General features: G+C 37.7%; 42 protein-coding genes and 4 long non-coding RNA genes across 58 annotated transcripts; 23 read left to right on the plus strand and 23 right to left on the minus strand.

The window, feature by feature from the left end:
• Positions 1 to 901: 901 nt before the first annotated feature.
• On the minus strand, positions 902 to 5,021 carry LOC110848564 (serine palmitoyltransferase 2-like). Of its 4 annotated transcripts, XM_035854437.1 has the most exons (8): positions 4,867 to 5,021; positions 4,786 to 4,800; positions 4,566 to 4,714; positions 3,735 to 4,099; positions 3,510 to 3,664; positions 2,903 to 3,445; positions 2,157 to 2,378; positions 902 to 1,158 (listed from the first exon to the last, which is right to left on the minus strand). In XM_035854437.1, exons 1-7 carry the CDS (start codon positions 4,996 to 4,998, stop codon positions 2,277 to 2,279), a joined length of 1,461 nt encoding a protein of 486 aa, XP_035710330.1. In that variant the 5' UTR covers positions 4,999 to 5,021; the 3' UTR covers positions 902 to 1,158; positions 2,157 to 2,276. The 4 variants fall into 4 exon arrangements, with proteins under 4 accessions (XP_035710330.1, XP_021951538.2, XP_035710327.1 ...); XM_022095846.2 differs by having other exon boundaries at positions 2,196 to 2,378; positions 4,786 to 5,021; XM_035854434.1 differs by having other exon boundaries at positions 4,786 to 5,021.
• Positions 5,022 to 5,749: 728 nt separating this feature from the next.
• LOC110848660 (serine palmitoyltransferase 2-like) lies at positions 5,750 to 9,816 on the minus strand. Of its 2 annotated transcripts, XR_004833710.1 has the most exons (7): positions 9,517 to 9,816; positions 9,306 to 9,454; positions 8,867 to 9,231; positions 8,645 to 8,799; positions 8,021 to 8,563; positions 7,031 to 7,618; positions 5,750 to 6,944 (listed from the first exon to the last, which is right to left on the minus strand). XR_004833710.1 is itself a non-coding variant. In XM_035846629.1 (6 exons), the coding sequence occupies exons 1-6, from the start codon at positions 9,673 to 9,675 to the stop codon at positions 7,505 to 7,507; spliced, it is 1,485 nt and encodes a 494-aa protein (XP_035702522.1). In that variant the 5' UTR covers positions 9,676 to 9,816; the 3' UTR covers positions 5,750 to 7,504. The 2 variants fall into 2 exon arrangements, 1 of the variants encoding a protein (XP_035702522.1); XM_035846629.1 differs by having other exon boundaries at positions 5,750 to 7,618.
• Positions 9,817 to 11,911: 2,095 nt separating this feature from the next.
• LOC118433860 (serine palmitoyltransferase 2-like) lies at positions 11,912 to 13,826 on the minus strand. Its single transcript, XM_035846256.1, has 4 exons — positions 13,360 to 13,826; positions 13,124 to 13,278; positions 12,506 to 13,048; positions 11,912 to 12,385 (listed from the first exon to the last, which is right to left on the minus strand). Exons 1-4 carry the CDS (start codon positions 13,691 to 13,693, stop codon positions 12,272 to 12,274), a joined length of 1,146 nt encoding a protein of 381 aa, XP_035702149.1. The 5' UTR covers positions 13,694 to 13,826; the 3' UTR covers positions 11,912 to 12,271.
• A 3,111-nt stretch (positions 13,827 to 16,937) lies between these two features.
• Positions 16,938 to 18,518, minus strand: LOC118438730. The gene is made up of 4 exons (XR_004837024.1): positions 18,051 to 18,518; positions 17,819 to 17,977; positions 17,388 to 17,722; positions 16,938 to 17,327 (listed from the first exon to the last, which is right to left on the minus strand). It is a non-coding gene; the product is annotated as an uncharacterized LOC118438730 (long non-coding RNA).
• Positions 18,519 to 25,756: 7,238 nt separating this feature from the next.
• On the plus strand, positions 25,757 to 27,134 carry LOC118433877. Its single transcript, XM_035846293.1, has 5 exons — positions 25,757 to 25,872; positions 26,077 to 26,183; positions 26,257 to 26,419; positions 26,513 to 26,847; positions 26,911 to 27,134. The coding sequence occupies exons 1-5, from the start codon at positions 25,812 to 25,814 to the stop codon at positions 27,088 to 27,090; spliced, it is 846 nt and encodes a 281-aa protein (XP_035702186.1). The 5' UTR covers positions 25,757 to 25,811; the 3' UTR covers positions 27,091 to 27,134.
• Positions 27,135 to 69,534: 42,400 nt separating this feature from the next.
• On the plus strand, positions 69,535 to 71,789 carry LOC110841618 (kynurenine formamidase). Its single transcript, XM_022087301.2, has 7 exons — positions 69,535 to 69,790; positions 70,085 to 70,175; positions 70,274 to 70,417; positions 70,498 to 70,590; positions 70,679 to 70,765; positions 71,057 to 71,216; positions 71,284 to 71,789. Exons 1-7 carry the CDS (start codon positions 69,761 to 69,763, stop codon positions 71,564 to 71,566), a joined length of 888 nt encoding a protein of 295 aa, XP_021942993.1. The 5' UTR covers positions 69,535 to 69,760; the 3' UTR covers positions 71,567 to 71,789.
• A 31-nt stretch (positions 71,790 to 71,820) lies between these two features.
• Positions 71,821 to 74,628, minus strand: LOC110841617 (baeyer-Villiger monooxygenase). The gene is made up of 4 exons (XM_022087300.2): positions 74,518 to 74,628; positions 74,211 to 74,441; positions 72,901 to 73,900; positions 71,821 to 72,390 (listed from the first exon to the last, which is right to left on the minus strand). The coding sequence occupies exons 2-4, from the start codon at positions 74,421 to 74,423 to the stop codon at positions 71,942 to 71,944; spliced, it is 1,662 nt and encodes a 553-aa protein (XP_021942992.1). The 5' UTR covers positions 74,424 to 74,441; positions 74,518 to 74,628; the 3' UTR covers positions 71,821 to 71,941.
• A 2,732-nt stretch (positions 74,629 to 77,360) lies between these two features.
• LOC110848749 (cytochrome P450 2J6) lies at positions 77,361 to 81,452 on the plus strand. Its single transcript, XM_022096086.2, has 7 exons — positions 77,361 to 77,712; positions 78,198 to 78,312; positions 78,936 to 79,048; positions 79,464 to 79,770; positions 79,997 to 80,229; positions 80,304 to 80,463; positions 80,882 to 81,452. The coding sequence occupies exons 1-7, from the start codon at positions 77,619 to 77,621 to the stop codon at positions 81,345 to 81,347; spliced, it is 1,488 nt and encodes a 495-aa protein (XP_021951778.2). The 5' UTR covers positions 77,361 to 77,618; the 3' UTR covers positions 81,348 to 81,452.
• Positions 81,453 to 84,780: 3,328 nt separating this feature from the next.
• On the plus strand, positions 84,781 to 88,421 carry LOC110863401. The gene is made up of 5 exons (XM_022112700.2): positions 84,781 to 84,970; positions 85,213 to 86,250; positions 86,337 to 86,691; positions 86,761 to 87,117; positions 87,192 to 88,421. Exons 2-5 carry the CDS (start codon positions 85,247 to 85,249, stop codon positions 87,921 to 87,923), a joined length of 2,448 nt encoding a protein of 815 aa, XP_021968392.1. The 5' UTR covers positions 84,781 to 84,970; positions 85,213 to 85,246; the 3' UTR covers positions 87,924 to 88,421.
• A 782-nt stretch (positions 88,422 to 89,203) lies between these two features.
• Positions 89,204 to 90,420, minus strand: LOC110863268. The gene is made up of 2 exons (XM_022112528.2): positions 90,052 to 90,420; positions 89,204 to 89,741 (listed from the first exon to the last, which is right to left on the minus strand). The coding sequence occupies exons 1-2, from the start codon at positions 90,240 to 90,242 to the stop codon at positions 89,318 to 89,320; spliced, it is 615 nt and encodes a 204-aa protein (XP_021968220.1). The 5' UTR covers positions 90,243 to 90,420; the 3' UTR covers positions 89,204 to 89,317.
• A 4,292-nt stretch (positions 90,421 to 94,712) lies between these two features.
• LOC118438119 lies at positions 94,713 to 96,507 on the plus strand. The gene is made up of 3 exons (XM_035857902.1): positions 94,713 to 95,293; positions 95,647 to 95,808; positions 95,888 to 96,507. Exons 1-3 carry the CDS (start codon positions 94,798 to 94,800, stop codon positions 95,938 to 95,940), a joined length of 711 nt encoding a protein of 236 aa, XP_035713795.1. The 5' UTR covers positions 94,713 to 94,797; the 3' UTR covers positions 95,941 to 96,507.
• LOC110863632 lies at positions 96,136 to 100,880 on the minus strand. The gene is made up of 7 exons (XM_022112984.2): positions 100,520 to 100,880; positions 100,173 to 100,337; positions 99,149 to 100,088; positions 98,754 to 99,081; positions 97,438 to 98,369; positions 96,948 to 97,287; positions 96,136 to 96,879 (listed from the first exon to the last, which is right to left on the minus strand). Exons 1-7 carry the CDS (start codon positions 100,670 to 100,672, stop codon positions 96,843 to 96,845), a joined length of 2,895 nt encoding a protein of 964 aa, XP_021968676.1. The 5' UTR covers positions 100,673 to 100,880; the 3' UTR covers positions 96,136 to 96,842.
• A 2,176-nt stretch (positions 100,881 to 103,056) lies between these two features.
• LOC110848835 lies at positions 103,057 to 104,998 on the plus strand. Its single transcript, XM_022096202.2, has 2 exons — positions 103,057 to 104,130; positions 104,397 to 104,998. Exons 1-2 carry the CDS (start codon positions 104,049 to 104,051, stop codon positions 104,885 to 104,887), a joined length of 573 nt encoding a protein of 190 aa, XP_021951894.1. The 5' UTR covers positions 103,057 to 104,048; the 3' UTR covers positions 104,888 to 104,998.
• A 2-nt stretch (positions 104,999 to 105,000) lies between these two features.
• On the minus strand, positions 105,001 to 106,240 carry LOC118434174. Its single transcript, XM_035847026.1, has 2 exons — positions 105,997 to 106,240; positions 105,001 to 105,586 (listed from the first exon to the last, which is right to left on the minus strand). The coding sequence occupies exons 1-2, from the start codon at positions 106,102 to 106,104 to the stop codon at positions 105,386 to 105,388; spliced, it is 309 nt and encodes a 102-aa protein (XP_035702919.1). The 5' UTR covers positions 106,105 to 106,240; the 3' UTR covers positions 105,001 to 105,385.
• A 5,144-nt stretch (positions 106,241 to 111,384) lies between these two features.
• On the minus strand, positions 111,385 to 121,838 carry LOC110848921. Its single transcript, XM_035846939.1, has 13 exons — positions 121,519 to 121,838; positions 121,292 to 121,443; positions 116,490 to 116,872; positions 116,048 to 116,341; positions 115,715 to 115,934; positions 115,312 to 115,644; positions 114,979 to 115,157; positions 114,741 to 114,899; positions 113,723 to 114,547; positions 113,212 to 113,466; positions 112,875 to 113,027; positions 112,578 to 112,746; positions 111,385 to 112,507 (listed from the first exon to the last, which is right to left on the minus strand). Exons 1-13 carry the CDS (start codon positions 121,581 to 121,583, stop codon positions 112,308 to 112,310), a joined length of 3,387 nt encoding a protein of 1,128 aa, XP_035702832.1. The 5' UTR covers positions 121,584 to 121,838; the 3' UTR covers positions 111,385 to 112,307.
• A 2,894-nt stretch (positions 121,839 to 124,732) lies between these two features.
• On the plus strand, positions 124,733 to 127,318 carry LOC110849016. Its single transcript, XM_022096428.2, has 2 exons — positions 124,733 to 125,010; positions 125,594 to 127,318. The coding sequence occupies exon 2, from the start codon at positions 125,615 to 125,617 to the stop codon at positions 127,109 to 127,111; it is 1,497 nt and encodes a 498-aa protein (XP_021952120.1). The 5' UTR covers positions 124,733 to 125,010; positions 125,594 to 125,614; the 3' UTR covers positions 127,112 to 127,318.
• Positions 127,319 to 128,862: 1,544 nt separating this feature from the next.
• LOC118433812 lies at positions 128,863 to 136,269 on the plus strand. The gene is made up of 7 exons (XM_035846091.1): positions 128,863 to 128,989; positions 130,134 to 130,281; positions 132,171 to 132,286; positions 132,766 to 133,099; positions 133,556 to 133,745; positions 134,082 to 134,431; positions 134,902 to 136,269. The coding sequence occupies exons 1-7, from the start codon at positions 128,921 to 128,923 to the stop codon at positions 135,990 to 135,992; spliced, it is 2,298 nt and encodes a 765-aa protein (XP_035701984.1). The 5' UTR covers positions 128,863 to 128,920; the 3' UTR covers positions 135,993 to 136,269.
• LOC110849125 (congested-like trachea protein) lies at positions 136,240 to 137,959 on the minus strand. Its single transcript, XM_035846093.1, is given in 3 exon segments — positions 136,240 to 136,519; positions 136,587 to 137,292; positions 137,368 to 137,959. Coding segments are annotated over 3 exon segments (981 nt in total). The 5' UTR covers positions 137,455 to 137,959; the 3' UTR covers positions 136,240 to 136,331.
• A 1,635-nt stretch (positions 137,960 to 139,594) lies between these two features.
• On the minus strand, positions 139,595 to 141,532 carry LOC118433813 (minor extracellular protease vpr-like). Its single transcript, XM_035846092.1, has 3 exons — positions 140,518 to 141,532; positions 140,278 to 140,449; positions 139,595 to 140,188 (listed from the first exon to the last, which is right to left on the minus strand). Exons 1-3 carry the CDS (start codon positions 140,866 to 140,868, stop codon positions 140,148 to 140,150), a joined length of 564 nt encoding a protein of 187 aa, XP_035701985.1. The 5' UTR covers positions 140,869 to 141,532; the 3' UTR covers positions 139,595 to 140,147.
• A 10,353-nt stretch (positions 141,533 to 151,885) lies between these two features.
• LOC118433576 lies at positions 151,886 to 154,393 on the minus strand. The gene is made up of 2 exons (XM_035845597.1): positions 154,321 to 154,393; positions 151,886 to 154,238 (listed from the first exon to the last, which is right to left on the minus strand). Exon 2 carries the CDS (start codon positions 154,226 to 154,228, stop codon positions 152,567 to 152,569), a length of 1,662 nt encoding a protein of 553 aa, XP_035701490.1. The 5' UTR covers positions 154,229 to 154,238; positions 154,321 to 154,393; the 3' UTR covers positions 151,886 to 152,566.
• A 2,070-nt stretch (positions 154,394 to 156,463) lies between these two features.
• On the plus strand, positions 156,464 to 157,165 carry LOC110842117. The gene is made up of 2 exons (XR_002547297.2): positions 156,464 to 156,609; positions 156,724 to 157,165. It is a non-coding gene; the product is annotated as an uncharacterized LOC110842117 (long non-coding RNA).
• Positions 157,166 to 160,746: 3,581 nt separating this feature from the next.
• Positions 160,747 to 161,165, plus strand: LOC118432944. The gene is made up of 3 exons (XR_004834331.1): positions 160,747 to 160,835; positions 160,925 to 160,987; positions 161,051 to 161,165. It is a non-coding gene; the product is annotated as an uncharacterized LOC118432944 (long non-coding RNA).
• Positions 161,166 to 162,820: 1,655 nt separating this feature from the next.
• LOC110849229 (tryptophanase) lies at positions 162,821 to 165,172 on the plus strand. Its single transcript, XM_035846785.1, has 3 exons — positions 162,821 to 162,977; positions 163,156 to 163,296; positions 163,386 to 165,172. Exon 3 carries the CDS (start codon positions 163,415 to 163,417, stop codon positions 164,963 to 164,965), a length of 1,551 nt encoding a protein of 516 aa, XP_035702678.1. The 5' UTR covers positions 162,821 to 162,977; positions 163,156 to 163,296; positions 163,386 to 163,414; the 3' UTR covers positions 164,966 to 165,172.
• Positions 165,173 to 165,708: 536 nt separating this feature from the next.
• On the plus strand, positions 165,709 to 168,712 carry LOC118433822. Its single transcript, XM_035846123.1, has 3 exons — positions 165,709 to 166,217; positions 167,974 to 168,256; positions 168,340 to 168,712. Exons 1-3 carry the CDS (start codon positions 165,847 to 165,849, stop codon positions 168,526 to 168,528), a joined length of 843 nt encoding a protein of 280 aa, XP_035702016.1. The 5' UTR covers positions 165,709 to 165,846; the 3' UTR covers positions 168,529 to 168,712.
• An 868-nt stretch (positions 168,713 to 169,580) lies between these two features.
• On the minus strand, positions 169,581 to 170,558 carry LOC110863460. Its single transcript, XM_022112774.2, has 2 exons — positions 170,267 to 170,558; positions 169,581 to 170,193 (listed from the first exon to the last, which is right to left on the minus strand). Exons 1-2 carry the CDS (start codon positions 170,349 to 170,351, stop codon positions 169,847 to 169,849), a joined length of 432 nt encoding a protein of 143 aa, XP_021968466.1. The 5' UTR covers positions 170,352 to 170,558; the 3' UTR covers positions 169,581 to 169,846.
• Positions 170,559 to 170,893: 335 nt separating this feature from the next.
• Positions 170,894 to 172,192, plus strand: LOC118437737. Its single transcript, XR_004836314.1, has 2 exons — positions 170,894 to 171,174; positions 171,268 to 172,192. It is a non-coding gene; the product is annotated as an uncharacterized LOC118437737 (long non-coding RNA).
• Positions 172,193 to 173,440: 1,248 nt separating this feature from the next.
• On the minus strand, positions 173,441 to 177,249 carry LOC110842269. Of its 2 annotated transcripts, XM_035857069.1 has the most exons (3): positions 177,034 to 177,249; positions 176,636 to 176,935; positions 173,441 to 173,575 (listed from the first exon to the last, which is right to left on the minus strand). In XM_035857069.1, the coding sequence occupies exons 1-3, from the start codon at positions 177,133 to 177,135 to the stop codon at positions 173,561 to 173,563; spliced, it is 417 nt and encodes a 138-aa protein (XP_035712962.1). In that variant the 5' UTR covers positions 177,136 to 177,249; the 3' UTR covers positions 173,441 to 173,560. The 2 variants fall into 2 exon arrangements, with proteins under 2 accessions (XP_035712962.1, XP_021943672.1); XM_022087980.2 differs by lacking the exon at positions 173,441 to 173,575 and having other exon boundaries at positions 173,910 to 176,935.
• Positions 177,250 to 180,462: 3,213 nt separating this feature from the next.
• On the plus strand, positions 180,463 to 182,259 carry LOC110841720 (SEC14-like protein 4). The gene is made up of 7 exons (XM_022087413.2): positions 180,463 to 180,740; positions 180,865 to 180,940; positions 181,007 to 181,050; positions 181,127 to 181,247; positions 181,530 to 181,736; positions 181,812 to 181,892; positions 181,976 to 182,259. Exons 1-7 carry the CDS (start codon positions 180,624 to 180,626, stop codon positions 182,161 to 182,163), a joined length of 834 nt encoding a protein of 277 aa, XP_021943105.1. The 5' UTR covers positions 180,463 to 180,623; the 3' UTR covers positions 182,164 to 182,259.
• Positions 182,260 to 184,387: 2,128 nt separating this feature from the next.
• On the plus strand, positions 184,388 to 189,021 carry LOC110863084 (PR domain zinc finger protein 5). 4 transcript variants are annotated; one of them, XM_035850204.1, is made up of 11 exons: positions 184,388 to 184,922; positions 184,990 to 185,386; positions 185,471 to 185,674; positions 185,743 to 185,802; positions 185,876 to 186,064; positions 186,832 to 186,966; positions 187,053 to 187,256; positions 187,333 to 187,566; positions 187,635 to 187,796; positions 187,873 to 188,278; positions 188,451 to 188,584. In XM_035850204.1, exons 1-11 carry the CDS (start codon positions 184,808 to 184,810, stop codon positions 188,460 to 188,462), a joined length of 2,118 nt encoding a protein of 705 aa, XP_035706097.1. In that variant the 5' UTR covers positions 184,388 to 184,807; the 3' UTR covers positions 188,463 to 188,584. The 4 variants fall into 4 exon arrangements, with proteins under 4 accessions (XP_035706097.1, XP_035706088.1, XP_035706094.1 ...); XM_035850195.1 differs by having other exon boundaries at positions 184,392 to 184,922; positions 188,463 to 189,021; XM_035850201.1 differs by having other exon boundaries at positions 184,392 to 184,922; positions 186,919 to 186,966; positions 188,463 to 189,021.
• On the minus strand, positions 188,871 to 196,104 carry LOC110863085. Of its 2 annotated transcripts, none has more exons than XM_035850189.1 (13): positions 195,872 to 196,104; positions 195,608 to 195,667; positions 195,430 to 195,540; positions 195,155 to 195,355; positions 194,900 to 195,085; positions 194,448 to 194,801; positions 192,588 to 194,339; positions 191,757 to 192,524; positions 191,187 to 191,678; positions 190,969 to 191,121; positions 190,034 to 190,894; positions 189,748 to 189,966; positions 188,871 to 189,687 (listed from the first exon to the last, which is right to left on the minus strand). In XM_035850189.1, the coding sequence occupies exons 2-13, from the start codon at positions 195,608 to 195,610 to the stop codon at positions 189,049 to 189,051; spliced, it is 5,739 nt and encodes a 1,912-aa protein (XP_035706082.1). In that variant the 5' UTR covers positions 195,611 to 195,667; positions 195,872 to 196,104; the 3' UTR covers positions 188,871 to 189,048. The 2 variants fall into 2 exon arrangements, with proteins under 2 accessions (XP_035706082.1, XP_021968010.2); XM_022112318.2 differs by having other exon boundaries at positions 195,868 to 196,104.
• Positions 196,105 to 199,442: 3,338 nt separating this feature from the next.
• On the plus strand, positions 199,443 to 203,018 carry LOC110849068 (zinc finger protein 888). Its single transcript, XM_022096447.2, has 9 exons — positions 199,443 to 199,597; positions 199,806 to 199,927; positions 200,005 to 200,026; positions 200,107 to 200,496; positions 200,571 to 200,808; positions 200,888 to 201,619; positions 201,691 to 202,011; positions 202,088 to 202,178; positions 202,245 to 203,018. Exons 4-9 carry the CDS (start codon positions 200,124 to 200,126, stop codon positions 202,767 to 202,769), a joined length of 2,280 nt encoding a protein of 759 aa, XP_021952139.1. The 5' UTR covers positions 199,443 to 199,597; positions 199,806 to 199,927; positions 200,005 to 200,026; positions 200,107 to 200,123; the 3' UTR covers positions 202,770 to 203,018.
• Positions 203,019 to 203,157: 139 nt separating this feature from the next.
• LOC110849097 (cuticle protein CP14.6) lies at positions 203,158 to 204,038 on the plus strand. Its single transcript, XM_022096476.2, has 3 exons — positions 203,158 to 203,390; positions 203,464 to 203,793; positions 203,867 to 204,038. The coding sequence occupies exons 1-3, from the start codon at positions 203,382 to 203,384 to the stop codon at positions 203,957 to 203,959; spliced, it is 432 nt and encodes a 143-aa protein (XP_021952168.1). The 5' UTR covers positions 203,158 to 203,381; the 3' UTR covers positions 203,960 to 204,038.
• On the minus strand, positions 204,020 to 207,206 carry LOC110849079 (oocyte zinc finger protein XlCOF6). 2 transcript variants are annotated; one of them, XM_022096466.2, is made up of 7 exons: positions 207,065 to 207,206; positions 206,561 to 206,925; positions 206,202 to 206,490; positions 205,429 to 206,109; positions 205,041 to 205,346; positions 204,891 to 204,969; positions 204,020 to 204,720 (listed from the first exon to the last, which is right to left on the minus strand). In XM_022096466.2, the coding sequence occupies exons 2-7, from the start codon at positions 206,916 to 206,918 to the stop codon at positions 204,301 to 204,303; spliced, it is 2,133 nt and encodes a 710-aa protein (XP_021952158.1). In that variant the 5' UTR covers positions 206,919 to 206,925; positions 207,065 to 207,206; the 3' UTR covers positions 204,020 to 204,300. The 2 variants fall into 2 exon arrangements, with proteins under 2 accessions (XP_021952158.1, XP_021952150.1); XM_022096458.2 differs by having other exon boundaries at positions 207,080 to 207,198.
• Positions 207,207 to 218,951: 11,745 nt separating this feature from the next.
• Positions 218,952 to 219,518, minus strand: LOC110849319 (serine/threonine-protein kinase 17A). Its single transcript, XM_022096761.1, has one exon. It carries the CDS (start codon positions 219,516 to 219,518, stop codon positions 218,952 to 218,954), a length of 567 nt encoding a protein of 188 aa, XP_021952453.1.
• A 1,705-nt stretch (positions 219,519 to 221,223) lies between these two features.
• LOC110841601 lies at positions 221,224 to 223,097 on the plus strand. The gene is made up of 3 exons (XM_022087286.2): positions 221,224 to 221,417; positions 221,524 to 222,339; positions 222,434 to 223,097. Exons 1-3 carry the CDS (start codon positions 221,391 to 221,393, stop codon positions 222,662 to 222,664), a joined length of 1,074 nt encoding a protein of 357 aa, XP_021942978.1. The 5' UTR covers positions 221,224 to 221,390; the 3' UTR covers positions 222,665 to 223,097.
• Positions 223,098 to 223,370: 273 nt separating this feature from the next.
• LOC118434059 lies at positions 223,371 to 226,280 on the minus strand. Its single transcript, XM_035846784.1, has 5 exons — positions 226,259 to 226,280; positions 224,625 to 224,990; positions 224,223 to 224,258; positions 224,071 to 224,139; positions 223,371 to 223,591 (listed from the first exon to the last, which is right to left on the minus strand). The coding sequence occupies exons 1-5, from the start codon at positions 226,278 to 226,280 to the stop codon at positions 223,371 to 223,373; spliced, it is 714 nt and encodes a 237-aa protein (XP_035702677.1).
• A 1,106-nt stretch (positions 226,281 to 227,386) lies between these two features.
• Positions 227,387 to 231,129, plus strand: LOC118433501. The gene is made up of 4 exons (XM_035845478.1): positions 227,387 to 227,819; positions 229,085 to 230,534; positions 230,652 to 230,785; positions 230,901 to 231,129. Exons 1-4 carry the CDS (start codon positions 227,616 to 227,618, stop codon positions 231,012 to 231,014), a joined length of 1,902 nt encoding a protein of 633 aa, XP_035701371.1. The 5' UTR covers positions 227,387 to 227,615; the 3' UTR covers positions 231,015 to 231,129.
• A 4,555-nt stretch (positions 231,130 to 235,684) lies between these two features.
• Positions 235,685 to 240,275, minus strand: LOC110863452 (pyridoxine-5'-phosphate oxidase). The gene is made up of 6 exons (XM_022112766.2): positions 240,120 to 240,275; positions 239,480 to 239,639; positions 239,245 to 239,344; positions 239,124 to 239,177; positions 236,008 to 236,210; positions 235,685 to 235,937 (listed from the first exon to the last, which is right to left on the minus strand). The coding sequence occupies exons 1-6, from the start codon at positions 240,139 to 240,141 to the stop codon at positions 235,772 to 235,774; spliced, it is 705 nt and encodes a 234-aa protein (XP_021968458.1). The 5' UTR covers positions 240,142 to 240,275; the 3' UTR covers positions 235,685 to 235,771.
• A 5,002-nt stretch (positions 240,276 to 245,277) lies between these two features.
• On the plus strand, positions 245,278 to 246,360 carry LOC110851862 (lysozyme-like). Its single transcript, XM_022099786.2, is given in 4 exon segments — positions 245,278 to 245,498; positions 245,583 to 245,674; positions 245,855 to 245,921; positions 245,982 to 246,360. Coding segments are annotated over 4 exon segments (423 nt in total). The 5' UTR covers positions 245,278 to 245,377; the 3' UTR covers positions 246,125 to 246,360.
• Positions 246,361 to 248,288: 1,928 nt separating this feature from the next.
• Positions 248,289 to 249,816, minus strand: LOC118433982. The gene is made up of 2 exons (XM_035846538.1): positions 248,938 to 249,816; positions 248,289 to 248,873 (listed from the first exon to the last, which is right to left on the minus strand). The coding sequence occupies exons 1-2, from the start codon at positions 249,259 to 249,261 to the stop codon at positions 248,481 to 248,483; spliced, it is 717 nt and encodes a 238-aa protein (XP_035702431.1). The 5' UTR covers positions 249,262 to 249,816; the 3' UTR covers positions 248,289 to 248,480.
• A 4,176-nt stretch (positions 249,817 to 253,992) lies between these two features.
• On the plus strand, positions 253,993 to 256,487 carry LOC110852827. Of its 3 annotated transcripts, none has more exons than XM_022100970.2 (4): positions 253,993 to 254,011; positions 254,239 to 254,404; positions 254,485 to 254,622; positions 255,592 to 256,487. In XM_022100970.2, the coding sequence occupies exons 2-4, from the start codon at positions 254,246 to 254,248 to the stop codon at positions 255,817 to 255,819; spliced, it is 525 nt and encodes a 174-aa protein (XP_021956662.1). In that variant the 5' UTR covers positions 253,993 to 254,011; positions 254,239 to 254,245; the 3' UTR covers positions 255,820 to 256,487. The 3 variants fall into 3 exon arrangements, with proteins under 3 accessions (XP_021956662.1, XP_021956651.1, XP_035711436.1); XM_022100959.2 differs by having other exon boundaries at positions 253,995 to 254,135; XM_035855543.1 differs by lacking the exon at positions 253,993 to 254,011 and having other exon boundaries at positions 254,018 to 254,404.
• On the minus strand, positions 256,387 to 258,000 carry LOC110852818. Its single transcript, XM_022100949.2, has 5 exons — positions 257,740 to 258,000; positions 257,468 to 257,670; positions 257,273 to 257,399; positions 256,764 to 257,104; positions 256,387 to 256,693 (listed from the first exon to the last, which is right to left on the minus strand). The coding sequence occupies exons 1-5, from the start codon at positions 257,909 to 257,911 to the stop codon at positions 256,580 to 256,582; spliced, it is 957 nt and encodes a 318-aa protein (XP_021956641.2). The 5' UTR covers positions 257,912 to 258,000; the 3' UTR covers positions 256,387 to 256,579.
• Positions 258,001 to 258,095: 95 nt separating this feature from the next.
• On the plus strand, positions 258,096 to 261,155 carry LOC118436876 (DBH-like monooxygenase protein 1). Its single transcript, XM_035855530.1, has 3 exons — positions 258,096 to 259,833; positions 259,908 to 260,057; positions 260,309 to 261,155. The coding sequence occupies exons 1-3, from the start codon at positions 259,531 to 259,533 to the stop codon at positions 260,837 to 260,839; spliced, it is 984 nt and encodes a 327-aa protein (XP_035711423.1). The 5' UTR covers positions 258,096 to 259,530; the 3' UTR covers positions 260,840 to 261,155.
• A 453-nt stretch (positions 261,156 to 261,608) lies between these two features.
• Positions 261,609 to 266,016, minus strand: LOC110849420. The gene is made up of 6 exons (XM_022096861.2): positions 265,145 to 266,016; positions 264,756 to 265,062; positions 264,214 to 264,682; positions 264,066 to 264,121; positions 263,344 to 263,949; positions 261,609 to 263,099 (listed from the first exon to the last, which is right to left on the minus strand). Exons 1-6 carry the CDS (start codon positions 265,433 to 265,435, stop codon positions 262,573 to 262,575), a joined length of 2,256 nt encoding a protein of 751 aa, XP_021952553.1. The 5' UTR covers positions 265,436 to 266,016; the 3' UTR covers positions 261,609 to 262,572.
• Positions 266,017 to 267,365: 1,349 nt separating this feature from the next.
• Positions 267,366 to 269,974, plus strand: LOC118434133. The gene is made up of 5 exons (XM_035846937.1): positions 267,366 to 267,585; positions 267,667 to 267,816; positions 267,907 to 267,948; positions 268,216 to 268,326; positions 268,406 to 269,974. The coding sequence occupies exons 1-5, from the start codon at positions 267,484 to 267,486 to the stop codon at positions 269,264 to 269,266; spliced, it is 1,266 nt and encodes a 421-aa protein (XP_035702830.1). The 5' UTR covers positions 267,366 to 267,483; the 3' UTR covers positions 269,267 to 269,974.
• Positions 269,975 to 272,421: 2,447 nt separating this feature from the next.
• Positions 272,422 to 272,988, minus strand: LOC110849521 (serine/threonine-protein kinase 17A). The gene has a single exon (XM_022096970.1). It carries the CDS (start codon positions 272,986 to 272,988, stop codon positions 272,422 to 272,424), a length of 567 nt encoding a protein of 188 aa, XP_021952662.1.
• Between the last annotated feature and the right edge of the window lie 2,696 nt (positions 272,989 to 275,684).

The following is a 275,684-nucleotide window of genomic DNA, read 5'->3' on the forward strand; positions in this document are numbered from 1 at the left end:
ATGCTGTATGGTCGATCCTGGACAAACGTGAATATTGCAATGATACATAAGTTTATTGGTCAAATTTTAATGAAGGAGCCAATCTTTTGATGAAATCCGAACTTTTTTGCTGAATTAGTTGATGTGCTAAGGGAGCTATACAATCCATCAAAATTGACGAATCAAATACATATGCATGCATGTCCAGAACATCCTCATAAAGTATCTGCGATACTTAATAACGTAAATCGTTATTCAACTCTAATATCAAAACTGATGGAGTATAATACCAAAATGTGAGTTTTAGAGCAAAACATCTATAACTAATGAAAATCTACGAATTTTTCCCAATGCAAAATTTTACATTGTAGCGAGACAGTTAAACCACAATGCATGTAAGTTGTATGGGTTAAATGACTCACATTTAATGTGCATTGTCTTTCATTGTTTGTTTTCATCAATGCTATGAGTTTAGCAATTATAAAGTACTTATGCATTTAATTCCGACGACTTTCACCGGGTTGCGTCTCTGAACGCAAGCATGTCACGCAAATATTCTGTCTGATTTCGGAATTTCGGCGATTATTTTGGGACGAATTAACTCTTAAATCATGGAAAGCTTTCCTGCACTACAATAATTTACAATTTCAACCACCCTATCACCCTTTGAAATAGGGCTCTAAATAAATAAACAAATCTTGAGATTATGTACAATTTGAAATAATTAACATGCAATACAGTTATCTCTAGTTGTCGTTACAGCCATGTACTTCGTTTTTGAAATTCACATGATATTTAAGTAAATATTACATATTTACCACGAGCAACTGCCCACGACATACATATTTTGTAGTATGTAAATATGTACATACCTTGGTTGTGAATGGTTAAATAGTGCACATATATTACACGCTACGCATAATACATATAAATATGTGCAAACTACATGTATTTATTCATTGTAGTATAAGTGGTATTCGCAGAGATTTATGTAGGTCTACATTATTAGCTCACCCTGCGTAGCACGGGGGTTATTGAATTCCTCTTGTCCGTCAGTCTGTCTGTTATGCTCATCATGTTTCTCATCGTGAGTTACGTATGTACATAAATATGTATTTATGTACAATACATACGCACAATAATTTCTCTATTTGCCTCAGTTTAAGAACTTTCTGCATACTACAAATCGTCGGACTAACTCTAAATCCACGTAAGTGCATTCGCTTCTTAATTCGAAATCCACCTATGTGCAGTAAGTAGTTAATTCGAAATCCACCTAAGTGCAGTCAATAGTTAATTCTAAATCCACCTAAGTGCACAAGAAAAACGGGGAAAAAGACCTAACTGCAATTCCAAAATTGCACGGAGTTTATTAATTATGCAAATCATACTATGAGCTGTAATATGAAAGTTTTTGCCAGGCTAGTGCTGCGAAAACGTTCGAAATTTAAAAACCACAGGTTCAGGGGGTGTGGTTCTTGCGCCTAAATTAAGCTTAATATAGACTATCTAGCATGCAATATGTCTTTTTTCAACCAAAAGAACCCCAATGAAATATTCGAAATTTAAAACCACACCCTCAATGGGTGTGGTTCTTGGCCGCTCAATTAAGTTTCATAAATTCATGGCATAGCATATTTAATTGTACTGACAAAGTATAAATCGGATTAGAAACATTCGTAAAAGCATGCTTCTGGGCACACCCCCTAAAGATTTTGTTTCACAGTTTTTAATATCCTGAACCGTTCATCTAATTCAGATAGAAAAAAGATAGATTATATGGTTGATAGTCTTTATTAAGCTTAATTTAGGCGCCGAGAACCACACCCCCTGAGGGAGTGAATTTTTAATTTATCCCGTTTTTAGAATTTCCTTATGGGACTGATAAAAAAGATAGGTTACCAGCCAGGTCTTTTTTAAGTTTAAAATAGGCGCAAGAACCACACCCCCTGAACCTGTGGTTTTTAAATTTCGAACGTTTTCGCAGCACTAGCCTCATCTGCCAAAAACTTTCATATTACAGCTCATAGTATGATTTGCATAATTAATAAACTCCGTGCAATTTTGGAATTGCAGTTAGGTCTTTTTCCCCGTTTTTCTTGTGCACTTAGGTGGATTTAGAATTAACTATTGACTGCACTTAGGTGGATTTCGAATTAAGAAGCGAATGCACTTACGTGGTTTTAGAGTTAGTCCGACGAAATGTAGTTACACACTTAATCGCATATTAAAAACTATGTACAATATGACTGATTATAAACTCTTGTGTTTGCTTTAAGGCTTTTTTAGTCGACATTTTATAGAAGTTTCTTAGCGAAGATAATCTCTTCATATTTCTTCGCAATTCGGAAGTCCCTGAGGAAAACGAGGTCGGCCACTTGAGTCAACTGTTCTACCACCTGTCAAATACTTAACCACATTAGTGCATGCTACATACATGAGTACATATTGAACACATTCGAATATATGAGAATCGTGTGTAGAGTTCTGCAAAATTATTCACCAATAGTCTTCACATGTCTGAAGGAAAAACGTGCATGATTCTGCAAAAATTTCTGTTTGGTCTTTTCTTCAGAGCAGTTGGTGTACTATTATAATTCTGCATTTCTTATGTACAGATATGTAGATCTACACACATAAAGATTTTGTGTAGAAAATCAATAAAAAATGGGTTGAAACTTGCATACTGGCTGATCTATTTAGATCATTTGTGATTTTTATCTACCAAGTATCTATTGATTGGAAAATATTTAAGCGTGATGAATTTGATTTGAATTTCAATCCGATCGTAATGTTAATCAAGTGGGCTAGTGGTTTTGGCGGGCAGAAATTCCATCACGCTTAAATATTTTCCAATCAATAGCAAACTAGCATCAACAAAAATGATGCGAAGTAGTAAGTAATGAATCTCAAGATGACTCACATAATCCAAGGACTCCTTAGAGTGAGCCGCACTCATGCAGAATCTCATTCGGGCCTCCAAAGTTCCCACGGCGGGGTGTCCCACCCCCGCCGCAATTACCCCCCTGTTTCTCAATTCCCTCAGAATAAATGCTTGTTTCGCCGGGTGTGGACAGGCCACCGGCGCAATGGGAGAATCCAGGTCGCCGTAGATGAAGAATCCCCTCTTTATCAGTTTTTCCTTGAAATAGGTGGAATTGCTCTTGAGTCGCGCCACCTGAGCGGTGCCACCGTCTGCCATTAGGGATTGGATGGAGCTGATTATTTGCTGCGCAATCGGTGGCGGCATCGCAGTCGCGTGGGCGTGAGAGTACCCATTTTCCCGTAAATGCTGAACCAGTTGGCGGGAACCCGCAATATATCCGCCCGCCGCCCATAAACTTTTGGAAAATGTGCCCATGTAAATGTCCACAGAGTTTGGGTCGCAGTTGAAATAGTCCACGATCCCACCTCCGTTCGGACCCATGGCGCCGAAACTGTGAGCTTCTTCGAGGTAAATGTAAAACTGAGGGAAATATTTACATTGTTACTAAATTTTAGACTTTTTCAAGAATTGGGAGGAAACACACCTTATAAATTTCCTTTAGCCTGATGAGTTCCGGAAGTTGCAAGATGGAACCGTCCATCGAGTACACGCCTTCAACGATAACGATTATTTTCTCAAATTTATGAACCTCTCCGGATTGAAAAAGTTTGAAGAGAAGTTTTTCCAAGTGACATAAATCTAATGCGGATACGAAGATTAGAAATTTGTAAATTCAGTATGGCATGAATTTCTACATATGATTTTCTACCATTATGCCGGAATACTCGAACCGATACTTTTGACAATCTAAACCCCATAATCACGGACGAGTGGTTTTTAGCGTCGCTAAAAACCAACGTGTTCTCATCCATAATTGCCGGAATGTTTAGAACATTCGTAGCGAATCCTGACCCGCACACGATGGCGTCTTCAACTCGCAAAAATTTAGCTACCAATTTCTCCAATTCGATGTGAACGGGAAATTCTCCAAATTCATTGCATGCACTGCACGCTGTCAAGCCGAAGGTATTCATGGAGTTCATCACGTCGTCCATAATTTTTCCATCATTCGAGGCAAATCCGAGGTAATTAAATGAACCCATGTCCACACACGTGATCTGTTTTCCGGTGTAACTAAATAGGAAAACGTAGAATATTTGGCTGTAAATTAGGTTAATCAAACCGTACTCACTACGACGTCTTACTTATTTCGCGTCGCAACTCATTTATGTAGCGCAGCTCAGAAAATTTGTGTCATGACGGGATTCGGGAATGTGATTTCGCTAATTTCATTAATCTATACAATCAAATGATTCTGTTACTTTGTTGTAATTTTGATTTGAATGAATTATTTGCAATTTCAGAAGCGTTTAATAGTGATAAGCTTTCGAAATACATAAAAACATCCAAAATTGCTGGGCAAATGTGCCACAAAAATTTCTACAATGTACAGATCTGTAGTTCCCAACCCAAATTTTTGCGAAATTTGCCGAATTTCGCAAAACTTGACAGGTTATGTTGCTATGTATACTCAATTTACGAGATATACGAAGGTTGAGGTACGCTCTCTGATTTTACGTATTTTTTATTGGTGACTAACTCCAACGCCCACCCGCCGTCCTCTCTGAGCTTGCGATCTTCTATCGTGAGGAACTCGCCGGGAAGCGTTTTTACCGGAGTGTGCGACAAATCCCGCACACGTCGGATCCCATATGTCAAAAAGATATCGGCTCGTAAAGATGGGTAGCCCTGAGGATGCAAGATTTGTTTTTAGCACTGATGCATACATATTTTCCAGTCTTAAAATCTGATTAACTAACCTCTCTGTCCTCCTCCTGTGAACTTTCTGATCTGAAAACAAGCCCAATAATTGAACAGAGATATACAATGAGGTAACATACACGCGTCAAAAATCGTTCCAGAATCCACCCTGGTCCATTAGTTTCTGAATTACGGGGGAACAAAGTTTTTACAAGTTGTGACATGCTTTTGTATTCAAGACTTGACGTGCAGCAGTTAAAAATCAACTGCATAACTTTTTTGTAACTTCAAAGCCTGTTCAATCAATGATCGCAATATCCTGACCACTTTTGGCTGGAGTACTTGGTATCGTCCATCAATCTATGTTCGCATCTTATGTAACAATTGTATAAGTAAATAAGGTTGCTGGGATTTTGAGTACATACATATTTCGCAATCATTGCTGGTATTAACGAACTCGTTCAAAGTGTAATGGGCATCCCTAAATATATCAAGTAAATTACTTGAAGTAATTTTATGTTGATTTCAAAACTGGATTTTCCCACGCAGCTCCTCGTCGTTCAGAGTTGGTGATCGACATATTAACAGTATATGTATGTAGCTAATCAGTCAACACCTAATTGGCCTATGTACAACATACAGCTTGGTCGACACGGCATATTTGTCGAAAATCTCAACCAAGTAGTACGAATTGTCGAAATATTACACCATGTAATAAAGACAGCTAGTAAGTATTTAACGAAAGCAAATGAAATTTGAGAGCTTTTTACATATTATGATTGATACAGATAATGCTAAACTGTTAATTAAACTTGTAACTATATGCACTGTTTATTTATCTACGATACATTTATATACACATTTGCTAAATATATAGGTATGTAGATAGTTGAAATTGTGTATATATGTAATTTTAAAGGCCGCATGGCCACATCAACTATGTATGTATTTACATACCCACCTGGAGAGTTATCTCAACGGTAGTTAAATTTATTTAGATATTTATGATATGTTTTATATTGATTGATATTGATAAAAGATTTATTTAGACCCTTTCGGACAACAGCCCATAGAGTACAACAGAATTAGTAATTATATTAAAAATAATCTACTTAGCTAAAGCCAATTGAGTCCGAAGATAAGAATTCATGTAGCCAGTAACACTTAATATTAATCATATTAATCATATTAACCAGAGCCAAAAATATACGTATATATATTTAGATAATTTCTTAAATACACGCCGAATGATAATTGTTGCACTAACCTATTTAACAAATTATACATAGTCATGTTTATCGCTTATTGCTAATAACAAATTCATCAACTTCTTTTCCATAAAATATAATACACACTATGCACAAAGCTCAGACACGTATATAAATCTTTGAAATTTGCAAGTGAGTAAAATATGCACTTATGTATGTACATACATAAATCTGTTAAATCGCACTGTTAAATCACACTGCTAAACCACAAACAAGTATATGCATGTATCCCAGTTTTTTAGAAGTAACAATAAATATGTTGTACATATGTACATACGTAAATTTAATTCATAAATATTACTATGGTCGTGAGAAAAATGATGAGTTATGTACACGCACAGTAAATTAACCAATTTTCCTGTTCCCCAGGGTCTAAAACTTTCTGCATTTAAATTAAGCATTTACATGTGTATGTACACTCTTAGAAATCCATACTTTATATGACGTAAAATATAACTCGATATAACTTCCAAAGTGCCACTACCCCACTTATAGCGAATCGCTCTCTCTCGGCCACAAAGTAAGCCATTTTACCCTGTAACAATATTCACAGGGTAACTGAGCGCCCAATAGGGTAACGACCGTAACCCTAAATCGCGTTGATTATGACTTTACTTTCTTGCTTTGATGACCCCAGGAAAAGTTACTTAAGCGTAGTCGCAGTATTAGTACTTTAATAATATATTTTATTTCACATTCAACATTGCATTACAAATTACCCTTATTATGAACCACTAGTGAGGATATTTGTAAACGCTGGACCCTATTAACTTAAGATAATTTTTTTAATGTTATACTAAAGGTTTAAAATTAGTTTTGCACTTAAAACAAAGATATACCAAGTTCTCACAAATTGTACAATGCATTCCAAAGCCGACCTAAAATGACCTAGAAAACCTGACAATTTTCTCCTGAAATTATTAACAGAGTCTCGTCCGTAATATTGTCATCTGTTTAAAGACAATTAAAATAAAAAATTAAACGCAATGTAAATTAAATTTGTGTATAAATTATGCAAATTGTGCGAATTTCTTACCCTTCAGCGTCCCCGTCCAAATTGTTGCAATAACCTCCTCGTTTCCTCCATTATTTGCTTATGAGTTAACTAACTAATTAATTAACTATCAATTTAACTAACCAGCACTGACTGGCTGAGCTGCGAGTTGTAATGAGAGCGAGGGAAAAGTCAGCGTCTGAAGAATATCCTAAATGGGGTTTGCTTACTCTAAATGGTATAATAGCTTACTTTATGGTTTAGAAAATAGTGGTTTTACTTCAAATTTGGTGAGTTTTGTCATTACTTTGAATGAAGTTGACCATTTTACTTCGAATCAAGTGAGGTTTACTTTAAACCGCATAACGTTCCATTTTACTTCATGAAAAGATATTGAATTTTCTAAGAGTGTATGCACGTATCCAGAAATGTGTATGCACATATCAGTAGGTATTTAAATATATAGTGTCACAATATAATTAATTGCGAACGATTTCATTTCTTTGTAGGTTTGTTTTAGTCGAAATTTTTTGTAAATTTCTTAGCGGAGATAATTTCCTTAGATTTCTTCGCAATTCGCAAGTCTCTGAGGAAAACGAGGTCGGCCACTTGAGTCAATTGTTCTACCACCTGCCAAATAAATAACTAGATTAGCCAGGTAAGGTCGTGTTACGTCGATAATATCACTTTTCGCCACACATATGTATGTATTTAACAGTCCCGTATGAAAATACTTAGGGTATACTTAGGGTATTGCGTAATTGGTCTTTAGAAAAATTTATGCAGGAAAACATTGCATGATTCTGCAGACAATTTGTCCAGACCTGTTTGTGCATAATTATGCATAAGTTTGCATTGTTTATGTAAAGATATATACATTTGCATACAAATTTTCGGCAAAAAAATCGACCAGGAAATAGGAAAGCGTCGAAACTTTTATAAGGGACGATCAATCATGATTAGTGATTGACTAACAATCACTAGTGTTAAGTAACAATTACGTCAACAGTAATGAAACTAAAGATGACTCACATAATCCAAGGACTCCTTGGAGTGAGCTGTACTCATGCAGAATCTCATTCTACCCTCCAAAGTACCCACGGCGGGGTGAGTAACTGGCGCCGCAATTACTCCACGGTTCCTCAATTCCCTAACAATATATATTAGTTTCGCTGGGTGTGGACAAGCCACTGGGGCAATTGGAGAATCCAGATCGCCGTAGATGAAGAATCCCCTCTTTATCAGTTTTTCCTTGAAATAGGTGGAATTGCTCTTGAGTCGCGCCACCTGAGCGGTGCCACCGTCTGCCATTAGGGATTGGATGGAGCTGATTATTTGCTGCGCAATCGGTGGCGGCATCGCAGTCGCGTGGGCGTGAGAGTATCCATTTTCTCGCAAATGCTGAACCAGTTGGCGGGAACCCGCAATGTATCCACCCGCTGCCCATAAACTTTTGGAAAATGTTCCCATGTAAATGTCCACAGAGTTTGGGTCGCAGTCAAAATAGTCGACGATCCCACCTCCGTTCGGACCCATGGCGCCGAAACTGTGAGCTTCTTCAAGGTAAATGTAAAACTGAGGGAAATATCAGTAAAATTAAAATTTACGTAATAATTAGCACATTTTAAATTTTTCGGGAATAGGGCGGAAAAATACCTTGTAAATTTCCTTTAGCCTCAGGAGTTCCGGAAGTTGCAAGATGGAACCGTCCATCGAGTACACGCCTTCAACTACGACGACAATTTTCTCAAATTTATGAACCTCTCCGGATTTGAAAAGTTTGATCAGAAGTTTTTCCAAATGGCGTAAATCTAAATAATGGGAGATATGCAGATTATGGCAGACATGCGTAAGTTCGAATTTTCTAAGATTTTCTACCATTATGTCGGAATACGCGAACCGATGCTTTTGACAATCTCAACCCCATAATCACGGACGAGTGGTTTTTAGCATCGCTAAAAACTAAGGTGTTCTCATCCATAATTGCCGGAATGTTTAGAACATTCGTAGCAAATCCCGACCCACACACGATGGCGTCTTCAACTCGCAAAAATTTGGCTACTAATTTCTCCAGTTCATTGTGAACCGGAAATTCGCCAAATTCATTGCGCGTACTGCACGCTGTCAAGCCGAATGTATTCATGGAATTCATCACGTCGTCCACAATTTTTCCGTCGTTTGCGGCGAATCCGAGATAATTAAATGACCCCATGTCCACACACGTGATCAGCTTTCCGGTGTATCTAAATATGACGAATACACATAATTTGGCAGATAAATGGGATCATTATGATTTTATTTATTATTGGTGACTTACTCGAACCCCCAAGCGCCATCGTCCTTGAGCTTGCGGTCTTCTATAGTGAGAAATTCACCCGGAGCTGTTTTCAGCGGAGTATAGCACAAATCTCGAACGTGTCGTATACCGTGTTGCAAATATATTTGCGATCGTAGAGGCGGGTAGCCCTATGGATGGAATATTTATTTTTTATGCATATTTCCCACCCTTAAAAATTGATCCCACTCACCTCCCTATCCTCCTTGTGTCTGCTTCTAAAAAGAAACCCAATAATTGACCCGAGGAATAAGATGCTGTAACAGATACGGGTCAAAATCGGTTCCAAAATCCACCCTGGCCCATTCGTTTCTGAATTACTGGGGAACAAGGTTTTTACAAGTTGTGACATGTTTCTTGTATGGAAAAATGGACGGGCCGCAATTAAAACCTACTCAGTTACTCAGGTAAACATCAAGTGATTACTGGAGTAACCTCTTGTATGTCGATTGAATGTCTTTTCAATGGTAAAACACATTTAGGTATTCTGACTAGTTTTGGTTTATGAATGCACTTCATATCGTTCAGCAATCTATGGAAATGTTTACCTATATGTAACATGTATTTAGCACACACGTACATAACCTTTACGTTGATCATCAACGGTTGATGCATACATATCTACATATTACTTATTACGTATAGTCAAGTATGCCTATGTATGTCTATTTCGCAGACATTATTTGTATTGGCGAATTCTCGTTCAAAATTTGCATCAATTTCTACTTTCCTTGTGGAGTTTACCTAGAACAAGTTCATTTGCTTACCTTACATAAGTCTGGATTGAACAGGCTCCTACCAATAAATTATAACGACGACTTACGACTAAACTCTAAATTTTCTCATGCAACTTATTGAAGGTTATGGGTTGGGCGACACGGTATTCAGGTCACCAATCTCCATTGGTCGGTGGAATGTCTGTCGACACAGGCAGTATACATAGTCAGACACTAAGTTCTGAGATAAAGTTTCTTAGTAAATATAGAAAAACAACGGGTAATAATTTTTATTTACAATTTTGCAAATGGATGCATAACATACCTGCCTATAATATAAAAATACTAAATTTGAAAATTTCCTTTTCTGGAGTACACACACTTGCCTAATCTGATGGCAAACTAGTCGCTCGGATTACGCACGGTTTCAAGTGGAAATTTATCCCAAGCTCTGCGTAATTTTAATAAAGAAAATGACAGAATTTGTAGTAAGCAAAAATCAGACATACCCCTGGGAGCTAAAAAATTTCTACATCTCATTCACCACACTAGGTGACGGGTTGGATTGGAATAAGTCGGCAGGAGAAAGCGAGACGCTGTTTTGTTCAAGAAAGGGTTATGAAGAATTACATGGACAAAGTTTCCAAACGTATTGTAAAACCTTTGAAGTCGGGCCTATTCAAAAATAGAAACTGGATTTCAAGGCATGTCGAGGCTCAGCCGGACGGTGCTCATTTCATCGATTTCATTTGGTCCCAAGAATGTCATTGGTAGTTAACGCTTGGGACAATTTCCCACTGGAAACCGTGCGTACTTCTAGTGACCGGCCGCCCATCAGATTTTATAAGTGTGTGTACTCCAGAAGATAAAATTTTAAAACTTTTGATTACAAGAATATATGAATATTTAATGAATATGCAGTAAACTCCTCAAAATTTGTTGAAAGGTCAAAAAGTTGCTGATTGTCATTGACAACGATTTAATTATGCATGTTTATTCTACTTTTTAAATGAAAATCAAGTGAAAGTTGAAAAATATGTAGTTTCAAACAATTATCCGCCAAATAACCGTCCAAATTTTTTACTGCATATTAGATGATTTTGAACGAACAGTAGGAATTGCAAATCTCGCATTGTTATGTATTAATATACCTATTGTGATGTTGTCTACTTCCCGTAATTATTCTTTCTGGTGATGGTGAGGACGAGTTTGTGAAATAAAAATATACCCAGTTGCTGGGTACATTTGCGAAAAAAGAATATCAAGGTTGTCTGGAATGAATCGATATGTTAAACCTGGATTTCGAATAGGTATATACATCAGTAATAAATATGACCGTCCTCAGTGTTAAAAAGAATGTTTGATTACAGACGTGCATAATAACAGTACAGATCTTTGTGGAAAATTAAAGATTCACTAGATGCGTACACTCTAAGAAATTTTATCACCAGCGCGGTGGTCATATGTGACTCTACCGGCAGGTGGCAGAAGACCACCGGAGGGTAGATGCCCATCACCAGCTTAGTGATGATCAGTCACTGTGCGGTGGTGCAGTTGTCACCGTTCGGTGGTTACAGCTGTCACCATTCCGGTAGAGTCACATATGACCACCGCGCGGTGATCGTTATCACCAGGTTTCTTAGAGTGTATACATGTATGGGTAGCAGAGCATACGGTGTAAAATCACATACAGATATTTACGTCTATACCGATATACACAAATATGTCAGGCATAACGAGCTTTGTAAAGAAGCAAGCTTGATTAATAAAAATTATACACATATATATATATATGTAGGTATTTATGTACATATATTCCAGTTTTCAGAAGTAACAATAAATATGTATGTATCATACATACATAATCTGTAATGTATGTATCAATATACGTAAATCGAATTCCTAAATATTACTTTGGTCGTGAGAAACATAACGAGTTGCGTATTTATGTGTTATGTACGCTCAATCAATTAATCATTTTTTATAGATATATGTATGTACTCAAGGTCAAAAACTTTCTGTATTTTAGTTACACGTTTACATATGTGTAATTAAAATCCGTACGTATCCGGTATGGTATGTAATTGGTATGTAAAATTGGTATGTAAAATAATTGGTATGTAATTAAAATCCATATGTATCCGAAAATATGCAAACATTATTACGTATTTATAGTGTCACAATTTCACAATATAATTGATTGCAAACGATTTCAGCTGTTTGTAGATTGGTTTAGTCGAAATTTTGTAGAACTTTCTTAGCGGAGATAATTTCCTCAGATTTCTTAGCAATTCTGGAGTCCCTGAGGAAAACGAGGTCGGCTACTTGAGTCAATTGTTCCACCACCTGCAAAATAAATAATCAGATTAGCTTAGTCAGGACTTGAATAAATATCGCTTTTCCTCAGCCAATATTTCATTAGTTATAGTTATGCATTTGAAAGTAATGAATGCCAAGAGGACTCACATAATCCAAGGACTCTTTAGAATGAGCCGCACTGATGCAGAATCTTATTCTGGACTCCAAAATCCCCACAGCAGGGTGTCCCACCCCCGCCGCAATTACCCCTCTTTTCCTCAATTCCCTCAGAATAAATGCTAGTTTCGCAGGGTGTGGACAGGCCACTGGGGCAATGGGAGAATCCAGATCACCGTAGATGAAGATTCCCCGCTTTATCAGTTCCTCCTTGAAATAGGTGGAATTGTGCTTCAGTCGCTCCACCCGAGCGGTGCCACCCTCGGCCATTAGGGATTCGATGGAGCTGATTATTTGCTGCGCAATCGGTGGCGGCATCGCAGTCGCGTGGGCGTGAGAGTATCCATTTTCTCGCAAATGCTGAACCAGTTGGCGGGAACCCGCAATATATCCACCCGCCGCCCACAAACTTTTTGAAAACGTTCCCATGTAAATGTCCACAGAGTTTGGGTCGCAGTTGAAATAGTCCACGATCCCACCCCCGTTCGGACCCATGGCGCCGAAACTGTGAGCTTCTTCGAGGTAAATGTAAAACTGAGGGAAATACATAAATATTAGTAAATTTAAAGTTTACCCTATAATACGGCTCACAAATATGTAAATATTTACCTTGTAAATTTCCTTCAGTCTGATGAGTTCCGGAAGTTGCAAGATGGATGCGTCCATCGAGTACACGCCTTCAACGATAACGATTATTTTCTCAAACTTATGAACCTCTCCGGATTTGAAAAGTTGAGTGAGAAGTTTTTCCAAGTGGTGTAAATCTAATTACATAGTTGGGAATACGAAGCTTAGAAATGTGCAAGTTCGGAAATTTACAATTCGAATTTTCTATGATTTTCTACCATTATGCCGGAACACGCGAACCGGTGCTTTTGACAATCTCAACCCCATAATCACTGAAGAGTGGTTTTTAGCATCGCTGAATACTAAGGTGTTCTCATCCATAATTGCCGGAATGTTTAGAGCATTCGTTGCGAATCCTGACCCACACACGAGGGCGTCTTCAACTCGTAAAAATTTGGCTACTAATTTCTCTAATTCATTGTGAACGGGAAATTCGCCAAATTCATTACGCGTACTGCACGCTGTCAAGCCGAAGGTATTCATGGAATTCTTCACGTCGTCCACAATTTGTCCATCGTTTGCGGCAAATCCGAGATAATTAAATGACCCCATGTCCACACACGTGATCAGCTTTCCGGTGTAGCTAAATATGACGAACACGCATAATTTGGCAGATACATTGAATCATTGTGATTTTATTTATTACTAGCGTATACCCCGGCCAAGGCCGGGTTCTAGAGTGGGGGGTGTGCCCAAAGCGAAAAATCCGTCATACTATACTTTAAATAATTCGCAGTGAAGACTTTGTCATACTACATACATACATCAGAGTGAGGGTTTGCCCAAATCATACTGCATTTTAATTAACCTGGTCACAGTACAATTTAATTTCCCCCTGTGGGGGTAGTTGAATAGTTAATTACTTAAATTCCCGTCGCGTGGGAGTAACTGCATAGCTAACTATTTAAATTCCCACGCTTCACGCTCCCGTTAAGTTCCATAAACCCCGTTAACTTCTACAATTAACGCCAAGCTATTGACGGATTCGGATTCAGCATCAAAAATACATTCGAATTGATATGCGACATAACGAATAAGCCATATTTGGACACCACGGTCACGGCAAGGTCACGGGGGCCTCGGAGGTCAAAACCATTAATGGCGTTGGATTCAGCGTAAAAAATACATTCGAATTGATATGCCACTCGCTGTGGGTGGAGTTTCTCAAACTAAAATAATTAATTAATAGTGTTTATCAAGATCACTTATCATGATAACCACTATTGATGAGTGATGTATGTATGTATACTGCTCACTCACTCAATTTACTTGCACACTGCAAATATACAAAGACATTTAATTTGAGATTGATGGCAAGCGTACGTGAAAGTCACGTGCAGGCGAAGTGAGACTCATGCAGAAAATTCATGCATGCAACCGTTGCTCCGCTTGCTTCTTTGTCTCCTCTACGGGGCAATGTGCATTGAGAGCCACAGGGACCCAGGCAGAACTTAACACTAACGCTTTATGGAAGTAGATTACTGACTTACTCGAACCCCCACGCACCATCGTCCTTGAGCTTGCGGTCTTCTATAGTGAGAAATTCGCCAGGAAACGTTTTTACCGGAGTGTGCGCCAAATCTCGTCCACGTCGTATCCCATTTTGCATATATATTTGCGACCGTAGGGGTGAGTAGCCCTATGGATGGAATATTTATTTTTTACATATAGATATTAACCACGTTTAAAAGTAGGTCCCACTCACCTCTCTGCCCTTCTCGTGTGTGCTTTTAAATAGAAATCCAATAATTGAATCAAGGAATAAGACAAAGAAACAAATACGTGCCAAAATCGGTTCCAAAATCCACCCTGGCCCATTAGTTTCTGAATTACTGGGGATCAAAGCTCTCATAAGTTCTGACATATTTTTTTGCATGGAAAAATGGACAGACCACAATTAAAAATTACTCAGTTGGGTAAAAATCAAGTGATTACTGGAATATAATTTTTGTTTGTATATCGCTTGAATGTCTTTTGAATGGTCATAGATAGGTATTCTGATCACTTCTGTAAGCAGTTCGTATCGCTCATCAATCTCTGGAAATGCTTATGTGTACATGTATAAAAATTAAATACGTGTATTTAACATGTATTTAGTTCACAAGTAGGTACATAAGCTTTATGTTGATGCATAAATACATATTATGTACAATTTCGCAGTTCGTATTAGCGAACTCGTTCAAAATGTGCCTCGATTTCTATTTTCCTGGTGAAGTTTGTATACCTGTAACAAGTTCCTTTGTTTACCTTAAATACCTACATGTGTGGAATGAACAGCCTCATTCTCATAAATTATAGCGACGACTAAACCCTGGATTTCCCCATGCAACTCCTTGTTCATTATGGATTTAGGAGGAGTGTTCGAAATATCGCTCGTCGACGCCTGATTGGTCGACACGACATACTTATCACCAATTTCAATTGGTTGATAGAATATTGGTCGATACAGCAGCATACTTGCAAGTTATGAGTTATAAGGAATACTTTGTAAGGATACATGTGCATATGTTTCTGCTACCACTTATCCAAAGATTGTACATATGTACGAATATATACTGTCAACATATTGGGTAACATTTGTTTTTCTTACACACGTGCAAAACATTAAAATATGCCTGTAAAACAGCAATTTCTTATTGGTGGTCTTTTTCATGGCAAACACTGCATTTGGTTCGCACATTAAGGGTTACAGTAGCGGGCTTATTACATAGGCAGTGACATTACTTACACGAGTTTACCATAAAACAGGCACACACGTGCGTGCATATTTACATGGATACGTGCATGTATTGAACAATATGTATCTTTACAGGAAATCTTTTGATCAAATTTTCCTGCTCCACTGTGACCTTGGTTTACAGGATGTTTTATACTCAGCAGATTTGATGGACGATCTACGTAAATATTTATGTGCACCATTTACAGAATAAGCGTAAAAAATTCAGGGAAATGAATCATACTCACGACAACGATTTATTTAGCATCGCAACTCATTTAGCAAATTTGCGTAGCTCAAAAATGTGATATGGTGTGGGGATTCACAAAATTGTGAATTTTCAAATCCTGCAAAGTTACTTATAAAAATAATTATTTTGATGCTATTACCTGTCCATGGAGTTATGTAATTTTTCTTGTTGATGATGGTGAGGTTGAGTTTGCGAAATAAAAATATGCCCAGTTGCTGGGTAAGTTTGCGAAAAAATCTCATGGATGGTTGTCTCGGATGAACGGATACCTATGCTAAAATCTGATTTTCAAATACGTACATATGTAAAGGCATTCATCAGTAATAAATACGACCGTGTGTCGCAATACTCCGTAGTAGAATTTTTGGTTACATATGTTTGTGGGAAATTAAAGATTCACCAGATATGTACATACGTAACGTATGTACGTATGCGTATCCAGAGCATATTTTGTATACACATTTATTGTTTAATCATTATTGAGATATGCCCACGGTTGTCCTCTGATACCATCAACGATGATCAGAGGGCGAATGTGTATTTATTTCCAACTTTTTCATTCGATGTCAACCGACAGCCACACTTTGTAGGGTTCCTTAGGTTTTATACATAGATCACAAAAACTTCAAAATTTTTGATGCATATTAGTACATACATATTTCTAGGTTTCCGGACTTGTACATAGATATTCCCAAATATGTCCACTATTATTTGAAAAATTCGTAAATAGATGTTTTCAAAAATACATACATACCCATATACATATGTGTATTTCGTAAATATTTCAACAAACAATCCAGAGTATTAATAAATTCAAAAGTACAAATTTTTCGAAAATTCTTATTTTTATAGTTTTGTTCATACATACGTATGTATGTATTTATATAAATATTTCTTAAACATGTTGGCATTTTTTTGTAAATATTAAACCCATATTTGAGCGATCTTTCGCAAGTACATGATAATGACAGTTATTGTTAATCTCGGTAACATTCACCATGCGAATGTTTTTGAAAAATCGAATGTGCGAATTTCGAATATTACGATCTATCAAAAATCATGTTTAGCAGGGTATGCAGGCCACCGTCTGCATCCAACTCTTTTTCCAGATCGGCTAAGAATACTTCATCATTTTCAGCCAGACCGCCCACCGCTTTTGGAACGCCTTCCACCGGCACGTGTTCAAATATGGGCGAAATGTCGTCCGAACATACGTGAATCTAAAAAAATTCATAAACTGCATTTTACCATAAATCTTGAAAAAATAGCATTTTGCCCACCATTTTTCGCATATCATACGGAAGTAGCCACTTAACAAAGGAGTAAGTTTTCTCAAACATGATTCCGCTATTTCTAAAAATCACGCATTTTGTCACATTTTTGGGCAGTGCATTATACAGCCTGATACTGATTAAGGTCTCTCTGAAGCTGAATATTTTCGCGTGTGAAGTGGAGAACCCTTTAGTATCAAAAATGTGCAGTAAAGTGGGAGGTTCGCTGCGTGATTTTGCAGAACATCTCGGGTCGCGATGGCCAATTTTCAGCGCGGCGTACAAGTAAAATGCGAATATTATTCGCATTTCAGGATTAGGAATTCGTGTTGGATCCCAGTTTGCTAAATAAATATTAGAGCAAATTGTGCATATGTAAATCTACGTATTGCACATATGTATTTATGTGTATATGGCACAAAATGAAGAATTTTACCCACCTCGAATAGAAAAATGAGTGAAAGTTTCCCATCGTCCCCGAAATGTTTTATAATTCGCAATAATTTTGCTTTGCGAAAAGTAGAGATCAATTGGGTAGGGGTAATTCCTTTATAAAAATTTGGATACGTGACAGAGCCCAAGTGGTGCAAGGTTTTAACCTGTGTAAAAAAATAAATCTTTGTAAATTCATAACCGGGTGAAACAATTTTTTGGTATTAATCCCATAATTACTGTTTTAATTAGAAGGACGGGATCCATAGAACAGATGCCAAGCCCGTGTAATACAAGTTCTTGATAAGGGGCGAAAATTTTAGCCACATTTTTCAGTACGTCGTCATCTGTGATAATTATCTATATTATAAGCTGGAAATGTCTGTCGGAAACGGAAGCAAAATCAAATGGACCGCAACGGAAGTGAAAGTAAAGAAAGTAAAACTTCAAATGGCTAGAAATTAAAAGTAAAACAAATTCAAAAAGCTAAATTTCGGATTGTGGTTATCTGGGAGTGGTTGTCTGATGGTAGTGATCCTGGTGATTATCTTGGGTGGTCACCCTGGGGTAGAGTTGCCAACTCGGCTTGGCTTGAATCGGCTTATTGAGTTGAGTTGAGTCAAGCTGAGTTGAGTTGACCTCAAGTAAGCCGTCGACTCAATAAGCCGGCTTATTGAGTTGTGAGTTGGAATGAGTTGGACTTGGCTTGACTCGGCTTGACTCAATAAGCCGCTGGCTCCGCCTCCTCATGCTTACACACCTGTGTACATAAGTATGCACACACATATTTACTTCGCTCCACTTGTACATACATATTGCATGTTATTTGTACTTCAATTATTAATTAAATTATTATTCCATTTTGTGTTTCACTATATCAAAAATTTAAAATTTAAGAGACGGATTTTGAAAATCTGATATAAACTCAGCTGTTTAATTTTTATAAATTATAAATCGTTACAAAACCTTCGTAGGTATTTTAAATGTGTAAATTTACTGAATTTATTTTATTAAACTACTGTATAGTAGTATAATAAGGAAATACTTATTTTTAACTGTGACAATGGATCTAATTGCAGTTTCAGCTTACACGTGCTGCATTTAATCACACAAATTACTATATCTACATACATACATATGTATGTAATTGTGTAGTTTGTAGTTTACAATAAGTTGACGTTAGTATAAGTTTAAATTATTGATTTCGTTTGGATGCTTAGCATTTTAAAAGTCCACTTTAATTTTTCTAAATGTTATTCTGGTTGTTTTAATTATTTAATGTCCATTAACGTAAACCAAAATGCATGTCCATAAGCAAACTCGACTCATTAGGCTTATTGAGTCGAGTCAAGCCAAGCCGGCTTATTGAGTTGTGAGTCGAAGCAAGCCGGCTTGCTTAGACTCACAACTCAATAAGCCGGCTTGCTGGCATCTCTAGTTGTCGCCCTTTTCTCGATTTTCAGATATCTTCTAGTTATCCCACGTTCTTGAAGTCTTAGGCTTCTGTTTGACACGTGATATCAATGTTACGCATATTAACGCATTTTTAGGAATAACTTGAAGCAAAAACAAAAACAAATCACATACCCTATCGCAAATTTCTCCCTATGGTCAAATCCGAACCTGGAATAGAAACCATTACGCAAATACCTATTGTTGAAAACAACTCTAGAAACGGTGCATATTTCGTCGGCAGTTTTTCCCAATTGGGTCGAAAGTTCGACAAACCAGTCCGGACTGTCGACATGAGCATGACTGCCTTCATACACCAGCTGGATGGACGTCATATAGTCAACTCCACGGAATTGGATCACAGAATTCTATACGAAATGGATGCAATCAGGTAGGGTCACATATTTACGGATGGACATTTGAAATACGTAACAATAACAATGTAACCTAACATTTCCTGAGTCTCTGGGGAACGTTGACTTGACACTGGTGAAGGCATCAATACTGAACCCGGCTGGTACAAGGTGCGAAAATTTGCGAATTATTTCCTCATCTGTCCTGAAGTAGGAGAGAATTGCGGCAGAGTAATATCCATTTAGCGCAAATGATAACATCATTCCCAAGAGGAGCATAAACTTTATGTAATCACGCCGCATAGTCCAGTCCTGAGTTGCGCCTGGAAAAACGGTTTTACAAAATAGACTAATTCTTACAACCATCTTCTGTATCAATTTGCCCAACCTTGTCGGGCCACTATTGCAGCGGCCCAACCACACCCTTTGGCCAACGTTAATAACGAGCGGATAAGATCAGTTTTCATCGTTTCAGATAATTCTACTAATGTTCCAATTGCAATGAATAATACCGCCATGCCAATGGCGAGATCAGGCTTGAACGGTTTTGTGAATACGTTCCTCTGTTCCATAAGATTGTGAGGTTGCTGGAATAAGGCATAAATCCTGTTTGACAATAATATGAGGTTGCTACAATTCCTTATTTTGGCCAAGATTTGTTAATATTTTAAGTAAATCTCACTCTTCCGTGTAAAACGGTACAATTGGATTCCCAAATCTCAACCGGGGTAGAACATGGTACAAGTAGCCAATAGCGATATCAGAGTTGCCGGTAATTAATTGATATGCCAAGCTGGAATTGGTCACATTGAACACGATGTCAGCTTCAGGAAAGTAGTCAGCAACTTCGATAACTTTAAGCCTGCAAATAATTAATAGCCCCAAATTATCATTGTAGAAGAAAATTGATAATGACAGCATCTGACTGGGTGGTAGTGATAACGGTTATTTATCAACATTCGATTAGCCACGTTATCACCACACCTATTATTACATTTTTTAGAGTGTAGAAAATTATATGTATGTGGATTACTCGAAACTCATCATGAACTGCAATTCCAGTATCAAATGAACAACTGTGTTGAAATTAACTGCCGTCGGGTCGTTGGTCAATTTCGAAATGCTCGCTATTCCTTTCTCATTCTAAAAAATTAAACACTTTATTAAAAAATTAAAACTATGTTTTTATAGTCTTATGCTCAGCCAATTATTAAAATGATAATATTGTACATAGTTTGTTTGCCATACACAGATAAGCATGCACTTACCACCCCGACAATTTTGATTTCTCTGCCAGACAGATTTATTTCCTCCATGAGAGTCAGGACATAATAAATGGTTCACTATGGCTTCTATAAAATGTTTATTCACTAGAATAGTACTAGCAAAATTGTCAGGAAACATCGACCAGTTAGTCAAATATAAATACGTGCAATATAATACCTCCAATTAAAACTTTCCCGTTGTTGCATAACTTTACTTCATATATATGCAAATATCTTTAAAATGTAAAGTTCAACTTGTTGTATGTAACTGGTACCTTCATCGAATATTCAAACACTATGTTCTAATATTAAATAATAAAAGCGTCAAATCAATAGTATAGCTTGAGTAATTATCTACCTTATGTATGTATGTATGTACATATATACATATATTCCTAAACTCACTCGACGAAAATTGACAGAGTGACAGACGTTGATGCCAACTTGGCTTAATTGGGCTTCATTTGCAGACATATTTATCAGCCATGGTTTCGCAAAATCATGTCCATTAAATATGCCTCATCCACGGTTAAAACCAGCTCAAAAATATACTTTTAGTTGCTCACAACAAGGTACATGCGCGTACATACATATGTATGGTTATTTGTACGCATGATTAGTACGTCACTTGGGATTAATCAATAAGAGTTTTACATGGATATCAAATATTTGATATCCATAGCGACATAATTTGTGTCTAAGTTCATTAGCATGTATGTAAAGCCATACAATTTCATGAAACATCATGTATGTACAAATGTCAGTAGCTAAAGATAAAAAAATTTACATGCCACCTCAATTTCAAAAGTGCTGATTTTGTATTTTGAATTTTACTTTTGCACCGTATTCCTTGGTACAAAAAATTATGCGCATTTTACAACACAACATGTTTACATATATATACTGTACTTGTGTACATAAATACGCTTGGGTTCCAAAGAAGCCCAAGACCTTTAGAAAATTCAGGGACATGGGGAAATTACCTCAACATAAAAAATATCAGTACACGTGAACTAAAATTGAATTATGAAATTACGGGACATGGAATATTCGACAAATAAATAAATAATAAAATGTGTTATTGTTTGGCGAGGTTTATGGTAAGTAAATCAAATCTTTTCAAATATCACTAAACGTTAGTAAGTACATAGTTCCACGCATTTTATTTAATTAATTCCATAATTTTGTTGAAATCAATAATTTCACAGGAGTTTAAATGAAGTTTTAGATACTTTCATGCAAATTTACATAGGTGCTTGTTTACATATTTTGGACTAAATGCATATGTATGTATACTCTTTATCCATGCAACTTTGAGCCGTGGCTAAATCTAGCTCCATAAGAAACCCCCGTTTTTAACATTGCTCAGTATTTAGCCACGGCTCAAAGTTGCATGGATAAAGAGTATGTACATCGTTATAAAGTACGCGTATGCTCTAATTACTTGCAATTAAGAAATCAATCGTGTAATCGACCACGGTATTAACGTAAGTCATGAAAGTGCTCATTTTAAAGTAGTAGTATGATCCAACAAAAACTTTGAGAGGTCGTAGCGACCTTGCGACCTTTCTCTGTCTCAGATGTCCCCTTGCAGCAATTAGGCGCTTAAACTTTCTCGACTCTTCATACATTTCTGCGCATGCCTTGATGCAGTTTCTTTCAAAGAGGAGGAGCATCACGAGCGTGGTGATCAGCATACCCAGAAGACCGAGAGGAATTGCATCATGCATCGAAATTAAGATCACGTTGATGGTAACGTGACATATCAAAATCGTGTTCTGGCCGGCTGGCCATAAAACTCGGGAGTAGCAGACGCTGGCTACATTGTTCAGGATTTCTAGACCTTGATACAACTCTAGGCGACGGTCGGTAGAGTAGTTAAACCTGCGGAATAATGGCACAATAGTAATATTGTAAGATTCGTACGATTTTTAAAGTCATTTTGCATGCATAATCCTTTACAAACATACCGCATCGCAACCTCATTTAACAAATTTGCCAAAATAAAAAAATTTGTGTCGTCAGGAGATTTGCAAAATAATATTTCGGAAAAAGTATCATATCTTATAAATCTCACAAAATTACTTATACATAAAAACACATTTTTATATTGTTTCCATGGATTTGTGTTATATATCGGTGAGAGTGAATTTACGAAATAATTTCGCGAAATAAAAATATGCTCATTTGCGAAAAATGTTCATGGTTTTCCAGCAAAAGTTCTGCGAAATCTCGCAAAATTTCACAAAACTTCATAATTAAAAGTAAATATTTTTTTTACTAACCTTGACTTCAGATTTAGTCCTTGAACCCAAGTGAGCATCAGGGTTGCATACGCAATTCCTACGCTCATAATGAAAAAGACGCTGTACCCGTTCGAGTAAACGACGAACAGTTCGAACGTAGCGTACGAAATGGTGCCAAACAGTGAGTCGTACATCCAGCGTGGAAGCAACATGGCGCCCCAGTACCGAGGACTGTGTCTGTCCTGAAGATGAGCTCCGATCGAGCCTACGAGTGGAAACACGTAACTGACAGGACCACACGCCACAAAAATGTAGATATCCATCCCACGCATTCCTCTCCATGTTGCCGCCCTAGTTTGATAAAATACCGATGGTGCTAAAATCAAAGAGAAGAAAACATTACTGATCAGGACAAACTGAAATTTTATTAGGAAAAAATCTGAAAATTTATAGTCTGGATTTAATTTAATGCAGCATGTATCGAGACAGATCATAAAAAAATTAGCAACTCTCATGGAAAGTGCGAATCGAAAATTTCAAGGACGTTAGAAATATAAATTTCTGTACACAGAAAAAAATTGACAGAAATCGGGATATGGACCTCCACTGGTGACTGGGTAGTGTTACTTTTGCTATACCGCATGAACTAAAATATTGGCAGGAAGATGTACTATTTTAGGAACCTTCAGCCTATTTGATTTGTAATTTTTCCCATTTGTAATTCGTAATTTTTATGTGATGAAAAATTCTTCCAATTACCAGCTAGTCTCTCATTCATATTAAAAATATGGTTCACAAAGTTTGCGTGTGTCTCCATCTTGACGAATATGTCCCACGACAAGATCGTCGCCCCCGATCTGGAGAAGAGTTCGATGTACATCTGCATAATATCCTTGCTCTTCATCTCCTTGTAGTTGACCTTGCCACAAACCACGGCCCTGTAGAAACTGTCGATCGTCGAAACTATCAGCATTCCCCAGAGGAACGCAATTCTCCAGGTTTTCCTCGTCACGGCCAAATGTCCTTCTTTCGTGGTCACGAAGGTCAGCGAAACCAGGAAATATGCCACGTTCAAGAGTTCAGTAAAGGATTCCGTCCAATCTCGTGGGACAAGAATGTGTCGAACGTATCGTGCCAGGGACATTTTTTGTTCACGTGAAAACGTTCCCCTCTCGAAAGTATGGAAGGACTAAAAATAATATTGTTCTGGGATAACGAAGCCGGGACAATGTTAAGTTTTATTTGTAAACGTAGGCATATGTACACTCTTAGAAATCTAGTGTTAAAATAATACCAAGCGGTATTCGTGTATGACTCTACCAAAGTGGGTATTGATAAGTATATGTAGTAATAGCTCAGTATTGCAGTTTTACCATATTGGTAGCGCATTTTTACGGACCGGTATAAACTTTAATACCGAGAAACCAGTACTTGCCTTAGCATGCTAAATTTCTAACAGTGTATTTACTTCCTAATTAAATTTGTGGGCATCGTTAATAAACTTTATTGAGAAAAATATCCACTAAACTGGGTATACTTTCACATAAATTTTTCACTATCTGCTTAATTTATCTTTAATAATGTCCAGCCTTTTCTTCGTCTTGGGCAGGAAAACAATTGCTTCTTAATACTAGAAGGAAATCGGTTTAAATGCTAGGTAAGCATGTACGCGCTTATTTATTTGCATAATTTATAAATTTCCTTAATTTAATTTCCAGCCACATACATACATATGTACTTATGTATTTATGGAAGTGGTACATTTCTTTGCGCAAACAAGCATAAGAAAAACAACTTTGCATGTGCCTATATATGATTATGCAAGTCGGAGTAACCTTATCCAAGGCTAATGACAAAAATAAATCTCGAAATGTAAATATGTTGAAATATTCAGGGCTATCCACTCAAAAAATAAAACCGAAAAGGAACAAAATTACTAGTGATAAGTAGCTGAGCTGAAAAATAATAACAAATTATGAGCTTTAACCGTTTTACTTTTCAGAAAAAGGAACCCCATACAACCTCAATGTTTCCGAGTTATCACTTTGCAAATTTTCAAGCTGTTATCAAAGATAATATCTATGTAAAGTACATATGTAGAACAGCTTTTACATACTTATAAGTCGAAAAATAATTTGGCTCCACACTGTACACATCTATCTACATACATATGTACGTACATATCTTTTTTTTAGCGTAATCGGGAATCTTTCTTGTACGCATAGTAAAGGACTGATTTTCGTTGTCGGAAAAAATTAACTTCACAGTTTGTTGTTCTTGCACAACCTGATTATGAATTTTTACACGAGTTCAAAATATATATGCGAGTAAGTATGTCCAGTATTTATGCAGGTGTGTAACTATGTACATACATACCTTGTGTTAATATAATAACCGACATAAGAATATAAATATGTATATGTATAAATATGTATCCATGTGTGTAATAGATATGTACGCATTATGTACTTATCAAGTATTTCATCTGTGTACATACGCCACGGGCGGGACAAGTTCTCACGGGTTCTCATCGTTGCGATGCCTTTACTATGAAAAAATTAAATTTTCACAACCACGGAAAAAATCCTGCTGGTCATCGTCTTACTAGTCGAATAATGGGATTTGTAGGAAATACACTAAAGTTAAACTAATTTCAACCTCCTTCTTTACTAAAACACCTAAACAATGAGCGCCATATCCAAACAGGAAGTTTCTTCGGTTGAAGAAGTTTTTAAATTGGCAAAAGGTAAAAACTGCGGGTATTCATTAAGAGTTCGCAAAAAGTTTTGGCTTGCAAATTTATAATTGGCGAATTTACACATCTCCGAGGCTAGTACATATTTAAGTAGTTCAATTTTTTCAAACTTATGTTGCGAACTCGTAATGAATACCCCCACTATTTCAGGGTTCAAAGATAACATTATTACAACACATAAATAATTTTTTATAGATGACGACGTACTGAAAAATGTGGCTAAAATTTTCGCCCCTTATCAAGAACTTGTATTACACGGGCTTGGCATCTGTTCTATGGATCCCGTCCTTCTAATTAAAACAGTAATTATGGGATTAATACCAAAAAATTGTTTCACCCGGTTATGAATTTACAAAGATTTATTTTTTTACACAGGTTAAAACCTTGCACCACTTGGGCTCTGTCACGTATCCAAATTTTTATAAAGGAATTACCCCTACCCAATTGATCTCTACTTTTCGCAAAGCAAAATTATTGCGAATTATAAAACATTTCGGGGACGATGGGAAACTTTCACTCATCCTTCTATTCGAGGCGGGTAAAATTCTTCATTTTGTGAAATATATACATAAATACATGTGTGCAAATACGTAGATTTACATATGCACAATTTGCTCTAATGTTTATTTAGCAAATTGGGATCCAACACGAATACCTAATCCTGAAATGCGAATAATATTCGCATTTTACTTGTACGCAGCCCTAAAAATTGCCCATCGCGACCCGAGATGTTCCGCAAAATCACGCAGCGAACCTCCCACTTTACTGCATATTTTTGATACTAAAGGGTTCTCCACTTCACACGCGAAAATATTCAGCTTCAGAGAGACTTTAATCAGTATCAGGCTGTATAATGCACTGCCCAAAAATGTGACAAAATGCGTGATTTTTAGAAATAGCGGAATCTTGTTTGAGAAAACTTACTCCTTTGTTAAGTGGCTACTTCCGTATGATATGCGAAAAATGGTGGGTAAAATGCTATTTTTTTTACACGATTTATAGTGAAATCAAGTTGCTGAATTTTTTTAGATTCACGTATGTTCGGACGACATTTCGCCCATATTTGAACACGTGCCGGTGGAAGGCGTCCCAAAAGCGGTGGGCGGTCTGGCTGAAAATGATGAAGTATTCTTAGCCGATCTGGAAAAAGAGTTGGATGCAGACGGTGGTCTGCATACCCTGCTAAACATGATTTTTGATAGATCGTAATATGCGAAATTCGCACATTACGATCTTTCGCAGTGCGAATGTTACAGAGCTTCACAATAAATGTCATTATCATGTATTTGTAAAAATCGCTCAAATATGGGTTTAATATTTACAAAAAAAACGCCAACATGTTTAAGAAAAATGTTCATATGTATGTACGCTCATCACGATCGCCATGATGATCCTGATCATGTTCGGAATCGGGATGGAGTTGATGCTCGTGCTGCAAGCAAAGCAATCTGTGGCTGCCTTCAACTGTCTGTCGAAACTCGACGCAAAGTTTAACAAGCCAGGTGAGGAATTCGATGGGTGTGACAAATTTGCAAATTATTTCGCAAATTTCTATTACAACTGGATTACGTCTTGGTCCATACTACATTGATACACTTGGAATCTCGCTGAATATCTGCGTCCTGATAATCGCAATCTTTCCATTTTTTAACGTCTTTTTTGCCCAATACTTTGGCAGGGACACGTTAACAATAGGATGCACCTATGTCTACGACTGCGACGGTTATGCCAAATATTTCGTTTACACTATGCGTGTTACATACATAATTCCCGCGATTGAGCTGATGCGCCTTTTTCCGCTGGGAATTTGTATTTTTGCCATTGGAATTCACATCATTTTAGGTATCATGTCCTACCTGGAAGAAAACTCGGGGCGAATTGCGATGAGTAGGATAAAAAGTTTGGAAATTTTGAGAATATATAATTATTTGGAAATAATCCTACAAGTTGTTCATGAAGTGTCCTCCACGGCAGCTTCGGTATTAATGATTCTTGGTCTCCTTTTAAGTGTGACTTTGAATTTTTTAACGGTCAAAATGCGATCAGTTCTCCCGATGCCGTATTATCTCGTGTGTCCCGTGTCGGCGGGAATTATCCCGGTCGTTATTCAAATCTTGTTACCACTGGCGATTAGCATTTTTGAAAATGCGGAAGCTCTTCTGCAAAGTTGGCGCGTGGAGGTGAGACACAGCTGTGATCGGCGGTATTTAAGGAGAAGGTTGAAAACGTGTAAAGCCGTGACAGTATATGCGGGCTTGTTTAAATTTAATTTTTACCATTTGTGCGTTTCGACAAAGTCCACGTTTTGCTATGCAATTGTGGATTATACCATTACTGCGCTGTTATGGACCTAATTGCTGTATTTTGTAATTTGTTTTTTAACCTTAAATTCCTAAAGGCTTTACTTCATTTCATTAATAAAGAAAAGGTACTCAAACGTGCACGATCGATCACGATCTTAAAATATATCAGTAAATGTATTACAGTTCTGACTGAACTTTAAAGTTAACTAAATTGGAACAGAAAGTATAAATATGTGTGTACTTGCAATCAGAGCTATAAATGCATATGTATGTTTGTCAATTGAAGTGAATTCGTGAATGAATTGAAATTGAAGTTAATAATTGATGAGTCATTTATGATTCTGGTTCGTCGAAACGGGTATAGGGATCATATTTATGTAATTCAATGGATAATTGTTACATACCAACTAATTAAAACATATTAAATTTGTAATAGGCACTCCTATTTTCATGAATAGTAAATTAGAACTAGCATAAAAAAGTAACCGTGGTTATAATCGAAGATGCGCTAGGGGAATGATCACTTCTTTGATCTTTGATAAACTGTAACGTAACGTTAAACTTGACATGTAGCTCATAATCTTTTGTTATCTCAATAAAAAATTAAATCTATGCAAATCCTAGGACTAAGACTACCTTATTTATAGTAAAAATATTCTAAATATTTATGTATGCAAAAATATAAAAGTTGACGTTCTATATTTCAGTTATCTAAACTCGGATTGTCTAAACCTGTGCCCCTATATCCAACTAATGATCAAACGTTATGAATTAGCATACCAGATTTAATCCACCTTAGCTCCACAATGTAAATATCAAAAATTACGATTTATGTACATGCCTACTAATTTGCATATAACAATTTAAACTATTTTTATAGGGTTTTCGAAGTAAGTAGCTTTATTTGCAATTTTATGTTTGTCAAAGACCCATTGTATTCTTTGTGTAATGTATGCTTTTTTTATTTTTGTGGAAAAATCTAGCTGCGCATTGTAACTTTTTTCCCTCAAGGCATGCAAACCTTGCTAGCGCAATACCCGCTGCAACAATAGTTCGAACTCTCACACGGCTGGCCACCATGACCACAAGGACCCTGTAAAATAAATTCCTAATTGAACTCAATGGGTTTTCTATTCACTCTAAATAAAGTTATGTAACATTTAGGTTGTGGGTAGGGTTCTACAATGTCCGTGTCAAGAAATAAATGTCGCGTCATGTCATATTTGTCATGTCGTGTCATATTTGTCATAAATGTCTGACATTGACATTATTGATAAATGTCTGACAAATATGACAAATATGACATTTATGACATGTCAGTTATGACATTTAGAACCTCCAGATTAAATTTAAACGATATGATTTCCGTAAATAATACAACGCCAAGAATGATTCATACTTTCAATTATATTCCTATTCATGTTTTATTTTTTAACAAACATGGATATTTTTAACATATTCTAAAATGCATTTAGGTATCTAGTTCACTTTCCGAGTCAGGTTCGGCTATTTCCATGTCAGAATTGTCATCGGACTCGGAATCTGACGCCACATCTTCCTGCTGATGCGGCTCAATAACGAGACTTGTTACCGCTTTTTTCAGTTTTTTTGGGTACCGCTGCTGATTATTCCACTTGATTCTCATAATTTGTTCTACAGTTGTTTCTAATAATCGGTTTCTATTTTTTGTGTGTACATTTCCTTGAATTGAGAAACTTCTTTCAGCTCCTGCACTGGGAATTGATAAAATCCTGACACCAACAGTAGCTAAGATACTCGCAGATTGGAATGATAATAAATTATCCCAATACAAATGAGGGACTCTGTGCAAAAGCATCGAATTTCCAAATATGCCTTCTTTCCTCCTATAACTGGATATTTGACGGCCGAGTTCTTCCTTGGCTTCTTCAGTTGGAATGACTCCAATATTTTTCGCATAATCTTCAAGTTCTGAAAGTGTCATCAACAGTTTTTCTTCGTCTTCGACAAATTTTTGACCTCTATACCTTGGATCCAAAAAGTTAGCTAAGTAGTGAATTTTCGTTAGTTTTTGGATATCAGTCCTGTTCTTAAATATTGTTTGACATTTTTTAATTTCAGAAATATTTGTGGCATTTTTTAGTATGTCAGAATTGTCCCCGTTTTGTTCAAAAATTCCCCGCAATTTTTCAAATTCTTCTACCACGTCCGACAACGTAGACGAATTTCCTTCCGTAATTGCAATAACTGCAAAAATAGTTTATAAAATGAAGAAAGATTAAGAAAGAGCTTGGTTTTCAATAAAATATTTATGAAAACTACCATCAGTAATTGCTCTAAAAAGTGGAGCCACGTGTTCGAGCTTAGTCCAAAAAGAGTCATCCTTTAAAGCCATTCGAGTGGAGGAAGTGAAGTCAATCTCATGAAGGATAGATAGTCTTTCTAGGACAGGTCTTGCTCTCAGTAATTTATGAAACATATCCCTGATTCCATACCATCTTGTCTTCGAAGGAAGGGTTAGAGTGACACGAGATCTTGGCGTATTTCCTTTTACTCTTTCATCGTCAATCCATTTCTGATATTCATCATAATATTGAGCAAGTTTAAGTTTGGACTTCTTAATTTCTTTGACAACGTTGGTGGACTTTTTAAGGAAACGATTGATACTAGGAATTTTTGAAATATCTTCAGCTAGCAGATTTGGCATATGTGCACCGCAATTGATGGACAAAATAGTTTCCTCATTAGAAATTACGCGTCGTGCTCTCACAAAGTTGCTTCCTTGGTCAGTGACAATCGCGACAATTTTTCCTTGTCCATGAGTGGCCTGTACTTCTTCTATTACTCCTTTAATTACTGAAGCCAAATACTCTCCAGTCTCCCTATTGGCCCCTGGAATGTGTGCAAAATAAAATTATAGTCAAATACGTGCATATAAGGCGAATCGTACAATTTGTGGTATATTTTATAAACATGTGTAAGTACTCACCTGGTTCATAACTCTTGTAGAAAATACAAGATGAGGGATTTGCCAAAATTATGTTGATAACTGGAACTCCCCGACAATTTTTCCACCCGTCAATAATGATTGAAAGGTGCCGGTTATTATAAATAGCATCGTTTACACAAGTAAGTGCGTCTTTATTCAGTGCGCTCAAACTTGATGTAGACGCCTGTCGCGGAGAAGGCATGACGAATCCTGAGCCCAGTTTTTGAAAAAAACTATTCAAAACTGGATCTTGTAGCCAGTTGAATGGGATGTTTCCATTTATCATGGCATTCACCCAGATTGTCTGCAGTTCTTTCATCTTAAGTTTCAAAATAGCGTTAATTCAAAGAAGCCTTGATTGCGAGAAGGACGAATGATGTCGTTTTGCCGTTGTAGTACTGGGAATTGTAGTCGAGAGCTCGTCAGCATTGGCGCAGATTTCCTCGACCAACTCCAGCTCTTGATTCGAGTCATCCATTTTCTGCACTGCCAGCGTTACAGGTCTTAGACTAGTTTGTCGCAATTTCAAGTCCGTCAGATCTGCAACGTATTTCTGCCGAATTGCGGGTGGTGCACTTGAACAGGTGGACGTATGTTCCTTGCACCTTGTGGCATGTTTTGTTATTGTTTTATGATTGCAGTGTCGGCAAGTTGCCTTGTCACCTACAACCTTCCACTCCAGCCAAATTCGATCTGCCGTTTTCATGGCGCTTGAAATATATCTGAAACAAATAAAAAGGTTAAATAAATAATATTGCTTTGATGCCACAAACCGAATTTTCCATTTAAAGATTACGAAAATCTTTACGCGATTTAGTAAATCTTATTATATAATAGTAACTTACCAATTTATCTGTCCTTGTAATACATGAAGATCAATTATAACGGTGTAAAATAATTAACAAGTTATTTCTTCATCATCGATCAAGTCAAGTTGAAGCAAAGTTGAAATGTGCACAGATTGAATAAAGCGGGGAAGTTGAGTCAGTATTAAGAACTCGATGGCTCTGAAAATGTCCACTGACATGTCATAAATGTCATGACATTTATGACACTTATGAAATTTTCTGTATATGTCAATTTGTCATAAATGTCTGACATTGACACCATCGGTAAATGTCTGACATTTATGACATTTGACATTTACGACGGACAAATATGACATGACAAATATGACATGTAGAACCCTAGTTGTGGGTAAAATGAAGGATGACGCAACAATTGGGTAAAATTGGTGTAAAAATCTATACAACGTTGGACAAATTTAAAAATTTACACAACCTCGGGTAAGTTTTACCAAATTGTTGACCAATCATCTATTTTACTCAAGCCTGAGTCGCTTTTACATAACTTTATTGAGAGTACATAAATATGCACATATTTATGTATACGAGGTTCTTACCGGAAGTGGGCGCACTTTTGATTTCTTCGTAGGTCGAATTTCGCACTTCTGCGTGGCTGGACTGCAATATCGGGTGCAACAATAGAAGTCTTGATCATAACAGCGCCGCCCTTTTGGTTGACACCCACCTCGAGCAAAATCCGGCGGAGGGACCAACCAATGTCCGGGCGACCTTGCGTATCGAGATGGACCAGGACCTTCCATCCCTTCTAATTCTACGAGCGACTCCTGACCTGCGGATTCATAAAAATATGGTCATTATTTATTGTCGAATTTTAAACATATAATATTTATCGATAAATAAATTGGCTCACAGTTGCACACAATGAAAAACGCCAAGCAGAGGAAGAATCTCATGGTGATGCACATAGGTAAGTATTTTGTGAAATTAATTTTCGAAAGAGTGAACAAAATTGAAGAAATGTGACGACGCCTTGAGTCAAGTTTCATACGAGGTTATTCGCTAAAAGTGAGAAATTTAATAATGCGTAAAATATTAGTACAAATTTCATTGCTGGTACATAGCCACAATGTCAAATGTGCATTGTTTTCGACGGCATTGGAGTGCACAAGGTTGTAGATTGAACACCATTGTTGACCAGGGTTTTAAAACATGTCACAACTAAAAATGTTCGGCTTGAGAATTCAGACATGTGTACGTATGCACATATATATACGTGTGCAATTAAGTATGTAGATTGGTTATTTTATGCTATTTTTGCCGTTAAACAACCTGCTTTAATTTATGGATATATTAGTTTCAGATACATCATATATTCCTATATTCCTATATATTTTAATTACATATACCGCAAGAAGATATGTAGGCAGTGGCGGCGGAAGCAGGGGGACAGGGGGACAATGTACCCCCAGAAAATGTGCCGGGGGGACAAGTAATGTTAATGTCCCCCCGAAAAAATTGAGATTAAGATCATCTAATTTGCATTATATACCTAAGAATTTAATCGTTGAGAAAGCAAACAATATTTTTTTATTCATTCAAATAATGCAAAACTTCTTCATAAATTATTTTCGACTTCAAGGAATTCGAAACTGATATGAAGCTATGGTAAAATTCGCTTGGATTGCACATCAATATCTCAAAAATCTCTTTCGGATTTATTATTTTGAGTTTAAAATTTTGCCATTTATTTCCTTAATTTTGTTGGGTAAAATTGAATGGGCCTTGAGAATATCTTAAATCGTGTAAAAATATCTTAATTTGCCTTATCTTAATTTGTCAGTAGTTTAAAACTTTAAAATTCTGAAATGTCTTCATAAAACGGTAATAAATCTTAAGCGTTTTTTTCGTTAAAACGTTGAAACACATATTTACAAATCAAAAATAACTTCATGGTTTAAAAAGACGCAAGTAATGTACTTACTAGAGTTGCCAACTCGGCTTGGCTTGAATCGGCTTATTGAGTTGAGTTGAGTCAAGCTGAGTTGAGTTGACCTCAAGTAAGCCGCTGACTCAATAAGCCGGCTTATTGAGTTGTGAGTTGGAATGAGTTGGACTTGGCTTGACTCGGCTTGACTCAATAAGCCGCTCGCTCCGCCTCCTCGTGCTTACACACGTATGTACATACGTACACAAACATATTTACTCCGCTCCTCTTGTATTGACATGTTATTTTTGTTTCAATTATAAACTAAATTATTATTGGATTTTGTGCTTAACAATATAAAAAATTTAAAATTGAGACGAATATTGATATTCAAATATAAACTGCTAATATAATCAGCTGTTTTATTTTCATAAATCTTAAGTGTTTAAAAATTCGTAGGGTTTTTAAATGTGCAAATTTATTGAATTTATTTTATTAAACTACTGTATAGTAATTGAAGGACAAAATATTTATTTTTAATTGTAACAATGGATCCAATTTCAGTTTAAGTTTATACTTGCTGCATTTAATCACAAAAATTACTTTATTTACATACATATGTACATATTTATGTAATTATGTAGTTTATGATATTAGTATAATTTTATTAATGATTTCATTTGGATGCTTAACATTTTAAAAGTCAACTTTAATTTTTGTGAATGTTATTTTGGTTTCTATAATTATTTCCTGTCCATTTACTGAAACCAGAATGCATGTCCATAAGCTGACTCGGCTTAATGAGTCGAGTCAAGCCAAGCCGGCTTATTGAGTTGTGAGTCGAAGCAAGTCGAGTCAAGCCAAGCCGGCTTATTGAGTTGTGAGTCGAAGCAAGCCGGCTTGGTTCTGACTCGGCTTGCTTCGACTCACAACTCAATAAGCCGGCTTGTTTTGACTCACAACTCAATAAGCCGGCTTGCTGGCATCTCTACCCTGGGGTGGTGAGAACTCAGAAATTTAATTTTTTGAATTTAATTTATTTTGAATTATCGCAAGCTTCGAAACGTGACTTTGCTTTCGTTTCCGTCATCGCCCGGCGAGAGACGGGGCTTATCCGCTAGTGTTATAATAATGTTGTTTTTTAAGTTATCTTTGAACCCTGAAATAGTGGGGATATTCATTACGAGTTCGCAACATAATTTTGAAAAAATTGAACTACTTAAATATGTACTAGCCTCGGAGATGTGTAAATTCGCCAATTATAAATTTGCAAGCCAAAATTTTTTGCGAACTCTTAATGAATACCCGCAGTTTTCACCTTTTGCTAATTTAAAAACTTCTTCAACCGCAGAAACTTCCTGTTTGGATAAGGCGCTCATTGTTTACGTGTTTTAGTAAAGATGCAGGTTAAAATTAGTTTAACTTTAGAGTATTTCCTACAAATGCCATTATTCGACTAGTAAGACGATAATAAGCAGGATTTTTTCCGTGGTTGTGAAAATTTAATTTTTTCATAATAAAGGCATCGCTACGAGGAGAACGCGTGAGAACTTGTCCCTCCCATGGCGTATGTATACAGATGAAATGAAATACTTGATAAGTACATAATGCGTATCTATTATACACAAAGATACATATGTATATTCTTATGCCGGTTAATATATGAACACAAAGTATGTATGTATGTACATATTTACATACCTACATAAATACTGGACATACTTACTCGCATAAATATTTTGAACTCGTGTAAAAATTCATAATCAGGTTGTTCAAGAACAACAAAGTGTGAAGTTAATTTTTTCTGACAAAGAAATCAGTCTTTCACTATGCGTACAAGGAAAGATTATGAAACCCGATAACGATGAAAAAAGGGATATGTACGTATGTATGTAGATATGTAGATAGATGTGTTCAGTGTGGAGCAAAATAAATTTTCCGACTTATAAGTAAGTATGTAAAAGCTGTTCTACATATATACATAGATAAGTATATATATACTTCACATAGATATTATCTGTGATAACAGCTTGAAAATTTGCAAGGTGGTAACCCGGAAACATTGAGGTTGTATGGGGTTCCTTTTTCTGAAAAGTAAAACGGTTAAAGCTCATAATTTGTTATTATTTTTCAGCTCAGCTACTTATCACTAGTAATTTTGTTCCTTTTCGGTTTTATTTTTTGAGTGGATAGCCCTGAATATTTCAACATATTTACATTTCGAGATTTATTTTTGTCATTAGCCTTGGATAAGGTTACTCCGACTTGCATAATCATATATAGGCACATGCAAAGTTGTTTTTCTTATGCTTGTTTGTGCAAAGAAATGTAGCACTTCCCTACATACTTAAATACGTAAGTACTTATGTGTACATATGTATGTGGCTGGAAATTAAAATTTTTAGCCAAGGAAATTTATAAATTATGCAAATAAATAAGTGCGTACATGCTTAGTATTTAAACCGATTTCCTTCTAGTATTAAGAAGCAATTGTTTTCCTGCCCAAGACGAAGAAAAGGCTGGACATTATTAAAGATAAATTAAGCAGATAGTGAAAAATTTATGTGGAAATATATCCCGTTTAGTGGATATTTTTCTCAATAAAGTTTATTAACGTTGTCCATAAATTTAATTAGGAAGTAAATACACTGTTAGAAATCTAGTATGCTAAGGAAAGTATTGCTTCTCTGTATCAAAGTTGCTACCACTTGATATTCTAATTATACCGGTCCATAAATAATTACTACCAATATGGTAAAACTGTAATACCGAGATAAATATTACTACCCGGTATCAATACCCATTTTGGTAGAGTCATACACGAATACCGCTTGGTATTATTTTAACACTAGATTTCTAAGAGTGTACATATGCCTACGTTTACAAATAAAACTTAACATTGTCCCGGCTTCGTTATCCCAGAACAATATTATTTTTAGTCCTTTCCATACTTTCGAGAGGGGAACGTTTTAACGTGAACAAAAATGGCACTGGCTCGATACGTTCGACACATTCTTGTCCCGCGTGATTGGACGGAATCCTTTACGGAGCTCTTGAACGTGGCATATTTCCTGGTTTCGCTGCCCTTCGTGACCACGAAAGAGGGACATTTGGCCGTGACGAGGAAATCATGGAGAATCGCTTTCCTCTGGGGAATGCTGATAGTTTCGACGATCGACAGTTTTTACAGGGCCGTGGTGTGTGGCAAGGTCAACTACAAGGAGATGAAGAGCAAGGATATTATGCAGATGTACATCGAACTCTTCTCCAGATCGGGGGCGACGATCTTGTCGTGGGACATATTCGTCAAGATGGAGACTCATGCCAACTTTGTGAACCATATTTTTAACATGAATGGGAGACTAGCTGGTAATTAGAAGAGAATCATTCGTAACATACAAAATTAAAATGGAAAAATTGCCCATAAAATAGTTGAAATGCGCCTAAAATGGTCAATTTTGTTGTCAATACTTTTATTCACGAGGTAAAGTGAGGCTATCAATTTGGGGTTCATATCCTGATTCCTATAAAATTAGTCTTTTGTATGTACAGAAAATAATAACTTCCTTGAAAATTTTGATTCTCACTTCCAGGAGAGTTGCAAATTTTTCGATGATCTGTCTCGATGCATGATTCATTAAATGTTCATCCAGATTTGAAATTTTCAGATTTTTTCTTAACAAAATTTCAATTTGTCCTGATGAGTAATGTTTTTTTCTGTTTGATTTTAGCACCATCGGTATTTTATCAAACTAGGGCGGCAACATGGAGAGGAATGCGTGGGATGGATATCTACATTTTTGTGGCGTGTGGTCCTGTCAGTTACGTGTTTCCACTCGTAGGCTCGATCGGAGCTCATCTTCAGGACAGACACAGTCCTCGGTACTGGGGCGCCATGTTGCTTCCACGCTGGATGTACGACTCACTGTTTGGCACCATTTCGTACGCTACGTTCGAACTGTTCGTCGTTTACTCGAACGGGTACAGCGTTTTCTTCATTATGAGCGTTGGAATTGCGTATGCAACTTTGATGCTTACCTGGGTTCAAGGACTGACCGTGAAGTCAAAGTTAGTAAAAAATATTTACCTCTACGTATGAAGTTTGGCGAAATTTTGCGAGATTTCGCAGAATTTTTGCTAGAAAACCTTATGATTTTTTTTCGCAAATGAGCATGTTTTTATTTAGCTAAATTATTTTTAAACTCACTCTGACCGAGATATTACACAAATCCATGGAAACATAAAAAATGTGTTTTATGTATAGGCAATTTTGCGAGATTTACAAGATATGCTAAATTTTGCGAAGTAATATTCTGTCAATCTCTTCACGACACAAATTTTTTGAGCTTTGCAAATTTGTTAAATGAGCCTGCGATGCGGTATGTTTGTTAAGGATTATGCATGCAAAATGACTACAAATCTTACGAATTTTACAATATTCAATATTACTATTTATATATGCGCTTTGTACCATTATTCCGCAGGTTTAACTACTCTACCGACCGTCGCCTAGAGTTGTATCAAGGTCTAGAAATCCTGAACAATGTAGCCAGCGTCTGCTACTCCCGAGTTTTATGGCCAGCCGGCCAGAACACGATTTTGATATGTCACGTTACCATCAACGTGATCTTAATTTCGATGCATGATGCAATTCCTCTCGGTCTTCTGGGTATGCTGATCACCACGCTCGTGATGCTCCTCCTCTTTGAAAGAAACTGCATCAAGGCATGCGCAGAAATGTATGAAGAGTCGAGAAAGTTTAAGCGCCTAATTGCTGCAAGGGGACATCTGAGACAGAGAAAGGTCGCAAGGTCGCTACGACCTCTCAAAGTTTTTGTTGGGTCATACTACTACTTTAAAATGAGCACCTTCATGACTTACGTTAACACCGTGGTCGATTACACGATTGATTTCTTAATTGCAAGTAATTAGAGCATAAACGTACTTTACAACGATGTACATACATACATGCATTTAGTCCAAAATATGTAAACAAGCATCTATATAAATTTGTATGTATATAAGTATCTAAAACTTCATTTAAACTCTTGTGAAATTATTGATTTCGACAAAAGTATGGAGTGAATTAAATGAAATGCGTGGAAATATTTACTAACGTTTAGTGAAATTTGAAACGATTTGCATACCAGCAACCTCGCCAAACAATAACACATTTTATTTATTTAGTTAATAGTCGAATATTCCATGTCCCGTAATTTCATAATTCAATTTACGTTCACGTGTACTGATATTTATTATGTTGAGGGTAATTTCCCAATGTCCCAGAATTTCCTAAAGGTCTTGGGCTTCCTTGGAACCCAAGCGTATTTACACACGTACAGTATATATATGTAAATACGTTGTTTTGTAAAATGCGCATAATATTTTGCACGAAGGAATACGGTGCAAAAGTAAAATTCAAAATACAAAATCAGCACTTTTGAAATTGAGGTGGCATGTAAATTTCTTTATCTTTAGCTACTGACATTTGTAAATACATGATGTTTCATGAAATTGTACGGCTACATTGTATGTACCCAGTACTCACAGAAGAAGTGTTACAAGATTTCCCGGGTAAATTAAGCAGGTAAAACATTTTTTTTAGAAGGTTGTACTATTTTTTATTGAATTGCCCATGCAACTGTCCATCAGATACGATGTTTGAAAAATTTTTGTGACCCAAAGTACAAATATGATATACTGTTGAAGACGGCGTGTCGAAATTTTTTAGCAACATTTTTGTAAGCAAAAAAATCCGGCATTTTTCAATTGCTCACTAAAAATCGGAACTGCTCCCACCATGGCTGACCGTACCAAAAAATGATCCACTGACACTGGCAGTGTTGATGAGTGAGACAAAAGTGGAAAGGAACGGTCAGAAAGGTCAAACAGCATTATGAAGGCGCGGAAAACCTGAATTTGTCCAAATTCATGCCGGACCCAAAGAAATTTTTCCCTACAAATGAACGGGTTAAGTAAAACCATGTCCCGGGCCCTTAGACTGAACATTGGACTTATGTCTTTAAGATGTGAGGAGAAATACTTGCTAACTTTACGCTAAGTAAAAATAGACCCATAAGAAGCCGGGCGCTGATGATGCGGTACGCGCTTGAAAAATAAAAACACACATTTTTAAAAGATGAGCAAATTTTCACAATTGAGGCCATATAAAATAAGCAAAACAACTGTGTCTACACCCTACCAGTCAATATTACTCATAAAAATTTCAAAAATATTAATCCGACCCACCATCCTGCTTCTGTGATTTTTTATTGGGCGTAAGTTGGATTTGGTCGAAAACGTAATTTTTCTTCCTTTGGGGTGAAGTTTCGTATCAAAAAATATTTTTTGAAGTTATCGAGCGGACTGTGAATTCCCCCGAACCTTTCCCAACTCAAAAATAGCCACTAGACATTTAAGGAGGGCTCAGGTCCTGCTCATGACACCAAAATAGTAAACGGGTGGTTGAAGTCCACAATTCCTAACTCCATTTCGGACCAATAAAAAAATTCACCATTGCCAAACCTCTACCTTCTGGAATACGATATATGGTCCAAACTAAAGCTAGATACCTGTGCAAAAACACATACAGGCTTGGAGTCCGAAAAAAAATCTGCCGTCTTGAAATACCACCAACATTCCTTGGAACGCATGCGTACCGCGATCACGAAGTTGAGATGAAGACTCCGGTCTCGTGTCGCCTTATGAGGTTGAAATTTTAAAAAGCAAATAGTGTTTCTTATACAGAATTTCATTGGCTTTTCAGTGATGTAAGTATTTTTTCAAAATTTGATAAACTGGGCTCGCTACAGTAAGGTTTTCTTGTAACACTTCTTTTGCGACTACTGGGTATACATGCTAATAAACTCACACAAAAATTATGTCGCTATGGATATCAAATATTTGATATCCATGTAAAACTCTTATTGATTAATCCCAAGCAAGTGACGTACTAATCCCCCGCACAAATAATCATATGTACATACATGTATGTACCTTGTTGTGAGCAACTAAAAGTATATTTTTGAGCTGGTTTTAACCGTGGATGAGGCATATTTAATGGACATGATTTTGCGAAACCATGGCTGATAAATATGTCTGCAAATGAAGCCCAATTAAGCCAAGTTGGCATCAACGTCTGTCACTCTGTCAATTTTCGTCGAGTGAGTTTAGGAATATATGTATATATGTACATACATACATACATAAGGTAGATAATTACTCAAGCTATACTATTGATTTGACGCTTTTATTATTTAATATTAGAACATAGTGTTTGAATATTCGATGAAGGTACCAGTTACATACAACAAGTTGAACTTTACATTTTAAAGATATTTGCATATATATGAAGTAAAGTTATGCAACAACGGGAAAGTTTTAATTGGAGGTATTATATTGCACGTATTTATATTTGACTAACTGGTCGATGTTTCCTGACAATTTTGCTAGTACTATTCTAGTGAATAAACATTTTATAGAAGCCATAGTGAACCATTTATTATGTCCTGACTCTCATGGAGGAAATAAATCTGTCTGGCAGAGAAATCAAAATTGTCGGGGTGGTAAGTGCATGCTTATCTGTGTATGGCAAACAAACTATGTACAATATTATCATTTTAATAATTGGCTGAGCATAAGACTATAAAAACATAGTTTTAATTTTTTAATAAAGTGTTTAATTTTTTAGAATGAGAAAGGAATAGCGAGCATTTCGAAATTGACCAACGACCCGACGGCAGTTAATTTCAACACAGTTGTTCATTTGATACTGGAATTGCAGTTCATGATGAGTTTCGAGTAATCCACATACATATAATTTTCTACACTCTAAAAAATGTAATAATAGGTGTGGTGATAACGTGGCTAATCGAATGTTGATAAATAACCGTTATCACTACCACCCAGTCAGATGCTGTCATTATCAATTTTCTTCTACAATGATAATTTGGGGCTATTAATTATTTGCAGGCTTAAAGTTATCGAAGTTGCTGACTACTTTCCTGAAGCTGACATCGTGTTCAATGTGACCAATTCCAGCTTGGCATATCAATTAATTACCGGCAACTCTGATATCGCTATTGGCTACTTGTACCATGTTCTACCCCGGTTGAGATTTGGGAATCCAATTGTACCGTTTTACACGGAAGAGTGAGATTTACTTAAAATATTAACAAATCTTGGCCAAAATAAGGAATTGTAGCAACCTCATATTATTGTCAAACAGGATTTATGCCTTATTCCAGCAACCTCACAATCTTATGGAACAGAGGAACGTATTCACAAAACCGTTCAAGCCTGATCTCGCCATTGGCATGGCGGTATTATTCATTGCAATTGGAACATTAGTAGAATTATCTGAAACGATGAAAACTGATCTTATCCGCTCGTTATTAACGTTGGCCAAAGGGTGTGGTTGGGCCGCTGCAATAGTGGCCCGACAAGGTTGGGCAAATTGATACAGAAGATGGTTGTAAGAATTAGTCTATTTTGTAAAACCGTTTTTCCAGGCGCAACTCAGGACTGGACTATGCGGCGTGATTACATAAAGTTTATGCTCCTCTTGGGAATGATGTTATCATTTGCGCTAAATGGATATTACTCTGCCGCAATTCTCTCCTACTTCAGGACAGATGAGGAAATAATTCGCAAATTTTCGCACCTTGTACCAGCCGGGTTCAGTATTGATGCCTTCACCAGTGTCAAGTCAACGTTTCCAGAGACTCGGAAAATGTTAGGTTACATATGTACACTTATATAAGATTATACGGCCGTCAAGCATGTTGATATGTAATTGAGGAGTTTGATACAATAGCATGCGGCATACAGTAAAATTACTATTGAGGTAATTCTCGTCACTTCTAACCACGTAAACTTATGAGATTTGCAAACATTTTTGCACCCATAAGGATTGTATTTCGTTCCAAATATCTCTATTTTGAGTCACAACCTTCGTAGAACTTGGTGACTAAGCTTCCTGTCCTTCATAAATTTTTAATTACAAATAATGTTACGAGTTCAGCTACTAGTTAAATTCACGTCAAACGATTCGTAACTTGCGAAACTCAAGTTACGCAGCGGCGAGTTTGTAAATGACGTGAATACCCTCATTAAATATTTTCTAGACATGATTTATGCAAGGCCAATTCCATGACATTATGCTAATTGTATTTTTTATATAGAATTCATTGATTACTTTCCGAGGAGTCGATTATATGACGTCTGTCCAGCTAGTTTATGAAGGCGGTCATGCTCATTTGGATAATTCCGACTGGTTTTTTCAATATTCTATCCAACTTGGAAAATCTACTGAAGAACTATGCACCGTTTCAAGGATTGTGTTCAATAATAGGCTTTTGCGGGCCGGCTTTTATTCTAGATTTGGATTTGACCATAAAGAGAAATTTACTATAGGCAGCGGCGTAGCCAAGGGGGGGGGGGCTAGGGAGGCTTGAGCCCCCCCCAGAGCTCGGAAAAATTAAAAAAAATGCTTGAAAAATTACAAAACATTGCAAAAAATTAAAAAATTAAAAATTAAGTTACGTATGAAGTTATGTGTTAAACACTAAAGGAATTCGTTATTACTTCGTACCCTAAGTATTTTTTGTGTCGAAAAATAAGTTAGGAGGAGATTTTGTAAGCGTAGTAAAACTCATTTTTACTACGCTTGTATGTATGTAGCATGATTTCAGTACGTGACATCAGTACGTATATATGTACATATGTATGGGTATGTATGTATGTAAGCACCAAATTGTTTTCTCCAATTTTAATCGGACGAATTTTAAATTGTTAAGGTACCAGAAGAAAAACTTCCCCTAGAAACGGGTTGGGTTTGTCCCCCCGATTTCGACGGTTTGTGTAATTTTGAAAATTTAATCCCGGAGCAAAGTTAAATAAGTTAATATTAAATAATTAAGCAATTAAATATTTTTTCTTAGTGAGGCAAATACCTAACAACGAAAAAAATTACTAAGTATGCATTTGACCCACCCCAAAAAAGTGACCATCTGCGATATCTCAGTCATTTCTCAACCGATTTTGATCAAATTTTGCACCGATTATTGTTACATAATATAGAAATGGGATCTGATTCGACTAAGCGATTACGTGATCTTGACCGGAATTATGGGCAAAAATGTAGCCTTAGAAACACATTTGTAATTATTGCTAGTTACTAGCAAACGTTATCAACAGTTTGATACCCACGAATTGTAGGGCAGTTTATCCCGAAAATTTTAAGTATGAATATATCAAAATCCGTTATGAATTGGCTTAGTTATTCCAATTTGAAGTTCAGAAATTCCTGCTCGTGCTACAAATCATTGCCATTGACAACGACGCAAGACTAATAAATTGAAAACAAATTACATTCAAAACTGTAAACAGCACAACTAATCGCTTCTGTAACATGCTTGGTAAGTTGCGTGAAATTGTTGTTGTTGGTGTTGCACCTCCAGATCAGGTCTTTTGGTGTTTAGTAATCTAGGCCGGACATTTTGACCAAAATGATATAAATCGGTTAAGAAATAACGGATTTATTCAATTTTAAACACCCAGCATTTAATAAAATTATTCCGCATCAAACTACTGAAAAGGGGTAGTGCAATGCAGTCATCCAATGGACAATCTAATTAGTTATAAATAAACAAGGTCCCTAAAAAGGGGAAATCTTAGTGAGGGAGTGCAATCACAACTAATAAATAAAATTAGATTGGAGAATTTTTGCATCACCGCTCTCGGTACCATTTTTACTGGAAGCATTAATCCTTTAAATAGAACACTTGCTCCCTCGAAAGGTTCGATGATTTTGCATAGAGTAGCCAAATTAATATATGAAATTGAAATTTGTATATTTTTTAAACAAATACGTAGCTCATAATTATTTGGTCATTAAATCTTACATATCTACCTCAGTTAATTTAACCCACTTCTCGTTCACTACACAGTAAAAATGTATTCCTTCCTCAATTTATTCAATAAAACTAAGAATTCATGCGTATGCAAAGAAAAATTTATACTGCATCCAGTAAGAATGGAACCGAGAGCGGTGATGCAAAAATTCTCCAATCTAATTTTATTTATTAGTTGTGATTGCACTCCCTCACTAAGATTTCCCCTTTTTAGGGACCTTGTTTATTTAAAAGTAACACTAACTTGATCAGGTCAATGGCAGTTTGAAAATTTTACTGCAACCGAAAAACGATTAAGTTTCATTCAAAAATTGGCCACTCACGAACCGATTATCCTAAAATTATGATATGGTACTTAAATTGTGCCTAGATAAATAGCGCAGACATCGGTGACAATCGGGTTTTGAATGGTGATCGAGTCTGTCGATGATAAATAAAAATACAATATTCGAAGTGGAGAAATCATGATTAATCCTATATGAACGGCATTAAATCTAATTCCCACGACAAAAGATTGCCACCGATGTCTCCGTAATTTATCAGGGCACAATTTAAGTACAGTACCATAATTTTTGGATAATTGGTTCATGAGTGGATAATTTTTGAATGAAACCAACTCGTTGTTCGGTGGCAGTAAGAAGTAGAAGTTCTCCTTCTGGTACCTTAACGCACAAAAAATAAAATATCTACACTTTTGTATTTGAGTGGATTTTGTAGCGGAAGTTTTAACCAAAATCAAAATCATTCAAAAATCTATAACTTTTTCAATTTGAAACTGATATTAAGAATAACTGATCTTCAGAGATTAAAGGACCTTAATAAGAAAAATTACCTTTAAAAAAGACGTAATGTTAAAAAGTATGATATTTTTTGCGTTTTTCAAACTTCCAAAGTAGGAATCAAGTGTCAAATTTTAAAAGTTTCTAGTAAAGTATTTTAAATGTTTTTTAATGTTTGTAATCGGGTAAAAATTGGAAAAGTTACAGCGTTTTCAAAAATCCTGATTTTGGTTAAAAATTGTGAAAAAGGGAAACTAAATAAACTAAATTAACAAGGATGCGCCCACTTGTTTCGGCGCACGAACTGTTTAAAATTTGTTCGGTCAAAATCCGAGAGAACCACTTCAGCTCTCCGGATTGTAAGCTCACGGTTTTATGAAGCTTGACGCTTCGTTTGTGATTTCTATGCTATTTTTTACGATACCAAGGATCCTAAGAGAAATTAGGATACCGGTTTTGAATTTGAGGCGTGTGCATTTAATTCGTCGTTTAATGTTTCGTTCAAATGTTCGACACGTTTTTTAATAAAAAATATTATACAGGGTCACAGATCCAATTTGCACAGTGAGAAGAACTAACCGAACTCATTGCCGATAAAGTTTTTTATACTTCCGCAATTTTATACTCAAAACGTAGTTATTTGGGGTGAATTAGATGTTTAGTTGACATAGATCGGTCAAAAAATGACCAAGTAATTACCAACCGAAGTCGTCCATCTCATAAACTATTTTTCCTAAGGAAGATTGTCACAAAGGAAAATTTTGGAGAAGTTGAACTTATCCGGATGCAGTGTTGCTCGTTCGTCAACATATCGTGAACTTAATTCGGTCTTAATTAGATCAATATCTAAATTAGCGGGACTGGCATCCCCAAAGTTAAAAGTTACAGCCCCCAAAAAAAATTTTCGCGTTTTTCCGTTTTTTGAAAAATCGACGCCCTGACAAGGCGAGAAAATGTTCTGACCCAAACTCAAATTGGAATAGTTGTTAAAATATGTCAGCTGCATGTGAATTGCGCCATCAACAACAAACTTCAAAAAGTGGTCAAAAAAGGGCCAAAGTTTACGCGAAAACAAACTTCACCACGAAAATCTCTGGGAAAACGACCCAGTATGCAGCCGAGTTAAAACAAAAGCTAGGGATTTCAATCATTCCTAATTCTCAGATAACTAACTAAAGGTCTAAGGAACGCATTGAACAATCGCAACAAATTCTTCGACGCCGACTGAAGGTTTGAGGTCAATTTTAAAACCTGTGCAAATACGATCTGTGATCCTCTGTAAGCTTCGCAGCCAAGGTATCTATTAGACATGCAAAGGGTGTAAATCTGACCCGGTAACATTATTCACTGCAAAGAAAATGTTTATTTTCTAAACTGCAGGCATTACAAAACTCATTTAAGAAAAATGTCACGTCATTCTTCACGTTATCAAATTCTCACTTTTTCAAAGGGTAGACGTAAGTTGAACGCGGCTGTCAATATTTTGTGGGTCGCATGATTTTTCCCATTATGTAGGTGTTCTGCGACCATGTAATGCAGATTATTGGACGATAGTTTATTCCACAATGGGCTACTTTGATATGATATTTATTTAAACTATTTTACGTTGTTATATTCCCTTGCAAAATTTGGACAAGAACTACAAGCTTTCTCATGAAATTTGAGAATAGACAGTCTTTTTCTGGTAGATGACACTATTTTGGATTAAGAATGAGCCAAATGCTCAATTGAAATGAGTTTGTTCGTGCTCGGCTCGGTTCAGCTGAGCTTAAGCGAGCCGAGATTTTTCGAGTTTTTTCTGAGCCTAGCTTTTTTGGAGCTTTTTTACGAACCGTGCTTGGGCTAGCCGAACTTTCGTAAACCGCTGCTTGACGCACCTCTATTTTGAATTGTTAAGGTCATTTTACATCCTTGAAAAAATTGTTATTCTCGCATTGCCGGAAATTTGTCCGGTACATCCGAATTTTGAGTGATTTTAATTAGAAGTTCTCGCTTCTAAGACCTGTATCTTAAGGCTATGGTGCTATCGATCAGCACTTAAATATTTTCATTCCATCCATGGTAAAAAATTTAACGAAAAATATTGACGGGATCATTAGTAATAGCTGATATTGTCTCCAGCAGGCGCCAAAAAAATTAATGGTACCGGAATAAATTTACACCCTTTATATTAGTCCTTATTCTTTGGACCAATTATGCCGATCATGCCCTAAGCTCTTTGTTGATGACTTTTACAAATTGGTTTCGATTAGCAATGATTTGATATTTTAGTAATCTTTAAAATTTTGTTAGTAAAATGTTGCCCGGATTTTTTCGTACTATTTTTCTTTGAATGCACAACAGACTATCAAAGGAACATAAGGTTGATTTTTTAACGTGCCACTACAATTTGAGGTGTCACGCTTTGCGTTAAAGCCACTTGGTACCATCAAAGTTTAACCTAAAGTTGCAGACCCTCGTTAATATGTGATCCGATTTGTTTGTCATAAAAAAAACACTCGGATGAATTAGATAGACACAACTTACTACAGATATAATAAATGTTTATAGGTCAGGCATTGTATACGGCTTGCTGTAGTTAGTGGCTTTTGACGCTTAAAGCTAAGATATGTGCAACTATACATCTAAACCCTGTGTAAAAGCAGTGTAAGTGAGTGAACGTAGAAACTTTAAGCCTAAAAAGGGTAATCGAAATATTTTTTGGGCTGGCCCCCCCAAGGCCCAATCCTGACTACGCCGCTGACTATAGGGTATGGCCTTCGACGTGTTTAGAACCAGATGCAGTACGTACACTATTAGAAGTCTAGTATTAAAATGATACCAAGCGGTATTAATATATGACTAAACCGAAGTGGTTAATATCTGTAACTAATACCGTTTAGTAAATCATAGCTTTCTATTAAAGTTTTACCATATTGGTAGCGAATTTTTACAGACGCGCATAATTTTAATACCAACGGTAGCAACTTAAATCAATACTTGCATGACTATATATGTATGTACATACCAGACTTCTAGCAGTGTATTCTATATGTACATAGATACATACTTCTGTATATTGTAAATATGTGTTCCTAATATTGATTTCGTGTGTCAAACAGGGGCCTCAAAATTCACGAGAGTGGGATAACCAGAAGATTTGTGAGGATAAAAAAGAGAGCAGCAATTATTTCATGTAATCCAATTAGGATTCGGTATCATGATCACCTGGGTCTGAACGAAGTCTGGATTGTATTCAAGTTTTACATTGGGAGCACAATAATGTCCTTTATACTGTTTATAATGGAATCTCTGTTTGGAAAAATCATTCGATCTTTATTAGCCATTATGGATTATATATTTCATTGAAATCAGAAATCGAGCGAATTTAAATCACAATCAGAAAGAACCGCTCTCGCACAATATCCTATAACAAAAATATGTTTATTCAATTCATTGACTGGGTAGCGTTTAAATAGATAAATTAGATTATGTACTATGCACATACTTCAATAATTACAATAAATCAGCGTAGGCACACGCAAAATTACACGCAGAAGGGGTTTAAAAAATTTGAATTTGAAAATTTGAAATTTGTTTAAAAAATTTACTGAAAAATAACTCGTCAAAACTACGTAAATTAATTGAGCATTAAACTATTTAATTTCCGAATCCCCTCGATAATAACCCTACACCAACCACATTTCCATACGACCTGACCTGGATGATCTTGCATCTCATCTCCACGCCAAAACAAATCGAACAAATCAGACACATTATTAAATACAGGAAGAACAATATCTGGATATGGGAAGATAACCCTAAACCTTGAAAAGTCTCCACCTCCTCAAACTGAATATGGCCATCACGTTGTCTAGAAAGCCTGAAAGTTGTCTAAAATTTTCCCCCGTCCTACCAAATTCTTCCAAAATTGGTTAAATCCACCTTCCACGATACCCTGCCAAATCCTCCTCGTGGTTTTCCGAACAAATCCAGCCGACTGCAACACGACGGTAAACGTAATCTCCAAGGCTTCTTCTTTGGGGAGGAAAAAACAGGCAAATTCATAAATTTTTAAGTAGCCGTTGGTCATCTTGGTGTGGGCGAGAATGTAACTGTCCGCCGCTAGGACGTAGCCCTTTTTTGCCGCCATTACTTGATACATTGAATACGCGTAGTAAGTGAAATTTTGAAGTAGGATGTCCTCCGGAGTGAAAGAAATGGTCTTGTTTCGCAATAATTTGGCCTCTAAGTCCGCCTTGAATAAGGGAACTATGCCAAGGTAGGACTCATTGTTGATGAGGAATCTGTGAAAATTTAACAAACCATGTGGGATGAATACGAAGAACTTGTAAAAAGGGCTGGGAAACTTTACGGAAATTTTCGAGGACATTTTAAAGGTGTAGAATAATAAGTCTTGCATATTATCAGTAATGCTTCATCCGTTGATTAAACTCTTACGAATCCAGTACTAATTGTAAGAATAATACCAGACCGTATTCATATGACTCCAAAGTGGTATTGATACGTATGTATGTAATAACGCAGAGAAATAGCTCAGTATTGAAGTTTTGCTTGTAAATATGTATGTACATATTTATTGATCCGCATAATTTTAATACCAAGCTGTAGGAACTTTAATAGTGAGAAATTATCTAATACCTGCAAGACTATATTAATACCAGATTTATAATAGTTTACTGAACATATTTATGCAACAAGTAAAAATTTTTACCCTATCTTAAGAAGGTTTTCATCAGTTTTTAAATTGAAATCCTATTTTATTACGTGTCACGGGAAATTGGGTAAAAAATGCATTGTAAACTCTCAGAGGCTGGTTCTCTTTGCGCATGTAAAAGTTTTCATAATAAATTCACAATAACATTATTGTGGCCCACAATTTGTGGGTTATGCTCCTGAATGTTAACCATCCGAAATTAGGGAAATAGGGAATTTAAAGTGCATACTATTTAAATTAATCAATACTTTGTTTTATTGTGATTCTCGTACCTGTATCCCTCGTCTTGCAACAGACCGCTGACATTGTCAATCTTTCGTTGAACCGGTTTGGATATAAAGTCCGTCGTGACAGCGCCAAAGTACATGTTGTTAAGAATGATGTTCCCCAAGGAAAATGTGATAGGCATCAGAGTCACTAAATACCTCGATTTTTGACCGCTTAGAATGTAAACTACCGCTGAGAGAAGTACTACCACGTAATCGGCTGACCCTAATTTCGAACAAGGTCTCACAAGCAGTATGACCACCATCATTTGAATCAGGACGAATAACAGTGACCACGTGGCTGTCTCGAATGGCTTTAAAAACACGCCCCATTCAGGAACCAAGAACGCGTCGGAGACTTTGCAATACACAAATCGCAAAACGTCGTAGTGCATGTGTCCGAAAATGACGTTAAATTGTAGATATTTTCCTATGGTTTCGTCACTCCACGTGACAACGTTCAAATTTATCATGCGGAAATGGAGGTCTATATCCGATCGGGATTGTTGCCCAATTCTCAACGAAAAATTTCCACTTGATATCAAAACTTTTGCTATAGGTTCAAATTGACTGCAGTCCTGCAATGTGACGAATAAATCTTCCTTGAAGAATTCTAGATCTACGAGGTATTCGCCAACTGGTTCAACTACGATGTTTTTTGGGGGCATTTTCAAGTCCAAAATTTTCTTAATACTATTCGCAGTATACAAATTTATTGGGACGTTTATTTGCCAAATGATTGGAGATAAGGTCGATCGGTAAAGCACGAACCATTTCCACTCTATCGAGCTAGGATTTAGTGGCGGAATAATAAATTGAACACAAATTATGGGAACTTTGAATTTTAAAGCTCTCCAATCGAAAGGATGGACAAAAGAGTTGTCAGAAGTCAGAATGAACCAAGCTTTGTCCAGATTCGCATAACCGGAGTGATCACTGATGTACAATGTCTCATGGTAGGAGATTCGAAAGAGGTGAAAAATATGGCAGGTTTGGGTAAAACGAAACACGGAAGTAATTTGGTCGGGAAAATTTGAAAATTCAAAACTATTTGAGTTGATCACCTTACTCCAGAGGGGGAATGAGGGGAATAATGATTCCGTAATTGGGTTGAACTTTAACAATCCGTGGTGATCCGAATTGTTGAGGAATACTCGGATAAAGCAGTTCGCATGAAGCTGCAGGGGTATGCAAAATAAAGAAAATATGAAAATTAGTGACATCTTGCAACCAAAATTTGGAAGCATGTGTTTCGGCGAATGGAACAGAATATATTGAAAACTATGTACTTCCTGTTAGCGTCATAAAATAGGTTTAAAGAAGTGAGAATTAAATATTCATCGTTTGATGGGGGGAGAAAAATAGCTATAGAATTTCACCTGACGAGACAAAGTTGACAGGCTAATTAGACGTTAGTGGGAACTTTTTTGCCTTACCGGTACAATTTATTTAGTAATAAGTATGGAGACAACCGTTTATACAAACCTAGATATGTACCTATGTACATAATTATGTATGTTTTACATGGAACAATAAACACTTCTGTACATTTGCATGTAAATACATATTTACATGTTTTCCAATAAAATTGTGTAAGTTCAATTGATATGTTCATATTTACATTTGTAGAAACTACGATGTTGCTCAAACAATAAAACTCGGTTAATATATTACTCAATTACCTACATAATTTATATTTTGTTTTAATTTCAGCGAGACTCCGCCTACAAAGGACCAGAAACTTCTTACTTTAGCAATTGTGGAAATATTGCCGTGTTGGAGATTCCCGTCGAGTACTCAAGGAATCGTAAGAAATTTTCCAAATGTCTATTTTTTAGAATCAAAATAATCAGTTTGTATTCGTTGCAGGATTTACTCTACGATGACACTAATCGCTCTGGCCTGATTCAGGCAAGGCTTCGCTTGATTCACCGGAACTTGAAAGGGAAAAATAAGGAACTTTCGTTCATGGGAAAACGACTTGCAACGGCTGTGACAGGGGGGCCACGGTCAACAAAAGTTGTATGCCTCGACCAGGATCGCCAAAGTTTCGAAGATTTGCTAACGAAATTAAACGGCCTATCCTCTAGGGCTGAGGTGCAGGAAATTAAAGCTTTGATGACTGCAACGTTACCACATAGGAATCTACTTCGTTCTACCAACGAGTTGTGTATTCTAAACGCCTACAATGAGTTTGGCGCATGTGATTTCTTGGTACTATTTAAAAATAATCTTACCCTTAAATATTGATATTTTGACTAACCAACAAACTTAATTCTTTGTTTAGGTAAACTACGATTTTTCTCTTCTACATCCTGATGCAGAAACCAACTTCCTTGACACTTGGCCGTCCCTCTCCCACTGCATTATAGATAAGGCGAAAAGTTTAAGCAAGTCCCCTTCACTCCATAAATTTAACAATGAAGAGTCTGGTCAATTTGCAGTATTATTTGACATTATTTGACAATTATTATTATTTGAAATTTTACATTTGACAATATTATTTGACATGTCATCATGGAAGCAATGTTCTCAAACGTTTAGGAGTTTGGATTCAAGTTTGAAGACACTTTTTACACTCCTGCACCTCGACTGCTCTCGGCAAAGGAAAGGCAAGCCGCTGCAATATGCCTCAGGCCAAGGAACAGATTGTTACATTTCATAAGGTGAGTAAAAAATAACGTTTAATATTGTTTAAAATTGTGCGATTCCAATTTAATGCATTGAATTTATGTGAATTTTCCTAGACTGGAAAGCCAATTCAATCAATTTTGGACACGTGGAATTCCGAGAAAACACAGCCCAACTTGATTTGCATTGATGGTAACAGCGCCACGATTTCGTCGTTAGTTTTGACCCTGGACAGGACCTTGGATCCCCTCGATGCCACAAACTCTTTGGCGGCAATCGACTCTCTCTTTAAGTCGCATTTTGTCGTCGCAACGCAATATGACAAAAGCCTGATTGGTCTTTGGGACAAATTTTTCCCCAGTTCGGCTTAATTTCTGACTTTATTGTACTAAAGGATAATTCTTGTTTAATTCTAATTAAAGAACTGAAAGTAGAATATTTTTGTCGCGAAATGTTTGCTTATCAGATTGCCCACGTACAAGCAACGTTTAAATTAAATAATGTAAGTAGTTTAGTAATTCATCACGCCGTGGAAATACAAACTAAATTGTAAATTGCACGGTATGTATGTTATTTTAAGACTTCATTTGTAATTAATTTGTATGCCAATAATAGCTGTATTTAAATTTGTATTTAAATTTATGAAAATGTTCATATACATAGTCCGACCATAAGTTCCCGTGAATGCATTTCCAGTGATAAATCGCAAAGTATTAGAGCTATCTGATAGAATTTTTTGTGGATGAACAAGGTATTAATCTTGTTTAGAAATCATAACTTCTTTTTCACAATTTCCTCCACGGGCTTGTACACAAGACATAAGTCATGGCGGAAACTGCTCGATCGCGGCACGCACGGATTTCGAGGGAAAAGCGCCCAGATCTTTAGTAAGTGTGACCTCAGTCCTTCCACACTTGGGTGAGATTTAGAGCGTACTTGCACCTATAATTTTGACCACCAGTCATAATTTAGGGGATTAAGGTCTGCAAATGCTGAGCGCCGTTCTATGGATAAAAAAAGGTTATGAAAATTCGTCTAAAGCCAGTTTTGGACAATTTTGCACCTTGCGCAGGAGCAGAGTTTTGTTGAAAGGTCCAATGTTGATTTTCGGAGGGTCCAGGGTTCAGATTATTAACGTTTAGCTCTAGGACACTTTGAAAATAATTCTTGGCTCCAACTTTTACCCTTTGCGGTAAAAACAGAGATTTGGTTTTTCCGGCCAACTTGCTCCCATTCACACCTCGGTGGTGACTTCGTATTGACTTCGGCATACTTAAACGGATGTCAGACTTTCGTAGAACAAATATCTGGCCGTTTTTTCTATTAAATTTTTCGCCAACGGTGAAAAGTCTGAAATACTTTTGGCACGACAATTGGCGCGTACCACAATCGAGTAGTGGGCGTCACGAGTTATGTCTGGTCTAAAAGCCCTTGGACGAAATCTTGAGAAAGAAGTTATGATTTCTAAACAATATTAACACCTTCTTAATCCATAAAAATTTCGAACAGATAGCTCTAATACTTTGGGATTTATTAACGGAAAGGCATTCACGAGAACTTATGACCCCACTATGTAATAAACAAACATGAAGTAAAATATGTAATTTAATGTGCTTTAATTTCAATGGCACCAAATTTGCACAGAAAATGTCACCAGTTGGTGCAAAATCAACACCACGCAATATCACCCAACTGGTAGCAATACAGGTATGGAGCGGTGCTGAATTGTCACCGTTTTGGTGTCAAAACTTTTTTACACCAACCGTGTTGATTTTACACCAAAGCGGTGTAGCCACATATAGACACCGCGCGGTGTAAATCTGGTGACGATATTTTTTGCAGTGTATGGTTATCATGTACACAATTTCATGTAACCCATTTTCCATATTCCAAAACTAAATACATATCTTCTTCCGGTACATACGTATGTAATTAAAAATAGGATGTATCTACAACTAATATATCCATTAATTAAAGCAGGTTGTCTAACGGCAAAAATAACTTAAAATAACCAATCTACATACTTAATTGCATACGTATACATATACATATTTATACGTATGTCTGAATACACAAGCCGAACATTTTTAGTTTTAGTCGTGACATGTTTTAAAACCCTGGTCAACAATGGTGTTCAATCTACAACCTTGTGCACTCCAATGCCATCGAAAACAATGTACATTTGACATTGTGGCAACGAAATTTGTACTTATATTTTACCCATTATTAAATTGCTCACTTTTAGCGAATAACCTCATATGAAACCTGACTCAAGGCGTCGTCACATTTCTTCAAATTTTGTCACTCTTTCGAAAATTAATTTCGTAAAATACTTACCTATGTGCATCACCATGAGATTCTTCCTCTGCTTGGCGTTTTTCATTGTGTGCAACTGTGAGCCAATTTATTTATCGATAAATATTATATGTTTAAAATTCGACAATAAATAATGACCATATTTTTATGAATCCGCAGGTCAGGAGTCGCTCGTAGAATTAGAAGGGATGGAAGGTCCTGGTCCATCTCGATACGCAAGGTCGCCCGGACATTGGTTGGTCCCTCCGCCGGATTTTGCTCGAGGTGGGTGTCAACCAAAAGGGCGGCGCTGTTATGATCAAGACTTCTATTGTTGCACCCGATATTGCAGTCCAGCCACGCAGAAGTGCGAAATTCGACCTACGACAAAATCAAAAGTGCGCCCACTTCCGGTAAGAACCTCGTATACATATGTACATAATAAAGTTGTAATAAAGTTGTGTAAAAGCTACTTAGGGTTGAGTAAAATAGATGATTGGACAACAATTTAGTAAAATTTATCCCAGGTTGTGTAAAGTTTAAAATTTTTCCAACTGTTGTATAGATTTTACACCTAAATTTTACCCAATTGTTGCGTCATCCTTTATTTTACTCACAACCTTGACTAAATGTTGCACAACTTTTTTTAGGGTGGATAGAAAACCCGTTGAGTTCAATTACGAATTTATTTTACAGGGTCCTTGTGGTCATGGTGGGCAGCCGTGTGAGAGTTCGAACTATTGTTGCAGTGGGTATTGCGCTAGCAAGGTTTGCATGCCTTGAGGGGAAAAAGGTACATTGCGCAGCTAGATTTTTCTACAAAAATAAAAAAACAAAACATAAATTACACATAGAACACAATGGGTCTTTGACAAACATAAAATTGCAAATAAAGCTACTTACGTCGAAAACCCTATAAAAATAGTTTAAATTATTATATGCAAATTAGTAGGCATGTACATAAATCGTAATTGTTGATATTTACATTGTGGAGCTAAGGTGGATTAAATCTGGTATGCTAATTCATAACGTTTAATCATTAGTTGGATATAGGAGCACAGGTTTAGACAATCCCAGTTTAGATAACTGAAATATAGAACGTCAACTTTTATATTTTTGCATACATAAATATTTAGAATATTTTTACTATAAATAAGGTAGTCTTAATCCTAGGATTTGCATAGATTTAATTTTTTATTGAGATAACAAAGGATTATGAGCTACATGTCAAGTTTAACGTTACGTTACAGTTTATCAAAGATCAAAGAAGTGATCATTCCCCTAGCGCATCTTCGATTATAACCACTGTTACTTTTTTATGCTAGTTCTAATTTACTATTCATGAAAATCAGGGTTACAAGTGATATATATCACTGAGTGAGATTTAGTGAGATTTAATGATATATATCAATCATCTCACTTAGGGCTGAGTGAGAAATATGAGAAATAATGAGAAAAACTTGTAGTTCATGACCCCGTCCGCTAGGTGGCGCTAGTGCATGCCTCATAAATCTCACTATTTCTCATATTTCTCATGTCTCACTATTTCTCATATTTCTCATGTCTCACTATTTCTCATATTTCTCATGTCTCACTATTTCTCATTATATCTCAGTGAGATGAGATTTGTGAAGGTGAGATGAGATTTCTGCAACCCTGATGAAAATAGGAGTGCCTATTACAAATTTAATATGTTTTAATTAGTTGGTATGCAACAATTATCCATTGAATTACATAAATATGATCCCTATACCCGTTTCGACGCACCAGAATCATAAATGACTCATCAATTATTAACTTCAATTTCAATTCATTCACCGATTCACTTCAATTGACAAAGATCCAGACATATGCATTTATAGCTCTGATTGCAAGTACTTATATATATTTATACTTTCTGTTCCAATTTAGTTAACTTTAAAGTTCAGTCTTAACTGTAATAAATACATTTACTGATATATTTTAAGATCGTGATCGATCGTGCACATTTGAGTACCTTTTCTTTATTAATGAAATGAAGTAAAGCCTTTAGGAATTTAAGGTTAAAAAACAAATTACAAAATACAGCAATTAGGTCCATAACAGCGCAGTAATGGTATAATCCACAATTGCATAGCAAAACGTGGACTTTGTCGAAACGCACAAATGGTAAAAATTAAATTTAAACAAGCCCGCATATACTGTCACGGCTTTACACGTTTTCAACCTTCTCCTTAAATACCGCCGATCACAGCTGTGTCTCACCTCCACGCGCCAACTTTGCAGAAGAGCTTCCGCATTTTCAAAAATGCTAATCGCCAGTGGTAACAAGATTTGAATAACGACCGGGATAATTCCCGCCGACACGGGACACACGAGATAATACGGCATCGGGAGAACTGATCGCATTTTGACCGTTAAAAAATTCAAAGTCACACTTAAAAGGAGACCAAGAATCATTAATACCGAAGCTGCCGTGGAGGACACTTCATGAACAACTTGTAGGATTATTTCCAAATAATTATATATTCTCAAAATTTCCAAACTTTTTATCCTACTCATCGCAATTCGCCCCGAGTTTTCTTCCAGGTAGGACATGATACCTAAAATGATGTGAATTCCAATGGCAAAAATACAAATTCCCAGCGGAAAAAGGCGCATCAGCTCAATCGCGGGAATTATGTATGTAACACGCATAGTGTAAACGAAATATTTGGCATAACCGTCGCAGTCGTAGACATAGGTGCATCCTATTGTTAACGTGTCCCTGCCAAAGTATTGGGCAAAAAAGACGTTAAAAAATGGAAAGATTGCGATTATCAGGACGCAGATATTCAGCGAGATTCCAAGTGTATCAATGTAGTATGGACCAAGACGTAATCCAGCTGTAATATATATAAATTTACGAAATAATTTGCAAGTTTGTTACACCCATCGAATTTCTCACCTGGCTTGTTAAGCTTAGCGTCGAGTTTCGACAGACAGTTGAAAGCAGCCACAGATTGCTTTGCTTGTAGCACGAGCATCAACTCCATCGCGATTCCGAACATGATCAGGATCATCATGGCGATCGTGATGAGCGATTCCATTACGGGGAGGTCCGCGAGACCAAAAAGTTGGGCGGCGAGGACCGTAAAACAAGAGGAGAAGGATTGACCCACCATAAAAATTAGATACGTGAGGCCCCAAGGGATCATTTTTCGGGAGGGTGGATTGTAGATGAGCAGCTTTCGAGTGCTGTCCCATTCTACGGGGAATTTCCAAAGGTAGCTGTAACATGTGGCGAAATTGTCGAGAGATTTCCACATCAAGGGAGTGACAACCATTTTGATAAGGTGGGAATATTGAGATGGTAAGTATGCAGGTAAGTTGAGACGAATTTTGTTGGGCTCGGGTCAGACGACGGATTGTTATTGAGAGAAAGAAGACTTGGGTGGTGGATTATGAGACATAATTTGATTACGGTCGGTCGGTACATATCTCTGCAAAATATTTTCCTGTGCATAAATATTTTCATGAATAGTGGATTAAGTAAATGCGATAAAAACAAAAGGCGAGATTCGCCTTTATGTAAATATATTTAACTTAACTTTCATACAGTCAGTATGAAAACCTTAAGTTTTATTAGCTAGATAGAAATGTAGGTAAAACTTTTGGACAGGATATGAAAATTATAAGTACTTGACTGCGATGATATTGATTATTACGTTTTTCTTATATCTTAAGAGATAAAACATACTTTTACCCTTTTGAATTATTTATTACAGACAATTCTTACGAAGAAATGATTTATGCTGCATATTTGGTTTTCTCTAGGCAACTTGTCCGTTTCCGCTGGAAGAATAAGCTAACTACGGACATAATATTCTATAATATAATATTGATATTGAATTATCGAAGGGATTGTTCTGACAGGAGAAATCTAGACGATCGATGCAAGATTTATTTCATACAGGTTGAAATGTCTGCATACGATTTTTCTTTAACTTAAAGTAAGTAAGACAAGATTAAATTATGGTGGCCGTTGCTAAGTACATGTAAAGGAAGTTCTGGAAGCTGCATACGTATGTACATGCATCTAACTAAACACACGGATGTCATAGGTCAACCAATTGGATTGATACAAGACATTATGCAACTTGCCGAATTTATGCATTACTTATAATTTCTTTCAGATTTTGAAAAAGTAGGGCTTAATAGATATGGGGAAATGTTTTCAAAAGGATTCTTTTGAAATAATTTGTTTTCAAGGAGAAGACAAAATTTGAGAAATAAGCAAATATTTACACACGTTAGCCAATTAATCACCTCCAAATTATTTACTTATCCACTTCACAATATGACAAATTACATGCGCTGTCAGCTTGATATTGTGGCTGTGGCATGAATAATGATAAGGCAAATTATGTAATTCATGTTAACGAAAGTCCGTCGCTCGATCGTGTTTTATTGGAAAAGAGAGGAGCTGTTGTTTTAGACGCTCCTGCCTGATTTTCGCATTTGACCAGTCCCGGTATGAATTTTGTCGCTTCAGCAGCTGTGGGAATATATTGAACATGTTTACAATTAGAATTGCAGGTTATGACTAATTTGGCAGGAACGTCCGGTCCAGTGCAGCTGTGGATGGCGTTCGCGCAATTTCCTGACCCTTGATTTCCACAGATGAAGATTTCCGTCTTCATTTTTGTAAGAAATTGCTCGTAATCCTAAAGAAGAGACCCATTATTAGCAACACTAAAAACCTTTAATTCGTAAAGACTGGAAACAATAAAAAGTTTGGGCGCTACATATTATACCAAAGTATGTATGTACTGTTTGATTTTTGCTCTATTTCGTTAATTTTGGATTTTTATGTTCTACGCCTATTAAATAATATATATATACATTGGAATTGTTTCAATCAAAAAGCATCGAGAAATTACTCCTGCCTAGAAAACATTGAAATTAGGAAAAACGAAAATAATCGTGACAGCACCTAACCTACGTAAATAATTTGAATCGTAGGAAACTAAACACAAACGCATGAATTATTTATCGTGTCAGTATTACAAAGGCAATTTATCACATTTTGTTTATCACCGTTTGATTATAGACGGTAGAATTTGGACAGGTGCAGGTGTCTTCGGCAGCAAGTGGGAGTGTCGAGCTTGCCAGGATGGCAAATATGCAAATTAGTGGGGGCAGTAGGGGGCGTGACATTTTGAAGAACGAGGTCATTCTTGGATAGTTCAGACTAACAAGTGTTTCCTGGCTGGGCATTACATAATCAGAACGGTCTCGCATGAATATAGATATGTGTACAAGTACAATTTATTTAGGTTGTTTTATTGTTTATTATTGTTTTATTGTATTGGGCATTGTTTTCCAAAACATAATTAAGACGGGCGGACAGGTAGTGAGTGACAATGCTAAATAAGATTAAGTCTTTTCGTACTGACTGAGGTCATTTTGTGAACATTTTCTGCATACCTGGGCATATTAATCCACTTGCAGTGAAGGGAAAAAATTTAAACAAAATATTTCTAAAATTCGATTAATTTCATCAACGTTTATGAATTAACCCTTCATTTCAGACTTGGGAATATGAAATGAGAAAATTTCCACATTCTTGCATTTTTTCATCATAAATATGTTCATAAATATGTGCAATGTGCATACATTTATAGATACATACTTCGAGTTAATCTAAACTACACCCCAATGTTAATTAAGATTCATTATTTTGATCTGAACTCATAATATGATAACTTCCATATACATAAATATATGCTTGTAGATATATTCATGGGCCTGTGAGCCTCCTGTCGTCTTGTCCTGTTAAATGAAGGGCATGTCATAAGTTAAGTTGATTAATTAATTGATTAGTTGATTAGTCATTAATTACGTCGTTAATTTATAATATGCATAATTAAAGACATTTCATATTTCAGGATAACAAATTTCATGAAAAGTGTAGAAAGCGAGATGAGCAAAGTTTTAGGGCAACGTGGAGGGAATCTTCTTTTTCGACCATTTTTTGCCTCTCTTGGTTATCATCCGCGCAACCGTGAATGTACTTAAATACTTAAACTTTAATTTAATGTTCAATTATATATACAGATTTTAAAATTAAGCTGTTGAATGCAAAAATTCGAATAAAAATAGCAAACCATGTAAGAATTCAGATAAACATTCAGAATTCAATTTTACATGATGTATGCCCAGAATAATTGTTGATACACAATGGTGGATATTATTATCTAAAATCGGGTGTCAATTGTTTATAATATATATTTTTCTGGATTATTTAATCACCCATCATTCATGTCGCAACCCGTTTTACAAAGTAATAAAAAAAATCTAATTAATCGCGTGCCGAACTTGTGTGACGATAAAGGCCCCAAAAAACGCTAATATGCCCACAATCCCTTCCCATCTTATATTTCCGAGAGCAATGAGAAAAAGGTGCCACAAAATTTGACCAATTCCGACCAACATGGGCAAAATATATAATCCAAAAGCGGAAAGGAGGATAATTGCGTAGGAACAAGACTCCACTTTATCCAACATAACTTCGACATATTTTCCTTTAAAGTGAGCAAATAATTTTGCACCCATGCCTCGAAATGGGGTACGCTTTTCTTCGTAGGGGTCCAATTTTGTGATGACCCAGAGCGGAAAGTGGTCCTCCAGTCGGGCTGCACAAGAGAGAGAAAATGTTTTTAACATAGGAAAAATTACATTTATTGATGCATTTAAATTAATCAGGGTTTACAAACCCAGATTTTTAATTTGAAGCAAGTTTCAAAATTATTGATTATAATTTTAAAAATATATACATAATTAAAATAATATGTAAATAATAAATGTTATAGCAAAACTATACTCTGTTAAATTGTATGTCTCGCACTTGGCTTTGATTTGGCAGTGGGATAAAATGTTGTATATGATCATATGTATGTATTTAAATACTTTTGGCATAATCTTGGCTCTCGTGGAGTGACAAACTATGGCTATGCGGGTATTATGCAAATTATTAATAAATCGGTGTAAAGTCTCGTATATTTTTTGCACTGTGACATATGACGTACTTACTGCTATTTATTTATATTAAGTACGCACTTACTTATTTAGAACAAAATCGGGATTACTAGCACTGATTTTTAACAATTAAAATACTAAAAACATGTCTGTATGTATCTAAATATGTACTTATCAATAATAAGGTTATTAATGAGAAGAAACATTGCGTACTTATGGTTCCATTTAACTCGCCATAGTTGATTTCCTTAATTTTAACGAATACATTAAATGGGAGAATTTTCTTCACAGTTGATCGAACCACGACATGGCCAGGGATTCGAGATTGGTCTAAAATCAAGTCATAAAAAAATAGCGAGATTCCCAATTATTCATAAATATCGTATCAGTTTAGTAAAACAGATTAGTAAAGTTCGTAAAGTTCAGTATGTATTAAATAGCTCACCAACTCCTATCAAATCACCGTTCGGACTGACGAGTATTTCGCCCTTCATGGGACACCCTGATTTTGTACAGATTGAGATAAATGCCACAAAAGTGGCGACAAGAATGACCAAAAATCCAGACATATGGACAAAATAGACAGCCATTTTAGAACACAGTACGGCAATTAACGGAATTTGTTTAATGAAACATGATTTTTTTTTTTACATATGTATGTACATAATCGAAAAAAATGTCACTTGTAACAAAATTTAGAACGCAATCTTAAACCATTCTTAATTTGGGTAAAAAGTGAATACACGTTTTTTTCTGTGCGTACGTACACGTAGGAATATGTATGTGACGCAAAAATGAAGTATCCGTCCGAGTATGAAGTGCAAGTTCACCCTTTGTGTAAATAACACGTGTACTAAATAATAAATATTTTTGCAAACTCTGGTTTTAATAGGCTTGTTATTTATTATCCATATTTCGTATCCTGTCCAGTTGAATGGTTCACTTGGAAAAATTAGCTAACGAATTCATATAAGTATGTAAACACGCACGGTCACGGAATCGAAGTGGGGACCATACGAACAGAATGAGATGGACTTGAAGGTCAGGTTCGTTTAAGGCATCTTGTCCTCGCTGAATAAGTTATTTTCATAATGCATGTGATCTAACGACAAGGAAAGGCTCAACGTTTGTCGGAGATAAATCCCATCATTTTTGTACAGGACTTCTTGATCACAATGGTAGTAGAGTTTCACTAATGGTTGTAATTGGAGACTAGTAAATGCAGAGATTCAATCAAATTTAATTGCTTTCTCGTCTTATATATAAGTACATACGTGTACAGCCTATGCGTACATAATTTTTGTAAGAGACGTGGAGTAATTGGAAATTAGATTACTGTTATATTTGTGTATGTATTGTGTAAGTTAAGGTAGATTTTTTTACATACTAATAATATGATTTAAGTAATACAGATCGACGTCATTACTGTATATAGGATGTTGTTTCATTAATCATCATTAATTATGTTAATCATTGTCGTAAACTCATTTTGCTGTGAAAATTCAAGCATCTGACTTGATCTTATTAAATAACGTACCTAAATATATAACTAAATAACGTAAATTTCTTCTCCTGATAAGGTTCAAGCATTTTTCCAAACGCTGGAGTATAATAAATTGCCTATAATACATTTTCCAAAACAATGATTTTCTTGCACTCCACTCAAATTTCAACCAAAAGGACTTAATGCACACTCTTACATATGTATACGCAGTATATGTTTACAGGACTTTTATTGAAGAACTAGCCTATAAGCCCGTCCTAAAGACGGGCCACATTAAATTTTTGAACGTTGCTAAGGATTTTTTTTATTTTGCCACGGATTTTTTCTTACGTTGCTAAGGAAATTTTTTTACGTTGCTTAGCAATTTTTGACCTTGCTAAAGAAAATTTTTAACGTTGCTAAGCAATTTTTTTTATGCTGCTAAGCAATTTTTTTGACGTTGCTAAAGAAATTTTTTTATGTTGCTAAGCAATTTTTTTGACGTTGCTAAGAAATTTTTGTCTATGTTGCTAAGCAATTTTTTTGACCTTGCTAAGGGAATTTTTTAATGTCGCTAAGCATTTTTTTGACCTTGCTAAGGAAAATTTTTTATGTTGCTAAGCAATTTTTTGACGTTGCTAAGGGATTTTCTTATGCTGCTAAGCAATTTTTTTTATGCTGCTAAGCAATTTTTTTGACGTTGCTAAGGAAATTTTTTATGTTGCTAAGGAATTTTTTTTATGCTGCTAAGCAATTTTTTTGACGTTGCTAAAGAAATTTTTTTATGTTGCTAAGCAATTTTTTTGACGTTGCTAAGAAATTTTTGTCTATGTTGCTAAGCAATTTTTTTGACCTTGCTAAGGGAATTTTTTAATGTCGCTAAGCATTTTTTTGACCTTGCTAAGGAAAATTTTTTATGTTGCTAAGCAATTTTTTGACGTTGCTAAGGGATTTTCTTATGCTGCTAAGCAATTTTTTTGACGCTGCAAGGAAAATTTTTTGACGTTGCTAAGGAAACTTTTTTATGTTGCTAATTATGTTGCTAAGCAATTTTTTCGACGTTGCTAAGGAAAGTTTTTTATGTTGCTAGGGGAATTTGTTAATGTTGCTAAGGAAATTTTTCATAATCATATTCATAATCATATTCATAATCATATTCATAATCATATTCATAATGATATTCATAATCATATTCATAATCATATTCAAAATCATAACCGAAATCATAACCTAAATCATAACCGAAATCATAACCGAAATCATAACCGAAATCATAACCGAAATCATAACCGAAATCATAACCTAAATCATAACCGAAATCATAACCGAAATCATAACCTAAATCATAACCTAAATCATAACCGAAATCATAACCGAAATTATAACCGAAATCATAACCGAAACCATAACCGAAATCATAACCTAAATCATAACCGAAATTATAACCTAAATCATAACCGAAATCATAACCGAAATCATAACCGAAATTATAACCTAAATCATAACCGAAATCATAACCTACATCATAACCGGAATCATAACCTAAATCATAACCGAAATCATAACCGAAATCATAACCTAAATCATAACCGAAATCATAACCGAAATTATAACCGTTGATTGGTGGAGCCAGAATTTCAACAGCCAATCAGAATGCAGGGATGTCACGGAAAATTCCACGGGACGGACTTTTCGAAATTATAATATAGATTTATGCAATTCTTCATGCCTCCAGCATGTTATTACCGTAGCCGCGTTACCTTGGTCAGGCCAGCCGACAAATTTACGGTCGAGCACACCGACGGATGAGGATGAGGTGTTTCACTCTTTTTGACAAAAAAAGCTAGCGGGTTGATTAGACACTTCTTTAAGATATTTCCACATGTTTTTTTTAAACAGAATGCAACACCTCATCCAAATCCCCGTGTACTCGACCGTAAATTTGTCGGCTGGCCTGACCAAGGTTACGTGGCTACGGTAATATTAATACCACTACACACCAGGCTTCTTGACTTGGTCGGCGATTCCCACTTACTCTCCGAGCAACGAGTTCGATTCTCCGACCAAGTCAAGAAGCCTGCTACACACGTAGAACTCCTTAGAATTAGCGATCCATACGGGCAATTATAAACGCCGACCTTAAAAGCAAATTGACTTTTATATTTCATCTGAGGAGACATAGTTGGCAAATATGATGCAACTTGATCACACGCCCAAATCGTGCACATACCTACATTATATGTACATACATATGTATGTATGTATTCATATTACCTGTTAGAATGAAGTAGTTTTTGAGATACATAAGTATATATGTGTATATCTGTATGTTGCCTTTTGTCGCAAATGAAGTATGTGTATGTATGTTTGCGCATTTAAGCATAAACAACAGTGAAAGCATGCAAATTATCAGTGTTTAAATATTTAATTGACATTTTCGCTGAAGTTTGACCCCATTTTTATTGCTCCATAAAAATACTAATAATCAATTTGCCACATCCAATAGTTGGTACCCAGTTGAGCATATGAATAGGTTTTCTGGCTTTGCATGGTTTCCACCACCCCTAAATAAATAGTTAGTGGTACAATATTAGGCAGCGCAGTTAATTAAGTCGTCCTGCTGAGGTAAGAAGTCACTAACTCAGGCTTTTCATTCATTAAGGAATTTCCGCACATTTGTCCCATCTTATAAAAATGATTACAAGTAATTTTCTAAAATATTTTGGCAAAATTATAAACTTTGCGGCATCCTTTAACGCCACAACTTTGAAATATGAGCTGAAATTGGGTTCCGTTCAAGTCAGAAAACTGCGGCCTGGTCAACATTTCATCGTAAATTTTACATTACTGCTACACACGACATACGGAATTTACGATCTAGTCCAATTAGTACTAGCTTTTCGATCGAATTCGCAAGATTTTTATGGCATGATGATAATGCTGGTTTGGGGCCTGGTCTATTTCTGGGCGGCGATTGCACTGTGGAATCTACGCAGCCGGGGGGACGACATGGCGTACACGTTCAATCAACTCGTAAAGTTGGATTTAAAAATGGAAGGTGAGATTAATGGTGAATAAAATTGGGCACATAGTTTTTTATAGGGGGTATTCATTACGAGTTCGTATCTTTAGCAAAGTTGGCAAAAAAAACAAGGTTTGAAAATTCTTCAGCAAAAAAAATGGACCTGACAATCTATTTGCGAACTTGTACATCACCAAGGCTAAATAGTAATTCGCAAATTTGTTTTCAAAATTATATTACGATGCGAAAATCCGAACTTGTAATGGATACCCTCAAAGTTAGCAAAAAAATTTGCTTGAAAATTTATTTACGAACTTGCTCATCACCAAGGCTAGTATTTATGTATGTAGTTCGCTAATTTGTTTCCAAAATTATGTTGCGAACATGCGAACTCGTATGAGTACCCTTAACAATTTTAGGGGAAAATGATTTTAAAAGTTTTAATATTCATTTATCCAGGATCCACAAAGAAACGGGACAGATACAAACTTCTGGAAAAGCTGACATTCGTCATGTCCTTCGTATTCGTGAGTGCATTCATGGTGTGGGCAATTACCCTGTACAAAATACAGGATAAAGACGCCTTCGTATTTTCACTCGTACCGAACTCGTACAAATGGATATGCTTCAATTTTTTCTTTGCATTTGAAGCGTACTCAAAAACCGTGGTATTATTTCATGCAATTTGGGACCAATACTTCCTCATGGCAACGCTGCTAATCCACTCGTATTGGCTGAGGTGTAGAGTGTAAGTTTTTATTTAAGAAATGTGTAATCAAAGTTTTGAAAATTCACCTCTTGGCTACCCATGTTTGGGCAATGATTTTTTATCACTTGACCAATCATTTGTGTACCAGTATAATATCCCTTGGCTACCAAGGTATCTATTTTGGAAATTTTGAGTTCTCCGGAATTTTACAACTTGATAAATTTCAATTTTTTTTAAATCCCCGATTTTATTACACACATTTCTGTAACTGGTACGAAATATAAAACGATGTCTCAAATTTGTATAATTGGTAGTATATTTCGAAAAATAGCACGGTAGTCAAGTGATAAAAAATCGTTACACAAATGTATGTAATTTGGTATACAACTGAATATTTCCGAAAATATACGGTTTGAAATGATTTTATTTTTATCAGCATGTCAAATATTTCGGCTAATCAGACCCAACTTGACGTTGGACGGGACTACACCACTTTTCACGTCCTCTGCAAATACATGAACGCCGCCCATGTCGGGATAAAGACACCGTTCCTTCTCGCTGTGATGTTCTTATTGTTGTGGTCCGGGACTCTTGGTCTGATCCGTTTACCGGGTAGAATTCCGTGGGACTCGTACTTTCTCTTCCCATCTCTTGTCACCAATGGTCATATCATAACTTTGTTAATACTTCTACCTGGTGCATACCAGTACAAACTTGCCGTGAAGTACAGGTCAAAAGTGAGACGGTTAGTAAAAATTGGGATGAGCAGGGAGGACAAAGTTGGACGCAGAATTGCAAAGAGTCTGCAACTGTTCGGATTGGAGTTGACGGAACAAAATTTCGTACAAAATTCGTACATCTTATCGTATTATTTATCTCTTTCGACATATGTTTTATCGGGTTTGGTAGCTTTCCAGTTCTAGAAATGCAGAGCGTGTGAATAATCAATTAAATAAATGATTTAAAACATATTCAGTGTCTGGAGTTGTGTAATTTTTAGTATTTTTTTTCGATTAATAAGCAATTATTAAGTGAATATTATACATAATTACGGCCAATATAACCTTTACTGTTTTTGCAGTATAACAAATTTGTAAATCACGTCCATCCGATTTTTTATGTTCATTTTATTCACCATTATGATTTTCATATTTTATGCACTTATAAGATTTTCATTATCTTAAGCGGTTGTAAAGATAAGCGCTAAGTACAGCTACAGTGGGCTCACAGAATATAGATTCTACCAGAAGAATCGATCTTATGTATTCGAGTGACGCTTATGGAAGAACGGGGAGAGCCAACCAAATAACTCGGTGTACATTTGGCCCACCTGGGGGATGGCACCTCCGCATCATCATCGTCACCACATCTCCTGGCATCAAGAAATGATGATGAAAGCACATAGGTGGCGGTGGCACCCCAATTTGTGCACCAGAACACACCCTCGTAGAGCATCAAATTTGTGGAGACGCAGCTCAGAAATTCTGAGCTGAGTCAGAATTGTGTGTTCTGGTGCACAAATCGGGGTGCCACCGCCACCTATGCGCTTTCATCATCATTTTTTGATGCGAGGAGATGTGGTGATGATGATGATGCGGAGGTGCCATCCCCCAGGTGGGCCAAATGTACACCGAGTTATTTGGTTGGCTCTCCCCGTTCTTCCATAAGCGTCACTCGAATACATAAGATCGATTCTTCTGGTAGAATCTATATTCTGTGCAGTGGGCTCAGTACATAAGCTTTGGTGGACCAAACTTGCCCTCGGCTTTCGTATAATCAACGTTTACATATTTACCCGGATTCTCGGAATAATTCGGATCAATATTAAACAAATGTTTCACAACACCGTTGAAACGAGAAGACATGACGATTTTCTTACGTACTTTTGCATACATACGTCTCTTTCTTCTCACCTCGTACATAAAGTCAAGAATACGGATCGGATTTTCAGTTCTTAATTTGGAAGCGGCACGAAAACGTCTACACATTTTTCAAGTCTAATCTCTCCTTTAATTTATAAAATTTCTATTAAAACATATACTTGCAAAATTATCACGAATTAAAATGTCTACCTGGGAAAATTACTCTCCAGAGGTGAGCTAAGTCAATATCTGTAGTTATGTAATCATAATTATACTGTTAGATACAAATCTGGTAGAGTTACATATTGGTATTAATTTGGTAGTAATTTCCTACCAGATTGGTAGTAGTTTGTTTCTAAGAGGTAAATATTTCATTACCACCACGGTACTACGAAAGCCGTAACGCTCATTATTAAGATGCCGGTAATGATTTAATACCAGTTATGTAATCAAGAGTGCGCATTTACATGCATGCATGCTAAATATTAATTGTATCATGATATGATTAAAAACCCTGTTTATGTAGGAGCTAATAAAGCAAATGTCTGTCAGCCACTGGACTCCGGACAGAACGCCGGAAGAAGTTATGAATCAACACATACAAAATTCACTCTCAGGTAATAAGAAAAATATTTACAGAGAGTTGTACATTTATTCATGGAGTTATGTACAAGTGGGGACAACGTGCCCATACATAAATATGTACTATTTTTAGAAACAAAATCGGCCAGAGATACGATTAGTAACAAGCTTGGAATTGCGTATGGTGAAGAAGCTACCCAAATATTTGACGAGTACGGCACCGAGTTGAAGGACGACGCTCTGATTTTCTTTTGGATTCATGGCGGATATTGGCAAGGTTTGTGATACATAGTTAAAAAATTGGCGAGAAAATTAAAAATTACGTAAAATATGTATGAATAATTAATGAATGTGTAGAGGGTACCAAAGAAATTGCTGGACATATGGCACCAAATCTTGTAGCTCGAGGCGTGAGAAATGTCGTTGTGGAGTATTCTCTGGCACCTAAAGGTGATTACTTACTTAAATATACAAATTATACACAGTCAACTATGCATTTAACATGCTAATTACTGGGGTATTGCATATGTATTTGCAGTGAAAGTTGCTGAAATACAGGAAGAAATCATCCAAGCTCTTCGGAAGGTTGGGGAAATGTTTCCCAAGGCAAAAATAGTAGTTGGAGGTGGGTAATTTTTAACATTTGTGATATAAACACTGGTAGAAATCTGATAAAGTCACTCAGGTATTGATTTCTCGGTATTAAACTTGCTACCACTTGGTAAAATTATACCGGTCCGAAAAATTGTCTACCAAAATGGTAAAACTTTAAAAGCAGGCTATTAATTACCACACGGTGTATTACTATTAATACCACTTTGGTATAGCTCTATATAAATACCACCTGGTATTATTTTAATACTGGATTTCTAAGAGCGTAATGTGATCACAATCAATCTACCTGCTTTGACCCCAGGTCACTCTGCCGGTGGTCAACTAGCCGCGATGCTGCTTCACAACAAGTCACTGGATCCGATTATCTGTGAAAAGATTGCCGGCTTGGTTTTCTCGTCGGGAGTATTCGATTTACGACCACTGGTAGCGACACCGTTAAATATTGCGCTTGGATTGACTATGTAATTATTTCACATTCATATTTTTACTGAAGACACGTAAAATATTTTGTTATATTTATTTAAATAGTGAGACGGCGGAAGCAAGCAGTCCCTTAATTCTGAAGGAAATTCATTCCCATTTTCTCAGCAAAAAGGAAACTTTTCCCATTTTGGTAATAGTTGGAGAGTATGACTCGAACGAATTTAAACGCCAATCCGAAGAGTACCAGAAGCTCTTGCAGGCCTCATTCCCATGCGCGGAAGTTGTCACGATTGAAAAAGAAGACCATTTCACAGTGGTAGAAAAATTGTCACAGAAAGATTCATTGGCTGGAATTGAGCTGGGAAAATTTCTGGATAAATTTGTGTAAAATGATGACGAAATTTGGTTAACTGAAGAAGTTTGCTATTTTGAAAGGAGATAATCATTGCATAAATTTCAAAATTCCTAATCATAATTAGATGAAACATGATGAAATTAAATTTATGAAGAGCCTTGCTATTTTTAAAGATTACTTTGCAAATAATTATTGCGTATAAAAAATTCCAAAATTCATAAAAATGTCTAGTTGAAACATGATGAGAATAAATTTAGCAAGCTAGAGCCCTTATAGCCTATTTGCTATTTTCAAAATATATATGAACTTATTTATGAATGTCTTTATTATTCTGGAAATAATAATTGTATATTAAATATTTATATTGTTTGTTGGTAATAAACAGCAAAATCGCGAGAAGAAATCAATTTATTGAAAAATAAATCCTTTATACTCATTTTCCTCGCATTCTTTCAAAGCTTTAGCATAACTTGGAATTCCTCCAGCATAATTCAGGGGCTCGCGTGGTTTTCCCGGAATGTTGGCCCCGTCGTACCAGCTGCCCGTTTCCGGAAATAGAGTCGAATTCCAAATTCCCCTCACAATTTCGCCCCAAACATTTTCTGCCTCGACAGAAGCATCCACACGTTTCAGGTTTTCCTTTTCCATTTTTCCAATTAAGCGAGTCAGCCACTCGCCTTGCACTTCGCAGCAGGTGGGAGCGTTCGAAAAAGCGGTGGGGGCTTGGGGTCCGTAGAGGAAAAACATGTTGGAAAATCCGGAACAAGTTATGCCCAGCTGGGTGGACGTACCTTGACCCCATTTGGATTGGATGGATTGGCCAGAACCGTTTTCAATCTGGATGTTGAGGATTCCTCCTGAAGGGGAAAATAAAATTTTAAGATTTATTAAAAAATAACACTGAACAAACTATGCAAAATAAAATACTCAAGTCCAATTTTTTAAGAATTTTTTCAAGACCATGAAGTAAATACTTAATTCCCTTGGTAGTACTGCAAAAAAATCCGTAAATTCTGTAAACATACAAACTGTTACAAAATTTTGCAAATAAGTATTTCCATATGGAAAATTAGCATACAAATTTTTGCAATCTTACTCAGATCAAGGGCTTCTTTTCATTTTGTAAAAGTTCGTAAAATCATTCTACAAAATTTACGGATTTTACAAGGTACAATGGCAAATGTGTAAATTGCTTCAATGTCAGATAATAGTCAAAAACTCAATAACCCTGAGGTTGATATTGCGGGCGTGACAAAGGGATTAATTTGGATAATCATATTATTTACCAACCTACGTTGACGTACATACGTAATAAAACCCACAAGGTTTTTTATCCTTATCGATATTTACTAATTTACTTTTATTACCGGTAATGCCGTCAAATCCCGTCGCAAAAACGATTACATCAAACTCCGTCTCCCCTCCATTCTCCGTCCTTATTCCATTCTTCGTAATTTCAAGGATTGGATCCTTCCTGATATCGACGACATCCACGTTGTCCTTGTTAAAGACTTCATAGTAATTCTGCTCCAGGGAGGGTCTCTTCGTCCCGAAAGCGTGCGGGGGGACAAGCGGGGCTAAAATGTCCTTCTTCCTCTCATCCTGAATCCTTTCTCGCGTTTTCTCCGCCCAAAATTGGTACGCCGTCGCGTTGGCGTCCTTATTGAAAAGTACGTCTTGATAGCTTCCCACCCAAAAGGGAAAGCCCCCCTTGGACCAGAGCTTCTCATAAAGCGCTCTCCTCTCTTCTTGGTTATCATCAAGTGCATTTCTTGGAATCGAGTCGTAATCAATTCCCGCATAATTGTTCCTGGTTTCTTTATAAATGGCGGGAAAATCCGACTTTTTGGGCAGATTTGTGCTCCCCTGGACCAAACATTGCTTCATGGGAAGGGCAAGGTTCGGAGTTCGCTGATATACGACCAGCTTTCCGTCCGTGTTCAACTTGTGACCCAATTCTTGGACGACTTGGACTCCGCTGGCGCCCGTGCCGATGACGGCGATTTGCTTGCTGCCAAATTGAGAGGCATTTTGTTCCCCTTCCCAGCGAGAAGTGTGGTAAACTGTGCCCTTGAACTTGTCCAGGCCGGGGATTTTGGGGACGTGGAGTTTCCAAGCGGAACCCGTGCAGAGGATGAAGTACTTTGCCGAAACTTTGGAGTTGGCGTTAGTTTGGGTGTTGGAGCAGTTGATGAGCCATTTGTTATCGTCGGGGTGGAATTTGGCGGATTCGACGGTCGTATTGAATTGGATGTCTTTGCTGAGATCGAGTTTTTCATCCAAGTGGCGGAAGTACCGGAGGACTTCGTCCCTGCTGGGAAATCTCTCGGTGTAGTCGAAGTCCTCGTACAAGTTTGGCGAGGTGAACTGCACGGCGGAAAAAATATTTTAATGTGATTTGATTAAATAATTAATTAAGTAACTAATTGTTAAAAAACCCACATATGTACTATATGGGTTTAATTTAATTTGATGGTATTTTAACTGTAGCAAAATATCTGTCATGAACTAACAGAAGGTTGTAATTAAAAATTATAATAAAAAATTTGCAAAATCTGAAATATTTCTAGCTTATTTACTGATTTCACAAACTTTTCAAGTTATGCTCAATTTGCGAGATATGCAAAAAAAAGTCAATGTCAGAAAAAAATGCACAGAATTATGCATATTTACATACCTGGTAAACGTAAAACTCGGTGTCCACCCTTGCTCCTGGATACCTATTCCAATGCCAAGTGCCTCCAATGTCGCTCCCAGTCTCGAACACGGTAACCTTCAGTCCTTCGGAACGCAACTTGTCGAGCATGAAAAGCCCAGAGAAACCGGAGCCGACGATGACTGCATCGTAATATTCTGACGCCAGATTTTTTTCAATGGAGGAAGAGCCCATTTTGGAGTTTAGAAAAATCTAAAATTGTAAATTCGAAATGTATTTTATTACACAAAAATCAGAAATTTAATTTCAAAAAATTTTACTAGCATACCTTAAATGCGTGTTGATTGAAGTTGGTGTAGGTAATGAGTACGTTGGGTTGGTCAGGAATTGGCTTAAATAGAGATTATCTGAGAGCATGCATCTGCACTTAACCCAACGTACATTTGTGTATATGTCTGTATTGCAGCATTTTCAGCCATCATCTCTCATGAAACAATGAATGCATCATGACGGATGCATGAATCACAAGGGTTACCTTGATGGTGTGTGACTTGAGGTGTTCATGACATTTCATGAAAACCTGTGAAAGCAGCAAGATGAGTAACACAAGTGGTAATATTTTTTCGTACTCTATTCTAGGGATGCACCGAGTGGTGAAAAATAAGACTCGGCCGAGCACCGAGTACCGAGCAATAAAAAAATCGAGCAAATTCTAATAACAATGCATACCTCCCAGCGTATTTTACCTCATTTTGACGGCGTTAATGTAAATTGATGTCTAATATGATTAATACATAAAATTTGCGAAGGCGCTACAATTATGAGGACAGGTTTGGCGGACATATCTGCATACAAAGTGGTGAAAACGCGGGCTGAAGTTAACAAATTATACAATTTTCTAATTCACTGCTCGTTTTTTGTTTTTGGAAGCAGATATCTTTGCCATTTTCAGTATTAGGAGATACTGATTTTTGAAAATGCTATATTATCCAAATATGTGATCGATTTAAATTGATTTGGTCAAAATAACAGAGCATACGCTGGGTGATATCCAATGCTAGTACTAGGGTTGCCCCGGGTACCGGGTAGTTACCCGGTACCCGGCATACCCGGCCTGTTTTGGGATACCCGGTACCCGGCTGGGTACACTTAACTACCCGGTCTACCCGGCCGGGTAATTTAAATGTTCAATTTTTTTGTAAAACCTTATAAAAAATTATAATCATATGGATTCCATTTTTGTGCTTGGCATAAAATTCTTTCAAAATATTATTTTGAAAGAATGCGTAAAATCTGGGCCAATTCTTAGGTGGAAATTATTATCCAGATTTTAAAATTCCCTTGGGTGCACTCACGTCAACCCTTGCATATCTCGCACATGAAGCATCGCAACATAACTTGTGATGCTTTACGAAACTTGAGACATTTCTCAAAACTTTTGTTAAAAACAATTGGTGTTTCAAATTTATCCAGCAATTGCGCACGCTATAATTTCGCAAACTGTTCCTCCCGATTATCAGCGAGAAACAATGCAAAAATTCATGAAAACTAGATCAAAATAGGCATCTTTAATATAGCTGCGAGACTTTCGAAGTGATATTTTGCGCAAATTTTTTGAGCTTCACAAGTTTGCTCAATGAGTGGCGATGATAAATAAGACATCGCCGTGAGTTTGTACGCTCTATGTATGCCCCACATAATGTTTTCATCCATGACCCCTACAGATTTTTTTGCAAATATGCATTACTTTTATCTGAAGTTTGATATTGAGGTTAAGAATAACTTATGCTTAACAGATATAATTTGACAAGTCCAAGATTTTAAAGACGTTAGCCTTATCTCTCCTAGCAGTTTCAGTCAAGTTGAAGGATTAGTAAATACATTAAAAATTGGGTGGCAAGTACATGCAGATGGTCCTGTTAAATCGGACACAAATTTAGAATACGACTTTGTCCCTGACTCAGCCTAAATGAAGTCTGTACTGCATGCTTTTAACTTTTAATTTTTTAAACTTGTAAAATTGTTCCAAATTCTAGAGAAAAGTAGAATAATTCTCGTTATTTTTCTATATATAAAGATTACCCGGTACCCGTCCGGGTAGCCGGGTACCCGGCGAAATTTTAGGCCGAGTACCGGGTAGCCGGGTACCGGGTAGTGCCACTACCCGGGGCAACCCTAGCTAGTACAATACAAAAAATTCATTAACTTCGTCGTCGCTAATTAATTTCAACTTAGAATACGCCAGAATGTTACGAAGTATATTTTGCAAAACCCAAAATCCAAGAAAACTTCATTAAATCAGTTTCATGGACAAGATAATTTGTTAAAAAATGACCAAAAAATGAAGAAAATACTCGGCCGAGTGGGAGACAATACTCGGCCGAGTCCGAGTAGTAAAAATACACGCCGAGTCGGTCGAGTACTCGGCCTGGCCAAGTACTCGGTGCATCCCTACTCTATTCCACGTCATACTAATCTCGTGATTAACCTGCTCATGAAAATAAGAATTCCTGTAATAAGACATCATCCGATAAGCTGGATTTACATAATATGTAAATCCTACATATATATGTACATAGATACATCGTTTAGCTTTTTTTAAAAAATATTTAAAATGTAATAATGGATACTCTGGGATACAAGATTACGTGCATATACAATAAAATCATATAAATTGGTATTTGCGTATATTATGTATGTATGTAGTTCATTATTTAATAACTTATATAATTTTGCTTAAAACGTTTCGATCCCCACTTAAAGAGGATAATGACGTCATAAATACTTTGCTAATGCAGATAATCTTGATGCAGATTTCCTAAGCAAAAGTCATCAAGAGCAATAAAAAGAAGGTTTTATGAAACCTACACTCTGCCAATGCGTTAATCTGCATGCACATATTTTTACACGCTATTTCATCCCTTACACAACCTATGCATTTATTCACTTAACGAATTAGTCATGTCTTGTCTCATGTGCAAATGCAAAATGTATGCAAATCCCAACCCAATGACTGACCAATCCGCGTGAGTCTACCTTATAACCCATGCGAATAAACTACTTTCTACGTAAGAGTACCATATCCGAATCTACTAAAAAAGATCGTACGATTGATGTGCAGAATTCTCATGAAGAATTTTTCATGAAAATTAAACACGTGCATTTCCGGAAAGATAAGTAAGACAAAAGTGGCCTACTAGTCCACGTCAGTTCTAAATTAGTCATGGAATTTTGGCTGCGGTCTGCTAAAAATACTATCGAATTGTAACGTTGTGGTCACAATTGCACGAAACTATACCTGGTCATGAAATTTTGGCTACGACCTATAAAACTATACTGTCGAGTTGCGTTGTGGTCAATAGTACGCGAAATTAGAGAGTGCAAAGAACAAGGCAAGAATTCCCTGCAATAAGTAGAGCAAAGTCGAAAATGTTGTGGGAATGCGTTAGCATCCTGGCGTTTGCCGGAATTTCTGTGATTTTAATTTTGGAAGTTTTTAGAAGACCGAAAAATTTTCCACCTGGTAACTCATAATTTTTTTAAACACGAACAAAAGAAATATCAATTATTTATTATGGGGGTACTCACGACAACGACTTATCTATCTTTGTAAATTATTTAGCAAATTTTAGAAGCTCAAAAACAGTTGCAGAGTGAGAGGATTCGAAAACATCTAATTTCTCAAATTGCATAAAACTACTAAAAAGGCCAATTATATTTTGATTTAGTTTCTGTGGGTTATCTATAATTTGTATTGATTTTGATGGAGATAAGTATGCGACATTATTTTGATAGATAACAACATGTCCAGTTGTTGGGTGAATTTGACAAATATAAAATTTATTTTTACCAAATTCTGGAATTTATTTAATAAATTCCATAATTTTGCAGCAAAACGTTTTTCTAGATTTCGCAATGCTCAATTTGCTAGTAATGATTGTCGTGAGTACGCCGGGCATGTATGTAGTTTGAGCAAACTTTATTTAATACGTCGTCATATTTTCTTAGGTCCATCGCGAATTTGGTCGACGATGGCGCAATTTAAGAAAAATCCGTTGGGGGCTTTGATGCTCTGTAAAGAAAAGTATGGACCTGTCGTTGGCCTCAAAATAGGAGAATTTCGGTAAATATTTCCCATTTTACTTTCATATTGCTACATAAGAATTTACAATTCCACTGTATTTTATTAATGTTCGAATTTAACTCATGGAACAGGATTCTTAAAATAATTTTTTAAAATTCAGCTAAACTATCGGTAAAAAAAAATTAGAATTTCATAAAATCGAGAACATATTTTAAAGAAGCAGACATATTTTCAAGTGACACCAGAATTCAAAAACTTTGTAGTGCTATAAAATAAATTTGAAAATGTTCGCCTCACGGTTAAATTCTCATTTTAAGACAAATACAAAAAATATGTACGCTTACGAGACCCTGATCTACATAAATAAAATTGTTCCTGCGGAAACTTGAGTGTGCCCGGTAACAAGTTATCATATGAATCACACTATATGATAGGGTGTTACCAGCGGTACATTCTGAGAAGGATATGACAAATCGCATTTGTCATTGTCAATGTCATCGTATTTATCCATCTTCATGTCAACAAGGCAACGGAAATAGGATAAAAATGAAACTTTAATATACATTGACTATGCATAATTTGGCACACATTTTTACCATTGTTACCATTTGAAACTTTATTCTTTTTTAAATATGTATGTACATATGTATGTATCCATCTAGAGTTGTGATTTTAAACGACCCTGCCGACATCACGAAAGCATTTGGAAACAAGTCTTTGAACTCTCGACCACCTTTCTTACCTGCAATGATTTACGTGGGGGGAGAAAATCATGGTAAGCGAATAAAATAACGAAATACGGCCACATTTATTTTTATACGCATATAAGCTTAATCTTCTACCCAAATTCTTAAAACCTGAGCACTGACAAGTAGGTAAATAGATACATATTTACATACATAGATACATAACCTTAATTACTGCTCTCGTAATGATTTAATATGAATAACAACATGTAGTAATTGGTAGTAATTGGTGAAATAATCCCACTGTGGGATTTCCACAGTTGAAAATATTCAGCGCTTCGTAAAACCGATTTCGAAATATTACTGAAACTGAGCAGTCAAAAAATGACTGTGATGGCTGAGTCGTAAATCCGTGCCAATTTTTTTATCCTTTATCGTGACATAATTTTAGTTGACATAAATTTAACTGTAGTTTTAGAATTTATAATTCTTTTAATTTCCCAGGTACCCTAACATCCTCCGACGAAGTTTGGAAGGCAGTTAGGAATTGCATGGTGAAAAGTATGGGCAGCCTGCACACCAGCCCAATTAATGGCGAAGCGTCCCTCACCTTATCCCACGATATGGAACCCCTCAAAGAATTGCTGGAACGTCTGAGTAACCCAGTTTCCAAGGAAAAACTTTCCCTGGCGGAATTAAGGAGCAAATTATACATTCCGATCGCCAATCACGTCTGGCACGTTCTCACGGGTGAGGAAATACCGGAAGAAAATAAGGCTGGGTTACAACAGCAGCTAGTAGCTTTACAGAAGTAAGCCACATTTTAATGAGGGTACTCATTACGAGTTCACATTATTAGCAAAGAACAAAGTTCGCAGAAAAATTTGGTTTGCAAATTAATTTGCGAACTTGAGCATCTCCAAAGATAGTACTTATGTAGTTCACTCGTAATGAATACCCCGAATATATTTCAAAATTGTATGCTTTTAATTTGTTAAACAGAGTAGGAAATTTTATAATTTTGCATTTTTTTGCAGAGCCCTGTGGCAGCCGATATCATCGCCAGTTTGGTTTTTACCCACGTCCGCGAAGCGATTGCCCTCAACGAGGACGCTTTTGCAAGAAATCAAAAAAGCGGTAGACCCCTTGCACGCGATGGTGGAGGAAATGGTGCAAGAAACTCAGAAAAATGGAGACGATGATAGTAAAACATTTTCCCAGGCATTCTTAAGAGGGTGTCGTTCGTACCCTTGTCTTAGAGGATATGAAGGTATGTAATTAAGTAGAAAACTATTGCAAATTTCCTCATAAAACAAATAATTGTATCACACCCCATCTTTTTAGCCGTCCACTTGAAAGGAGCATTCTTCACACTGTGGCACACGGCCGCCGAGACGGTAGGAAATCTCATGGCGTGGACGATCCTTTGGCTTTCCCTGTATCCAGAAGTGCAGAGAAAACTTGCACAAGAGCTGGGACAGACTGATATTCTAGATTTGATGAGGTATGTAAAATGTTTTCTGCGCCGTTAGAAATCTGGTATAGGCAGATATTAATTTCTCAGTATTAAATTTGGTACCACAAGGTATTAAAATTATACCGGTCCGTAAAAATTTGCTACCGCTATGGTAAAACTGAACTATTACTACATGGTATTACTTACTATACCATTTGGGTAGAGTCATTTGAGAATACCGTTTGGTATCATTTTAATACTCGTTTTCTAAGAGTATGTATAGAAACTTAAGGCTTTGAGGTTCTTTAAGCCTCGTCTGGTGAAACGGAATGCTAATTAAGTAATTTTTCTAAAAAATACAAATCTGACAAGCTGTTCTGATGTTTCCACTAGATTTGAAATGATAAAGTTGATTAGGTAAAAGAAAATTGTGTTTTGTGTGACATAACTTATTCCATTTTTGTAGCCTGCCCTACGCCCGTGCCGTGATTCAAGAAGTCCTCCGACTTTCGAGTACTGCCCCCTTTGCAAATTTCCACTGGAGCGTGGAAGACTACAAACTTGGTAACGGGATGGTCATTCCAAAGGGTACGGTTGTTATCGGAAACCTCTTTGGGGTCCATCACGACCCCTCTGTTTGGCCAGATGTGGAAGTTTTTCGCCCAGAAAGATTTCTGGAAAATGAAGGAGGGGAAGAAAATCGGGCGAAAGTTTTGCTTCCCTTTTCCGCTGGATTGAGGACATGTCCTGGCCAGAATTTTGCCAGGAATTTTATCCTCTACGCCTTGTCGCAAGTACTGAAAGATTTCCAATTCAGTTGGGATCCACAACAAGCAAGACCAACTCCGGAAGAAATCATGGATAAATCGCTAGTCAGTATTTTTCGTTTTGTCCCAGATTTTAAGATAGTTGTCAGGAAGCGAGAAGAGTAAAGTGGTTGCGAGAGGTATTTCATTCCAGTTGTGATTTAGAAAGGTGTTTATGCATGAATTTTGCGTTGTTTTTTACAATTTTTTTTCCATTATTAAGGATAAACTTGAAATAACATTTATTTAATAAATTAAAAAATTGTAAAATTGAAAATCATAAAACTAACTTTCGTCGGATTTTTACTGGGCGCAATTATTCTTAAAACTAATTTGGACTAAGATGTTTTGCAAGTTGTTTCCAATTTTGGGACCAGTTTGGCAAATATGAACAAATATCTAGTTGAATTTATCAAAATAACTGCATTTCTTCCCTTATTTATTCCACCCTTGACATTTGGAACTGTCATAGATGTGTAGGTAGATGGTAGATCTACACCAAATTTGCATTATGCTTATTATGCATATAAAATTCGAACGTTTAAAATATTTTCACATTTCAGTATTTCAGCAAATCGCATAATCGTTTACAAAATTACGATAAATTATGGAGAACCATTCATACATATTTAAGTACCTTCCAATTTTAGTAACAACTGGAAAAAACTTGCACACAGTGGAAATATTTAGGTTAATTCTGGTAATCCGTAATATTAAAAAAATAATGCAAATCATGAATTATAAGCTTTAAAGTACTTGCCTAATTACGAAAATCCGCCGTGTTTGAGCACATTCGGAGTACATATACATATGTATGCAATTAGCGGAGAAATTATTACAATTATTACAATTAGTATAATACATATTTGACTAGCATACATACATTTTGGTTGTGCAAAGTTAAATTATACTTGTCACATAATTACTGACCTGATCGTATACATATGTACATGTGGAACCAACCGATTTCCTAGAACCCTAAAAACCTTAAAATATCTATTGAGGGACCGAACAAGATGAATATCATAGGTTTTCTGAACGTTTTGACTCTTTCATCGTGGGGTGACCTGCTCATGTACATACATATGTAATTACCTATGTACAATGTACATATATACATATGTATGTATCACATACTAGCTTATACTTATTGTCAGTACAGGATGCATAGAACCTTGACCCTTACCCTCATCTGAAACCTGTCATACTTTGTGCACCGTCTCTTGTACAAATGCATTGCGTATATCCTGTCCGTTTAACAATACCATCCCAAATCCAGACAGAACAGAATGACATCATGGAAAATGGTGAAAGAAAATGTGGAAATATTTGTACTTGAATTTCCACAAAACTCAATGGAAAATATCCTAAAAATTCTCCACCTCCGATCTCACACCCCTCAAGACGCCCTACAAAGATTTGCTGCCCTGACGCACTCGTTTTATCCGCAGTACATATCGTGGCATCCGATGTCCTGCGTGCCATTCGCCACACCCAAGAAACACCTCGTCACGTGGTACTTCTTCTCAATAAGTGTCCTCCTTGGCACGGTCATCATTACATGCAAAATACTTCGAGAAATTATCTCGTCCGAGAAGGACATCGACGTGACGATTCAATCCGCAGCCTTGCTTGCAATCGGGGTCACGTTAGGAATCATTATTTCAACCACAATTTTCACCTTCGTCTACAAAACGGAAGAGTTTTGCTTTGTCTCTAGAAATTTATTGGACCTGAATGAATCGCTTGTTCAGAAAGGTAACAGGAACCCAACATTAATGGGCTATTAATGGGCTAAAAAAACAGATTTCTATAATTTTTATAAATATTTGGTTAAAAATTATTTCCGCTATTGTTATCCTCAAAAAAGTGCGTTTTTAGCAAACAAATTTGACCTGCAAATCCACGCAAATAACACATTTTCTTGTTTATTTATACCATTTTTATTAACTAATTAATTATTAATTACAGATCCTGACATTGACAAAATTAACTTTATTGGATTACTTCTTCACGGCTTAATTGGACTATCGATCATTTCCCCCTTCATGGTCTCCACTTTTCCCCTCTTTCATAGGAAGATTGACCCAACTTATTTTTTGTTTCGAAAAATCCCATGGTTTACACCCAAATTAAAAATATTTTTGAGAATTGTTCTCTTATTTTGGTTATCCCTCCACAGCGCAATTCTCCTTCTTACGTACTTACTCTCTTTCTACAACTGGGTGGCCTCAATTAGGGCAATTTTAGAGTCAATGACCTACAAAAAGCAGAAAATTGGAACGTTTTTGGTTAAAAAGTCTCCACAATTTTCAAAAGTTGTAAAATTTCCAGCCTTCTTTGCCAGATATCGGGGACTGCAACTAATTGTGGCGGTGTGTAACCAAGTAATTTATTTTATAACGCCCATCGGGATGTTCCTCTTCTTCCAGTGTGCCGTTGCACTTTGCTACCTTTTGGTCAGGATGTCCGAAATTGTCCCAATTTCCCTAACTTTTCAAGCTGTAGTCATGCTATGCGCGATAATTGGAATGACGCACAAAATGCCGCCCTTAATGGCAAATATTGCAACGTGGTCAATAGAGTTTGTCCAGGTTTGGAGGCAAATTCACCTGCCGAAAGATCGGGTCAAACAGTTGGACAGTTTTGCAAGTTTGAAAATCTATATCGGACCATTTTGTCCAATTACGAAGAAATTTAGGGTAGATTTTTATTCCGCACTTGTCTACTACACTGCGTCTTTGCTAATTTCTGTGTGAATAAATTGTTTATCCGGATATTAATAGTGCTTATGCTTATGGATTTTTAATTGTAAAAAATCCCAAAACTTGTCCGAGAAACTTTAATGCAAAAAATAAACATTTGAAAAATAATGAAAAATAAGTATTCAAGTATGTGTACATAACAATAAATATTTTCTGATTTATGTATGAAATTGCTTGTAACGAAGGTAAATTTTTTTTAATGTGTAGCCAGAACTTCTTTACTTTATTCTAAATAATTCTTATACTTACGAGCATAACAGTTTTCGAAAATGTTTAAATGTTATACACTTATAAACAGTTTTGAAAATAAAATTTTATTTCTAATGATTTTTGCTCTCCGACCTTAATTAATACATTGCCGGCACATACATATTTATATTTTTGGGATGCATTTTTTTACAAGACAGTTTTGCAGAATGTGTATGCATAAATAGTTTCTCACATATTAATTTCTTACCAAGAAACAAATACGATTCCGACGTCGAGGATTGACAATGCAATAAAAGTTGTCATTTATTCCCATCTTCCCCAAGAGATTTATTTTCTCTTTGTCTCATACCATTTTTCCTTTGTCTCATGCCGCTTTGGCTGTTTAGCTAGTACGTCACGATTTTCGTCACTTCTTTTATGAGCTTATCGTGTCAATTATAATATTAAATTTGAGTTTACGTAGTTTTAGGCTTAAAAGAAGAAATATGTTGCTTTTCTACTTTGTTCGTAATGGATGAAGCATCCCTTTGGCGGTGATGCATCTCGTCCAGGTGGGAAGTCGGCCAGTTTCTTTACTTTCCTTTCTTTATTCCTTCCTTGTCTGGTTGTGGTGCCGGTTCAGCTTTTTATGAATTTTTTTGTATCTTGGGAATTATAAATTTTAAATCTAGTTTAATAAAACAAAATAGGAAGCAAGTTGAAGTAGAGAGTAAAATATGTACGAGGTTTAGAGACACCAATGCAAATTTGTGACTTTTAAATTCTGTTAAACAGGTGAGAAATTTTGCTTTATTTTTTACTTAATAACAATTTGTTATTAACAAATCGTAAATACGTGGATTACGCAATATTGTGTAAATTAAAATAACGGCATTTTAGTAGTAATCTGTAATTTACGTGGAATGGTTCTGATTTCTTGAATGACGAAGCTCAATTTCAGTTTTAATAGATATTTATATTCCACGTCTGAAGTTCTTCTATTTTAAAATTTTCGTAATATATTTTTTCCCATTTAGGATCACCCCGTCCTTGCGATCAATTACATTTAATATGTCGAGATCACAACATCCCGATAAGGGGGGGCCTTCGTCGTCTTCGTCATCCTCATCAAAAAAGAAGGGGGCGAGTTCCCAAGAAAGCAAGAAAGTGGAGCCCCCAAAAAAGAAGGAGGTGAGTTCCCAAGAAAGCAAGAAAGTAGAGCCCCAAAAAAAGGAGGGGGCGAGTTCCCAAGAAAGCAAGAAAGTCGAGCCCCCAAAAAAGGAGGGGGCGAGTTCCCAAGAAAGTAAAAAAGTTGAGCCCCAAAAAAAGAAGGAGGTGAGTTCCCAAGAAAGCAAGAAAGTAGAGCCCCAAAAAAAGGAGGGGGCGAGTTCCCAAGAAAGCAAGAAAGTAGAGCCCCAAAAAAAGGAGGGGGCGAGTTCCCAAGAAAGTAAAAAAGTTGAGCCCCAAAAAAAGAAGGAGGTGAGTTCCCAAGAAAGCAAGAAAGTAGAGCCCCAAAAAAAGGAGGGGGCGAGTTCCCAAGAAAGCAAGAAAGTAGAGCCCCAAAAAAAGGAGGGGGCGAGTTCCCAAGAAAGCAAGAAAATGGAGCCCCCAAAAAATGAAGGGGCGAGTTGTTCCCAAGAAAGCAAAAAAGTGGAGCCCCCAAAAAAGAAGGAGACAAGTTCCCAAGAAAGCAAGCCAGTGGAGCCCCCAAAAAATGAAGGGGCGAGTTTTCAAGAAACCAAGAAAGTGGAGCCCCCAAGAAATGAAGGGGCGAGTTCCCAAGAAAGCAAGAAAGTGGAGCCCCCAAGAAATGAAGGGGCGAGTTCCCAAGAAAGCAAGAAAGTGGAGCCCCCAAAAAATGAGTTCACCTTGCCGAAAATGGAGGAAGAATTGGACCTCCTTGACTACGTTCTCCGAGCCATCGGTGTCCTCCAAGCTATCCAACATATCGGAAATGTCCGCTTCCTTCAGACAAATCAGGATGCGTACAATAATAAAATCGACGTTCTTCTCAACCTTGAACCAATAGGAAGCAGGATAGTAAAATATTCAGATCTGCCAAAAAAACTTTGGGAGTAAGTTTTTTGTTTTTAACTTTTGGCTGATTGTTTTTATAGGCACCTTAATTTCGTACAATTACAAAAGTAACTTGTTAAAATAGGGATTATCGTATCGTGAAAATCTACACTGACGATTTCATTTCTCTCGGCGGCAGCACCAACCCGCTCATCCCATTGCCCCCTCCGGAAAAGTGGAAAGCGGTGAAAATATACGACACTATCCGAACCATGTGGTCATTCATGCAGGTGTGGAATTTAAAGGACGAAGCGAGGCAGGACTACCAAGCTTCGTCGTTCCTTGACCTTCCAATTATGAGTACCGAACTGAGGGAGGCCGTTTATTGGGTGCTGACCTTCATCGATAAGTCGAGATCACTTATTGCCGGGATTTTAGAAAGTGCGGCTGCCCTGGAGAAGGCGGGCGTCAAATATTGGGTGCTTCCCAACAGGCAAAGGGTATATTATTTAATACACAATTACATACAAATGTCATACATATTCACAATTGTAATAAATATGTCTCAGGTTCCGGTCGGATCTCTGCGAGCCACAATTTTTGAAACGGTTCCATCCTACGTGTTCAGCGTTTCTATGCAAATTTATAATGATAAGGAAAAATTCGACAAAGCAAAGGGTATGCCTTACATGGGGGTTGGTGGCGTGGTGAGAAGGAATCACGTGGCTACTCTGGTGAATACAAAAGAAAAGGGAAAGCAATTGGTGATTCGTCACCACGTCCTCTCCGCCCTACTGCCGGACGGCTCGGCGTACATTGTGGATCCGACGGGGAGGATGTTTGGGTACAGGGGATCTGGTGGGAGTCTCATCATTCACGGGAGTGAGGAATATTACAGGACATGTTTTCCTGGCAAGGTGACTGATGTAGGTTTGATACATTATTCTCACATTTTGGTGACATATTTGTGGTGACCGTTTGTGGTATTCATTTCTTGCAGGAACCAATGGAGCTCATGGGAGTTAAGAAATACATGAGGAGGTTTAGAGATGAACCTGATGCTGCATTTATCCCCGAGTTGAAACGTTACCTCGTGAAGTGGATAGATAAGTCAGTCTGCTCCTATTGCGGACTAATTGGTGATATTCATCCAATCGAGATCACGCTTTGTAATGACGGGGCGCAACCACACCTGAAGGTGGAAAGCACGATTTGCGATGTTGAGGGTTGTGGTGGTTGCGGGCTGGTCGGTTATTGCTGTAATTATTGTCAAAATACGGACTGGCCGCGACACAAGTCGAAGTGTACTAAACCGTGGCCACCAGAAGGGGGACCGCCACCGCGGGGGGGACCACTGCTACCCAGAGGGCAACAACCGCCACCGGAAGGGGAACAACCGCCACCGCAAGGGGAAAAACCGCAACCGGAAGGGGAACAGCCCCCACCGCAAGGGGAACAACCGCCACCGAAAGGGGAACAACCCCCACCTCAAGGGGAACAAACGCCACCGCAAGAGGAACAACCCCCACCTCAAGGGGAACAAACGCCAACCCGAGGGAAACAAACGCCGTCCCGAGGGCAACAAACGCCATCCCGAGGGAAACAAACGCCGTCCCGAGGGCAACAAACGCCATCCCGAGGGAAACAAACGCCATCCCGAGGGCAACAAACGCCATCCCGAGGGAAACAAACGCCATCCCGAGGGAAACAAACGCCACCCCGAGGGAAATGACCGCCACCGCGATTGAATTGAATCTGGGAACTCTCTTTGTTCAACTTTTTTTAAGAAGTGTGGATTTTTAATCGAATCTCTAAATAATTGCATTGATTTTATAATGATTATCCTATTAGGGGTAATTTATTTTTCTGTATGGATTTAGCGAACTGCAACAATGTGGTTTTTTAATTGAGTATAAGTGTAATTATTTTTATAATGATTTTCATAATGTGTACGAACGAATAATTTATTTTTGTGTATTTTATCGAATTGCAAAATGTGGATTTTAACTTGACTTAATTGATTTTACTGCTGGTATTTATAATGATTTTCCTTCTTGTGTATGAGTAATTTACTGTTCTGTACGCATTTTTAGCGTATTGCTCATGCGTGTAAAATAAGTATTTTCTACTGTGATTTGTATTGAATTGCCTTAAATTAATAAATTGTGTTGGCATGTACATATATCCAGTTCGTGTGTCCAAATTAATAAACAGCTTCGTCATTCAAAAATTTACGTATTTTGATTTTTGGATGCAAAAAAATCATTTACATTCAGTCATTTTGCATTTTATTCAAGTTCTCTAAACTGAATTAATTTGCTCCATGCATTTTCGGTTTCACATATTTACATATGAGGAAACCATATTTCCAAACGTGGATGAAATGTATTGAATTTCATGCTCGTTCACTTTTCCCTTCACTGTTTGCAAGTATTTAATATGGGAAAATGCATTTATGTAGATGAATGTTACTGGGTATATCTATACATAATATGCAGATGTACATGATATACATATGTACACACTTAAGTACTAACCTCAATCAATACCAAAAGGCAGAATTTTTTTTAGTATGTATTGTCGACCTGTCCCAATTATGTTTTGGAGGACAATTCCAGGAATTAAAACAGCCTAGAGTATAGTTCAATACAATAAGCAATATGTACATATGTATGTGACCATTTCGACTAATATCCAGCCTGGACATTAATTAAGTACAGAATGAAATTTCTGTATGTGCATTAAGAATGACCACAAAATGTCACGTTGCCTGACCCCATTAATTTGCACATTAGCCATCCTGGTAGGTCCAATTTAGCTCTATACACTCCCACTCGCCGCCGAAGACATCAGCACCTGTTTAAATTATGTTAAGAAATAAAACGGTGAAAATCAAAAAGTAGTAAATTTTTAAGTGATTCATCGGCCAACATACATATATAAATTTGTTTATTTCTTAAATTCTGCATTCACCCAGATACAAAATAATAATTTTGAAAGGAAGATTCCCTCATTTTCATTAAATCCTACTCTCTTTTCAAAATTTGACAAGAAAAACAAAAAAATACTAATAAATCAAATTGCATAATTCGTCTTTTCCAACAAAGCTGGTAAGCCATTCTAGTCTTAAAAGCATCCTTCCCTCACACTGCCGACGGTATAATTCACGTTGACCGTCCGACTGACGCCATAGCCATTGTTGACTGTGTGGCTATCCGGCCTGAGACATTCCGCGACCCCTGTAAAATTCAGCCCGGAGTACACCGTCCACCAGTAATTTCCCGTATGAAAGGATGACCCCATGCTGAGTAAAGTTCCCTGGTCGTCGATTGAGGTCATGTTGCCCCAAATCGGGGTAACCTGTCCATCAATGACCCTCCCGGAATATACGTTTAGACGTTTTTCGGTCATATAAGGATCCCCAAGTCGACTCAAGTTGAAAACCGTAGCCTCAAAGGTAACGCCAAAACAAGTTCCGTACGCCTTAATGGGTGGTGATTGTGCGTCAGGGACACAATTAGTTACAGATGTACAGTCCCTAATTCGCCATCTGGATTATCATTAAATAATTCATTGCATGATTAAAAATTTAGTAAATTCGCAATATTTTTCGCAATATATTGAGGGTATTCATTACCAGTTGCCATGTTAGCACAATTTTGGAAAAATTTAAACTGATTGTTAGCCTTGGAGATGGACAAATTCGGAAATGAATTTTCAATCCAATTTTTTTCGAACTTGTAAACTTAGTTTTTTGCTAACAATGCGAGTTCGTAATGAACACCCCAATTGTATGATTCACAATTTAATAAAGTCCCAAATAATATTCGCAATATAGATATTTATTTGTCGATTCTTACAATCCTATTATGAAAACGGATCGCATTTTCGCATTAGGAATCAGGCTGACCAGACCGGACGAAGTTGCACCATGGATGCGAAGGCCGCTACAATCCGTCGAATTGTAAATGTGAATTTCTTGTCTGACCTGTCCAGCCGTGAAAACAGCGAAAGTTAGCAGAACGAATGTGGACATGGAAAAAATCGCCATTTTAAAGAATTGTTAAATATAAATTTATGGCCGAATACAGTGTGAGCTGTTCGTGTACTGAAGATCATTCAAGGTACGCAGGTTAGCCTATTTAAGGCGATGAGCCGGATAACGTGTACGTTATCTCTTGGCTTATCAATTAATTGAACTTAATCATATGTCTCAATTCACCCAAGTTTTTGTAGCTTAGTGTTATGGGTTTTACTTTGTATTGCAAAACAACAAGAGATTGACTTTACTCGTGACTGCACTCATGTAACGATAGAGGCAGAATTTGGAACGATGTGACAGGATGTTCGTCAGACTTGATTGATGTCAGGGTTCAAATAGTGATTGATTTTCTAGTGTACATTGTACCTATATATATATGATAAGATATTCATATTCAAAGGTATATACATACGTAAATGTTAATCTCAATAAAAAACGATTTTTTACCCAATGACTGATCTACCCATTGATCTCACCATGGATAATAATTTATATATGTCCAATTTTCTGCCTGGGTCAGCCACGGTTTTGGCGTAAATCGACCTACCTCGCCCCTTAAAAAAGCTTCAATTTGTAGAGTAACGGGTGCGTGAAAACATTATTTGGTTAGCGTAAGTCGTATGAAGGCGCTAAAAAATCTGGTGGAGCGTGCTTCCAATTTTTTTAAATTGAACAAATTTTAACATGCAATGCATATGTACATACATATGTACGCCTTTTGTACTTGAAAGTTAATTGGATTTTTGGAGGAATAAAAATCAAATTCGAGTTCCTCGATTGCCATTTATGTGAGACTTTTTCTGACTAGACTTGGTATTGCGCAAGGGCATTTTTTAGAAATTTCAATTTTTACATCTGGAAATATGTATGTAAATTTGTATGACATGAATGTATGCATGTACATATGTACGTGTGAACATGTATCCATTTATGATTACATACATTGGCGTGTATAACATTAAGGTACAGATGTATTTATGTGCATATGATAAAACATGATTCATTATTAAGCTTATGTAGTTTCATTGCTTTAAATATGCATGTATGTATGTACATACATATGTCGGATAATAAAGGGAATATCTAAACCAACTACATATGACATCCGTTGCACACGCCGTTATTTTTAGTATGTCAATGTCCATCAAAATTCGTTCGTGTTTTCCTTAAAAGCAATACACTATTTAAATAGGTTCTGGTGATTATTATTATGCATGCACATACCTACATACATAAATTGTCCATGTCAATCATCTTTTTAGCCTTATAGGTGTGCTAAACATGCATATCTTAATCAGCCCTTTGATTGGACCTCTTACATGCACGTGTCGCCATTCCCAGCATTTAATCGATACCAATATTTTCAGAATATAAACAAGATATTAAAACAAAGGAGAAGTTTGCTTTAACAATTTTGATAATATTCTTTGTCGAATTACGCTTTCTCATCATCCATCAAATTCATTCCTCTCGTGTTCAGTTGTTCGCTTTTCGTCTATGTTTAATTCGTTAATGCAGCTTAAAATAGCAGTTTTTCTGATCACAATTTCGAAAATTTCCAAGAAAATCTGCTACAATTATCAGCCCATAATTTAAAAAAAATAAAACTAAAATGTCAAGCCCTTCTTTCGCTATTCTTGTTCTCCTTGGTTTCTCTAACCTTGTAAAGTCCTTAACGTTCCGCCCACCCTCCTCCAATTGGCCCTTAATCCTTGACATATCGTACTACCACACGTGCCTAATTTCCATCTCATATCCAAATCTCGTCAGCAATTCCACCATAAAAATCAATTCCGACTTCGTTGCCATCATTTCGCAAAATCACGCTCGCTTTAATTCTGTCACCGGGAGAAAAAAACATAACGAGTTTCACTTCACGAAATCTCATCGGCAATGCACCCTTCTCATTCTGATCAATCCCACGGTTTCCGACCTCTACGAAGAAATCCGTGGTATCCTTGGTTACCATAATTCGTACGGATGGAAAGATAAAACCAATATAATTATTTTCCTGGAAAACGAGGGGATCTTTAAACTACGAGATTTCAAATTTCGGAACAAATGGGCCAGCAACATGTTTGACAACCAGATTTATTTCGTTTTTTATAAAGATAATCACATTTCTGACTTGTATTTCTACTGCTACTTTTGCACAGAGAAAAATTCTCCGATATTACATCTTTCAAATCGCCCCAGTATAAATCTAGACCAGCGGGTAGAATCTTATTACCGCCAAAAAACTAGCGGCTACAACGCCGACAAAGTTATCACCTTCGGTTCATGCCAATTTGCTTCGAGCCCCACTTACAACGAGACGGAATGCATCGCTGCCCGGGAACTGGTCCCTTTACTGGCGGAAAAATTCAATTTCACCGATTTTAGATTTCCCGGGTATTACAGCTATCGTGATTGGTGGAGGAAGCAAAAACCGGGTAGAAAATATTACGCCCCATCGCTAATTTGGGAGTCCACATTTGATCAAGTTTCTGCCGCCGTGGATGTCCTATTTTTCACGATGCATATCGAAAACTATGGCGCATTTTATTGCCAGGAGGAAGTGAAACTTAGAGGATCACAGTGGCACAAGTGGGTGCAACCCTTTGCACCCGCCACGTGGGGTGTAATGGTGCTATTTCTCACGTCTGGTATCGTCACCCTTCGGTTGACTGCAATCGCCAAGAATTTGGTGTACAAGGTGCACACAAAATTTCAAATGTGTGACCTCGTTTCGACATCTTTGACATGTTGACCATGGTGTTTAGGCAGGGGATCTCAGCCCGTAACTTTTTAGCAATTCACGTCATCATAGCGTACGGCATGTTCGCCATTACAATGCTTTACGAGGGTTTGGTCACGAGTTTGATAGTCATGCCGCTACCATCGATAGAAATTGACACGCTAACCGAACTGCTCGACGCCGGTTATACGTTTATATATGACGAATCGAAATATGGCAAGGATCGGAATTGGACCGAGTTTGCGTTCCCGTTCATAAATCAGGGGCAATGGGGGCGATTTCGGAACAGCTTTTACGTCCTGGATAAAGGCGAGGATTGGAAAGAATTGCTGCGAAATGGGACTCATCTCGGGAAGAAATTGGCGGTGGAAGTGGCCGTGATAGAAGCGCCAATTTTGGCGAGTCAATTAGTCCCACGGAGATGCAGGGTTTTGCAGGAAGTGTATCTTATACGGTTGCATCGGTGGAGGTTTGCTCGTAGGAATTACAGGGCGTTTGAAAACTTTCTGAACAGAGTGAGACAGGTTGGTCTATTTGAAAAGTGGTATCGACGCCATAATCTTCAGATGGCTTTGGGGAAGCAGAAAAGTCGGGAGAGGCAGAATGACTTAAAGAACAGCACAGCTTTATCGGGTGGGGATCAGGGATCAGTTCGACATTTACAATGATTGGAGTGTCGTATGGGATTGGATGGGGTACGTATGTGGTAGAATTGATGCGGTGGAAATCTATGCATGCTTAGGAAAGAAAAAGTCCGTAGAAGCTCATTCATACATATGTAAAATGTAAATGTATGTATGTATGTACCTATGTACATATGTATGTATATGTATCATATTTATCCTTCGGTGAAATTCTTCGTATACCTATAAGTATTTGCACACGCACGGATACCTATTTATTTACAAAATTGTATTCGCAACAATGAAGAACGCATCTTTTCCAAATATTTAAAATTTTAATTTATAATTTATAATTTATAATTTATTTTAATTTATTTACTAAACCATACTAAATTAATTTTTTTAATAATAAGTCAAAACCGATTGAGAATGAGAACAAAGATATGTGTATGATTACACTACAACAGTTTTCTATGTAGTGAAACTCTGATATTTATCTACATACCTACAAACATACGTACATACATACATAATACGTTAAATAATGTAATGCAAAAGAATCCAATGATTTATACATGTCCATCAAATCATGTCGTCTTCTTGCCCACGCTTGAATAACACTTCAATTAATACTGTGGACACAGTTTAAGTAGTTTTTAAATCAAGTTAATGAATTCTGTTTGTTACTCTCATTTATGTATGCATACATATACATAGGTATGTACATATCTATGTATCTAAATATTTATTATTCTAAGTAACACTTGAAAAAACGGGACTAAATTACATCCCTCTTGGTTGATACTCCAATTCCAGAATTAGCACAACCTACATACTTCGAAACTCGTAAAACTTCTAAGAATAAAGACCATCTCTTTGACCGACTCGCTCGCTATGCACTAAGGTCGCCAAATAAATAAGCTCATTAACTCATCAAGTTGAATTGACCATGCCCTAAAAATACCGATCATTAATTAAACTTAATTTACCCTGGATAAAAATGAATTATGCTAAATAACTCCCCACGTGCATTAAGGACTTGCATCCTGTCATGCATGTCACATCTTAAACTAGACCTTAGACCAGGATAAATTCCTTCATTCCAACTTTAACCTTGTACTGACAAAGTTATCAAACATATATGTAAATCCTGAAAAAATATCTGAATTTCTGAAAAATTTTCATAATCCCACTAATTTCAACAATGCCTTTCAAATTTCAATTCCTCCTCGTTCTATGTATTTCGTGCGTGGCGTCCTTTAAACGAGACATACCACTCAATGTCACACCCTCTCAAATAATCCCATCCGACGACCTCGACTACGCCTTGTTGCCCGACTTTAACGAACCCTGCAACAAGACGGACTGCGCACCCGGTTTGTTCTGCACGGATGACATCTGTCAATGCGCCAACCCCTCGTACGAGGTCTACAATAATCTCACCGGTCGCTGTGACCGTGTCGTTGGCGCGATGTGTACGGCACAAAGTATCTGCATGCCTGGCGCCCTGTGCATTCGCAACATTTTTGAGAAGATCTACTCGCGCTCGGGAGTGTTTGGGCCAAAGGTGGTGCCCATAATTGAGAACATTTGTCAATGTCCGGGCGGCTGGGTGGACAACTTGTGGGGTGGTTGTGATCTAGCACATGGTCACCCGTGCGGAGGAGAGTTTGGGGATGCGAAATGTGATCGACATGCAGGTCAGTTGAGTAATTGTTGCAAAAATTGGGGAAAGTAGGGTTGCATAAAATGTTCTTATTTAAGTATGCGCATATATCTCATCGTAAATAATTTAGCAAATTGTTCGCGAAACAAAGAAATTCCAATTCATTGAGAAAATTTTGAAACAAAAATTTCACGGTTCTCAAGCATTTTTATTTCTAAATCTCGTAAACTTCTTAAAACTAAACAATTTGAACTATTTATGTAATTAGACACTTTTCAAGTCATGCTAAAGTTGCCTTGTCGTCAATACGCCAATTATTTTTTTTCGACAAGTTTCTCCGTTCAGAATAATTAGAGAAATTAATATTAAGTGGTTTTGTGTATTCAGAGTTGGTTTGTCGCGAAGACAAGTGTGCCTGCCCGGATGCGTCGGATAAGTACAACTCCAAAGAGAGAAGGTGCATGAAAGGGGTGGGAACGCCGTGTCGCTGGAAAGGGCAGTGCAGTCCTTCAGCCGATTGCGTGTGGGACACGACAAGGACCCCAAAAAGTAGGACAGGTTTAAAGTGGTGAAATTATGCAGGTATGAATAACGATATACAATACATTTCTGTGTTTTAAATTTCCAGATTTGTGGGGAACCTGTCTCTGTTCTTTTAAGGACGATCCGTGTCCATCATGACGCTGTATTAAAGGGAGAGGACAAAAATGAATACTAGAAACTGTAAACTTACGAAAATGGAATGTAATGCATGTACATATGCAGATCAATATCGGAAATTCATGCCTAGGAATAATGATGGTAACTTAAATAATCATGGACATTTATCATTTATATACATACACACGTAACACAAATAATTCAAATACACACATATTTTTTGGAAATTTCCTGTATTTCAAATTTATAAGAATATTAATCTCAGTATTTGTTAGAGTACCAAAAATATAATGAGTTACAAATTAGTTTTAATACGCACATTTGTATACACTCGTCAAAACTCACAAATTCTATTAACTGCATTTATGTATATACTTCACTCCTTGTAGCTTGCGCCATAGTTAAGCTATGCATAACATTGGCGCAAGTTGGCAACGAATCAAGTATTTATACATAAATGTCATTATGTAATTATGCTACACAAGTACATTTACTATTTATGTCATACAATTCGAATTTCATTTCAAAAATATTCTTCAATAGTGTATTACAAAATTCTCCAGCAGGAATTAATGTCTTCCTGACAAGCAAACAATTTACTAAATTATATTTACCACGAAATTAGCCAGATTATTGTTACAAAAATAATTATAAACTAGTACACCGAATTCCACCAGGTTGTATGATATCATATAAATAATTTAATAAATTAATTTGTATTAAATCTGCAGTATTCATTTCTAATCTTCGATACATACCTTATTATAGAATTATATATTTTTAGGTTATGTCACCTATGATTAATTAATAACACCATTTAAATCAAAATGGCACACACATTTCTCCATTTGGATTTATAAGATCACGCTTAGTTTTTGTCGCCCAGTTGCAGTTAAGCTCTCACAACTGATCAGTCTCTCTTCTCATTGGATCCCGAACGCCTTCAACTCAGCCTTTACCCTGTCAAATTGATTAAACCAAGCATTTTTAACATAATTCCATACCAAATTATTTAATAATATTTATACCTTTCGAAATAGCCAGGATCTGGATACCCGTATGTTTGCGGCCCTCCACGAGCGGACGTCTTGTGATGAATATTCCAAACCAAGACGTTCTGTTGTCCAGTAGTGTTGCTCGTGCCAACGGTGAAGATTAATCTCCGATCCCACGCCTCCCTGAGCAGAGCCATGATCTCCCGTCCTTCGGGAGTGTCTGGCAAGTACGCTACTCTATGCAAGCGCGGGTGACGTGGGTCTGACACGCGATAGTCGATCATCATTGCATCCACCTGCTCGTACCCTTCACATCGACCGGCAGACGTCGTCACGGTCATGGTCCCATCTGGACAGTCGCCAATTCTGATGCCTGTAATTATAGTTGGCATTATCTACATGTTTTCTTATTTAAACAGAACAATGAACAAAACAAAAAATACGAAACGAAACAAATAATTCCGATTAAAACAAAACAAACTTTGTGTACAGGAGATCAAAATAAGAACAATTCCAACCCTACCTGTCATATTTTGACAAAATGGACAGATAACACAAGTATATTCAATGCCGGCCATGGTTCTCCGAGTAATTTTAATCCTGGCGTGACACGCGGTACACATCTTGTGCGCACATTTCAACTCGACCCATGACGTGGGGGAGTTGTAGGGTATGTCTTCATAGCAGATGGGACAGGAGTCCATACGCTCAGGGGTGGTAGACGAAACCTCCGAAGTTACAGTGGCGCATGGTACGGTCTTCCTTGTGGTAGTTGGCTTTACAACTGGGGTAGAATCGGCCAAATATGCCCTATTGAACGCCCAATGTCGACTCTCCTCCAACAATGTGTCGTTAGTCGTGACAGGGTTCGACTTCTTGGCATCTCTTAGTACCGCTTGTGCCGACGTGCACGGGCCGGAAGTGTCGGCTGAGCTATCGGCATCCATGTCGATGTCAAACATGGGAATGCTAGTCTTTTTCAAGGGGATAGGAGGTTCTCCCAGTATCATTGGAGTTGGTTGGTCAAGCAAATGGTTAACGCAAAGATCCATATTGTAGTTAAACTTCTTTAACGTTCTCCGATTTTCGTCAATGTCAAAGAATCCAAGATTCGCGAGCATTTGTAATTTTTCTGCGATAGAGTCTTCACTTGGTGGTGAGGGAATGCAAGGAACGACGCCGTCAGCCATGGAGCTGTTGAGGTCGAAGTCATCTTCTTCTTGGTGTTGGACACCCATCTGGGCAAAGATGTAGCGAGCTGAGAATGGCCAGCCTTGTCTTGAGGTGGGTGGAGGTAAAGCAGGTCCCACTCCAGTGCTCGGGGCGGCCCATGCAATTGGAGGGCGATGCTGGCGAAAGGCGGGTAGATCGCTTAGGGCGCTGGAGTTGTTATGGTTCGGAGAAAGGATTACTCCGCGTTGGTATTTGACTTTGTAGAGGGGACAGCACTGATATCTGAAAAGAGGGAAATTTTAAAATTTTAGTTACAGCTAAAATAGGCAATTTCTTCTATCCCAATCATGTTATTGAGTAACGAGACAAACGGCGAAAGTATAAACAGGGCGCTATGGGTATTTAAAAGTTCCTTATTCGTGACTTATTTTATCATGATTGGTGAAGTTATACAAAAGTAATTTATTTTAACCATCATTATTATATAGCATTAGCAAAATATGAATAATTTGAATTTAAAAAATCTGAGAATCTGCAATCCAGTTCAAATTCATAATTTCTAATCACACAAAATTCTATTTGAATTAATTCAATTTTTTCCAACAATTTTCAACTTTGTTTAATCTTGCATGCACTTTCTCCAAAAATAGATTAAAAATCACTCACCTATTGTAGATAACATATTCGTTATCCGTTCCCGGCCTTGCGACTATCGAATCAAAGAACTGATCTTTAAAGTTCCTCTTTTGCGACTCTACTTTCTCCGGCTCCCTCACCAGTAACCTCTTATTTTGAGATTGATCCATTGACAAACAATCCCCCAAAAGCACCGCAAAGACTAATATGACGTTCGACCCGCCGTCGTAATTAACCGATTTTTGTGGATTATCCGCAAAATAAATTCCCCTTCCTAACAATCCCGGGTTCTGATTGCTGACTCGCTCGTCCAATCCTTGTGTCAATATGGCGTCAATACCCCCCGCGTTTCTAGTGCCTAAACGAGTAACTAAATTAAATATTGAACCATGTACTAAATTATAATTACTGTTAACTTAAATTACAATGGAAGAGTAGCGCCATATTGTCTGTGTATCGCGAATCAGCAACAGCGTCGTCCTTATCATGATTAAATGACATTTGAGCACTTCTCACGACTTGCGTTTCATCCAGACCAAGGCCCTTGAGCAGCAAAAGATCGTCACTTTTCGTTCTTAGCATGTCCTTTCTCGCGGCGACGAATCTTTCCCATAAATCCGGATTCACGACTTGCTCCACCCCCAGAATTTTCACGGGGTGGAGTAAATCCGCTAAAACTTTGTACTCTGCAGTGTTCTCGTTGACAGGGAATAGTTTGAAGGGTGAAAGACAAGTCAGTGTTGTATTATGATTGGCCGCCCAGTTTGGCGGAGTGCTCGGTGACGCGGTCGGCGGTGGGGGTGGTGGGAAAAGACGAGGCATTGGAAGCACCACACGTGGTGATGGTGATGTTGTCGCAGTAGCCACAGCGCCAGTTGCACCTACAGCACCACTTGCAATGAGTGAGTTAACCCATGTCGCCGCCGGCGTCGATGTGGATGTAGATGAGTATGGGATATGTCGAACTGAGGCAGTCGTGGGTCGACCTGATGCTGCCACTGCGTTATTCCTTCTCCTTATCGCCGACGCTGGTAACACGCCTGCTTGCGGGACTTGTTGGGCAGGCTGGTTGTTGTTTTGTTGATGTTGGCCTCGTGATGGGTCGTTCAAGTTTGATGGCAAATTTCTACCACTTTGTCCCGGTTGGGGCGAGCCTGAAATTATCGGGGTCCTTGAAGTTGTCAGCGTCCCACTGAGATTGTATACAAGGTTACCAGCGGGGATCATGGTCGGGACTGTCGAAGTTGAAGAGGTTGTGGTAGGGACGGTCTGAGCTTGGGTGTATATCGGCCCTCCGGCCTGCTGGAGATTTGGAGCAAAGGCAAAGTTCAGGGAACCGTTTGGACCGGTATGAAATTTGACTCTCTGTGAGCAGAAAATTAATTTATGGTTATGTATGAGCACATTTATAATTTAAATATGATTTTTAATGCTTTTTTTTATACTGACCATCACCCCCTGCTCTTGAACAATAGTATAATTTGGCAAATGGTTGGCATTGGCCAGTCGGTAATTTCCTATTCCTATTGGATTGCCATTACTACTTGTTGTCTGGGTCGAACTACCAGAAGAGGAAGCACCACCAGGGTTCGGAATGCGACCGGTAATCCGTATCTTTCAAAATAAATTAAAACAGTTATCAATTATGTGCCAACCAGTAAAATAAAAGTGGAGCAAGAAAAGTAGCAATTTGTAATTTAGAACGTGCAATTCCCTGAGGGAATTTCCCTCCTCTTCGCATGATTAAGTATTACTAAATTTTCTTATCTCAATATATTATGATAACCTTAACTTACCACACCCGCATAAAGCGGCTGATATGTAGGTGGCAACGTTGTCGGTCCACTGGATAAGGTAAAGTGTGTCACAGTCTGGTTCCCACTTGTCGTCGTCGTTGCCGTCGTTGTCGTCGTTGTCGTCGACGTCGTGGATGGAATATTACCGGCCATTTGAACTCGAGTATTATCACAGAGACTGAAACTAGATATAACTTTATCGTGAAAATTCACAAGTATTTGAGCACATTGCGAATTGCTAATTAATTAACTAACAACGACTCGATAATTTTTGGCAAAAAGTCTCAACAGCTGAAGAAAGAAGAGACAGACGACTTTTCAAGTTCGAGTCGTTGATTCCAATTTGGCTGGAAAGTATCTGCCCAAAAAGTGGTGGTGGTGGACTAATAAGCCTTTTTCTATGCATCGGTCGGTGGTGGTGGTGGTGCACGCATACACTTGTTTCGTTTCAATGAAAAATAAGCTACATAAATATCTTACAAATTCAATGGAAAGTTGTCATGAATTTTTGATGGAATGGATGAGCATATTTGCAAAGATAAGCAGGTAATCAGCAACATTTTGGGGGTCGGTAGGCAGACAAGTAAATATGTGCATACATACTGACGTTTACATATAAATGTCCACGTCCACGCTCCCGGTAGAAGTGGAAAATAAAGATGAAACGTTTTGCTTTAAATAAATACACAAGTGTATAAATACCAGAGGGCGGATATGTATGTATTTATAACTTTTTCACATCAAATTAGATCGTACTAAAATTTCGTATACTGACAAAGTGACAACCAAGCAATCTAATCGTAAGCACGATCGCAAAAATTCAAACATAGTTTTCAATATTTTAAGGTTTTCGTACATATTACATATTTGCATACATATTTTGAGGATTTTTCATACATATACATATGTATTTTCCTGTATATTTCGAGTTTTGTTGCAAATGTATTTGAAATACAAAATACAAATACTATTTTCTATCTTAAAATAGCATTTTCTCCAGCTCTGCAATTTATTTAGTACATATGTAAACATGCAACTGTATTTCCATATCTTTGTATTTATTAAGTAGCTTCAGCTACTTTATGTGAAGACTTTGTCCGTCTGTCTGTCCGTCTGTCTGTCTGTCTGTCCGTCTGTCTGTCAGCAGGATATCAGGAGAACGGATCGAGATAATCGAAATCGGTTTTCGCCATCATACATAGGACCCCAGGGGGAGGATCCTATCAACTTTTGGGGGCAACCGGACCACACCCCCTTTGGCGACAGGGGGTGTGGTCGGGGCAAAATGAGATTTTTAGTGCAATTTAATCTATAGGTGAAATAGAGTAAAATTATGTGTTCCGGAGTTGTGCCACACCCCCTCGGCGCCAGGGGGTGTGGTTGGGGCAAAATGAGATTTTTAGTGCAATTTAATCTATGGGTAAAATTAGGTGAAATTGAGTGAAATTAAATGAAATTAAGTGAAATTAAGTGAAATTAAGTGCTTCCCCGATTGTGCCACACCCCCTCGGCCCCAGGGGGTGTGGTTGGGGCAAAATGAGATTTTTAGTGCAATTTATTCTATGGGTAAAATTAAGTGAAATTGAGTGAAATTAAATGAAATTAAGTGAAATTAAGTGAAATTGAGTGTTTCCCCGATTTTGCCGCACCCCTTCGGCGCCAGCGGGTGTGGTTGGGGCAAAATGAGATTTTAAGTGCAATTTAATCTATAGGTGAAATAGAGTAAAATTATGTGTTCCGGAGTTGTGCCACACCCCCTAGGCGCCAGGGGTGTGGTTGGGGCAAAATGAGATTTTTATAAAAAATTAATCTATAGATGAAATAGAGTGAAATTAAGTGTTCCCGAGTTGTTCCACACCCCCTCGTCGCCAGGGGGTGTGGTCGGGGCACAATGAGATTTTTACAAAAAATTAATCTATAGGTGAAATAGAGTGAAATTAAGTGTTCCCGAGTTGTGGTGGGACCGTTTGGGGTGAAGTACGTCTGAAGCTACTTCCGTATGCGCGTTTGCGACGGTTTATTTCAAATTTGCTCAAGTTATGTATGCAACACGCTCTCAAATAAACTCCTGTTTCCCAACTTGGGAATCCCAAGTTAGTATACAATATTTTTATTTATAAATCCTATGTAACTAAACAAATATGTAGCTAGGCTTTTGAGCTGCCGAGTCATCGCTTTGTATGTAAATATTAGACACGATCCATTATTGATCCACGTGTTGCATGAAGGATTTTCACATTAATCCTGTGTAAACAAAATTACTTTTCCTCATAAACTAGAGGAAGCACGTACTTCTAAAATATGTATGTATGTATGTACAGAGCTTAAATATACCTATATGTACATACACAACACTTACATGTTTATCTAAACTTCGAAACTCATGTTCACACTTCATGTCCGCAACTAATATGCATATAAATAATACTATATTGAAGTCTTATAAAGTGTTGTCAAATATTTCAGGATTTTGCCCAATCAAAAGTAAATGTGATGCATGCACTAAGGGCATGACACTGTTTCAAGATTCTTAGAAATTAATATTCTAATACCAAACGGTTGGTCAAACATGCCATAGAAACGTTGACCAAAATTGGTCTAGAAACTTTTTAGTTGCCAATTGGTGTGCACTCACATATGACATATGCATGCACATGCATACGTACATCAATTCTAACGTAAAGGCGGCTTCATCTGTATATTTTTAAATGCGATACTCCTCATTTCAAGTTAAGAATATCTAAGTAATCAAATCTATGAATACGAATATCTACATACGTATGAATATTGACAGTTTGTATCCATTAAAGTATTGTAAACAAATCGGACCACGCATAAAAAATGAGATCAATTGTTCATCTGAAGGGCAACAATCTATCTCATGTAAATTTTAGCATAGAACACAATGTTGAAGAAATTAGTTGGAGTCAAAATTTTCTGAAAATCCATCACATTCTTTATGTAGGGTCTCTAGGTATCTAAATACTTTTCTGCGTCCATAAACATAATTTGTAGCCTTAACTAAAATTAGCACCCCAAAACTTCTACGAAATTAATCCCATGTAAATCTTCCAGATCAAATATCAGAAAGCATGTCTCATTCTCATTTTACGAGAAATCCATCACGAGAAATCTACAAATATTCATCTTATCCGTGGGTGACTAATGTTTGTGACTCATCCGAACGAGGGATCGGATCTCTTATCTGGGTTTAAGGGGCATATTTATGTATCTACATATGTACTTCAGTATGTAGAGAACGAGAATCACGTACATTTCCAGTTAGTTAAATTTCCAGTTTATGTACTTGTCCAGATTCATTTCAAGTCCTCAGCCCAACAAGAGCTGATGCCAAACTGTCCTACCTACATATTCTCAATTTCCCCATCGCTTTAACCACAATAAAAACACAATTTTCTCAAAAACACACAATTTTCTTAAAAACACACAATTCCCTCAAATAGCTTAAAACCTATTCTAAATCCGAAAAAGTTTAAATACATAAAATTTGAACTTCATCTTCACAAAAATGCCTGAAACTGCCGTCTTCCTCGTCTGTATCGTCGTGACTTCTTTGCTCACCCCAGTGGCCTCGTCCCCTGCCAAAACGGGTAAGAAATAAATACAATTTTTTCAAAAATGTGTACAAGATTTTGAAACTATTTCTGAATTAAACTCTTTCGATTTAACGATTCAATACAAAATCTTTAAGATTATATATACTTAAATCATGGTTATAAATTCATTTTCTATTTTATACATTTCAAAATTTCAGATTAAAAACTACTTTTAATTTGAATCTTTTGACATAATTATCTTAAAACGTTGGGTATATACATAAATCAAATTAATTTTCAATTCTGTTTCAAAATTTCAGACGGGGACATCGACCCAATGAAGCCCCCCTTGATGTGCTACCAATGCAGCTCGGACCCCACCCCCCACCCCGGCCATGCCCCTGTGTTGCCGTACCATCCATTCTGCTCGGGCGGAGGAATCCTCCCCCCCAACCTGCTCGTCCAATGCGACAACATCGTCACCCCCCACACCAGCGTCATCACTCCCTTCGACACCGTGGGACAGGTGGACCGCTCCAAGTTCATTGACCACGTGAGAAACGGGCCCAATTTCATCGAGTGCGGAAAGTTCCACACCACCGAGACGGGAACTACGAGGAAGGGGTGTGCCCTGGTGGAAGGAACGATGAACAAGACCTTTGGAGCTAATGAGGATGTCACATTTGCCAATGGACACATCATCAAAGGCCACTACTGCGGGTGGGGTCGGTGTAACCAGGGCAACGGGGCGAGCGTCACGTCATTCTTTACCATTCTTGGAATGATTGCGTTGTCACAGATTTTGCTTTGAGCAGTTTGTTGTGGAGATTTTGAATGAATTTTATTTTTATAATTGGCATAAACATATGCGTACGTAGTTAATAAAAAAAGTAGTGTTACCCCTTTAAGGAAAATAAATACATGTTTATGAGCCTTTACATTTTTTATTTTCATAAATAGATATATTGAATTGTTGCAGATTATGTAAATTTATTTCATTTAAGAGGTGACTGTTGCATTCTTATATAGGTATGTACATACTTAACGGCAACTACTTATGAATATGCAGGGTATTCCGAACCCAGGGTTGGGGTTTAATGAATAAAGCCCATGGTTTACAATGTCAACTGGGTTTTACTCGGGTTTAATTTGGTTTACATTAAAGGGGTTTAGCTAATTATTGGGTTAAGAGTGTAGGATTATACTCATGACAAAATTGAGAAGAGTATGTAAGTTTGAATACTAAAATTCATATTTAATTCAATATTTATTAATTGAAAGCATAAATTGAGACAGACCTCAAAATTTATTAGAACTTCTTCGATACATGGAACTCAGTTTCGTTTTCACATTTAATCTTGAAGGGTCCATCACTGCTATACACGGTTTGGCACTTCTTGCAATCCTGAACTCGAACGGCTGGTTGGTCGGGTCCAGAGCATTTGAAGAGAGTTTTCTTGCAATCGTCTCCTTCCAATTTACAAAAATGAAGTTCCTTGCCCCCATAGTCCTAAAGACATGCAATACGATATGTGTAATGAATTACATACTGTGGAATTATTTGTTCTAGTCACCTCATTTGCATATGTCGACGCATTCGCGAGAGACATATAATTTATTCAATATGGAAAGCTTGTTGAAAATGGGAATAGTGCGAGATTTATGCAAATGAGGTGACACGCCTAATTAATTATGTAAGGGCACAGTACTGCATCGTACGCAGTGGCCGCGGGACTTGTGGGGACATATGGGGAAAATAACATTGTAGGACAAGTGGGGGAGGGGTTTATGTAACATGGACAGATCATGAGGACATCGAATAACCATGGGGACATTGTCCTCTGTCCTCACGCTTCCGCGGCCACTGATCGTCCGTGACCGTCTGTAATATCAAGTTCATTGTTTGAAGGATTAACTTACGTCGACGGAGACTTTCGCAGCTGGGGGACACACACAATCAGGGGATGATTTGTCCACGAGGAAGGAGACGAAAAACAGTAAGGCTGCCCCTACTGCGAAGGACGTCATGGCTCGTTGTGACTCAAACCGATGTCAATGCTACTAATTTTTTACGTGTCTTTTCCTTGCCAAGGTTACTGATGGACTGATGACATTAGGGGTGGCTGCAAATATTTAATATATTATTATTTTCAACTAGCCGTGTCAGACAATGCTTAATTTGTTAGTGTTCTCAAGGGGCTGTCCGTAAATTGGGTAACACGAAATTTACGAACTTGTATATGTACCTTTTCCTTGTTAATTTATCAGAGATAGATAGATAACGTGCATTTACTGCCTCTAAGTGGCAGTAAATTCTGCGCCTCTTCAAGGGTATATGCATACTGTTTGTTTGAAAATTGTAATCAGTTCGTTTTAATTAATTACTAGTCCTACTTGATTATTACAGGTTACATCATAGTAAACTGCATGTTAAATAATTTGACAATTTAACGTGTTATTTTTCATACCCATGATAATTATAAAATATCATGATATCATTTCGCCGTAAAAATCCCGTTTCTTGACCAGAGTGCATGCATTACCTATGTAATTTACGATCAGCCCCAAGAACTAAAGAACTATGTATTCAATTTAGTGAACTGTTCTCAATACACGCGGAAGTTCATACGTATGTAAATACATTGATGATTAGGAATGGTTAATTGTTCCATTGTCAAAATCGAATGCAATCTGAACAATTTCTTAGCAAATATGGATTATGTTTACAAGTTCGTGAATTATTTTATTATCTTTTTCATACTTTATCGCGAGGTACATAATACAAATTTCGTAAATACAATCCGATACAAATTTCCAAAATCTATTGACACAATTGCAAAAATTAATATAGCAAAGCATATTTTAACGCATTCGTGAGAGTCATAGAGTTTACTCAACATGGAAAGCCCGTATCGCCGAAAATGGGCTATTGAGATGTATGCAAATGAGGTGACACGCCTAAGTAAGAGCCTCTTACTAAGAGGATAGTATGTATGTAGAGTAGCGTGGTCGTTAGATCTTGATTTCATGAACAATCGTGAAATATTTTTGAAATTTTTCGCCTATTTTTTTGCAATAATAAAAAATTTCCGTTTAACGAATTTGTTTACAGTAGGTCAAAGACTGTCAGAAAAGTATAGTAAATACTTTTAAATTTTGCAAATCAAGTTAATGACGTTTTGAGGATTCTCGTAATTGACAAAGCAATTGGAAAATTTAGCACTACCTATTTGCATATGGTGATCAGCTTTAAATTGCGGACGTTTAGATAAATATATACATAATTTATAAAGTTTATTTTATCATTCCGAAACCTATCAACTATGTAAAAAGCATTGGTAAAATCACAAGTTTGGGAAAACTAAGGCCAAATATTTCGCGAAAAGATAATTTGCACCGCATGTTTTCTGGCTCCAGGTGGGACACCGAGGCGGAAATCGAGGTGACAATAATTAAGGTTCACTTGATAGCATAGGTATAAATAGAATATCTGTACTTCATACCGAGAAAGTGCCATGATTTTTAAGTGTGTGTAAACTCATGAAGTTGAATTTTCTTGTATTCGACCGACACTGGCATCCAAGCCACAAGATATATGGCGTTGTATGCTCAACAAATATTATTAACATTAATAGAAGATCAATTATTTGAATTATCTGACCCAAAGAATTTATTTTTGCAATGATAATATTTATTTCTATCTAGATTGACTACCGCATTACTCCTCACTCGTCACTCGTTACCGTTGCGATGTGAGTTGTTAAATTATGCATACATACGAACACATTACTCACAATCATGGATTCGCGTAAATGTTAGGTAGGTTCCAAAGTCGGTTTCTCGGGCTAAACTCCTAACGTCAATGGACAGGACGAGTTCGAAGATGGTCACTGTGACATCGTCACCTGTGACGATGACGTCGTCACAGTGACGAAAAGTGACGAAAAAGTGTCACGTGTCAGTTTTGACATGTGACACATCATTTTTAACTAATTTTCAACGAGGAATTCGAAAATTCAGGTCATTTTGCGATTGGACGTCACCTGTGACGAAGACGTCGTCACGGTGACGAAAAGTGACGAAAAAGTGTCACTTGTCAGTTTTGACATGTGACACGTCATTTTTAACTATTTTTCAATGTCAAATTCAATGGTGACCTCCATTTTGACCTCAGAGGTCATGTAAAGGTCATAGGACATATCTATTTCAATTTCAACTGAAATTTAACCCCGAATTCAATGGTGACCTCCATTTTGACCTCAGAGGTCATATAAAGGTCACATAAGGGTTATCAACTGTTAAATTTGACACAAATAAGACACAAAAGTCGAAAACACGTCAGAAGTGTCAATCTTAACAAATTTTCGAACAATTTGATATTCACATTGACGTATGACACTCCTTTCACCCCTTGGTTACATGCGTTGTAACGGTTTATTACAAATGCATTTTATTTAACATAATTGGTTAATAAATACTTTAGGCTAGACAATTCGACTTAAATATTTGAGGAGATAACTTTTGCATACTTCGATTTTTTGCAATTGTCCTTGCTTTCTACCCGTTATAACTACTTTGATTATGCATACGGTGGAATTCTTATAAGCATACTGACTTTTGCAACCTAATTAAATTCCTCCACTTACCGCTTGACCACTTCGATTACAGCTTTCAATTAAACAGTTTAATTAACTTATCAAAATACGTATTACGATTACGTTAAATCGATTTCTTTCTAAACCAATCAAGCTAATCCTGAGTGCCAAATGTCGTACTTAATTTATTTTAACAAACTCGCCTATTAATCGGAATGTACATATAACTACACCTATTTATGCAAATGTTTTTTACAGTAAAATTCTAGCAATCTACATATTTTACATCTCCTATGAAATAACCTTTCTCCTCTTGACCAATGCCAACGACATGGTTTGATTAATGCAAAAATTTTGCATAACCAATGGCGTCCCTTCATCGATAAAGTTTGATCCGAACTTTATCTTGAGGACGTTACAGGCACGAATTTGTCTCTTTGCCAGTGCCCTTCTGCATCTGCCCACTGTTCTCTTTTGCACCGCGATCTTCATCTTTTGCGACGCCACGTTCACTCTGGACGCCAACGTGATGACGAGAATATTGTTCATCCCTGCACACACCGCCATTACGGGAAAGATCAGAAAGGCCGGCATGGAGATATCAGCATGGAACGAGATGCAGACGTAGAACGCGAGTATTTCAATGGCCGGGACGCAAAACATGGTGGCTGGCACGATCCTTGGCATCAGGAAGGCGTTGAAGGACTTTTCCAAGATTTGAATGCAGCGGTACAAGTGGATACAGTCGTCCTTGTTGGAGTCGTTCTCAATTTCGGAAATTTTGCTGACGAGAAAAAATTGCATACATTCTTCGGAGAATGCAATATTTTGTCTAGTATATATTAGGGTTCTTATGTATGTATATATTTACAATGGAGGTCTCCCAGCGTACACTCCCTGATTGTGATCAAACTGGTGTCCAGCGAATGCCAGCGATCACAAATTTAATTAATATAAAATCTATCTGTCATTGACAGACTGTCAGACTGCAGGTCTGGCAGAGATATTTGCATTCAAATAGTAAAAACGCATAATAGTGTTGACAAATTGTATACTTTCCTAATTTTCGTTGCGTTTTCTCCTCTTTGGATGCAAATATGTATCTCTACCAACCTGCGCATTGGCAGGTAATGTATTTTGAAAATTTTGTATTAATTAAGCTTGTGCTAGATTGACACTAGTTTCTTCAAAATCTGAAGGCATACGCTGGAAGACCTCCTCCATTAATTTTTTAAGCTTGAAAGCTTCTGACAGTTGTTCACCAAAGTATTTATCGGAAACATAAATTTAGGTTTCTAAATTTTGTATTGGCTTAATTTTGGACAAAACTATCTTGAATTTAGCAAACCCGTAGCTGATGGAATGACAAATTTCTGGGAAAATACAATTTATTATGGTTTATGCATTAAAATTAGACCCTTTTTTTGTGTCATGTTGAATTGGGTCTAATGATAATATACCAAAAAGAACTATAATTCATATTTAGTATACTGATAAATTACCTTTCCAGTACTCGAAAGTAGTCCAAGATGCACACAATTCCGACGAAGAGGACGTAGAACATCCAAGTGGTTCCTGAAATAATGGTGTTCAAAGACATCCAAGCTTCAAAAATGTGCAAGCATAATTTGACCACGCGGTGAAGGAGGGTGGGATCACATTTGACACAGCCAGGAAACATGGAGAGGATGTAGGGCGGCATGCAGGGGAGAAGTCTCAACAGGAAGAACTGAAGAATGGGATACGCCACCACGCCCACTTCTACCGTCAAGACGAACACTTTCATCACCTTTGTCGCCATTGAGATGGGTACTTGTGGGAGTTCTGTTCAAACAAAATATTAAAATTAAGAATTGTCCCCTTAGTGAAAGTGTCAAGGTTCCCCATATTTATTCAGTTTAACAAGTTAAAATAGTTTCCTGCGCCTTGCATTTCTTGCAGGCCAAAATATGTATGATCTTGATTCGTTTTCTCGATAGTTACTTTACTTATTATCAACATTACAAAATGCACACCTTTGAGTGCTGACGTCCATTACTAATTTGGTAAAATGCTGGACTAGATTTTATGAAGTCATCTACAAAAAATCCATTTTCTTACTTGACATCACTTTCTCCTCAAAGTCCAGAAACGAATGGATGACTTGCATTGATCCGATGTCCAAAGAATAGTTCCACTGCATCAGGAAAGCAGCCATGTACACCATCAACAAACCGAATCCCTGCAATCTTCCCGTCATCGTTAACGGTCCCACGCATAGATTTGCCAACATTGCGAAGCAATACATGATGGATAGGATGCATTGCAATCGAAAAATTCGAATTTGTAGTAGAGACCGAGTTGTAATTAGGCGTCCAGACTTCTTGTCAAATTCAAATGGAATGCATTTCAACTTGGTGCAAAACCGGATGCGGTATTTTAGCAAGGGGATGAATTCACTTTTATACATTTTTTAAGGATTCCGAGAACTTTTAGGCAAAAATTGAGAGTAGAGGGGAAAATGGTGACTAAATAATATTTCATGATTGGTAGGCACAAGTAGGTAGGTACATTTAATCTTGATTAAAATCTGGTCTGGTGTTTACGCCACGGGTTGAGATGAAAAGCCTGTATTAAGTGATAATCGACTAAAGAAGGCCGCAATTAATTAACTTTGTCGTTAGAATATTTCGTTACGAAATAAAACAATAGTTAACACTGCGAGAAATTGATTGGATGGGTTATCTAAGTAGTTTACGAAACGTAGTAAGTAAGTTTTCTTAATCTTATTTTGCAATTTTGACCCTTGTACGTACTTTATTTGGTAATCAAAAATAGACACTTGGACATTACATATATTGAAGCCAGGAGGAGCGATCCATAAACGATGTCAACGGGAGAGGATATGTAGTAGGCTAGTTGTTCACATGGTATAAATTTTTAGTGAATATGGAAGGAAAGAAGATTAGAAATTGCAAATTATCCTCGATTTGTGGATTGTCTCTCTCACGAACGCGAAATTTCAGGATATAATTTTCAACTATTGCGTTATGTATGTAGATATGATATGCGTGAATTAAAACAAATCTAATTAGAATTCAAGAACTATTATTGTAATTATTAGACTAAATAGTTATCTGGTTGCAAACAGTCTCACAAACTATTCCATACTGTTTCGGGGTTTTCCTAGTTATCGTTAGATCAAGAAGTCATCTTTCCTACAGACTACTAATTAAGGATGAACCAATTATCCCCTCACGATCTTTACTCTACTAAAAGTACTTTCCGTTGCTTTTGTCTATTTCTAAAAAAATGTTACACATTTGTTGTTAAATTAAACTTTTAGTATAATTTTATAAAGTCCTATTACATAGGTCTATTAGTAATTTACTTGGTTGATAATATCGATTTGTTGCACAATGTTAATTATACATTTTCAAACTGAATGAATGGTGTCATCGAGGATATTAGGGGTTAGTCCAGCGATCGTCTTACAATTCACATATTGTCAATATTTATTTTATCTTATCTATACGCATAGTAATTCACTTCGCGGTATCTACTCGTAGAAAACTGATATCTTAACGAAAATGTAGGAAACAAATAATTCAATTAGTACATACTATTATCAACTATAACTATGTTATCAGGATCAGGTCATGATAAGTGAAAAGAAAACTGTCCTTCAACCATCGCAAATTTTACACGTTCCCTCAAAATCTCGATGCTGGAATAGTTCGGAAGTTTCAAATAGTTGGCACACGTCATAACTGAGGGAAGCCAAGTGTCCACGTTGCCATCTAGGTCTGCGTCCGATTTATGAACAATAGTCAGACTGGGTCGAAGTGACCGGAAACCTGAAATACATACCAAATCCAATTAAAAACACAAATCTTCATAACTACCAAGTTACAATTTCACACCCACCTCCAACAGGCAGTCGAGGAGATCCAGTAATAAACTTGAGAAAATTACGTCTCTCTTCCCCAGTGAATTCTGACATTACTTTGAAAAGCCAACGGATTGGATCAGAATTCTCCGTGTATCCGTGGTCGGGCTTACAATACTTGGATAGCGAGTCATACCCCCAGTCAACCTGTTATCAATCAAACCAATCAATAAATATAAATCACATATAAAACTTTACAGTCAACCTGAAATTATAAATCTTTACTTTGTCATGATTTAATGACATTAATTGCATCAATTTAGTAGTACCCTCACCTCATCGTCTCCATCATCACCTGAAAATAAACCCCTCAGTTCATCCGGCGTGAATATTTCCAACTCTGAGCATGGAAACACACAATTGAGACCCTCCTTAAATGCAGAAATTTGTTGGGAAACTCCCAATTTTGTAGTCCACTGGCACACCAACTGAAACATTTAATCAAATTTATTGATGTACAATTACACTTAAGCTGATACACTTCATATTAGAATCCGTGGGCATCTCCGTTTTATGTATTACCGCATTCTTATAATATTTGAAATATATATTATTAGATTGAAATATGGATATTATTAGATTGAAATATTTTAATATATGTTTATCGTTTACCTCCAGGTATTTCTGGATATTGCCCTGCTTGACTGGGAGATCTTCCCCATTTTTGACTACCTCGACTTCGGGATACCCGGGCAGTACGTGACAAAGAGACATTTCATCCACCCAGTCGCCTCCTCCTCGCTCCTCTCGCAGTAAGTTGTGCACACTTCTGGCCAATGTGGCATCAATAAGGCCAAGTGATGTCCAGCAATTAACGTCCTCTTGAACCAGGAGTTTGTAGAAGGCAGGTGACAACCTCATGTCGATCTAAGGAGACAAATTCATGTACATTATAAATAGTGAACATAGTTTATTGGGGGTATTTATTACGAGTTTGCATTGTTATCAAAGTTGGCAAGAAACTAAGTTTGCAAGTCAGCAAAAGAGGATTGACTCAAAAATTCATTTGCTAGCTTGAGTATCTTTAAGACTAGTATTCAGATCGAAAGTTCAGTTAGTTGTTCTAGTGAACTTGTACTCCATCGATTTTCATAGAGTTAAAAAATGATAAAATGTGACATACCCTTCTCCGATCATACACCGCTTTGCCTACAAACATCCCCAAAAATTTGAACCACTCTTTCAACTCAGTTTCATCCGGTGCACCTGATCCTATCGGCTTAGGAAACAAGCCCTCCACAAGTTCGCCATCGCGCTGCCTCCATATGTTCTTCAGCCCCTTCATCTCTTGGGAGACTAATGTATAAAATTCTAAACTTGGACCTTGGCCGAATCCTTCTTCCTCTTCGTATCTAATATCCATCGTTGGTCTCCACCTCTTCACGTCAAACATTACACGTTTGGCTTCAGATAAAATGCTCTGTCTTGAAACGGTCACAGTTTGCTTCTGCTTGGACAACTTTTCGTAGTAAAATATGAAGATTTTTGTTTCGAGATCCAACAGAAAGGGGTAACATTTCGTGAACCGATCCACACTTTTAATGGACGATTCTTCCACCCGACACTTGAGTCTGGCAGAGATTTTCTCATTGACGAAGTCTGATGACGGCAAAAGTGGGAGGGATTGAGCACCGATATGTAATTGTAGTTTTGTAGGAAGCAGGTCTGCATAGTTTGTCACGAGGAGATGAATTTTTCTGAGCAGGGGGAGTAAACTGGCCGAGGGGTGGGATGTGCTTTTGGTTGGGTCTGAGATCTTGGTCGATGTTGAAGGATGGCCAGTTTCTTGCAATTCGTGTGATTTGCCGACATGTTTTTGTGGGGAAGATTTAATGGCAAAACTGTCTTGCACGTAGCTAGTTTGGGAAACGCAGTGTTGAAGTACTTGCACTAAGTTTGATAATGGGGTCGTTACCGGAGTGAAATATTCCACATTCTCTGCACCGATCTAAATACATTAGATGGGACAAATAAAGCATGTTTATATTAAAATTACATAAATTTTTGCTGGAAGTGTTTGGGGCGAGAGAAGCGAATTTATGTATGTATCTAAATGAACTTCGTAGTAGTTCTTGGCTGTTAATGTTACTTCATCAAAATGGGCCATAAAATAGAAATTAATGTTCGTTATATTTACATACCGCACATCCAGCAAAAGCGTTAAGGAAGCTGATTCGTCTTTCTTCATTATTGTCAGAATTTGTCAAGTAACTCAGCAAAGCTTGGGTCAAATTCGAGTTCATAATATCAAACGATGATATATGTTTGGTAAAGGCATTGGCCAATGATTTTAGCGAATCCTAAATACATTTGATTAGAAAATTTAAGAATTATAACTTAATTAACTCAATCGCCTGAAATATCACATTAAATCCGTACATCATTTAACTCTTCAAGGTTATAAAGTTCTCCAAGGTTGTTATCTTTGATGGTTTTCAATTCTGGGAGAGACTTGTACGTTTCCCAAAATTCGGCACATTTGAGCCTCAGTGTATTCTGTTTCTCCATCCCCGGCACAATTTCTGCATCCTTTTTTCGATAAATTTGCTGGAAAACTCCTGAAAAAGACAAGTTAAAAAAAATTCGTTTAAACATTAGTATAATTCGCGGTGTCTCTCACTAATAATTAGTAATATGTAATCAACATTAACCATTATTATGATGATGAGGTGAATCATGGAGCAGCTTTTAAGCTTTAAAACATTTACTTACCCGCCAATTTCAAATTGCGATGAATTCCCACTTCTTTAAAATCCATCATGGCGCAAACGAATGTAACCGAGGATGAGACCATCTCCAAATCCGACGAGTCTAACCCGGTTGCCAACACGTTGCTTATCTGCTTCCAATTCATGCAAGTACCTCTATCTTCCCTTTCTACGAATGGCAATAAACTTACAATGCCCTTCAGACAATAACTTTTGACTGTAGGGCAGTCAGCCAGGTTATGGTTTGCGATTAATTTTTCTCCAATCCCTTGCACAATCTGACGACACGTGGTTGAGCTGCTTGACAAAATCTGGTTCCGCTGGGCCATTTCGCTATCTAAATATTATTATAAATATTAGTTAACTTAACCTAAAATTTCTGACGAATTTATGTAATTAATCACTACCATTGCCAAGTAGGCCATGGTTTGGTAATAGGCATAACATGAGACCAACAACGCCCACTATCATGCCCTTATCCCACCGGGTCAAAATTTTCATTAGACACCATAGAACATCATACTGCAAGAGGGATGTCCTTGTTTCCGGAAATTGGGAAGCTATTTTTTCCAACATTTTTAAAAGTCCGAGAATAAGTGATTCGTCAGTGATTTCTTGTCTTGAGAGCTAAAATGAACATATATAAAAATATGTTTGTTTGTTAAACCACAAGCATCTCGATATTATGAAAAATAGAATAAAATTGTAGAAAATATTTACAAAAATATCTAGAAACATACCAGACCAATAATATTCTGGAGACAGTCAGATGAGCATACAATTTCTTTGAATCCCTCTGGACACGTGGTCGCATAATTGTCCAATAAGCTATGGAATATTTTTGCGACTTTTGAAACAATTTTGACATCCTCCCGCCAAGAGATTCTTCCCGCCAGAAGTACCAGATGTACATACACAGTTTCAAATTCTTCTGGGAGAAGCCCTTCTATGCAAACGCCAACGACGTGTAAGGCTTTGATTTGGACACGGACTTGGTGAAAATCAAGGAATTCGAGACATGCTGGTATCCCGCCCTAAAATAAAATTGGAAAATCAAGTCATTATTTATTTTGACAAATTATAATACACACTCATTAACATTTGTGCACCGAAATTTGCCAATTTTTAGTCTTATATCCCGCTCAAATTCACAATTTTTACCATATTCACGCGTTTTCTAACCTGTTCGCGAACAATTTCAGCATGTTTCTCCACCAAAAGTTTCAACGATGCTATTCCCTCCTCCGCCACGTCAATTGACGTCACTTTCTCCACCGCGGAAATCAGTTCAGGTACGACTTGCGCTGCTTCCCCCGTGGAAACAGAGCTCGGAATGGCTTCGAAGAGGAATCGCAATCCGCGAGCTCCTTGGTACCTGACTTGATCATTGTTCTGTGTTCCCATGCAGTCTGAAAGTGCTAAGATGGCAGGGCCCACGGGAAGCAGGTTGATTTTCTGACGATTTCTCACGGTTCCACCCAGAAAAATATGACTTAGCTCCATCAGCGCTTGCAGTCTTAAACTTTCGTGCTCTCCGGATTGCAATCCTTCCATAATTTTCGTCACTTTAATTAAACGGAGGACAAATTTATAAGGTTGTAAGTATTGAATTGGATTAATACAGTAAGATTGCTTTGACAAAAGGAGCCCCGATATTTTGCGCTCGAGCATATGTATATATTCCCATTTTTCTTTGTTGGAAACCAGAATTTTGCTCTGTTGGTATACAGACGGGGAGCTCGCTCGCTGGATGCGAATTTGACCTTGAATAACCCCGGAACGGTTTGTCAAAATTTTGAACAGACAAACATATTGTCCTGAACAAGTTTTGGGCAAAATTCCAACCCTCTACTTTCAAAAATGCCTCCCCCACAGCCCTCAGAAGTTGATACAGCCATTTCAACTTTTTCCAACAAAAATCTCACGTGTTTTTTCAAAAAAAATTATTTAAATTTTCTGTTGAGGAATGAGAGTGAGTTTTTGGTGCCATTTGACGAAGCACTAATTTTTCGACTACAAGTTACTAATTGAGTTCGAAGAGCTTACTACACGACAAATGCCGACAACAATTCACGAAAGTTGGTCCCCGTGATTAGGAGAACGTTTTTAAACAGTTTATAGTTGTGGGTGCAACGTCGGGTCGTGGTGTCCTCTCACTTATCAAAGTCCCCAAAAAGTGAAGGAACCTACAAAGTATTATGCGGACCGAGTATTGAAACCACTTTTAGAACATTTTCCTAAATTGTGCGGTAAAAAAATAAATAAGGTGACTTTTCATGACCACGCAACGACTTCCCAGACGGCAAAGTTCACCCAAGATAATGCAAAGGACCTTTAAGCTAGATTAGGGATAAAAATCATTTGGAATAGTGAAATACCTGTAAAATCCCCCAATGTAACTCACATGAACTTAGAGTGAGTCCTATAGGAACCGCGTCAGCAGATAGTTTAATTACAGAGTTTTCAAAAATAAGTTTAGAAATCCGAAATTGGTGCAGAATATGCTAAATATATCTGACCACGCACCACAAAATTTCGTAAGTTTTCAATGAAACAAATTTCCTACACCGTTTCAAAGCGAGGAACTCGAGAATCGAGTTTTTGTAAGTATCAAAATTTGAGTGACAACGACTCGAAAAATATGTACTTGACTACATTTAAACGGAGAAGGGCTTGGCCGTGCAAGAATTAAGACAGGAAAACGTATAGAGAATCGGAAATGCGATCTCAAATACGCACCATGAGTAAAAACCATCATAATCACCCCTTGAAAGTTAAAAACGATTGAATTTATTTTTGGAAAGTATAGTGTTGCCGGTGAGGTGAGTTGAGGTGAGGTGAGGCGAGTTTTCTGAACAACTCACCTCACCTCATATTTAAGTGAGGTGAGTTGGGCTTGTGAACAACTCACCTCATCCTCACATTAAGTGAGGTGAGGTGAGGTGAGTTGTGAGTTTGGGTGATCTCAACCCACCCCAACCCATATGCTGGCTACACACGCTTCAACTCGTGAGTTGCCTCACAACTCACCTCACCACAATCTGAGCTAACTCATTCACAAGTGAGGTGAGGATTGGCCCAACTCACCTCACCTCAAACTCACAAGTGAGTTGAGGTGAGTTATCCTCACCTCACCGGCAACACTAGGAAAGTATCACTCCACGTCCATGCCTGATGCGGCCAAGAAGGCAAAGATTAATACAAACTACGTGCATCATATTAAGGCCCATAAATTGCGGGTCAAAACGTATGCAAAATAATCTTCACCAAAATAACTATGCGGAGGGTCAAGAAAAAATGGTAAACGCCAGACTTCCCAAGCAATTTCACCAAAAAAGTTGGACAATCCGCGAAATTCCAAATTCCAAATTTTTTGGACGAAATTTTTAGTGATCTGGTTCCTATAGGACTCGCTCTATCTGGGGTCGGACACTTGAAAAGAAAAATTTTCTTCGGAGACCACATTTTTAGGCGGAGTTTGGAAAGAGTTGAAACGAGTGTCTCAACTTCTGGGGGCTGTGGGGGAGGCATTTTTGAAAGTAGAGAGTTGGAATTTTGCCCAAAACTTGTTTAGGCCAACATGCTCGTCTGTTCAAAAGTTTGACCCGTTACGACAAACCGTTCCGGGGTTATTCAAGGTCAAATTCATATCCAGCGGGGCGAGCTCCCCATCTGAAGTCATGCAGGTATTGGTTTGATTGTATTAAAATTGCTACCCCTTGATATTAGATTTTACGAGTCCGTAAACATTTGTTACAGATATGGTAAAACTTAAATACCGACACATTACTACACACTATTAAATATTCAATTTGGTAATAGCGTCCTAAGGGATTTGGTAGCAAGTGGTTTGTTTCTGATTGATAAATTTTAGATTGTAACACTCTAAAAGTAAGCAAAAGTTACTCTATGTTGAGTACAAAAAGACACAACCAAAAAGTAAAATTTATCCAACCGTTGTGCAAAATTTATCCAACGGATGGATAAATTTTGCCTTGTGGTTTTGTCATCTCCTTTATTACCCAACCTTGAGTAAGTTTCACTTAAGTTTCTAGTATTTTTATTTAGAATGTATCAATACCACTTACAGTGCGATGGTGTGAAGTGTAACCCTCCAATTTGGTTGAAATTTCGAAATTGCGTGGCCCATTTCAATATAACCAACGTTTCTTCCGTCAGTTTGTGCGATGGTCAGAATTTGCGAAAATATTTAAGGACAAAGTTAAAAAATATCAGCGATTTTTAGCACGCGAAGGGAATTGAAGTTGAGTTTGCTTCCTCCGCGGTAAAAATTGCCCGTTTTTCAACTTTGCCCTCAAATATATTGCCAAATTCTGACCATCGCAAAAACTGCCCGAAGAAACGTTGGTTGTGTTGACATGGACCATATCATTTCAAAATTTCAACCAAATCGGAAGGTTACACTTCATACCATCGCATTATAATGCAGAGTCATACAAAAACACCGATTGGTATTACATATTTTAATACAGGATTTCTAAGAATGTGTCTTTTTTTTCAATAATAACTTGCAATGTAGGCCTCCTAATGTATGCTCTCATATTTGGACCAAACTGTTGTCAATCCATCACAAATTAAATTAGTCCGAAATTTGCAAATGGCACTAGCCAATTCGAAAGTTTGGCGAAGATATTTGCATAAAAATAGGATAAAACGCGCAGTAAATTTGGGAAGTGTAAAATTTGCCGACCTTAGGGGTGCATTCTCTCCTCTTTTTATGCAAATATCTCCGCTAGGGTTGCCCAGGGTACCGAGTGGTTACCCGGTACCCGGCATACCCGGCCTGTTTTGGGATACCCGGTCTACCCAGCCGGGTAATTTCAATATTCAATTTAAATGCAAAACCTTACAAAAAATGTAAGCCGATGGATTTCATTTTTGTACGTCGTATAAATAATATATTTGGAAAGAATGGGTACAACCTTGGCCAACACTTATTTGGAAATTATCATATAAATTTTAAAATTACTTTGAGCGCACTGAGTCAATTTGCATATCTCGCACATTAAACACAACCTCCGAAGTTTTTAGAAATTTGCAAGATTTCTCAAAGCTTTTGCTAAAAAGTAATTGCTTTTTTGCAATATTATTTCTCAGACTCATCCTGGCGATGATCAGCGAGAGTAATTACGAGTATCCATGACAAAAAGAACAAAATAGACGTCTTTAGTTGATTTGCTAGACTTTCTAAGCCCTATCTTGCTAATCCATTCGCAGAATATCACCTCGACAGTCTGGCCAAATTTATTTTGTGCGGGGATTAGAATCCCCTCAAGAAATAACTTTTTTAAGCATCACAAGTTTGCTAAATGATCTCGGTGATAAATAAGGCATTGTCGTGAGTCAAACAAGATTCTTTCATTTATTTCTACTTTCTAGCCCGAAGCATTAGCCTGAGAAGTTGAAATTTTTACCATATGCATATTGAACAAAGACATAGGTAGGAGACAAGTTCAAAGATAGGCTACATCGGTCACCTAGTTGACCTGTGGGGGTCGTATCGGATTGGGGGAGCAAATGTAACCATAGGGAAGGCGACCCATACGAATTTTTACAAAATATTACTTTAATCTGAAATTTTGTACGCAGGTTAAAAATGAAGTCTGCACTGTAGAAATTTAACTTGCAATTTTTGAAACTTATAAAATTTTTGCAAATTCTAGAAAAGTAGAAGGATTATCGTTATTTTTAATATATAAATATTACCCGGTTGCGGGCGGGGTAGCCGAGTACCCGGCAAAAAATTTAGGCCGAGTACCGGGTAGCCGGGTACGGGGTAGTACCACTACCCGGGCAACCCTAATCTCGGCTTGAGCATTGGCAGATCGTGTCATTTGCAAATTTCATACTAGGTAATTAAATTTGTTATCGATTGACGCCAGTTTGCTCAAAATCCGTGAGCATACTTTGGGAGACCTCCATTGTTAGTAACGCTCAATGCAAAAATTAACATTAGCACATACCGTGTAATCGAGTCTCTTCCCTCGCCGCGAGTTCGGGATCAACATTTGCTGCTTCTTGGGGCGCTTGCCCATCCTCAACCACAGCTTCTGCTGCCGCAGGGGCGGCAGCTTCTTCGACCACTTCCACTCTCTCCGCCGCCGATGGCAAATTCCTAAAGAAAATATTACATTTAAATTCCAATCGAAATATTTTACTAATAAATACTTTGTTAAAATATTCGACGCACTCTGCGTAATTAGCTTCGCCTCCGGAAAGCTCCAAGTATCCAAGGGCATCCATGATATTTCCCATGGGTCACTTCTCCCCTCCAAACAATTTATTCAAAAAATTTGTAAATAAACAAAATTGTCACGTGTAACTACTGGGTTCGACTGTTTTCAGGTCACATAAGTGGCAGACTGAGGAAATAATGGTAACGGAACGGGACAGAAGGGTTCCTCACTTGCAGGAAACTGAACCCTTTTCAGGTACATTCCTCGTTAAAGGTTCGCATTGGTTATGAAGGGAAGTATATTTAGCTTGACTTTTAAAAAGGATGTGTGTAAATATGAGTTGCCCCTAAACTTGGCTTTAAAATTCGGCATTTATGGTTTAACTTCCACCCCCACCCAAATTCACCCCAACCCCCACCCATACTCAAATTCACCCTCACCCCCACCCATACCCAAATTCACCCCCACCCCCACCCAAATTCACCCCCACCCCCACCCAAATTCACCTCCACCCCCACCCAAATTCACCCTCACCCCCACCCCCACCCAAATTCACCTCCACCCCCACCCAAATTCACCCTCACCCCCACCCATACCCAAATTCACCCCCACCCAAATTCACCCTCACCCCCACCCATACCCAAATTCACCCCCACCCAAATTCACCCCCACCCCCACCCATACCCAAATTCACCCCCACCCCCACCCAAATTCAGCCCCACCATCACCACCACCCAAATTCTTACCGCCAGCCAATTCTACCCCCCGCCCAAATCCACCCCCATTCGACCCCCACAATTTTTATGGGGTACCGTGAGATACCTTGGGGTAACGTGAGATTTTATTTCATATTGGGGTATCGTTCGGTTTTTAGTGAGCGAAGCGAGCAGATTATGTACAACTAGGTACGGGAAGTGTAAAATGCTTAGTTAGCCAACCTAGCTAGCTAGGCTGGATGTAACCTAGCCTGTTATTCTAGTTACAACCTAGCTAGCTAGGATAGATACCGCCTAGGTAGCTAGCTAACCCAGCGAACTAGGCTAGGTAGCTCTGCAATCTAGCTAGGCTAGGTAGCTCTGCAATCTAGCTAGGCTAGGTAGCTCTGCAATCTAGCTAGGCTAGGTAGCTCTGCAATCTAACTAGGCTAGGTAGCTCTGCAATCTAGCTAGGCTAGGTAGCTCTGCAATCTAGCTAGGCTAGGTAGCTCTGCAATCTAGCTAGGCTAGGTAGCTCTGCAATCTAGCTAGGCTAAGTAGGTCTGCAATCTAGCTAGGCTAGGCAGCTCTGCTAACTAGCTATGCTAGGTAGCTCTGCTAGCTAGCTAGCTAGGTTAGGTAGCTCTTCCAGCTAGGTTGGCTAGCTAACAGTGCAGAATACCAAGCTGGCTCATACTCCTCCTGGTTACATACCTTCAATGTATTAGACTTTCGGGCCGGTTAAAATTCTAGATGCCCATAGGGACTTAATTTATTTTTTACGGTATTGGGCTAAAATTCAAAATTTAAGCATTTGTGATCTTCCTATGCATGACAAATCGTCGAATGTTGAAAAAACTGAGCTTTTTATACATAGGAAGGGCAAAAATGCTTATATTGTAAATTTCAACCCAATCGCCCAACTCCAAGTAGGGCGGCCTTAGCATGGCGAAAAACAAGTCAAACGATGAAACAACTTGTTTTGTCATGCATAGGAAGATCACAAATGCTTAAATTTTGAATTTTAGCCCAATACCGCAAAAAATAAATTAAGTCCCTATGGGCATCTAGAATTTTAACCGGCCCGAAAGTCTAATACATTGAAGGTATGTAACTAGGAGGAGTATGAGCCAGCTTGGTATTCTGCACTGCTAGCTAAGCATTCCCCATTTTTCTCGTACCTAGTTGAACCTAACCTGCTCGCTTCGCTCGCTAAAAAACGAATGATACTCCAATATTAAATACAATCTCAAGTTGCCCCAAGGTATCAATTTAACTGTCAATTTAATTTAGGCTGTCAATTTAACTTTTGGGTGAGATATGAATGGTTAGAATTTACAATGGGAATCTTGTTCCTATTTGAAGTAACATTTCGTTAAAACGTGTACATACCTACAAATACGTTTATATACGTTAGTCGTTTATACGTTGATGCATAAATGCATACATATTGTATTTATCTTACGTATTGTATGTTACAGGGATTTATAAATGTGTTTCTATTTAGATACTTACACACATTTGAAGACTGCATACGTACGTATGTATATATGGCTATATGCATAAAGTGAATAACGCTTTTTGTAATAACAAGACACATAAATACACATGTATTTGTTATATTCTAGTAGTGTATACAGTCATAGATAATGTATATGACAATTATTATTGACTCATAAACATAAATGTGTTATATGCACTAAGAACAACATATATGTATGCTGCATACGTATATATGTAGGTATGTATGTATGTACATTTATTTTATTAATCTTTTATTACCCATGTCCAGAAAAGTCGAGGCATCACAGAGATTGACAGCTTTCATCACTATCCAACCCTTCCACTAAGGAATCGTGCACCTCCCTTAAACCCGTCCATTTTCTCAGGATTTTAACGGCTTGACAAATTTAAAAAGAGTTCATTGCACCCTTTCTGAACTTATGTACATATTTACTAATGTCAGTGTGCACTTGGGATAACGTTGTGTATTGTTAAAATTATACAGACACATATTTAATATTCATGCAGACATACATACATATATATGACCCGCATTTGAAGACTTATCTCAGACATACATATAATTAATTTTTATATTTATTTTACTCAAACATAAATGCATTACTTAAATGTCATATTTTTTGGGAGACAAAACTTAATCAAACTAGTTTTAACAGTTGATGCAATCTAAATTCAATCTTATCACTTGTTTTAATCCTAAGTGCGTGTATCAAAGTTAAAAAATTTGTTGAGAAAAAAATTTCTTAGTAATAGGCTTGTAATATATATGCTTACTTAGGCAAAATTGTCTGAAATCTACTCATTCTCAGCTTATGTGCATATTTCTATACAAATGCACTTACACACAGTACGCATAGATGTATGTACATCCAGACAAACAGTTTTATTGCATTGCAAAAGTCGCGTCTTCCATGTCATATTTACATTACGGTTGTCCGTTGAAAATTATTCTTTTTGTGTATAATGTTCACATGCAGATATTATCCTTTACAGATACATGGGACCAGTACAGGCGTATGTACTAATACTAATACGTATGTATGCACATATTTATGTACAATCTGCACACATTTTCACCACTGGAGTTAACAAAGAATTTAACCCTTTCCCATCTTGTATATGGATGGCATACAATAAATCGATCCAACCAACTAAATGCAGACGAGGGAACCCGAGATATAATAAATAAATCCTCTCTGCTTGCAAAATACATATGTTCGACTAAACTTCATGAAAAGTAAAGTAAAATCAGTGGGTATATAGTTAAAATATAAAATACATGGTCAGGTAAATACAATTTTCGTAATTTTATTAATTTAAAAGCTGAACTGATTTATTAGTAAATTTGAGAGTAAATTGAGAGACAAATAATTCACGAACTTCTGATCTTGGGTACAATTTACATAATATTTTATATGTACCAGTCAAAGCCATTTTATTTCATGTGATTCCTAATTTATTATTCAAATTCATATATTTAAATATGCATGTATGTACTTATGTACGTATGTACATTTACGCAGAATCATATTTGCAAAATAATGAGTATTTAAATAAAGCGTACGTTCGTACATATGTATTTCTTACCGTGAAAAGATTTTATTAAGTAACATACATATATATGTAAAACTGTAATGTCATGAAATTCTACCTACACTTTACATAAAAATAACTAAAATTTGTCCAAGGTTGAGTAAAATAGGGAATGACACAATAATTGGAAAAATTTATCCAAGGGATAAATTTTACCCAATTGCGATGTCATCCTGTATTTTACATACTCAACCTTGGGCAAATCTCGTTATTTCTAACTAAGCTGCATTAACTGAAAAAGATGAGAATTTAATACTTTTACCCGATTTTAATTCAGATCATCGCCCCCCTCATAAAAATGGATTCCACCTCGATCCTCCTCGGCTGTAAAAGCGTCGGTAATACCGCCTTCGCCCAAAGAAATTATGGCAAAGCGATCCGCACCTACACCCAAGGACTGACCCTCCTCCCCTCCAACATCGACCTGCTCTCCAACCGCGCCGCCGCTTATCTCAACTACGGCCTGTACTCGTTAGCCTTGCACGACGCCGAGACCGTCCTCTCGACCGACCCAACCCACGAAAAATGTTTGTACCGCAAAGTTAAAGCACTCTGGGGCTTATCACGATACCACAAAGCGCACCAATTTACCGAAAAATTCAAAATTCCTTCCCTCGCGGACAAAGCAGCCATAACGCTATCCCAAAGTCTCGGTCATATCAAGGCCTCCACCCTAATGTCCCTCCCACACCAGGCCCGCCATGAGATTGCCGATTACCGCGGTCCCATCGAGATTGTTCCAATACCGGGAAAAGGACGCGGAATCGTGGCGACGGAAAATATCCCGGTCGGATCACTCATAATTTGCAGTAAAGCATTTTGCATCGTGTTCGACCAAGACGTCCAAGATTTCAAGAACTTTCACCTTAGAGATAAAAGTGTCGAGCTCGAGCACACCGACGCGTTGGGCGGGCTTATCTATGATAAGCTACAACTTGATCCATCCCTAAAATCTGAGCTACTAAAGCTATACACAGGTCAGCAAGAATCTCAATCAAGTGACGATATCACTCTAACAATTCGAAATATTATTGACTATAATGGCTTCACTTCTAAGCGAGATGATTCCTTGATTAGCATGGGAAATCCAAATTTTGCCGGGTTATGGATCCTCCCATCCTACTTAAACCATTCCTGTCTAGATAATAATGCAAATTACGCCGTGTACGGGGACATTTTGGTTGTTCGCGCGGTTAAAAATATTCCCAAAGGGGACGAGATATTAATTAGTTATTGGCAAGCGACCGTCCCGGGAAGAAGGGAGGTCATGAAGGCGCGTAATTTTGAATGTGGTTGTCGCGCTTGTAAAATGGAGGATGAAGAAGATCCTTTAATCAAGGCGGAAATTGCTCAATTACTGCAGCAAATTAGGGAAAGTTTGGTATCTCCAAGCTCAGATTTACCTGCCACAACGAACCGAAATTTTGACCGTGTTCAAAGGATAGTGAAATTAAGGAAGAAAAAATACGGAGATACGAATATGGCTCTACTTACGCCGGAAGTGGAAATGGTGGGGGCCGCGCTATCCGAGCGGCACGATACAAAGGGGTGCATCTTCATTTTAGAAAATATGCACAAAGTGTGCAAAAATAATGGATTCGTACTTTCGTCCGTGTACCAAGCTATGAATCTTTCTTCGCATTGGCGGCAAATGAACAAGGTTGAGGAGTGGATTGAGTGGGCGGAACAATTTAGAAAAAATGTCATCGCAGCGTGTGGGGATTTTGATGATGGTTTGATTGCATTGAAAATTGATCCTGAATGTTCAGCCATACAGGCTCAAACGGATAGATAAATATATAAATACATAATTAGCTACGAATGAGAATTATGAAATTTGAGATGGTTTGTGTATATTTTGTCAAAGTACCACATTATTTACTTCTAAAAGTTTTTTGCTGTGTAAAAAATACTTTCCACAAATGTTGTGATTACAATGTTATAAAAAGTTCAGAAATTTATGACGTATTATGTAAATAAAAAAGCGGATTTTTAAGTATGATGCAAATGCACTTTAATAATAATTTTGTTGATTTAAAAAACAAAATTTCATCTGGTCTTCCAAACAGCATCTATATATTGCTTCCTCTCAATAATTATACAAATTTATTAAGAATATGTAACGAGCCTGTCATAGTATTTTTAGTACCAGTGTCTTAAACTAGACGTCATAAAGACGATAGAAACGTCACAAATTTTGAGTCACAACTTGTGGAATGTTTCCACGTAACAAACATCAAACAAAGGATTGGATTCTTATGTAACACGAAATCCTTGTGTGAATATTTTCGCAGTGTTCGTTTATCTGTAAAATTGTCATGCCTCATTCACCAAGTGGCTCAAGTGTTCGTATGTACATATATATGTATGAGCTAGGAAATATTAATCGATAGACTTCTATTAGCAACCCGTATCTATGTAATGTATTTACTTAATATTTATGTATGCATGTAAGTATCAAATTGTCTTCTTCATTTGGCGTAAAAATTGTATGCGCGGAGTGAGTTGAGCACATTATTATCATTTTGCTAACATCATCAAATGTATGAAAAAGTTATGTACGTATACGCGGAATAAGTTTATATATAATGTAGGTATGTACATATGTAGAAGTGCACAAGACTGTCACGCTCTAAATAAAATGCTTAGGATTAGTAAAATTTGAGATGATACAACTGGTCGTGTCAAATTTACCCAATGAAGTTAAAATTTATAGTGAATGTTGAGTCAAAGTGAAAATCCTAAAATGAATTTTAACTTTCATAAATTTTATACAACATTGTTGTGTGATCGCAAATATTAGTCAGTCTTGAGCAAATTTTAATCAAATTCATTTAGAGTGCAGGCCGGATGAGGTTAGCAAAAGCTTTAGCATACTTTTATATCTTTAATTTTCATGTATAAGAAACTACATATTTATTTATATACATTCATGACCAGGGTTTTTAACATAATGTTTTTGTAGTGTATTTTTTTATTTTCGATGTTTTAAATACATAATGCAACCAATAAAAATTGTTCCATTGTCACAGAAGACATTCAAAATAGTCACGTATTTATAATGTCACACGTTTTTTTACTACGAAAAAATACTTTTTTTCAGCGGTAAACACATAGACGTATGTACATAAATGTATGTTTATGTATGCTTAACTAGCAAATTCTATTTTTTAAATATTTGTCCTGTACAATTACGAACGGTAAACTTGGCACAGATTATCTGGCATGATTGATTGAACTGCACTTTTACTGGCAAAAAGTACAATTTTCTTGCACCTACATAAGAGCAAATGTCTAAGGAACCCTGGACAATCAGACTTGAAGAAGGTTACTCAGAAATCAAAAGATGATTTGCGTATGCACTAACAAGTTCTATATTATGCAAGTTGGTACATATGTAAAACATCTTACATATGTATGCGTATAATAATTTTTAATTCTTTTTAGCAACATACCTAGCAACGTATTTATGTAGCTATGTATGTATTTATATAATAACAAAAAACGCCTTTAATGAACTTCACTCATGATTTATTTCATTTTGGAGTTAAACATGGTATGAGTCTGAATTTCGGAACATCTAAATATTATAAGTAATATCAAAATGTCACTCTTTTTAAATCACATTTTGTTTATTTTCTTTTTTAACAAATTTGTTACAAGTAATTCTGAGGTAAGTGCATACATATTTTACTATCCATAAACACAGTCTCGTCCTTAGTAATGAAATACATATGTACATATGTACCGTTCATTCGGAAAAGTACGGAATTAGTAGGACGAATTTTATGCAATTTTACACTTTCACTTTTCACTTAAAAGGTCCCACTTTTCCTAAAAGCAATTGCACATAAGGAATCCGAATTTGTATCATCCTTGACAATTTCGAGTTAAACAACAAAACAAGGCTAATGACAAGGACTTAAATTTCTAGGAAATATATCATTTTATTTTAAATTACTACTGTTTCCTAAAACGTCGTCTACATTTAGGAGGGGAGCTTGCGAGGTTGATAATAACAGATCTCGATGCCCTTTGGATATGTGATAGGGTCTCATGAGTGTACTAAAACCTTGAAGTGGTTTGACTCCATGGCCACATTTGCGCCCGCCACACCCACTCAAAAATGACCAAAAAACGCTTTCACTCCAGTTTTCACTCACTCAAATCCACGCCAGAAATCCAATTTTACTCGGATTTTGAAATTTCTTTCACCATTACGCTCCCAGATAGTTGTTTTCTTCAATTCCATATCAAACTCAATTTTGCTGATGATTATTTCGCAGGCGTAATTTGAGTTGTTGATTACTACAACAATCCTCATTCAGAATTTCAAATTTTAAAAATACTAAAAATTTCGAAAAAATTGGGTTTGATATTGGATTGAAGAAAGCAACTATCTGGGAGTGTAATGATGAAAGAAATTTCAAAATCCGAGTAAAATTGGATTTTTGACGTGGATTTGAGTGAGTGAAAACTGGAGTGGAAGCGTTTTTTGGTCATTTTTGAGTGGGTGTGGCGGGCGCAAATGTGGCCATGGAGTCAAACCACTTCAGGGTTTTAGTACACTCATGGGACCCTATCACATATCCAAAGGGCATCGAGATCTGTTATTATCAACCTCGCAAGCTCCCCTCCTTAGTAGCGCGTAGTTTCCTATATTTTCGTTTTATTTAGTTTAATCCCGGACTAAATAATTTACGTTACGAGATAATTTTATTATTTAATGGAATTTTTGTAATGTATGCACATTTTCAAATTATATTCTCGTAAATATGAATACGTTAAGATATTTAATTTCTAAAATATATTCTCAGGAACTTTGTGGACAGCCGAACTTTCGAATTGGACTAGATTCTCGAGGCATTCCAAAAATTTCGGTTCCTTGGGCTGCAAAAATACGATATCTAAATGATGTTGTCATCAAATCAGGCATACTTATTTCCCCCACGATGATAAGTTCTGGTAGGTGAAACTATAATCCCCTATTTAGATCACTCAATTATGCTATCTATACATGCGATAGCTGCGTTTATACTTCAATCATTACCAACTAGCGCCAATGTACTTATCTACATAATTGCAAAAAATCACCATCATTATAGCAAATACTAAAAGTATGAAATTATTATCGATTTTTTTGCGAAATTCGTATTAAATGCGGAAATCGGAAGTCGAATATGCTGATAAATATGTACATCCATACATTTACGAATAATAAATGCGTATGTACAATAATTTCTGTATTAAAGTTTTGAAGAAGTCAATATTTGTTTTAGAAGTATCATATTTCTCAAAAAAATATTAAAACTATTCAAGTTAAACAGTGCAAAGCACGCCTACGAACATACATACTTGTTTATATACTTGTTACGCTATTTAAGTACATTACCGCAATCGTACTACATATGTACATAGTCGGAAACACTCAAGTGTCAATGACATATAGCTGTATTACTTTTGTAAATTTCAACTTAGCAATTTTTGATTAATTTTACCGAAAAGCCAGATAAATTTCAATTCAAAAACAATTTCTAGTCTTAAAAATTTCCTCCTCCTACGGCAATGCCACGCTGAAGACGAGACGGCACTCCTCGATGGAATTACGCACAGATTCCAGGGACATTTTGTGGCATTCCGGGGTCAGAAATTTTTTCCAAGCCTCCGCACTTCTACGGGGCTTAGAACACACCTTTGCCCCTAACTTTGACCATTTTTCATATTCCGGTGGTTCAAATCCATCAAGGATGATGACCAATTCTGATTGGAGATAAAGACCGGAATTTGTTTTTTTAGCTACGCTTGGGTCATTTTTTGCACTATAAGTTCGTGCTGAGTCCTGCTGAGAGGTCCCATCGATTCCATCGAATTGGATTTCACTTAGGGGATGTACCACGGACTCAAAAACATATTTTAAGAAATTTGATTCCCCCACCTCCCCCCAATTTTCAGCAAAATGTAGAGAAATTACCCCAATTAGCTCCCACCTGCCAAAATCATCAAAAAACCTGGATAATGTGACTTTCTGACATTTTATCTATATCGGGGGATGTCTCTGACCGATTTTGCGTAGATTAGGACAATTCGCTTGTTAAAAGATTTTTCCGATGTGAAAATCTCCTCATTTTTAAAAAGAATCCTGCTCACTTTTTTGAAGCGTACCGCTTGAGGTGACTCCTGCATTTATTTAATCTGGCTTTCCTTTGGGGTACGATCAGGATGTAGCAAGTACCACATTTCAAAGCCTTAAGCCTAAGCTTCAATTTGAGCACTCATTGGATAATTTGCGTCGACACTGTCAGCAGTGAGCCCGGTTTCCGTTGGAATTTCGTGAATTTCTTCGGATTCCAGGCTTGAGAGGCTTCACGATGGGTGTGGTCCTTGGAGGTTTTCAAAAAATTCTTCTTCGACTGTTCTTAGTCGATTCGGTCCCCATGAATGTTTTTATAGTCCGTTGGGCTAAATTAAAGTACACCTTTGACTTTTTCAGCACATGTCAAATTCACTGTTTTTCTTCGATTTTTTTTTGTGAAAAACTATCGCCGCCCGCTTCTCTTCAATTTCCTGTATATTCATCCAGATGTTCAAAAATTACAAAGTCCATAGTGAATCATAATGTAAATCGCATGGCGAATCTAATGCACTTATCGGATTTTAATTCTGTGGCTTAGTTTTCTAGCAATCACTGTTGACACTGGCTGTTGACACTTGAGTGTTCCCGACTATGTATGTATATGGGTTTCATCAGTAAATTTAAATAAAAATACGACAAATACCGAGCACACTACTGAGATAACTCCTACCATCCTGGCACAAGTTAATAATTAAATACGTACATCTTTTTATCCATACAGCAACCAGCTACTTTATAGGCACCGATAAGACCGTCTACCCATTCGAATCGTACAGCGCGACTGTGGGGTCCACCTATTGGAACAGCGGTTTGGACCGTGAAGATCAAAAATTTAAAGTATCTAACACTACAGATCGTTGTTACTATCTAACGTGGTGGCCACGTTGGGTATGTTCATAACCTTTGTAACGCAAATTTTTTTATATACAGGGTGGTTAAAATGTCACGCTACAATGGGAAATTTTTCGATGAGAAAAATTCGCAAATTTCCATTAATTACCGAAATTTTGTCTCTAAAATTCAATATTTTAAGAATTTCGTCATCAGTTTTCCATCAGTTTTGATAAGAATTATAAAAATCTCAAGCCAAAATCTAACTAATGGAGATTTAGGGGTTTTCCCATTGAAAAATTTTCCATTGTAGCGTGACATTGTAACCACCCTGTATGTACCACTCACCCCCTATTAACGTGTCCCATAGGCACTCTATCATTGGACCCTGACCACCCAATCACCCCTCTTTGCGTTATAAAGTTTGCGAACGTCCCCGTAGATAACTAAGTAATTACATAGGATTGTTGTTATACATATTCTAGATTAGTCACATATCTGTCTACCCTGGATACACTGTGGACCACTGGACAAAAAGAAAAAACAATCAAATTATTTTCCATCTCGATCGACCGGTCAACATTTCCAGAAATGTTCACCCCATTTGCCTCCCACTGAAAGCAGGATCATTTAACCAAGCCGAAATTTTCGACTGGACTAATAATAAACCTTTTTTACTGACCGGGTGGCAAAAGGATTCCAATTTCCAAGTCTACCAAAACCTTAGTATCCAGAACCAGACATATTGCAGATCAAGGTGGGAAAAAACTTCGACCAAATCGGTTTATGAAAATCGGTTTTGTGCGACGGTTGATCAAGGTTAGCTTTCTGAATTTTGGTTGGAAATGGCTATTCACTCGTGTGGGAGAAATTTACAGATTTTGATTTCCAATTCAAGCTATGTATCCGCAATTTTATGCAGTTCTTGCACTAAATGTTAGCCCTTCACCTTTGTTGAGTTTAAGACGGTTCATATTTAACCCCAACCAATTTCATGAGGCGGTCTAAAACAACTTGAATGTGGACTCGTTGCGTTTGTAGTGGACTTTAGACATGAGAAATATTAAAATTGCTTAAATAATCGAAGTGAATAACCGTTCAATTTCTCTACAGTAGATGTTTTATACTTAGGCCCAATTCTTCGTAAAAAACGCGCACAAAATTAGGTCTAATTTTAATTCACATACCATAATCAGATAATCACGTAGTACATACCTACATGAATACTCAACTTAAACTAATAATTTGATGTGTTTTACTAATAAATTTATGTAGATAATAAAGCACAGAGCTGTATCTGGGCAGATGTCGGTGCTGTCAGAATGGTCAATGGGTCATACTTTTTCATCGGTCAAACCAACGATTATCTTAGCAGCAATGGCTCCGGAGTCTGTCGCCCTGGTGCCGTCTACTATTTCTTCTTGTGGTCTGAACCTGTCTTAAAATGGATTCGAAATAATGAACGGTATTTAAATATAAATGGTGCATAGTCGTGCATACTCGTGACAACCTTCGGGAAATTCGCAAATCACGAAAATTGAAAACTTACATATCTTATGATTTGCATACTTACGTAACTGTTTATGTTTCTTTTCTGTTTATGTTTATGTTTAACTTTCTGAATAGTTTGACGTGAGTATATTTAGTCACAAAGCTGATAAACTAGTATGATGCATATGCTTAATGTCGCAAGATATTTTATAGCATCTCAAAAACTGTACGGTATTCGGTACAAACTTTAGTCAAGGTAAATACACTAATTTCATTGCAAGCCTTCTAAATTCCAGACTTTTTTCGGCAGGTGCGGCTCAGACCGTTTTACCTGCGACGATGGGAAATGTCTCCCTTTAACGAAACTCTGCAATCGTGGCGGTGATTGCAGAGATGGCACTGACGAAAACGAAGTTTTCTGCTCGCGTCTGTACAAATGCAAAGAAGGCGAATTTTTCTGCCAAGCGAAGTCGACATGTGTTCCACTTGCTGATGGGGTGGCGCACTGTGAAGAGGAAAGAGACGAAAATAGTCACCCCACCCACAGTAGACTTTCCATCTTAATCATGTTCTTCATCCTGGTTCTTTTTGTCGTCGCTGCTACAGTTCTGCATTTTATGCATCGTAGAAGACAAAAAATTGTCGTCGTGAAGCGAAATGGTACAAGTGTATTTCTTATTGTTCCTTATTTTGATACCGAGTAATTATCAGTGCTGTTCATGCCAAAGTTGTCGATTGAGAAACCATGAGGAAACATAAAGTTGTCCCATTCAATCTTAGCAAATATGTATGTATGAGATTCAATAACACGGTGTCACGTTTTTCAACATTTTCATTCGACAACTCTTACACTCTTAGAAATCCAGTATTAAAATAATACCAAGCGGTATTCATACATATGTATATAACTCCAACAAAGTTGTATTGATAAGTGCATAATACTGTGTGGTAAAAGCTCGGTATTTAATTTTTACCCTGTACAATGCGGTTGCAACTTTAATATCAAAAAATTATAGACGGTCTTTACCAGGTTTCTAACAGTGTATGTACGTTCGTAACTAGTTTCTCATCCGAAAACTTTTACACGAACAGCAGCGATACTGATACACCATTTTCCTTTTTACGTACAGAGCCATCAGTCGAATTCAGAAAAAGGTTTTCCCAAATTGATACCGACCATACCAACGAGAGTACTCAAGTCATAGCAAAACCTTGGATGACGGACGAGTCTCTACAATGCATGGACCTCTTGGGTGAAGGATCTTTTGGAAAAGTGTACAAAGTTTACGATCCCAATGACTTTGTCTACCCGTACATCGCCGTCAAGTGTGTCGACGTTCGAAAAACGCTCATTCTCAGTTGTGCATCCGCCAGTTCTTCTACAAATGCACCCAGCAGTTCTGCGACTGCATCCAATTCCACTCGGAACACAAATTTGCTGCCCAAACTTTTGAACGAAATACTTGTTCAGAGCAAACTCCAAGACAGGAATGTCGTGCGGTACATCAATTACTGGGTGGAAGCGGAGGGTCGCAATCCCGAAAAATTAAACAGTATTGAGCTTCACGCCTATGTTCTAAAATTACTGGAAGAAAGTTACAGTTTGGCATGGTGCAATTTTTATCCAAGTAGTAATATTTTCATTAAAATGGAACTTTGTCACTTTACTTTGAAATCATTCCTGGCCTACGCACAAATCCCCAGCGTGGTTAATGGACATGCCGCCGTTATTTTTAAAGATATCACTACTGGTTTGAAACACATCCACGGGGAAGGTTTTATACATCGAGATTTGAAACCGGGGAATATTTTTTGTCAGAAAAATCCGGATGGTGTTTGTATCTGGAAAATCGGGGATTTTGGTTTAACCACCGAACTCAATAGGCACGCTGGTGGTAACACTGGACAAGTCGGTACGGAACGTTACCGGAGTCCTGAAATGTGGCGGGGTTCTCGTTACACGACAAAAACGGATATGTACAGTTTGGGGGTGGTCTTCCTGGAATTAGTGAAACGCGGCGGGGAAGAGTATGAGATGTTTCGAGTGGTTGAAAGGCTAAGGCTGGTTCGAAATTCGGAACGGTCATTGTATCTGAAGGGACTTGTACAGGCCAAATTTTCCGTTTGGGTCAAAGTAATTGCGAAGTTGGTGGAGCTTGATCAGACAAAGAGGTTGGACTGCGACGAGTTGCAGGTCATGTTAGGTAATGTAAATTACTGATTTTTATTATGGGTGGTCCATAAAATACGAAGCAAGATGCATATCGTACCAATTATCAATATTATAAGGGGCCTCGACCTCGTGTTCAAAACCCGGTGTCTTGAACCAACCATTATCATTTTCTTATTCATGTTAAAGTATAAGAATTATTTTTAACAATTCATTATTGTTTTTGCGAAAAAATTGGAAAGTATGTAGCCTTGTTTCCAAAATTGCTAATGACGTTCAAAATTGTGATTGAAATATGTGTAGTAAATAAGCAGAATTTTTAATAATTTGTTACAAAGCTGTATTGAGACGTTTTTATTTCCCATTCTACACTTTTTATACCAGATAATTTTAGATGTTTTTAACTCTCCGTTCTTCCAAAATAGTATGCATCCATGTTAATGAGCTAGACGTAACAATGTTAAAAATTATGGCTCGCTTCAGGATGGGAACAAGTCCTTTGTAAAATCCTGGTATTCCATCCGTTGTTAACGTGTGGGTTACGACTTGTTTGGTAGATTTCGTGGTACCGTCAGGTGCTACAAATTTAAGCATATATTTATGCATATGGACGGTTAGATATTCTGCAAAATTTGAAATACTAACCTGTCTGAATAATAGTTTTGACAGTGTCGATAGGTAAAATTGCAGCCATCACTAGCATACCACACAAACAACGAGTAATTATTGCTCGAGTCTGACTCATTTTCCCACTGGATGGCGTCATCATTGCAGTAATTGTGTCACACGTCCCAATGCATATATACGCCAGCTTGCGTAATTCCTCGCACATACGTGATTCCAATCCCTTTATACAAGTTACGAATTCCACCCGTACGCCATAGTTGCTTAACACAGTCCCATTATTGTAGTGGCGATGCGTTGTTCCAACGGCTTGGATTTGCAAGATGGATTTTATCCTTTCAGCCGGTGCCATTAAAAGAGTTGTCAGCCCACCCGATATACTTGTGGCGACTGACCAATTAGAAAAGCTAAAGGCCCCTTCGGTGGATGGGAGCATGCGTTCTGCTATAATTTTCCCAATATCAATGCCAATAAATCCCAGACAAAATGTGGGTGCTTGGCCCAGTAAGGTTATTGTGACTCCTGTGGTATTTACATACACAACTGCAGAATTTATCGGAACTAGGGATCAAAATAGCTGGCAGCAACCTTTAAACAATCCTTGTGCTCCTTCGTGTCGGACCGTTTTTATCAGGCAATCCAAGGAGCTGGAGTACAAGGCAGGGTAATAAGGTTTATGTGATGCTTTTGCGGTAAGGGATTTACGCCCCAGAATTTGAAGTCTTGTCTGTTGCGTTACGAATACAAGTAGATTGTATACTTACAGCCAGTCATTTAATTTGTGCATATATGTACCGCAAACCTTTAAAGTGTCGAACGGGTAGCCAACAATTATTCCGGTGGTAACGGCAATAGCACTGCAGGCTAGTTTATTGGAATCAGTACTCATCTTGTTCTGTATTCTTGGATGTTGAAAATGAATTACTAATTTTGACACATTTCGATATTAAAATCAGTGTTACATACATATGTAGGGGGGACAAAAAGCGAACTATACTTGAGGCGTTTAAACTGAGCCATCTATCCTTATCTTACTGATGGCCAAAATCGCCGATCTGATGGTAAGGCTTTTGAGTATAAATCGCTAGTATAAGTGTTATTAAAAGGGTGTGACAATTATGGCTTGGAAATTTTGAACACATAAATTCCTGACACATTTATTTAAATCCGACATATACACAAATGCATAGCCACACCTAATTTTTTGGGTAATCTATTATGATTTTTTTTAGGATTTTCGCTTCTAGGATACTAACTTACTTCCTTTGAAGTATGTATTTTGAGAGGAACGTCAGCTATCATTCACTGTGAATTTTTCAATTGTGTGTTAACACTAAAATCCGTTTTTACAATGATTCGTTCAAAACCAAATGAATATTAATTTAATACAAAAATTCCACTTAAAAGTTGCTGTTATCTATCTTGGACACCTTATCTCTGGAATTACGTCAATGGAATTGAATAGAATGAGAAATGATAATTGTGTTGGTGTTTTGAGATGGAGTGATAATTTATGTGTGAATGGTATGGTTCACTTATCAAATGAATAGGCAGGGAACAAACTGGATTTACTAATTTAAAATTGATGTGTTTACTTGGTCAAATGGGATTTAAGTTTATACAGTAGAATTATTTCAGATCATATGAAAGAATAGCCAATTGAGAGAATAGTGTTGACTGGTCGGAAGCTAAATCATGACTCTCCGACACACTTGCTAGTTAGTGGTTCGGAAGTCCCGAACCGAACCGAACCCGGTTCGGTTTGTGGTTCGGTTCGGTGAGTTTAAGAAAAAAAATTGGTTCGGTTCGGTTCTGGTCGGAAAATTTTTAAAAAATTGCTGGTTCGGTTCGGTTCGGTTCGGAATTTTTTTTAATTGCTGGTTCGGTTCGGTTCGGGAAATTTTTAAAAAACTGTAGGTTCGGTTCGGTTCGATTAAATGAGACTGTCCAACTACTCCTGTATATTATTTATTATACAACCCTGGACGTCATTGCTCATTGCTAATAAGATCGCAATGATGACGTCGAGTGTTTTTCATCATAAAGAACAATATTAGATGGTTTTTCTGATGCTGCCCCATCTGCTGGGAACAAAATTGGAATATATTGGTTCGGTTCGGGAATTTTTTCTTAATTTACTGGTTCGGGAACTTTCTTAAAAATTGATGGTTCGGTTCGGTTCGGTTCGGGAAAGTTCTTAAACATTGATGGTTCGGTTCGGTTCGGTTCGGCTAATTTTTAAAAAATTATTTTTTCGGTTCGGTTCGGTTCGGCTAATTTTTAAAAAATTATTTTTTCGGTTCGGTTCGGTTCGGCTAATTTTTAAAAAAATATTTTTTCGGTTCGGTTCGGTTCGGCTAATTTTTAAAAAAATATTTTTTCGGTTCGGTTCGGTTCGATTTCCCAAACTAGCAAGTGTGCTCTCCGAGGGAGAGCTCTGTCTTCTCGAATTACAGATTTGTACAAGGAAGGGGGCAGACATGGCATATGACAATCATGACATAAATACTACACGCTTACACGCTTTACATACTCATGGTTAAACATTATTAACAGACATACTGATTACAATTTATTGAGTGCAGAGGTACTCATGAGGTTTAAAAGGTGCAGAGCGTCAGAGGGTCACGGGTCTCCGAGAAATATACTTTTTAAAACTGAGTTCCTCGAAGGGTAGAATCCTTGAAAAATTATGAGTCTGCTAGGGATTGTTTTGTATATGGATATGGATATTGATATACGTGAAAGTTACTTCTGAGGAAAGAAATTTGTCTGATTTGTTTACCTGGGTGGCCTCATCCGTCAAATTCAGGCTCAAACGGATCAAATCTGTTCTATAGTTGTCACATATTTGTAGTGGGTTCTCAAAAGTACTGGTGGTCAATTTTGCGCAAGGTATCGTGTACAATATTTTGCCAAGGGATATCCGTGGACTAATTATCCAGGCATTTTTTACAGCCAAACTAATGGAGTAGAAAATATTTCATTCAGAACTTTGGCTGTAAAAAATTCCTGGATAATTAGTCCACGGTTATCCCTTGGCAAAAAATATCGTGCGCAAAATAGCCCCCAATACTTTTGAGAACCAATATGTAATATTATATCTCGTTCAGGTTGAGGAGCAATTTACATTTACATGCGCAACTTCCCCATGTTGTAATCTCTTTCATAATGTATTCAATAGAACCATTGTATTTAACGATTCAATAATTGAATCGTAAAATGCAATGTTGCAATTAAACTTCGATTGCAACAAGTGATATCTAAATTCGCACGAACACTACATTTTTGATGTTTCGACATATGTATGTACATCTAGACTCTGTCCTTTCTATTTCTCTGCATAAGATTGGCATATGAATATTTGCCACCATTTGACCCACGGAAATTTATATGATTTAAATGAATTTTAAAATGTTAAAAATAAAACTTACATAATTATCATGCTTTGCAATACGAATATGTAAGTATTTCTAACTTGATTATTTTTGAAAATATTTTTTATTTAAATTTTTATTTCTTAGGATAGTCCAATCAAAAATAATTTGGTTTGACTAAAACAAGTTGTATTGATCACTCAATTTAAAGTCCAAGAGCAGCAGCAACATCGATACGTCCGTAACCTAAAATTCACAAAATATTTTCAATACGTCTTCATTGGACATTATCCGGTCTTCACTGGATGTGGCAAGTCAATTGTAGAAAATCTTACCGAAAGCTTGATTTGGGATATCTCCAGGTCCTGGAAGTCCACAATTTCTATCAGCATTGGACAAGGTGGGGTGGGCTGGGGTGGTCGTGAGGGCAGTGAAGATCTGGTCATATCCCCAGGTTGGGTTGGCAGACATGAGAAGAGCGATGGCTCCAGCGGTGTTGGGGGTGGCCTGTATTATCAGGAAATTAAAAAAAATGAGCCAATCTCTCATAAACTAAAGTATTCAGTGCAACCTACCATTGAAGTTCCGGACATGGTGACGTAGTTGTTAGGCCCAGTCCCGCACGACACGATGTTGTTTCCTGGTGCGGAGACTTCTGGTTTGAGTGCCCCTTGTGCGTTGGGTCCTCGGGGGAGAAGGTCGCCATGGCGTCGGTGGTAGTGGTGGCACCGACGGAGATAAGGTTGGGTTGATCTCCGGGGGACCCGACCGTCCTGCAGTTTGCCCCTGAGCCTCCGATCGCGAAAACTGGGATGATCCCAGCCGATCGCCACGCAGAGATGACAGAGTTGTAAAATGCATTCCCAGCACCACCACCCCACGAGTTGGAGACGATGTTTGGTCTCGGGTTGGCCGACAAGACCCATGGGCCGCAGGAGATGAGGTTAGCTTCTGTTCCAGATCCTTGGTGGTTAAGTCCACGGCAGGCGACCCATTGGGCAGCAGGGGCAACACCGACACCGTTGGCACGTCCGAGGACGGTTCCCGCGCAGTGAGATCCGTGTCCTTGTTGGTCAGTTGGTCCGGCAGTGTTGTAGTACGGGTATTCACTCCGGTGTCGATGATGCAAACGACGGTACCTTCACCTTGGGTACGCGCCCAGGCTTCGGGTGCCCTGATTTTGGCAACGCCCCATTGCGGGTTCTGGGTAGCGTTGGTCGCCTCAGCAATGGATGGGCTCATTCGGACGGTGACTTCCTTGCGGAGGGTGAATTCTCCGGGGGTGGCGGCCAAGGAGGCGAGAGTCTCGGGGGTCAAACCCTTGACGAGGATGATGTTGGATCCCCAGGACCCAGATTTACTAAGAAATATTCTTGGTCTGTAGACATTCTATAGACAAAATCCAATTCACTAACTCGGTTTAAACCTGTCTTAAGACAAAATCTAACAAAATTTGAGCCCAAGACAAAATTTAGACCGAGTTAGTGAATAGGTCAATTCATTAGCAAAAAGTTAGACCAAAGCCAGCCCAAAGTTATCCCAAATCTCAAACCTCCTCCGGAGTTGTCTAACTTTGAGATTTGAACTTAGTTTGTGTACGTCTGCGAGAGGAATAACACATGTTACCTTTTGTCGTTTTTGTGGAAATAAGATATTTAATTAAATAGTAATTTTAATTGTTGGGTAAATGCCAGATACTTTTCCCCTCTCCTAGTCCTTTGCCAGAGCCTTAACAGCCAGTGCAGTGACAACCCCTTCGATTCTTAGAGGAAGAAAGACATGTTGTTCGGCAGAGAAAGAAACTGGAATAATTAAGTGACTTCGAAGTTGGTAAACATTTTGGACTACCCCCGTGGGGAGCAGAATCTATTTGTGAGGTTTTTAAGCCTTTAGAATGGCAAAGGTCAACCTCGATTCCGTTCTAAACCTTCCTCCACATGGAGCCAAAACAACTAACATTAAAACGAAAGTTAAGTTTCGAAGAGGGGACACAAAGTTGATGCGAGTCAAATATGCGGGATATTGCTCGCAAGGAAGTGGAACTTACACAAGGTGAATGAATAACTCATCTCCGCGGATTAAGTAGGTGTTTAATTTTATAACGAATTTGTTTCTCTATTTACAGCAAAACATATAGGAACTCAGCAAGCCGATGCATTGGATTAAGCCAGCGCCGTGAGGCCAGCGTCAATGTGGTGAAGATAATGTAGATTTTAACAAACAAATATTTACATAATTAGTCATTTTAATAGTTACATGCATATCGGATAGTTCTTCCCTGTCCAATTTTTTTGACAGAGCCCTAATAGCAGTGCGATGGCCACATAGTCGTGTATATACGTATGAAATGTGTGATGGGACACGTTGGAATTATTGACTTTAAATCGATGAATTTCGGTATGCGAACATAAGTACCATATATCATAAATTGAAAGATTGTCGACACTTATAATCAATATGCACTTGATTTTGCATGCTCAGTGGCCGGGAAGCAATGACGATAGGAATCATACCAGCGTTGGAGAACATCTTAAGATTTTAAAAGAAATTTGGCGTAAGTTGTCTCTTGAATGGGTAAAAAATTAAAACATGTGCTGGCAGAATTACCTGCGCTGACATCAAGTAATATTTATCTCTTATAGTAGATTCCGAACCTTTGGAGCCTTGTTGCTGACCCCTTATGCAGATCATAAGCTGAGGAAGATTATAAATTGAGATTTAATAAATTCAAGAAACGAGTAATGTTATGCACGGCACCATCGGTACTTGAAAAATCTGATTCCATTTAATGTCCAAGTATGTAGGTTGACCCATAAAGAACAGTTTTCAGGTCCCAGTGATAAACGTATTATAAGCAGGAGGGGAGGTACATCGTGTTACCAAGAATAAAAAGGACATCCCGCTCGCAGATGACGACGAACCAACCGACGGACTAGGAGAGGGACGAGATCATTAATGTTTACCACAATCAAATTTAAGGTAAATATTTTTTGGCCAGAGCATTAGCCAGTGCTAGAAAATTGCAATGGCAATGACAATGACAATTTTCTTCTTAATTATATTAGAATGCAAAATTCATTCATGGAGGAGACTTAATTCATATCTAACAAATGGTATTTTGCTTTTCAGCCTAAAGTTTGAATGGATGGAGTAGCGCTGGCCTCACGTAAGACGCTGGCTCATTTGGAACAAACATCACATCAATTTAAGAGAAATTGTAATACCGGATCGCACAGACGACACTATTAAAACCTCAGCAACGCAATAATTCTCTTTGATACATCTGAAATAACGAAATTTAAGCGAGATGAACAACTCTTATCCACAGGCTTCATTGGTGTTTAATTTAATGACGGCTTTATTTGTTTATTTGTCATTGTGTTGCAGCCAAATATAAATTACGACAAATACGACAGGAAATCAGCACGACGATATATTGGATTCTTCCGGCGTCGTTAGACCAGCGCCATAAGGCCAGAGTCGATGTAGAGAAGAGGGTCGATAGTTTAGATTTCAAATACTTTAAATATGCGTTAAATCTATCATAAATAGTTGTACAAATGTTTATTCTAATTTGCAAAATTAAAAGATAGAACTCAAAAATCCATGTTCTTTAAATTTTATTCTACTTTATTTTAATCAGCCCAAAAAAATGTCGTCGTTAAACGTTAAATAACAAGTGGTGGTAAGGAAAGGAGAGAGACCTGACATGCTTTTAAAATGTCAACAAAAACAAATATTCGACCGAGTGTTGTTGTGAGAGAAAGTGAGATGGTCGGTGGTGGATAAATTATATATCCCACGCAGGCTGGGCAGACTTTAGTCTCTCCCGCCTTTTGAAATCGTTCTTAAAACCGTCTTAAGCTTAAGACCATCAAACACCGATTTGAAAAAAGTGCTGAATTGGGGGTAAAACCGATCTTAAGATCGGTCTTAGACAGTCTTAAGCTTAAGCCGAAGTTTCGGTCTAAGTTACTGAATCTGGGTCCAGTAGGTTTGGGTCTCGAGGCCGAGGGAAGAAGCGATTTGGACGAAGGGGGCCTGAGCAGCGGAGGTGAGTCCTTGCAACGTGGCGACGAGGGCGGACACCTTGGCGTCACCGGAAAGGGAGGAGAGCGATCGACTGGCCTCGACCTGGTCCATGACCTGGGGTAGTTCGAGAATCGCCTCGGTGGCGCCTTCTTGAATGGCGCGGCTGATGGCGGGGTCGACAGTGCCGGCGGCAACGACTGCCAAGGTAGCAGCGAGAACGAGAGGCAACTTCATGGTGGAACTGAGGAGTGGAGGGAAATACGATTGGATTGCTGTTTCTGGAGCGGTGTAAAGAAGTGGGGAATTTGGAGCGCTCTTATATGAGAAAGATTAGCATGATAAGATGTATGTATGCAAAGGTTAGTTCGCATAGGAGTAGAATAAATAGAGGTGGTAGTGCTTTGATAAGCGGAGATAAGCGGTTAATCGCTGGTCAATAGGGAAATTCCAGTTTTGCGTACATTATGTAGTTTTTTATCAGTTATTGCAGTTCGTTTCGTCTACTCCATTGATCTGATGAAAGGGAAACGTTAAATCCCGACATGATTGAATACTTACTAAAGATTAGTTAGCATTTAGGTGCACATACATATACATAATGAAACATTTAAGCAGTACGGGTTTTCGATCACAAGTTGATTCGGCAATACGGAATGATCTTCTTGTACGGCTATCGAATTATAATTATGAAGATCTAATTTATGTATGACATAATAAAGCGGGAATACCATCCAATTATGGAAATTCTAGTTTTGTGATTGATCAAGTTGCCACAATTTGATTTATGGCCATCTATTTATGTCCATCTATCTATTAAATTAAAAAGCTAATTCCGACAGATTAGTGAGCAGTAAAGATAAATTTCGTCATGTTTTCATTCGCGATTTTCAACTAAAGAATGTACAGTTTCAAAATGAATGATGGATCTGCTGAATCACCAGCAGAATATCGGTAGTATGTAAATGAATGTATAAGTATGTATGAAACTTCCGAAGTGCTCCCAAGTGGATCACCCGCAACATACATTATGTATGATAATGTACCAATACAGATATATCGGTGCATGTGCAACTCAAGAGTATATTTATGTGTAGCGTATTTATATTTTAGTTTAGTCTTACCTTGTACTACATATATATGTACATACATATTTCTATGAATTGTGACATTTCCCCCGTAAATAACCAATATCCTTGATCCGTCACAGAGGGTATTGCATTACTGATGATTCACATTTGCACTGGCTAGTTTAAGAAAGATGAGAACTACTTACAAATGTACATATTTATCCATATCAACATTGTCGTGGCGTAGAGTGTGGGAAGGGAAATATTAAATAATAAATCCTGTAAGTAAATATGTACGTAAATATTTACTTACTTTCAGGATTTCTGTCGATCTTCCAAGTAAGATTTAAATACGTATTAAGTGCCCAAGTTTAAATATGCATACATTTAAAGATAATGCACAAATGTAACTATGTAATTGCTTGACTGTACTGAGTGGGAATTGAGTTAGGTAAACTTGGGAGGACAAATTGCCGACTTGTCAGTCCCAGATTTTGATGCCCTTTGCATATGTTGGAGTACTACGTGAGTTTACCAAAAGTGTAGGAGGGTTTTACCCCATGGCCCCATTTGCACCCGCCACACCCATCCAAAGGCATGAAAAACAAGAAACAAACCCTTGTTACTTCCTAAGATTGGCCACTATCCCTTCAATTTTTGGGTGCATATTTAGTACCTGTGCTTACGTTAGAAACTTAAAAAAATTTGAATTAGTTTCGTTCGTTTTTGCAAAAGTGATTTTATTTATTATTATCAGTGCTCAATTAGTAAATAAATATCAAGTAGGATTACCTATAGTATTTATCTACTAAAGGTAATTACGGAAATATTTCTTAAATATGTCTTAAGCATATGGATAAACTTTAGTAAAAATTAAATAAATATGTATAGAATAGAATTGTGAACCTGTAGCGTATCCTGTGAAATAAATATATGGATGTGTAGGTTCCAATATTATTTTATCTGGAGTTCCGTACTTAAAGTTATTAAGAGCATCTACGTATTTACTAATGCAATGCATAATAATTATACCTCTACAGCCCCATGAAAAAAAACATTTGCACAGTTTCTATTATAAAACATAATACTTCTAACTTTGTACACTGACCCCCAAGTCTGATAGAGTAATATGCGGACAAACCTTAGTGATGCACTTATCTTCAAAAATTCGTTCCAATCCTACGACAAAATCTTCTTGGTAACTTTTCAAGATTGCGAATTTCTTGGGACATAACCTCCCGGAGAACTCATTTCCAAAATATCCACCTTCTTTAATAAAGAAGTCGGCAAAATTTCGGCTAAGATGCGGGTAAGAAACCATATTCGACATGAGATACATTCTCGATCTGTCCGCAATACTGTTAATTTGTCGCATACAATTTGAAATAGCTTCCCGCCCTATCCTCTTATCTTTAAAGTCAACCCCTATTCTTATCACGCCATGAATATCTTTCAGCTGCCATCCCTCCAAAAGAAAGTGTTCAACGGAATGTTGAATCGCGTTAAGGATGAAATACGTTAAAAGTTTCTCGATAAGTTTCCCTGCCGCTGCGACTCCTCGTTCCCGGATTAAATTTCCATTCAAATCGAAACAATTTTGTATTTCCCCCCGTACCCAACTCTCCAGGGGTAACTTGTCCTTTAATTGGATTAGAAATTCAGAAACATACAATTGTTCAGCGGGATCCTCAATAACTAATTGCACCACATTGCTCACAAAGTTGTTAATTGGAAAGAGAAAAGCATTTATAAGTTTCCGAAATGGGAGAACATCTTCGTAATCCATTTCACTGATAATATTTTCGTTTCTTGAATTCATGTAGCCGTCATAAATCGGGTGCTGACCCGTCTCACTTTCCCCCCACCCGTCGCAAATTAATTGAACTATACTGTGCACCCCGCCCCCCGAAGTGTCCACCAGCCACGGATAGTAAGGTGACCCCTCGGCGTACACGACGCTCTCCTTAAAATCAAACGCGTTAGAATCCACGCCACACTGGACGTACGAATGGACGCCAATTATCCGGTTGAGGACGGAATTGCAATGCAAATTTGTACTCTTGCTAAGCATGCTTTCATACGTGAACGAGATGGGACTAGCAAGGGACGCATGTAACACGGTGTGCTGTCCGATGCCACAAGTATAAATGGCGTTTAGGGGCGCGTGCAGTTTCGAAATTTCCCACGCTACCCCATCTCCGGGGTAGACGAGGCGAAGATTGTTCAGAACGGCAGGAAAAGGCGGCATGTTTAAACTTTTCGAATTTTGGAGGGCTCTCGTCTCAACTAAGTTTTCAATCGCTACGGCAACCAGGACCACATCTCCGGAAGAAGATCCTCGCCTCAAGAGCACTACACAGGGGCAGAGAACGGCTTTATTCCTCTTTCGTAAGGGAAGAGCATGAACCCCGGTTAAATCAGCGATAAAATAATCGGCATCGTCGTTTTCTTGCAATTTGAATAATTCCCGGAATGGGGCCAATTCTGTCCGGTTTGGGTCAAGATGCGTGACCAATTTTGAAAAATGTGTGTCCGTCCAAATTGATACAAAATGTGAGTCGCTGATTGGTCTCGGGTTTTGAATGGCGGCCTCGTCATAGGCGAATTTTCCCCTCCCTGCCGCCATGTATTTCGTCTTCACGGCGGAATTGTACTCGTACAAAACGTGCGGCGGGAGTTGGTTGACAGGAATTAGGACATGGCCAGGATGCAGGATTGGTTCGAAGTTATGCAAGGTTTTGAATTCTTGCGTAATTGCACCCGCGTAATTTCTTTGAATTAAATGCTCGATCTCTTTGTGTCGTAATGCCTCATAGAAATTGATATATACGGTCTCCGCTTGAGACGATGGCATCCCTCGTAACGATAACCAGTTCATTTTGCCCCAGAAACCACCACTCCCCCCGAAATTAAATGAGATGGGACAGTTTCCAACAGTAGCTTGTTTGTAAAGCGAGTATAAACGAATTCTATCCGATGAAGAGATTAGGGCATGATTTAGCAAGGGTACGAGTACTTGAGTGGTATTTTCAAAAAGGATATCCAGTTCTTGTTCTTTTGCGGGGGACAGTTCTTTATTCGAATTTAGGTCTGGGGATTTCACACATTCAGTAAATTCCTTATGGTTTCCGTTTTCCAGCATTATATATATGGGTATATGGGTATATGGGTATATGGGTATATATATATATGGGTTATAATTTTTAACTGCATCGTTAATTTTTCTTAGATGAGGCTATAGTTACTGCAGGAAAAAAATCATCTAAGTAAGCAATCACTACGGTTTTGAAAAGCTTAATTTTTTCAGATCTAGGTCAATCTCCATCCGATTTTAATGAAATTAGTGTCCAGAGTCAATTATGGCAAATTAGAATTGAACTGTCGACCAGGAGGCTGGAATAGTGCCCTGTTCCTGAGATATGCAGGAAAAACACCCTCGAAAATGTGTTTTTTTGAGATTAGAAAAAAATGAAGGCCTTCATGCTAAATGTAAATGAGCAAAAAGTTGATACATATTTTTTATAAAAATACAAAATTAAAATCCCGAAAATCAGTTTAAAACTGAGAAAGTTTTGATGGTGGTCAAAATATTGCCTCTCCCACCACCACCAAGTTTAGTTGCTAAGGCCCACCACTCAGCAAAGTGATAATTACGAATAATAAAAGGGTACACTAGCTTACACTACTTAATAAATTACTTTCAATTGCGAATAAAAACTATTAAATAAAAGAAACCCAAAAAAGGAAAGCTTAGATGAGACTTAAGAAGTGCGATAAAAAGTATTTAATAAATTTCTTCTCCAGTGAAGGATATAGAATTTTAATATTTCCAGCATCAGCGCCCCATTTCATTCACTATCATATAAATAGATGCAAATATACAATAACTATCAAATTTCAAATATGATGTAGCGAAACATATTAAAATCATTTGCTAATTGTTCTTGTCACTAAAAAATTATGAATGCTTGCAATTATACTTAAAGTTGATACATAATATACAGGTCTTACCAAATAGTCGATTCCATTCCCCAGTAATATGCATGCGTGAACATGTTGCTTATGTAATTTAGTATAAAATAAAATGGGGCGCTGATACTGGAAATATTAAAATTCTATACCCTTCACTGGAGAAGAAATTTATTAAATACTTTTTATCGCACTTCTTAAGTCTCATCTAAGCTTTCCTTTTTTGGGTTTCTTTTATATGCTAAATAAACAAAAATCAGGTTAATATTGTACTCCAGTAAATAATCAGATTCCACTACTCACTTCAGATATTTCCAGGCGCAGATCTTATTATTTTCATCTCGTTCAAGATTTCCAACTATTAATCAGGTCAGGAACATGTGAATGCTTTCATATTGATGTCAGGTTCGCCAACATCAATATGATTGAGTTAGCGCCCGGACGCTCCTTAAATATGGAGCTGCGGGTATTCCTCCATAATTAACTTCGTTGCCCTTCACGACAAAACCGGTCTGTGACCTTGTTTAGACTGGTTAACTAATTAATTATGTTGACTCGACAGAATTCGCGTTGTGCAAGCTTGCGGCTCTACATCCTCCTAATTACATATGCAAATGTTTATTATGCAACAACGGATGTACCCCAAATATTGGGTACTCGATGTACACTGACATAATCAGATTTTATGCATTGTTTATTTATAAAGAGTGTATGTAAGCTGAGTCGCCAATTATACAAATCTACTTAGGAGACTTTCCCAATTCTGACCATATAATCAAGCGCTTGAGTTTTGTAAATAAACACGAATCATTTCTCATGGTGCCATTCTACTGAAACATGCAGACGCTCATGTTTCAGGGCTGTTTATAATGCATGCATTTATTCAATGGGGACTCCATTATGGAGTGTATATATGCATTTCTGGGTATAAATGCATGAGGTAACTTTTTCAAAATCTATATTATAAGCTGGAAATGTCTGCCCACAACGGAAGTGAAAGCAAGTGAAAGTTCATTTGCAACTACGACCAAATTCTATCGAGTCTCTTTTCACTTCAGACACTTCAATCTTAGATTTTGAACGCTGAACACGAATATGATATCCGATTCGACCTACGACAACCCACTGACCGTGTGGTTCAGGTCAAGTTCAAAAACATAGGAAAGACGATCGCCCTGCGAGATACGGGTTTGTACGCTCGTAATAAATACTTTGGAAATTGGGAAGCCTGTAATCCATGCTATAAATAGCATAGATAAAATTGGCAAGGGTAATGTGTCTGAAGTCAAATATTTTTTGTCAACATTTGTATTTAAATGCTCCGGCCAGTAATGATCTAATAAGCAACAGTTTTCTAATCCTATGAGTTAATGAAATGCACAAGTATTACATTAATTGCTCGATTTATCTACCTCGCTTTTTACCTGCGCTAAAACTGAGGAAGAGCCTTCTACATGTCATCTTCAGATTCAGATCTGAATTGATTCCATGACCCCATTTGCCCCGCCACAAAAATTACCGACTTCAACTATCACCAAAAATCCAATTTTGCTCGGATTTTGGTAAAATTTACATTTTTGAGTTCCCAGATATGTAAATACTTGTGTGATCATATCCAATAGCAATCTCAACTTTTTTGAAATTTTCGAAATTTTTGGATATTCCACTGCTGATGAATTATTCGAAAAAATTCAAAATTTAAAAAAAAGTTGAGTTTGCTATTGGTTACGATCACACAAGTATCTGGGATCACAAACATGTACATTTTATCAAAATCCGAGCCAAATTGGACTTTGGTGATAGTTGAAGTAAATAAAAAAACCGGGCTTTTTTGTGTATTGGGCATCTTTTCGTGGGTGTGGCAGACTCAAATGGGGCCATGGAATCAAGCCACTTGAGGGTTTTAGTAGACTCATAGGGTACTCCAACATATGTATGCAAAGGGCATCAAGATCTGAAGATGACATGTAGAGGGTCTCTCCTCTTGAGAAATTTGGTTTTTACAGGAAAAATGGAGATTTTGATACTTCAGAAAAACAGTATCAAAATCTCAATAGAAATTAAATTACTTGGACATTTTTGTCGAATATTTTATCGAATATTTCGTAAAAAAATAAAGGATTATGATTGATTGCCACTGATATATATTAGCACACATTGCAAATTAGTGAAGATATGTATTTAACCAAACAGGGTTTATGAAGTTGACGTGAACACCCATTCTTTCAAATCGATATGCATATTCCATTAGCAAACCTAACCTGAAAATTAACGTAGGATTAGGTGACTCATCGTCACAGGTCTAAAAATCTTAACATTTTTACGCATTTCTCCGTTCTGGGAATTTATTTTTAAATTCTATCAGATCCATTTGTAGACTAGATCAGTACCAATTTATTAAAAATATGCACTCTAGATTTTGACAAGTTTTGAAGGAGGAGACCCAATTTTTCTGAAGGTGTTCACTCTTTTTGGGTCTCCTCCTTCAAAACTTGTCAAAATCTAGAGTACATATTTTTAATAAATTGGTACTGATCTAGTCTACAAATGGATCTGATAGAATTTGAAAATAAATTCCCAGAACGGAGAAATGCGTAAATATGCTCAGATTTTTAGACCTGTGACGATGAGTCACCTAATCCTACGTTAAGAAGGAGAACTGATGATGAGATTGCTCCATGGTCCTTCAATTATTTTCCTTGCTTACATTACTCATCTGTCTCCACGTTAAAAATAATGGTACAACTAATCTCATTCTTGTGAAAGAATTTTATTTATTTTTCAATGTTCAATTATACAGTTAATAAATATCAAGTACATAAATAGGATTACTTACACATAAATAACATTTATGTAATTATAGAAATAATGTCCTTAGCATATGGATAAACTCTATTAAAAACTCCATAATATCACAGACCAGAACTGTTATCTAGTATGTAACACATCATCTTTAATACTTATTACATCATCCCATTCAAATTCCCATTCCTTCGTAATTAAGGTTTCCATTTAATAAAGCGCCTGAACGAAATTTGTATTCCCACAGTTTTTTTATTCTATTTCTAACTTTGTACACTGACCCCCAAGTCTGATAGAGTAATATGCGGACAAACCTTAGTAATGCACTTATCTTCAAAAATTCGTTCCAATCCTACGACAAATTCTTCTTGGTAGCCTTTCAAGATTGTCAATTTCTTGGGACATAACCTTCCGGAGAACTCATTTCCAAAATATCCACCTTCTTTTATAAAGAAATCGGCAAAATTTCGGCTAAGATGCGGGTAAGAAACCATATTTGACATGAGATACATTCTCGATCTGTCCGCAATACTGTTAATATTTCTCATGCAATTTGAAATAGCTTCCCGCCCTGTCCTCTTATTTTCAAAGTCGACCCCTATTCTTATCACGCCATGAATGTCTTTCAACTGCCAGCCCTCCAAAAGAAAGTGCTCAACGGAATGTTGGACCGCGTTAAGGATGAAATACGTTAAAAGTTTCTCGATAAGTTTCCCTGCCGCTGCGACTCCTCGTTCCCGGATTAAATTTCCATTCAAATCGAAACAATTTTGTATTTCCCCCGTACCCAACTCTCCAGGGGTAACTTGTCCTTTAATTGGATTAGAAATTCAGAAACATACAATTGTTCAGCGGGATCCTCAATAAGTAATTGTACCACATTTCTCACAAATCTCTTAATCGGAAAGAGGAAAGCATTAATAAGTTTACGAAATGGGAGAACATCTTCGTAATCCATTTCACTGATAATATTTTCGTTTCTTGAATTCATGTAGCCGTCATAAATCGGGTGCTGACCCGTCTCACTTTCCCCCCACCCGTCGCAAATTAATTGAACTATACTGTGCACCCCGCCCCCCGAAGTGTCCACCAGCCACGGATAGTAAGGTGACCCCTCGGCGTACACGACGCTCTCCTTAAAATCAAACGCGTTAGAATCCACGCCACACTGGACGTACGAATGGACGCCAATTATCCGGTTGAGGACGGAATTGCAATGCAAATTTGTACTCTTGCTAAGCATGCTTTCATACGTGAGCGAGATGGGACTAGCAAGGGACGCATGTAACACGGTGTGCTGTCCGATGCCACAAATATAAATGGCGTTTAGGGGCGCGTGCAGTTTCGAAATTTCCCAAGCTACCCCATCTCCGGGGTAGACGAGGCGGAGATTGTTAAGAACTAGAGGAAAAGGCGGCATGTTTAAACTTTCCGAATTTTGGAGGGCTCTCGTCTCATCTAAATTTTCAATAGCTATTGACACCAGGACCACATCTCCGGAAGATCGTCGCCTCAAGAGGACTACACAGGGGCAGAGAACGGCTTTATTCCTCTTTCGTAAGGGAAGAGCATGAACCCCGGTTAAATCAACAATAAAATAATCGGCATCGTCCTTGTCTCTCAATCCGAATAATTCCCGGAATGGGGTCAATTCTGCCCGGTTCGGGTCAAGATGCGTGACCAATTTCGAAAAATGCGTATCCGTCCAAATTGAGATAAAATGCGAATCGCTGATTGGTCTCGGGTCTTGAATGGCGGCCTCGTCATATGCGAATTTTCCTCTTCCTGCCGCCATGTATTTCGTCTTCACGACGGAATTGTACTCGTACAAGACGTTCGGCGGGAGTTGATTGACGGGAATTAGGACGTGGCCAAGATGGAGGATTGGTTCGAAGTTATGCAAGGTTTTGAATTCTTGGGTAATTGCACCCGCGTAATTTCTCTGAATTAAATGCTCGATCTCTTTGTGTCGTAGTGTTGTATAGAAATTGATATATTCGGTCTCCGCTTGAGACGATGGCATCCCTCGTAACGACAACCAGTTCATTTTTCCCCAGAAACCACCACTCCCCCCGAAATTTGGTGATAGGGGACAGTTTCCAACGTTAGCTTGTTTGTAAAGCGAGTATAAACGAGTCTTATCCGATGACGAGATTAAGGCAGGATTTAGCAAGGGTACAAGTACTTGAGCGGTATTTTCAAATAGGATATCCAATTCTTGTTCTTGTGCGGGGGACAATTCTTTATTCGAATTTAGGTCGATTGGGGATTTCACACATTCAGTAACTTCGGCATGTTGTCCATTTTCCAACATTTTGATAGTCTGGCTTGTAATTTTCAAAAATTGAGACAAAATCAATTTCCCTCGAAGTATTATTCTTCCAGTCAGCATGATAAAGATTACGTGTAAATGCATGGTTAATTTCCTGGTAAGTAAACAAAAATTAATTACTTTGTTTTTTACTTCAGACAATAATAATTAACAAATAATCAAATTTTACTACTCACTCTAAATATTTCTAGCCACAGATTTTATTCTTTTCAACTTTCTCAAAGGGTTCAAAAACTATTGATTTGGTCGGGAGCATGAGATTGCTTTTATATCGATGTCGGGTCCACTAATGATGAGCCAGACGAGGAAAGGTTGCTATATTTTTTTAATTAAGTTTGTACCCGGATAAGTACATTTCAGACCTATGTAAATAGAATTAATACTGCTTTCGACCAGTAATTGTGGGCAATAAACAAAATATTTAATTGCAGCAATATAAATACGTGCATACGTAAACTTATGTACTTATCTTTAGCTGTTATTTTGTCAGTTACGTATTATTAAATATATTGCCTATATATATTTAAACCGGAATATTTAGAAATGAGTGTACCTCAAAAAGGAAAATTGGAGTATGCGTAATTTGTGTTTTTCATACACAAATTTCTACGTAATTGCACATTCGACGAAATGTGACGCAAATTCACATTAAGGTGTGTACATCCAATCATAAATTTGAGATAATTTCACATGCTAATGAGCAAATCGTCGGCAAAGCTTCAAACGAGCCGAATCTAACGTTGTAGGAATAGGAGATGACCTCTACAACGATGAAATGTACCTAAATTAACAGTCTGGGACATTAGTTGATTAATTTAAACGGAATTTTCCTTAAGAAAATGAAATGGTATGCAAAGTAATTAACCTGTTAATACTCAAAATCGACGTATGTAAATAAGTACGTATGTCCGAGGTGCCGACACTAACCTACGGCAAAAATCTGACGTGCAGCCAGTCATGAATCATCAGCACCATTTTTTCATATACTTCTAAACTCCTAATGTGACAAGATATTTATGTGTGAACACATTTATCTACACAGCTCAAGAATTTCTTTAGGTAGGAAATGTGCAAATAAATATGGACACACGTCAGCAAATCGCATGTTGAGAGGATCAGGTTTTTCAGGTATGTACATGTTCCACCATTTGGTTACGTATGTAAATATATATGCGCACAAGATAATCTTTCAATTTCGACAAGTATAGCTTGGTTATCATGTGTATTATATGCGTGATAAATCATGCGAATCAAACTACTTGCTATAGCCAACTGCACTGCATAATTGTTGCCATACGGCGAGGTCTAACAATTTTCCTTGGGTCATTCTCAACAAGAATTCTATGTACTAAAAGTACATTATTCATATACATAATTATTTGTACTAGTCAAATCATGACGAAATATAATTTATTTGGGGGAATAAACTGTAAAAATATAACCACTGGATGATGCATATCAATTTTAGTTATGACCAATCACAAAATTATCTTTTCATTTTGAGACGCACCGTAATCAATTGCCTCGTAACGTGTATTAACAATATTGCACATAAAGTTGAAGGAACATAGAAAATAAAATTTGTCAAAAGCGTTAGGCATGTTACACAGAATAAATTCAGTAATATATGTATGTACATATGTACATATCTATGTATGTAGTCCCAAACGAAGTCTATGTATTTACATACATAAATGCTATTTACACGGACATACCTATTTACATGTATAAATTTCCTAGGGAAACTGATTGTGATTTATAGTCAAATAAAATTTTTTGAAGTAGTATTCTGTCAGAAAGCAATTACGTATTTGTGACCCTGCTGAAAACAACATTCGTTGTAGAAAGCTTGGTCAAGTGGAAATAAAACTGTATAGTTTTTTAAAACCTAGTCCTCAAAACCGTTTGAAAAAATCATTTTAAACTTCAAGATGAAAGGATGGAAAGATATCAAAACAGATACATACATATGCGTAAATATATACGTATTTATGGCCACGATCCTGTGATCCTGTGATATATTGTGTTGTTATCTGGAGAAAGATTTGGGGGGACAAAAGACGCAAATACCTATCACAATTTCAAAAAAAGTTAGTTTTGTATGTATATGATAAAGCCACCCTCTGGACCCACAAGGGGGAAACTTATGAAGTTTATTGTCAAAATGAGAAACCATAGAACAATATTTAACCGTTATATCAATAACTTTCAGTGACCTTTTTGCTCATCCAAATTAAATCAGAAAGCGGACCAGATATTAAAATTCTGATTAGCAACCAGACGCAAAAACTCTCTCCCTCATTTCACTCATCCTTTCATCCGCTGAAAGAACTTATTCAATGTCATTCATCTCCTTGAATGGTCTCGATGGACATGGGATTCACAAAAGTATTGCTAATTTTGTCCTGTTGCTTTGTTTCAACTGTGTTCTGTCGAGGATGGGACGACTTGGTGAACGTCAACAGGTTTGGTTTTCATAATTTTTGGCGATTATTATTTTTTCACTAATTTTTGAATTAGGTTCACATTATTATTTTTTAATTATTATTATTTTTTTGTACTAATTTTGGATTTCTTAGAGATGTAGCTGACGTGAACAGGGATGGCGTGGTGACGAGGTGGGAAAGGGCTTCCGTAATAATGAAGTGGATCCACCCCTTCATCATATACACGGTTTATTTGCTGTCATCTACTCCCGTTATGTTGGGATATATTTTAGGAAGGATTTATGTTGATTTGATAACCACAAATTTGCCGCCGGTGCAAGATTTGTTGACAGTACCGGCTCAGTTATTATGAGTAAACATATAACGTATCCCCACGATTAAGACTTGTAAATTATTAATAATAACAAAAATTTAAGTGAGGATGAGTAATTAACTTATTAGCATTATTAACACTAACTTTTACACTTTATCCTTGTTTATTTATTTTTGTTTTAAATAGGTTTAGACATTTTGTATTATCTATTACCAGTATTTATTACAAGTAGGAAATAAAGATGCATGCATATATCGCAAATTTCATTTTTTGCGACTTATTTATATTCTTATAGCAATCTCGGAAGCCAGGAAAATTCTTCTTTTTTAGAATTATGTTAGGAGTATAAATCTAACATTTTTTATATTACAAATATTCTTGCAAAATTGGTGAGATTTCTTACTGAAAACCGATGAATGCAGTTGAATTATTTGTGTTAGTCATCTCATTTGTATATTTTGACGCATTCGCGAGAGATATAGAGTTCGAGTTTATTCAACACCATGTCGCCGAAAATGGACAATGTGATTTATGCAAATGATGTGACAAGCACAAGTATTTCCATTGAATATGTATGTGCATGGGAGTTGACTCGTCGCGAGTCAAAAACATAGCGATTCAATGCGAGCCCGGACACTCCTTAAATAGTTGAGCTCCGGGTATTTCACCAGCATTAATGTCTCCTCACGACAAAACTGGTCTGTGACCTTGTCTAAACCGGTTAATTCAGATAATTAAGTTGACGCGACGTAATTTACCTTATGTAAGATTTCGATCCTACATGCATCTGATGCATTCTCCAAAATGCACACATAAATATGCACATTTATTATGTAAAAACGGTTATTCCCCAGTTATTCGATACTCAACGTATATATAAATACGAGCAAAATTACGTGTAACTAGTGTAAGTAAATTATGCAAATCTTGTTAATCATTGCATAATTTTGAACACATAATCAAGCGCTTAGGTTTTCCTTAAACAATAAAAATTATTATTTTACTTCTTTCCTCCTCTCTAATTTTCTCTAATGTGTTCGAAATGTACAACCAAATCTAAAAATAAGGGATACATTTTTCCCGCGCGTTTCGCGAAGTTTGAGATGTTGAATTTTTTTTAAAGTTTTGTGAATAAATCAGACAACAATACATTTATTATATAATTGCCAACTATGCAAATTGTCTACCTAATATACAACTTTGGTGCGATTCCGAAACCTTGCACACGGATGATAAGCTTTTTAACCTAGCATCGAGTCATTCCAGTGTACAATATGACTCGGATTTGGCGCATTCCTCCAATCCATGGAGAGTCAGCGATACTGACTTTAGAGAACAGCCAATCGCTGACTCAGGGATTGGCTGTTCTAATTTTAGCTGCACACTTAAAAATGTAATGGTACATGCTAAGATTTTGAACGGATCGAGATAATCGAGATCGGTTTGCGGCATCATACATGTGACCGCAAACATGTAGCGTATGTACATGATCATTAACATCCATCAAGCAACTCACCGATTGGATCTGTGGTACATGCTTATTATCCTCAATTAGTGCACTAATTGATAATATTCTCTGCACTATAGTGCAGAGAATATTATCAACCATAGAGCTTATCGCTGGCTTGGTTATAACATTAGACAAGAGTAATATGTTACAAACATACCTTGTCTGTCTTTATTAAGTATTAGCCCGACAATGGAGAAATTAAGGTTGTTTGTTGTTTTGTTGATCCTAATTATCTATGTACATTCGTAAATATGTACATACATACATTCCATTGATTACAATTTTTCTCATAAAGTAATTACTAGGATCCCACGTATTCATCGAGGCATAAATCTGATCAAATTCTTTATTCAATTCTTTACATGTCCAGATAATGCATCTACATACCTATACATTCTTTTCGAAGTATTTACATAATTTTCGTTATTTTTGATCATGGACGCAATACGGAGGCTCCGCCACTAACACGTGAACGTTTATGACCTTAAATTACTGGTTGAACGGCTTGGAGTGGAGGTCCCGAACATGTTCTATGTGAGAGCCCTTTTCTCGAACTACAAGTCGACATCGGCGATTCCAACCTTTGTACACTGATTTGACCATGGTGAGGTCAACTTTAGACTACTAGTCTCTCAAAACGTTCCAAACTCCGTCAAAAGATTTCGGGTGGCGAAGAAAAGATTTTATTTCAGATATCCAAAGCCGAAAAAATCCATGGGACTTACATAGGGTGAATTAACAGGTATTTCACTATTTTGGATGATTGTTATCCCGAGTCTAGCTTTTAAGTCCTTGGCGTAATCCTGGGTCAAAAGGGCGGTGTGCGATGACGCTTCTTCGTGATGAACTATCACTTTATTTGAGTCCTAGCCATATAGTTTTGGAAGATGAATCTCCAAAAGCGGTTTTAAAACAAAGTCAATGAAGTACTTCGCAGTTACCTTCACTTTTTGTGGAACTTTGATAAGTGGGAGGAGACCACGACCAGATAATGCACCAACCACCATGAACTTGTTGCAAAACTTTTCCGTGTGCGGGATGGCCAATCTTCTGGAATTAATTTCTCCTTTGGTTGTATAGTAAATTTGTCTCTGACCGTTGGTATCTTGTAAAGAAAATATTTCTTCATCCAACGACACTAAACAGTCACTTTTATCTTTTGTCAGGTAATTCACATAAATTATTTTGCAGGTCAGACGACGATTTTTTTATGCTTCTCAGTCAGCTGATTGACTTGCATTTTTCTTCTTTTTTGCTTCCCCAAAATTTTAATTGCTCGTCGCACACTAGTCTCTGACACTTTGGTTAGACGTGCCACTGCTCTCTGGGGTGGTGGGTTGTCCTCAGAGGTCAATAGGTCAATTTTCTTAAGCACGGGCCGAATTAGCACTTTTCGGACTCGTGTTTGAGGCATGATGGTTGTCCTGTGGTACGAGCTTGTCGTTATTGACCTTCTTTTTTAAGTACCTTATGTATCCTTCCTTTCTAAACTTGTTGTCCTTGAGTTTTAAAGTGGTTAATTATGTCTGTGTACGAAATATTAAGTTTGGAAAGTGTTTTTATGGTACCCTCTTACTCTAAGGGCAATGGTAGGGTCATTTTTGAATCTAGAGAGCTAATTTTTTGCTCAGCCCTTGTCAACAATCACATGTCGCTATGCTCAAAATTTGGAACCGGAACTCCAACCCGTTTTGGAGCAATTCAAGAGTGACCGCGTTCACGTGTTAGTAGCGCATCCTGTATAACTTTTTGGGGAATGAAACTTTCCTTGATTTGCTTATTTCTTACGTTATTACAAAATTCAACAGAAATGTGATACCAATAAAAATTCTACAAACAATTGATGTAGGTAAATAATCCTTCAAGATAAAATTTTGTTACGAGCTGAATTACAATAGCAATTTACCTACATAGATACACCAAATCTAAATAGCTTGTTGATGCTCATGGCGTTCAAACACCCCTTTAAATAATTGCCTTACGGTTAAAGGGATACCGCTATAAAGCCAAAGTTAGCATATATTTCCATGAGTGTTACCATGTACGAGACTTTGATTTTCATGTCTTGCACATATCATATCATTGTACAACTCTAACAATAAGCGCAGCATGTCCTCGAACCAGTTAAGTAGATAGTAGGTAAGGTAATTAAAAATTCACCCATTGTTTTTAAAAATAGTATTTAAATCGAACCAATTGAATGCGTACATTTTAATATTACGCAGCCAAGCGCCAATTATGTACACTCGAAATTAATATTATATGCACATATGATGCAATAAGTGCTGGTGACGATTTTGTCGATTTTAAATCAAAGCGTTCCTGAGAATATCTAAGTAATTTCAGGAAAACTCAAACTTTTTCATCCATACGGATTAATTCCGAAATAAGGAAGAAATTGTTACTACTGTGAGGAAATTGGTAATTTTCTACTATTTTTCTATAACCATTGTTCAAATTCTGTGAAAACTTTCGTCCCCAAGTGATCTTATTCCTTGTTAAATTTGTAGAAATGAAGGAAATTTCTGTCCCACTGTTTTTGCTTCTGGCGACCCTAATTATTCTACCGACAGGTAAAACGTTTCTAAACGGGCATAACATTATTGTAAGAGAAATGTTTAAAATTTTATTTCCAGAATGCTTTCACACCCATTCTGCAAATGTTAAGACCGGGGGAAAAATTACAGATCAAGGAGGTCAGGGTGGCGTAGAAAGTCTGATAAGTGCACAAGGATGTGGCAAATCCGGGAAATTCTGTGGAGGTAATAGCAATTTAATATGTAGCATATTTAATTGCAATTTGACCAAGTCAGTTCGGAAGGTGTTCTCATTGAGGGAATTTACTTTTCTGAAAAGGAGTTGGCAAGTAAATCTGTGCAATCGGACAATCTCTTACGACACACTTCCTTCAATAATTATTTTCTATGTACTGGAAAATTAAACATTAAATCATATACTCTCATTTAATGCAGCGAACAATATCAACGATGTCAATTATGTACATATTTATGTATGGATGTTGAATCATATTACGTTCTCACATGCATATGTACTAACTTATTTACTAGATGTATAAATCATTCAACTCGGAGAAATCAAGGTAATCTTCTCATGAAGGTAACATGACTCGTTGGGCCTAATTGCATATCTGGAAGTGGGTGTGTACCTTAATACGTGTACCTCTTCTAATTGCCTTGTTTTTCAAGGTTAACGGAAGAAATCACCCAAAGGTTGGCACATACACAGTCGTCCAGCTTTGATATATGGATATGCTACATATGTACATATATTATATATTTAATTTACATAAATAGACACATATACTGGTTTATTAGGGACGAAATGAAAATCATTTCTCCGAGACATCTTATTCATTATGAGCAAATTATAAAATGTATTCATGGCAGACAAACATTTGTTAGATAATTGGCAGACAACACACCCAAACACAACTACGCATATTGTGTTCCTCCAAACTTTAATCATGCAACAAAATGTGAAAAATTAGCTAAGTACATACAATTTTTTCTCATAAACAGGTTTTATTCATTACCAATTTATGCATGTATGGAAGATAATCAAGCGCTTGGGTTTTCGCCAGCCAATTATGCATAATTCCATATGTTGATTAAATACATGTGAACCCATAAAACAAGCCTGACCTAACTCATAATTGTCTTAATTGGGTACGATTCAAGGTGAGTACCTGAACTTACATAATTTCTACAGGGTTCCGTTTCGAAACGCAATTCTCTGCGGACACTGGTTTTAATATGGTGTGAAGCAGGGTTTGGAAAACCCCGGGGTTTTTGTAGAAAAACCCAACCCCTGGGGTTTTTCCGGGGTTTTTGGGGTTTTTGTGGGTTTTTGGGTTTTTGTGGGTTTTTGTGGGTTTTTGTAGATTTTGGGGCAGGTTGAACCAGAATTCCTAAAATTATATATTAGAGATAAACTAATTTTATATACAATTTTAACATGCAATTTTAACCGTTATCATTGATTTGGACTGTTACATCGAAAATTTATGTTTGACATGTAAATCTGGATATATGCAATGATATTTGGAAATTCAAGTCGCAAATGAAGATTCTCAAAATTTCAAGATGAAGTAGAAAAGTTAATTAGCATTGATCTACGTTGTAGTTTAAGGGATTTTGTTTCAATCTACCTCAAAATCCTACAAAAACCCCGGAAAAACCCACAAAAACCCACAAAAACCCGCAAAAACCCCATTAAGCATTAGGGTTTTTCCGGAGATTTGATACCCCAAAAACTCACAAAAACCCCAAAAACCCCAACCCACAAAAACCCGGGGTAGCGAACCCTGGTGTGAAGTAGTATAATTATGTGAATGTGCTATGTAGATTGTAGGATACACATTTCTCCTTGGGTTAGGCCAGCTCATTAGGGCAAAAATTCAAGATTTGTGCAGTAAGAATTATTACTTTGTGGTCAGAGTTAATTTTAGGGTAAATTTTGGCTTAAACAGTAAATAACCGTCGCCGTTCCTACTTTTGACAAAAGTTAGCAGGTCACAGCAATCTTCAATAAGTTTCAGAATAGGTAATTGTTCTCAGATTTGCCATTAAAAAATGCATTATTCCCCCTCTTTGGAAAGCTTGCTTTCAAGTTGGAACCCTGCGTTGAAGAAAATCCTAATTAAAACTAATTTTTACTTGAATTTGGCTAGTTATCATTCTGCCTCCATCAATCTATATCATTCTCTTTGTATTTCTTTCAGGGAATGGAACGTGGTATTTTTCTCACCAAAATACATATCCAGGATGTTCTGCTCTACAACTGATTACAATTTCTCATATTTCTAGCAAGAATTGAGTTTCCAAATATAATTGAGTCAATTTCCTCAGGGTTACTTGTAAACGTAAATTTGTATTATTTATTCCTTTTCGGGCTATGGCCGATAGACTTAAATTTCTAAAAATTTAATTTGTGGTTCAACATTTTCTTCAGGACTACTTCAAGTAGACGGTGCTGATCTAATGCAGGAAACTCACTCCATGGCTGGGGACAATTACATTACAGAAAATTCCCTCCAATGCCACACACTCCCTAAAACCAATCATAAACTTACACACACTAACGGAGTCCATAAAGTGTACAAGATCATGGGACCTTACGAACCTGAAAAAAACTTAATTGCCCCATCATCCATCTCACAACCCCCCACCGAGCTAGAATTCGGATGGATTCCCCCCTACAAAACCAAGACGATCGAACCCATAACGATTTCCACGCGGACAGACCGTCTGAAATGGATCACTGCCGCAAAATACAACTTATTCAATCTCTCCACCGACCAAATTATCCTAGATTTCCTCACCGATTCGGGCACCGGAGCGATGAGTGCGCGTCAAACTGGGCATCTTATCACGGGCGACGAAACCTACGCGGGAAGCTCGTCGTTCTCCAATTTTACTAAAGCAGTCCAAAATTTTACCTCATTTCCCGAAATTATACCCGTCCATCAAGGCAGGGCCGCTGAGCGGATCTTGTTTAGCACCCTGGGCGTAAATTCGTCTCACGTTATCCCATCAAACGGGCATTTTGACACGACCCAAGCAAACATTCAGCTCCTTGGAGGCACCACGGTTGACTTTAAATCGACCGATGCCACCCTTTTCCAAGGAGGTATGGACATCTCCAAATTATCGACATTTTTAAAGAAAAATTCCGACCACGTCCCCTTCGTCATGGTCACCGTGACCAACAACACGTACGGAGGTCAGCCCGTCTCCATGTCCAACCTGAAAAAGGTTAGCAGCATTTGCGCCTGGTATGGAAAACCGGTGTTCATCGACGCCTGCAGAATCGCGGAAAACGCCTACTTCATCAAGCGGGACGAACCCGGGTTTGAAAATAGCACAATTTCCGACATAATTCGGGAAATGTTGCATTATTCGGACGGGATGACGATGAGTGCGAAGAAAGATGGCTTGTCCCACATCGGGGGCTGGATTGCGGTCAAAGATCCCGCTCTGGCGGAAAAATTGAAAGCCTTGCTCATAGTGACGGAAGGATTTTCCACGTATGGCGGACTAGCTGGGAGAGATTTGGACGCGATTTCACAGGGCTTACGGGAAGTCGTGGATGAGCAATATTTGGCCCATAGGATCAACTCGGTGGCGCATTTTGGTCAGATGTTGGTCGATCTTGGAATCCCAGTCGTGCAGCCGTTTGGTGGTCACGCGGTTTATATCGATGCAAACAAATTTTTGCAAGATTGCGTCAGTCCGCAAAATTTTCCGGCGCATTCACTCGCCATTCAGCTTTATATCGAGGGAGGGATCAGAACGTGTGGTCTGGGCAGTTTTGTCTTCCCCGAGAGTACGGATGAACTTGTAAGGATTGCCGTACCGAGACGGGTTTATGCCAAGGAGCATTTTGAATATGCGGTAAAAGTAGTTGCCAAAGTCTTCAGGGAGAGAACGTTGGTGAAAGGGATGCAAATTTTGAAGGAATCTGGACTTATGAGACATTTCTCGGCGGAGCTGGTCCCCGTTGAGGAAAATGATTGTGTGAATTATTCCTAAATTTATGAATTTCTTTAAATAATTTTTATTGGTTTGGCACACACACTATATGTACGCAGAGTTTATTGATTAAATATCTGTTGCGCTTAACTAACAATTTACAAATTATTTATGTATTCTTTGCAGGGAAATATTATGCAATTTCTTACTTGTTCTAATCGTATTTAAAGATAATTATTAATAAAATCATTAATTGATCAGCTAATGGACACAACTTCATGCACATATGTATATACCATACATGCATATTTACATAGGTATATACATATGTAAGATGTATGTATGTACAAAATGCGTTTATCGATATGTGCATATCACAGATATAAGTATTCCATAATTACAATGAAATTTACCCGACTCCACTTCGACATCAGATCAAATTGATTACTATTCTTGCACCATCCAAGCACACAACGTTACAATATTCGAGATTCTTCGATGTTCGACACGAGCTCAAACCTTTGGCCGGCCTTGAAAAATGATGTCATTAATTTATGTATGCAGTGTCAGTAGCAAGCCTTATAAATAATTAGATTCTTGTTGCACACCACATTACAACATATATGTATATGTAGCTCAACGTGTGCAAAAATTGTTTTACAAATCATTCCGTAAAGTGGACAATTACATCATTACACAACTAAAGTAACTGTACCGTTTCAGGTAATGACTTGCATAAATTAATATTTTTAATCGTTCCACACGTGTGACACAATCAGTACAACCTGATTGACATGAAACATCGGTCGGGATGATAACATTGTTGCAAACTGGGTATATAACAGACCTCAAAATGAAACGATTTAGTTAACCGGTTTCGAATCGAAGATATCCCAAAATATCAAAAAGTACCTAAAAACAAAACCATTTTTTGAAAAAAAATGTCTCTAAAACATTTTTCTCTTCTCGCTACCATCACGGCTGTCTTGCTGGTCGCCGTAAATTGCGGCATTTTGACGCAACATGCCGATTCCGTACCGGAAAATTGTCTCAAAAGAAAACCAATCCAATCAAACTATACTCCAGAAGGGAGTGAGATCACTCTCGGAAATCTGACCATTTACGAAACCACTGAGAAAAATTCGACCCGGTTAATCATCTCGATCTATGATGCCTTCGGATTTAGTAACAACAACGTGAAGGAAGTTGCCGATAGACTTTCCAAAGTTCAGGGAGGATTTCGCGTAATTGTGCCAGATTTTTATAGGGGAGAATTTTGGCATGGAGATCCCGACGTCTTCCCACCTCCTGAGTAAGTCGACTGCAAAAATTAATTTGTACCCGTAGTTAGATTTTCATTAATTTGTTCTTACTTCCAAATGTTGCGAAGATTCGCTTGTTGGCTTCTGTATTTTTCGAACTAAAACTAATCCTGGAAATGCGCAAGTTTGCAAATGATTTCCGAAGTCAAAGAAATTTGCGAACCTTGAGAACTTTACACTGTTAGAATTCTGGTATACGTGGGTGTTTTATTATTAATTTTCAAAAGGTATGTTCCGAACTGTTTCTCACCAAAATTTTGATGAAAGAACAAACTTCAAATACATTTAGGAGGCTGTGATTTTTTTCAGTTCTGTAGGTTAACATTAACACTAGCAATAACTCATTAAAATTTACCTCGAAAATATGCCAAAATTTACGACTTCATATCACTATCATCCGAAAACCGTTTTCCCCTGATGTCTTTCTTTAAGTTTCGAAACGAATAATAATCACTAAGGGTCAAGTCTGAACTGCACGGGGTGTGGTTTGTGCAGGTAAAGCGATTTTCGTCTGCACTATCCCTCGCAAAAAGCCAGGTATGAGGAGGAGCGTTGTCGTCTAAAAAAAGGCCAACTCTATATTTTGACCCCACGTTTCTCTTCAACCGGAGGACGCAGCTCCTTCTGGGTACCTGCATACGCGGCCCCATTTATTGTAGTATTTCCAGCAATAAATTTTATAAGGAGGGGACCTTTGATATCCTTGAAAATGGTCATCATCAATTTTTTGTCAGATTTTTGCACTTTTCAATTCTCGGGCGGTGGCAACCCCTCCTGCTTCCATTGAGCGAATTATTATTTGGTCACCGGGTCATAATAGTAAACTCAGGTACCATATTTAGCTAATAAAATATTGAGCAGGTTCAAGTCTTCATTTAATAGGTTAAAATTGGCATTGCAAAAGTCGACTCGATCATGTTTTTGAGATGCCGAAAGCAATTTTCGTACCCAACGGACGGAATCCATTTTCATACCTAAGTCTTCAGTTAACATGGAACAAATTGCTGGTTTTGGAACACCCATCTCATCTGCTAAATAGGACAGTTTCAATCGCGGATCTCTCATTATTGGTTCTTCTAGTTTCCGGAGCCTTTCTGTGGAAGAAACGGATTTTGAGCGTCCTGGCGACTTTTTGCCCGAGACCTCGTTTCGCCATCATTTAAAATTATTAACCCAATTGAATTTGTGTTTTGTGTTGGGCAGTTTTCATCGTAAATTTTAAGCATTCAATCATAAATCTGCGACACGTATTGCCCATCCAGCATTAAAAATTAAATCACACTACGATATTTAATTTGCAAATCTAGCATTTTTTCCGTCGAGGTAAAGTTTGCCGATTTATTGCTAGTGTTTATGCTAACCCACAGAGCTGAAAAAAATCACAGCCTCCTAAATGTATTTGAAGTTTGTTATTTCATCAAAATTTTGGTGAGAAACAGTGCGGAACATACCTTTTGAAAATCAATAATAAAACACCTACGTAGTTTTGCGGGTATTGATTTTTCGGTATTAAAGTTGTTATCGCTTGGTACTTCAATTATACGGGTCAGTACAAATTTGCTACTGATATGGTAAAACTTGAAGACCTAGCTATTCTTACTTATCAATACCACTTTGGTAGTATTGTAGGAATATCGCCGGATACTATGTCAATACTAGTGAATTTCTAAGAGAACCCCCAATATGAAAATGTCTTAAAATTTCCAACTATTTAATAGACCACTTGTTTATTGCATTTTATTGCAGCATGGAAGACCTACTAGCTTGGTTGGAAGAAGTCGGCAGTTGGGAAGACCGGGTGCAGTGGGACTTGATAAATATCGTGGAACATTACAGAGCCGAAGGTGTAGAAGAATTTGCAGTTTATGGAATGTGCTGGGGTGGCACGATGTCACTTTTAGCATCAATTTATTTGCCTGATTACCTCCGCGTGGCGGCGTACATTCACCCGACCTTAATTCCGGACGAGTTAGCTCCAGCCGTGAGAATTCCAACTTTCTTAATGCCGACGATGGAGGACCCCGATTTGGTGGGTGATCTAATTTTCAATTAATTTCCTTCATTTTATATTTTGCGGATCTTCAGTAATTATGTAATTTTGTACCACTTTAGACCCAATTTTATGAAATTTTACGCCAAAACTTTGGTAACAACACGGCCCATTGGAGATTTGAAGATATGTTGCATGGATTTGCTAGTGCGAGAGGAGACTTCAGTGATCCAAGGACTGCTTTAAGAATTGAAGAAATGATAAATCTCCTGGGATTTTTCTTCAATCGGATTTTAAACATTGGGAAGTAATTACTGCGAGTAAAATTAGCAACAAACTAATTTGGAAGTGTTGAAATAATGGAATCCTAACAATTCCAAATGTTTTCGAATCCCAAATTACAAAAGGTTTAATTTTCAGAATAATAAATCATGTAAATCCTTAGAGTGTGTTGCTCTCAAGTTGGAATAAATACCGTAATTTATGCAAAATCAATTAGAAATGCAATTCATACCCAACGCAATATCATATGCAGCTCACATATTGATTTCTTACGGTCGTATTCTGAATACAAAATTTCCAACCTGAGTGTGAGTGGCCACTCCCACTCACCATGTTAAAGAATACAAAATGTGAGTGGCCACTCCCACTCACTGTCAAAATTTTGCATTAAGAATACGACCGTTAGTCTTAAATAAACTAATGTGGCAATTCACGTCAACCGGCGTAACTCCGTAATCACGTATATAGATATGTACTTAAACTTACGAAAATCACCTTACAAACTAAAAATATGCCTTTTATCATCGAGATGTTCATAAGTTTCGTAAGTTTACGGACTTATGTACGAAGGTTAACGTGAGTTCCCTCAATGTTTATTTTAAAATAATGTTTACTTGAGGCGCCCATGACGCTCTAAATTTTGCGCATTTGCATAAATACATATGCAAGTGTCACCTCAATGTTGCATCTAAAGAGCTGGTCTCTCAAACGGCAATGGTCAAAAAATAATCCGGATCGAACATGGTTTGCCTCTCCATACTGTCAATAGTTCGTCATACTTTTACTTTTGGATTACTGGAACCAACGGCCGTGTGTACTCATGTATGTTGCATAATGTTGTACATATTCAAATTATTGCAAATACTTAGTCATACCAATGATGAGATATATCGCTCCACCATCTATCTACATACATAGCCCAAGTATTTAATTGAGATTAAGGTTTCATCTAATTACTAGTAGTGACATTTGAAACAAGATTAATCCAGGCTACATACGTTTAACAGATGTAGTAAATAAATGCGTAAATTCATATGTAAGAATACATATGTATTACAACAGAATTTATAATTTAACACAATTGTGTAATAAATCTTTATTGGGATCACTTAATTATGATAAGTACTGACGTATGTATGTAGTGTTTGTTGGGAAACTCCCGAGATAAAGCAAAACAATCACTTCCACACCTGTAATCTCGTACGTATTGCGTACATTCCTTAAAATCTGATGCAAAAAATACTGACTTTATTTTTCATAAGTATACCTTATCTAACAAATATCTACCAAATATTCTAAACTATGATTCCGTATCCAAAACCATGATTTAAATCCTTATCGACGTCGTCAGTATATGTGGACCTGAATCGCAACGCAACATTCCACAAGGTCGTTTTCATAGTTCGAAAGTTCTGCTTCGAGACGAATCGTATTTCCGGACATGAGGTCATTCGGGGTGATGGCGTACGCAATAGTGTACAAAAATCCCGGCTGGACGGATGACCCCTCGAGAATGGTGTTGATAATGTCGATCGCATACCCGAGATACACCGCGGTCAAGCGGAGACGCAGATAGGACGCCGCCGAGCTGGGAATCATGTCGACGGAGCAGGATTTAGGCATTCCTGGCGTCACGTAGCACAAGGGACCTTCGCAATTGTCACATCGCACGGTTCGACATGAACCAACGCCACCTAGAAAATTTAGTATTTATTTTTAAATTATGCAAATATTTTGGAATTGAATTAATTGGTAATAATTTAATACCACATCTGGTATGAACTACGATCCCGGCGAAGGTGGGCGCTATGCAGAATGCTAGCACAAAGATGAGCAGTGACTTATTCATCATGGTGAGATTGAAGTTTTGAATTTTTTTTGTACAATTTAAAAAAGGTGTGTAGCAAATACTTTACACGAGTTGGAATGACAGAGGTCTAGATAGGTTCGGGTTCTTGGTATATTATCGTTTGAAAAAGGTTATCAGGATAATCTCTTTGTTGAGCGGGGATAATCCTGCTGGTCGTCATGCTGAGGTAAACAGTTTAATAAACTTGAATATGTGGGGTGGGTTCGGTTGGTGTAGAGTACTACAATACGTCAGTGATCTGGTTGTTGCTGGAAAATTTAGGGATTAAAGCCACTACGTATTTAGTTATTTATCTGGTGTAATTGCGGCTTAATTATGTAATTATCCACAATTGAATTAATCTGAGGATTGCGATATGCTTTGTACTAATGGTCATAGCATGTATCGTTTTGTACATTTGTATTTTATTGACTTTTATTCAGGTTATGACGCGTTATCAAGTTTTTATCACAAATTGGTGAGACTAGAGGGCGAAACGTGTGCAAATACATATATAAGTGTATATGAATAAGTATCATGAAAACTAGCGATAAAGCTTTAAATGAGGGAAATGGGGACTTGAGTTACGAGGTCCCTTCAAACTACGGTTCAGCCAAAATTAGTAAATAGTCTGAAAAAAATCTGAAAGGTTTCCTGGCAGATTATTCCATAACATTTCTAAAAAACCAAAAAACCTCTCAGAAAAATTTCCAATAAGGAATTAAGATTATTAATATTGGCTGAACAGTAATATCCACTTGTGTATGTGTACATAGTCGGGTACGAAATTCTTTGATAAACGTTTTTTACTGCAGAAAAATAACGGGTAAGAATTTTTAATTAAAATTTTCCATCTGGATGCACAATATACCTGTGTATAATATAAAAATACTACCTTTCCAAATTTCCTCTCCTGGAGTACACACGCTTGAGAAATCTGATGGACGGCCGGTCGTTTGGAGCACGCGCGGTTTCTACCGGAAAATGGTCACAAGCGTTGAGAAACAAAATTTGAGAACTTCTGCACCCGTGGAAGTTTTAGAGCAGGCCATGGTCTCAATTTTAAGCCGCAAGTCATAATCCAGATGATTAAGGTCTGCTATTACCAATGGAATTTTTTTGACCAAATAAAATCGATGAAATGAGATCATAGTCGATTTTGGACAATTTTTGCACAATATGGCTGAGCCGTTACCTTTTAAGAAATTCAGTTTCTATTTTTCAATAGGCCGGACTTCAAAGGTTTTACACTAAGTTTTGCAACTTTGGTAATGTAATTCTTGGCTTGCGCTGTAACCCTTTCTAGAGAAAAACAGGGTTTCGCTTTCTCCAGCAGAGTAATTCAAATCCAAACCATCAAAGACTTAGGGGGATGAGATCTTCGACGTTTTCTATTTGCCAGGGGTATGTATGATTTTTGCTTAGTGCAAATTCTTTAATTTTCTTTGTTAAATTTACGCAAAGCTTGGGATAAGTTTCCACAGGAAAGTGTGCGTAATCCGAGCGATCAGTTTACCATCAGATTTTGTAAGTGTGTGTGCTCCAGAAGAGGAAATTTGGATATTTAGTATTTTTATATTATACACAGGTATATTGTGCATCCAGATGGAAAATCTTAATTAAAAATTCTTACCCGTTATTTTTCTGCAGTAAAAAACGTTCATCAAAGAATTTCGTACCCGACTAGGTACATATATCCCAACACACATAATTTATGTAACGGGATATGTATAATATTTATTTTATCGAGTAATAATAGCTAATGTACAGTAATTTAAATGTAATAAATTGATACATATGTAATTCTATGAATATAATTAAATATTGAAAACTCTGAATATACATAGATACATACATACAAAACTTCATAAATATTTGGTGCACAAACTTCTGCAAGTATGCATTATGACTACTCAATATTTGCCCAATTTTCAATAAGACTGACACTATCTAAGCTCTCTATGGTATGATTTTCACCATTAATCTCAATCACATCGGTGCATTTAATGTCATTCAAGACATGTCTGCTCCCGAAGATGAGCGAATTGCGTAAATTAGCATGCACAATTGTACATTCCTTAGAATCTGCTGATATATACAGACACACGGGGACATATCTTTTACGGAGGTCATCACTTTCCTGATCTGTGCGAACTATTGAATTTTCAAATTCTTCAGCACCCCTGCATTTAATCAGTTTCAAAACATTTTCATCTCCGGATATATAAATCCCGTCTTTTTCAGTGTGTCCAAAATTTTCAGGATGCAGGGTTTCCACATTATGAAACACATTTCTATTCCCTTTAACGTAGGATTAGGTGACTCATCGTCATAGGTCTAAAAATCTGAACATTTTTACGCATTTCTCCGTTCTGGGAATTTATTTTTAAATTCTATCAGATCCATTGGTAGACCAGGTCAGTACCAATTTATTAAAAATATGCACTCTAGATTCTGACAAGTTTTGAAGGAAGAGACCCAATTTTTCTGAAGGTGTTCACTCTTTTTGGGTCTCCTCCGTCAAAACTTGTCAGAATCTAGAGTGCATATTTTTAATAAATTGGTACTGACCTGGTCTACAAATGGATCTGATAGAATTTAAAAATAAATTCCCAGAATGGAGAAATGCGTAAAAATGTTCAGATTTTTAGACCTATGACGATGAGTCACCTAATCCTACGTTAACAATTAAATTTTTACAAATTATGTTTCTAATAACGTTTTCATCACCAATAATTGTCAAAGATTCCAAGGTTAGATTACTGATATTACAGGAATTTGCTCTAATTTCCAAATTAAAATTCGCTTCAGCAGAAGCATTTGCACCACGGAAAGTTACATTATTCACTTTACAGATGTAAGAATAATCTCTGTATTTACGACTAATATTTACGATGTCACCTTCGAATAAGAACTTGAGATATGGCAATTTCTTCGGATTTAACTCAAAAGTACGTTCAAAATCGTACGCAAAACTAGTCTTCTTAATGATCGTCATTCTATTTCGAGCGTGTCTGTTAGTAAGTTTAATAATGACCTCTGCCCACTTCGGAAACCACCAATTTGAACGTTTGACCAGATTTGTTTGTGAGCCATTCACTAATCTGTGAAACATCGCTTCTGTATCTTCCTGCCGAATTATCTGGAGAATTTCCCAGGACATCAAACCAAATGAGTGCAAATCTGCTGTAATGCCGGAGATCCCATAATTTTCAGGAGGTCGATATCTATATTATAAGCGAGAATGTCTGTTGGCAACGGAAGTGAAAGTAAATTTGTCTGTGACGGAAGTTTGTCCGTCACGGAAGTGAAAGCAAGGAAAGTTAAGTTTCGAATGGCGCGAAAATTCAAAATTAATTAAATTCAAAAAATTAAATGCCAGAACCTGCGGTACTCTTTGTGGCATATTTATGTGGGGGTTATCTAGGGATGGTGGTTATCTGGGGAAGGTGGTTGTCTGGGGTGGGTGGTTATCTGGGGGTGGGTGGTTATCTGGGGTGGGTTGTTATCTGGGGGTGGGTGGTTATCTAGGGATGGTGGTTATCTGGGGGTGGGTGGTGGTCTGGGGAAGGTGGTTGTCTGGGGGTGGGTGGTTATCTAGGGAAGGTAGTTATCTAGGGGTGGTGGTTATCCAGGGATGGTGGTTATCTGAGGGTGGGTGGTTATCTGGGGGTGGGTGGTTATCCGGGGATGGTGCATGGAATAGCATGGGGATGGTGGTTATCTGAGGGTGGGTGGTTATCTGTGGTAGGTTATCTGATGGTGTTAGGGCCAAGGTGTCAAATTCCACTATCATTGGTGGTACAAGACTTCAGGTGGCCAGGAGGGCCGCCCGGGCCGGGACGAGCCATCGGGATCAAATCCCATAACGTCTGAGCATTGGTGGTCTCGGTGGGCGAGTCGCCCTCAGCCGGGACGAGCCACCGGGATTAAATCCCATAACGTGGAAATGTCTTTCTGCAACCGAAGTGAACGTAGCGAACGTTAAGTTTCGAATGGCGCGAAAATCCGTCTTTTACCAGAATATTACCCCTGGTGGTGGTAACTGTTATTAGTTGCCTGATGATATGGGGTTATCTGGGAATTGTGGCATTGTTGTGGTTATCGGCGCGTTCCTGCCTGATCGGGTCCTTACTGCGTGATTGGTTTTATCGAGGCGTGGCACCATAGTGGGAGTTATCGAGGCTTTGCTGTCTGATGGTGGTTATCGGGGTGTGGCGCCTGATGGGGGTTATCGGGGTGTGGCGCCTGATGGGGGTTATCGGGTCGTTGCTACCTGATGGGGGTTATCGGGTCGTTGCTACCAGATGGGGGTTATCGGGTCGTTGCTACCTGATGCGGGTTATCGGGTCGTTGCTACCTGATGGGGGTTATCGGGTCGTTGCTACCTGATGCGGGTTATCGGGTCGTTGCTACCTGATGGGGGTTATCGTCGATAACCTATCGAGGTGTGGCGGCCTAATGATGGTTATCTGGAATATCTTAGCCAGTCGGCCCAGGCAGACAGGAATAGTCCAACATAGTATACTAACAGTATCGGGGGCAGTCTGTTGTGGCAGAGAAGCAAAAGTCTGCCGTTTGGACTTGCAGAGATAACTGAGCCAAATGGGGTGTCAGACAAACTGCCAATGGCACTGCCATTGCCACTGTCAGACTGGGCTTGCCAAGATGACAGACTCAACTGGGTGAAATTTAATTTTCCACTTTAACTTTCGTTGCAAATTGCTTTCACTTCCGTTGGCGTCAAATTTAAAAAAAATAAATATATATAAAATATTTAATTGATGAAATTTTGATAATCTAACTCTCGCCCGGCGGCAGACGGGCTTATACCCTATTGGTGGGCGAGTCGCCCTCAGCAATGACGAGCCACGGGACTAAACCCCATTACGGATGAGCATTGGTGGGCGAGTCGCCCTCAGCCACGACGAGCCACCGGGACTAAACCCCATTACGGATGAGCATTGGTGGGCGAGTCGCCCTCAGCCACGACGAGCCACCGGGACTAAACCCCATTACGGATGAGCATTGGTGGGCGAGTCGCCCTCAGCCACGACGAGCCACCGGGATCAAATCCCATAACGTCTGAGCATTGGTGGTACAAGATTTCAGGTGGCCAGGCGGGCCAATGTCCAAAATCCAAGTTTTTGACATGGAATCACAGCAAAATAGGCCTGGTAATTCCCGATAAATAGAAATTGACTAGCTAGGATCGTTAAAGCTTCAATTTTCATTATGGCGGGAAAGCTTACTAACATTAGTGAGGTTTTATTGCAAAATATGTCCAAAATTAATTTTAAATTAAATTACAGAACGCGTGGTACTCTCTGTGGTTATTTATCCGGGGGTGGTGGTTATTTAGGGGTGGTGGTTTTCTGGGGGTGGTGGTTATTTAGGCAAGATGGTTATCTAGGGGTGGTGGGTTATCTGGGGGTAGTTAAGTAGTGAGAGTACACGGCCCGGCCCTCCTCAGCCCAGCCCAATCTCATCTCATAGTTAATGAGTAGTACACGGCCGCGGCCCGGCTCGGGCCGGGGCGGCTCGCCCCAGCCCAATCTCACCCACAGAATTATACTACTATATCTAGAAGACGTACTGGACGAGCGATAGTAGCCACTTTATGAGCGCCCGTCGTGGTCCTCAACCCAACACTGGTGTATTGCACACCAGGGCCACGGGTTGTTGTCTCGAGCAATTTAATACACAGATGGGTATGTGCACCACCGTCACTCCAGTTGAGACACAACTATTTCTCTCCAATCTAAACTAAAGACAGGCCCCTTGATCTCACCTCATAGTTAATGAGTAGTACACGGCCGCGGCCCACTATCATATCGACGATATGACTATTCATAGCGACGATTGCCGATATGCAGCTTGCGCAACGGACAAATTTCTTTCACTTCCGTTGGCATCAAATAGTTTCAGTTAATAAATATCTACAAAAGATTTCGTTTGTGGAATTTTGAAAATAAAATCAACTCGCGCCCGGCGGGAGACGGGCTTATACGCTAGTCTAGCATATCTATGATCGATAAAGTGTTCATCCTGAATCATTCGGCAGACGCCAAAGTCTCCCAATTTAGCGGGAAATGCGAACCCAGATGGAGAGTAGGAAAACATAATGTTTTCGGGACGAATGTCTATATGTATTATTTTATGGAGGTGAAGATACTTTAGCCCTTGATATATGTCCCAAACTGTGTGCTTTCTAAATCCCGGGTTCGTCCGAAATTCCGGATTGTGGACGTCATTATTTATGTTCAACCATTGGCGCAACGACTTACCGCATAACTCCATTTGAATGCAGAAGGATTGAATTTGGCCGCTTTGAAGAGATCTAATTGTTCCAAAACGTTATAATTGCCTTGTGGATATGGACTATTTAGCAAAACTTCAATATCTTCTGTGATTAATGGCTTATCGGATGACTTCAAGATTTCGACTAAATTTTCATGTTTCTTTCCGGTCATAAGTTCATATTCTCGAGATAGTCGACTTTTCTCAGCGTCCAGCTCTTCTGGTGTGCTAATATTGGCGTCGATAAAGACTACTTTGACAGCGGAAACGGCGTGTTGTCCAGAAGCCTTAAATACAGTACACAAGAAAATTTACACAAGAAAATCTTAATATAGTCGAAAGAAAATCAGTTTTGAGCTGAATCTAAAGCAAAAATAAAAATTACTGCCTGGAAGACGCAGCTATAGGCTCCAGATCCCAGCAAGGATTCCAAAGTGAGGTGGTCGAACCAAGAAGTTGGTGATGAGTTGTCTGCATCAGCTTCCATTTTTCTGCAGTAATTTAAAAACTTTTTTCTAAATTTGAACGACGGAAATTGGCGAGTGGAGAGAAATATTATATATGTAAAGTGTGAAACGTGTATTTAAGTATGTCTGCAATATGTGTCAGCAAAAAGATAAGTAAGTGCATCAATACTTTACATTATATCTCCGGATATAAGTAGATAGGAAAACTACGCCGTTGGTAAATAAATGTTGGACAGATTGATGGATGCATGTGCAGATATTAAGGGATAAAGTGGTCAATCGCCAAATTCACATTACATACATATATTCAGATATTTATAAATATGTATTTAAGTATGTATAGTATAGTGCAAGCTGGGAAATATGTATTTGCAGAAGTCTGTGATGCAAACGTTGATAAATAAATTTTATTACGTTGGTATAGACAGGCTTGAATTTAAATACATTTACACATACATATGTATGTAAGAGTTGGAACATTGTGTGAAATTCGTTTGTTACTTACGAGTTGAAAATTATGCAGTGAAACGCAATTGCAGGAATGCGGGACGATTATATCTTACACCTCGTCGTTGAATATGCATTTGGACACAACTCCAGTGAATAATACAGTCAATGGAAAAAGTATTGGCAACCCCCACGCTAGCTAAATAAAATTGGCTATAAACTTGGAATGTATTATACAATTGGCATGAAAATGTGTTCGCATTTCGCAAATATAATGTAGTTTTCGATTCTAATCATGATTTATTAATTAAAATTAGATAAACACAGTTTTTTAATAATTGGTTGGAAAATTTGCAAAATTAACCCGCAAAAAGTATTGGCAACATGTGGCCAAATTAATTACGCGAAACAACTTTCTTAATGACCTACCACATTTCATTACGGAAAGTTAATTAGGTGACAAAATATGATGATAGCTACATTTTAAGTCAGCAATTGTGTTGTCTGGAACCAAAATGGCGACACCTAACGAGCTGTATTTGGTGCAGTGAGAAATATTCATTTCTTTTTCGCAAACAAAAGTTGGATATCGAAAAATCAATGGAAAATATACTTTTTCATATTTACTATTGGAAATGTAGCCAACAAATATAAAATGACAATTTTAGTTTCTGCTTTTCCATGATGCGGAATAAAAAAGTTACCTACGCCAAACGCAAATGATGTATCAAGCAACAAATTTCTTGAAATCGGAAGATTTCAACACCACAAACCACTTAGAATTTGAGAACCAACTGTGGAGTCAATATTTCATACAATATGGTGATCAATCAAAAATCATGCCATGGGGTTTCAGGGTCCAGTAGCCCCATAGAAGAGAAGGCTCCCGAAACGAACCAACTCAAGGTATTTAAATCAGCTAAATACCACCCTAAATAGACTTCCAATTGATGAAGAAGGGTCTAGGGGTCTCAAATAAGCAAATCTAACTTATTCGGTGTGGGTTGGATGGTTAGAGTTTGGAGGATGCAAAATGAGGCTCTCAAAAATGAATGCTGCCGTCTGGGAGTCAAGCTCGGAATAGGATCGATTATGGTTTGGGGTTGAATGACTAGGTGGTTGCGTAGTTAGCTGGGCACTATTGATGAAGTTATGACCAATGAGGTCTAATTAATCATTCGAAACGAAAATTTGAAAACATTTGACAAAAATCTGACCTAGGAAGTAATTTCATATTACAAAAATGCAGTGGCCCCAAAACATGCATCCACATTAACGATGCAAATTTTTGGAGACCGAAAAGGTTAAGCTTCTTTCGTTAGCTGCACAGTCTCCCGATGTGATTCTGATTGTCCGGGATGAGAAAAGAGAGACTGGTGGGAAATCACTCTACAAAAAACGAGCTTGTCATAAGTTCGAAAGAAGATTGGGAAGCCATATCCAAAAGGGTTATAAAGAAATTTGTCCAGTCAATTCCAAGGCGTATATCTGCTCTTATTGCATCGAGGCGAGGTGCTACGCGGTACTGGAAGCAGTTTATCGAAACAAAACTGCCGTATCTTTGATAATGACTTTTAAAGTTAAGGGTTGCCAATACTTCTTGCGGGTTAATTTTGCAAATTTTCCAACAAATTATTTAAAAACTGTGCTTATCTAATTTTAATCATTAAAACATGATTATAATCGAAGACCACATTATATTTTGTAAATCCGTACAAATTTTCATGCCAATTGTATAATGCATTCCAAGTTTATAGCCAATTTTATTTAGCTAGCGTGGGGGTTGCCAATACTTTTTCCATTGACTGTACATGTACATACATTTGTACATATGTATGTCTGACTGAATGTAATGCTCAAATTTTAAATTTGTTTCCGAATGCATATACAATGATAAAAAACAGCAATGATATGAAATTAATGCAATATTACGTACCTGTCTATGTGTACCTTTACATTTACACCTAGATGGTAAATATGTATGTAGGTATGTATATACTTATGTACTAGTATACATATGTATGCATGTACATACATTTGTAGACTGTCCTTTCTTGCAACATTTGATGCACCAAAAGCCAACATTTTCAGATTTCCATGGATGGGAAATATTTATGTAAGTTGTGAATCATATTGCGGTGCATCGAAGTAAACGGGACAGAATTTCTACGCGCCAAAATCAGGGTGCCCATTTGATTAACATTGGAGGCGGGCTGAAATTCAAATCAAATCTGTCCCGTTTACTTCGAGAATTCACAATACTTCCAGTGGTAAAGCAATGATGGTATGTATAAAACGTTAAGCGTATATGGACATTTATCATTACAACATCGTGGCATCCATAATTGAATTGTTTGCATATTTATAAATATAATAACATATCTAATACTCTATGTGCCACAATGATCAAAAAGTGTTGGAAATAAATTAATCAAAAATGAAATTCCTTGTTCCCCAATGAGAAATCACATGATGTAGGATATAATGTACAAATATACCCTAATACTTAATACAATTAACTCTATTAGCACAACAAAAAACTCGAGAGGCCATTTTTTAGTTTTATCCTGAAAACATAGGAAAAATCATAATGAAATCTTTATCTCGATTCAGAACAGTCCCACCAAACCGCTTTTATAAGGATAATCTAGCTGGAAATGCGCGCTTGAAGTTATTTATTCAGTGAACTTTGCTGTTTATGAGTTTAATCAACGATATTTTTCATACGTTGGGTAGGAATTTCCTTCTTATGGGAATAACTTATTCCGAATAAGGATATCATGCACATACTGATTTAACAAATTTACCTGTCAGAATCTATGCATATTGCATACGTATTTGCATATCTAGTAATCTACTTGAGTCTGAAAAATAATTTTATTTACACTTCTTTGTTTATTTCTCTACACTGGTTTCTCAGCCTTTATTCGCAAATTCCACTGCATATTTAAACTGCCTACTTAGCTGGTTTACCACTTACTAGTCTTCATGCTTCCAACCTGTGCAAAATCAAATTTTGCAAATTTAAAAAAAAACATACGTGCAAAATTTCAAGTGAATTATGGCAAATTTTTTGCGTGATGCACTTTTGTGCTGTGCATTCTACCTGGTGGCGAATGGAATCACGGTTGAACAAGATATGACCCTTACCAATTCGCAGGCAAAGATTCTGGAGCAGGTACACAAGCTCATAAATTATTTACACCAACGGATTACGTGTTAAACTTTGCACGCATAAATTTGTGGAGATGTCAACTTAACATATTTCTCAGATTATAAACATTAATTTGTTTTGATTAAAGTTTAAATCTCGACTGCAAGACAAATTGCCGCATGCCTACATGAGGACGGACTTTTACTTAATCAAGTGGCTGTTAGGTAATAAAATGGAATGACCATGAAAAATTCGATTTTTAAAAATTTATGTCTTATCCACAATTACAGATTCTAATTATCAGTTGGATTTAGCAGAAGAAAAATTACTTAGAGTATGAAATTTTTTATAAAACTATATCTAGGATTGATTACTTTGAGTTAAGTAAATGTTTATTCAATGAAATGTAGAACTTGAAATGGAGGAAGGACGAGGGGATGGATGATGGCATTCATTATGAAGACTGGAGCGATATTTGGGATGAGGAAGCTCGATACAGTCTCGACGGACGAGATAAGCAGGGACGTCCATGTAAGTGAGAGGCGGATGATGGGTGAAGTTAATTTAGAATTTGTAATTAAAAAATTCCGTGAAAGTTTTTGAAATTCAAAATTTGACCTATTTATGTACGTACGACCACGGTTAACACAGTTACCCGGAAATTGATACATTTTTGAACCACAATTTTTGACATTGGTCCCTTAAGTCCAAAACTTGAAAATTATTTTTCCGATCAGAAAAGTAGAGTCCAAAATGCGTGCTCAAAGTATTTATCGCACATGCATAATAATTGCTAAAAATTACAACTTATAGTGCTGTACGTCCCCATAAAACACCTTGACTTCAGAAGTCTCGTCATTTCCCAGCGGGCTGAGAGATTTCATCGATACGTTAACAAGGCGATGGACGAAGCTTGTTCCCTGGTCCAAGAATTGTACGAGAAACACGGCAACATTTCGAGAGGAATGGCAATCTTTGACCTGGAAGGGTTCAACCTCGTGCAGCACGGTTGTTTCAGATGTAAAGGCTGAAAAATAAGTAAATTATAGAGATATATCCTTATTTCATTTGTAAAAACAAAAAAAACGTACGTAGGTCTCCCACATTTTATTCGGATGTGGACCAGCTTTGTAGACCACTGGCCAAAATGTGTTGGTGACATGTTCCTTATCAATGGTAAGGAATTAATCTTATCATTTTCTAATTGTTTGTAATCTTGGGAATATGCATATATATATTTTTCATGTTCCTATAAATAGCTCCTGAACCTTTCGTTCACCTGCTAAATATTGCGAAACCATTTTCCCCTAAGGAAATTTTGGAAAATTTACATGTTTTTGGGTCAAATAAGAACGCGTGGAAAGCAGAGCTGAGAAAGTATTTTGATCCCGAGCAACTTTCAACGTCGTTGGGAGGGACGAAGACATACGATTGGGTGGAAGAATGAGTGAGATTTACCAAAATAGTTGTGTTCCCGAAAAATTGGTAAAAAACATGATTTGCTAATAGAAATAAAAATAGTTGATTCAATCTGTCAGATACACGATGATACTGTTTGTTTGTTATATATGTACATATGTACCATGTATACGTGCATGTACCGATGAAACATGGGCACCATTCACCATGCTATTCGATATTTACCAAATTAGTGCCATGAAATTTCCAACACCTTGTCATCAGGTTTGGCGAAGATGTTTGCATCCAAATAGAAGAAAATGTGCATGAAAGTTAACAAATTTTAGACTTTTTAAATTGACTGAGCCGTTCCTTCTCTTTGGATGCAAACATCTTCGCCAAACCTGAGCATTGGCAAATTTAGCGTCTTTTAAAAATGATTAATTACATAAATTTGTGATCGATTGACACTAATTTAATCATAATCTTTATAAGGGCTGAGCGTAGCTAACCTTATTGTTTATTAGATTACCGATCTATTCCTACAAAACACAGGAGCATAAATTATTGCAATATTGCAATATTTGTTCCTGTAAAAAAAATCCAAACCAATTTATTCCTGTGACTATGTAGCATCGTGACTAGCTTTTCCATCTCCGACGCGCAATCTACTTCCATAAAGCGTTAGTGTTAAGTCGCTGACTCTGTGATCGAGTCCAACTTGCCCCGTAGAGGAGACAAAGAAGGAAGCGGAGCAAATGCATGCATGCATGAACTGCTACCCCACATAGATATATCAACTGATCAACCATCATTACTCATCAGTATTTGTTATCATGATAAGTGACGTGATAAACACTATTAATTAAGTATTTTAGTTTGAGAAACTCCACCCACAGCGAGTGGCATATCAATTCGAATGTATTTTTGACGTTGAATCCAACGCCAATGGTTTTGACCTCCGAGCCCCCGTGACCTTGCCGTGACCGTGGTGTCCAAATATGGCTTATTCGTGATGTCGCATATCAATTCGAATGTATTTTTGACGCTGAATCCGAATCCGTCAATAGCTTGGCGTTAATTGTAGAAGTTAACGGGGTTTATGGAACTTAACGGGAGCGTGAAGCGTGGGAATTTAAATAGTTAGCTATGCAGTTACTCCCATGCAACGGGAATTTAAGTAATTAGCTTTTCAACTACCCCCACAGGGGGGAATTAAATTGTACTGTGACAAGGTTAATTAAAATACTGTATGATTTGGGCATACCCTCACTCTGATGAATGTATGTAGTATGACAAAGTCTTCACTGGGAATTATTTAAAGCATAGTATGACGGATTTTTCGCTTTGGGCACACCCCCCACTACTCTAGAACCCGGCCTTGGCCGGGCTATACGCTAGTTAATTTTATAATCTGAGAAAACAAAATATTGAAATAAATAGATCCCGGATATTAGATAGTATTAACGTACTAACGATCTACTAACCTTCGGGGTGCGATGTTCGTAAATTTCCCAAACCGAGTTTAACAACATATTTACTTTGTCAAGTTTAGCCAAAGACAGTGATCGAATTTGACGGTAACCGTGGGCCCCTTTGCATTGTTTTTCATTTATTATAATGCAAGATGCTGGGCCCCCTTATTAGATAAGATATTAATAATTATTTTAGTTGTGTGGTAACAAGTGATGCACATTTTGGAATATTAAGCGAAGGAGTAATACGTACATATTTGAAGATATTGGAAGCGAGATGTCAAAAGCCGATGTTAACTTAATTTCATAACGACGTTTACTTGAATGTTAAGGATCATATTTATAATTGTATACAATATAATTTGTACATATAACACAGATATTATACACACAGATGCAAGGGTCAGTCTCAACTTCCCCCCACAGGGGGTGCGGTTCGTCCCTCGGGGGGTGTAACTTGAATCAAAGAAATAGACGCATTCCTTGGGCCACCAAAATTCGGAATATATATACATATCATAGGATTTATCTCAGGGGAATAATGGCAAAAATTTGGACCTTTTTGGAGTCTGTGAGTTTTTTTACATATGAATGAACATGTCTCAAAATTATTTAGTTGCATTTCTTTATTAAATATCGTTTCGTCGAATGGCATAAATATACATACTTATGGAAGCTATAAAAAATACTTATTTTTATTTCTGAAAAATGGAAATCTTTATCCAGTGCCTATTATTTTCTTCACGAATCTGCAGATTTTCATATCGCTTCCATGCAACAAAGTAAGAGAAAGTTGGAAAGATTCGACCCGCGATTCAAACTTGTCAGCATTCGCTGCATTGTAAGTTGTAAACAAATTATCAAATTGACAATTTGATAAATAATAATAATTGAAATTATGAAAAACTACTAAAACAAGTAACTACAAACTAATTTCCTTTCACGATGGCACAAAAAACAGTCCGAGGGACGGGAAACCTCTTGTAGGATTTAGTTTGTTCTGTCGTTCGTTTGAAAAAGTGTGATGATTTTGAAAATTTAAATTCAACAAAAGTGCAATCTGAACTGAAATTTAAATCTGCACACTGTTTCATCTGCCACATTTCTGGAACGAGACAGCAGCTCCGTCCAATAACTGAAGTAGAATTTGAAACTTTACTAAACATTATTTGCTTGACGGAGACTTTATCGGTGGACAAGTTCTACTGCATTTGTCCCATGTGTTCAGAAACGCTGGTGAAATTAATAAATTTGAAGACAGAAATTGACAAAATTTCCACCTGCATTCGCAGTCTGGTGCAATTACGAGGCAAAAAATTGGATATTTTGGATGGTACGTATTTTATAGTTGTGCATCTGTAGGCAAATGGCAAATAAAATTTTAGGGTTTTTGAATTTAGGAAATTTTCCTAATCCAACAGGAAATGAATCTGGCACAAAATCAAGCGGCGATGTTGCAGAAATCAATTCCATCAAACTTTCGACAAGCCTAGACAACGTGACTGTCGATGAGGATAACGTCGACGAATTTGTGGAGAGTCCTCCAAATGAGTCCTTAGGTCCTGATGAAGGCGATTGTATGCCAAGTTATCATCTTGCTGAAGATGTTGAAGAAGAGTCAAGACCATTGATAAATTTAGGTGATATTGATATTGACATCAAATTCTTCCCCACGGCTGATGCTGATGAGGCCGGTGACAACATGTTCCCGCATTTTGGTGATTATCCTGATTCGGAAACGATCAGCACCAGCTTGTCAAATTTGAGTGAATTAGTGCAAACAAGTAAAAAGCTTAGGTAATATAAATAGTATTTTCAAAATGTGTAAATATTTATGAGCGAAAAAGGAGACATTTATTTAAATTATGTACTATCTTATAGTCGATCGAACTCGAACGGTAAGGAAGTTATCTCACGTGACGCTAAACGACCAAGAGCTTCTAGAACCCGTGCTGAAGAGTGTATAAAAAATTTGTCAAGGCGTGACAGTGAAAATGACGATGATGATATTGGCAATCATGAGGATGCTGATTTCCATGCAAGCAGTGAGGATGAATCGGCCTATAGTGAAGATGATAATTCCAGGTCTTTACAAATTGTTTATTAACTAAGCACTATGTTGGGCTTTTATTGGATTTTTGTCGTTAATTTAGTCGAGCTCTCCCAGAAGCTGATGTCGATGTTGGTGCACCTTTATCCAGAAAATCTAAAAAGTATGCATGTATATAACAAATCCAGTAAAGAACTCAAGTTAAAGAAGACAAATTTACTAATCTTGTTTTACAGTAATCTGAATCGCACTCAGGATGTAATTCCTCCTTCGAAATCTACAGTTTGCAGCCAGAAATTTAATAAAAGACATAAATTGGATCATGAGACAAAATGCGAAGTTTGTGATATGCAATATACGACAAAACGTGGTTTAGATGAACATCTCCAATCGAAGGATCACGCTGATGTTGTAAGATGCCGAAAGTATGTACATGTTCAATCCAAATTAAATATTAGTAATGAGTTTTAATTAGTAAATTAATTAAACTAAGAGGGATTTCACGTCAAGTTCGTAACCTACGTAACTGCGTTAGGTTTGTAAGTTTACACACTCTTGACGTGAGTTGACTTTGTAAACATTTTCGTAAACATTTTTTAGTAAAAAAAATATCGCATATAAAACGTCATCAAAATGTTGCTAGCCAACTTTATCCTAGCGTACACCAAATGACATGTAATTTTTTTGAATTTTTTTGCCTGAAATATCAGTTTTCAGGAATTACACAGCCATTTCTTATGTCACAAAATTCTATAATATACCAAAATGATCGTATGATCAAGACCGATCGATTGATACCCCTCTGGATGAAGTGTGTCAATTTAGCCCAGATTTGACATTTGGGGGCTGGTCGGATAGCGACCAATATTTTCGGCTGGCAGCAATCTTTTGTTAAATAATTAAATTAATTTGCATGTCGGGACGAGATCACATAAAAATGTACAATAGACAATTCGTCTCTAAGACAATTTCAACCGAAAATTCAGATCTCAAGCACTCGAATTATTTACGAACTTTTGTTTACGAACCAAAAACATGCTTTTGAAGTGCGTAAGTTTCGTAAAAGTTCGTAAGTCAATTTTCCTTAGAAATGTGTGTAAAAGTTCGTAAAAGTTTGTAAGCTTACAAACCTTACGCAGTTACGAAGGTTACAAACTGTGACGTGAGTTCCCTCTAAATGTTTGCCCCGTAGGATTAGCGATAATGGCGTTATTACATTTTCTTGCTCTAAATGTGATCATGTCGGGTTTCCCGATTTACTTGAACTATTGCTACATAGAGACAAAGTTCACGACCGAGTTCACAAGCGAGATCACAAGTTCACGTTGTAAGCTCAATATTTAAATATCTTCTAATATTCGTAACGTGGCTAGATTCTCTCTGTTTTAATGAAATTAATATGTATGATTGCAGGCCGTTTGGTCCAACCGAGTTAGAAATCGCGACTTTACGATGTACCATTTGCCATGATAAATTCAGCGACCTGGCAACCTTGATAAAACACAAAGCTGTACATATCAATAAATGCGAAGTGTGCAATATAAGTTATTCTACACCAAATGAACTTAAATTCCATCTTGAGTCGGGCCAACACGAAGCAGCAATTCGAAGCAGGAGGTAAAGATTTTTACAATAACAGTAAAGGTTCAAACTACTTAATATTAATGCATTTCCCCTGCAATTTGTATCTTAGATTCGATTCCGATGGCAAGGTCACCTTCGTCTGTGACCTTTGCCCAGATCAGTCACCGTTTTACGATCTCTTAGAATTTTTCCTACACAAGAAAAACGTTCACTGGAAACCAACAACATGCCAACCTTGCAACAAAACCTACGCCTCGATGAGGAGTTACGACCAACATATTCTCTCAAACGTACATGCCAAAACTGTCGGACCGAAAGCATTGGCGGCTCTAGAGAGGAAGAAGTGCGTTTATTTTTTAATGTGGAGCGTTAATTGCAAAATTAAAGTTTGGCCCAACTTTTCTTTTAAAGGAAATTCAAGTGCAGCAAATGTGACAAGATCTACCCTGCCGAGTCCTTGCTCCTTGGCCATATTCGAGCCGCCCATAATCCTCCTGCCTACGTTTGTGAAACTTGTGGGAAACGCTGTCGAAATTTGGTCAGGTTGAACGCCCATAAGAATGCGCACCACCGGTAATACCGATAGATTCTCAATTTACTTCTGTTTCTTGTAGGAATATGTAAATAACCAACAGTTTTCACTTGCCAGATCGAGAATGTTTACCCCAAAAGAAAGAGCCTTTCAATGTAAATTGTGCGACCAGCGGTTCACCAGCTACGCAGGAAGATACAGACATGTCCAATCTTTGCACAAGGGAATACGCTACAGGTGTGATTTGTGCCCAAATGAATACGCTAAAAGTTGTTCCTTAAAGAGGCACAAAGACAATGCTCATAACTTGAACAATGACAAACCACCCACGACCAAGGAGAAAGCTACTCGTCTTCAGTGCGACATTTGTTTGAAAACGATGGTTAAACAAAACCTTGGAGGACACATAGAACTCTTTCACTTGCAGGACAAAAGTAAATGTCCTTTTGATTGCTGTGATGTGGAATTTGCGACTGAACAGGAGTGGATTCAACATTTGGAGGGGTGCACATCAGAAAAAATTGTGAGTTTACTTCCTAGGAGTTTTTTTTCGTAGATTTTTTATAAACTCCACCCTTGGTTCAAGTGTATTGTTTTGCACGTGTTTTGCAAATACACACATATGCAGATATTTACTTACCTCTGAAACATAGATGGTTTTTTTATCAAACTACTAATTACTTGTTGTTGGCAAGTTTTTTTTATAGACGGAAGCTTCTAGATCCTCCTGCTTCTTTTGTGGAGCTTTGTTTCCAACCCAATTCCTCCGAATTGTCCATCATCTGCAAGCCCACAAAACGTTTGCGTGTGAAATATGCTCCAAGGAATTCACCAGGCAAATAATACTGGACCTTCATAAATACTCACATCAAGAATCCAAACCACATCTTTGTCCAAAGTGTGGAAAGCGATTTAAACAAGGTTGGAATCTCAAACTTCATACCACAACGGTTTGCGGGGATGATGACGAAGAGAAACAAAAAATGCTTGAAAAAAGAAGGGAACAGTATAAATCATTTAGAGAAAAAGTGAGTTTTAATTGCGACGAGTGCTCGGTGGGATGCACGACGGCGAGAAATTTGGAACTGCACAAAAGTCAAGCTCATTGCGACAACTTAGACTAGACGATATTTATTTTTAAGCGTTACTATCTGTTTTCCGCATTTAACGTTTCGCACTTCATAAAATTATATGGAGCTAAAATCCACTTACATATTTGTATAAAAATTTGTTGAATTAAAACCAGTTACACAAAAATTAAGCTAATTTTAGAATTTGTCTTTGAGTTGTAATTCAATTTGCGATATCGCACCGTTCGAGCATGATACGAATGAATCTACCTCCTAATAAATCTAAAGATCTTGTTAAAGATGATCCACCTGCGAGATTGGATGATGATTTGATTACTCCACGCCGTAGACTCTTGCTCGGATTTATGAACAATTTTTTTAGCGACATTCTTTTATCATCGCTTGATTCGTCCGCGTAAGAAAATTCCGATGCATCGTTACCATCGTCATCAAAAGAAGTAGAGTCATCTATGTAATATACGGACGACTTGGTAGCACTTCGAGGTCGACTGCTCCTTTTCTGAGGGGGTTTGGGGAGGCTTCGTTTAGCTTTGAAGGTTTTTTGTTTTACTAACCTGTAACTTTTTAAATTAATAAAACTATGTGCAGATCTACGGCGTGACTTCCGGTTGTTATCTTCGTCGCCACTCGTTCCACTGAAGGATTGTTCGTTATCATCTTCGTCCTCGGATTCTTGACCTTCATCGTCACTCTCTTCCGGTTCCTTCCTCCCAGCATTTGATCGTTTCTGATTTCGTGGCGTGGGAGAAGTCTTGACTAATATTTTCTGCAAAATTTCCAACAGTTCAAACACGGAGCTGACTTGGCTCTTGACCTTGTTCGTCTTTGCGGTTTCGACGCTCTGATAAATAAATAAATTGTAAATTCTAATCTTCGCAAATATGCAGATTAGTTCAGTTACCGTCGTGGTGAGCACGCTATGATGTTTCCGCATGTGCCATTTTTTGCTCTTTTCGCTAATTTGGAGGCCACAGTGGTCACAAAAAGAGGTGAAGTGGATCGGAAAATGCTTCCCAGTGATGTGCGACTTTAGTCCGTCCTCCGTCGAAAAATCCTGGGTGCAAATGTTGCAGAGGAAACGTTTCCCATTTCTCGCACCCTCCTCGACAATGTTCACCGTCTTTAAATAGGACAAATTTTCTATCAATTGCATTATTTAAACGTCAAAAATTAGCATCATTCCCAACCTCAATTTTTGCTGGATCGAAATTAACTTCTGCATGAAATTTTTGCACATGTCGCTTCATCTGAGGCATGTTCGTTATGGTTTTCGGACACGCCGGACATTTAAATCTCTTCATTCTCTCCTCACTGTGAGCCGTTATCATGTGACCCCTCAAAGAGTGGGCGTACTGGAATGTGGCATTGCACTGAGGACACATCACCCTCGTGAATGCGTTGTTTTTGTGCGCTTCTAGGATGTGAGTGATGACGAATTCTTTGTTCTTGTAGTTTTTCATGCATACTTTACAAGTATAAATGGTGACGGATTTTCCGCTATGCTCGACTTCCGTGGCGTGTATCAAGGATTCCAAAATTTCTGGGGTTATGACCTTCTTGCCGGGATTGTGTTCGTCTTTGACATGTTTTAACCGCATCTCACGGGTGATAAAGATACTCGGACAGTGAGGACAGGACCAGATGCCTTGTGCGTGGAAGGAGTGGTAGTGATGGAACTGGGAAGCGGTGAAGACTTTTGGGCACTCGGGACAAGAAATGGGGGGATCATTGGGGTCATGCAAGGTCGTATCATCTACTATTCCAGTGGCGGAGGGGATGACGAGGGCGTCGAGGGGGATGGAATGAACTGCATTCATGTGCAGAATCAGCATGTGTTTTCGACCAAAAAGTTTTTGACAGATTTGGCAGTAGCGTTTCATGACTTGATCGTAGACGAGGTGGACCTGATGGAAAGAGTGCGATGTCGTAAAGTGGCAAAGTTGACAGAGGGAGGCGGAATAGGGTGGAATGGTAGGGGTGGGATATTTGGTGGCGGCATGCTGCTCATCTTGGTGGGTATGATTAGATGTTGACTTAGGAATCGAAACCTACCAGAATTTATATAAATTGTAAGTTTATGATATTGCATTGAGGTTAAATCATTCGTTTGAAAATTAGCAACCTTTTCTTTGATTAGTTCCACATATTTAGCCAGATCGTGATCCTCGAAGCAGTGCTTTCTCAACCGGGCCAAAGTTAGGAACGATTTTGCACAGAGTTCGCATTTGTAAGGTTCCGCACAGTGATACATTTCCGGCTCCATCGCTTTCGATACCTGGTAAAAAAACTAAGGGATGTCAATCCAATCCACTTATCTATTAATAACTTAGTTAACCTTACCGGTGGCTCATTAGGATGACATTTGTCTATATGATCCATCAACTCAGAGTTCGTCTTGAACACTTTCCTGCACCAGAAGCAAGTCAGATTCGTATCACATTCTTCAGGCTGTGAATTTTCGGTCCCCTCTCCTTCAGCGACAAATCTGTGACCTTTGTTGACATGACTTTGCAGCCATTCCACTGACGAAAATTCAGACAGACATGTAGCACACTTGTGGACATTTACACTCGAAATATTAAGCGGAGCGTCACATTTCGAGTTTTCGATCCCACGATGGTCATGCGGATGAAAGAGGGCGACATGATCATCCAACTGCTCCCTTCTCCTCAACAAGACGCCACAATGCTCACAACCCCATCGTAAATGGTCATGCGTCGACACGTAGTGGTCGATGAGGGTGGAGAATGATTTGCAATCATGGTCACATTCAAGACACACAAAGAGAGAGGAACGACTCGTTGTGCTGCGCGAGTCAAAAGGCAAGTACCACTAGAAGGTCAAACAAAGGTTAAAGATTACATAAAATAGCTGGTTGTATATAAATAAATAAGTACAAAAATAACCAACATGCTTGGTCGACTCAGGATGTTTTCTCTTAAAATGGTTTAATAAACCAATCTTTCCAAACAGCAAATTGTTACACTTTAGGTCAACTTGTTTCCCAACGCGGGCGCTGAACGGACACATCCATTTGATCTCGTTTTTGACCCAGTGGTATGCATACAAGTGTTCATAGAGCCGTGACCTGTCAGTGTATACGAAATCGCAGATGGGACAGGTAAACTTCTCCTTCGATTGATTACTTGGTTTCATCTTTTTCGATTTCTTCTTATCCACTTCCTGTTCGGAATGTCTCTTTTTCAAATGTGCCTTAAAAGCGGACTCTTCATTGAAGACTTTATCACAGTGGGGACATTTCGGACATAAATTGGCCACATTTTCGGGTAGTTTCGTCTCCAGCATCTTTTGTACTGAGCGCTCTAAGGGACATATGGTTTCCGGTAGGAGTGGTTCTACGGGGGGTGCAGGACCAAGAGTAGCTCTTCGTGCCTTGCTCTCCTTCCTGGCACGGTTCCCCCAGAAATCAGTATTCGGAGGGTGGGTACGTCGGCAGCGTTTCAACGAGTCCTTGACCAATTTGGTGGAGTGAGATTTATAACTCGACCCACGTGGACGGCCCGGCTTCCGTTTGATATTTTTAGGCTGCGATGAGCCGTGATGAGTATAATCATCGGTGGAGTTTCGATGAGCAGCGTTAGATGACCAGTCATTGGTATTAATGGTGGACAGGTGTTGCTGATAACCGGTCAATGTAGATTGGTAGGACGAATTAATCTAGAAAGGAAACGATTTAAATTAAGAATTATACAAATGGCGAATTAAACATTAAATGGTTACCTGCTCATGGTGATAGGCATCATGTTGCTGTGGTGTCGATAAGGCTACCCACCCGTCGAGTTGGACTTGACCCAATTCATACCCAACCGGAGTTTCTACCGCCATAAAGTGCTGATGGGTGTGGTGTTGCTGTTGATGAGGGAATTCAGCTTCTTTCACGTAGTGATCGTCATCTTGTGGTGGAGGAGAGTATGAGTCCGCCGCATTGTTGGGCGTCCAGTCGTCGTGGTCGTCATCGACATGATATCGATTTTGTCGTTGTGGGGGAAGATATGTGGGCATCGTTGTGAGTGTGTGTAGAAGATTTGCAGTTTTTTTCTTGTTTGGGGTCATTTTCTTTCTTGGCGGAGCGGTTGTCGACATCGACGCTGATGGGGTTTTCTTACTCCGTTGTCGTTTTGACCCTTTGACACATTTCATTACCTGTTGCAATTGCTTCTTCATCGCTTTTTCCCTCTTTCTAGCCTCCCATCCGGCAACACCGGCCTCTCGTTCGGCGTCAAACTTGGCGCGAGCTTCCTCCGAGATGACGCCACCACCACGCTTTTTCGCTTTCCACTCCTTGCGATACAAATTATCCTTAAATTTCTCCTCCAAACTAAGCTCATTGTATTTCTTGATTCTGCGAACGACGTAGAATCGTCTATGTTCTAAATACTTTAGAACGACGGAGCCAAACTTTTCCAAAAAAGTGTGAAACTCTTTGAAATTTGTAGTCACCGAGGATTCGACAACCTGAACCGCTAAAGACGACTTATTATAGCTGATTTTGCTCGTTTTTGTTAAAGTGAGGAATTTTCCCAACATTTTCCGGTACTTAATTAGTTCTTCTCTAACTTTGACTTTGTTCGATCCTGCGGCCAATGTCCAATATTGGATGACTGGCTGATGATCTGGGTGTGTCAATGTGTTAGCGAATTCAGCCGGATTCAGGGTAGCGACGAGTTTAAGGTGGATTTCATACTCTTTTTTCTCCATGCGGCATCGTATCCGAGAAAATTGGGCGTGCCGTGACTTTTTCTCTTCAGGTGTGAGAGGGATGCCTGTTGCCTTTGGGGTTGAATGTTGAGGTTCGTTATCTTTTAAGCGAGCCGCGATCCGGGCGCTCCTCTCGGTGAGAGATTCCTTGCTGTAAAGTTCTCTCTTTTGACTAAGCCAGACTTCTGCGTGTTTGATAAGCTCCTTCTTTTCGAGGATAACTTGGTCAATGAGGCTTTGACGTTCAATGTCGATCAGGTCACGACTTTGGGAGTCGTCCGGTTTTTCCTCCATCCAGCGGGCACGGCATAATTCAAGTTGTAATTCAAGTTGGGAGGCGCGCTCTTGTTTCCTGATATTGTGAATTCGATTTTTTGGTTGGAATCCAGAGCTGTTGTGGGAATTGGTAAAATCGTCGTCGGCCGCAGAGACGGTGTTGGCTATCCAGTCTTGCATCTCGTTTTTGTCTTGGATGTCGGAGGGTTCTGGTTTAACCATGACGACTTCAAGAGAGCTGCAAGCGGAGCCATCGTGATCGCTACTACTATTACAATCATCCTCATTATGGTCGTGGTCACTGCCATCGTCTTGAGCAGGGTCATTTGAACTTTGACTTTGATCTATGGGTGCGGGTCGTTCCAATGATGGAACACAATTGCCTAATTCAAGCTCGACGGCTTCGGCGATGAGTACAGATCGAACGTTCTCAAATTCCAACTGCAACTTAAGTATGAGCATTTCCTTAAAGAGCAAGTCTTCACCGGCTTCAGGTGCCTGGAAGATCCGAAGTCAAATTAACTGGAAAGTCACCTTATTTTCGTAGTTTGTAAAGTGGACTAATTCAGAAATACTTATCAGTTTAAAAACTAATTTACTGCTCACCACGTCGTCCAAATTTTGGGGTCGATTCTTCTTCCACTTTTTACTGCTAGGGTCCCACTTTTTCTCAGTCTCAGTGCTAATAAGGCGGTCCACCTCATGCCGAATGGAACGAACTACCTTCTCCCGGGGAGTGTAATACACAGGGACAGGGGGCCGAGAAGTGGATGGGTCAACCGCACCAGTAGGTGGGTGAGCTTGGGATGAGTCGTTATTACCCTTGTCCAGATTGTGCATACTTTTCTGCATGGCTCTCTTCTTTCTGACCCTCTCACGGTCCTTTCGCCGTCTATAATCGGCCCACGTTTCCCCAGGAATCGAGTCAAGATCTGGTCCGTCATACGCCAGAGTTTCCTCCTGGTAACAAAAGCATACAAACAAATTTAAAGAAATGTCGTTTGAATGTGCATAATCAGGAGAAAGTTTATAATGTGAAAGCAATTGATTTGGCAGACCTCCTTTCTCTTAATTCTCTTTCTGATGGCTTCCAGTTTCAAATTTTTGGCACTGACTGACCGTTTACGTCTGGGATTTGTTCTATTGTCGATACTGGAGGCAGATCTCGATTTTGTTGATGTCCTCCGGCGCTTTCTTTGTGTCCTTTTTGGTACTTGAATTAATTCATCAGACTGGCTCCGGTCCTAGTGGAGCAAGTAACAATTAAAATATTAATAACTACTATGCAAATTAATCTAAAAATATAAGCATACATCGTCAGGAGTGTACTCGGCGTCATTATTGTCTTCACATTCTGATTCTTGCAATTTTACTATAGGATTTCGCAAAAGGGCTTTATCGTCATCTCCACTTCCTTCCTCCGCATCGTCATCAGTAACCTCATCCCTTTCAATCTTGATATGCTTCACACGTGCTGACGAAGGTCGTAATCGGGACGAAGGTGTCGTGGTTGCCTAAAAATTAAGAAAATAAAAATTTTAATTGTGTTGAATGTGACAAATTAAAAATTTAACAATTCGTGCCTTGCCTTTTTCTCACTGCGACTCTGTCCTTTTCGTTCTCGTTCCAATCTTCGGCGATGGTCCGCCTTGGTTTCGTCAGGCAGGGCGTCATCCTCCGTCGCCAGCTCGTTCTCCTCCTACAAATCACAATTATTAAAGTCTATCTTTGACTAGGTTTCAAATTTGCTTATACTTTAAACTTACCATTTGTCTCTGTTCCTTTTTCAGCTTCGCCTATTACTTAACCACCTTTGGAGGCATGACCTATAAACACACAGAAAACTGATCTTCAGCTAATTTTATGCAAAGAAACACAATTTTAATTGAATTTGACTTAAAACTATGTCTTTCAATGCATACATTTACGTAAATTCATTATGTCAGTTAATGCGTATCTCATAATTAGTAGGTCAATAATAACGTTATTATCAATTTAGTCTAAATTAATACAAATTTAATCTTACCCACTTCCGGTTCAAGTTTGAAGTGCTACTTCACATCTACGATAAGTTGGAATCAGAAGCACCTCCCACTAACCGGACAACATACTAATCTAAGTCCATTAGTTAATGGCAACTACGCATTAGGTATTAATTATGAACCCAAATTTCAAAAACTTCAAACTTTGACGACGAAGTAAAATGCAAAATGTGAAAAATAAATATTATTATTTTGTGAAAAAGCGATTGCGCTCTTCAAAGTTTTCCACCTTACCCCGGTTCCACACGATAAGAAATGTAGCTCTGTTAGATATATTTTGTCGTATGCCCCGGTTCAACTCGCTTTTTTCAGTTTCATGCAGACTTGCTAGTTTGGGGTTCGCCGAACTTTTGAGGTTCGATTTGTACCGAACCGAACCGTACCCGAACCGTACATTGTTCGGTTACGGGTACGGTTCGGTCAGATTTAAAAAAAAATTAAGGTACGGTTCGGGTACGGTTCGGTCATATTAAAATATTTTCAAGGTACGGTTCGGGTACGGTTCGGTCAGACTGAAAAATTTTCAAGGTACGGTTCGGGTACGGTTCGGTCGGCTAAAAAATATTTTAGGTACGGTTCGGGTACGGTACGGAGAAGGTTCGGTTGAGGTTCGGGTACGGTTCGGTCATGTTATAAAAAAAGGAAGGTACGGTGAGCTTACGGTTCGGTAAGGTTCGATCAAGTTACGGTTCAGGCAGATTACAAAAATACGTTCGATAATTTTCAATTTTGTTGGCCCGCGTACTGGGTAAAGTGAGAACAACTGAATAGATTATTATGTTGTATTGCTTGTATTATGTGTTCGCTTTAGTTGCGGGGAGAGGGAAAAACGACTCATTAAAACTAAAAGTAAAATTACCAGGGATGAACCTGAAAATTTGTAACCACTAAAACAGGACCCAGCGCTGGAAGTGCCTTTTGACGACGCCAAATTAGTACTTCAGCCAGATTTTTATCTCAAGTACAGGAAGTATCGCAATATATGTATGTCAAATTCTTCCACCTGCTCCTTTCATCATCACTTGAGCACTTGGGGGAGAGGGACTGCACGAAATGGCTGAATAACGAGCTAGATCGTTATTCATCAATTGTAACCCATATTCCACTTCCCACAGCTGTCATATACGTTGTAATTTATCGGGGGAGAAATAGATGCTAATTTCTATTTGGTTATAGAACACCATGACATCCTAGTCGACGCCGAAAAGGCATGCGAAAATTGAAAAAACTGTCGCTGTACAAGTTTACAAAATGAAAATATTCAGTCTGAGACAACTTGTCTCTTAATTTTGTCAATGGATATGGGTCTACATAGTGGGGTCATAAGTTCTCGTGAATGCATTTCCGGTAATAAATCCCAAAGTATTAGAGCTATCTGTTCGAAATTTTTATGGATTAACAAGGTATTAATATTGTTTAGAAATCATAACTTCTTTGTCAAGATTTCGTCCACGGGCAATTAGACAAGACATAACTCGTGACGGCCACAGGTCGATCGTGGTACGCGCCAATTTTCGTGCCAAAAGTATTTCAGACTTTTCACCGTTGGCAAAAAATTTAATAGAAAAAAAGGCCAGATATTTGTTGTACAGAAGTCTGACATCCGTTTAAGTATGCGGAAGTCAATACGAAGTCATCACCGTGGTGTGAATGGGAGCAAGTTGGCTGGAGAAGTGAAATCTCTGTTTTTTACCGCAAAGGGTACAAGTTGAAGCCAAGAATTATTTTCAGAGTGTCCTAGAGACAAACGTTAATAACCTGAACCCTGGACCCTCCGAAAATCGCCATTGGACCTTTCAACAAGACTCTGCTCATACGCAAGGTGCAAAATTGTCCAAAACTGGCTTCAGACGAATTTTCATGACTTTTTTTCATCCGTAGAACGGTGCTCAGTATCTGCAGACCTTAATCCCCTAAATTATGACTGGTGGTCAAAATTATAGGTACAAGTATGCTCTAAATTTCACCCAAGTGTGGAAGGGCTGAGGTCGCACTTACTGAAGATTTGGCGCTTTTCCCAGGAAATCCGTGCGTGCCGCGATCTAGCAGTTTTCGCCACGACTTATGTCTTGTGTACAAGCCCGTGGAGGAAATTGTGAAAACGAAGTTATGATTTCTAAACAAGATTAATACCTTGTTCATCCACAAAAATTTCTATCAGATAGCTCTAATACTTTGGGCTTTATCACCGGAAATGCATTCACGGGAACTTATGGTCGGACTATGTAGGATCATGAGGCTGGACATTTTGTTGCAGGTATCCACATGTTCTCGTTCCATGTTGATTTTCGATTTCTTAAATCGTTAATATCAGGTACGGCCCGGTAAGATAAATCAATTCCGGAGGTACGGTACGGTAAGAGAAAAAATTAAAGGTACGGTTCGGGTACGGATCGGTAAGAGGAATAATTATAGGTACGGTTCGGGTACGGATCGGTAAGAGGAAAAATTATAGAAGGTACGGTTCGGGTACGGTTCGGTTAATGTGCGGTGAAGGTTCGGGTACGGTTCGATCTGATCAAAAAATTCTGGAGGTACGGTTCGGGTACGGTTCGGTCAGACTAAAAAATTCTTGAGGTACGGTTCGGGTACGGTTCGGTCATATTAAAAAATTTTCAAGGTACGGTTCGGGTACGGTTCGGTGAGATAAAAAATATTTAAGGTACGGTTCGGGTACGGTTCGGCAACCCAAACTAGCACCTCTGGTTTCATGGAAATTTATCAACAAAATGCATGAAAACATTAAAACTTTGGAAATTTATAAACATGGTAAAATAGAGTACATCTAACTCCATGGTTTGGTTTAACAACTGATTTGTGGTTATCTGGTTGTAAAAATATGCGAACCCGTGATAGATATTTGTAAAAATAAATATCCCGTGAATATTTATTTTGAGAGAGAACGGCTAAAATTATGAAATTTTCATCAGTTCGAAATTAATTTGTAAATTGGAGAGATGAGAAACTTGGGACAAATCAGATAACATTTCCTGATCGCAGATAAGCCATCCTTCATCATGGCAAGAGGTGCATTGAATTCATACCTGAATATGTATATGTATACAACTATCAATAGTTAATTTATTAGATAAGAGGCTCAATTGAGCCTCCTATCTAATAAATTTCATTCATTGCGTATGTACATATGTTTTTGTTCACGTTTCCTGCCCCCGTCTGAATAAAAATACCATCTATGTATAAGAATGCAAATGAGCGATAATTTCATGAGAAGGAAAGCCATGCATTTTTACTGGAAATCGAAACCTTGGGGAGAATGGCGATCAAAATATTGTATGTATTTTGCCAGCGTTTCTGATGGTGCATTTAGTTCGAAAAATTAAACTGACGATGAGGTTGATAAGCGTATAATATTACACTTCTTAGTTTGCATACAATGCTGTAAACGAATTTTGATTTTGTCACGATTGGTCAAATTTGATTAAAATTAGGAACTTCATATTTGCAAATGTGTGTGAGATTTCTAACCAAAGACGAGCATATATCTATCTATTACATGCAAGCATTTCAGAAACGAGGAGAAACCACCACCATAAAAACTTTGGTGGTGGGAACATTATAAATTTTGTCATCTGTTTACAGTAAACTTTACATTGTTTATAAACATTTGTAGTTTCTTAAATTAAGCAAAGTCAAAGTATAGTATTTAACAAAATAACAAATTACTGAGGATAACGCATATTAACATCGGTTTTGGTAAAGTTTTATTTTTTAAGATAGTTTCAAATACATACATCTGCTCTGCATAGCTTGAATTTGCTCCAATTACTCGACATGCAAATAATAATACGAAACAAACCCACATAGTCGTAGTTGTCCATTTGTATTTAATAGATAGCCTTTTTCAGCCTTAAATGTATTTTGAAGCACTACATGCCTAATTTCTTAATTCTTGTTTTAACAGGAAATGGGGCGCGTTACCTGACGGAATATCGCATGCAGAGGGAATGGACGCAAAACTACGGATAACATAACTTGCCTACCATTACGCATTAGTGGGGAAAACGTCGCCAACCATAATGTAGAGTAAGTATTGTTAAAACAATAAATAAAAATTAAATAATTTTAGCTACATGCTTAATAATTTCGACTTTGTAATCTAGATATTCCTGTTCTCATCTTAGGGTGAGAGTCACACTATTAAGACTAATTTAATTTGCCCTGTTTTAACCTGTATTAAAAAAGCTTTTATGATCAACTTTCAGCCCGGCGTCACCTCACTATGACCACAACTTGTCTCTTGTGTCTACACAAGGATGATTCTTCCTCAAGCTTTAACAATGCTAATTTTTTTGGCGACTCGACGAGCATTAAAATTGTCACCCTTTATGAATTGCTCCGCCCCCTCGTCTCCTGCCAGAAAAACGTTAACACGTATGTAGACGCCGACACATGTTTCCTTTGTCAAAATTGTTTTTTGGCAACGCGTGAGGCGGTGGAAATTCGCAACCAGATTTTCAAGTTGGAGACTCGCCTTCGTGAAAAAGTCGACACGATTAAACTCAGAATTTTGGATTCCAATACAAAAATTGAAACTGGAGAGGAAAGATATGTCGAATTGGGGAGGATTCTAGCGATTAGGAATTATTTAATGGGTATATCTATTTCGCTCCAGCAATATTTGTTATAATAAATGATTAATTTAATACTTAATTTAATTCAAATCCAGACGAGAATCATAACAAAACCGCTGAGTTGGGGGACGTTCAAGTGAAAGAAGAACAAGTGCAAGAGGAGTATGACTTTTTAGACGGCTATCCCACTATTTCTGAGGATGAGTATCGCCCCCACAAACTAGAAATTGACTCTGATGCAGATTCTTCTTTCTGCATCCTGCCGGATCTCACTGCTCCTGTCAGAGTTCGGGCCCCCAAACGGAAGCGACCTCCTCCTTCACCTTCACGTCGGTACATGTATTGAACTAAATTACATATGTAAACATATTTCTGGAACTTTTAGCTGACTATTGTTTTCCTGTGTTTACAGTCCGGCAAAGAATCACAAGTGTTCTGCAAAATCTAAACCAGCTTTTGCGAATGAAGAAGAAACTCAACCTACCCGTCGTTCTACACGACCCAAAAAGCCTACAATGTCCCAAAATCTGACGAAACTATTTGCGGAGGAGAAACGATTAGCCCAAGAAGATCGAGTCATACTACCTAAAAGACAACTCAAGAAACGAAAACTTGACGACTCTGATTACTCTGATGAGCTAAATCTACCCAACAAAAAAGTCGGTCGTACCAAGTGGAAATGTACCCTCTGTGAACGCTATTGGCCTTCAAAGGATGAGCTGAATGCCCATCATGCCCGACAAAAGCTTCCCTGTCCGCTCTGTCCATCCACATTTTGCGCCTCGCAGGTACGAGACGACCACATAAAGAACGTCCACTCCACGACGCGTCCTTATCAGTGCCCCCACTGCGATAAAAAGACCGCTAGACAAACCGCCCTCGGCGCACACATCTATATGAAACACGAAACCGACGAGAAGAGCCACACGTGTCCCCAGTGTGACAAAAAATTCAGTCTCGAGGAGAACTTTCAACGACACGTGAACCTTCACAAATTTGAAAAGACGCGACCCTTTGTTTGTAACGTGTGCGATTCTCGCTTCTCGACCCGTGATGTTTTGGATAAACATACGAAAACTCATGTAAAATCAGTGCAGTGCGACCTGTGCGATTTCAAGTGTCGTATGCACTACTTATTAGTTCAGTAATGGAGTCATATTTACCTACTTAAATTTATTGTAAGATAACATAATTAATTATGTGCCTACTTTTCAGGCATATGCGTCGCCACACGGGTGAAAAATCGCACAAATGTCCATACTGCGAGGAAACGTTCATTGACTATTCTACCAGACAGAGACACATTTTCGCCCTCCACGAGACCACGCCAATGCACCAATGTCACATCTGTCCAAAGAGTTTCTTCACCATGGGAGAGCTCAATGCCCACATCAGGAAGGTGCATGAGGACAAAAGTTTGCGTAAACCGGTCATCATCTCGTGTTCCTCGTGTGACGAGAAGTTCAAAACTGTCACGACAATGAAGGCTCATCGGGTGGAAATGCATGGGGACGAACCTTTCATATGTGACGAGTGGTAAGATAATTAGTAGTGGTTACTTACTGTATTTGCGAAATCCGTTACGAAATTAATTTACATTACATATTTCTAGTGGGGGTAGCTACGTGACTTTGCTGGCATTAAAAAAACACAAAATGCGCCACTCGATACCGGTTACGACTGAAAGATTGTTTAAATGCGACGTAAGGAGGATATTTATTGGTCAATTTAATTTATAATTCAATTACTGGACTCACTTTCTTGGGCAGATTTGCGATGCCTCCTTCCGTACAAAGTCTAGTCTCACAGGACACACTCAAACCCACACGGGCGGAGGACGACGCCACAATTGCCCAAGTTGCGGAAACACATACCGAAAGAAGTTGCACGTCCTGCGTCACATGATCCACATTCATAACGCGGATTACGATGGGGAAACTAGTCACAAATGTGACCCCTGCGGGAAGGGGTTCCCCACCAAGGGCTTGCTGGAATGGCATATCCGCCAACTTCATACCGGTAATGGACCTAAGTATCCCTGCACCCATTGTGACGCGGCCTACTCGGATAATACGATGTTGACCTGGCATATCAGAGGTCACCACGGAATCATGGTGGGTGGACTTAGAAAGCATAGCAAGACGTGGAAGGTCAAACCTAAGAAGAAAGTGGGGGAAGAAGGGTTATCATCTGCCGATGGTGGAAGTCGTGAGGGTGCTAATAATTTGACGGAATCTGTCATCGTGGAGGAAGGAGTGGTGTGGGGAGTGGGGCAACAGGTTTGGTTGGGATGATAAGACTGATTTTTAGACAATTTGTAATTTAATGTAGTCCAAAATATTTTGAAACACGTATTTGTCGTTTTATAAGTAATTTGTCTTATTAAGTCTGACAATTAAGAATTAGGTACATAGGTCATACAATGATATTGATTAACATGTATCTCATTATATTTTACAACAATAACAAAATTATATGAGAAACCTAAAACTTTACGTATTTGTATATGTAAGTCTATTATATAATCATTATAAGCACAGAAACAAAATCAACAACTTATTTAATTATTCCTGTTTTATGCTAAAACAACTATTCGGCTGCCTTGACAGATCATGATCAACATGTCGCATACATGTATAATTATGTACCCCCTTTCACTGCAGTGTGATCATTTATTCGCACATTTATTCGTCTGCGTAATTTTACGAAAGTGAATGTGGTTTTGGTATTTATCTGTATTTATGACGCTGCATGGTCACCTTGAAATTTGACCCATCTCGATATGGATACAGGGCGCATCTTCACTAATATGTTGGCAGTAATAAACTTACAGTGCTGGTGTCATCTTCTTCGTTAATGTCACATCTTCAGAATATTTAATAACAATTTGAGACTCCAGAAACACGATGAAAGCTGTAAGATTTGCAAAAACATAAAAATTTCGTATCGCACATTATTTATAAATTTGCATATTATTTCCATTTTCAGTGCGTCGCCATCATCCTCTCGGCCTGCGCCCTGTGCGCCGTGGCTCGACCACAACAGGGGGCAAAACCCCGAAACCCCGATCAGGACACGGTCATCACACGGTCGGAATTTGAAAAGAATGACGAAACCTTCAACTGGGTGTCGGAGTTGTCCGATGGTCAGACCCATTCACAAAGCGGGGCGTTGAAACAGGTCGGAGATGAGCAGAGGGTCGTAATTACGGGGTCATATTCTTACATTGCTCCAGATGGGAGGACCATTAAGGTCGACTACGTTGCCGACGAGACAGGCTTTCATCCCGTGGGGGATCATATTCCGCAAGCAATTCAGGTTTGGGACTTGTTTATTATGCAAATAGTTTCATGAAAATGATGAGATAATTTTTCTGTAACATATTTTCTAGGATAATACGGCCGTCGGAAGGACTGCGCCAGGTTCCCCCACTAGTGGCAAGTCGAACAGTGCTAACCAGCGTGCTCCAGCAAGACGGGGTTGATTTAGTTTAAATGGAAATACATAATTACATGTTTGTAATGACAATGAAAATACATAAGGATTTGCCTGTTTATACTCGACCTTGTATTATTGATCTTGTAATTACAAATACTGATACCCATCTTGTGAATTTTTTAACATTTTAAATTTATAGCAAAAATCATGACAATCCAATATCATATTCTCTACAGAAATCATACAAATTCAAAAAATTAATTTGTATGTATTACAAAACCTTAGGGCAAGAATTTATACAAAACTAGCAAAGGCTACACTAACCTTTATCAAGTTTTTTAGAAAATTATCATTGACCAGATATTTATTTATGATGAGATGGCAACTTCACTCTGAATAAGGGTCAGTTGAGTCTACACGGTCGAGGTCTCTCTTCGACCTGGGCAGTCTTTCTTTCTTCTCCGTGGTCACACCCACGCCATGCGACACTTTCAAGTGCTGATTTAACATCGACTTGAGCACGAACCCAGTTCCACACTCTTCACAAACGAAGGGCCTCTCGCCCGTGTGGGCGGAACGGATGTGACCCTCGAGATAAGACTTACGTGGGAAGGCTTTATCGCAGTGGGGGCACTTGTGGGGAGTGGGTCTTACAAAGTTCGTGTGAATTAGTTTTTCGTGCTGATTAACTTGACTCCTAGTTTTGAAGGCCTTCTCACAATGAGAGCAGGGAAAAGGACGTTCTCCCGTGTGCGATGTCATGTGAGTCTGCAGTGCCGTTTTCCTGAGGAAACGAGCGTCGCAAACCTGTAATTAAGCAAAAATAAGAAGATTAGTTAATAATGAGGGAAATACTAATATGTGGTAGGAACGATTCGATATTGATATAAAATTTACGGAAACTTCCGTTGTTCTTAACATTTAAAGTCCCTAAAATTTTGGCTGTACCAACGATAAAAATTTTTATGAAATCTTACATCACATTTGAATGGCTTAATCCCCTCATGAGTCTGCTTATGGGTTTTTAACCCGGACGGCGTAGTGAACACTGCGCCGCTAGATTTTCGAAACAATTCATTTATTTACTCAAATAATAAAATCATAGCGTAAAACTCTGCAAAAATTACCACTCGTCGCAAACTAAAGGGTCCGCTCCATGCACCCTGACATGATGTGTTGACAGTGCATTTCTGTCGGGAAGTTTTTCCCCACACGTGTCGCAAGTAACTTGTAATTTCCCCTCATGCCGGTCAATATGCGATTTGAGATCGAAGGGGATATTGAACGCCTTTCCGCAAATGTGACAAATAAGGTTATACGGGTTATTGGAATGCTTCCGGGCGATGTGGCGTTCCACAGTTATTTTATCCCGGAATGAGGCATAGCACAGGGGACATTTCTCTAATTTTTCGCTCGTGTGGGTGAGCATGTGTCTAAAAAAATATGGAATAGGCATCGTTACAAAAAATGAAAAGATCTGCATATCTTGAAAGCGCCACATGGTTAATAAATCACCTCGCCAACATCGGCCTGGTGTGGAATTTCTTCCCACATTGATTGCACGGGTATTTCGGTCCATGCGTCGCAACGTGTATCTCCATTCTTTCCTCGTTCTCAAATCTGGAGTCGCACACGTCGCAAACGAGCGGTTTGATCCCTTCGACTTCATGCAGTGCCACATGTCTCTTAAAATTTTCTTCTAGGACGAAGCCCTTGCCGCATTTGACACAGGAAAATTTCTTCTCTCCCTTTTCGTGTCGGATGACCATGTGCACGGCAAGTCGACCTTCGTAGCGGAACTTGTTGCCGCAGAGGGTGCACTGGTGGGGGAGGATGTTGTGGGCTTCTCTCAAGTGGGCGTATTTTTCATCCGTCGAGGAGAACGTGGCGCCACAAGAGGAACAAGGGATTGAACCATGAGCCATTCCTATGTGGCGAGTAAGGCCGCTCGGAGTGGAGAAAGCAGCGGTGCAAGAAGTACATTTGTAGGGGCAAACTTTTTTGGGTTTTTTGACTGGAGGGATTCTTTCCAGAGCGACTTTGAGAATTTTCTTAACTTCAATAGGAGGAAGTACAGGCTTCTTGACTCGAGAGGATGACCGTGTCCGTTCGAGGATTGGTCGAGGCTCACGCTTAATACGTTTCGTCAACCTGGGTTGAACTTCCGAGGATCGTTTCCTCTTTTTGTTTGTATTTCTGTGAAGGGAACAAAATCCATTGATATATAAAATTATAATTGATAAAGATGTGTGAATTTAAAATAATGATGGCGAATGTGTAGTTTTTACCCTAGCGAGGTTTTCTTTTTCCTCTTGGTTGTGACATGTTTTAGACTTTTCTTAGCAAACGGTGTGATGCAAAAGTCAGAACCGTCATCGTCCTCAAAGTCGTCGCCAGTTTGATCGAACTCATCATCCTCTTCTTTAGCACCATGCTCATGGTTAGAGGTCGTGTTTCCGTAAGAATTATTAAACTGCTCAAACAATTGGTCATCATCGACATGGTCCACTTCGTGTTCCACTTTGAGTTGGAATTGACTCGGGAAAAAATTGTCATCCTGCTGATGGCCAATCTCTCCTGATTTTATAACAATTCATGATCAAAATCATTAATAACTTTTTATTTAACTAGCGAAATATTTCCTAACCTGAACTTGTTATCATAAGAAATACACGATTCCTAATATCCAGGATTTTATCCCCTCCTACATCCAGCGAATAACTCGAAATTTTGTCCTTAATTTGCCCAACTTTTAGCTTAACTTGATCCTCCAGTAGAGAAATTTGCTCACGAATTCCTTCCACTTCGCCAACAACATGATAACAATTTGGGCAGAATCCGCACGTCTCGTCCTCATCAAATTGACCATGACAAGTTGGATTGTTACTGGAACTCGAAGGCGCTAGTAATTCGCACAAAGTGCCCAGTTTGATACATGTTCCGCCATCACTTTTCTTATCCTTGGCGATAACTTGCAAACAGAGAAAGCACAGATTGCTGGCCATACCGGATCTAAAATTCACACAAATTTAGACATGACAATTAAATAATTTACGTGTGTAAAAATTAATAAATGTGTAATATTACTGCATAAAAATTGCACAAATAAATTCCAAATTAACTGGACAAACTAAATAACAAAACTACGTACACAATTACTGTTTACCTTGCACCATTGACCTATCTGTCTTCATAAATGTGGAGGGCAAACGAGTCGAAAACTAATTAATTACATACTGTGTTTATTTATTTTATTGAGTTTAAAACTCCCTCGTTCATTAATTCTTTGTGCCCCTCACTCGGTTTGAAAGAAAAGTTCATGAAAATTTCATGATTTTTTCTAATTAGAAATTACTTTATTTCGCACTATTTTTTATGTTAATATTTAATCATACCTCCTTTATACTTTATGCATTTGCCTTGATTTTCGTAAAAAAAATCGAAATAATACAATTTGTGTAGAAATAACCCTTTTAAAAAATTGCATAAATACTTGGATGAATTTTTTAGCAGGTTGCCAAGTGAAAGGGTATTATTTATTATTAACATAAACATTGATAAACTATGAAATACACTTAGTTGGCTTGGGGAGTAGAGGAAAAACCCGATGTTGGTGGGTTGGGAAAACCTTTACTTGATCCGGATAGGCGTCCGAGATCACCATTCGGCCCCTTACATGATTTTTGTAAATAAAACGACCTATCATTTAAAATATAAAATAATTCTTCTAATCCTCGTTGACTGGGGACAGCTCCCATGATTGATGCCGCATTCCCGCGTTCAGTACCGTACCAACCGTGGTATATTGTGGTACGGAATACCAGGCCCGGGGCCCGCAGGGGCCCGGCCAGGTCGGCTGCTTTACACTAGATATAATCAGGGGTGGGCAAGATACTTTGGTCGTAAGATACAAGATACAAGATAAGATACTCTCTAAGACAAGATATAAGATACAAGATAAAAGATACATCTTGTTTAAGTACACAAGATACAAGATACAAGATACTTTTCTAAAAATTGAGTAGTCAAGATACAAGATACAAGATATGTATCTTAAGATACTTTTATACTAGATAAGATACTTTCTTTTTTAGCTTGGTATTCATGCCCAATTAGTCATGTTTAATCATTTAACCGAAAAAATCTAGTGAGTACAAAATTTAAAATCACTCTAGAATCATTTTACAAATTTTGTTGCCAGTGCTTATACATCGAAAAAGGTCTAAATTTCGAAAAACTAGAACTCTACCTAACATACGTATATTCTTAAGAAGCTGGTATTATTTTTACAATATTCCCTGCTTATTCAAACTAAACCCTATAAGATCTATACATTAGTTCAGCGTAGATGTAATGTGCAACGTATGTATCAGTATGTATGTACGAGTACACATGTACATATATATATATATATATATCTGCATATATGTACAAGTTTGTTACGAATTGGCAAAACATAAACTAAAAATTCACCAAATTCTGGTTACGACAAATTCATGGTCAAATTGACTGACTTTAGTAAGAAATTGACGTAATTTGACGGAATTTTGAGAAAAAGTATCTTGTATCTTGTCAAAAGTATCTTAAGATACTTTTCTGCCATGCATATCTAGATAAGATACTTACACAAGATACTTTCGACTTTCTAAAAGATAGAAGATACAAGATACAAGATACTTCTCTGATCAGGCGATGAAGATACAAGATAAAGATACTATCTTGTATCTTTTATCTTGTATCTTGACCAAGTATCTTGCCCACCCCTGGATATAATGGACTTTTTATGTATTGACGATTTTGCAAAAAAAACATTTCGAGACTAACAATAATCTTTTTAAAAATCCAGCGTAATGTAAGCCGATAGATCTTGTGTGTGAGCAATTGTTTTTCGTTTGTGAGTATTTTTTTAATCCTTTTCAATGGCTTCCATGTTGGTATGAATTTAAATCAAACATGTTTCATTTTATTACTTTTTTTATTGTTGATTTTTTCGAAACGAAATTGTGAAATATGAAAGTGGTTGAAATCTATTAGGGCTGTCAAATCCGGATACTCTGAATTTGGTAAATCTGAACTTTTCGGATTTTGAATAGTTCGCAATCGGGATGTCATTCTGAACAGAATCCGGATTTTCTCAATTTAAAGACAAAATTCATTTACGATATAAAGATACAAATTATTGAGAAAGGTATGGATTTAAAATAGTTACATGTTATTCATCTCCGCTAGTTGTGTTCTCACCTTCGGCAGCAAATCAAGTTTTTTGAAATTTCACATTTTATCATTATATTAACTGAAAAATATGCTCAAAAAATTATTAGAAATGATAAGATGAAATGGTAATTTTCGAAAATATTGAAAAAAACTTCAAGAAATCTGAAATGCACTTGAATGTGATGATGAAACTATTTGACGTCCACCTGATCCGATCGAATATCAAGGAAATTAATAATAGCAATAATTAATTCAAATCAGGAATTGGGTCCCAACGAAGTCGGCTAATTCGAATTCCGGATTTGAAAATTTGGAAAAGATTTGACAGCCCCATTAATGGTACGCTCTGAAACCATTATCAATCAACAATTTTCCGTCGACAAGCATCCGAAAATGCTTTGTATTTTCAGTACATATGCATCAAATTTCTCAATCGATACCAATAATAAAAGCTGAATACTTGCTCGGCTAAGCAAAATAATAATTTCTGTAGTACCATGCTACAGATTCAAATGGGAGTGGGTTTTATGATTTCCATGACTTGATTTTCTGGATAAACCCACCTGGGTTCAGCGATGGAAGTACTTGAATGGGACCTTCTTCAAAAAATTATTGATTAGTCGCCACAGGAGGAGTACCCCCATCTTTTTCAACGAATATGCCTTCTTCATATAGTAAAGTGCATCTGAACTTGAAATTTTCCGAAATTTCTTGAAACTTCACGTTCAAAAGTGCGTTAAGATACGAAGGAGACACATTCGTTGGAGAAGATGGGGGTACTCGTCCTGTGGCGACTAATCAGGAATTTTTTGAAGGTCCCATTAAAATAGAAATAGAGCCATTCAAAAGGAGCCTACCCTTAAATACTGTTGTTCAATGAACTCTTAATTTTGTGCCTTCTTATGCCATAAGTAAATTTTTATTTTTTCATTTAAGAAATACGTACAGAGATTTTCGAAATTAAAAATTTAAATACGTATTCTTAAGGTCCTAAGCTTCTGCTATGGACTGTCCGGTGAAGTTAAGTGTCAAGCTATTTTAACGTACAAAAAATGAATGCACGAATCAAATCTAACGAAACTTTTGTGGAATATTAACAATGACCAGACCGAAGTTTTTTAATCCTTCACTTGTCCAAATACCCCTTCCGTACCGGTGGAGAGAAGACTTTGTCGAGGACCTCTCATGAGCGCTTTGCCACTCGTTTCTCCAACTTCTATGATGATTTTCTCTATAACGCGCCGAAATTTTTCAAAATTTCTTTCTGTTATTTTTTTCTCAATTAATGCCCAAAATATTTCAATTGGTCGACGCTGAGGTACGTTTGGGGAAATGTCTTTTTTCTCGAAGAAATCAGTTTTTTTCCTCCATGTTACCCTGTCACTATTTTGGTATTCTACCCCGTAGCCATGTCCGGCCAAAACAAAACGCGTTTGTTTTTGATAGAGGGGATCTATCGCTTGATGATACACTCTTTGAAATAAAGTTCGAAGTTCATGTTCTTGGTGGAAGCGAATGGATTTGAGTCTTTAACATTTTTGTCAATCTTCGACCATCTTATGTATTTCATTGGAAATGTTGCTTGTTTTTGAATTTATATTTCGAACAAACTTCATTTTTACTTCTACATGAGTAGAACTTTACAGGATTGACGAATCGAGGTCAACGGAGCAGTAGTTTTCATCATCCACAAGAAACTTCTGGGAGTCTATTTTAACATTTTCTCAACAAGTTTTCCAAAAATTGTTTTAGCTACGTCTTTTTTTATCTTCGTTGTATTTTGGCACGGTTTTAGTGTTGCAAGTTTTGAAGCCTATTTTATTGGCCTTGATTTTGGGAAGATAGGTTTTTGAAATTTTTAGTTGTCTGGGTGCAACCCACACGGATCTGTTGGGATTTTTTCAGAAAAACTTTTTCACGTTTCTCGTCAGTATTTTGGTCCTCTGGCGGACAGGTCGACAAGGCCAAATTTTATATTTTGCATTTTCACGATCCTTAGATATGTATACTGTGTGATGAATTTTGTCGGGTGCATCCATTGACCGATAAAGTGGTCACGAGCCTTTTTCCGATCCGAAAAAATGACTTTTTTGCACCAGTGGCAAACTAATTTTTCCACTTCCTCTAAATTTTGTGCTGTCATTTTTTAACTAAAAGAGCTAAACAAATTCTGTTTTCAGTTTTAGAAAGCTTATCAAATTTGCTAGTTTTTATGGTTCTCACATGTGCAAAATTCATTTTTATCTGGGTGCACTAATAGAGGGAACCTTGACACTATGTTTCACCGGACAATCCATAGTCTTGGGCTTGATTCAACCAACCCAAAATTCTGTTCCCAAGTTTTGGGAAGTTGACTGGCTAAAATTTAAGTATTTACAAGATCTACTCACTGTCCTTGCATAACAACAAATACAAGTATTTTTCCCTTTGCACTGTCCAGAGACAAAAATTTTGACTTTCGTTCATGAACAAATACAATTTGAAAGTAAAATATAGTTATACATAGTTCCAAGTGTATCACAGCTACATATGTTTTCAAAACGATGGTAAAATTTGGCAACTTTGATTTTATAATCTCAGATTATTTTAATTGAAAGCACGAATTATGCAAAACTGCAAGGGTAGAAAAGCCATGGTAGCTTGAATTGATTTCGAAGGGGCCAATTTTGCTTAAACCAGGGACAAACTTACGAAGTTCTTGAGGCAGTCAGTGCAGTAGATCCAGTCTATGCGATGGTGGGAATTTGTCAACATATTTTATCTGAAAGTTGAAAAATGGGTGATTTTTCGCTTCGAAGTGAATGGGAGTTTGCTTCATCTGCTTGGTAAGAATCCCCCGTTTTTTCAACATTGACCTCAACTATTTTGTAAAATTCTGACCATCCAACCAATTGCCTCAAGAAACGCTGGTTGTATAGACTTGGATCACATAAGTTTAAAATTTCAACCAAATCGGAGGGTAACACTTCACATCATCGCATTGTATGTAAGTTTAAAGTATGTGTTACACATGCGGTTTTATGTAACAAGTATTTTTGATCGCATTTTCTATGTCCTTCGCTCATATGCATATGGTTGCGTTAAAAATCCAAATAATTTGTTACCATTTTTTTACGTAGTTACATACAAGTGTAATCTCTTGGTATTCTAGTGTAAAAAGGCATTACATAATATCGAATATATTCAACTTATGAAAGGGCCCGGTTCTCAAGCACATACCAGGTCTAAGAATCTAACGGTACGGCTCTGCCCGCGTTGAACTGCCAAACTAATCCGTTGAATGAGAAAAGTTGTCGACATTGGTCCAGTGACATCCTTCATCCTCCTCCCAACATCTTGGATGAACTTCAACCCTTCCGTCCCCCATACTCCTGATGTCTCGATAGCCACCGGAACAAAGATATAGTTTGTTTTAAGTTCAGAGTACAGTTTGTGTTTTTTGGTCTCGGCTAGTTTTGCTGCTGTGCCAGCATGTCTAAGTGTGTGAGAGAGATAAGAGGGGGCAAAAGTGTCTGTACATGTAAAGTCCCATATTAGTGAGCGTCCCTGTTTGTAAGGTATTAGTGTTAGACCATCCGGTCTTTTTCCATCTGTCCTACAACACCCTAATGGTTCCCTAATGCTTGGTATGTCTGCAGAAATTAAGGCTCTCTTTATAATGTCATTGGCTTGCGTATGTCTAGAGTGCCTGCCAGCACTTTTTTTACATGAAAGACCATGTAAGCCTAGTTCATCTACTTGTGCGCCGCAAACACATTTATGAGGGAAACATAAATTTGACCCTAACCTCAAACCTATTGCAATCCTGAAGGAATTATCGTCTAAAAGTGTGCCTAAATTCCTCGATGGTAAAGCTTGCAACCATGCACCTGATTCTTTTGACCTTGATGCCAAAATCCTAGCAGTATTTATTGGGGTGGTGGATGATTCCAGGATACGTGAAGATACGTAATTGAAAATTGGACTTTCCCAGGATGATTGAAAAGAAGTAATTGTACTGCGAGGTAGTTCTTCACAACTAATTGACTTCCACAAGTCCTGCGCCTCGGTCACAAGTGAATCGGACAAAGCAGTGACATACGAGGGCAAAATTAAAGAAACCAAGTCAGTGGTGGCAAATGAAGATGCAAGGAAACATGGAGTTGCTAATGTTTTAGATTGTCTAATTCCTAAACCACCTAATTTAATTGGTAATGCAATTTCTTCTAAAGACAAAGGATTAATTTGGCAATTTGTAATTTGTTCTAAGGCATTATGGAGCAATGAATCAAACTCCTCTAGCAAATGTGGAGATTTAAAAATAGGGGCTGCCCTTAGTAGATAAACTAATCGTGGAATAGCTAGTGAATGTTTCAAGAGATAATACGCAATATGGCTTGGAATGGAATGCAATCGACCAGCCATGTTAGTAAAAGCGTGAATCTTTTTGCGGAAAACATGTTCAATAGATTCAAGAGTCAAAGGTGCACCTAAAAGTTCAGCATTTTCCTGAGTCATACATGAAATACCTGGTGAAACTGATTGGAAAGATTCTAGTATACATTGCGTGTTAGTTTGTGGACCTAAAACTGAAACCTCACATTTATCAAAGTTCAATTCTAAACCTACTTCATTTGCACATGAGATAATATGTTGAAAATCGTCTAACACTGTAGTAGGATTGCCACCTAATGTACCATCATCTAAGTACCACATATTAAATTCTGACCCTAAATTTGAAATGACTGGATGCAAGGTTAAACAGAAAAGTGGTGGACCTAACGGATCTCCTTGTTGAACACCTCTACATGAATCAATTAAAGAAGAATTCCACACAAGACTGGATGAGAATCTATAGCACTGATTAATATAAGGATACAAAGTTGGTACAAGTTCGTGAACGGATGAAAGCAATTTCCCTCTATCTACCATATTAAATGCATTCTTAAAATCGATTTTAAGGAAGGCTGTAGGTGATTGATGTGGAAAGGAAAAGAATCTACGGGCAGCGTGTGCTCCGGCTTCAGCACCATTTTTTACGTTGAAACCTACTTGGACTGGACTAAAATAATCCTGAAAGTCATGATTCATGACCTTCACACAAATCTTTGAAACTATTCTACGATAAGTGCAACCTACCGCTATAGGTCTAATACCACCTGATTTCTTTTTAAGGGCCGTAAGACTTGCACCGTAAATGAAAGGACAAATATCTAAAGGAACTTTTCCTGCTAACATAAAATTGCAAAATTTTGTAAGAGATTCTAACAATTGAGTTCCTACGTCACCAGTATGTTGTGAAACTAGATCTTTCAGAATTTGTGGTCGTAATGCATCTAAACCCCCTGCTGAACCACTAGGAAATGAGAATATTGCTGAGATAACCTGCTCTGTTGTCGTAGTAAATGGTGGAATGTTAGGCTCATCTAAAACAGTAAAATTGTCTAAAGATTGTTGTGGGTGGTTTTCTACAAGTGTGTCCAAAGTCGCTGAAGAATTGGGAGCGACAACATCAGCCGTGTGCTACGAAATTCAACCAACCGTAGTTAGAACAGTGATATTGATATTGTAAGTCCGATATACATCATTGAGCTGGATAAACAAATAGTGAGTATTCGAGCAGGATTAGTCTAGAAGTTTCGGAGCAAGGTTCGAAAGTGTGCATTGGGCGTCCTTTCGACGGTTTTAAAATTAAGCAGCACATAAACATGTGCTTTCGCACCAGCATAATCCTTTTGACGATATTCGCTTACTAGTAGCTTAGAAGATATTTTCTTCACAGTCTTGGTATGAATACAAAAAGAACCGTTACACTGATCCTTCTCCCGGCAATTTTTTAAAATATTGAAAAATCTTTAAAATAATCGAATGTTCGTTTGAGGTGTTCAGTTTTCTTATAAAACAAGTAGTCTCCGAAGCCCGCATTGCGGGCTTATAGCATCATATACAAATTGGTCAATCCAGAGTTAAGGATTGAGATTAGGATTGGGGATTAATTAGTCCTTAATCTCAATCTCGAATCCCAAGTTTTAGAAATTTAATGCTTAACCTTTAGTCCGACATCGAGTTTAAAATGTTTACATTTATTGAAAAGTTGAAAATCTAAGTTCTGTTGAGATCCCTCCCCGTTCGAAGTTGATTGCATTTTGTTCATTTTTCGTTTATTCTTTAGCAGAAATTTAAAAAACTGGGAACAATTTTGCAAAGCTACTCGGAACATGATAGCCATGTAGGCGAAATAAGCATTGGTGTGACCTTAAAACAAATGTGAGCGGTCGAGAGTAAACTGACGACTATAGGGGGGTTCCCAGGCCCGAGTCAACTGCCCATTATAAGGGGTGTTCACGAATCCCGCTCAACTTCTGACAATAGATTAAATTTCTAGGTCGCGGATCAACTGCTCAGTATAAGTGTTCCGAGGTCATGGATCAACTGCCGAGTTTAGGGTGTGTGCCCAGACCCCGCCCAACTGCCGACGACTATAGGGGGAGCTCCTAAATCTCTGGTCAACTGCCGACTATAGGTGTACCAGGTCACGGGTCAAAAGTCGATTATAGGGGGCATGCCCATGTGACAGATTGAGTCTCGAATCTAATCGATGTGCAAAGGGTCAAGCCGTGTTCAATTTGGGATGTGTTGAGTTATTCCGGTGGTAAAGTTTTCTCAACGTTTTGACACTTAGCGTAGAACGCACTCTACCGGCGAAGAATACAACATAGTTCATGAAAACGCCGATAGGTGGCGCTGTTCGTTTGCCAATTCTTAGTATTGATGACCTTTGACCTCCTTTTATGACATTTGAGAATTACTTTGCAGGAGAAAATAATTTTTTGTGATGTCAGGCTAGAGGAAACGATTTTGGTATGAATTTAAAATAAGCGCGAATGTCACGTGATAAATGACATCCAATAGAGGGCGCATAATGCGTGAATATGAAAAATCGATAATCTCATAATGCCCCAATCATTAAAAATCAAGGTGGGGCGCTTATGTTTTTTATTAAATTTACAATAACATTGAGTTGTGTCTCATTTTGCCCCATGTTCAATCAAGTTCAGCGCACACGCTCAAATTGGACAGACAAACACAGTGAGTCACGGCTATTCTTAATATTGAAAAGTAAAATACATAGCGCGGCAACATTTCGTCACACTAAGCTCAAGTTATGATGCTGTACACAAGTATTGTGATATTTATGCATAAAAACTTCAAGTTTTTGTTTACCTTCGACATGCTGCTTTTCGCATTACAAAGGTCATATTTAGATATAATTTGCATCAAACAAATTGTTTGAGGCTGGTATTCATAATTATATACGATTTTAAGGTGATTTGCAACAAATTCGAAAAAGGTCAAAATCAAGGTCATAAAGGTCACGGATCAGTACCATCTCCCGGTTCACCCAAGAGGAAGTATGTGTGATCATTTTAAGCCCCAGTTTGACCAAATCGGTCCAGTGGTTATCTCAGAAAACAGGGAGATGTCAACCCCCTTTACTGACTTGCTATCGTCCATTTGCACCAAATGAAAATTTTTTGAGACCCAAAATTGGTCTAAACCCACTAATTCAATTATGCTGAACACGATTTTCGAGGTTTCATTCAAATTAAAAAATAAAGTCCAAAAGGGGGTCCCAGGCGGAAAAAAATAGTCAATTATTACTGATTAAGATGAAAACCTGACCAAGTGTACTACAAAACTCGTTTCCATATTTAGCAAAAAGCAGAATGAGACTCGGACTCTGGTGCGTATCCACCACCACCGCTGGCTTTCGTTGCGACAGTGCCGTATGGTGGTCTGTCTCACTTCCCACTCTTGCAAATTGTTGACGGGGATTATAAATTCAAAAAAACTTCAGTTTTAAATTTGGGGCGAATAAGTAATTCAGATATCACAAATTTTAATAATTTCAATTATATGTCTCATTTTCTCATTAGTGATAATAGTTTGTTACGGCTCTTACAAAAATAAGCCCCTCCCCCAGAAACTTTGACCCCAAAAAACTCATGGTAGCGGCCATTTTGAGTCGGACAACCAAAGCTGAAAATGTAGCTCTTCTCATGAAGAAAAATCTGGCATCAGGTTGCCAGACTCAAAATGGCCGCTACCATGAGTTTTTTAATCATTTATGTGTACGCAAAAAAACGCCAATTTTCGAATTTTGAAACTCTTGATGCATCAAAATGTTCGTATTCAAGGGGGAAGTCAAAAGTCAAATGCAACTTGGGGTCTAATTCTTTTTGTACCGAGTGTTCATTTACTTTCTCATTTTTCCCAATTTTCTTCCCCAATTTTTGAAGGGGGTGTGGTTGAATATAATTCAAAAATGGCTATGCTATCTTAATCCTTCTACCCAGAAATAAACTTGAGATTTTTTGTTTGAAATTCGGTGACATCGACGCGAAAAGGGGTTGCACTTTTGGCTCATTTTGTACCATGTACCACAAGCTCAAATTAAAAAAATAAGAAGATTGTTTCTCATAATTCGAGTTGAAGGCAAAAATGTTGATTTTTACCTGTCGACAGTCAATATTCGGCGAGTTCAGAACGTTCACATAACCTTGCAGACATTTACAATAACTCATGACCGCTCCCTCTTCTCGGATACAGCCGGTGAACTCCTTGTAAGCCCAACACTGTTCGCTATGGGTGCAGAGAAGGTTATCATGCTCAATACAAATCTAGCATTTATTTTCTACTTCAAACCCATCATTTTCATCGCATTTCGTAGTTGCATTAAAGTCGGGACAAACCGGAGTTAGGTCGCCTTGCAATTTTCTACACTGTTGTGGAACGAGACAGGGACCCCCTAAGTTGTCCGTAAGTGTGTAACATCTACCTTCAATGTCGTAATAACTTTCATCCACCCCACCGATGCAGTCACACTGTTCCGCTCGGTTTGTTGGTCAAAGGTGCATTCAGCGTCCCCCAAACCGTTGCTCGATTCACCTCGTACTAAAACAATGGACCCCGTTTACCCCCATAAACGGTTATCAGCTTTCTAAGTTCGGGACCATTGCCTTCAAAAATAAAGACCAAAACGAACGAAATTTACTTTGTTAGATTCGTATTTACCAAAATCGACACTATCGACAGGCACATGCAGCATGACCAAAAAAGTTGAGTCAAACTACTTGTGACTGTATCAACAAACGTTTGTTGAAAATGTCGGGTCTTTTAGGGCTGAAATTAGGAAGTTATTTTTGCGAGGGTATGATGCATACCTCTCATGCATCTTATGCAACAAATTCATACATATGTAAACTTTGCTTAAAACGGAGGCATTTTGAGACCTTCTCGACTTTTATACTTTTCTCTTGTCAAGCACTTCTGATAATTTATCTCTGAAGTAAAAAAAATCTAATAATCTCCTCCACCCAATCAAACTAAATAAATTATTTATTTAGAAACATTGATAAATTCTCGGAAATTTTCACTTCGGCGAATATACATATGTACATACGCTTACATAAGTAAATACATACGTTATACAATGTGAATTAATTAATTTCACATCTATGTAAAACTTCAAGTTTGATTTTGAAACTGAATTCTAACCCGGAGAATATTGACGACCAGGTGATTCGTGCAAAAAAAACTCGTCTCAAAGTTTGAGACTCCAACTTAGGCTGTCAGCTTTGTCCCACGCTAAAAATTTAACGTCCAGAAAGAATATTATAGGATCCCTTGACTGAACGAACTGAAAGAACTGAATTAGTGTCTTCTTGCCAATTGTAAAGTGTCACAATTGTAAAAGAATATTTTTACAACTTAAATTTATAAAGTATCCGACATTTTTATTTATTTCTGATTATTGATTTTTTTAAATTCTTATTCAAGTTTATTTATTTTGACGATATGATTTTCACAACAGTCAAAGCCTCCTCAGCGGTAGGTCTTTCTTCCGGCTTGCGGTTCAGCATGGTCCTCAAGAGGTCATAAATTCGTGGCTGTGTGATCAGAAAGCCTTGTAAGATGCGACTGCAGCCATGCCTAACGTCGTCCAATCCCATCTTCAACTCCTCATTGCTGCAGAACGGGTGCAACATGACGAGAACGATAAGCCCCAAGGAAAAAATGTCCGTTTTGAAAGTGTAATCTCTATCGCCTCGTTCGATCTCCGGGCTGGTGAAATAAACTCCCCCAACGTGTCCGCTAAGGGCCGAGTCGTCAGTTGGAATTTCTCTGGACAATCCGAAATCAGCAATTTTGACAATAATTTCATCCCCACGAACGTTGAGTAGGATGTTGTTGGGGTTTAGGTCGCGATGAATTATACCCTCCGCGTGAATTGTAGCCAAACTGGCTAACATTGGCTTCGTGATTTTCACGGTGGTTTCAAAATTTCCAATTTTATCGAGATTTTGGTTATACCATGCGGCAAGGTTGATGTCCTTGTCCATTAGTTCCATTCTGATACACATGTAGGTATTTACCTCTTCCTCGGAAACGGAGGTTGGTAGTCTCTGAAAGTGTTACATTAATTTGTGAATGCTGAATAATGATAATAAATATAAATGTGACAGAACAATTGTCGCTGGGTTCTTGACGTTTGCAATAAATCAAATCGCCCGTATGCAGTAACTTTCCAAGACTTACTTCGTTGGGAGTTGGGGGTGACTTATTCGCTATAAAAAATATATTACCTTAATAAAATGCTATATATATATATATGTAAGTACATATATTAAATGTACTATTAGCAGGGAATTAATAAGCCTTATTAATTTTAGGACTGATATTACGACTCCCAAAAATTACTAGTGAAAAATAAACAATAAATCGAATTTACAAACAATTTTATCCTTAGTTAGTTAATTGAGCTGAATAAATAGCGAGTTCTAATTAATTGTATTTAAGTATAATTGAAAAATAATGCAAATTGCCTTACATTTCAATAGTTTTAACCATTCGGAATTAAACTTTTTTTTCAAAGGGCCTTCAAACCAGGCCTCGTGACAAGCGACAATGTTTTCGTGTTGATACAATTTTTCCATGATGACGACTTCTCTGACAAGTTTATAGAAGGCGTCCTCAGCACCTGAAGTTTTGGTGAGGAGGAGAAATCGACCCACACAAATCCGTTTGACTGCATATTCCTAGTTATCAATGACGTCGCGGACTTTCAAAACTTCACCGAATGAGCCGGCATCGAGATGTGCAAGCTCATGAAATTTTCGGTGCGGCTGCTTTCCCTCAAATAGTATTGGCTTAGTTCGGGTCATTTGGATAGGTGTTCAGAAGATGTATTAATTGTATAAACGGGTAATAAGGTTTTATGTTGAATGGTGCAAATTTAGAAAGGAAACTCGAATTAAAAATTTTCAAACATCGCATTGTCATTCAAATTTGACAACAAACTAAAAAAATCCATGGTTGCAAATTTGTTATCCTGGGAGCTAGACTTCATTTTAAAGCAATGTATGCCGAGTATTTTTTTAAATTCAGTGCAAAATTGTATAGGTCAATTCTGATTAAAAGGTTTCACTCCACAGGCAGATTGTGCATAAATTTAGAAAATTTAAGCTGGCGTAATAATGGAGCTGGGAGGTATGTAAGTAAATAGATTAATTTTTTGCGCATAATTATTATCCCCAGCATTTTGCTCCCTCACCCTCCTCCATTCATCCATTCAGCGAATAACGTCCTCATTAAATTGACCATGGCAAGTTGGACTGTTACTGGGACTCGAAGGGGCTAATAATTCGCACAAAGTGGCCATTTTTATACATTTTACGCCATCAAATTCCCTATGTTTGGCGATAACTTGGAAACAGAGTTCTCTGTGCTTTCTAAAGCACAGATTGTGGACCATCTAAAATTGTCCCTGTACATATAAATATGTATATACATATGTACATACATACATACATGCGTATTCTTATATGTTTGGTTAGGTTAAAGGGCTACTAATACATATGTAGGTAATATGACCAAATGACAAGTTGAACCTTGAATCAAAAGCACATAAACTCACAAAAATCATAAATACGCAATAAACTATACATTTGTACATATGTACATTTGTACATACGCAGCTCAATGCGTTAAACCCTAGGCCCTAGGGTAAAGGGTAGTACACCCTTTTCTAAGAAGTTTGCCTAATTTTGTCGGGTCTGTACAAACTATGCACATATTCACTAAATATACTTAAACATTTAACTCAATACATCATTTCTACACAGCCATTCTCATCCTTGTCGCCTTATCTACGCCCACGTGCTTACTCCGTAGAAGTAAATCTTTTTAAATACAAAACTTAAACCAATTAAACCACTTTGAATATGGAATTCGCCTTAAGAAATCCACTGGTAAAAATTTGTATACTTATTCCCAACAAGCATAAATACACCTTTGCATGAGTTGTATAATTCTTAGAAATTTATCTCATGTCATAATTAACTTAAATTTATGCAGATTCTCTCCAATATATTCTCCCGTTTGGATTTCGCATCTCTAAAGACGACTCGGTCCGTCTGTTCTTTATGGGCGGACGAGGCGGCGCATCCCCTCGGGTTAAAATCTGTCCTCAAGGTGCACAAAGTATTCCCCCATTGCTGCACCGCCACCGGGCTGCCGTCCCATTTCGATCCCAAGCTGGCCGTCCATGTCGACATTAATTTAAATTGTGGCGGCGTCGTTACCGGAAATTACTCCCACTCGGCGAAGAGAGAAAGTCGTGCAGCTGCAGTGAATATTTCGACTTTCTTATCAGCCTCCCATCAAAATATAGAGACGATCAAGGTCACGAACAACTTCGCCTTTCCCGTGTTCAGATCTCTGACAAAATTAGGATTTCCCAAGCTGAAATGTTTCCAAATAATCGGAAGTGACTTTTGTGAGGAAAATTATACCCCAAAAATTGACGCCGAATTGCTATATTGCGTCACCAAGAGTTTGAAACGCGTGGAGTTCACGCTTCCAAAAGAATTTGGCAATGCTATGAGCGATTTGTACGACATATTTCAAGATCTGATCGATTGCGCGGAAAATCTGGAGGTTTTAAAAATTCAAGAGTTTTACGTTCCGAATTTGGATAATTGTAAAAAGTTGAAGGTTTTGGAGTACACGGGATTTCCCAAGGGCGCTTTGTTATATCGGGGTCCATGCGTGCAAAATGGAGGTTTCGATGTGGAACCGTTACACGACATGTTGGAGGGGGTGAAGGATTCATTGGAGGTGTTGACTATCGCGTGCAGACACGATTTGCTATGTCGACATGTCCAAGTTGAGGTATTTAGATATTGATAACTCGAAATTAATTGACTTTTGACCAATTTGTCATCAAGTTAAGGTTTTTTGGTATTTGAAATTCGTATTTTTTTAGTTGGAGGACTTCCAAACCCCGGTGATGACCAAGCTGGAAAAACTGTGCATCAACGGCTTCGCTATGTACGGATTTGCAACCAGTATTACGAAAAATCAATTTCCAAAGTTGAAAATGCTTGCAGTTTCCGGCGAGTATATTGAAGCGAAGGACATGTTTGAGGCACCGTTTCCATGCGAGGTGTCGAAGGATGGGGTAAAAATTTTCGATTACGATATGCATTTATCATAATTTAAGATTTTATTGTGTATCTACATAATGTAAAATCACTAACTTTTGTATTTTGCTCGCTTACTGTTCAAATGAACCTGATGAGATTCATAGTCTGACATTTCATTGCATCGTTAAAAAATTTTACTAAAATGTTCTTAAAATTTGCCCTGAAAATTGATTTGTAAACACTTCCATTTCCCCTAGTGTTTAAACAGTTGGCAAAAAATGCTTAAAAAGTTTTCAGAAATAAATATAAAAAAGTTAAAATGCGAAATGTGTAAATTGGGCATAAAAAGGTCTCGAGAATGTATTACGCTGAAATAATGCAGCGTCTAATTTCTTTAAATAACTTACTTTATAAAAAGGATGTACTGATTTATTCAACTCGAATTGATGTAATTTGACACTTGATTGATTTTTAAATAAAGTTGTACGTACAGAAAGATTTTCATTTTTTGTAGAAGTTAGCTTCACATTTAAATTTAAGTTTTTATTAAAACTTGCACCCATCAAAAGTTTAACAGAAGATAAATTTATGTATATAATTCGAAATTATTAGGTAATTCTGCAAATGCAAATATTACTGTACATATGTTAATTAATTTCCATAAATTTCTGAAATATACAGCATTTATTCGAACATTTCATTAAGAGCGAGTCAAATACAATTTGTATGTACTGATTTTCCTAATTTCTTATCAATTTTAAGAAGTCACATTGTCATTTATTTTGCCGCTGCTTCCGTTGTGGCGTCGTCGGCTGGCGCTTCAGTGGTGGTGGCGTCGTCTGCTGGCGTTTCAGGGGTGGTGGCGTCGTCACTCGGCGTTTCTGTCGTAGTCTCCTCGGCACCAGCTTCTGTAGTGACTTCTTCGGTTGTGGCTTCATCAGCAGCTACAGTGGTTTCCTCAGTGGGCGCAGTCTCTCCAACAATATTGCTATAATCACCTAAAAATAGTATTATAAATTAAAATTGAGTCGAGTGTTCAATTTTGTATCCTAATTTTTGCATAGGTCAGAGTACGACGGTGCGAAATCCACTCGATGCGGCCTTAGATTTTAATACATTTTCATACTAAGGCTACAAACTGTATATAGCCTACAGTGTGTCAATTTCATGGGAAAAACATGTTGCAGAGACAACCCTATCTTGCAAATCAAGTAATGATTACGGTAAAAATGTCATTTTATCGTAAACCCTGCATGGCTAAACTTAAATCTGAACTTTGGGGATTTGCACATTGAATTGCACCTTGATTTGTACCTTTGTCACTTAACTTCTCAAATTCAGAGACTTACATTTCGCTGCTAAACATTATACATAAATACATAAATCGCGAAAAAAACTAGTCGAAGCGTTGTTCAAGATTCGAAAAATTTGTGACAGAGTAATATCGGAATTTAGTGATTTACATACACGCACTCACCTTGAATCCCTTTCATCACCCCACCCAAAAAGCTCCCTGCAGCGCTCGTAGCAGCGGATGTAATAGTGTCTGCATTAATCAAAGCCTGAAATTATTTACCTTCCATTTTGAAAATTTATGGTTGTGAAAAGTTGCATTATTGTGATATTCACCATATAAACCGGAAAAGAATCCCCGACCCTGCGGAACTACAGAGAAAAAATTATTCCTTGCAGGTTACATACATATGTACATATTGTATATCTACATAAATATACATATATGGACATGACAAATATGTATGTAAAGATGCTGAGCGTACGCGTACTAGACCTCTTCACTACACAATTAGCAAATACATTTCGGAAAAAATCTTATGACATACACACAAATATATGAATTGTTGCCAAAAATTTGTTGAGCAAATTTTGCAAAGCAAACTCTCTTAATTTTCGAGAACTGTCCTTGTTCCCAAAATTTGCAAGTTATATTACGCTCAACTTGCGAGCTTTGCGAACTTGTCCGCAGATCGTCATATGATAAGTTACGATTAAGTATAGTGGGTAATTTAGTACCTTCGTGAGGTGGAGAATCATCCTCGGAACTGCTGGTCTCCAAACTTTCATGATTATAATCATCACCGTCCAACGAGCTAAGCCCGTCGTATGATGAATATGCTTCCTCGTCATCGTTCTGCCCTTCATCCTCCCCGGAAACTACTTCCGTTCCATCACTTTCCTTCTCTGGGTGCGAATCTTGATCAATCTCGTTATTTTCGACTTCTTCATCGACGTGATTTTCGACAGGGTCTGACTCGTCGTCGTCTTCTCGTCGAGTTCGGAATTCGGAATTCTCATTTATTCCAAAATTCTCTAAATGCGGAAATACTGATCTTTGGAATTTTGAGGGATGATAAGAACTGCTGCTGCGGGGGTAAGCATCTAGACAGAAATGAAGATCACATTGCGAATAAAAATCTTGGAAAACCTCATTTCAAAATATGAATACTATTTAGAAATTATTTCAGTTTTTGACATTAGATAATAAGTTTATCGTAGTATTTGCGACTTATTAAATGGTTTTGTTTTACCAGAAGGAGCAAAAATAACCACCACCACCACAACTGTTGACAATAGGTGAATAAGTAGGTGATACTTCAACGGTTTGACCCGCATAACGATAATCTGGTTAATAGGTAATTATGTCGACTTGATTAGCCACAGCGTCTTATCGTTATCTGACGAATAAATGGTAACGAAAGGTCATGAGTTTACTTCCTGGCTGTAGAATATGGTTTAAATGCCTATGCAAAATAAACATGGAGGTTTAATTAATTCATTGTGCAACGGGTGACAATGGAAATTGCATATGTGTCATTAAATATTTAGACTAACCAATATTAAATGGGTATAGAATAGTGCAATCATATCGTAGACATATGTTGCATAATTGACTTCATGGTAGGTGGTTTAACTTGAGTTGTAAATATATGTAATTTCTAGGGCATGCAAATAAATGAGGAACTTTTGGCATGGTATTTAGAAAGTGAAAATTCAGACTTGGTAAATATTTATGTAAATCGGAGTTATATATTTATATAATAAGTAAGCTCAGTTTCATTTTCATGGAACATAAAATGCTATCCGTTTATTTTTTTAGAGAGAGCAAAGCGCATTAAACATAAAGAGCTGGACCTTGAGTCCTACCAAATCTCCAATGCAATGCGAGCAGACATTTTTTGCGACTCCAATCAATCTTCGAATCCACAAGAGGACCAAAATCACAACGAGTTTCTACTTATAATATTATTTCTGAATAATATTTACCCTTCGAGAACTGGAAAGGCGAAAAATTCCAGAAATGTGTGTTCTGGTATCAACGACCGGTTGAGTTGCTTGCGCCTTAGGAAACCAGTGGAATATTTTTCCTTATATATCCTCCAGAATAGTAAGTACGTTCTTGAAATATTAATCCCAATTTACCAAGAAACTTATTTCCGTACCTGCAACGAAGAAAACTAACCCTTCCTCAGGTATCGCTGTTACCCAATTCAGCGAACAAGCGACCCTTAACTCTGCATACCTCAACCTGCTATGCATTTAACTGGTTACTTGCTTCCTACATATGTACATACCTCGAGTGTATGGATTTCATTGCGACGTTTGTAATCACAAGAGGGCCAATCACATTTGCGCCTCAATAGGCTCACCAATCCGGGCGGACGACCCCATGCTTGCGACTCTTGTAAAATATGTACGTTCACTAAGGAATCCCAGGTCACGATTCATAGGATATCCTATACGGGCGAAGTTTAAATGTAATTAAGCAATTGACTAATTAGTTAATTTAATTATCTAACTAAATTATGATAAGAATGTACTAATTTTATGCCTCTGTGTTGTTAGACCATGTTCCTACGGAACTTTGCGATAAAACATTTACCAACTCGAACGGATAAATTGCGCCGTTATTAAATCATCTGATCTCTCAAGTTAAGCCTCACATCTGCAAATTTTGCGATCAAGGAGTTTCTCAGATGACCAATCTTAACTCTCATGTCAAATCTACTCACCACAAAATAACCGAGAAAATTGAGAAGGCTTCGGTCAAGAAAGACGATGAAACTTACCACAATCCAAGCTGGTCATATAGTTGAACACTCTCGATCTTTACAAGATAACCCCGACCAGACCGTTTTTCACCAATCTCAAGTCTTTAGAATTCACGAGTCTCAAAATTTTACAAATATTCCGATTCAGTTCCAAGTCGTGTGGAAGGCCGGGCTAGAGGGGGATGGGTCAATCAAATTTTACATTGAAACAGTTGCATGTTTTTATTAATTTAATGAATAGAAATAATTATTCATATTATATCATAATGTCGAAACTTTTGATCGTATTTAAATCCATTCTAGACAAGTTGATATTGATTTGTATCATATTTTCCATAAAATTTGAGGAATAAATTCGTCAAATTTTGCATTCATAAGTATTCTCTACTTGTTTACAATAAATGTTATTTCTGAATAATACATATCTTTCAAGAATTAGAAAGGCAAAAACTTCCAGATATGTGGTCCGGTATGAATGACCGGTTAAAAATATTACTTGCCTTATGACAGCATTGGAATATTTTTCCTCCAATATTCCTCACAATAGAATATTCTGGAAGTTCTCGAAATATTAATCCTTTTTTACCAAGCAACTTATTTCAGTACATGCCACGAGGAAAACTAACCCTTCCTCAGGTAGCGAATCGGCGAAATGCTACCCGAATCGGCGAAAAAGTGACCCTTCACTTTGCATGGCCTGCACTACTTGCTTCCTACCACATTTAACTAATCCTTAACTGCTTCCAGTAAATAAAAAGCCCAGCATTCGACAATCAGTCCTCATTCGCAATTTTGTCCTCGTTCAGTAAGCATTTAGCTGAAAAATCAATCCACATTCCAATCAAGACGTAAAACCTGCCAACAAATCTGTCCCCCATTCAAGTGAGCAACTGAAGAAGTGCAAGAACAGTAAAATCCTAGTGATCCCTGATAAGAAGAGAACTTTTAAGTGTCCATGATGGAGATCGGAAACGAAATTGCCCCCAGACGCAGCATTCACGCCAAGAAGAACAGCCAAGCAACAAGTTTCAACGACTACTATCGACCATCCTCCTCCCAAAAGATGGAGAAGAGTTCGCCCCAAATCCAACAACCCCTCGTCGTCGCGGCGGAGAAGGAGACAGGTCACCGACAGACTAACCCTTTCCTGATTGCGGAGGTGAGTAATTCAATCGTGGTTTTAGTAATTAATTTGCATATGCAAATGCACAGTTGAGATTTTATCGTACAAAAAATATTCCGTGAGATTATATTATTTACGCCGTCTCATATTCCCTGAGTTTTAACTTTAACCATTAATTATGCATACTGTTAGAAATCTGGTATAGTTACGTAGGTATTGATTTCTCGGTATTAAAGTTGTTACCGGTTGGTATTAAAATTGTATTAAATTAAAATTTGCTACCAATGCCGATCTATTTACTACGGGGTAGTACTCTCATCAATACCCTTTTGGTAGAGTCACATTTGTATGAATACCACTTGGTATTAATTTAATACAAGATTTCTAAGGGTGCATTTGTAATAATAATTGCTGAAAATGAGTCAGATATGTTGCCACATTTGGCAGTAAATACATTTTTAATTTATCAAATTAGAAAGGTTTTGCATGTACTTGCATGTTGCGTCTATATTTAAGTGATTCATTTAATCCTACCATACGATGACTAATTGTTTCGGTGGACTATCAACTGGCACAGTATAAGATTCAAGTTGTTATATTTAATATTTGCATGCTTTGTTTGTATTGGGTTACAAAATTTGATAATTGAATCGAATTGGTTGTCTAAATATACGAAATTTTGATGGGATTATAATAATCCTATCAAAATTTGGTATATTTAGCATATTGGATGATTGCATGAAAATTACCATTGGATGTCTCAATCTGCCTCACATTTACTCTTTACACAGATTTGTGATTCATCTCCTTAAGCACTACTCAACTGTTAACAAATGATAAACGGCTGCTTACTCATACCACCAAGAAAAGAGTCATGAAACTTTTTGAATTGAATAATCGGATTATTCAATTCAAAAAGTTTCATGACTGTTTTCTTGACTGTATGCGTAAGAAGCTGTTTATGATTTGTTAACAGTTGAGTAGTGCTTAAGGAGATGAATCACAAATCTGGGTAAAGAGTAAATGTGAGGCAGATTGAGACATCCAATGGTAATTTTCATGCAATCAGTAAATACGTAACCAAATGTAAATAAGAGGTGTATTGAGACAACTACTTATGTACACATTAAATATATGTAACAATTAAGCTTTCTATAATATTTAATTTTACTTTAATGGAATCAGTTTACCAATATTTTTATGAAATACTCGTGCTCCCAATATTTTGCGAGTTTTATGAATAATTAGGTAATGATCCTGTAATTATGAAGTAACTAATACCCTCCAATTTATCTGCGCAGGTCCTCGAAACGATTTTCCCCCACCTGGACCACGCCTCCCTAAAGACCTGCTGCGAAGTGTCCTCCCTCTGGTGCGTCATGGCCACCCCTCTGCTCCGATCTCGCTCCCAGATCCACCTCGAAGGCCCCCTCCACGACGACCGAAGTGACGCCTTCCTCTCAACGCTCACCCCCACCGAAACCCTGCCCATGTCCAGCCTCACCTACAACCTCCACCACACCTCGGCCCCCTTCCTGTCCGAAAGAGCGTCCAGTTTCTTCTCCACCTTCGGTCATTCCCTCACCTCCCTCACCCTGCAAGCCTACGCCCTCCAAGACCCGGCCAATTCCCTAGGCACGAACCACTTTTTCTCCGTCGTGTCCCACCTTGTGAGTCGTGACTGCCCCTCCTTGACCCACTTGACCTTGACCCACCTCCAACATCTCGACTACGAAGACTCCCTCGACCCTGAAATTGAATCCCGACTGAGCTTCACATCCCCTTCCATCCGTCACTTGACCATTTCCTTCGAAGGGAAATCCTCCCTCGTCCGACCGAGACGCGCCTTGAACTGCATGGCCGTTTTGAAATCGCTCCTCACCATCGCCCCCAACGCTACCACCCTGGACACCGACTTCTCCCTTTGTGGGGGTGAAACCTTCACCTACCTCCTCATGACGCTGAGAGACGCCAAGATTTCGCCCAAACTGACCAGCTTCTCTCTCACCGGGGGCCCACTCGACAAGGTGGCGATGAGCGTGCTGAACTCCATGACCTTCTCGAAACTCACCTCTTTCAATATGAACGCCCAAATCACGACCCAAGTGCAGACCGAATTTTTCCAGTTTTTAGCCAAGTTGAGCCCAACGCTGCAAAAGTTTGAAATGGTTGGCGATAAGTGGGGGAGATTTGGGTTCCAGGGAAGATTGGCGAGACATGGGGAAGGATTTGCACTGGATTTCCCCCTCATGCCGAAACTCAAAGTGTTTCAGTATCAAAATTATGAAGGCTTGCGACTTGGGAGTGAAGACTTTTTGCAAAGATTGCCAAATTTGGGGGAGCTGGTGATTCGCGACTTTCAGTCCTCGTTGGGAGATATGATGCTGTGTCCGCAGCGCACCGTGTTCGGGGCTATGTTCGGTCCAAGGAGTTACAGAAGGGGGGAAGTCACGGCGAAAACTCCTAACGTTCATGTCAAGAAGGTCGTTCTTGATGTGGTCTTTGTTCCCTCGTTTGAGAATCAGGGCTCGATGGAAAAGCTGTTAAAAATGTTCCCAAACGTGGAAGAGTTGGAGCTGACTGTTAGTTTCGCATACCAAAACGTGTACGTGGGTCAAGTTTTAGACACTTTGGCCAGGTCGAAGATCAAGAAGCTCAAAATCAAGTTTTTGCAGTGTGCTGAACTCAGATCTGAGAGGGTGGAGGCGTCATTCCATTCCGCCTTGATGAATTGCTTGCCAAGATTTTCTCGTAAGTTAATTTCTATTATTTAGAAATATGTATTAAAATTGTTGAATTGAATGGAAAAATTTAAAAAAAATACCGGAATTAATTTTTAATGAAAACATTTATTTTTCTAAATTACAGAACTGCAACGGGTAGACTTTATCCTGGACGACATGCCCCCAATGTCCAGATTCACCTTGGCACTTTACACTGTCAAAGGGATGTTATGTACCGGGTTGTTGAGCGTCCTTAATCTGACCGGATTTTGCATTGGGGTAAGCATTTTGATTATTTTGAGTATCTAAATTCCTGAGATTATTTCTCATCAGTAAAGAAGTTTGTAACGAGTCTAAATCTAAATTTTATATATTTTTATCTGGCTGATTTCAGGAGGACCTCGACGAGACGGAAATGTGTCGCCAGCTCTTAGACGACAAATTGGCCCAGTGGAAAATTAGTGAGAGTGTAATGCCGCATTCAAATTTTAGTCATTTCGAATATTAATTACTTGGTTATTCGATTTTTGTCGTTTGCAATGAGAAATCATGATGTTAATTTTATTTTGGGCTGAAAAGTTGTGCAGATTTTCATAATCGAGGAGTTTCTTATTTGAGTTACATAAGCAGTTGGAAGTTTAGATTAATCTTTTCGTATTTGTTTTTATTTCATTTTTACTCGTCACACTATAATAATTGAATTATTAAACCTTATTTTTATAGGTTAGGAATTTTGTATGCATTTTGTATATCTGTTTTGACACCTTTCAAAGATGTCAAAACAGATATACAAAATACATACAAAGATGATCTTTGTATGCATATATTTAGCGAAAATCGTATTAATTTTTTCGTATTTGTTTTATTTATTATTTACACTGTAATTCAGTTATTAAACGTATTATTTAGTTTCATAGGTTAAGAATTTTGTACATACTTTATATACATATGTACCTATTTTGACATTTTGTAAATATTTAGCGAAAATCACCCAAGAATAAACTTATAAGGTTTCTAACCATTAAAAACTTTTACCTTGCACATATCCAGGTGGATTGCATAATTTCCATTATATTTACTTACAAATAAATATGTAAATCTCATGCATTAACTACTCAAATGCATAAAATTACGAAAATATGAAGTTCATATACAAGCTGATCTACCTAAATACATAAACACCATTACATGGGTCAACAGTGCTGCTCCATAACCCATAAAATACATAAGTATAGTCAATTCAATTGGATACGGCCAAGTCTGCATAAAATTACTTAAGAAAATATGTGTATATTAAGGTGCTTAGAATTTTGAAATGAAAATACAGTTCCAATCCAATGGCAGGAGCATTACATGCATGAGCTCTCTTATACATACATATGTATATTTAAATACAGTTTCATATCTATTGAGCAACTTAAATAATTAATTAGTCTTCTCTAACCTGTGCATCTCCATGAAGCATATGTACAAGCCATTTATTTTCATAATGAACAACTAGGTATGTACATATGCACAGTGGAACCAAAAAATAATGGTCACATATATAACTAATCGCCCCCTGACCAAAATAATTCCTTAAGTGGTGTTTATGCTTCGCGTCACTGTCACGTCCTCCTCCAAATCCGATTTTTTGATTGGTTAAAATTTTTAATTGTCGTAGTGACAATTTCGCTCAGCCAATCAAAAAATCGGATTTAGAGGAGGACATAACGATAACGTGAAGCATAAACGCACCTTTAGTATGTACTTACTTAGCTTTCAGGTGAATTAATGAAAAAGTTACGTGAACACGAATTTATAGGACTTACTTAGGAGTCACGAATGTAAATGTACATGCAATGTAATACGACACTAAAAATGCATGAATGTTCGACATTATTCTTTCCAGTGTTTGCTTAACCGGAAGCATACGTACATATGTAGCTAATTATTCCATTTCGAAACTTGTATTTCCTATATCCTTAACTCTTCCTGACTTACGAATAAAACGCCACCAAAGATGGTTTCGTTCCTACCAAAGTGTGCCCCACATTATTTTCTTTATCTAAACATTGCTATATTAATCACTTTTTTCTCATCATTACAAGTTCAGGCATCCCATAACTACAATTTTAATAATAATTTCAAGTTGCCCATCTCACACAAAACGCGAGATTTGCACATTGCTACTGACTCCTCAAGGCATGAGAAATTATACGAAACCTTATCAAACTCGTATTTCATACCGGCAACAATTCATGCATTTCCACCCAATATTCAGCAAGAAAACTGGAAGTCTTTGAACATTTTCGAAACGAAACATCACAATGTGGGGACGGTATGTGGGATAGTCCTTGTAAGCGCTCAAAATCTGGATAGCGCTGTTAAATCAGTGCTCTTCTTCTCAATGGATACCCTCGAGCAGAAAATCCTTTACAAGAATAGACTCCAAATCGTTCATTTGGCCGCAGATCGTAGTGAAGTTGAAGCAATGCTTTCAATCTTCAAATCTGTGCAAAGTTCGATGTATGAAACACTCAAATATGGTGGGATCGTTCGCATGATGCTGTACAAATATTCGCATACATTCATCCTAATTTTGAGCCAAACTGCAATAATCAAAGCATTTTACATATGTGCTCATTGTGGAATGACGTTGCTCGAAATGGATTCTGATTTTCAAAATTCTGGAATTTACTCTAAATATGTGTGCATAGAGGGATACAAAGTGGCCACAATACGAGTTATGGATAAGGTCCATTCAGTCCCTTCTTTATGCGATGAAAGTAATGAGAGGATCAGTTTTGCGGAGAGTGTGGCCTGGGATGTCTTCTGTCTTAAGAATATTACGCTAAAGTCGACACAAAACGCATTGTTGGATCCGTTCCTGCCAACAATGTTCAGTGAGCATGTCATGTAAGTCATATCCTACATATAGATAAATATGTATGTAGGTACAGTGGAATTAGTTGTGCTAGTCAATTAATTTGTGTATTTTGATGCATTAACGAGACACATTGCTACTGACGACATATGTATCGCCAAAAATAGGGAGAGTGAATGATTTATGCAAATGAGGTGACACAACAATACTTCCACTCTGCAGTATCTATTTGTGTTAACTGCAAATTCACCCAAACATCCAATTCCACTAACATTTATAAATATTGGTGAAATAGCGATTTGAATATAAATAGCAAATAAGCTTTTTTACCAGTTATCTTAATTCACAATTTTTATGCAGTAAAGAATATGCGAGGTTAATTTGCAGATGATTTGCTTTCCATAATTGTGTTTAAAAATACATTATTTTCCAACTTTCACTTGATTACCATTGAAAAACGGACTAGTAAAGATGCAGAGTTTATGTAAAACTTTTGATAAACTTTGAGCTCTTTACTGCATATTGATTTTGGTATTTAACTACAAGATTGAATAAGAGTTAATGTCACATAATGATGTTGAATATTACATATTTTCCAGGGAACTTAACAGCATGATGTTCGCTGACAAATTTAGTCTTACCGGCGAGCTCTCCAGTAAATTCTTGACATGCTGGGCGGAACAGCCGTACACTTTAAAAATGTATTTAAAACCCTTTTCCACCAAACTTTGGGCGTACTTATCAACATTCTGGTTGGGATTAACCACCGGATTCTGTGTCCTGATTAAGGTAAAACTTCAGCAAGAAATATTTCAAATGACGCCTGCGGGCGACGGAACCCTGACATTTCTTGCCGCGCTGTTCGAAAAATCGGCAAATATACCCAACAACATTGATAAGATGGCAACATTTCGGTTAATATTTGGTCTTTGGATTCTCCAATCTATCCTCTTCACCCAATTGTACACCAGCGTGTTGATATCATCCTTGATAATCCCCCTACCCAAAAAGTCGATAAGTCGGTTTGACGATCTTGTCCCTAAGTTGGACACCCATAAATACTTGTCCTCGGCCTTGATTCAATATCGCGACATGACAAATCATAAGGAAGACGACTCCTTCAAAATCAGCTCAAATCCATCGATCGGGATGTACACAACATACACGGCAGAATTTATAAAAAATTATTACACCCAGTCCGCCGAATATCACAGGGACTTACAATTCAATTACTTCAGTTTGATAATACACAGCATTCAAGGTTGGTTAATCCACAGTTCGAAGGGGTATGAACAGGTGCTTTTTTTGTCATCAAGAGAACAACTGTCTGCTTGGATGGCTGAGTTGCAATCTGGTCGTGATGTTGAGTTGAATTCAGAAATGTCACGATGGTTCAGTTTGCTCGTGAGAGGTCAAGTTTGGATTCCGAGGCTGGACAACAAGATGCTGAACGTGACCTTAATGGATTCGTCTCAAGATTCCCCAGGAGGCCGACTAGTTCCTCCCACGCAATCCTTCATGGAAGCAGAGCTGGTCCAATGTGGACGAATGGTACATGTCGAACCGTCACATAATCTTGACACGGAAATCGCCTATTTAAAAAGGAAGTACCACTGGCTGGATTTTTTCAAAAGCGATGAAGCCATCACGAGTCATGTGGCAGGATGGCACTTTTTGAACGCGGGAGAATCAAACTTTTCGAAGTGGCTGGACTGGTTCTTCGAGTCAGGGGGCTATAACTTTTTGAGGTGGAGGGTACAAATTAAGCAGTACATGGTAAGGAATGTGTTTACTAAGGAAATAATCAAGAGTCATAAAGTGCCGGATAATGTAAAACCACTAGATTTGAGTACTGGGATTAAGACTTTGTTTCATATCTGGGGGATTTTGATCGGAGCTACGGCACTTGTTGGATTTGCGGAAGTGTGCGTTGGATTTGTAGTTCTGATTTTAAAGGGAAAAGAGACATTGGTTTTTAAATTTTTACCGTAGGTTGAGATCAAATAGGATAGTTTTTTGGATAGTAATAGGATAGTATATAATACAGTGACTGCGAAAGCTGTGGGGACATATAGACACATTTAATATTGTAGTATCGGGGAGGGAGGGGTTTATTTATATAGCATGGACAGATACTGAGGAAATCGAATAGTGGGAACATTGTCCTTCTGTCCCCACGCTTTTCCGGCCACTTGTGTAATAGTCGTATTTAGTTTTGTGTAATTAATAATAATGCATGTTGTACGTACATATATACATATGTATCTCAATCACGACAATTAAAGAAATTAACGATCAACTATTGCTCAAAATGCGTATTATTCTCAATTCATTTATTAATTTGTCACTCGCATTCCACAGATATGAATTCATGTACTGATTTTGATCTAACCTTCCCACTATGGTGCCAGACGTTCAAAGACCCAGCCATTCTCGCCCGCATGTAAAACCACGCCATCCACGCGGTCATCGAGCCTCCGCTTTCGAAACTGAATCCTGTCATGCATCCGGTTTGTTTGTCCCTGCCAGAATTCCATTCTTTCCGGAATTACGAGATAACCGCCCCTAATAAATAAATCCCTAATGTGAAAATATGTAGATATTTTTAAACCATTCATAAAATCAGAATTTCTACCAATTTTCTGGCCTAGCGACACAAGCTTTGTCTCCAATCTTGTCTCTCAACTGGGCTTCTTTCTCGAGTAAAAAGTTGCGGCCCGGAATTGCCTGACTTTGTGGACTTATCGCTGCACTTATCTGACTCCCCAAAGGTCTTGCGTGAAAAAGTTGGGTACTTTCAGTACTACCCAGCTTCTCGATACGCCCTTCAATTCGGATCTAATCCAATTTCAATCAATCTTCAGAACGTAATTTGTATAGTAGAGGGTGTTCCGGAAGTAATGCAACTTTGGTAAAATGCATATATGCAAGGGTATCAATTTGCCCCAAATTCGAAATTGGGTGAATATTGTAGTCCACACATTTATCTAGTAGAATCCGAAAACCAGAAGTCGATATCTCTATCCGTTCCAAAATGAGGTCAAATACCACCAAGCAACTCGCAACCATCGTCTGCCACTACCTCGAAAAAGTGGTTACGCGTAGGAATGGGTAATCCGATCCGAAGAAATCCGATCCGATCCTAATCCGTCGGATTATGTCGGATCGGATTAAGGTTTTTTCTGATCCGAAGCCGATCCGGTCGGATCGGATTGGCTCAAAAATCCGATCGGATCAATCCGAGGCTTTCCATCGGATTTCGGATCGGATTTCGGATTAGATTATTTGGGTCACTCCAGCTTGCTTCCTCTATTCACCCCACAGTTTTTCACCCACAAATTTGACAAATTACGACAGATCTCAAAAACAATATCTCTCTTTCTCTCTCTCCTACCTCTAACATAATTTGTCAACACATGCGTCTAAAATTGATTGGACAAAGTCAAAAATTCTTGTTAAGCTAGTATTAATGGTCGCAATTTCTTGATAAATTTCCTAAGAGGTTATTTGGTCGTTCGAATACACTACGAAATAATCTGTCATGAAGCATTTTAGATTTTTTCAAGCTTATAATATTGGGTGAACGGAAACGAATTATTAATTAAATTGAAGAAAATTAAAGTGTAGGATGGATAAACTGTTGTATCTCAAACGATGGCCACGATCATAGCTTGAAAATTGCGTGCAATCTCAGAAATAATGTGATTGGATCACGTCCCTATTTTTGAAAAATTTCAAAAAGCGTAAGGGTCACTATTCTTTACTAAAAAGCGCGCTTCTCAACTCTCGCAGTGACTTGCTTTCCTTTGGCAAATTTGTCTTTATTTGTTGACAAATATAGCTCAACTGGATGCGAACATATTGATATCTTTCACATTTCCGGACAATTTTTTAAGTAGTGAATTTTTTAATAAGGCAAATTTTAACAATTTGTCAAAACTCGCCTTATCAACAAATTCGCTACTTCGTTCAAAAAATCGCACGGAAGTGTACAATATATCAAAAGCGTTCAAATTTCACTGCGCTATAGATAAAAATAAAGCCTGTAAAGAAACATATTGTCATGAAACTTGACCTTGTGGGTCAAAAATTGTGACCTTTGTTTTCAAATTCGCGAACGGCATCCAACCCCAATATTTCTGATCTACCACCCTGCAAATTTTCAAGCTGTTATCGTGGCCATTGTGTGAGACAGAAAAGTTTATCCATTATGCAATTTAATTTGCCCCACTATTAACTATTGCCTATTCAATATGTAGGGTGAAATTTGGATTGCTTTGTCGGTTTTTAGTAACCATATACTAATAATTAATTGTTGAACCTTGTGTATATATGTATATATATGTTGACCTTGTATATATGTATTGCATATTGGTGAGCATTATTATCCTCTCTTGAGTAGGTATACATAATATGTATTACATATGTATGAAATTATTGCAAGTATTGGATTTTATATCGATATAACCGGTTTAGTAATCCGATCCGATCCGAAATCCGTCGGATTGATCCGAATCGGATCGGATTGGTCGGTCAATCCGCCTCGGATCAATCCGATACCCGGCATAATCCGAGTCGGATTGATCCGAAGACCCCAAAATCCGATCCGATCCGATCCGAACCCATTCCTAGTTACGCGCTCCAAGAAATTGAGCTGTGTTCACTTTAAAAAATAAGAAATTCCAAAAGTGACGATTTGTTGTGTTATACTAAGGTATGAGCTGCAAAAAACGACTAATCGCAAAAAATATCTGGTCGGTACATTCGTGTGGCAGCCCCGAAAGTAATAAACTTCGTGTAGATAGAAATTTGTTATGTCGGAGCGAAATTCGCTGAAGTACTTGAAGTTCTCACCGAACACCATACATTATTTGAAAGCTTAGAAGTTGGACATCAAATCCTAGAAGGTTCTAGAAGCTTATAAATATAGTCAAGAGTAAAATAAAAGTAGCAAGCAGGAGGGCAGAAAAAATCCTTGACCTGAAGTAATTAAAATTAACCAAAATTGATCGTCCTGTACAAGACGATTTACTGCTCAGATTATCAAAATGCTTTTATTTGCACATAGTACAACTCTCCCACCTTCAAGAAAACCATTTATGCAAAACTGGAAATTAAATATAAGCCAAAGTATCACGCTCCGCCTTAAAACGGATCAAATGCAATTAACATGGGATAGGTGAACAACGTTCCCAAATTTGCCAAATACAAGACCTATTGAAAAATTTTAGTTCCTATCCTAGAAAAAATATTGTAATCGAAAAACTTCAGTCAAAAATTTGAACTTATTTCAACACATGTGGTCAAAAATCTCAAAAAAGGTGACCAAAAACAGTGGCGAAGCACTAATTGTGAGCGCCCAACAAAAACGTCTCCAAATTTGGCGGAAGGGGTGTACGGACCATTGGAAGCAAAACTTAATTAGCTTTAACCTTTGTCCCTTTCTGACCAAAATTTCGCTTTAAAAAATTCATTCGTTGAGTTTATATGTGCATTTGACCAAAGTTGCATTACTTCCGGAACACCCTCTAAAAGTAATTTTCTACTCTTCATAAATGTCACAGTTTCCTGATATAAATAAATGTCACAAAACATTCATGCGACAGATTTCAATCAGGCATTGCATTTTGAAAGTTTTTGAAAATTTTCAATTCTACAAATCTTGATATATGTAGGTATTAACTTTTACGTTGGGACCCTGCCAAGTGCCATTTATCTCAATCCCATAATTATAATAAAATAATTCCATACACATCGATGCAACGGAGCCCAATAAAAGTTCAGTGCAACGTTCGGATTTTCCTCCTGAATTCAAAATATTTTTCAACTTTAGCATGACCACGTAAACACATGGATAATTTCAAATTATTACCATTTCGCCACCTTTTCGACTCTCATAATTTGTGCAAAATTTAAAACCCTCCGTTCCCCAAGACTTCATCAACACCATGCGGCAAGATGGACACCCATCTCTGAAAAAAACATTCCGAAAATGGCTACTTGATTAATATTGTGTGTATTCGATATCTGTTTGGAACCATATTTCCAAAAGCCACAAAATCAACTAAATAGTTTGTAATAATATAGTTAAGTAATTAAATTTTTACCTTGTCGCCGTAGCTAGAGACATAGCAGTCGGTTCTTGAATCCCTTCAGTTTTCGCTGCTGTATCGAACCAATTTCCGAACAAGGTGATAGGCTCCCTCGCAATTAGATCATCCTCAAGAAATGCTTCCCCCGGTCCGCGAAATGTAAGCTGGGCTGACCCTACACAAATTAAAATATCAACGCATTTGTACATTGAACTGCACAGGCAGGTTTTCACAAATTGGACACAGTTGACAGTTAGTTATATTGGAAAGGTCGGTAACATTTCAAGCCACAATGACTCGGGTATTGGTTATAAGCCTGCATCTCTATGCACTAAACACTACACTTATCAACAAAACATATATTGCGAAAAAAATGCAGCTCATAAAAATTAACTTATTTAAATGAGTTACGAACTTGTATATAATCTCCGCGTGTACTGTTCAGCTAAATTAAGAGTCTCAATTCCTTGACAAATATTCTGAGATGTTATTCGGTTGCGATTATTATTTGTCAGGAAACGTTTTTTTGTGACTATTAATATTGGCTGGACAATAGGCGTAAAAAAGCATTTTATAATCTTCCGCTTAGGAAGTTTATAAACTTTTTTCAGCCTCCTTAAAGTTCACTTATGCCTGCAGCCATTAATTTTTTTACCTGGCAAACTGGCACCGGCCATCTCTTCAATTCTTGTAAGATTGGAAATTTTGGCAATCAATTACAAGTAAGACAGCATTGAATAATGTGGAGGATACTGTGTCAGCTGCGGCCACTTGACTTGTAGTTATCTTGTACATAAAATACCTATGTACATATTTATGTATGATTTGTAACCAACGCTGGTCAGTGAAGTAAAGGATTATGCATGAAGAATGTGGTCTGCTTTTGGGAAGTGTATGTCAGGCACATTATACATTCCATTATGTCAATTATTTCATGAGTCAGGAGTAAGTGAGCGGGTCAAGGTTCTCTGAAAATATTTGGATGACACGCTAATTGATGCTCTACTTGTGTGTATAAGTATTTATATTTACATACACGTGTATTTATGACATATGCAAAGATTACCCACTCATCTCGGATCATTATTAAGCCCACATAACCTTGACCATTATTCATTCTTACACTATAAATTTTTCTAACTTATTATATTGATAGGTTTAGAGTGTCACATTTTTAATGTATTTGTAAGTCAACTGGTGACATGTTAATTTCTAGTTTTCTTTTTTTTCCATGTTCCATTTTTCTCCAGGATGTTGGATGTGAATGGCATTAATCCAGTAATAAAGTGTCAATAGTGACAACTGTCCTCGTGGCCCTGAAATTGTGTCCACTGCTGTCTCCGTGCATATCAGAAATGTACATAATAATTTTTTTAAGGCTATTTGCACACTCTTCAATTATTATTTGTCTCAACTCAATATTTCGAGGGGAATGTCTACCCTTCGAATAAGAAGGTTTTATTCTGAATGTTGTGTGAATTATGTAATGGATTACATCCGAAATTTTATGAAACAACATCCAGAGACTGTCGGATTAAGATATTGGGATTAAGGATTGAGGATTAAATTTTAGTATATTGGGATTGAGATTGGGATTAAGGATTAATTTTTAAAATTTTGGGATTAAGAATTGGGATTAGAAATTAAATTTAATCTGGGATTAGGATTGACACGGGATTAAATTTTGGGTAGTCGGAATTAATTTAGTCGTGAATTAATTGTTTGCATTAAAGTTCATTATTATGTCAGACTTCTAAATTAGTTATACAAATGTCTGAACTTCTGAAAATGAAATATTTTGAACATTTTACATGCAAAATTAGATCGCTCATGAATACAATTTATAAGTCGCAATTGAATATTTTTTGCGCTAAAAATTATATAGGGGAAAAAATCTAGGTTGCTCTTGGTACTATTTTAACGAACAGCTTTTATCATAGTTTGATCATAGTCAGAGTACTCATATTCTTTTTATAAGCTCATACAGATGTTGAAAATTGTGCATTGAGGATACCGCGTTATGAGTAGTTTTGCAAAATATTGTGGAGTATTTTTAAATGTTTGATAAAAATGAACAAAATGCAATCAATTTTCGAAAGGGGAGCGATTTTGCTTTTCGAGTTTTTAGTCAATGAAAATTTAATCCCACTTTAATCCACTTTTAGATTAAAGTTGGTTTGGGGATTAAGGATTAAAATTCCAAAACTCGGGATTAAGGATTGAGATTAAGGATTAATTAATCCCCAATCCCAATCTCAATCCCCAATCCTTAATCCTAGATTGACCAGTTTCTGACAACATCCCCCTTGACTTCGGTCCCAGTTTCCTCGGGTTTAGTTGCCTCAGCCTTGGCAGCGCTACCTAAAAGTTGTAAGTACAAATTTATTATTTGTGTTTCTGAATGTATGTATTATTCGAATTTCAGTATCCGAATTCAATACAAATTTTCCAGAAGTCGATTTTTGTACAATTTAGATGCCAACTCTTGAATACATAGATCGGTGCACGGAGCCTACTTACGCAACATGCACATAGATATTTATGTTTTATGTACATACATACACGTCCGAATTCCGATTTACATATTTACGTGCATACCTGTAGATTTGAATACTCATTTGGATGTAAAGTCTTCAGTTTATTAATTCCATAATCGAGGGACTCGACTCGACTGACTGTGTTGCAAGTTAATTCATGATTTTGATAGAAAGTTTCTCCAATAAATTAAAACCATCCCTTAATGGCTAGATTTACATAAAAATGAGCTTGGCAGTTTGCGTCTCACATCTACAAATTGATAAATCTCTTCTTAATTCACTCTACTGTGGGATTGGTTAAGGTCGTGGAAAAATCTGGTTGTCAGAATGTTGACAACACTGATGTGTTGTTCAAGAATTCAATAAATTTGAGGTAGAAAAATTGAAATTTAATGATTTACCCACTCGCCACGAATCCCCTTCATCACTCCACCCAAGAAGCTTGAGGCAGCGCCCGATGCAGCAGATGAGACGGTATCTGAATTATTGGGAATCTTGAATAATTTGGTTTTCATAAAGATTTGTAAAATTTACACTCTTGCAATATTCACCATATAAGCCGTTCAATATCCCTCGACCCTGCGGCACTATAAATGGAGGGCAAGATTTTATTATTTAAGAAAAAAAATAAAGGGTACTCACGTCAACGACTTCTGTACATATTTCGCACTGCAACTCATTTAGCATATACATATTACGAAACAAAAGGATGTCCATTTGCTGTTAATTTCGAGCAAAAATACTACGGTTTTCTACCTCATAAAATGGTTAGCGAAATTTCACAAATTTCAGAAAACTTGGCAAGTTGGCCTGATGCTCAATTTGTGAACTTTGCGCACGTTGTCGTGAGTACATATGTATGTATACCTACATTTAAGTAATTTAGCTTCGTACAGTTCCTGTTCTGCAAAGGACTACAAAACCAATTGGAAACATAGGATGATGAAACTTTGATTCTTCAAAGTTAGGTTCCCGTCATAAACTTTGCATACAAAAATGCTACGGCTTTAATAAATGAACCGTAAGACACCGAGGGGTGATAACTGGTTTCTCAACCGACAATGGACAGCGACGATACAGATTATATATATAAATATTGCAAACCTTCATGTGAACCTTCACTAGAATCGTTCTGCTCATCGTCGTTGTCGTTATCGTCATGTTCCGAACTACCAGCTTCCAAACTTTCATATTTATAGTAGTCAATCTCCAGTAAATCATCTTGTAAGGATGAAGACGCTTCATCGCTATTTTGTAGCGACGGGTGTGCTTCATCTTCTATAGATGAACTTTCTGGTTCTTCTGTAGCCGACGGCGACCCAATATCGTTGTTCTCAAGTTCTTCATCGACGTGATCTTCGACAGAATCTGAGTCTTCCCGTCGCGTTCGGAATTCTCGTTTCTCATTTATTTTAAAGTTATCCAAGTATGATGATACGGATCTTTGGAATTTTGAGGGATCGTAAAAACTGCTGCTGCTGGGGTAAGCATCTAGACACGAATATTAACACCGAAAAATGCATTTTAATAATTTATGTAAATGCTGGGAAATATATTTTACAAAGTTAAATAAACAGGTAGAAATTTGTTTATTTGTGACTTAAATAACTTAAATTTGTGACTTCATTGTTTTATTTTACCAACAGTAGCCACCAACACCACTGTTGACAATAGGTGACTAATTAGGTAATGCTTGGATGGTTTGAACCGCATTACGATAATCTGGTTAACTAAGCACTAAATAATTATGCCGACTTGAATAGCCGAGATGGTAAATCAAAATCTTCAAACAGGGACGAATATGTAAATGATTGCAATACGATGAGGCGACGTGCAATATATTGACGGGTCAAGGAATCACTTCCTGACGTAAAATATTATTTAGGTGTCTAAGCAAAATAAGAATACCTACATGTGTATGTAAATTTGCTTCATTGTAAATGTTTTTAATTTATTATACAAGGTGACAATGGAAATACGTATGTAGTTAAGTATGGACAATGATACGTGTTACACGACAAGCCCCTGTGGGTAGGAACAAACGAACATGACACTTTCGTCATGTGCACTATGCAGTGATCGAGCTTATGTACATATGTACCATCCTCTTTGCGTAGGTGTCACCTAATTTGCATACATCTCACTATGTCCATTTTCGGCGATATGGGCTTTCCATCAGTCTGTCTCTCGAGAATGCTTCAAAATATGCAAATGAGGTGACTAGCACAAATAATTTGACTATAGCTATGCATATGCAAAAACGAACTACATATTATTATTATTTATGTACATATTTGTAATCTGCATGCGTAAAACATTTTAATCATAAAAATTAAGCAATTTACGGAGGCGTTGCAGATAATGTGATCGAGTGATACGAAATTATATAATGATGGACAAGTATGTACCAGCGCAACTGACAAGGAAACAAATAAATTTTTGTATTATACAAGAATCATTCCGGATAAGTAAACGAATTCATTTTTAATCGTAAATTACACAACTCCAAAACACCACAGTAAAATGTTTGACATGATTAAATATATTCCAAGTAATCTATTTAGATCATACCCATTACATACATACAAACGCACAAACAAATAAATTTTAGGATATCAAAACTTGATAAACTTCTGACATATTGTCCGACAACCTGGATCGCGATTCAGTATGTTAGTAAAATCCGTGAGTACTGATATGTACATATCTCCGAGTTCTTGAACTATGATACTTAAGGTTCAAATTTATAACTTCAACATACCCGATTAACAAGATCCACCAGAGAAAGTACAATCTTAAGGTTTCACTTTAATCAAGAGATATATTGTATTTTTATGCAAAATGAAAGACAATAATAAGTCCCTCCTTATCTATGAATTTAGTTAGACAATTTAGTAATAAGAATTTCTTATCCTATTTTAATGACGATCAGATAAGTAGGAAAAATATTCCATTAGTAGCTTCACTTTGTCGTTGAAAACCATTTGTCAAACCTGACACAAATTAAAATACGAATTAGCCACATCTGCATATGTCTATCAACCTATTGCACTGGATACTGGATGAGGTTTTGTGAATTCGGCCCCTGAATTGCAAGTGTTATATAATTTGTATGCATTTTCTCCATAACCCAATTGTTGCGCAATTATTATATATGTACATAAACCAGATAATAATTATAAAATATGCGTCCTACTTGACGAATCTATTGCATATCAGCTTATGTAAATTAGGTACATAAATGAACACCTGGAAATATTTTCATCTTATCGAAGCATATAAATAGAGGGGATCTTTGGTCATCTTGAATTACCCAGCAGCAAGCAATCATCCAGTTCGAAAAAGACTCCTCCAGTCAGTAACTCTACTAATCGAAATGATGAAGCTGACCATACTTTTCCTGTCAACGTTACTTGTCGCATCCCAAGCTCGACAATGGAGTCGTTGCGAAATTGCGTAAGAATTGAATCGGCATGGCTTCGCCAATTTGGGGGATTGTAAGATAATTTTTATTATAAATGAAGTCAGGTATGGAAGAAATATAGACACATTTTTGAAGGAAATATGTTTTTTCTTTGAAGGGGTGTGCACTGCCGAAGCTGAAAGTAGTAGAAGGACAGAGGCCCTTGGCGGTCCAAATAGTGATGGAACTTATGATCACGGCATGTTCCAGGTAGTTCTTAAACGCTAGAATTTAAGTGGTTTTTACCACTATGTTCTTGCAGGTTACCACGAAATCCTATAGCTAAAATCCAACTGCAAGACGTTTCAAAATCATGAGCCCAAAATTCACGTTTTAAGGTCCAAATAATTTTAAAATTTTGTCGTATTAAATATTGTTTCCTAATTAAAGGTGAATGACAACTATTGGTGTTCCACCTCCTCCGTGCCTGGAAAGGATTGCAACGTGCGGTGTGACAGTAAGTTTGCACAATAAGTTGTCTGTTCTATAGAACGATATTCATTAATTTATTTCATAGGCCTCCGAGATGACAATTTGACCGACGATGTTGCCTGTATTAGACTTATTTATAATCGACACGGGTTCGATGCCTGGTATGGTTGGCAGGCTAGATGTCGAGGACAAGACGTCAGTCAGTACCTGATTGGATGCGGGGTTTAAAAGGGCTGGCGTGACAGTGAAGACTTTACGATGAGAATATATACATAATTTGTGAAACGAAATTCAAACTAAATTTCAAAATTTACATATCTAGCAATCTATTTCTAATAATGATTGTTGATATAATTAATATGACAAAACGGATTAGACTTAAAATTTTGATATATCGATTTCCACCTAAAGATTGTCTACATGTTAGTGAAACGAATTAATTACGACGTCATCTACCGCACGAATTTTATCACGGCAAATATTCAAATTTGAACACTCTCGCTTCCCTTATTTTCGCAACTAGCCTCAATAGCTCCGAAATATAGCAAATTATCCCTATTAACCCTCCTGCTACATATAATATCAGACACAGTTTTAAATTTTCCATCTCCACTGCGGCAAAGCAGCGTCATACTCTTTTGAGCTTGCCGTATCCATCCCGCTCATTACAAATAGGCTAAAGTAGTTTAAACTCGTCAAGTTATTTGTTTTATCACCTTTCGTTAGAAGAAACATCTTAAAAAAGAGTTCGAAATTTGTGTCCCACTTTGAATAAATCCCGCTCTCGAAGAGCTGTGCTAATCCCCAAGATATCATGTCTGTATACTCATTCCTCTGCAGGAGTACCAGGGTATCGTAATCATCAAAGGATTGTGTGTCTTGGCCTTCTTTTCTTGGATAAAATAATTAGTGAACCTACTAACTAGCAGTTCCATCTTATCAGAATCCCTTTTTCTGCTAATTGTCGCAAATATCTGGGGCAACGTGATCAATCCGGCGTCTGTAAGAACGGGTTTGTTCTGACTTCAAGTAATTACGACGTTGTACACTGGCCATTTGAGAAGCCTGGCTTTCTCACTAAATCTGGCATAAAATAATGTCGTGATGCAGTACGGATGTTTCTTGTACGCGTTATGGAGTGCATTTACGGGCCAAGATGTCTGAATAATTACGAAGCGTGGGTTCAGATTTGCATATGCGACACCATGGAGTAAACTGGGGATATCTGGTATCGCGGATGGGTAGATGAGAAAGACAAGACAGGATTTCGAATTTCGAGCTGAAATCAGAATTTTGTCGGATTTATTGAAAATTCGCTGAAATCTGTGTTGTGTTCCGTTGCCCAGTATGAAGGAGACGTCTCTTAAATTGAGAAGGGTTATGAAATTGAACGTTTCGAAATTTGCTAAAATATTAAAAACGCAGCCATCGAAGATTTTTAGAGGGGCAATGTCGAAGAATTGCTTGCCTGAAGTTAGGGTCAGTATGGGTAAGGTGATGTGAAGATACAAATTTTGCATGGTTTCAAGTTTAAAATTTTACGTGGCGAGTACATTCCTTAGAAATGTGATGAATACCAATGACACGTATTGGCAAGTTCGATACTAATTACCCTTTAAATCTTACTTACCTACTTGTGCCTACTTTACGAGTACTTATGGTCCAATTATTTTCACATTATACACAAATGTATGTACATAATTATTTCGAGAGAAACTTGTTCGTAATTTTTCAAGTTTTAGGTAAGAAAGTAGCCCACATTCATATGAATCATATCGGGGAAAATGGAGAACGTAATGGATAATTTAGAATTCTAGAAGCCATTATTATTTTATTAGCTACATATTTTTTTGTGTATCCGAGCACATACTATTTATTTATGTATGTACAAATAAGTACGTTGTAAAGTATAAACTATAGAAAAACTTGAGAAAGGATGGGTTGAACATAGTAGAAAAAAACTTTAAAAAGTTTTGTTGCGTAGAGTACTTATTAAAAATTTGCTTACCAACAATTACTGCATATATATGTATGTACATACATATGCACATACATACATACATACATATTAATGTATGTATATGCATTATTTTGATGAGAAATGGAGTTTTGGAGACTTTTCATGTTACGGCTATTCTATTTCCTTGGACAGTTATGTATACCAATATTATTATACGAGTAATAAGCCAGGTTAAAACTCTAATGTGTAATTCGAGTCAATTTTATGCAAAGTAAAATATTGTTGCAAGGTACGAATTATTTATTTGGTTTTCAATACTGGAGATTATAATGCAAATGGTCATAAAATAATAGAAATTATATTCATGACAAGCTCGGTAGATACATAAGCAAGAAAATAAAGTTCTCAAAAAAGTTTGAAAATTTATGTGCGAACCTGCACATCTAGATATTTATTTCGCAAAATTATTTTCAAAATTATGTTGCGAATTTGAAGATACGAAATCATAATGAACATGCATGATCATTGTAATCAGATGAAATCATTCAAATCATGAAATTATGCACAGCATAATGATAAAAGATCAATTTGTGCATGGAATTTTAAACTTGACACAGTCAAATTCTAAATCCCCACAACTTTCTCCCAGTGTTCCAGCACTGCGTCCAAAATCCGTTGAAAAACGGAAACATCTGTCCGATCAGCCATCAAGGTGAGGGACCCCACCATCGCCCGCCCCAGGATGTGGCCCTCAGAAATGGCACGAGTTTTTCTCCCGAGCTCAATAAGCTCAATGTACCCATTAATACCCCGCTGTCTAATGTCCTCTACGTCGACCATCCCGTTGTCGACAGCATCCCGCAGCAATTCCCAAATGCAGTTTACCACCTGAGAACATTTGGCGACGATTTCATACCCAAATTTATCTCCGGCCAAGAGAACAATTAAATCTCCCCAAAATCCTTTCATTTCCAAAGCAGAATTTAGATGGATACGCTCCTTAACAAATTCCCGAACCTAAAAAAAATGATCAATTTTTCAAGAAATTTTTCCTAAATCAATCTAAACGTTGTAAAATTACCTCTTTTTCGACAAGATCTCTCCGATCTCGGTGGGCACACCGGTTGAGCAGCCAAGTCCCAATAATCTGACAGTGCTGACACTCACCGAACCCTGAATAATTCGGGATATTGACCAAGTCATAGAGCGGTTTCCAATCGTCGTCATGAAGAGAGGCGACGTTACTGTGAAAAGTGGCCATCCTCCCAGAAGTGAAGGCAGCATGGTTGTACGAATCTGTAAGATTTTTGTACTTTTGGACGGTAAAGTGTCTCATTTCCGCCATTTGAGTTACGCCCATGTAACGATGTTTCAACATGAAGAAAACCAAGATGCCCTGAACCATATCGGATGTCCAGTCATGCGCAACATCTCCGGCACTACAGACGCAGCTGGCGCAATCGTCTATGCAAGTGGCGCATGCTTCAGCGTACCCAATGACGTTGAGTCCGCCATATCTGGAAATTAAGTTTGAAAATTTTAATAGAGACAAATTTTGAAAATCTATTACCTTGCAGCGAGAACAATAGAATTCGTTGTTTCGCCATGATCAATGTCGCTGTTTAGGTCGATGATGTCGTTGGACATGACGAATAAATCGAGCGCCCTTCGCATAGCGGAACAAGTCCGTTCACCCTCCCATTCGTGAGACATTTCGCTATTTTTGGAGATTTCTTGAAATTTTTGGGCGTACATGGGTAATTGTCGGAGGTGTTTTCAATTTATAATTAAGGTTCTTAGCTACTAAGATGATGCGAGGGGGGATGATAAGACGATCGATAAAGAAACAGGGGAGCTCGTTTGTTAATTCGTTGTTTTGGAGGGTGTCGGCTTATAAATAGCCTTCTTTGTACATAGACAATTGAAGGTGGGGTGAGTAGGTCAGGACCAGCCTAGACAAACATCGTCTACTCGATCACTGTTCGAGAGTAGACAGACATTATATAGGAAACTTTTATTTAAAAAAATCGACTATGGTAAATATGTAGTTACATTGTTTATACTTTTATATATTTATAAACCTGTTCTTAGTGATTTATAGCATTTCCCTGATTTTTACAGACTCTGCATTAAGTACATCCAGTATGTAAATTTTGCCAGAGTCGTATTACATTTTTGTGATAAGGTGAATTACCGAGGGGTAAATCCGGCATAATGCGGACAGTGGTGTGATTTTAAATGACGAAATCGTTATGTGGAAATAAATCGTCTGTTGTTTGTGTATAAATAAACATATGTAAACTCTGTGCAGCGCCCTTAATAATGGCGTTGCATACAAAGTTTATTAAGTAGTTTAATTAATAAACTTGGTAAACTTTTTTGGTAATAAATATTCCAGTTGCGCTTTTGGGATTAAGAAAATCTGGTCATATCTACATGCACACAGAAAAATGCAGTAGTAGGGACGAACATCTTTGATTTGCATTTATTAGTGCAAGAATATGCATGTAAATCATGTATATTTTTGGCTACTGTTATACATGCATCTTATCTTATGTACCCTGCATACTGTTAGTGTTAAATGTTAATAAAAAAAAGAAAACGAGTTCTTAAGTAATTTAACGAGCTCATTTGCTGCAATACAAGTTGATCGAATTAATGATCTTGCAGTGTGGAAAAATGCGTGATAAAGTAGACACTTGTCGGAAATTCCAGTTTGGATGTCTGAAATTTTTGCTAACTTTAACCCATTATAATTGGGGACGGATAACCGTATTCTGCATATAGCGGATGCATAATATATACTATTTATATGCATGTATGTAATTCTTGCATATATATCAGAGTGTAGTCGGATCGCTGGTTTTTAAAATCTAATCCAATCCGACTTGGTCGAATCCGAAAATAATCCGACCCTGTCAGATTAGGATTGGATTGGATTAATCCGGTGAAATCGGATATCCTGCTACCCTTTGATATGCATGCATAAAGGCTTGCTATTTAGGATTAGCTGTATGTATTTATGTATGTATGTATAGATCAAATACAACATCGCTAAAGGCAACATAGCTAAAGGGCGAAACCCATCTGTCGCTCTCAGTGCTCGCAACGGGTCGGGTCCCAGGTTGGACCCGACCCGGACCCGGACCCGAATTTAGAAACGGGTCTTCGGACCCGGGTCCCATAACTACTGACCCGGACCCGACGGGTCCGGGTCCGGGTCTTGAAATTTCTAGACCCGGGTCTGGACCCGGACCCGAGACCCGGGTCTTCCGTTCTCATATTACATCTAAGCTTCAAAGTTCCCTGCTTTGATTCCTTTAAGATATGCAGCAGTACTAGATAGTTCTAAAGTGTGCACGAAAACTGAAGGAGGATTGTACTCCATTGCCCCATTTCCGCCCACGACATGCCACATCCCCTCAATAGCATTACATCCGCTAGAACTTCCGCATTTAAACTTTTACCAAAAATTCAATTTTCGCTCCCTTTTAGTAATTTTCCTAATTTTCGTGATTCGTGCATTATTGTTTTATCACATCCAAATTGAACTAATTTTTTATAAAAAAAGTATTTTCTAAAATTTCCTAACCAGGGATATGTTTTCCAAAAAATCAAAATTTCTAAAAGTTGAGCTTGATCTTGGAAATTAAAAAGTAACTATACACTTGCGATCAAGACAGTAAAAAAATCAAGGATTGAAATTAGATTTTTGGTGATGAAACGGTGATAATTTTTTCGCATTTTTTTTGCTCTTGCGTTGGTGTGCTGGCGCAAATTGGGTCATGAAGTAAAATCCTTCTTCGCTTTTCGTACACTCACTTACGAGGACGGGTGACTGAGTAAAGTTACAAAATTAACGATTTTTCAAATCGCTGGCATTTCAACAATTTTGGATGAATTTTTTTCATTTTTCTTGAAAAATGATCTCAATGAGTTGTATTTTCAGATTCATTAAGAATTTTGAATTTTTTCGAAGGTCAAAAAATCGAATGTACTAAGGCCAGAGGTCACAAGGTCAAGGCTCACAGTCCCATAAATGGGGTACCATTGGAAAGGTCTTGATGAGAGGATTCAAAATATATATACTTTGTGGGGTCTGGGACCACCCCCTGATTATTTTGAGGCCAGTGAACATTTTTGAGTTTTGGTTTTGGAGGTATACAGGCGTTAACACAGGAGCAGATTGAGAGCTAACATGGCACTAGATCGAGGAAAACTCAATAATTCTCATCGGTCCCTAAATAATCAAGGGGTGGTCCCAGACCCCACAAAGTATATATATTCTTAATCCTCTCATCAGGACCTTTCCAATGATACCCCATTTATGGGGCTATGTGGGATTTGACCTTGTGACCTTTGCCGTTTGCGCGTGAAATTTTTTTAACTTCAAAACAATTAAAAATTTGAAAATATAACTCATTCAGATCATTTTTAAAAAACAATGAATAAAATCCATCCACAATGGTTGAAATGCCAGCTGTTTAAAAAATAAAAACTAGGAACTAGGTCACAAGAAAATCTTGTGCGTCACACCCACTGGCTCTGCAGACTTGGTTTTGGTCTCAAAATAAGCTTCAGAATATTCTTCTTCTAATCCCGGACATAAAACTTTTTTTTAATTGTTGGAAATGCAAATTATTTTTTTTGAAAACTTTGATACATTATCTCAAACATTTTCAGCAACTTTTTTAAATGTTTATATCCGGTAGTAGACGAAGAACATTCTGGAGCTTTTTTTGAGACCAAAACCAAGTCTGTAGAGCCAGTGGGTGTGGCGCACAAGATTTTCTTGTGAACACGTAGAATAACATGCAACGGTATGGACGGATAGGTGGCGTCGCATATTTCACCTGTGGGCTTAAATGTTAAATGTTAAAGGTTTTAAATTCTTCTATGATTAAACATATTGATTAAACATAGAATTCTGTCTCTCATCACCCCTGATTTGAAGTAGTCATAAGGACCCGGTGTTCGGGTCCGGGTCGGGTCCGGTTCCGGCTCCGGTTCCAACCGTCGGACCCGGACCTGAACCCGACCCGAGACCCGTTTGAATACCATATAAAATCGGTGACCCGGACCCGGCGGGTCCGGGTCCGGGTCTTCTACATTTTTGATCCGGACCCGACCCGGACCCGGACCCGGCAAAAACGGGTCTTGGGACCCGGACCCGTTGCGAGCACTGGTCGCTCTCGACCGTTTTCTATAAGATCTCGTTTTCCCCCAAGATTTTCGAAATTTCATAACCACACTCCATGTACCGACGAGGGTGTGTGCCCTACAACGCCCATCTTCAAACTAATGTAACTTCTTCCCGAAACTTAAAGATTCGTTAGTGACGTTAATGCGTCGAAATTCGAATCTGTCGGAAAGTTGTAAGAGTGAGCACGCATTGTGTAGGTAGTCTTTCAGGTCAACAATATTGTAGGACTGGGGTAGGGTTGGGTTCTGACTGAAGGTCAGACAAGGTACTAATAAAGTTGTGTAGTAGTGTGTAACTGGAGTTAAACTCCAGTTTAGAAAAATTTGCATACTAAAAAAACGTAATAATTCCTAACAAACTCGTCTTGTTGTTACATGTTTTGCAAGAAACAAACCGAGCGAGTGGCTAAAAAGGACTATAGCCTGGCAATGAACGATTTACATAAATTAAATCATTCATCTCCTATGAATACGTACCTATGAACCTTAGTATTAACATAGTGAATTATATTTTTTTAATAGTTGTTTCCATCCTCGTATTATTATTGAAGTAATTTCATCCGCATCTGAGGACAGATATAGTAAATTATACTAAATTATAATTTTATTAAAATTAAATAACGCATTTTGTTTTCATAAAACATTTAAACTCATTAAGTAGTATGCATAACATGTACATAAATATGTAGGTATTTACATAGATCTATGTTTTTGTAGACTGCCTTCTCTTCCCATTTGTTTTAAAACCATGCAAAACATATTTTTAAAAAAATGTATAAGATGTATTCACAGATAATTTGTGATGCATTTAAATACAAAGAAAATTGCATTGTGCAATACAATTTTAAACACGGCAATTTCCGTGATTCGATGGAGTACACAATATTGACGTGAATCTCACCGAGCCTCACAAACCCGGGCCACGATCGATTTGCAAACTGCGTAAAATAAGAGTAAACACAAAATAAATAAAAATTTCATCCTTTGAGTAATCAATTAATTTCAGTTAATTAATTACGTAGAATTAGAAATTATTGATGGTTAAGAACTTCACAACAAAAACTAATTCAAACTCTTGTAATTTTACATATTATTCTAGGTGTAATAACTAATTGAAGAGGTGAATTATTAAATAATTTGCTGATAAAACTACGTTTTGGTTTTAAACACCATTAAATAGGCTCAACATGGTTCGCAATTACATTCGGAAGACGAAACCTCGTTATTCCAGGAAACAGTTGGCAAGTACAATTAAAAAGATAAAGGACAACGAGTTAACATTGAAGAAAGCTTTGAAAACGACAAAAATTAGTCGAGCCACGTTGTACCGGTATCTTAACAGAAGGGTACAAGCTATAAAATATTGAGATAATCAGAATTAATCAGTAATTAATTTAAATGTAATTCATTAAATATTTTCCTTTAGGATTTCGCCGATTACCGGAAACTGCCGTTGGATTCGGAGAAAAGAAAGGAGGCGAGAAGAATGGCCAAATATCGAGAACGACATCCCGACCGGATGAGTGATAGTTCGTCCGATTCAGAAATAACGGGGAGTGAAAATGTGCGTGTTACTTGTGTAAGGAGGAGGCACCCTCCTTACGTGAAATGCCCCACCGTGATATTCGGCTCAATTTTTGATATGTTGTACATCTCGATTTGCTGAACAAAAAATGTATGGGGCCCTAAGTGACCTGGTTCGACCGGAAACAGAGGTCAAAGGTCAGTGCACTTTTTTCGCTCGAAACCCCACAAACAGTATATTTTTGGAAAGCTACGGACGTCACACGTCCAAATATACACCATACTTGGGTCAAAGGTCAACCCTTGACCCTTCGAGGTCAATCCTTGATCTGTGGAGGTCAAATACGTCATTGAGGCAAGGTAAGATTTTTGGGGAAAAGTGGCCAAAGTACATTTCTGATAGGATGACTGCACCCTTGCTGGAAAAGGTCATTATTACATAGTTTGTTAACACTACATAATCAAGATCAATAAACCCAAATGTTACTTTTAACAAACTATGTAATAATGACCTTTTCCAGCAAGGGTGCAGTCATCCTATCAGAAATATACTTGGCCCAAAAATATTACCTTGCCTTAATGACATATTTGAACTTGACTGGTCAAAGGGTTGACCTCTACAGATCAAGGATTGACCTCGAAGGGTCAAGGGTTGACCTTTGACCCAAGTATGGTGTATATTTGGACGTGTGACGTCCGTAGCTTTCCAAAAATATACTGTTTGTGGGGTTTCGAGCGAAAAAAGTGCACTGACCTTTGACCTCTGTTTCCGGTCGAACCAGGTCACTTATAGCTTAGGGACCAATACATTTTTTGTTCAGCACATTGAGATGTACAACATATCAAAAATTGAGCCGAATATCACGGTGGGGCATTTCACGTAAGGAGGGTGCCTCCTCCTTTTTAACAATTAACCAGCAATAATTAATAGTTAACGATAGTGTATTTATCATTTTTGTTCAATAATTTAGATTAGGGTCTAATTTGCAATGCATTTAATTTATTTCAGAGCGAAGATGAAAATGATGATGTTGATGACGATGATGATGAAGCTCCAAGAAAAATCCGCTTCGTACCGTTAAAGGTGACGAAGACGGTGGAGAAGGCGAGGTCAAAATTACGAAAGCGAGAAATCGCCACGGACGACACGGAGGAAAAGGATTGGAAACTTGTTGTGAAAGTGGAACGACTTCCCGATTCGGAAATCGAAGCAAAAAGGAAACGGTCCAGAAAATAAGTATGTATGCAGATATGTCAAGGTTGAAGTTTTGTAGACAGTTTCCAGGAATTTTATTAGTTATTTAGCTCTTTTGAATTTATTTTGAAGTTATGGAATAATCTTGATGTTTTCTATTTATGTGGGAGGCAATAGTTTAGTTTTAGAAAGTTTTGGTGACATATTATTTCACAAAGTGAGACAAAATTGGATTCATTTCCGTATTTGTTATAGATATATGCCTGCATTGCATTGTATATGTATTTAAGCTGCATTCTAAGTAGCTTAATTTTCCTAGTTAAAAATGTTTGATTCTTAAACATTCATAAATACTTCGCAATGTAGCCTAATTTAATGTGCAATGATTATTTTTGTAAGCTTATCCTTGTAAGTCTAAATATTTTCATTATAACGTTTCCTAAAAATATCTATTAATGTAAAGACGAAAAATGCAGGACACGCAATAGGAACAAAAGGTCTATCCATAATTAGCATGGATATACAATATACATATACCTATCTTTATGCACGTATTACATCATTAACTGTTTGGGTTTGATATTTAAAAAGCACCCGTCTGAAAATTAATTCAATTTCACATTCACGGAATGAATTATGTATTTATTTTTGTGCCTAATTTTATGTCACAAAGAAATTATTAAAGTTAAAGTAAAGTTTTCGTAATTATAGAACTCTTGTTTATTCCTTAATTACGTAATCTTGTTCTATTTTATTACTAAACTCAGAAACAAGCATAACTCAAGCATTTCACTAAATCGCCTTATTTACAATCTTGCGAATCCGGGTTGGAGATTAGCATAACGTGCGTAATGGTTACTCCCACGGTATCAGCTTTTTCAACAAGACAGGGCGAAACACTAGGTCCGATGACCATCTGTAATAAATCCATATTTACTTTAGAAATGAGCTCCAAGGTCAAATGCATATTTTTAAATCCTATGTACCTTAAACACGGCACCCTTGTGATGTTCGTATCTTGGTGAGTTGAAATTTCCTACAGCCATCCACCCAAATCCGACCAATTTGTTGTCCTTGCCATACAAAAGATAAACCGGGTGCATCTTGTCGCATTTGGTGTCTTGGAACTTTTCCTGCTGATACCAGTCGTGGAATCCCATGCCAGGAAAGCAGGCAGAGTTACTCCATCCAGCCGAAATGGCGACGGACCTTTCTAGAGGGGCTTTAATTGTGCGGGAAGGGTTTGGTCCATGCTGAAAGGAAACGGTTGTCGCAGTCCCGTCGGAATTCAGGTCGGTCATGTAGCGTCCTTTGGTGCAGATGATGGCTAAATTAGGGGATAAGGTGAGATTTACATAAGTATTGATAAAGTTTAGGGTTTGGGATATCCGGATTTTAATGTGGCTTGTCATTCATTGTCTTTTCAGACTGATAAAAAAAATCATGAGAAAAAAATCTAACAAAGTTTCAAGCAGCATTTCACCATGTAATTTACCTGGATCCACAAAGTAAGACGTCAACGTGTACACATTTTTTCCATCAATCGTGTTTCTCATGAACATGGGGATCTCATCAAATTTGTACGTGTTAGTTGGATCAGCTTTGGCTTCACTGGCTAAAAACTGAGTAAATATTCAATAAAAATGCATTATGTCTTAAAATTACGTATGTAAATAAATTCTGGTCTCACATTTGCCTGAATTCCTGCAATCACGCCGTTCACATCGTACAAAGGAACGATGGAGGATTCGGTAAAGGATGCGTTGGGTTTGTGGATGTAACGAAATCCGTTAAATTTTCCACCATTGTTGCAATTCGTACTTGCCAGCGTCCAACCTTGGGAAAGGGCTTCCTTCGTTGTGCGGGGGACTGGGGCGTAATGTGGGAATGTGGCTAAAATTTGGAAACAAAAAAGTTTTTTACGCTAGTTAATTAAATATTTAGTTGCATAAATTAACAAACTTCGCAATCCGTCCCAGAAGCGTCCAGGGGCCAAGGAGGTCACATTCGTGATAGAAATGCAAACCAGGAGCGAATAAATAAATGTATATCTTAGCAAATGAAGAGATGCCATCTTAGAGGGTAGAATCTCGTGGGACGATAAATCGCAAACGTAAAATGATATTTTCTGCATCAAATGTTGGACGCTTAATATACTAAATTTTGATGCAAAAATTCAAATTTTTCAGTCTGGCAAATTAAAATTTAGGTAGTTAAAAATATTCGACATGGTTTCCAACAATAGATTGGACATCCGTTTCAAATACCTACGCGATTTTAATTATAATCTATGAATGTAATTGATTAAATGTGTTACGCACAAAGTCAAAAAGAGGGGTCTAAAATTACAAGCGGTGAGCTATTAAGCGAGTTATGTAAGCATGTTCGTGTCGCCGACACCTATAATTATCAAAGTATAAAACGTAAAATTTTAATTCGGAATTAAGTAAAGAAAAGTAAAATAATTGCAGTTGTAATTAAGGCTTTTAAACGATTCATGCCAAGGTCTCTGCACTTGGGGGTTGCTTTGGAGATGAATTCGAATCTATCAGTCTTACGCCGCACAATGCGTTGTGGTCTCGAGCCTGTGTATTCATGTAAACCGTGGTACGCTCAGGTTCATACAAAATTTACCACCATTTACATAAGTACACAGATCATAGTGGTATTTACATAAATAGGTATATATGTGGGTTGAAGTGCTTGGCGCACGTGTTGTGGATTAAGGCAAATTATTTGAAGTGTAATTATCCGAAATGTTTAATATTTAGGATAAAAATCTACATACTTAAGCCCTGACCATGAAAATTCAACTAGAGTTGTGGGGGTGTTTAGCGTTTTATCCACCTATGGACACACATACATGCGTTGATTATATGTAAATTTGCTGCTATGATTTTCATGATGATACTGCAAATATTTATTAATAGAAAACAATTTATAAAAGGTTTTATATTATATATGCATTAAACAAAAGGATATGCAAATATGTAAACGAATATAAATGAACGTCCATACTTACGGATACGTCAACCAACTATGGCATATATCGCATGTATTTAAATTGAGCATGTCAGCATAAATATCTTGCGAAATTTCACAAAACTCTTGCTGGAAAATCATAGAATTTTTTCGTTTATGCTGTGGGAATTTATTCGGTAAATGTTCTTTGGAAATTGTAAGTAATCCGCAGAAGCCACATTAAAATAGGACAACAGAATTCCATGTACAGATTAGCGAAATCATATTTTGCGATTGTGAAGCTTCGCATCGCAAGTTTGCTAAGTTAATTGCGATGTTTAATAAGACGTCCTGAGTATGTATGTATTTATTAAGTATGTACTTATACATAAATAAGCCAATGAATTCTTAAATTTTTTCAATCGTATTAGTTTTGTCAAACATATATACATATGTACACATTTATCAAGGTCAGAGTTCATTGATAGATCACGCCGCCGTGACAATAATGATCGTAATCAAGATAATTGTTGTCCGATTGTGTGATAAGATATTGATAAGTTATATAAACTCCGTACAATTAAAGATATTATTGTAAATACCTACTTAAAACTCTCCTCTTAAATTTAATTGCTTCATTTAAGTACTACTTAACACAAAAATGCGACGGCAATAACTTCATACAATAGTAATTTTTCATTGTTATACAAATCTGGCAAATTATAAAATTATTTACTTAATTTACACTACAGATCTGAGAAAAAGTTGTTATCACGCTAGTGAAATTTAAAAATGTTACGTTTCTGTACAATTCATCCTCACCTAATTTTAATATTTGCTACAATAATACCTCACAGCAATTCAACAACTTTGGATCGTCAGAGTTCGATAAGTTTTTCAAATCGGGAACAGCTCGACCCTTCTGAGCGGGTGTGGTTAGGGTGGGAATATGTCGCTACAAAGGCTACCATAATATTTGAGCTGGAAGTGTTCAGCAATGGGTTCGTTGGGCTGGGAATTTCGCCCGATGGTGGGATGACAGGTGCGGATATTTTCCTCGCCGGAGTGTATCCCGATGGGCGAATTTATTCTTCGGTAAGAATTAAGTTAGAATATAACCATTTATGTATGCAGATCACAATTTTATGACATGTGCATAAACATAAAAGGACCGCTTCGGAGTGGGACACACCGTACCGAGGAACGATTCCAGGCAGGATTGGGTTTTAATTGACGCCCAGGAATCCGCTGGAAGGACATTTGTCAAGTTTTCGAGACTGCTTGACACTGGGGATGACGAGGAGGATGTGTCGATTGGGGTGATTTAGAAATTAATTGGAGGATAAGATGATGCACATAAATCCAGTGATCGCGGAAGCGTGGCGACGGAGCGGTAATTAAATGCACCCATGGTTGTTTAATAATCGAATCTTGTTGTCACACTTTCTACCCATGGTACATAAACCCATGTTAATCCCCAGATGTCCCCATGGCTTCCGCGCCCACTGTGTATGTAGTATTGTACTTATACTGATACTCTGTACGTATGTATTTGTACTCTGCCTGGCAGGTGGGTCCTGTTCACGTCCTGTATGCATATGCATATACGGATGATCTGCAATATCATGGACGAGCTCAGAGAGGTTCCAAAGTGATTGTATTTATTGAAGATGGAACAACTACGACTGAAGCGACAACGACGTCAACTTCAACGCCAACTACGCCGGTAGTATCAACTTCATCTACGGTAACAACAACTTCGACTACAGTGACGACAACTACAAAGAGCACGACGGATGAAACTAGCACTCAGGCAGCAACTACTCCAACAACCACACCCACACCCACCCCCACGACTCAAGAGAGTACTATTATAACCACAGAATTTAGCCACACCACGACCCACCACCCGACCACAACCATGCAACTAACGACTCATTATCCGACGACTGAAACCACTGCTTCTTCCAAATCAGGTGGATACGTGATATGGGTGGTGATTGGTGTCTTTGGTGTGTTACTGGTTTTCTTGGCAATTGGCGTTGCATACGGTCTCATTTCTCGGAGAAAGTTTATAAAAGGTGATAATAAAGTCGTGTAACGATCAATTTGGCCAACTATGTATTTGCGTATTTATTCAGTTTAAACCCATAACTGACATTTCTAATCAACTGGGGAAGCAGATTAGAATTGCCGTACATCATTTGTTACCAAAGCACGAGAATGCACATTTCTGACCACACCTCACATAAATGTATACAATCATTGTAGGTCGAAATGATAATGATTTCTTAAATCCTCGCCATAAATGACGCCTAAAACTATCAAAATTAAAATTTTCACTCCGTACATAACTCCACCCCGTCTAAATTGAAGTCTAAAAACGTTGTTCTTATTCCCAAAAATTGTAAAAAAAATTCTGACGCAGTTTAGAATCGAAAGTTAGAATAAATTGCTTTATCAAAACATTCATTTCTTCCGACAACGTATCTTTAAAAACCTTGTAAAAAACAAATCAGAATTGTTTTGTGACGAATTATGCCTTCCCGACCCTAATTACGACACTTTTCTGCGTATCCAACGCACTTCCGGGTTCTTACTGCTTTTAGTATTAATTATTATGATGGTGAAATAGCTCAACAAAGCTGTTGGGGATGTTGGCTCCCAACGAGCAATTGTGTGAAAGTTAGTGTTTCGAAATTTGTGGATGGTTTGTGAAGGTAGAAACTGAACGGCAGAGTTTCTGTGCGGATAGCGAGACTGCACAGAAGTGTGTATGAATGGAGTTTCTGTGCGGATGGCGAGATTGCACAGAAGTGTGTATTTGACAACTCCCAAGATATCTTAAAATGAGTTCGACGCAACGACACTTTTACAATTACTAAACTCCTTATTTATTCCCACTCAAACCCCCAATTAACGTGACGAAGTGCTTTGGAGGAGACAAGATCTGACGAGCCCTGCTTTGACTACTGAGAATAATGACTTGATAAGTTTGACCAGAACTACTACTAGAAATCTTGCCTCAGCTGAGAAAAGTAAACAAACCTGCCCTTTTCTGATATAATTTCCAAAAGGACGAGAAAAACCCCCCCCACTCTAATATACTACCTATCTGTATTGAGGGTGGACAACCAACCAACAACACACAACCAAGATCGGACAGCCAAATCTTGTACTGCTACGACTTACGTTACTACTGGATGACTCCTTCTGCTGCTGCTGCTGACCGCTGCTTCACCTTGGCAACCTCGAGCTGGACGCAACGCACTACTCGCAGCGAATTCCCAACTCCTGGCTACTCTTTTGTAACACCCCGAGCCTAACTAATTACAACTTTACACATAAAATTACTAGCTATCCTATTAATTAACCATACAATCTTTTTAGTACACTTTGCTATTACTATTTACTCACTAATTATGCATTAACATCCTTCAAAATGTAACTTGAAAGCACACACGGAGGCGTCAACTTATATACATATATCACAGTTTCTTACCTAGGTATTTATTCCGATTAAAATATTTGTTTTATATTAAAATCATCAACTTAGTACAGAGCCTGACCAGACAAGTTTTTTCACATAGCATAGACCGAACGAGCAATTGCTATTTTTTTAGGGTCATGCATGCAATCTTTATGAAAAATTGAAAGTATTTTATAAAATCACTTAAGGGGAGAGAAAACTGGTAGTTTTTTTTGGTACCTTTCAAAAGAAATTTTACCACAAAAATTAATCGTAATATGATCGAAAATATAGAAATACCAAGGGAGAAATAAATAATATTATAAAACTTGAATTAATAATTACACACAATTACATATTCACAATTAGTTATCGGTGAAGAATTCGATCCCAAATTTTTTCAACTTCTCCGGAATAGTTGGATGGGCATAATCCAAAGTGCCGGCATAAAGAAGGCAATGCTTCCTTAGTTCGTCCACCCATTTTGTCAGTACTGCCTTTTCTTTGTTCAATTCCATACAACAAACCAAAATGCTTGCGACAAGAGCAGGATGCTGATGACTGGGGGCGACGTTCTCGAGGACGGCGTAAGCTTTCTCCAAGATGGGCAGACACACCGAATGATGACCTTGGTCCAACAACTCGACAGCGACAAGTGAATGAATTCGAGAATCCACCAAAGCCAAATTCAGGTCGGGCGATGCCGAATGAAGACTTTCGAGTTCGGCGATTGCTACTGCTACAAAGTCCTCAGCGACCACTTGGGAATGGCCTGGGTAGGAAGTCGGGATGCCGAAAGATACCAGATCATTGAGGATTTCCTCTCTCCTCATAATCACATCAGGGCTTTCAGATCTTTCCAGTTCGCATAGGCGACATTTGCAGATAACATCTGCCAAAAATATGAAAATTGAAAGTCTTTACATGACAACATTCGAGGAAACATGTTTTGAATATTTTCGAGAAAATACATAATTACTAATATTGAAGAAACAAAAGTTCAAAGTAAAGGTAAAGGAATTTTGTGTGGTGAAATTATGTTAATAATTACAAATTCATTTTTTTGTACTAGAATGTGTTAACAAGTTTTTGTCTTAAATTTCATTTAGATAATAATAAGATTACCAAGAACTTACCAAGACTTTCCAGACAATTTTTTCTAGCCAACGGCTCCAATGGGTTAAGATAGCTCGTAAGAATTTCTTCTCCTTTTTTCACCTTTTTGAAAGTAGTGATCATCATGACAAGACTGGAATAATGATGATGATACATAACGTTGGCATCAATGCAGCTGTGCATTATTTTCGACAAGGGGATCCACAAACCGCAAGAAATGAAAGTTTCTAAATTCTCCTCAAAGTAGTGTCCGCTGAAGTTTATGTTACAAATATTTCGGATTCGAGCAATGTCCACCTTTTTTAAGGGGTCCTCCTCATTATCCGTTAAAGATTTGAGGTCAGGTCCAGCCCAGAGGGTGTATAGGTCACGGCCAAGATCGGGATCCAGACGGATCTTGTTTGCCATAACGCCGACAAAATACTGGTGGGGGGTACTGGTTAATGAAAATGTTATCCTCTCCCGTGACTCAACAAACACCCCGGCGAAGGGTTTACCAACAAAGAGAATGGTTCCAGATTCGAGATCTTGCGTGGCAAAGACTCCTCCCTCGCCAATGCTACTCTTCCTGAATTCAATTGGTCCCCAAAATTCGGAGATGTGGTCAACCATCCCGGCCGGTAAATCTGGTTTAGGCTGTTTTAGTGTTGCCACGAGCCCATGGATGGGAAAAATCCTATCCCTTCAATGGGCTTGTGGCAACACTATCTAGGCTGTTTATATGTCGGCCGCCGAGGGTTACGAAGAGCACGGATAACATCTTTTCCCGGTGGTTTTCCCAGTTCAGCGACTATTGATCTACATAATTATAAATTAGGTTACGTTCTCACAACCATTAGAGAAATATTTAAATTTATAATTTTTCGTATTTTTTTTCCTTCAAACGGCACCTCAATTTGAGAATATCATTATTCTCTTCTCCTCCGAGCTGATTGATCTTTTCGTCCAGAAATTCGCCACATTCAGGATACCGTCCAAGTCCAATGAGAGCTTTGGCGTGGCGGTAGATCGCCTTGACATGAGCATTGTTGATCTCAAGGACTTTTCCAGTGCAAATTAGAGCTGGATTAAAACACTCTAGTTTGATCAAAGCGGCCGCCTTGTTGGACAAGATGTCCACCAAGAGTGTGGACATTGCTGGAGTCGTCTCCTCGTTCTCCTCCAAAGGTAAGTATTCAAGAGCAAGGTCGTAAAATCGGATCGCGTCGGTTGTCCTATTCTCGACGAAAGCCTTGTTTCCCACATTCTTCAATTTTGTAGCAATCTCAAGGTCGCTTTGATCCGGAGAAAATTCCCAGACGAGTGGAGAGTTGAACAGGGCTCGAGATTCCTGGGGCAGATCTGACTTCCAGTGAACACCTGGACAAAAAGCGGATTAATTATTGTTAAGTTATCCAAACCTGAATAAATCATTTCCAAGTCCAAATATTACCTGGAAATAGTGCTTCCATTTTCTTTGGACTTAGAATCTCCACATCGGCCGGATTCTCAACAATCAGTCCGAAGATAGGCAGTAGGATTGTAGGCTTTTTAAACACGGGATTCTTTACAATCAACACCGTCCCCAAGGGGAGGACCGTCTCGAAATCAGACTTGCCCATATGAGCGTTCAGAGAGTAATTGAATAAGCCAAGTCGCATGGCTTTCTCTCCTTTGACATCCTCCACACCAGCGTCCACCCCGACCATCTTGCTCGACGGGGTTATCGTTCGACACAGTAAAAACTTCCCCTTCAACACCTTCATTAAAATAAAAACAAAATAAAAATTAAATTATGACGTGCATTACTTTTGACTAATTCACCCCGCAATTATTTATTACCTGTCCCGCATTCTTCACCAGTGTGTCGATACAGACACAATTTTCCATTTTCAGTTCCACCTCCATGCTCTCGTCGTAGGTGGAGTGGATCGTTGGATATGGTAAGACCATAAAGTCATTTATTTCCAAATGTTCAAGGACTATTTTAACGTCAAGGCAGTCCCGGTGGATGCAATTCATGACGGAAATCACGTTCTCTCTTGACGTTGAGTAGGAGATAGATTCGTCTTCGGTGAATTTAAAAATGTCCTGGGCGATGACCTTCGTCGGTTGGATTTTTTTAGGACCCATATCCTGAATCTTACTAGTCGTGGTCTTATTTTCTGCAGTGGGAGTATATTTATCAACTTGGAAGTGTTTTCTATTTTTTTTTTTTGTTCTATGCACTGTGTTTATTTATTGTATTGAGTTTAAAATTCCTTCGTTCATTAATTCTTCGTGCCCCACACTCGGCTTGAAAGAAAAGTTCATGAATTAAGAAATTAAATTCCTTTATTTCGCTCTATTTTTTATGTTAATATTTAATCTGAAATGTGCAGCTTTGCGTACAATCGTACCGAATTAAGTAGTCAGATATGGGCTCTCTAAAGAGAGTCAGAACAAACTGAATACTGAACCCTTGAGCATATTTACTTAAAAAACTGCATAAATACGTGGGTGAATTTTTTAGCAGGTTGCCAAGTTACTTTTGCCTCACTCAAGGAAAACAAAGTATTTTAGGGAACCATTTTTATCCACGATTACTTGACATTTAGTATCTAGGTAACGTTAGTCTCCCTTAACGGTTGCGACAAATGGCTGAGTTATAAATAAAATAATTAATTTTAAAAATAGTTGTTTCTTCTCGATGGTCGAAAAAAACAACTCTTTGACCTTTAATAACTTTTGAATGGGAAGACAGAGATTTGATTCCGAAAGTTGAAATCATCGTAATTTTTAGCTTGATTTTTTAAGCTGAAAATCTCGAGGGTACTATTTCGAATAATAAACTTGAAATCTAAAGTGGGCAGCCTTTATGAGCCCGAGTCAGACTCTGTGGTTGTCGTTCAAACCCACCATTTGACTGATCTGTATGACAGATCTGTATGGATTAAGCCCTATGGTCTCACCCGTAGGGCTTAATCTCTAAATTTCAACTTACTACGACAAATTTGGGACTTTTCTATGACATTTAATATTTTTTCTGTCAACCCTAACCACTTAAAAGATCCCCACCGACCCAACCGATCATGTCTATCTTCGAACATATCCTTACTTTTGACCCGAAAATGAACTTGGCAAAATTTCAGGTCGCTACCTTGTGTTTAAAGGGAGGTATCGTGCGCACAGACATCTTGACAAATCTATAAGCCCATCTGAATAGGCCTAAAAATTAGGTTTCCCATTGTAATAATATTAACCACCCACACTGACTTTGATAGTATACATACTACCATCCATGACATATTTTCAACAGCTTTTATTTTTTGAAACCTACAGCGCGCTGTAGGTTTCAAAAAATAAAAAATGCTAAAAAATAAAAATGCTAAATGAAGTCTGCGCTGCAGCGCAGACTTCATTTAGCACGAGTCAGGGATTCTGTCCCTGGCTCGGTGAGTCCGGGCTCACTTCTATTTTTTTGGAAACCGACATTAATAATATTACCAACCTCCGTGGTGCGGATAGTTAAATGTTTATTAGATATTCTCTATTATTTGGCATTTTAACTTCATATTCTTTCATGAGTAGCTATTAAGTATCACGGTGCCGGATTTCATATTTTTAAAGCAATTTCTAAAAATCGGTGTGGGTCACCCCATAGGGTCTATCAAGATGAAAATTTTTCCAACTTGAAATCATTTTTATCTATTGGAAGTCATTAGCTACCTCTGTACCAAATTTCAGCTTTCTACGACAATTTCGAAATTTTATTCCAACTACTCACATGACCCCCACCGGTCCACAACTTGACCGATTTCGCCCATCTTCGAACCCGTTTCCTAACTTTGTCCAATATGTACACGGTAAAAATTTCAAGTCAATCGGTTCAGCCATTTTTACTAACGTGTTTACGGACGGACATGACGGTTCCATAAGCCCTGATTCGGGCTAATAAAAATGAAAATTTATTTTGTAACTCGGCCATTTGTCGTAACCTTATAGACTGATAAAGTGTCAAATAATCTTGATTTTTATCTTTATTATTTTACCCTCGACGTGACCAAAGGTAAGCAAGCTCGCTCGCTCCATTATCGATAAGCCAAAACATAACTCTTCTGTTTTTGATCTCGCGTTGGATGAATATTTCTCAAACTTTTAATTCAATTCCGTAAAATTGTTTCCACTGACCGAAATAACCAATGGACAAATCAGCCCTACCTGCTGATGGTGTGCTTGAGTTCAAACGAGCAAATCATTGTAATCTGCGCTCGGTTATCCTGCCTTATCGGGACCGTGAAAAGGTAAGTTTTTTATTTAGTTTTGCCACATGCTATTGAATGTCACATGTTGCAAATTAATTAACAATGTGTTATTGTACACAGTACACAATCGGCGATAAGTTCACCTCGTGGGAGGCACAAGGCCAATTCATCTTTCTAGATACGTGGGGCCATCCTAACTGGAACTTCCTTCCCACTTCGCTCGTGGAGATCTCGTGCGAGTTTGACCATTTCTGGGTCAAACCTCTCGAGGTGAGCGACCCTTTGCTCATTTATTACTCATTATATATTATTATATCAGAGGATCCAAATTATTACTGATTAAAAAATTTGAATCTTTAGGGAAACTTGGTTTTAAAAAATGGAGTAAATCTTGATGACAAGGTTAGGACACGGCTGAACTTTGGCGATGAACTGGCCTTCACCAAACACCGTAAGGCGCTGTTCGTAAACTTCGTAACGCTGGCTAACCATGGGAAGATAGGGAAAAATCTCTATCTTCCTATGGTTAGCCAGCGTTACGAAGTTTACGAACAGCGCCTAACAACGTTGACCACGACCTTGCTATATGCACTTTTAAAGTACATATCCATAACCATAAAATAATACAATGAATGAGTAGTGTGATAACTAGTTTTGTGCTTACTTTAGCAACGGGAGTACGTTAGTAATTGGGACAAATGCGATAAGGCTTCGATTCAGGGTGTGCCAGAGGATGTGGCTAACTTGGATTTAGATTTCACACCAGATCGCAATCAATTGGTATGCATTTTTAAAACTGTGGAATGTTTTCTATTTCTATATTATGCATTTGACATTAAAAATTCCACTACACTTCTAGGTATTCTCTCACATTCTATCCTATCTCCCCCTCGGAACCCTGAAAAACGCTCGACTGGTTTGTAAACACTGGGACGAACAAGTGTTTCCAATCTTGCGAATGAAATCCGCCATTGGTTTCGAAACTCGATTCCATCGTGATGATGTGACCACTCCATCCCACCAGTTATTCCAATACGTCCATGAAATGAGGAATGTCGCACCATGGCCAAATTGGAAGATTTGGTATCCACTATTACCAACCGGAAATGAATGGAACGACGTCGAGAGGAAATGGACCGTAAAATACATCGAGGACTTGGACTGGTTTCTTCATCCCAGTAGAGGACACAATGTCAAGAGTTTATCGTTGTCGTCTGTATTCGTTATTTCCGAGCGGGGTTACTGGATATTTCTCAAATCCGTTACTCAGTTGAAGGACACCTTGGAAGAATTGCATCTCGACTTGGATAATATACGAATCTTGGATCAGGATGGCAACGAGATTAAATATGACTTGGATCCTATTAGTTTCAAAATGCTGAAGAAATTTTCACTAAACCTCACGTCCCGTGAATCTGCCCGTGGATTGGATAATAAACAATTGACTGCCCCCTGGATAAAATATTGGGCGGATGCGATTAAACGTGTGGAGTCCATCTATTCGCGCGGTTGTGATTTTCTGGGGTCACGATTTGCACAGGAGTTACAAATCAATGGGAAGTGTTATCAAAATTTGAAGGATATTCAGTTAACATGCAAGCCATCGGTTGCAATCAATTTTCTCACCGAGTTGGCCCAAACCGTGACGAATTTGACGCTCACCATGCCAATGAATCACAATGAATTTCATTTCGTTACACCCCCAAAGTTCCCAAAGTGAATTTTGATTTGGTTACGCCCCCAATGTTTCCAAAAATGAATTTTTACTTGGTTACACCCCCAAAGTTCCCAAGAATGAATTTTGATTTGGTTCACGCTCACCATTCCTCTGGAAATACGAGACCTGAGAGACTTTGAAAATTTGATCAATAAATTCGCCCCATCTTTGGAATTACTGTCTTTTATAATCTCCACTAAAGGCCTTGAAGAAAAGTCTCGCTTCGTCCTCAATCTTCCATGTCTCCCGAGGCTGAAAAAGTTGGATATTTATTTTGGTTTCTTTCAATACATCCGCAGTTCCGAAATCCGTGCACGTGAGGGTCATACAATCAAAGATGTGGCCCGATTCCGGCTCTCTCGTTTTGGTGGCGATGACCTCAGTATCGACTATGAACGTCACCTTCCCTCGATCCGTAGCATCGTCGTGAAACCAAAATTTGACGTCAGTCCGGCTGAATTTTGGGACACGTATAGCGACCTGTTTGACAGTCTCCTACCCAAAGAAGAAGGACAGAGTTGCCAGACTCTGCAACGCTTGAAAATTCCCACCTGGGATGGCAAGATTGGGGAAGGATATCTTCAAGCTGGCCGACTGCCGAAAGTCTTTCCAAGTGTTCGGAACGAATGGATGCACGATTTACGAGAGATGATTAACGAATGAAGAACTTGATACAAAGTAGATAAATGCACATTCATGAGTTAATATGTACCAGTGTAGAATTGAAGATCATGAATTGTTAAATTGGGTATGAATCCTTTGAAAATTTTTTTTGATTAGCGATAAAAAAATCGGGGAACGATCATGACCCGAACTAAACTTATAAAATTTAAATGTACCACAAGCTCACATTAAAAAAAATAAAAAGATTGTTTCTCATAATTCGAGTTGAAGGCAAAAAGGTTGATTTTTACCTGTCGACAGTCAATATTCGGCGAGTTCAGAACGTTCACGTAACCTTGCACACATTTACAATAACTCAGGACCTCTTCTCGGATACAGTCGGTGAACCCCTTGTAAGCCCAACACTGTTCCTCATGGGTGCAGAGAATGTTATCATGCTTTTTTAAATTAAGAAGTTATTTTTTTAATGCGAGGGTATGATGCATACCTCACATGCATCCTATGCAACAAATTCATATATAAACTTATATATAAACTTTGCTCAAAACGGAGGCATTTTCAGGGCCCGTGAGAGGGGCGGGCAAGCCGGGCGCTTGCCCGGGGCGCTGAGGCGCCAAGGGGCGCCGAAGGGCGCCAGCAATTATATGATATGGTGCTTAGTAATTTATTAGCAATTTATAAGCGCAGCAAATAAATTTTTGGACCTGACTGTTGTAAAATTCATCTTTTGAATATTCTCTACAGCAATGAGTGATATTTTTCAGTTGCCATTGAGTAAGCCATAACTGGTTTTTGTGGCTTAGATTTATGTGGTTCTTGTTATCAAATCTCTGAGTACATACCTCCATAGCTTATTCCGGATTTTGCATACATGAAAAATGTACACAAATCCCATGGGATTTTTGTACCTTTTGAGGCAAATTGAAATAAACTTCTTTAAACTATTACTTTAATATTAACCAGTGATAATTAAATGTTCGGACTCAGCACGGAATTTTGAACATTTTCGTGCGTGACTTTTTGATACCATTACAAACATGTTCTCAAATTCTAGATTCTTGAATAAATTAAGTTTATTAGCCCAGGAGTAGTGGGTTTTAGAAAAACCCCGGTTCTTTTCGAAATTTGCCTTTGAGTTTAATATAGAAATACGCTCGACACCTTTCTGCGAAAGCACGTGTGCGAAAATTCAAATTCTTTTTCCCACTCACAATGCGAATTTTAATAATGTAAAATTAAGATTTACATTGGATGAATTTTATTTTATCGAGGTGCGAATTTTAAAAGGTTTTCCAGTCAAAACCTCGGGGCTTTCAAAAATTTTGAACTTTTCGAATTTTTCTGCGTGTTAAAAAGTTCGAAAACATGTTTCTGTAGAAGGAAATGAATTTTTTGATTAATGAAAATCCAACTTTATGGAAATCTTAAATTAAAGATTTTTTTTGTAAGTTTATGAGATCACTCAAAGCAAACTCTGGTGAACTCTTAAATTTCCAAAAAATATTGCGGACGAATTTCCAATACCAGAGTCAAGTAACCAATGAACATTTTTCGAAATTTTCAAGTTGGAAACGTTGCAAAATTTAAGAAGCCACATGTGTTGGCCAGGAAGCAATTTAAACTGAAAGTATATATCTCAGATTAGCGAAATCTGGTAGGCAAAAAATGGCAATGCTTATTTTTCTGGTGAAAAAAGTAAAATTGGTCCCGTGTGCATCTGAATTTTAAATGTAAAAGACCTACATTTTGATTCCTCTAGCTGTGCTCATTAATAAATCGAATTATTAGTTCTTGGACGATTCTAAAACAACAGCTTTTTACGCATAGGAAAAAGTATTTGCATAAAATATAAGAACCATGTGAGAAAAATATGACAAAAAATATGAGAAAAATTAGGGGCGCTCAAATATATTTTGCGCTGGTAAATATTTGGGGTCGCACGGGCACTGGGCATTTTGAGACCTTCTCGACTTTTATACTTTTCTCTTGCTATTAATTAAATATGTTCATAACAAGCACTTCTGATAATTTATCCCTGAAGTAAAAAAATCTAATAATCTCCTCCACCCAATCAAACTAAATAAATTATTTATTTTGAAACATTGATAAATTCTCGCAAATTTTCACTTCGGTGAAAATACATATGTACATACGCTTACATAAGTAAATACATACGCTATATACAATGTGAATTAATTAATTTCACATCTATGTAAAACTTCAAGTTTGATTTGAAACTGAATTCTAAGCCGGAGAATATTATTGACGACCAGGTAATTCGTGCCAAAAAACTCGTCTCAAAATTTGAGACTCCAACTTAGGCTGTCAGCTTTGTCCCACGCTAAAAAATTAACGTCCAGAAAGAATATTATAGGATCCCTTGACTGAACGAACTGAAAGAACTGAATTAGTGTCTTCTTGCCAATTTTAAAGTGTCACAATTGTAAAAGAATATTTTTACAACTTAAATTTATAAAGTATCCGACATTTTTATTCATTTCTGATTATTGATTTTTTTTAATTCTCATTCAAGTTTATTTTAACGATATGATTTTCACAACAGTCAAAGCCTCCTCAGCGGTAGGTCTTTCTTCCGGCTTGCGGTTCAGCATGGTCCTCAAGAGGTCATAAATTCGTGGCTGTGTGATCAGAAAGCCTTGTAAGATGCGACTGCAGCCATGCCTAACGTCGTCCAATCCCATCTTCAACTCCTCATTGCTGCAGAACGGGTGCAACATGACGAGAACGATAAGCCCCAAGGAAAAAATGTCCGTTTTGAAAGTGTAATCTCTATCGCCTCGTTCGATCTCCGGGCTGGTGAAATAAACTCCCCCAACGTGTCCGCTAAGGGCCGAGTCGTCAGTTGGAATTTCTCTGGACAATCCGAAATCAGCAATTTTGACAATAATTTCATCCCCACGAACGTTGAGTAGGATGTTGTTGGGGTTTAGGTCGCGATGAATTATACCCTCCGCGTGAATTGTAGCCAAACTGGCTAACATTGGCTTCGTGATTTTCACGGTGGTTTCAAAATTTCCAATTTTATCGAGATTTTGGTTATACCATGCGGCAAGGTTGATGTCCTTGTCCATTAGTTCCATTCTGATACACATGTAGGTATTTACCTCTTCCTCGGAAACGGAGGTTGGTAGTCTCTGAAAGTGTTACATTAATTTGTGAATGCTGAATAATGATAATAAATATAAATGTGACAGAACAATTGTCGCTGGGTTCTTGACGTTTGCAATAAATCAAATCGCCCGTATGCAGTAACTTTCCAAGACTTACTTCGTTGGGAGTTGGGGGTGACTTATTCGCTATAAAAAATATATTACCTTAATAAAATGCTATATATATATATATGTAAGTACATATATTAAATGTACTATTAGCAGGGAATTAATAAGCCTTATTAATTTTAGGACTGATATTACGACTCCCAAAAATTACTAGTGAAAAATAAACAATAAATCGAATTTACAAACAATTTTATCCTTAGTTAGTTAATTGAGCTGAATAAATAGCGAGTTCTAATTAATTGTATTTAAGTATAATTGAAAAATAATGCAAATTGCCTTACATTTCAATAGTTTTAACCATTCGGAATTAAACTTTTTTTTCAAAGGGCCTTCAAACCAGGCCTCGTGACAAGCGACAATGTTTTCGTGTTGATACAATTTTTCCATGATGACGACTTCTCTGACAAGTTTATAGAAGGCGTCCTCAGCACCTGAAGTTTTGGTGAGGAGGAGAAATCGACCCACACAAATCCGTTTGACTGCATATTCCTAGTTATCAATGACGTCGCGGACTTTCAAAACTTCACCGAATGAGCCGGCATCGAGATGTGCAAGCTCATGAAATTTTCGGTGCGGCTGCTTTCCCTCAAATAGTATTGGCTTAGTTCGGGTCATTTGGATAGGTGTTCAGAAGATGTATTAATTGTATAAACGGGTAATAAGGTTTTATGTTGAATGGTGCAAATTTAGAAAGGAAACTCGAATTAAAAATTTTCAAACATCGCATTGTCATTCAAATTTGACAACAAACTAAAAAAATCCATGGTTGCAAATTTGTTATTCTGGGAATTTAAGCTAGCGGAATAATGGAGCTGGGAGGTATGTAAATAGATTAGTTTTTTGTGCATAATTATTATCATACGTCGAATATGAATGAAAAATGCCTTTTTCCATTTACTAACCTACAGTCGCGAAACTTTATGAGAATGCTTAATAGAGTTGCCGGTGAGATGAAGTGAGACACCCCTCTCATTCTCTGGTGAGATGAGATGAGAACTAAATTCTCCAGGATTCGTAGATTTTGCAGTATGCGTAATGAAGCACGCCGCGAGTTAGCATCCTGAATAGGATTAAGATTAATTTTTGTAAATACTGAATTGTTTTGCAAGTAATAAAAGTTGTTTATTAGTATTTTATTAATTACTCTTGGCACCCGAGGTACATTCCGTGGGATAATGAAGTGATCCCATCGTTGAGGCGTGCTCTCCTCTTGCCTTTCCACCATGAGTTCGTGAAAACCCTGGCTCGTCTCATCTCATCTCATCTCATGCTCAGATGAGATGAGATGAGATGGCTCATTTAGCGCTTCGTACGTAATATTTTGCCTAAAATTCTTTTAGAAAAGTGCTGATGTAGTGACAAGGGCATGTAATCTCGATATTTCAATATCAAATTTTCGAAATTGTAATATCGAAATTTCGATATCAGAATATGAATTTTGATTTGGTCACAAAATACACCCCAAAGTTTCTATAGTTGACTTTTAACCTAGTTACATATACCCCACAAGTTCCCAAAAAATAATTCTGACTTATATAAACCCCGATAGTTCCCAAAAATGAATTTTGATTTGGTTACACCCCCAAAGTTCCCAAAAATGAATTATGATTTGGTTACACCCCCAAAGTTTCCCAAAATGAATTTCATTTCGTTACACCCCCAAAGTTCCCAAAGTGAATTTTGATTTGGCTACGCCCCCAAAGTTTCCAAAAATGAATTTTTATTTCGTTACACCCCAAGGTTGCCAAAGTGAATTTTGATTTGGTTACGCCCCCAATGTTTCCAAAAATGAATTTTTACTTGGTTACACCCCCAAAGTTCCCAAAAATGAATTTTGATTTGGTTCACGCTCACCATTCCTCTGGAAATACGAGACCTGAGAGACTTTGAAAATTTGATCAATAAATTCGCCCCATCTTTGGAATTACTGTCTTTTATAATCTCCACGAAAGGCCTTGAAGAAAAGTTTCGCTTCGTCCTCAATCTTCCACGTCTCCCAAGGCTGAAAAAGTTGGATATTTATTTTGGTTTCTTTCAATACATCCGCAGTTCCGAAATCCGTGTACATCAGAGTCAATACAGTCAGTACAATCAAAGATGTGGCCCGATTCCGGCTCTCGTTCCCACCATCTCGTTTTGGTGGCGATCACATCAGCATCGACTATGAACGTGACCTTCCCTTGATCCGTGACATCGTCGTGAAACCAAAATTTAACGTTAGTCCGGCTGAATTCTGGGATACGTATAGCGACCTGTTTGACAGTCTCCTACCCAAAGAAGAAGGACAAAGTTGCCAAACTCTGCAACGCTTGGAAATTCCGACCTGGGATGGCAAGATTGGGGAAGGATATCTTCAAGCTGCCCGACTACCAAAAGTCTTTCCAAATGTTCGGAACGAATGGATGAACGATGAACGATTTACGAGAGATGATTGAAGAACCTGATACAAAGTAGATAAATGCACATTCATGAGTTAATTATGTACCCGTGTGGAAGTG

Source organism: Folsomia candida, unplaced genomic scaffold (assembly GCF_002217175.1).
Source record: "Folsomia candida strain VU population unplaced genomic scaffold, ASM221717v1 Fcan01_Sc001, whole genome shotgun sequence".
Lineage (NCBI taxonomy): Eukaryota > Metazoa > Arthropoda > Collembola > Entomobryomorpha > Isotomidae > Folsomia > Folsomia candida.

What these genes read in the sequence shown, in the direction of transcription:
- LOC110848660 (XM_035846629.1), bottom strand. Translation starts at nt 9,675, where the DNA reads ATGTCACAACTTGTAAAAACCTTGTTCCCCAGTAATTCAGAAACGAAT. An exon ending in GACACAAGGAGGATAGGGAG is followed by an intron (nt 9,455 to 9,516) that starts GTGAGTGGGATC and finishes TTCCATCCATAG; the next exon opens with GGCTACCCGCCTCTACGATC. An exon ending in CCAAGGAGTCCTTGGATTAT is followed by an intron (nt 7,619 to 8,020) that starts GTGAGTCATCTT and finishes TTTATTTGGCAG; the next exon opens with GTGGTAGAACAATTGACTCA.
- LOC118433576 (XM_035845597.1), bottom strand. Translation starts at nt 154,228, where the DNA reads ATGCATTTACACGTAATCTTTATCATGCTGACTGGAAGAATAATACTT.
- LOC118433877 (XM_035846293.1), top strand. Translation starts at nt 25,812, where the DNA reads ATGAGCGCCATATCCAAACAGGAAGTTTCTTCGGTTGAAGAAGTTTTT. An exon ending in CCGTCCTTCTAATTAAAACA is followed by an intron (nt 26,184 to 26,256) that starts GTAATTATGGGA and finishes TTTTTTACACAG; the next exon opens with GTTAAAACCTTGCACCACTT. An exon ending in CATCCTTCTATTCGAGGCGG is followed by an intron (nt 26,420 to 26,512) that starts GTAAAATTCTTC and finishes ATGTTTATTTAG; the next exon opens with CAAATTGGGATCCAACACGA.
- LOC110849079 (XM_022096466.2), bottom strand. Translation starts at nt 206,918, where the DNA reads ATGGCCAGCAATCTGTGCTTTCTCTGTTTGCAAGTTATCGCCAAGGAT. An exon ending in TCTTATGATAACAAGTTCAG is followed by an intron (nt 206,491 to 206,560) that starts GTTAGGAAATAT and finishes TTATAAAATCAG; the next exon opens with GAGAGATTGGCCATCAGCAG. An exon ending in CCTTTAGTTTGCGACGAGTG is followed by an intron (nt 204,970 to 205,040) that starts GTAATTTTTGCA and finishes TCGAAAATCTAG; the next exon opens with CGGCGCAGTGTTCACTACGC.
- LOC110849420 (XM_022096861.2), bottom strand. Translation starts at nt 265,435, where the DNA reads ATGGGTCCTAAAAAAATCCAACCGACGAAGGTCATCGCCCAGGACATT. An exon ending in AGATGTTATCCGTGCTCTTC is followed by an intron (nt 263,950 to 264,065) that starts GTAACCCTCGGC and finishes AGCCTAAACCAG; the next exon opens with ATTTACCGGCCGGGATGGTT. An exon ending in AAATTGTCTGGAAAGTCTTG is followed by an intron (nt 263,100 to 263,343) that starts GTAAGTTCTTGG and finishes TATTTTTGGCAG; the next exon opens with ATGTTATCTGCAAATGTCGC.
- LOC110863084 (XM_035850195.1), top strand. Translation starts at nt 184,808, where the DNA reads ATGTGTTCAGAAACGCTGGTGAAATTAATAAATTTGAAGACAGAAATT. An exon ending in GCAGCAATTCGAAGCAGGAG is followed by an intron (nt 187,257 to 187,332) that starts GTAAAGATTTTT and finishes TTTGTATCTTAG; the next exon opens with ATTCGATTCCGATGGCAAGG. An exon ending in GGTGCACATCAGAAAAAATT is followed by an intron (nt 188,279 to 188,462) that starts GTGAGTTTACTT and finishes TTTTTTTTATAG; the next exon opens with ACGGAAGCTTCTAGATCCTC.
- LOC118433860 (XM_035846256.1), bottom strand. Translation starts at nt 13,693, where the DNA reads ATGGGGTCATTTAATTATCTCGGATTTGCCGCAAACGATGGACAAATT. An exon ending in TCGCGTGTTCCGGCATAATG is followed by an intron (nt 13,279 to 13,359) that starts GTAGAAAATCAT and finishes CTATGTAATTAG; the next exon opens with ATTTACACCACTTGGAAAAA. An exon ending in GACTGAAGGAAATTTACAAG is followed by an intron (nt 13,049 to 13,123) that starts GTAAATATTTAC and finishes TATTTCCCTCAG; the next exon opens with TTTTACATTTACCTCGAAGA.
- LOC110849068 (XM_022096447.2), top strand. Translation starts at nt 200,124, where the DNA reads ATGACCACAACTTGTCTCTTGTGTCTACACAAGGATGATTCTTCCTCA. An exon ending in CCTCCTTCACCTTCACGTCG is followed by an intron (nt 200,809 to 200,887) that starts GTACATGTATTG and finishes CTGTGTTTACAG; the next exon opens with TCCGGCAAAGAATCACAAGT. An exon ending in ATGCACTACTTATTAGTTCA is followed by an intron (nt 201,620 to 201,690) that starts GTAATGGAGTCA and finishes CCTACTTTTCAG; the next exon opens with GCATATGCGTCGCCACACGG.
- LOC118433982 (XM_035846538.1), bottom strand. Translation starts at nt 249,261, where the DNA reads ATGGTTCAGGGCATCTTGGTTTTCTTCATGTTGAAACATCGTTACATG. An exon ending in GAGATCTTGTCGAAAAAGAG is followed by an intron (nt 248,874 to 248,937) that starts GTAATTTTACAA and finishes CATTTTTTTTAG; the next exon opens with GTTCGGGAATTTGTTAAGGA.
- LOC110841720 (XM_022087413.2), top strand. Translation starts at nt 180,624, where the DNA reads ATGGCAAATTTTTTGCGTGATGCACTTTTGTGCTGTGCATTCTACCTG. An exon ending in AGATAAGCAGGGACGTCCAT is followed by an intron (nt 181,248 to 181,529) that starts GTAAGTGAGAGG and finishes TACAACTTATAG; the next exon opens with TGCTGTACGTCCCCATAAAA. An exon ending in GCAGCACGGTTGTTTCAGAT is followed by an intron (nt 181,737 to 181,811) that starts GTAAAGGCTGAA and finishes AAACGTACGTAG; the next exon opens with GTCTCCCACATTTTATTCGG.
- LOC118436876 (XM_035855530.1), top strand. Translation starts at nt 259,531, where the DNA reads ATGTTACGTTTCTGTACAATTCATCCTCACCTAATTTTAATATTTGCT. An exon ending in ATGGGCGAATTTATTCTTCG is followed by an intron (nt 259,834 to 259,907) that starts GTAAGAATTAAG and finishes TAAACATAAAAG; the next exon opens with GACCGCTTCGGAGTGGGACA. An exon ending in AGGAGGATGTGTCGATTGGG is followed by an intron (nt 260,058 to 260,308) that starts GTGATTTAGAAA and finishes TCTGCCTGGCAG; the next exon opens with GTGGGTCCTGTTCACGTCCT.
- LOC118434174 (XM_035847026.1), bottom strand. Translation starts at nt 106,104, where the DNA reads ATGACGTCCTTCGCAGTAGGGGCAGCCTTACTGTTTTTCGTCTCCTTC. An exon ending in CTGCGAAAGTCTCCGTCGAC is followed by an intron (nt 105,587 to 105,996) that starts GTAAGTTAATCC and finishes GCATGTCTTTAG; the next exon opens with GACTATGGGGGCAAGGAACT.
- LOC118433501 (XM_035845478.1), top strand. Translation starts at nt 227,616, where the DNA reads ATGATGGAGATCGGAAACGAAATTGCCCCCAGACGCAGCATTCACGCC. An exon ending in ACCCTTTCCTGATTGCGGAG is followed by an intron (nt 227,820 to 229,084) that starts GTGAGTAATTCA and finishes TTATCTGCGCAG; the next exon opens with GTCCTCGAAACGATTTTCCC. An exon ending in TGACCGGATTTTGCATTGGG is followed by an intron (nt 230,786 to 230,900) that starts GTAAGCATTTTG and finishes GGCTGATTTCAG; the next exon opens with GAGGACCTCGACGAGACGGA.
- LOC110863452 (XM_022112766.2), bottom strand. Translation starts at nt 240,141, where the DNA reads ATGGCCGGTGCCAGTTTGCCAG. An exon ending in GGCCGGTGCCAGTTTGCCAG is followed by an intron (nt 239,640 to 240,119) that starts GTAAAAAAATTA and finishes TAATTTGTGTAG; the next exon opens with GGTCAGCCCAGCTTACATTT. An exon ending in GGGCTCCGTTGCATCGATGT is followed by an intron (nt 236,211 to 239,123) that starts GTATGGAATTAT and finishes AAATTGGATTAG; the next exon opens with ATCCGAATTGAAGGGCGTAT.
- LOC110852827 (XM_022100970.2), top strand. Translation starts at nt 254,246, where the DNA reads ATGGTTCGCAATTACATTCGGAAGACGAAACCTCGTTATTCCAGGAAA. An exon ending in ACCGGTATCTTAACAGAAGG is followed by an intron (nt 254,405 to 254,484) that starts GTACAAGCTATA and finishes ATTTTCCTTTAG; the next exon opens with GATTTCGCCGATTACCGGAA. An exon ending in AAATAACGGGGAGTGAAAAT is followed by an intron (nt 254,623 to 255,591) that starts GTGCGTGTTACT and finishes AATTTATTTCAG; the next exon opens with AGCGAAGATGAAAATGATGA.
- LOC118433822 (XM_035846123.1), top strand. Translation starts at nt 165,847, where the DNA reads ATGTCTCTAAAACATTTTTCTCTTCTCGCTACCATCACGGCTGTCTTG. An exon ending in GACGTCTTCCCACCTCCTGA is followed by an intron (nt 166,218 to 167,973) that starts GTAAGTCGACTG and finishes ATTTTATTGCAG; the next exon opens with CATGGAAGACCTACTAGCTT. An exon ending in CGATGGAGGACCCCGATTTG is followed by an intron (nt 168,257 to 168,339) that starts GTGGGTGATCTA and finishes GTACCACTTTAG; the next exon opens with ACCCAATTTTATGAAATTTT.
- LOC110863268 (XM_022112528.2), bottom strand. Translation starts at nt 90,242, where the DNA reads ATGGCGATTTTTTCCATGTCCACATTCGTTCTGCTAACTTTCGCTGTT. An exon ending in TCCGTTTTCATAATAGGATT is followed by an intron (nt 89,742 to 90,051) that starts GTAAGAATCGAC and finishes ATGATAATCCAG; the next exon opens with ATGGCGAATTAGGGACTGTA.
- LOC110848749 (XM_022096086.2), top strand. Translation starts at nt 77,619, where the DNA reads ATGTTGTGGGAATGCGTTAGCATCCTGGCGTTTGCCGGAATTTCTGTG. An exon ending in CTCAAAATAGGAGAATTTCG is followed by an intron (nt 78,313 to 78,935) that starts GTAAATATTTCC and finishes GTATCCATCTAG; the next exon opens with AGTTGTGATTTTAAACGACC. An exon ending in CGTGGGGGGAGAAAATCATG is followed by an intron (nt 79,049 to 79,463) that starts GTAAGCGAATAA and finishes TTAATTTCCCAG; the next exon opens with GTACCCTAACATCCTCCGAC.
- LOC110849229 (XM_035846785.1), top strand. Translation starts at nt 163,415, where the DNA reads ATGCAGGAAACTCACTCCATGGCTGGGGACAATTACATTACAGAAAAT.
- LOC110852818 (XM_022100949.2), bottom strand. Translation starts at nt 257,911, where the DNA reads ATGCAGAAAATATCATTTTACGTTTGCGATTTATCGTCCCACGAGATT. An exon ending in CTTCTGGGACGGATTGCGAA is followed by an intron (nt 257,671 to 257,739) that starts GTTTGTTAATTT and finishes TCCAAATTTTAG; the next exon opens with CCACATTCCCACATTACGCC. An exon ending in GTCTTACTTTGTGGATCCAG is followed by an intron (nt 257,105 to 257,272) that starts GTAAATTACATG and finishes CCCCTAATTTAG; the next exon opens with CCATCATCTGCACCAAAGGA.
- LOC110848921 (XM_035846939.1), bottom strand. Translation starts at nt 121,583, where the DNA reads ATGGGAAATATCATGGATGCCCTTGGATACTTGGAGCTTTCCGGAGGC. An exon ending in CCATGGCCTACTTGGCAATG is followed by an intron (nt 115,645 to 115,714) that starts GTAGTGATTAAT and finishes AATAATATTTAG; the next exon opens with ATAGCGAAATGGCCCAGCGG. An exon ending in TCGCAATTTGAAATTGGCGG is followed by an intron (nt 115,158 to 115,311) that starts GTAAGTAAATGT and finishes TGTCTTTTTCAG; the next exon opens with GAGTTTTCCAGCAAATTTAT.
- LOC110849319 (XM_022096761.1), bottom strand. Translation starts at nt 219,518, where the DNA reads ATGGAACTAATGGACAAGGACATCAACCTTGCCGCATGGTATAACCAA.
- LOC110863632 (XM_022112984.2), bottom strand. Translation starts at nt 100,672, where the DNA reads ATGGCCGGTAATATTCCATCCACGACGTCGACGACAACGACGACAACG. An exon ending in TTCAAGAGCAGGGGGTGATG is followed by an intron (nt 100,089 to 100,172) that starts GTCAGTATAAAA and finishes TTCTGCTCACAG; the next exon opens with AGAGTCAAATTTCATACCGG. An exon ending in GATCCTGGCTATTTCGAAAG is followed by an intron (nt 96,880 to 96,947) that starts GTATAAATATTA and finishes TCAATTTGACAG; the next exon opens with GGTAAAGGCTGAGTTGAAGG.
- LOC110841617 (XM_022087300.2), bottom strand. Translation starts at nt 74,423, where the DNA reads ATGGGCTCTTCCTCCATTGAAAAAAATCTGGCGTCAGAATATTACGAT. An exon ending in CCGAGTTTTACGTTTACCAG is followed by an intron (nt 73,901 to 74,210) that starts GTATGTAAATAT and finishes TCCGCCGTGCAG; the next exon opens with TTCACCTCGCCAAACTTGTA. An exon ending in GGGATTTGACGGCATTACCG is followed by an intron (nt 72,391 to 72,900) that starts GTAATAAAAGTA and finishes TTTCCCCTTCAG; the next exon opens with GAGGAATCCTCAACATCCAG.
- LOC110848835 (XM_022096202.2), top strand. Translation starts at nt 104,049, where the DNA reads ATGCCTGAAACTGCCGTCTTCCTCGTCTGTATCGTCGTGACTTCTTTG. An exon ending in CTCGTCCCCTGCCAAAACGG is followed by an intron (nt 104,131 to 104,396) that starts GTAAGAAATAAA and finishes TCAAAATTTCAG; the next exon opens with ACGGGGACATCGACCCAATG.
- LOC110841601 (XM_022087286.2), top strand. Translation starts at nt 221,391, where the DNA reads ATGGAATTCGCCTTAAGAAATCCACTG. An exon ending in TCGCCTTAAGAAATCCACTG is followed by an intron (nt 221,418 to 221,523) that starts GTAAAAATTTGT and finishes AAATTTATGCAG; the next exon opens with ATTCTCTCCAATATATTCTC. An exon ending in GTCGACATGTCCAAGTTGAG is followed by an intron (nt 222,340 to 222,433) that starts GTATTTAGATAT and finishes GTATTTTTTTAG; the next exon opens with TTGGAGGACTTCCAAACCCC.
- LOC118438119 (XM_035857902.1), top strand. Translation starts at nt 94,798, where the DNA reads ATGCCTTTCAAATTTCAATTCCTCCTCGTTCTATGTATTTCGTGCGTG. An exon ending in GAAATGTGATCGACATGCAG is followed by an intron (nt 95,294 to 95,646) that starts GTCAGTTGAGTA and finishes TTGTGTATTCAG; the next exon opens with AGTTGGTTTGTCGCGAAGAC. An exon ending in CACGACAAGGACCCCAAAAA is followed by an intron (nt 95,809 to 95,887) that starts GTAGGACAGGTT and finishes TTAAATTTCCAG; the next exon opens with ATTTGTGGGGAACCTGTCTC.
- LOC118433812 (XM_035846091.1), top strand. Translation starts at nt 128,921, where the DNA reads ATGTCACTCTTTTTAAATCACATTTTGTTTATTTTCTTTTTTAACAAA. An exon ending in TTGTTACAAGTAATTCTGAG is followed by an intron (nt 128,990 to 130,133) that starts GTAAGTGCATAC and finishes ATATATTCTCAG; the next exon opens with GAACTTTGTGGACAGCCGAA. An exon ending in TTGTGCGACGGTTGATCAAG is followed by an intron (nt 133,100 to 133,555) that starts GTTAGCTTTCTG and finishes AAATTTATGTAG; the next exon opens with ATAATAAAGCACAGAGCTGT.
- LOC118434133 (XM_035846937.1), top strand. Translation starts at nt 267,484, where the DNA reads ATGGACAAATCAGCCCTACCTGCTGATGGTGTGCTTGAGTTCAAACGA. An exon ending in CTTATCGGGACCGTGAAAAG is followed by an intron (nt 267,586 to 267,666) that starts GTAAGTTTTTTA and finishes TATTGTACACAG; the next exon opens with TACACAATCGGCGATAAGTT. An exon ending in TCTGGGTCAAACCTCTCGAG is followed by an intron (nt 267,817 to 267,906) that starts GTGAGCGACCCT and finishes TTGAATCTTTAG; the next exon opens with GGAAACTTGGTTTTAAAAAA.
- LOC110863460 (XM_022112774.2), bottom strand. Translation starts at nt 170,351, where the DNA reads ATGATGAATAAGTCACTGCTCATCTTTGTGCTAGCATTCTGCATAGCG. An exon ending in CGTAGTTCATACCAGATGTG is followed by an intron (nt 170,194 to 170,266) that starts GTATTAAATTAT and finishes TAAATTTTCTAG; the next exon opens with GTGGCGTTGGTTCATGTCGA.
- LOC110848564 (XM_022095846.2), bottom strand. Translation starts at nt 4,998, where the DNA reads ATGCAGTTGATTTTTAACTGCTGCACGTCAAGTCTTGAATACAAAAGC. An exon ending in GGCTAAAGGAAATTTATAAG is followed by an intron (nt 3,446 to 3,509) that starts GTGTGTTTCCTC and finishes TATTTCCCTCAG; the next exon opens with TTTTACATTTACCTCGAAGA. An exon ending in CTAAGGAGTCCTTGGATTAT is followed by an intron (nt 2,379 to 2,902) that starts GTGAGTCATCTT and finishes AGTATTTGACAG; the next exon opens with GTGGTAGAACAGTTGACTCA.
- LOC118433813 (XM_035846092.1), bottom strand. Translation starts at nt 140,868, where the DNA reads ATGGGTCTTGTCGGCCAACCCGAGACCAAACATCGTCTCCAACTCGTG. An exon ending in CCATGTCCGGAACTTCAATG is followed by an intron (nt 140,450 to 140,517) that starts GTAGGTTGCACT and finishes CTGATAATACAG; the next exon opens with GCCACCCCCAACACCGCTGG. An exon ending in TATCCCAAATCAAGCTTTCG is followed by an intron (nt 140,189 to 140,277) that starts GTAAGATTTTCT and finishes TGTGAATTTTAG; the next exon opens with GTTACGGACGTATCGATGTT.
- LOC110849097 (XM_022096476.2), top strand. An exon ending in ATATTCCGCAAGCAATTCAG is followed by an intron (nt 203,794 to 203,866) that starts GTTTGGGACTTG and finishes CATATTTTCTAG; the next exon opens with GATAATACGGCCGTCGGAAG.
- LOC110849016 (XM_022096428.2), top strand. Translation starts at nt 125,615, where the DNA reads ATGGATTCCACCTCGATCCTCCTCGGCTGTAAAAGCGTCGGTAATACC.
- LOC110842269 (XM_022087980.2), bottom strand. Translation starts at nt 177,135, where the DNA reads ATGGAAGCTGATGCAGACAACTCATCACCAACTTCTTGGTTCGACCAC. An exon ending in ATAGCTGCGTCTTCCAGGCA is followed by an intron (nt 176,936 to 177,033) that starts GTAATTTTTATT and finishes ACTGTATTTAAG; the next exon opens with GCTTCTGGACAACACGCCGT.
- LOC110849521 (XM_022096970.1), bottom strand. Translation starts at nt 272,988, where the DNA reads ATGGAACTAATGGACAAGGACATCAACCTTGCCGCATGGTATAACCAA.
- LOC110863401 (XM_022112700.2), top strand. Translation starts at nt 85,247, where the DNA reads ATGTCGAGATCACAACATCCCGATAAGGGGGGGCCTTCGTCGTCTTCG. An exon ending in CTGCCAAAAAAACTTTGGGA is followed by an intron (nt 86,251 to 86,336) that starts GTAAGTTTTTTG and finishes TTGTTAAAATAG; the next exon opens with GGATTATCGTATCGTGAAAA. An exon ending in TTCCTGGCAAGGTGACTGAT is followed by an intron (nt 87,118 to 87,191) that starts GTAGGTTTGATA and finishes CATTTCTTGCAG; the next exon opens with GAACCAATGGAGCTCATGGG.
- LOC110863085 (XM_035850189.1), bottom strand. An exon ending in AGAGTCGCAGTGAGAAAAAG is followed by an intron (nt 195,356 to 195,429) that starts GCAAGGCACGAA and finishes CTTAATTTTTAG; the next exon opens with GCAACCACGACACCTTCGTC. An exon ending in ATAGCGTGCTCACCACGACG is followed by an intron (nt 189,688 to 189,747) that starts GTAACTGAACTA and finishes TTTATTTATCAG; the next exon opens with AGCGTCGAAACCGCAAAGAC.
- LOC118434059 (XM_035846784.1), bottom strand. Translation starts at nt 226,280, where the DNA reads ATGGGGTCGTCCGCCCGGATTG. An exon ending in GGGGTCGTCCGCCCGGATTG is followed by an intron (nt 224,991 to 226,258) that starts GTGAGCCTATTG and finishes ATTTCTGTCTAG; the next exon opens with ATGCTTACCCCCGCAGCAGC. An exon ending in GGTGATGAAAGGGATTCAAG is followed by an intron (nt 223,592 to 224,070) that starts GTGAGTGCGTGT and finishes TACTATTTTTAG; the next exon opens with GTGATTATAGCAATATTGTT.
- LOC110841618 (XM_022087301.2), top strand. Translation starts at nt 69,761, where the DNA reads ATGTCTACCTGGGAAAATTACTCTCCAGAG. An exon ending in TCATGGCGGATATTGGCAAG is followed by an intron (nt 70,418 to 70,497) that starts GTTTGTGATACA and finishes ATGAATGTGTAG; the next exon opens with AGGGTACCAAAGAAATTGCT. An exon ending in GGCAAAAATAGTAGTTGGAG is followed by an intron (nt 70,766 to 71,056) that starts GTGGGTAATTTT and finishes CTTTGACCCCAG; the next exon opens with GTCACTCTGCCGGTGGTCAA.